At 39.6% G+C, this 238,029-nt stretch overlaps 2 protein-coding genes and 3 non-coding genes across 8 annotated transcripts; 3 read left to right on the top strand and 2 right to left on the bottom strand.

Annotated features, from left to right (window-relative positions):
- Positions 1-10,729: 10,729 nt before the first annotated feature.
- On the bottom strand, positions 10,730-13,185 carry LOC135697517 (protein ST7 homolog). Its single transcript, XM_065217264.1, has 4 exons — positions 12,886-13,185; positions 12,717-12,824; positions 12,408-12,653; positions 10,730-12,346 (listed from the first exon to the last, which is right to left on the bottom strand). The coding sequence occupies exons 1-4, from the start codon at positions 12,914-12,916 to the stop codon at positions 11,214-11,216; spliced, it is 1,518 nt and encodes a 505-aa protein (XP_065073336.1). The 5' UTR covers positions 12,917-13,185; the 3' UTR covers positions 10,730-11,213.
- Positions 13,186-24,539: 11,354 nt separating this feature from the next.
- On the top strand, positions 24,540-231,077 carry LOC135697528 (coronin-1C-like). Of its 4 annotated transcripts, none has more exons than XM_065217284.1 (8): positions 24,540-25,093; positions 208,202-208,369; positions 217,218-217,520; positions 217,586-217,906; positions 217,967-218,516; positions 218,574-218,902; positions 218,967-219,161; positions 230,120-231,077. In XM_065217284.1, exons 2-8 carry the CDS (start codon positions 208,355-208,357, stop codon positions 230,246-230,248), a joined length of 1,842 nt encoding a protein of 613 aa, XP_065073356.1. In that variant the 5' UTR covers positions 24,540-25,093; positions 208,202-208,354; the 3' UTR covers positions 230,249-231,077. The 4 variants fall into 4 exon arrangements, with proteins under 4 accessions (XP_065073356.1, XP_065073355.1, XP_065073354.1 ...); XM_065217283.1 differs by lacking the exon at positions 24,540-25,093 and adding an exon at positions 179,633-179,962 and having other exon boundaries at positions 218,574-218,893; XM_065217282.1 differs by lacking the exon at positions 24,540-25,093 and adding an exon at positions 179,633-179,962.
- TRNAE-UUC (transfer RNA glutamic acid (anticodon UUC)) lies at positions 100,124-100,195 on the bottom strand. Its single transcript has one exon. It is a non-coding gene; the product is annotated as a tRNA-Glu (tRNA).
- TRNAE-CUC (transfer RNA glutamic acid (anticodon CUC)) lies at positions 100,570-100,641 on the top strand. The gene has a single exon. It is a non-coding gene; the product is annotated as a tRNA-Glu (tRNA).
- Positions 104,370-104,441, top strand: TRNAE-CUC (transfer RNA glutamic acid (anticodon CUC)). Its single transcript has one exon. It is a non-coding gene; the product is annotated as a tRNA-Glu (tRNA).
- Positions 231,078-238,029: the final 6,952 nt, after the last annotated feature.

Below are 238,029 nucleotides of genomic sequence, written 5' to 3'. Positions count from 1 at the left end.
TTTGAAGATGGTTGTTCATTTTAAATTTTAAATAGAGTTGCGAACTTGTGGTTGCTCAATGCTTGATGTTGCATTTTTGCAAGTTGAGCAAGAATTACTCAAATAAAAGAGGATTTTGATGATTAATAAAAATCCATTTCCGTAGACACTTGACATTGTTAGTTGTTACAAAATTTAACATCCACATTTGTATGTCTTGGTCTCTTAGTAGATGTTACATCTAATTGCGTCTAATTTAGATCCTTTGGGTGCATTGGAGCGCTTTTGGGTAAAGAGCTAAGAGAAGAGGATGATTTTTGTTTCTGACCACTTGTAGTTCCTGTTCCTTATTGTGTTCTAAACACCCTGATTAGGATAATGGTCTTGCTTGGGTGGATTTTTGTCATTGATGCTTGGAGTAGCACTTTTATGATAGAAATATGATTCAAAGAATCGTAAACAAGCATTGCCTCGACAGCATAGAGTGGCTTTATTGAGTATTCTAGGTCTTCATTGTAAATCTGATTAGCTCGGTAAATTAGATTCTCAGTGAAAGGTGAAAGCGCTGTTTTTACGATTTCCCACCATAGGAATCTGGCCGCAAATTAGCATTTGGTTAAGCGCATTAACCGGAATAATTTTCTTGCGAAGCTGGGTCTTAAATTGTGCTCAAGGGATTAAAGACAAGTGTTTCATATGTAAGATGTAGGAGAACTGGTTGAACTTCTGTCCCTAGCGTTGAGTTCAGAAACAGTCAGAAAAGAACTTCTAAGCCGGGTTGAAAAAGTTCACGATATTTCACGAAGTTCAACAAGGTAAAAGTTCGCGAGTCATAGTGAGTTTTGGTGAATATTTTCAACACTGCTTCAGAGGGTGAGAAAGTCGTCATGCCAAGGATCTCTTCTCATATCAGGGAGTAAATCGAGCAAACTTGTTGAAAATTTTAAGCGATTAAGCAAGACTTGTTTGAAGATTGATATCGAGATGATTGCAGTTTCCTTCGCTATTAATCATGAATTTGACTGCTTACCTGGCGCTTACCGTGATTATGAATTTAGAAAAATGTGAGCCTTCGCGTTTTTTGGCAAAACGCGATTTCTGTCTTTTTTGCATTCTATAAAATGTATCGAACGCTTTATTCAATTTGAGATTGTACCGGACCACACTTCATGGGTTAGAGGTCCATGTGGTATTTCATGCAAAAATGTCCAGAAAGCACTACCCAACTAACAATGTTGGCTGCAGACTAGCTGAGACAACCGACAAATTACTTTATGCATCTAATTTCTGCCTGTATAGGCTGGTCTGCAGCTAGAACTGTTTGTTGGGTAATACATATCTGAGGAAAATAATAGCTGATGAGATCGTGTTGACAAAACCATGTAGACACTGCAATTGGAATTTATTGGAAAATTACTGGAAAATCAGGGAATATCAGGGAATTTTGTTTTCTTCATTGAGTCGACACCCTGTCAAAAAAATGTTGAGCTCTACTCGGTCAAATGCAGTCAGTGTAAACAGCGTCGAGTTGTCCGCCAGAGTCCATGGTCCTAACGCAGAGCGACACGAATTCGGTTAAATTGGTTGTAACTTACCGTTTTGGGTAGAATCCATGCTGAGCCGTGGATTTGTATTGTAATTTTTGGATGATTGTAATTTTTACAAGAGCTCATTGATGATGATCTCGAATACTTTAGAGCAGCAACATAGTGATGTGATGCCTCTGTAATTCTGGACATTCCTTTTATCGCCTTTCTTGTAGACGGGGAACATATACGAAAATTTCCACACCTCAGGAAATTTACTCTCCTGTAGTGACAGATTAAATAACTTCACCAAGCGAGTGAGCAACGACTCCGAATACAGCTTCAGAACGGACGCAGGAATGCCGTCTGGCCCGGCAGTAAACGAGAGTTTCAACCCTTGATGGTATGTTCACGGATGTGAAACGGACGGAGCTCAAATGCATCTGTTGGAGAATCGCTTAGAGCAATCGTGACTTGATTTAGTGAGGACGAAGATTCATTGAACGAACTCATGAAATGTTGAGCAAAAAGGTTGCATTTCTCCGGTTCAGATTCAGCGGTTTGCTCACCGAGATGAACTGACTGAAATGGCAAACACCGACTTCGTTCTTTTTAGAATTTACAAATGACCAGAAACGCTTTGGATTTCTGCGAAGAGATGATTGCGTACGGAAGACATATCGTCGATACAGGAATCTGTTATATTTCCTATAGTCGTTGTTTGCGCGGTTGAACCATAGAGGTAACTCTAAGACTAGTAGCATAGAGGTAACTCTAAGACTAGAAGGTGCCGAAATAACGTGCTCAACTTTTTGGCTCAGCTCTGGTACTCTCTTCGGTCCCAAGCTAATCGATTCACCCCTCGAAACATAGGAAAAATCAATAACCCCTCATTTTATCTGTCAAACTTTCATAGCGAATCAAAACAAACATTGCGTAGTACTATAATTTCGACTAGAATGGGGTACGTTAATGGTTTGCTTGGGACCAATAGGCTAGTCAAGTAGTGAGCCAATTTAGAATCGTTAGTTTCGTATTGATTGTTGCTAGTAGGTCCCGAAGAAACGTGCTCAACTTTTTGGCTCAGCTCTGGTACTATCTTCGGTCCCAAGCTAATCGATTCACCCCTCGAAACATAGGAAAAACCAATAACCCCTCATTTTATCTGTCAAACTTTCATAGCGAATCAAAACAAACATTGCGTAGTACTATAATTTCGACTAGAAAGGGATACGTTAATCGTTTGCTTGGGACCAATAGGCTAGTCAAGTAGTGAGCCAATTTAAAATCGTTAGTTTCGTATTGATTGTTGGTTGAACTCCTGCTTCGTAATGTACGCCACGATTTTGGCAGTATCTTCGTAGCGATTTAGCCCTATACCGTTTCAGTAGACGCAAGTGACCGTTAGACCCCGGTGGCTTTGGTGCGGGGCGGGCAATAGGTACAAATTCAGTCTCATGATATCCCAAATCATTTGACTGAACTATTCAACGGCATCGTCAACACATCCAGCTTATTCTAATGGTCGCCAGTCGATACCGGAAATGGCAGCACTATTTTTTTTTTTTTTTTTGAAAAAATATTGTTTATTTAGTTTTTAATAATAAATAACACATTCAAACAGATAAAATTAAATTAAATTATTCTTCTAGATTTAGAACAAAATCTAGCTCACCTGCATCGATTCTACTATTAACATTGACATTAATAAAGTTGATGTATTTTATGAAAATTTTAACTAAATGGATTCTTGTCTCTGTTGGAATTGTCGTGCATAAGAGATTCAGATTTTAGTTATTAACAAAAGTTGTAGTTAATATCAAAAGCTACAAATGCTTCATACATCATCTTACGGTATTCTGTTGATGAAACAAGTTAGAGGCAAATGAATGTAAATGATTTTCCATCCCTGCTAACAAGTAGAGATCGCTGCGCTGGCTCGATGACAGTCTTCTTGATGAAATGTTTGCCCATATCTTCTTCCAGTTCAGGCCAGGCTGGTTCCGTTCCACTTTTGGTATCTCGCTTTGCTCCAGATAGAAGCGGTGAATTTGATCGCCGGTGGGGTTTTGTTGGATGTGGTGGGGATACAAGGAAAATAGCTGAGAGAGGAGTTTTAGGTAGGGAAGATTGGCAGGGGGAGGAATATTTTGGGCGAGAAGGGACTGATAATGGGGAAGGGAATCGATCTCTTGAAGATGCCCATTGACGAGAAGCGCTTTGTACTTGATCGCTGGCAATTGCAGTTTTAGTCCTCCATGCTCTTTACTGCGCGCCAGCTGCTGCATTTGGACACGTGCTGCCAATCATCGAAACAGGAAAGTACCCATTGTCGCTGTCAGCTTTGCCGTGTGGATACATTGCGGTGGTATTATGGAAGAGAGGTACCACACCTTCGCTGTGATGAAGGTGTTTAGTAATATTACCTTTTGCTGCAGGGTAAGGGAGCGCATGTTATGCATCCATATAAGCTGCCGAATTTTGTTTATTAGCGTATCCCAGTTTAGCTTCACCATCAGCCGCACTGAGTTTGCAAAAATAACACCCAGAACCTTCACCTTCTCTGTATTCTGTAGTCCTGGTATCAACAGTGGATCCCCATTGATGCATCCGACATCGATTGCCACTGCTTTATGGCGATTTAGTTTTGCCCCGGCAACGACTTCAAAGCAGTCGAACAGCTGAAAGATCCGTTCAATTGTTTGCGTTGATGGTGCCATCACCGTGATATCGTCAGCGTACGCAACGCAAAGATCACCGCCACACACACGCTCCACCCGTGTGAGGAGGGGATGAAGGTAGAGCACAAAGAGCAGCATCGACATCGGATCTCTCTGACGTACGGATCGTTCTATGCGGAACGACTGTGAAAGTGCCCATTCACTAACAGTCGTGATGAAGAGGTATCGGCCACTCGAGAGAGCCAGCCGACGAAATCATGATTGATACCCAAAGAGAGAAGGGTTCGATGAAGAAACTCATGAAAGACCCGATCAAACGCGTGGTCTAGGTCGAACGCGATCAGCTTCCCTTTCTGTTTTCTTGCGATAAGCTGGGCCACACGATCCTTGAGCGAGAGTGTCGCTTGAAAAATAGAGCGGTCGGTGTTGGCGCATTTTTGAGCGTCACTCAGAACTCGATGTATCTGCAGCAAGCGTTTCAAACGGGCCTTCTTCACACGGCTAAGAATTTTATAATCGACGTTGAGCAGGCTAATCGGACGGTATGCTCTCGCTGTCCCATCGCCACCTCTCTTTTTGACCAGCATGATTGTGCCATCGGTGAATTCCGAGGGGAGCTCATTCGTCATCGAGGGGGGTGACTCTATCTACGATGCAGGAAAAATTGTGTTTTGCTGTGGTTAGCTGCGCGCACGCTGTGTAGATAGAAATAAGATTGTTAACGATTCTGAAGAATTCTTGCAAAAAGATGATGCACGATGCAAGTAGATTCGAGAAATGAAAGAAGATTTTTCGAAGATTAATTGTGTGAGATTTGTTGAGCATCTAGAATTAGGATTTAGATGTGTCGCCCCCACAATCCTCAAAAACGATTGGCGCTGGGAGGTTCATCAGGACGTCTAAACCAGGGTGGTCTGCATCAAGAAAGATCAGAGGTTCTATGGCTTCCGAAACGGTGCATGCCAGAGTTGCAGCTTCGTTAGACAGAACAAGGTCTAGAAAGCGAGCGTTCCTATTCAATACACCGTTGATCTGCGTGAGGCCCATGTAAAGCGATAAGCGTAGAACTAGCAGGTGAAGATGTATTCAGATGAAACTATTACTTTAAAAAAACTAATCCTGGTTGTATCTCTTTTTCGTTTGCATGTAACACTATTTGATATTACTAACCGCACCGAGCGTTCATTCCGGGTGGTGAGCGAGCCTGAAGAAGAAAAAGAAGATTAGGATGAGTGGTACCATGAGCCCCTTCTCGAGTGTACTGTTAATGGACCTGGTCTACGATTCATAGTTGGATTCTGTGATGATTAGTATCACATAGAAGATACAATAGGTATAGCATCATCTTCATCGAAATGTAAGTATTATTGAAAATAATCATAACAATTCCTGTTTGGGGGTTCGTCTTTTTGACCAATTGAGCGATCATGTTGCTGGAAGGAGATTCTTTATTGTCCCGTAAATGCTTATAGACGATTTTACCTATCGATCCACCCAATCCGTTTTTGGCCCTTCATACAGCGACATGTTGAGAACGTGACGATTTACCTTAGATGCCTGACAATCAGTACAGCTGCGAACGAAATCGTTGATGTGTTTGTTCATAGACGGCCACACAAATCTGTCAGAGGTCAACCGCCTGGTTGCCTTTGCGCCAAGGAATGTCATACCGTGGAAATGATGTAGCACACCGAGACGATGCTTTTCTGCAGGGTTGCTTCCAATCACTTGCTATAAAAAAAATGTTTTTCGGAATTATGAAGTCATTAGATGTTATAATGGTTATTAGTACTTGAAAGTTAAAAGAAGGGGTCGTGAAGTATGTATTTGACAAATAAAACCTGTCAATATTGCTTTCAGTGCGTCACAATCAGCGATTTTACGATTCGTGAGCGCTCACTCTGAGTGAACGCTCACGAATCATAAGATCGCTGATTGTGACGCTCTGAAAGCTAAATTCACAGGTTTTATGAGTCAAGCACACAGTTTTCACCGAGGGGGACGACTCTATCTACGATGCAGAAAAGATTGTGTTTTGCTGTGGCTAGCTGCACGCACGCTGAGTAGATAAAACAAAGATTTGTGTCGATTTTGAAGATTTCCTGCAAAAAGATGAAGCACCATGCAAGTAGATGCGAGAAATGAAAGATGATTTTTCGAAGATTGATTCGCTAGTGTGAGATTTTTTGAGCATCTAGAATTGAGATTTAGATGTGTCGCCCCCCTCGGTTTTCACCCTCTTCTTGTTACTTGCTAGTACAATATATTATTATATCATCTAATGATTTCAGTATTCCGAAAAACAATTTTTTATAGCTAGTGAGTGGAAGCAACCCTGCTTTTCTGGAACGAAAGGACGCATTTTATTATTGATTGATACATTACAACAAATCGGGCATGACAGGTTGGGCAGTCGTAGCTGTTCTATTTTGAGGCTGGATGACTTCATTAGTTTTGCCAGTTCTAGATAGAGGTTACTTAAGAGCCTAAATTTATAAAGAGGCGACATGTCAAAATTGGAACAATCGATTGTCTGTCGAAGTCATATGAAAAGTCATGCCAATCGAGCAGAAGACCTGTCAAATGGATAAGATGTCGTCTCCTTATAAATTCAGGCTCTTTAGAGGTCACAGCTTCGATTCGGGACATTGTGTCAGCTACGGTGTTCTCCAAGTCGCTGATATGACGAATATCCGTTGAGAACTGTGAAACTGTGAACTGTAAAAATTCATTTTAAATCGGATACTTCTCAAATTTTCAGGGATTAAATAACTATATATTAGCTATGTTTTGGCATAATTTATTTATTGAATTTCCTCCTCCAAGCTGAATGCTCGTACATTTCTCTTAACACTGCTCATGAGATCTTGGGTGAGGCTTTGCCCATCTTCCTTACACAATTTCTCCCAGTTTTTCTTCAAAGCTTCATCGGTTTTGAATGTTTTTTCGCTTTTCTTCAACTTTTTCTTCATTACCGCCCAAAACTTTTCGATCGGACGAAATTCTGGTGTATTTGGCGGGTTCGCCTCCTTCGGGACCACATTGACGCCCTTCGCTTCGTGCCAATCCATTACAGGTTTGGCGTAATGGCACGAAGCGAGATCCGGCCAGAACAGCGTGGGATCACGGTGAGAGCGGAGGAAGGGCAGCAAGCGCTTCTGCAAGCATTCCTCTCGATAAATCTACCCGTTTATGGTGCCGGTTGTAACGAACGGCTTGCTGTACCGTCCGCACTCGCAGATCGTCTGCCACAACAGGTACTTCTTCTCGAATTTGTCCATCTTTCTCTTCCGGAACTTTTCCGGAACCTCCATGCGGGACGTACCGACAAAAAACTCGGGGCCGGGGATTTGTTTGGTGTCCGCCTTGATGTATGTCTCGTCTTCCATGACGAGACAGCCTGGCTTGACCAGCCACTCACGGTACAGCTTCCGCGCACGCAATTTGGCCACCGTGTTTTGCTTGTCAGTCCGGTTTGGCGCCTTCCTGACCTTAAAAACACGTAGCCCAGCCCGCTTCATGGTCTGCTGGACGAACCACTTCGACGAATTGACCTTTTTGGCCACGTCTCGGGTGGAAAGGTTCGGGTTATTCTTAAAGTACTGCCTTATCTTCCGCGCCTGCTCTGGGTATTCCGTTTTCGGTTTTCGGACGCTTCCAGCGTGCCGCTCGATGGTCTTCGTCTCCTTCCTCGTCTCTTCAAAACGCGGGACACGGTGGAATGGGGGATTCCAAGCCTTTTGCCGATCCATCTGTGCGACTGACCAGGATTATCGATCACCGCGGCCAAGATTTGCTGGCGTAGCTCTTCTTGTTTCGAATGCATCTTGAAAACTACTTTGCACACATATGCATAAAACTCTAAACTAGTATTACCCAAAATTTCATTAATTTTTACCCACGCGATAAAAAGTTACACCCAAAACAAAGTGTCGCATTTTTTCCAAGTCCAGTCTTTATATGGATGAGTTAGTAACCATAGCATGGACGAGTGGCTTGTGATCGGTGAAAATGACAAATTTGCCACCTTCCAGAAACTAACGAAAGTATTTAACTGCCATCTTCATTGCCGTCAATTCACGCTCAAATGCCAAGTAATTCCGTTGAGAATCAGCAAACTTTTCCGAAAAGAATTCGAGCGGGTGCCAAGTCGTTCCAGATAACTGCTGAGGAACTGCTCCCGCGGAGGTACTTGAAGCGTCGACAATGAGAGCCAATGGTTCGTCAGAATCCGTATAGTAATGCAAAGTAATGTCTGCTAACGAATGTTTGCAACGATCAATAGCGAACCTGGAAGTATCACTCCATTTTGCGGTTCTAGTCTGGTGTCAACTTTCGTAACCCCGCCTGCATGTCAACAGCCTTGGGAATGAAACGTTTGTATACGTTAATAAGAGCTATTAACCTCCGTAGCTCCTTTACTGTCGTAGGTAGCTTGTAGTTTGTCACAGCCTGAACCCGGAACAGTAACGGTCGAATACCGTCTTGGTCAACTACGTAACCTAGAAATTCAACGCTCGACTGCGCAAATTCGCTTTTTGATACGTTGATCATTTTGCTAAAGTCTTCGAAACACTTCTTCAACATGTTGCTCGTGCTCCTCCGGCATTGCTGGCAGATATCGTCGATGAACACGACGACGTAATCCAGATCGCCAAAGATTTTGTTCATGAAACGCTGGAACGTTTTACTGGTCGAATTGCATGCGCGTGAACTCATAAAGGCCAAAAGGAGTAATCACTGCAGTTTTGGGGATGTCCTTTTTTTCTACCGGAACTTGGTGATACACTCGTTCCAAATCAAGAGTAGTGAAGATTCGTTTATCTTGCAATGCATTCAGCAGATCATGCTCATGCAGCACTGGATATCTTCCGGGATGGTGATTTTGTTAAGCATACGGTAGTCGCCCACAAACCTCCACTGTCCAGTGGTGTTGAGTACTTGGCACTGATGAAGTCTGCAAGTAGTAGACGAAATACGCGTATCTGTCAAAAGATAAGCAATTATAACGGAATTTAAAGGAAATAAACCAACACACTCAAAGCTCTTCATAAAGGGATTCCGTTAAGAGGTTCGTCAAATTTTACTCCACTGTCCATTTTTCTTCGGGATACAATGGGGTGGCGTGACCCAACTGCTACACGAAGGTCAAGTTCTGTCATTGACGCGAACTCCTCTTTAGCTGCTTTCAGTTTATCGGGGGCCATTCTCCCAACCTTAGATGCGACTGATGACCTTTTTGTTTCGATGTGATGTGTGACATCATGCTGAACGGAAGGTAGCCGGAAGGGTAATTTGACGATCCTTGGCCAACAATGTATGGAACGGATGGTCCATGTCGATGGTGGTGATCGTATGCACATCATGGTGATCATCAGGGGTTGAAACGGTTGACTTTTATTCGCTTCGTCTGTTTGTATCAGTCACAGTCTGTTTGTATTCGTATTCTCATGCTCTATCGTCGTCTCTCTTACACAACACCAATGGTAGAACAACATTCGAGCAAAAGAAAATCAAATAACTATCATATGATATGTGTGATTTCGGTCTAATTCCTCAATTTGGTGTAAATTAAATCATTTCTGATCAGAAATGTTATTACTAGGAAATTGTTACTTGCTATTTTCAAAATTCACACAAGCACAACATCAGCAGCTCTTATTACGAGAAAAACTAAAATACATAAATTCGTGACGATCATCTGCGACAGTGTCGTATGACAGAGCCTGTCATATGACATTTTAGTTTAGTACTGTAATTCGATAGCTTGTTTTGCAAGTGTCGGAGGCAAAGGCAGTCGATTATCACAGGAAATGTGTCGACTACGGTGAACGCTTACAAGACTAGATTCATCAATTCGGGCCACTGTCTTGGTCTCCTATGCAGGTCTACAGCATGATACTAAGCTCTCCCACCTTCGGCAGGGTGCTTAAGAATGACCTACGGGAGGGACCTTTCTTCTCCCGCTGTACAAATCGGTATTGGTGGCATCGCTGACGGGAGCACCAACTCTGCATACGATCCACAATCAGCTGCAAATATTCACTATGATCGATGTTTGATATTCATGAACGTTTTAACGTCGTCAGCGTAGAATACCTACTCGGCATCCAGGTTATAGTAAGCGAGAAAGCTCTTGATAAAAATTGACAACAGAAGCGGTCCCAGATTGCTGCCTTGAGAAACGCCGGAGAATTTCGTAATTTCTTCAGATTACGAAGGCGTGAGATAAGATAAGAACCAATAATATTTATATTGGACAGATAAGCTTACGTTGTCTACAATGTGCAGACCGAGGTGCAGACTTAGATACTCTTATGTGCTTGTACTGGTAGTTACTTGACTCGGTCGTCGGACTAAAAAAATGAATGCTTTTTTAATAATTCTTGGCGAGACACAACAATAAGCCACAACATTCTGAAACCTATTTGAATATAATATTTGAAGTATTAACTGGAAACTCGCTTAAATGTTGTATTACGACGAGGCTGTCATCAAATTCATTCACACAACTAACATTACTCGATTTTAGCTGATGCTGTATTTGCTTTATCATTCAATATTCAATATTCTCACAAACAAAAAAAGTTCTGTCACAACTACACATAAGGAGACAATAGTTACGATAATTTCTACATTTTGCATTGTTTGTTTTATTCTAGAATCATTTAGTACTTTCTGCGAATTATTCTTCATCTGTCTGTGTCTGTGGCTATGGTTATCATCAGGGGTATATTTAGCATTGACCATACCTATTACGAATGGGACGTGGCTTTACCCTTCAGCAATACGCAGGCTGTTAGCACTGATTAAAAGGAAGCAATCCAAAACACAAACCTATAATTATAACGATTACGAATCCATACCCGCTCGATTTGACAGTACATACTGCGTGGGTGATGGAGAGAGCTTCTTGTTGCGCGTCTTTGTTTCAAAAAGGGGACAGGGGGGCAGACAAATAATGGCAATGAGCGCGTGGTTGTTATCTACTTCTACATTCTATCAAGGAGTTATTATAGTCAATAATTTAAATCCGCGACAAATGTTGCAGGAGATTACACGGCCAAATGGTTTCCAATCGTTCCTTGACGAAATGGAACGGCAGGGAGAACCAGTTCAGCGTGGTGCTGGCGAAGATTCCCATCGATTCCGGGTACTGATGGGTCAGCAAGGCCAGGAGAGCGGTTATCGAGCAAAGCCCGGCCGTGAAGAGGATGAAGAAGGGAAGTTCCTTTTTCGGATAGACAGAGACCTCGTGGAATGCGGGCAGCAATTCCCGGTCGGCGCATTCCGTACAGGTTGGGTACGGGTAGAAAAGGTGACCACGTTCCAAAGGATACGGAAGCATACGGAAAGTTCCCTCCCAGGTACAGTGCAGTAGGTTGAGCGCTCCTTCAACGTTTTTCCAGTGCTGCAGATGGAAGAAGGCATAGGCCAAGGCTTCCGAGTCTCCGCGTTTCAGGATATGCTCCGGAGGCAAAATTAGTTGTTTCATCTCCAGCAGATATTTGGGCACGTGAGGATTGAACTCCACTGCTCGATGAATCGCTTCCACAGCGCTCATCTCCGCCGGAGTCAGACCACGTTTGGATGCTATATCCGGTGAGAATTTCTCTGCAACGACACGGGCCTTCAGCAGGGCTGCCGTGTAGCAGATTGTCGCTGATTTTGGCAGTGAAATGTCGTCATATTTGGCCAACACTGCTTGGCAGTCTGCATAAGCTTGCATTTCTAGCAGCGCTTCCAGTAGATTCTCGTGAATGTTGAGCACATTCATGATTGGTGGAATTTCCTTAGTGAGATCACGGAACATCTTCACCGCTTCCTTTAACTTACCTAACTTTCGAGCACACATGGCCAGTCGCCTCTTAATGTAAATAAGTACGTTCGTGTCCCTTCGGAAGATCCCCTCCATGATTGGGCCTTGATGTTGAACAGCTTGGGACTTTTTGTAATTCGCCTCTGCCACCTTCAAAGCCGTTCGGAGGATTCGCTCCGCCTCCAGAATGGTGGTTGCTTCCTCCTCGGCCAGTAGAATGTAGGCAGGGGCACAGTTCGGATTAATTTCGATTGCATTGTTGGCAGCCTTAATACGAACGACTGGGTTCCGTTCCCGCCAAGCCGTTTGCATAATTTCGTATTCTGCTTTTCCAGCGTCACCTAAAAATATCAAATTGTGTCCCATTTGCCAATTGAAAAAACCGTATAGGTAGATAATTACCTTCGCAGGTGAAGAAAGTCTGATGGTCCTGTGCAGATAGATTCATATCATAGAAGGTTAGCGGCTCTTTCTGGGTGGCCCAGTAGAACCGCTGGTACTCTGCACCTCTTAGTAGATTTAGCGGATTACGCCAAACCTTACATTCTGGCATGTTTTGCGTTGTCGGAGTGGTGTTGCTCGAAACATTTTCGGTAGTAGTTTCTCCTCCTCCGATCCACGGACTAATGTGATTAATAGATACTTGCTCTGTAAAGTTGGTAAATAAAATTCATCTCATTCTAGCAATTGACAAATAGAACAAAACCTTACCAATGAAAGACGTTCCATACTTGCGGAAATACCACCATTCGAAGATCAAAATCAAACCGGAGATGAGGCTAGAAGTGCCGGTGAGAGCCACGTAAAACTTTGGCGTAACTGGGAAAATCCAAACGTTGTTAAAACAAGCTATTTCTATACCCAGAGAAAGTCCACTTACGTGTACTGAGAAACACGGAAGAATCCCACATCTTGGCCGGGTTGCCCTTGGACGGAGCTTACCGGACGGATGCCGGAGATTTCACTAGCCTCGATTTTTTTTTCCGGCGGATCAGTTGCTCCAACCGGCGAACAGGATTGCTGCCGTCGCCGATCAACCAGGTCTGCTGATTGGCAAGCTAAAATCTTCGTAAAAGCGACTAATTTCCAAAATATATTTCACACAGGACCAGCAAACACAACACACTCCGAAACAGTGATGGGAGAAAAGCGAAAATGCAACTTCTGAACTTTTTTTTTGTTTTCTCTCCGGACAGTGTCAGTCAGGGTTGCCAAAAGCCAATCTGTATTTGTGGTTCGTGAAATCTTTTCATCTTATTGTTTATCTAGAAAAGCAGTGATGATCTGTGTTTTATAATAGTTTATGAATTAAATTCTTTAAAAATATTCTTCACGGAAACCACAGAATACGCAAAAATTACTAAACAGCAAAAAAAAAAATGTAATATCGATCAATGTAATTCAAGCTGATGTATGAAATAATGATGTAATAGTTAAAAGCAGATACAATATTACATCAATGGATGTATTTTTGTTCGCAAAATCGATGTACATCATACAACATTATATTACACAACCGATGGATTGCAGCAGTTTGGATGTAATTGTAATTGTAATTTATTATCGTAACGTTAGCCTGTCGGTTACACCATTGCTCAGGTCAAGCAAAACACAACATTTGATTTTTAACTAAAGGAGAACAATAAGTCATTAGTGGAAGTAGCTTTCTTAGTAGGTATGTAATTCTTAAACTAGGTTTGAGATCCTGTTGAGAGCGGTGTCTTGAATGCGCTGATCGTTGTCTGTCGTCTTGTTGCTAGAGGGAGCTGGTTCCAGATGATTGCACCTGCGATCATCACACTCTTCTTCTTCGATGTGGTGTGGTGGGGAATCGCAAAGCAGCGAGCCCGCTCAAGCTGTCCTCTTCTCAGGTGTTGCTGCAGATAAGGTTTGATTCTATTCCGGTAATTTGTGTCCAGGTCGTGTCCCAAAATCGAGTTCCTTACAGCAGCAGTGGATTCTCTGCGTCTGAGGCCATAGACAAAGCGAACTGCTGCCTTAAAATAACGGTTTAGTTGATCACGGAGCGCTGATGACAGTCCAGGATAGTAAGTGACGTCACAGTAGGTGAAAAACGGCACAACCACTGCTTGCACCAGCTTTATTCGGGTTTGAACTGACAAAACTGGAGCGAATCTTCGGAGTGTCCGCAACGTTCCAAAAACTTTGGCCGTTATGTCGTTCACATCCCGCATAAGCGCGAACCATAAATTGACCTTACCTAAAATGGTTATAAATTGTTTATAATCCTTGCTAAACTTCAACTGAAATGGTTATGGAACTTTACATGAACGTTTAATGATAAAGTTTTAACCTTAAGTATTATAGTTTTTTGGAAATGGACCTTACAAATAATGGGTTGTTAAGAACCATTACCATTCAAAATTCTTGTTTTCTCCATACATTTTCGGAAATAAAACTATACTAAAACCTTTTAACTTATGGTTTGAGAACATTAATGGTAATGGTTATGGTAACCAGTAAGGTCCATGAATGGTTTTGTAACATCGATCAACTTTATGTGGAATATATCGCGAATTGGTTGCCTGTAAATTACTGATTACCAATTCACGATATATTTCACGTAAAGTTGAGCGATAATACAAAACCATTAATGGACCTTACTGACTACCATAACCATAACCATTAATGTTCTCAAACCATAAGTAAAAACGTTCTAATATAGTTCTCTTTCCGAAAATGTATGGAGAAAACAAGAATTTGGAATGGTAATGGTTCTTAACAACCCATTATTTGTAAGGTCCGCTTCCAAAAAACCATAATACATAAGGTTAAAACTTTATCACACAAACGTTCATGTAAAGTTCCATAACCATTTCAGTTGAAGTTTAGCAGGGATTATAAACAATTTATAACCATTATCGGTAAGGTCATGTGATGGTTCGCGTTTATGCGGGATGTCCATTCCACTTCAGGTTGCGATCCATCCTTAGACCAAGATTCACTACGTTGTCAGACAAAATAATGTGTTCTCCGCAGAAAACGATGTTAGTGGTTGGTGCTACCGCTCCTTTTTTGCAAAAAATAATTGCTTGCGTCTTCTTCGGGTTGGGGAAAAGAGAGTTCTGCCTGGCCCATCGCTCTATGCTTTCCAGATCGTTGTTAATGGCTTCGACGAGTTGGTCTACTTTTTTGGATGGCACCAGAAATGTAGATCTGTAGGTCATCAGCGTAGAGCTGGTAACTGCATCTCAGTCCACGGGGAAGGCTATTGATGTAGAGACTAAATAGCAAAGCGCTCAAGCACAAGCCCTGGGGTGTACCATCTATCACTGATCTCTGGGAGGACATCACATTTCCTATCCGTACCGCCTGGGTGCGATGATCGAGGAAAGAAGAGATAAGGTCGCATGCATTGTCGGTGAAAGAAAATTCCTCTCGAAGTTTTCTCTGTAATTTGCGATGATCAACACAGTTGAAGGCCAACGAGAAGTCAACCAGGACCATAACTGTACACTGCTCGTTGTCGAAATGGTCATAAATATCGTGCGTCACTTTTGCCAAAGCTGTTGTTGTGCTATGGCCCTTTCTGTATCCTGATTGGTTCAATGCAAGCAACCTGCGATCGTCCGCTTCCACGTGCCCAACAATTTGGTCGAGCAGGATCTTCTCGAGAATCTTGGAGATGGCAGGGAGAACACTAATTGGCCGAAAGTGTTTAGGTTCAGTCGGATTTGTTACCTTTGGTATGGGCGTGATGAGACCTTTTTTCCAGACGGCAGGGAACGATCTGGCATCAATCACCGCATTGTACAGGTGAACCAGTACAGGCAGTACAAACGGGACCAACATCTTAACGAATGAGATAGGGATTCCATCTGAACCTGCAGCATTGGTTTGAACTTCCATAATCTTGCGTGACACTTCGTTGGCTGTAGTCCTTCGGAATTCGAACTGCACCACGGTGTGCCGGTTCAACTTCTGCTCTATTGTCAGTCACAAGCAGTCGATGTCCCTCGCAGAAGAAACGGTTCATCTCATCAGGATCAGCATGTTCAGCGGCAACGTTCTTCTTGGCGTTGTTATGTACACCCTCACGCCGGAGGTTGCTCCAAAGCTTTTTTGCAGGGAGGTTGTGTGCAAAATGTGTTTCCCCGTATCGCTTCTTTGCTGCTGAGATCAACGATGCTGCCTTACGGCCTTATTGCGTTTTCGTACGAAGTCGTTCCACTGACTGTCGTTCCTTCTCCTGTTGGGATTTCGCGTGTAGAGTGCGTGTAATATTCAACAACTTTTTTTTTCGATTGTGCTACATTTCCCCGAATGTCACTTCCCCGAACGCCATTTCCCCGAATCCCAGACAAACATTTCCCCGAATGCCATTTTCCCGAATTCCATTTCCCGAATGTAATTTCCTCGAATGAAATCCAAAAATTTATCAAATACTTTGACTGTATTATATTTCTAAGGTTGGTTTCGGGAGCATTAAGAAGACATCGTTGAATATTGCAACAATTAACCTTAAAAGAACAGCTCATGATAAAAAAAGGGAAAATCTCTGTTCAAAGTAAATCAATCGGGCGAGAGTTTTAGCATAGAGGTAACTCTTTTTCTTTTTTTTTTATTTAAAAATTCAACTGACAATTATTGTCTAAATGAATAAAACTTAAACTAAATAGTTACGGTCAACGGTACGGAAAAGGCCAAGTAGCCGATGACAAAACACGTCAGCTGATACATTAAAGTCGAACATATAAAAAAAGTTGTTGAATTGCCGGCTGATTGCTCGAATTGGCTCGTGTTGTGTATAATTCCGGCTCCGTGGTTCCAAAAACAGAAAGTCGCGTTGACTAAGAGACCTCTCAGGGGCATACATATTTAGCTGTGACAGCAGTGTTGGACAGTCAATGTCACCTGTAAGCAGCTTTCCAGCGAACATAGCTTGAGCGACCGTCCGTCTCACCTCTAATGGCTCGATTCCCAGGAGACGGCAACGCTCCTCGTACGGTGGCAAGTTCGTTGGGTCACGCCAGTTGAGGAAACGAAGTGCATATCTCACAAACTTGCGTTGAACGGATTCAATTCTAGTGATCCAGCTAGCAGGGCACCAAACAACTGAACTTGACTCCAATAAGGACCTGAGGCATAGCGGGTCACGGAAACTCGTCAGCAATTTTGAAAATAAAGCCCAATTGTCGATTAGCTCTGGAGATGATGTCATTGTAGTGGATTCTGAAAGTGAGTCTGCAGTCCAAGGTAACGCCGAGATCCTTTATGTGCTCTACACGAGCAAGACAGCGTCCGTAGAGAACATAGTCAAACATGATTGGTTCGATTTTTCGGTGATAGGAAATAATGTTACATTTTTCTATGCTTAGACTCATCAAATATCTTGAGCACCAGTCAGCAAAAATACTTAACATATTCTGGAGATCCCAGCAGTCCGAGAGGCTTTTAATAATGTTGTAGATTTTCGTATCGTCTGCATAGAAAACGCAGCATCCTGATGGTATCAGCAAGGCGACGTCGTTTAAAAAGATCGAAAATAGTAGCGGTCCTAGGTTACTGCCTTGCGGGACTCCCGAGTTGTTTGAGAAAACATCCGATTCCGACGCGTCAATCTTGACATGTACATAGCGATTCACCAAGTAAGATCTGAACCAATCCACAGCAGTTGACGAGATGCCAAGTATCTCCAGCTTGGCCAGCAAGGTATTATGGTCCATCGTGTCAAATGCAGCTTTTAGATCCATATACGCAGTATCGACTTGCCATCCTGAATCCATGCATCGCAGACAGTTAGAAGTGAACTGCACCAGGTTCGTGGACACGGAGCGCTTCGGGTAGAAACCGTGTTGTTCTGAATCGATATAATTTTTGCAGCGTGCGAACAGAGCACCATTTATGATAATCTCGAACAGTTTTGAGCAGGCACACAGGGAGGTGATTCCACGATAATTTATGACATTCCGTTTATCTCCTTTTTGTGAACTGGAAACAGATAAGAAAGTTTCCAGCTGCAGGGGAACTCACATTGCTGTGCCGAGAGATTGAATAGCCTCGCAAGTGGAAGGCAGAGATTGGCTACACAATATTTTAGAACTGACGACGGAATGCCGTCAGGTCCAGCGGCGAACGAGAGCTTCAGTTTGCGTGTTGCGGCTATCACCATGTCTTCTGAAATGCGCGGAATAACGAAACTAAACACATCACGTGGCATCCCAACAGTAGCGTCCAGCACTTGTGTTGGCGAAGCGGAGAAATCGTGGAACACTTGCTTGAAATGACGAGCAAACAAGTCACATTTTTCTCTTTCACTATTAGCCGAGTCATTCCCGAGAAACATGGAACAAGGCAACCCGCACACTTAGTTTTTTCTACCGAGATCGGCTGTGCAAATCTCGGCACAAAAAGTTTTACTGAGATCTCAGCAAAAGTGACATTTGATTGCTGAGTCTCGGATAATGCTTAGCTGAATCTCAGCAAACAAATGAAATGTTTGCTGAGATCTCAGTAAAACTTTTTTTGCCGAGATTTGCACAGCCGAGCTCGGTAGAAAAAACTAAAGGTCCAAGCGCAATGACGACGGAAGCTGAACGGCAGCGGCAGCGGAAAAGCCCGATCTGAGTAAGCCTACTTGTCGGATTGAAAACTAGTTAGATCCAAATCGACTTCGGTTAGGCATCTTGATGTCATTAGTAACAACTGTCAAACTTTCCGTTTCCGTTCCGCTTCCGCCCAAATTGCGTTTGGGCCTTAAGTGTGCGGATTCCTTCCATTTGGAGTTGACAAACGACTAAAAACTTTTCGGATTCGTGCGAAGGTTCGCTTCCGTGCGTCTCACGTGTCGATTATAGAGAAAACGATTGTAATTTCGATAACTACGACTCGCAAAATTGAACAGTCGTTTGTAGTACGGCGAGCGAGCGAGCAATACTTTCGGAGGGCGGCAGAGCGTTGACGTTTTAGCACGCGTAGGCGTGGGTTAGACCATGTAGGCTTTAGCGGAGGTCGTCGAGCTGGGACAATGCGGAAAATAGCATCTTCCAGTGCAGCACTGAAAAAATCCACTGCATCATTCACGCTAGCGGCAGTTTCGATAAATTGCCAATCAATTTCCGCAAGTGCATTGTTCAATGCAACATAATCGGCCCGGCGAAAGTCCAAAGAGTAGCACCAACAATCAATTCGAAACTAACGATTTTAAATTGGCTCACTACTTGACTAGCCTATTGGTCCCAAGCAAACGATTAACGTGCCCCATTCTAGTACTATGCAATGTTTGTTTTGATTCGCTTTGAAAGTTTGACAGATAAAATTAGGGGTTATTGGTTTTTTTTCCTACGTTTCGAGGGTTGAATAGATTAGCTTGGGACCGAAGATAGTACCAGAGCTGAGCCAAAAATTTGAGCATGTCAAACCATCGATCTCTCATGCTCGTAAATAAAAGAAGGCAAAATCTCCATAAAATTTATAACCAATTTGTCAAACCGACGATATTTTGCCAAATTTGTTGTGCTCTTTGGTTTTGTTTTTGGTTTTGGATTATTATTCTATATATAAAATGAAAATGCTTTTAACGGCTCAATACATTAATATAGGGGAAAGAGGGGCATAGTGAGCATCATGTGCTTTGGCAATGCGTTTCTAGCTACTCGAAGCAAATTAATTGGTAGTTGGGTTAATCTCATCGCTGAGTTCCTGTACTTTTGGCGATTATGAGTGAACTAAACTCAAATTTGGGTCGTTCTTATTCGCCGTGTAGTAACACAAATTAATCTGTAAATTTGGCAACTTTGGTGTCAGCTGCTGGATGCTCGATGCAGTTTCTCACGAATCACTCAGGAAAAGTGCATCAGAGTGAGATGTGGAGATGGATTTTGGTAAGATCCCGCGATGCCAGCAAAAGGCCTAGTAAAGTTACACAGCCAACCATGCAACACGGTAAGAAAAATGTACCCAACGGTCAGTTCACTTTTACCTACTTTTGACTAGTTTGTCTCCTTTTCGCCTTCTAATGTTGTCAAAAACGGAGGAGCAAAACCAACCAACAGGGGTAGTAAAGTGTGGAAATTCAACGTTGAGTATAATCATGTTTACCTACTTTTGGGTAGAAAGCTAGAATTCCATACGAATTGCTCACAAGTAAATGAAAACTACTTTGGCCCACTTTACCTACTTTTGGGTTCCTGCACTATAGTGCCGAGATTAGTGAAAAGAACATAAGTTTTTGGACTTTTTTCTTACCGTGCAGATTATTATGTTTTTCCTTGATTTGTTTTCCGTCGATCTTGTTTTCCGTGCTGAGGTGAAGAGGTGACAATACGGGGGCAAAAATGAACCACTTTTCTGTCAAACGTGAACCAGCTCCTGATTGGCCGATTTCATGTGCGTAAGATAGCGATAGAGATAGAAATAAAAGAGTAAGAAGCCAATTGTCACCTCTTCCTCTTAGGTGCTGAGCACCAATGCTACCGACGCCAGGGAGGCAGCTCTCACACCTGGACCTCACCTACCGACTCATCAACTCATTTTCCAGGGACCAACGGCTTTACTTCCCTTACGAAGGAAGGCGTGATCAAAGATTTTATGCCTCAGAAAATCCCGGCGCCGACTGAGATTGAACTCAGGCCTCTTGGGGTGAAATACGTTCACGCTTACCCCATTATAGTAAAAATTCCAGTACTACACTATGTTTGTTTTGATTCGGTATGAAATTTTAACAGGTAAAATGAGGGGTTCTTGGATTTTCCTATGTTTAGAGGGGTGAATCGATTAGCTTGGGACCGAAGATAGTACCAGAGCTGAGCCAAAAAGTTGACCACGTTTCTTCGGGACCTTCTCTACCGGTAATCGCAAGTCAGTCCCATCTGCATTTTTATCAATTTTGAGTTAGCATCATTATTCAGTTTATCTTTTTATGTTTTTTGAGATGTGCTATTGAAAAAAGGTTGTTTGTTCAAGAAAAATGAAAAACAATACCAAGTCAAGTTGTCCCTCAGCGAAAAGTAACCGCAAGTCAGTCCCATTAGAAAAAATATGTTAGAAATGTTAGACAACAAATCGCATCATGAGATTTGTGTCAAGACAGATTTGCCCACTTACCCTATGGTATCTGGAACATGTCCGGATGTGGCCAATATAGTTCTTACGATACTCAGCTTGACCGCCAATCGATATGGGGCTTTGAATTATCGTGTGATTTGATGCATCGCTTGATGGATTTTGATTTAAAACGGCTTTACCACTCCCCCGGGGATACCCGGACATGTCCGGGTGTGGCCAACATGGTGCTTTTCACTCATTATGACTCTTATTGATCTTATTTTTGAATTCTCATGTGTATTGATTTATCGCATGGTGGGTTTGGCACGTTTATGAAAAGCTCTGGTCTGATGAAGACCCATACTCACCGGAGTATGTTTCGGCCATTGCTCTGGAACCAGCGAAACAAATCCAGAAACATTCAATAACGTTCTATGGGACCCAGGTATCTTTCTATTGTTCAATACTATGCTAAACTAATGCAGCATCGTCATGGAATTGTGACTGACTTGCGGTTATTTTTCTCATTCACGTTAAATGTAATCACATGTCAGTCCCACTCAGATTTTGGCCATAAAATAAAAATTTTACGATATTTTTTCAATATTTTTGGGTAAACATAAATGCATTCTATCACATTGTACGTTTATTTTTAAATATATCCCTCCAACATAAGTGTCAAATCAGAAAACTTGAAAAATATTTAAACGCCGTTTTCTCATTTCCAGTTTTTTACAGATGGGACTGACTTGCGATTATGGGCAGTTCTGGTCTTAGAGTTACCACTATGGTAATAGCCCCCTGGTGTAAAGACTCAATCAAAATTCCGTAATTGAAATGTAGACTACGAAACTGGAAAATAACTATCATTATTCATTGGTTGAAGGCGGAATTATCTGCTTGTTGTTTTCGACATGATCGGCTGGACTCATAGCTGGATGTTCAATAGATTATCACTCAGGCACTGAGGCAAATGAACGAAAGAATTTCATAAGATTTATTTATTTATTTTAGCCACAATAAATTGGTATGACAAGCGGTGCCGGTGGTGTAGTGGTAAGCGTGATTACCTCTCACCCCAGCAGGCCTAGGTTCAATCCCAGTCGGCGCCGCCGGGATGTTCTGAGGCATGACATCTCTGATCACGCCTTCCTTCGGAAGGGAAGTAAAGCCGTTGGTCCCCGGTTCATGAGTTTTATGGGTCGATAGGTAAGGTCCAGGTGTAGTAGCTGCCTCCCTGGCATCGGTAGCATTGGTGCTCAGCACGGAAAACAAGATCGACGGAAAAAATCAAGGAAAAAAAAATCGGTATGAATTTCACTTATTTACCTTATGAAAAATAATGTTGACAAAAAATAATAAAACGGAGCAGACTGGAACCGAACCATGGACGGTCTGATTACGAGGCCCGTGTGAAAATGAAATGGTTAAAGGCGCATAAGAGCTACCTCATGTTAGGCAAAAATCATTCACAAGTCACGCTTATGAAATTCATATGTGTCGTTCTTAATTCGAGCCCTATGCACTTCTTAAGTTTATTTGCAACAGTGGGCTGTTCCAGAACCACCTGTGAACCTACGATCCACGAAACAACTGTGAAGAGAGGTGCCACCATAGAGGTAACTCTAAGACTAGAAGGTCCCGAAGAAACGAGCTCAACTTTTTGGCTCAGCTCTGGTACTTTCTTCGGTCCCAAGCTAATCGATTCACCCCTCGAAACATAGGAAAATCCACTAACCCCTCATTTTATCTGTCAAACTTTCATAGCGAATCAAAACAAACATTGTGTATTACTAGAATTTTGACTAGAATAAGGTACGTTAATTGTCTGCTTGGGACCAATAGGCTAGTCAAGTAGTGAGCCAATTTAAAATCGTTAGTTTCGTATTGATTGTTGGTGCCACCATGGAATAAAGGTGAATTCCGTTCTGAGCGATATTTCACGCGCGGGGCGAGATTTTGCGTTGGTACGAGAGAGAGAGAAAAGCACTAGTTCTCTCTCTCTCTCTCTCTCATGCCAACGCCAATTTTACTCCGTTCCGCTATATTGAAGAAAACAACTTTTGGTTTTTATGCATCATATTGGAAGATTACCGCAAAAGCTCAATGCAGATGTCGCCACTGAATGATGATGATAATGTTGACAGACTGCATATAAAATTCGTGAAAATTAGCATTAAATCATAATTTTCATCAAGCCTGCCGGAGATCCTTCCAATATAACATTCGAATTGAAGAAGAAGACGTTTTTACGATCAGACTGATGTGCATCTTTGACTTTTCCAGGTGAACTTTCATAAAATATATTCATTTCATTTCACGGCTCCATCAATGCTGCATCGTAAATATGATGGTAGACAGAAGCTCAATTACTCAAAATAAAGATGATTTGTCATCTTGTTATCACTTTGAAGACCATCTAGCACCATTTTATAGTATGGTGCGTGTTGAGTGACTCAAGTTCCGCTGCGTTTTCCGTTGAAAATTGTGAGTATCAATATGTTTGCTTAAAAAAGGCCAAAATGAACATTTATTGAATATTGGCGTCCTATACAACCAATTCTCTATTACCACCAGCACTTAATTTACACTTTCATCTTAGTGAAAATCGCACATATTTACCATTTTCTGAAAAAATGCAGCTGCGCTGGAGGTAACCTCTCCCTGTGGGTGCAAACTTGTTATGCATTATTTGCCATGAAAACATCTCCGATCCATACCGAAATAATAACAAATAGTTTTCAAACACGTTTTCTTACATGATTCAAGTAAAAGTTTCCACGGGAAATTATTAGTTTTTCTTTATGGACCGATTTGAACCAAAAAGCGTCTGTTTTACTTGGAAAATTTGGAAACTATCCTCCTTCTAGTAGTTCTCACTTCGAAATGTAGGAGGCGAAAGCTTGGAAAAGTTTCACTGCAAGACGCCAATGGAAGAGCTTTGTTTTATGAGCACAATGATATTAATTTTTTTCGAACCCACAGACTTTCATCTCGACATACGACCGAATCAAAGAGAACTCCAGCTTTAGATTTAGAGATTTAGATGTGTCGTCCCCCTTGAAAAATGCCCCGATAAAATTCTGATACCATGAATACCCGAAGTTTGACAGTCGACTCCCACCGGTTCGCTACAAACCAGTGTTGTCAGTTATTTTATGTAAGAATTAAATCATTATTTCAGTAGAATCTGATATACCCTTTTTTAAAGTTTATTCAGTTTATTTTTCAATTCTGTATACGAATTAAAAAAAAAACAACTTATGAAAATCAACTTATGATCTTAAAATTCGCCTCATTAATTGAAATTGATTATTTTCTTATCCTTGAATCTACAATAATTATTATTGTTGAAATTAAAATCTGACTACACTGGTACGAGTGGTATACGGTTTGTTTCAGCTTCGCGTTTTGTTTTCGTTTGCGTTCACTTTTTTGTCTCGGTTGTTGTTTACGCTTTTCGGCTTCTTCGTACAAAACAAAAACAAAAAAATAGTTGCCGCTTCGTGAGGAGTGAGAAGAGCTGCTGCTGCTGCTGCTGCAAGGAATCAAAAGAAGACTCTTCGGTTGTTTGTTGCTTTTGCTTCAGTCTTTTGAGATCCGTTAGTTCGTTCAGACGTTCGTTCCGTGTTTGTGGTGGTTTTTAATCGTTTCGGTGTTATCTCCCCGCTCGCGCGCGCAATATCTACCTACCTTCGCTCCGGTATCACATTCCTCCATTTCCGTCAGTGAGGTTGTTGGTTGTGTGCACCAAAAGCAGGCAAAAAAGGCACCAGTTCAACAGTTTTGTGCAATCGGTCGGTTTTTTTTTGCTCCTCTTCAACGCGGTTATTGCGCTGAGGAAAGCTTGAAAATTGGTATCAGAAAGCAAAAAAAAAAGGAAGCGATATAAAATCCTATCTGGCCCAATATATTCGTGTGAAGTAATATAAGCGTGTGTGTAATTTTTCAAAATCAGCGCTTTTGTTGATTATCACAAAAAAAAAACATTCTGATAGTGTTGGAAAAAGTGTTTTGCTGTTCTTCATTTCTCCGTTTTCGGTGTTTTCAAAATTCACGTTGCTTGTAAGCAATATTGAAAAGTAAGATTAGGTTTTAAGTTTTGACGGAAGAAATCGATCCTTTCTGCAAATAGTTTAGATAGAGTAGGACTTGCTTCGTAATCTCGAAGGAAAATTTGCCCTTGAACTTTCTTTTTTTTTTGTCGCGGTGCTATTCTCCATTGTATTAAATATATCGAGCGAAGCGCGAAGAAATCCACAAAAACAAGGCGCCCAGTCATCGTGTGGTTGTCCCCTTGCCCTGCTGTGTGCGGTGCGGTTGGTTCGAAGAGGTTCAAAGTTCGTCCGTCTTTTGTTCCAAATCAAAACATTGCGTGTGCCACGATAATGATGCTAGGCGACGGGCCAACATCAGAAAACCTGCTGCTTCTGGCGCACAGTGGTGGCACTGGTGGAAAAGCTCCGGACGAGGAAAAGTTCTCGTTGTTGCAGAAGCAGCTGGAGAAAAAACCTGAACTGGAAGAGAAGGGCATGGCAACATCAATCACGACTACGACGACGATGGAGGAGACGGCCGCGACGCCGACTAATGCCAACATCAACAACAACAATAGTCTTATTGATTCGCGAGGCTGTGCCAAGCCGAAGAAAAAGGTAAGAAGACTACTCTTGCTTTGCTTGATATCCGAACTTTTTCTTTCAACTCAACATGGGAAATAACGGCGAGACTGGAGGTCTTGGTGTTTCTGGTTGAATAGAGGGATCCATGTGGCGTATTGAAGCATGTAAAACGTTATGTTTACCCACTGTCTGGGATGGCAGAATGAAGATGTAATGATGGACAGAAGTTGTTACAACGAAGAGGGGTCGTGTACCCCGACAGTCACTTCACTTGCATATTGGATCTACTTCCATGATCCATTTCCACCGGAGTCATTCGGACATATCCATGGGAGCAACGTGGCTGTGTTATGGTCTTTTGGTATGACCACTAGGTAACAAAGTTCGATTTCAGCTAATAGCATCATTTTTAAAATTAGCGAATTTCAAATCGAGGATCTATGTAGGTATCCGATGAAGTGTTATTAGGCTTGTTCATCTCAGTTGTTTCCCATGTATTGTAGCCCATTGTTTTGCTAGTAATGTTATACTAAAAGATTTAACCCTAATGTGTGTGAGCATTTTCTTGCATTTTTCTACACCGTGCACACCGTCACGCACATAACGTTTAAAATTGGATGCATACGCGCTGAGATATCACTCAACATTTATTTATTCTAGATAAAAAAACAGAAAACTAATTTTGATTTTATATAGTCATACTAGGTCATCTTCATTATCTTCAATGATTTTTTCGCTGACAAAATTTCCACAATTAATACAGAGAATCAAGTGTGTCCACTCTCCCCTACAATTGAATGAGAATTCTTGACAACCAGTTCTGCGAATATTGTTTAATCTAGTAGATACATTTCAGCTCTCTCTAACTGTAGGTCATCTACGTCTTATTGGCAAACATTCTTCTTCCCCCCAGTAGTTGCCCCCTAGCGCGAGTTTAAGACACCATTCGACAAATGAAAGCAAATTACCGCACATGTTTTATTTGCTGCAGTAGAGTAGATCATTAAAAACTTTTTTTTTGCGCCTAGCAAGACGAATTCGCCAATCGCTCTGGCAGCAATGGTTGCGAGATAAAAGTGTCTGCGTGTGCACTTTCCCTTCTCACTCGCCGGGTGTATCTTATTGTTGAGGCCAATCTGTCTCTGCAGATCGTAGTGTAGGAAGGAAGGTACCTATGAAAGGCGAATCACTTTTGGCCCCCTCAGGGATTTCCCAGAGGTGGGCATGTCACTATATAGACGATGATCTCGCCACGTTCGGTGTGACGCTCTGTGATTAGTTTATGGCCTAGGGCGCGTGTGTGAATGGCTAAACGCGGTTCCATCACTTCCTCCTGCTTCAAGTGCAGTCGCCCCCCAAATGTAGTTCATTACCTCTTGATGCAAGCAGAGGGATTGTTCTAGCAAAAACATAGATATTTAAATCTATGCAAATGGCTTCTCTTTCCCTATCTATTTCTGTCAGGAACATTTGTTCGCATTGAATAACTTTCAGAGCCTGCACCGATGTCTACAACAACGAAACGTGACATCCACGGCGTATTGTCGCTGTGTGATATCACACTTCCTAGAGCTCATTTCGTTATCAGGAAAATTCAGATGCCGCCGCGAACGTTTCTACGAAGAGAAAGTGTTTATGACATTGTTGAAAATTTTATCACATCGTCGTCGTCGTCGACTCGCCGATGACGACTCGGTTATCTTATCAATTCGATACTACATCCGTACCTATACTCAGAGAGCTGATAGCACCCATCGAAGCGACGAATCGATCGATAATCATGCACATTTTATAGCCTTTTCAGAGCGTGAAACATGTTACGTCCTTCGACAGCGCTCGTGTGCGGAGTGCTGTACATTCGATGGAGCCTTCCGGTTGGTTGAATGATGAATGTCATATTCTGATACGTTATTCCTCAAAGCCGTCGTCATCGTCGGTCGATTGGTTCAAATTGGATGCAATTTGAAGCATTCGAAAAAGTACCCTGCAAAAAATGCAAATCGTTATGCTGCATTCGCTCACTTGCGCGCTCGGAAATTATTACCCCGACAGCAATAATGGCAAACACTTTTCCCTCAGTTATTTCCATGGGATTGTCTGTCTGTCGGTCTGTGCGGCCGGTAAATATCATCTCGTTTTTCTTATACCTGCTATCTCTGCAAGGGATTACGGAGCTTAGCTGCAAAAGTAAATATGCTTAATGCAGCCAATACGTGTGCATAACTTTTTGCAATGGATCACCATCATCATTATCATCCGCTGCCCGTAGGTGTGCGTTTATTTGTTTACATTTAATGTTTTATTGTTTTCGTTTTCGAATAATTGTGGATGCAAATGCAAGCGATATCACATCGCTAAGAGAGCCGCCGCGGCATTAGAGATAATTTGATAAGCTTAAAACGATGGTTGGGGATGATCAAGGGATTTTTTTTATCTTTTGCGGTTTGGCCTAGTGCTAGCCGATTCTACTCCTCATAAATCGATACCTCTTTCGATTTTCTATACACTAAGATTATTTTACCGAAATCTGTTAAATTTTACCGAAATCTCAACAGCTGAACGTTCGGTAAACAGTTCGATGATTTTTCACAGTTTTCCTGTAATTTTTCAACGAATATTTGTGAAAAATCACCGAAAGCATTCCAAAGTCCGTTGCAGCTTGTGAACATGATTCGAAGTCAGTCGAATTCATGGAACTATTCACAGAAGAAGTCGTAGTGCCTATCGAATGTTCTGATGAGAACGAAGTCAGCTCTGATGACGAAGAAAAATCAGCGAACAGCAGCTCAAGCACATCTTGTGACGATTTCGAAGATGCCTGCGTCGAACCTGCGCTCCCACCGCAACAAACAAGACCAGTTGAAGAAAGTCAACAAGGGTTAAGGCGCAGCGGTCGGGAGCGCGTATACCCAGGCAAGTATGATGATTTTGTTAGTTATGGTTCCTTTTCTGGTGATGATTTTCTCACCCAGCCATCTGATTCATCAACGATCAATGTTTACATGGAGAACGATCCACAATCCTACGACGAGGTCATGCGGCGACCTGATCGAAAGCTGTGGATACAAGCAATGAAGGAAGAAATCACATCGTTGGACCAGAATCAGACGTGGATGTTAACCGATCTACCTGAAGGACGTAAGGCAATCCGTAACAAGTGGGTTTTTTAAACTAAGCGTGGACCCGACGGCAACATACAGCGATACAAAGCGAGACTCATGGTGAAGGGTTGCTCGCAGAAACCAGGAATCGACTATGAAGATGTATATTCTCCGGTAGTACGTTATTCAACAATTCGCTACCTCATGGCACTAGCAGTGAAGTTTGATTTTGATGTGTCCCAGATGGATGTGGCCACTGCGTTCCTGCAGGGTGAGCTAGGCGATGAAGAATTGTACATGATGCAGCCGGAAGGATTCGATAAGGTCAACGGCAAGGTGTGCAGACTCAAGAAAGCGCTGTACGGCCTCAAGCAGTCGAGCCATGTATGGAACGGAAAACTGGATGGCGTATTGCGAGAATTCGGACTGCAACGATCACAAGTAGATACGTGCCTGTACTGGATCCTGGATGGTGACATTATGCTATTTGTGACGATATACGTAGATGACCTGCTGATATTTACAAACAACCTGGCGTTGAAGAAAAAACTGAAGAAGTTCCAAATGAAAGACTTGGGTGAAGCTTCACACTGCCTGGGAATTCGAATTGTCAGAGATCGAGTGCAAGGACATCTTTCGTTGGACCAACAATCATATATTCAAGAGATAATCCAGCGCTTTGGGATGACGGACGCTACTCCTGTAGCAACACCAGCAGATCCAAGTCTGAGACTCGATAAATCGATGTCTCCCAAAACGGCTGAGGAGGCACCACAGATGTCAAGAGTACCCTTCAAGGAAGCAGTTGGCTATTTGTCATATGTAGCGCAAACTAGTCGACCAGATATTGCGTACGCTGTGAATGCTGTGAGTCAATTCGACTGTGGTAGACAACATTGGGAAGCAACCAAGCGTATAATACGATACCTGAAGGGAACAGCGCAGAAAAGGTTGCTGTACTCTAAGGACGATACTGGAGGCCTTCAAGGGTATAGCGATGCCGATTGGGGAGGAGATCCTGATGACAGAAGATCGACAACAGGTTACTTGTTCACCATGCAAGGGGCTGCCATAGCCTGGAATGTGAAAAAGCAACCAACCGTAGCCCTTTCATCATGCGGAATTCATGGCACTTTCGCGGGCCATTCAGTGGAAGAATCTGCGTTCGGAGCTAACAGAAGTTGAAGCAATGCCAATCTACTGCGATAATCAGTCGGCAATCAGCATCGCGAACAACGGTTCGTATAATCCAAGAACAAAGCATGTTAGTATTCGCTACCATTTTGTACACGAAGCATTGGAGCAGCAAACAGTGAAGCTCGAATACATCTCGACAGCAAACCAACCTGCTACGCCAATTCTTAGGCATCACGGATTAGGGAGGAGTGAAAACCAAGTAACCCGCGATTGTGTTACGTTAGCAAGTATTTAGAGAATAAACGTTCATTCCACTTTGTTCCTTCAAACCTGAAGCACCGTTTTTCCTTTTAACTCTGCAAGAGTTTTTTTATGTCATGACCATGCTTGAATGTATTTTTTTTACCATAGTTGATAAGGTTAACATCATTGGGGCTTCATCCAGCCTGTTGATGTAAAACAACAATAAACAATAAACAATAGGATATGCGATCTCAAACCTGATGTGGAAGAGGCCATCGATGACATGGAGACTGCAATCACTCACACACTTCCTATTCAATTACACGAGACTGCCAGGAATATTATTTCAGAGACAATACGGGGTCGGTACTTCCTCCACGTTAATCTCATCTTCGTCGTCTGAAACTTCCATAGGCTGACAGGGTCGTTTCTGCTACAGACGAGTCGTTTCCAAACGACAGGTTTCGAAGCTTTTCTCCAGTTAGTGTGATTAGTTTTGGCAAAAAGGTTAGAACAGAAGCACGGACTGCCTTTTTGAGTACTTGAATTGCGCAATTCTTCAACATACTTAGTGAATCTGGAATACAGAACAAACTTCCTTCGAGAAAAACCAATCGTCAAAATCATTTTGATGAACGTATTCATACACGCGAACAATGAGCCAACAATACACAACCACACAATACATATGTCAAGAATTGCTAGAAATTCAACTTTTTTGAAAACTGTTAGGCCTCCTAGAGCGAGCGAGGGGTCCATTAATTTGAGCTGTGTCAATGGCGGCCTGGTTTCAACGAGAATTACTCATTATGAAAAATTAGGCGTGAATCAAAATGGTTGAGTTCCACCTCAAACTTGGTTCATTGCCTCTAGTGTACAATTATGCGAAGTTTCATGGAATTCTTACCAACTTGAGATCCCGGAGATGTCAAAAATTTCTTGTCCCATAATCTTAAACAGTTTTCTTAGACTAGGATCTTCAATTTGGTTTCCAATCAAAGGTTCAGAATCTTGAAAACAATTTCCTCAGAAATCTGATGGTGTACACCCTTTAGAATTTAGAAAGTATTCTTCCAAAATTTACTTGGATTTGACCTCAGAATGGAATGGGAATTTTCTTCAGAGAAGAATCTTTTGGAATTTTCTTGGAATTGTCTTTAGAATTCTCATGAAACTCTCCTTAGAATTGGAAATTTCTTTAAAATCTTTTGGAACTCTAATAATTTTTTTTTGAAATAGTGTTCAAAATTTCTTGTATGGAGTAGGAACCTTTCCGGAACTTCCACTTCAAACTAGCATGAAATTCTTCAAAATTAAAAAAAAAAAATATTTTCAGGATTAGATTCAGATATAAGTCAGAATTGAGTTGATTGATTGTTAACTTTTAAAAAAATTTCAGTCGTAGGGGATCATTAAGGGTAATGTTAAAATTGTATCCATATCCTCATTAAGTTTGACGAAATTCTTTCAGAGCTGTGTAGCATACTCAACATACTCAATCTGGAACGAAACGGAACGAAACAGAGAAAACAAGAGCTCAAATAACTACCTGATTATTCATCAATATCCATAACCAACCTTAAGAGGTACGAATTGCGTTTATTTGTGACGCTTCTTGAAATCACACTTTTAACGAATAGCCAAATCGAAGTTGAGTGGCGTCCCGCAATCTCACTTTTTACCTTTGCACCAACTTTCAAAACCAGATTTAATGCCATATTCATACTAGAATCTGTTGAAAATACACTTAATCTTCTAGTTTACTCGATATCTATCCATTGCAAGCTATATTTTGATAAATGTTTATGTTTTGAAAGTTGGTGCACAGGTAGATTGAGGTTAAGGAAATACCGCTGGTTAAACTAAATTTATAAAGTAACTCCAAGCACCTCCCACTAGAAAAATGTTGCGTAGAGTTAAGATTTTTGTGTAGAGTTAAGGTTCAATTTACTTTGATGCTTTTTGGAAAATTTCAAAACCAGTTTTTTTTCCGACGCATTATTTCAGATTGCAAAAAACTCGCACTATTCGATTCCTTTTGATATTTTACACAAAATGACGCGAGATTTTTGCAATCTAAAATAATGCGTCGAAAAAAACTGCTTTTGAAATTTTCCAAAAAGCATCAAAGTAAATTGAACTTAAGTTTCATGTAACTAGTTATTAAGAGGAATAAAGAGTCGATTTTCAACCTTCAAATAATTCCGTGAAATTCGTCTCATAATCCCAATAATAATACTGATTTTAGAATACTAACGTCGGTTAAAATTTACCGGGTATATGAACAGCTGAAAAAGTTGGTTATTTATCAAATGACCACTAGGTGCCTGGCAGAGTGAATGCGAGTGCCGAGCGGTCAAAAGATCTTTTTAATAATTATTATTCCTTTTGCTGATCAGCTCGGTTTCTTGTAATCACTCTATCAAGCGCCTTAAGGAATCAATAAAATTGACAAATTATTGTTGATCATTAAGGGGGTATTCCCAATCTTTTGCCTTTTTTCGGCCTGTTTTTCAATTAATTTTTTTTCAAGGAAAATGAATAGTAATGCGCCTTACTCTTTGGGATTCTTGTTTATTGAACATTAAAGTTTACAAATAAATTTTTTTCGACATAAAAAAAGACATTATTGACGTCACAAAATGGCGGCAAACAGACCCCTGTTCGCCGCAAACGCCAGGACGGGCGAAGACTTTTCTCTGGAACGGCTTCATCTGAAACAGATTTCGTGATGAAATTAATAATCTGCATAAGATTCTCTGGAGCTTCTCCCGTTGGCAGCAAAAAATCTTGCAAATTAACAAAATGGCGGCCATATGAAAAAACAGGCGATTTTTAGCCCGCTTTTTTGCAGCTTTAAGGTGCTTCAAACAATGTTAAATGTTAATATTTTTGGCTGAAAGTGGGAGAAGCTCCAAAGAATTTAATAAGGAACAAAATGCGCAAAGATTCAAGTCAATATCTCTTATAGTTTCTGAGAAAAATCTTCGCCCGATAAAAAAAATGTGGTTTCGAGAAAAACGCGTTTAAAGTTTTGACTTTAGTTAAAACCATTTGGGGGTTCTTACCATTAGTCAGCTATGCCTGGACACCGAATTCGCTGATCGGAAAACGGCTTGGAGGGATGAAAGTATATAGTCTAAAGTACAAAAAAAACGTGAAAAAAAAAATTTGATTTTTTGAAAAAAAAGATCGGGAATACCCCCTTAAATGAGGTTAACTGAAAGAAATCCGTACAAACTCGGAATAATTTTTGAATTTTTTACTGATTTTGAAACTTTTAACCGAACAGTTCAATAGTTTAACAATTGTCGAACACCAGAGGCCTTGGAATTCACCAGGAATCATTCTTTTAGAGTTGTCCTCAGGATTACAAAAGAGAGTGAATTGTAGATAAAACGCATCTAAAACTAATTTGATATTTTCATCAAAATTCCTCAGACAATCCTTCAATTTGTCAGGATTTTTTAAATTTTATCTTAGTTCAAGATTTATGTTTTTGGTTTAATCACTCCAAAATTAAGAATCACTTCCGGGGGAGAGGTAGCTCATCGATTCTTCCGGTTCGCCTCCTAGCATCGTGCTATAAGGTACCAGGCGATAACCAGGGTAGTTGATCGATAGCTCGATGACGTCATTTCGTTGGCGTCTGCAATGGGAAATTCTCATAGCAGGCGTTGACGATGGGACGTTGTCGAGTTGTTGAATAGCAACTATCGTGGTAACTCACCGATTACCTGTCGATCTGTAAATTTGGAAAGACGTCTGCATTGAATTGTCTCATATAATAATATTCCGCCCACTATATCACAAGAAATTGCGAGTAGCTGAGTGGAATGGAGATAAGTTAAGCATTGGGTACAGGACCAAGTCTCCCCTGCGTGGTGCCAAAAGATGAGCGCAATAGAATCATCAAGTTGCCATAAGGCACGGAATGAGACTATTGCATGGCTGGGTAGTCAAAGTCTTCCATTCGTTAGTCATTTCAGGTGGATTAGAACAGGTTTAGGTGGGCGTTGGCCAGATTTGGATTTTTCAGATGTAATCCTGGATAGGACCCTGTCATTGAACGTCGCGTGAAAGTGGAACTTAATGAAGGCCTAAGTACTTTTTCGTAGTTTTTAGTTTTCGGATTTGAAAGATCGTCGGTTACAGTGGCCTGCTTACTGAGCAGAAAAACGCGGTCCCAGGTCCTTACATATCAAAGAGATTTATGGTAAAATCGCTTGTGTATCGTGTATTTTGCGAAACTCGTTGTTGTCGTTGGTTCCGGGTTTGAATGGATACACAAATTTGAGCAACGGTATTATGTGATATGAGGGGCTCGGTGGCCTAAGAGCAACCGTTTTTGCTTACTGAGCAGAACATCATGAGTCTAATCTCAGGCCCATCCACATTCAAGATTCGTCAATCGTTTTATTTGTTAATATGACTACATGGTAATAACAGCAACTCGGTGATTAAAAAGGTGCTCGTCTGCCTAGTGGCAAACGTTTTTGCTTACTGAGCAGAATACCGTGGGTTTAGTCCCAAGCTCCATCGCGTTATATGATCGTTAGGACACCAATTCAGCTTATCGTTTACCAAAACGAACCCTGCTGCAAACCCAACCCTCTTATCCAACATCCCAGTGATTCCTCGTGGAAGTGCAGAGGTGTTCTCGGCTTCCATCAAAGCGAGTGTCATGTCAACACAATCCTTCCCATTCCATTCTTGACCTGTGTTCGGGCGCGGCCGGCGCTGGTATTGCCTAATTTAAGATCACCAGTTTTTACACATTGAGGATGATTGCTAGTCCCAAGCATCGTCTATTGGTTCTCTGTGTAATTACAGCTGATCTGGCAGTAACAGAGTAGCAACCGTGGGCGGTCAATCAAGCTCAAGCTCAAGCCAAAACTTCTAAACTTCGAAATCAATGGTTTGGTAATGTTTTTGTCGAAATTCACCGCTAACCGTTTTAAACCCTCAGTTACTGGTGTAAGAGTTGTTGAAGTACGCCTAAAAAGAACAAGGGATCACCTTCGAATTCACTCAATTGAAGACTGTTGAAGCAATGTCAGTTGAATGCTTTTGGTGATTGGTGTATTCTGAATCATATGGAGGTTAACCCGTCCAATTGCTCGGTTGTCTCTTTTTCGCGCAAGAAAGAGACTATTATGTTCAAGTATGTTTTGTTATGCACTGAAATTGAGGACCTAGGATTCTGGATACACAACTCTCTTTCAAGCAGCATATCTCGTATGCCGTCCACAAAGCTTCCAGAATTCTAGGGTTTATCTTCAGAATTGCCAAAGACTTCACGGATATCTGCTGCCTTAAATCGTTGTACTGCTCCTTGTCTCGCTCCATATTAGAATACTGCTCGGTTGTGTGGACTCCTCACTACAACAACGGTGTCGAAAGAGTTGAGTCTGTTCAGCGACGGTTCCTGAGATATGCGTTACGTAAACTGCCTTGGACGGATCCCTTGCGATTGCCTAGCAACGAAAGTCGTTTGCAACTGATCCATCTGGAGCCCCTGTCGGTCCGAAGAGATACAGCAAGGGCATTGCTAATTGCAGATATTTTGCAAGGACGCACCGATTGCCCTGTTGTCCTTGAGTAAATTGACATCAATGTTCAACCCAGAGCCCTACGGAATAATTCATTGCTACGCCTGCCCATACAGCAAACTAAATATAGCATGTTCGACGCAATCGGTGGTTTGCAAAGACTCTTCAATAGGGTCTCCGCACTGTTTGACGTCGACCTGACTCGCCAGCTGCTTCACCGGAGGTTTAGTTAGTTCGTTTTTTTTCAAGATCAGTTTAGTTTGGCTACCGATGTTCCTTTTTTTACGAGATGACTATTGACTTAGTGATGTTTAGTTTTAGTAATTTGCATGTCCTATCACTTGACAAGGGACTGGAAAATCCACAAACCCTCGTCCAGTCAACAAATCCTTTGATTCCCTTAGGCTACCCAACCCCCCTCCACCCAGTATATATGATTTACAGTAATTTCCACCACATGCTCAAAAATGTGCAGACAATCCATTTGGCGTTCAAAGATGATTTCAAAGACACAAAAATGGGATGGGAAGAATTTTGTCAAATTTAAGAGCATCATGTATATTTTTAAATAGATAATATCAGAAACAATCTCACCAAGAAGCATCCGTGCTATTGTTGCATTTTAGCTTCAATCAAAGACGATCCCCTTGATGGGGATCAACATAACCTAGTCCCGCATGCTATGTCTGAAGGCACTTTTTTATAACATTCATGTACCTCAGATTTTTCTTCACAGGATGTTAGTATTGATCCTAACAATCAAATCTGTGATGGTTTTAAAATATTTCATTTTGGGTTCTTTGAGAACAAGTGTTTTGAAGTTTACAAAGCCGATTATGAAGGCGTATATGGACTATGAACGATACAACTGTTATGAATTGAACAAATGCAGTCAAATAAGGTTCAAAAGATGATTGCATTAATCCAAATGGCATTAAAGAAGTTTTCTTTGACTCCCAAGTAAGATTCATATTGATTTAGTCGACTTTGTGATAAATCAATTAATATTTGTTCGCTTCACTCATAATAGTAAAAGAGAAAGAAGCGAGCAGGACTGTCAGAGACAGCCACGTAATCATAGTAGGCATTGAATTTCGTCCTATTTCGAGTATTTTTTTTATGGATGTAGGGTAGAGAACTACTTCGGCCTAATCGCCCATTTTGGGCCTATCGTGCAGAAAACTTCAATTAAATCCATGATTTCAGAGTTAACAAGTCAATTATGCATTTGGTACGATACTTTAGTTCAAATTCTATCGAACGAAGTCAATAAGAACGCGTGATATGAATATTTGCACCCAATCTTCTCAAATACAAATGAAGCGCTCCGACCGAATCAATCTTTATCTTCATCCGATAGGCCGAAGTAAATTCATTGGCGTTTCAATGAAGTTCCAATGCGTTAGGCCGAGTTCTAGATTCCGTAGGCCGAGTTTGGCGTCAAGAAGCAGTGTTAGACTTTTGACAATATCTCAACGATTGGTTTCTCTTTATCAAATCTTACGGAACGTACGGAAAGGTAAATACATTTGGAAGCCATCAGTAATAATAACATTCCGTGCGGTGCTAAATTGCGCTAGATTAAGAAAGACTAAGTGCAGGTTGTGCCTAATAGGCCGGAAATGGGATAGTTAACCCTATCGTGTAGAAAATCTGGAAAAATTAAAAAATCTCATGAAGAAAATAGAGAGCTCACTTGTCGTGCTTCGAAAAGCGACTCTGTAAAAAAATGAAGCCACTTTAGTAGCGACCATTGTTGAAAGATTTTTACCGGAGATCAATAAAGGAGATAGTAGGTATCCGAAAGTTTTGTGTCTTGCACTCAGCAGCTGGCGAAGGTGGTATTTACCACTAAATCATCCTGAGGGACGGAAAATTTGCTTGGATTTTTAAAAATAAATAGATATGTTTGACTCAACGGCGAGATCGAAAATAAATTCTGGCAACCATGACGCTATTTTTTGAAAATCGTTTAACCGATAATGCCGATAATACAGGAATGAAACTCACATGAGGTTAGTTACTCTTGCCCAGTGGGTTTAGGTAGCCCTCACCTTGAATTACTACTGAGTTGCTAGAGCTTCATTGCAGTTCCCATATTGTAGAAAATTCTGCGAACTATAGGAAACTGTAGTGAATTTTAGGAAAGTATTGCAAACTTTAAATAATTTCCTCCAATAAAGCAGAGAAGTTCAACAACTTTCAGATAAGTTCATTGAACTCCAGGGAAGTTCTACAAACTTCAGGAAAATTATTTAAACTGTGATCCTCCGGCTTGGGATAAAAGATTATCGGCTGTTGTCGATTGTTTGCAATTCCTTGACGCGAATACTACGAACAATGGAATGTCTTGGTTCCAATAAAGGTTCCTCTTCGTTTTCGAAAACGTATGTCCGCGGCAAATCGCAGATGGGATGCAGTTATCGCAGGGCTTCTTCTGCATAGATGGTCTGATTCCTTTTCAAATGGATAATCATGTTCTTGGCCATCTTCGAAAATGTTAACCGGATTAACCAAATAAGCATAAAAACGAACGTCATGGCATTTAAATCTACTTTAATATTGTGACTACGTCAGTATTAACATCAACCTTAACTGCCGCAAAATTCAACCTTACCATTATCTTCAGTAGAGATTAATTACGTTTTATGCACGCACACTAACGAACGTTTTGGCATGTAGTGATGTTTATGATTTTCCACGGATACTAATCTCGAAAAATATGGGGTTCGATTGCAGCAGTTTCTTTTGTATTTTAGTCTCTCTTTATCCCAACAACAAATTGTCAAGATCTGAACTTGCCTTGATCAACAATTTACCTTGACCAATATATCTGTTTCATTCGGGCAACTCCACTGAGCATCTCCGTCGCCAGTTTTTAAGAATCTAGTTTTTAGAACCTTGAATTGCTAATGTTCGAAAAATTGTCATTCGACTTTTTTTGCCCTCGCTTCGATCGAGTGTGTGACAGATCTTAAGGGAGGATAAAGATTACCATTGCTGCGCATCGGATTTTATAGCTTGGTTCAAACTACGATCCACTACAGCTCTAAAACGGTACGTACCCTCGGGATTTAAAGTTTTTATTTCAATATATGATCTTGAAACACATAAAATCCTCTATCCCAACACAAATCGAGTGGGTTAAACTGCACCTGGGGGGGTGCGCATAAGCTATGTACGTCTATTACAAACATCCTCTTCTGTTCCAATTGTGTGCTCATCACGGGTAGAGCAAAAACTCATCAACAATGACGCGGCGCTGCTCGGTAATGTATGTTATCTTTCGATACGGTGCTTCTTCGAGAGGAGATCTTTCTGGGTTTCCAAGACTTGGTTGGGTTTTGTTTTCCAAGTTGGTGCTCGAATTTTATCTACCCTTTTCCGCGTGGCGAGACTAGCGGCCTGCATTCGTTAACTAAAATTTTATCGCTTTTTTTCGAATCTTCTTTTTCCTCCCCGAGATGTGTGTTCAGAAAAACGAACTTTGTTGTGCTTCCATTCGAGCAACTGAGCTGTGTGTTGGCGTTTCGCTCATTTATTCGATTTTTTTTATGCCTTGGGTACACTCTTTTTGCCGGAGATCAAAACTATGATGATTATGATGATTACAGATCATCTTCCTCTCCGAATCGAAGGGGGTGTGTGTGTGTGTATGTAGATGTTATGGAATTGTGATGGCTAGCAGTTGCAGCTGGGCAAGTGCGTTGGAATTCCTATTATTAACCAGTGCCGATGCTCTCTGCTTGCTGGGTAGTTCATGTGTACTGTGTACTCGCCGGTCAAGTCAAGGATCGCAGTTTGTAATTTAGAGCTAATTTGGGAAACGAGATTGTGACGTTACTAGAGCGAAGCAGATAATCATTTAAATTGTAGTTCGAAATTGGAGTTTTGGAGAGTGTGAAAGATATTCAGGAAAACCACCAAATCGATCGTAATAATTCATGTCAATGGTTTACATAAGATTGTGTCTGTGTCCCACTGACAAATTGGTTGCATTGAAAATTACATGAGCAATGGGAAACACAAGAGGAAAAAAAAGTTTCATGAAGTATTCATGTTAACAGCACAACATTGTACCGTTTGTAAAAGGTTACATTGCCATGTGCAGCCATTGCAGAGAGCCACCCATCAAACACACACACAACCCGATAGAAATCAATAGAGCATCTAATCGCGGTTTTGTTTTGCCCTCAGTTGCATTTATAATAGTTCCAACCATCGTGAGCAGTTATCATGTTCCACGATGACGCGATGGATGATGGCTAGTCTCGACGTCGACGACGACGACGACGACCACAACGACGCGATGTAGTAGCATATTAGCCTACATATAATTACATAACAAACAATATGTACGCCCACCAATGCAGCAGGTGCACGACACGGAGGCACGATAGAGATCCTGACTGTGTGATGTCAGTACTTAGCTGGCGGCAGACTGTCTCCAGTGAAATTCGCGGGACATGCCCCAGCTGTCGATACAACGGAGAGGTTATGAACTTATATTATTGATTTCGTAGAATAACTGTGTTGATCAGCATCCCTCTAGTCTACAACAGTGTTTTGAATCTAATATGCTGAACTCTGCAACTTATGTAATAGTGAAGTTCTCTTCGATGAATTGTTTTACGAAAACGCATGACAGTAAAAGTACACTGAGTCACTCAGACATGTATGTAATACCAACGCCCAAAACTATGATTAAAAATCCACGCCCAGTGCAGCCAAAAGCGATGCCACTGACTTGATCGCCACAGGCCGGCGCACAGCGGGACGAAATAAAAAAAAGTGGGACATGGCCATTTACAACGAAACTATAGAGTGTATCATTTTGATGTCTTCTTGAATGTTTCTTAATTTGTTGAGTACTTTATTTGAGTGGGGAATTTATTGCTTAAGGGGGGTTTAAACTCAGATAAACAAACACTTTTTTATGTCTTAAAATTCATGAACATCTATGACAACATCGTTTTAAGAAAGTTTGTGGAAGACGAATATTTTATATCTTTCAAGTGGACGAAGTTATATTGTGAAAGTGAATCACAAGCGGTAGTACCCCCCTTAAAAACCATAAATACTTGGAAAAATGGTCATGAAAAATTGAGGAACTTTATTAGAAAGATCCCCCTATGAATTGTATATGTAACAATAGATTATAAGCTACTGAACGAAATTACTTTGAGATTAGCTGCTAATACATGTTAACCTGCAAGATACAACCCCTTGAATATAGTGTTCAAACATTACAAATAGGGTTGATTAACCGGTTTTACCGGTATTACCGTGCTATATACAATACCGAAATACCGGTTTTTGTACGATAAAAAACCGGTATTCTCGGTATTTTTGTTGGATTTTTCCAGCCAGTGATGCAAAATATCATGACACTCAGTCGACACTCGTTAACGCATCAACCGACTATCGCTGACAGATCGTTTTGTCACGCAGTGAGAGGCAGAGCCATGGCAAACAACAATCATCAGAGTAATGGTCGCTGATCACAAGAAAAATGTAACATTCGCTGCTGATGATGTAAAGCACAACGAAAACAGTGAAGACTTCTGCAATACGATGATGAGAAAAAGCTAAACGACAGAAGAAAATGAAAATAATGCCTACGAATTCCAAGTTTGTCTCGGCATGCGCGACTGTGTGAGTTACACAAACAAAGCTGGCAAAATTAAACGAAAGGTGTTGAGCTCACTCACAAACACACTCACATAAGCAAGCATGCAGCATCTGCTTGAAAACGAGCACAGATGAGTGTCGTGATTGTCGGGAATAACCAGATCGGTGATGGCTCACCACCCAAGACGACATTCACCAGTTGCTTTTTACTTCTTTCGTCAACTTGATGGATGGTCATGGACAGTGAATCGAGAGCTGAATCGACTGGATGATACAGTTGATGTAGAGAACGATGGTTTGACCGTGAAGGAAAAATTTGAAAGACGGTTGCAGCAGTCAAAGTTTGCAGCTTCCAGAACTAGCTCAGCGTCAACGTCAGCAAACAGTTTGAAAAAAATCATTACGATGCTGAGGGTTTGAAAGGCAAATAAATGAAGATGATTTACGATGCCCTTTGTATTGTACGTCCTACTTACTTCGTCAGTAAGATCCGTTCTCGTTTGGAAGATAATACTATAAACGCTTTCTTGCATTCCTAAATTTTAAATTTAACGAACAAGCCTAGCTTTGATGAGCGCATTTCTAACTGAATCATTTACCAATAACACATTTTCTTATAATTATGCAGTTTTTTTCTAGTTCCTCCTTATACCGGTTTTACCGTGTGTTCGGAGAACTGGTTTAGAAATAAGCCTCCGGTATTGCCCACCCTAATTATAAATACGGATTTAAATTCCTTTAACGAAGAGATAGAGATTTGCATTCTTGAGAAAAAAAATGCGCATTTTAAGAGAACTTACAATTTTGTAAATCATTGGTTGGTTGGTTGTCTTTATTAATGAGATTTTCAGCTATTATAAATCATTGAAAAAATATATAAATTCAAACAAAAAAGTTATGACACAAAAAGGTTTTTAAGGGGGTACTATCTTTTGTACTTCATTATCACCTTATAACTTCATCCCCTTCAAAAATAGGAAATTGTCGTCTTCCACATTCTACAAGACATCAAAATTGTACTACACTCGATAGTTTCGTCGCAAATGGCCATGCCCCATTTTTTTTTATTTCGTCCCACTGTGCGGCGCCGCCCATCACAATCGATGCGCGCATTTTTTTTTCTCCATTACCATTTCTTTCCTGATTGCCATACAATTTGCTCACTTGATGAAGGGGGACTTGAATCCTCCTCGTTGAGATTACACACGGGCTGCCTACGATCGATGATGGTCAGTCACTGCACCCGGCACTGGCAATAAGACTCTCGGTCAGTGGTACAATGCTTACAGGCAGTTACGACCTTTTGTCTACGACTATCTATCTTTCTGCTGTTGGGCGACCCGTTGGCGCTGGTCTGTCCTCCTCGGAGGGGTGCCACCATCAGTAATAAACAGCAGTACTGTGCGTAATGTCTTCTTATTGATACTGGAGTTTTGCTTTCCACGAGTTATGGCTGCTCTACTACCCGAGGTTATTTACGCAGATATCAGGGCTGGTAGTGAGTTACTTTTTAGTGACTTGGTCACTTTTTTCCAGTCACTAAAAAAACTCTTTTTTTAAGGTCATGTCACTAAAGTCACTTTTTCTTGTAATCAGTCACAATTTTCAACTTTTTTACCGTGAATTTATTTCAAGATTGATCATTCTTTGCTTTGTGACGTTCAATCGTCTTTCTCTATCTACAGGGTAGACACTCATTTTTCTAAATAAAATTTCCTGAGTTTCTGCTGAGAATTTCAGTGAAGCTCCATAAACAAACTGCGGGAACATAAGGGAAGTTAGCACTCTGAAACTATGGGGAACTAACTGGAAGCTTTAAGATCCTTAAATCGGTCCTTTTAACTTCCGAAAATTTTCAGGAACTTTTATGAAGTTCCTAGAATTTCAGAGCACACCACAGAAATATAGAAACCTTGAGGGGTATTTTGCTAATTTTTAAGAAGTTCTAAGCACCTCAGAAAAGCTAGATCTAGAGATCTTTGGAGAATTTTAGATCTTAAGAGCACTTCCCATGACTTTAGTTCAGACTTTTTGGAGCAGATAAAATATCTATAATCTCAAATTTAGAAAAATTGAGAATCCTTAAGATGTTCCGAGAATTTCATGGAAGTACAGAGACCATAACATAATTAATGAAAACTTTAGAAATATTTCAGAAACTTCACAGAAGTGCAAAGAATTTCAGGGAAATTTATCTTCAATTGAACTGAGAGCTTTAGGGAAGTTTTGAAAACATCAAGGCAGATCAGATTTTTATTCTCAAAGTTTAAATAATTTCAAGAAAATTGTAGAAACCTTAAAGAAGTTCCGGAAATTTCAGCAAAGCTCCGATAGAACTTCTGGAACGTGATAAAAATTATATGAACATCTGGAAAACGTGAGATTATTTCAAGGGTGTTATATCATTGAGATTTCAAGAACTTTAAAAATTGCGAAAATTTAGCTAAGTTGATTAGAGAATATCAACGAAGTTCCATTCATTTTTAGAAAAACGGTGCGAGAACTTTTAGCAAGCAGCGATAAATATCTTCAATAAATTCCAGCGAACTTAGAATTTTGATAGTTTCATGATATTCAGCGAAGTTCCGAGTACTTCGAGAACGATCAGATAGCTTCAGAATAATCCCATTAACTTAAGCAAATTTGCAGCGACTTATAAGGAATTCTGTGGAATTATGGGGTATTCTAAGACTTCTATGATTGATCAAAAAACGTCAGGGCATTTTGAATATATAAGTTAAACACGAACCTTCTGCGGACTTATCATCTGGAGGGCCGCCTGACGCAGCTAAAGGAGTATGCGCCCGCATCGAGATAGCGCAGTCAGCACCAACTAAGCAGGATGACATCGGTCACCTTGCCGGACACAGGAATTCCAGCCAGTCGGACAACGTGACGATCGGACCATCGTTGCTAGGTGCAAAGTTAGCACTTTTAGGGCAAAAGGCAGGGCAGTTAGATCTTCGATGAAAACTAAATAAATCACTTCGTATCCAGTACTCAGACCGTGTAGTTCGTATGTTCTTTTTTTTTTAAAGAAATTGTCGGATTATTAATCAAATTTAGAGAACTTCAGGTAAGCATAGTTCAGGGAAAATAAGTAAGTGCTTTTAATGGTTAGAATACTTAAGGAAAATTGTCGAAACTTCAAGTCAAATCAATTAATTTCAGTAAAGTTGCCGTTTCTTAAAATATACTGATCAATTCAGGGCTGTCTAGAGAACTTTAAAGAAATTCAATAATTGTTTTGGTAGTTTTATTAACACCAGGAAAGTCTAGACTATTGAAGAAGTTTTAAATTAGTGTCGATAATTTAATGGAAGAACTTCAGTGAAAATCATAAAACTAAATTGATTATTTCGTCATAATTCCATAAAAATTGCAAGAGCACAAAAGTTAAAGAAATTTAGGAAAAATTCGAAATCTTCACAGAAGGACAAAGGTCTTCAGAAACATTTCGAGAACTTCATAGAAATCCACTGAGCTTAAGGGGTGATCCGCGAACTATAGGATTTTTTATGAACATAAGCAAAATGCGGAGCATTTGAAAGAAGTTTAGTAAGCTCCGAAAATTGGAAGAATTTCAGGGAGAGGTCAGTTTCATTAGTTTCAGAAAATTAATGGGAAATTCAAAGCAGTTCCAAAGATTTTCAGATAACTTCTGAGACGTTAAAAATTTAATTGAGGTCTTTGCATAAGTTCAGAAATTCACTGAAGCTTAAACATTTTAAGGACGGTTCAATTAAATTCAGCGCAGTACAACAAGCTTTATGAGAAATGCAAGAACGTTAGAGCAGTTTTGAGAATTTCAGAAAAGAACAGAGAACCTAAAAGCAGTTCCGTTAACATTAGAGAAGCCTCATAAAGTTTAAAGAAGTTTAGAGAACTTCAGTGAATTGTTAAACCTTTGGAAGAGATTCATTATCGTTAAAAAAATTGAGGAAACTTTAGGAAGTCCTATTAAGTTCAGGGAAGTTTGAGAATTTGATAAGTAGTATTGTGAGCAACAGGCTAGTTTCTCAAACTACAAAAGAACTTCAAGGCAGATTCATTAACTTCATGAAAAATTTGGGAAGTTCTCAGAATAGTCCATTCCATATTCAATGGAAATTTCTATGAAGTTTTCCTCCGAATTCAATTTTCTTTTAGTTTTTCTCGAAACTACTTTGAAATTCTCCACAATAAGGCACCCTTTGGAAAGATTATCAGAATATTAATTGAATTTATTTCAGATCTCGTTTTGAATCTCACACCTTCCCTTGGAATTCTACTCACATAGACAGTCTCCTAAGAATTAATTGGTATTTCTACACACAAATTCCTTAGATTTCTTCTCATAATTTGTTTGACAAACTCTCCTGAATTTATTTTCCGAATTCCTTTGAAGGTGTCCTGGAGTTATTCTCAGATTTAATAGTAATCCTTCTTTAAGTATTTAAAAAAAAATCCATGGACTTCTGCTATAACATCGCTACGCGCGTAAACAAATCGAAATCTGAAAAATCCTATGTTAGATTTTTAATAATTCATAGACATCGCGTACAGAAGAATTAGCAAAATCGATGGAATAGTATCCTAGATCCCTGTCTCGCAAGGTAAAAAAAATGGTTTGTAGAAAATTTTCTCAGCTACAGCTTTGTTTTTTAGTCAAACGAAAAATTACTTAGTCATAAATTCCGAAGTAAATTGTGATTAGGGTGAAACTAGTCAAATGTAAACAAACGAAGATTTTACAGCAATCAGACGGATCAGGCAAAGATCTTCTATCAAATACCAAACCATTTTTTAAATGTTCCACTATCGAAAAATCGGTGCAAAGCGAAAGGCGAAATAAAATTTATTTCCAAACAAACTTACAAATCGATTACACTCTTTCCTTTGTTTACGATAGTACAGGGTGCTAATTTTGAAACATTTCACTGCTGAAAAAACGAGAACCCTTAAGATGTACCGATAATTTCAGGGAAGTACAGAAACCTTCAGAGAATTTATGAATGCTTCAGAAATATTTCAGGAACTTCACAGAAGTCAAGAGAATTTCAAAGAAGTTTCAAAATGTTTATGAGAATTTCAATTATCTCATAGCAGACTTAGATCAGAACAGAAAGGTTCAGGGAAGCTCCAGGAACATCAAGACATATCAGAGAATGAAAGGGCAGTTCAAAATTTCAAGGAAATTGCAGAACAGAAGCTTCAAGAAGCTCATGGAATTTCCGGAAACTTTAGCAAAGCTCCGAGAGATTTTTTGGAACGCAGTAAAAATTATATGATCATCGGGTCAATATGAGAGTATTTTAAGGGTGTTAGGGGAAATGGATCTAATGTCGGCCTAAATGCCCCTAATTTGGGCCCATAGATAAATTCAGCAATCGACTAAATTTTCATTAGAGACCAAAAATATCCATTAGTACCGTCCCAATGACGCGTTCTAGGGGGCTGTCCATAAACTACGTAGACAGTTTATGGGGGGGGGGTTGGAAATTATCCACGGCCCATACAAAATTATTTTTTTGTATGGACAATTGTCTACGCAGGGGGAAGCGGGGGGGGGGGGTCAAGAATCCGAAAAAAAACAAACTGTCTACGTAGTTAATGAACAAGCAGCAGGAGGAGAGCATATCCATCTTAGTGAACAGGTCAAATACCAAGGAGTTATTTTGGACGCCAAGTTGGATTGGAATGCTCAGCTTGATTCTGTGATTAACAAAGGAACCAGTGCCCTGTGGGCATGCTACAAAACTATTGGGAGAAAGTGGGGTTTGAAACCAAAAATGACAATGTGGATTTACACATCAATAATCCGTCCGAAAGTAGCGTATGCCTCGTTAGTGTGGTGGCCAAAATCAAAACAGGCTACTGTACAGAGGACACTAGCAAAACATCAACGTCTAGCATGCATTGCAATAACGGGCGCATCAAAAGCATTAGAAGCAATCCTCAATCTGCTGCCCTTGCATGAACATGTGCAACTAGAAGCGGAAAGAAGTGCTCTAAGACTCAAAAGATCTAAAAAAGTCATGCCAGGTGATCTTGTTGGTCATTTAAGCATCTTACAATACTTCCAAAGAGGACCAGTGATGAGTATGAATGGAGACTAGATAAAATCAGAGGACAACTATGAAATTCCCTTCAACGTATGTGAAACGGCACGTTCGGATTGGGAAACTGGTGGTCCTAACGTTCGTCAAGGCTCAATCATATTTTTCACAGATGGCTCAAAAATTGGAATACGAACAGGTGCAGGAATCTTTGGTCCCAGGATAAATATTTCAGTTGCGATGGGACATTTTCCAACAGTTTATCAAGCGAAAATTGTAGCCATACTCGAATGCGTACATGTTTGTCTGAGAAGGAAATACAGCTGTGAAAGTGTTTGTATTTTTTCTGATAGTCAAGCAGCGCTGAAAGCACTGAGTGCTTACAAATGTACATCAAAGATTGTCTGGGAATGTTTCTCTCGCTTCGGCAACTGTGCCAACTGTCGTTTCTGTAATTTGGATCGTGAAACCTCGAAACATCTGCTCTGCAGTTGTGGTGCATTACACAAGCGTAGATCTAAATTTCTTGGAAGTATCAGCCTAGTGAAATTTGGACAGCAAATCCTGGAAAGGTAGTTGGTTTTATAAACCATATTATACCGGGCTGGGAAAAGATGTGTCCAGGTAATTAGTCGTCCACTCTTTAAATAGGGGTCGGTTTGCATGATACAAACAGCAAATAGGGGTACCACAAAAGTTCAAATAATGGACGCAGTGGTGTTACTCCCCTCCCAAAAAAAATGAACAGCCCCTAGATAAAATTGATAAATAGCAGATTTTTAGCGATAGGTGCAATCTTAGGCCACATTAGAGCCATTTCATCTATATCATGAAAATTTTAAGAACTTAACAAAAATTACAACTATAGGACATTATTTGGTCACTAATTTCTTCAACATGGTCACTAAGATCACCATTCATTTTTGACAGCATTGATCGCTACCAGCCCTGATACAAGAAACGCTATCAATTTTGGTTTGTAGATAAATACGGTGAATTGTTAGAAACATGAACAATAAGCTTGCTTTTCTCATAGTAATTCCCATATAAACTTCAAATGGTTTGTGCAGATTCTAACCAAATTAATTAAAATTTTAGGATGATGATCAGGACGCGTTTTGGAACCGTTTGAGCACTGTGGAGCGAACATTACAAATCTTGATTTAAAAAAAATGTCACGGCATTTTCTCCCAAACGTTTTCATAGTGGCATTTTTTTTTGTTGAAAAGGCTGGTTATGTTGTTAAAAACAGGAATATATTGTATTTCATTTTGCGTGACAGTCGTCACCGTCACCGGATTTGAACCGATGCTCGATCAAGGTTTTTATAACGGTTCAAATGGTTTGCAGTGATATGAGAGACTCGTAGGCCTAGTGGCAACCGTTTTTGCTTACTAAGGGGTTGTCCATATACCACGTTTATACGTAAATCCCTCCAAACTGTCCATGTGGTATATGTGCAGCGCCCAATCGTTGAACATCCACGTTTCACTCAAGTGGTCTTTTCTTTCCAAAATGATCGACAGTATGCATCCAAATCTACTGTATGAAAATGCTCTAGATGATCATTTATTCTAAGGTTTGCACTGTGCTCGTCCGCACCTGGCAAAACTCGAATGAAGTAACTCATCAGAACAACTCACCCGATTCTGTATTCTTCGAAACCTTCTATATATGAAGTGATTACTTAAACTCTACACAATAGTTATTCTCCTGAATGCATAAAGCGAGACAGATAGATTAAGATAGCATATAGACTTCTCTGATGGACTTTACTTTTTACAGGAAATGATGCTCCTTGCGGTCATTTACGATGCCTTCGCGAAGCACCGCGCACCAAGCATCGCTGACGGCGCGGTAGAAACTGTGTATAAACAACTGACCCTTTTTTTATACAGGGGGAATCTGCTCACAGACACCTGAGAAAGAACTCAGGGTGTGGGAATGGGAGAATTTGATCTCCCGACCCCGACCCACTAAACCTTACCCTGTGCGCTTGGCCCTTGACCTCTCCGGAACCGCCCGAAGGCATTACTTCGTGGGAGGGGCCGCTATAGCGCTATGGCGCTTCTCTAGCAATACTCTATCGATCTAGTCGGGCAGTAGGAAACTGCTGCTCGGCACGCCACTGTCGTTGTAGTTCCGAAACTATGTGGGTAACCGCAGTCACCACCGTGCTCCAATTCTCGGTGGTACCACACATCCTAGGGACGATGTTATCCGGACTGGTATCATCGAGCTCCGCATATCGCTAGCATAACGCTCGATACTGGCTCGAAGCGTGGACAGGCGAACACCACGTGTTCGGCCGTCTCTTCGACGCCAGCTCACGCGGGGCAGGTGGGAGTACTTGCATGTCCGAACCTATGCAAGTAACTCCTAAAGTTTACTTCCCCGTGGCGCCTGTTGACCCAGCTTGATACGGAAGGTGTCAGGCGGTAGGTCCACCTCCCCTTTGTGGAGGTTTCCCACTCCGCCATCTCGCAATCGACACCGCTCGCGCTTTGTTGCGCACCCCTCAAGCGGTCCTCGCGTCATAGCACACCACGTCCTCCATAGTGATGAGGTCGATTGGCATCATCCCTGCTATGACACAGACGGCCTCCCTCGAGATGGTGCGGTATGCACTGGCCACCCTCAAGCACATTAGCCTGTGTGTACTCTCTAATTTCCGCCTGTGACAGTCAATATCCACTACCGCCGTCCAAGCAGGGCCGCCGTATCTGAGGATACATACTACGACCCCAGCGAAGAGCCTGCGCTTACTGGCATTCACTGCCGAGCTGTTTGACATCATGCGGGATAATGCCCCCACAGCCGTAGACGCTCTCTTGCAGGCGTACTCGACGTGGCAGCCGAAGCTTAGCTTATCATCTAGCATAACCCCCAAGAGTTTCAGAGAGCGCACAGACTTAATTGTGCTCTCGTCGACTGTCAACGTCGCATGGTGCACCGACATGCGATTGTTGACTACGACCACTTCCGTCTTGTGATGGGCAAGCTCCAGTTTCCTGGATCTCATCCATTCCTCACCAAGCTTGACGGAGTGAGCTGCTGTCAGTTCTACGTCCTCGAGGGATTCCCCGTAGACTACCAGCGTGACATCGTCGGCAAAACCTAAATTTTTCACAAACTTCCCTGAAACTTCACAAAACTGACCCTGAAATGTGCGACTTTGTCACTACTGCTGTTGCTTCTACCGTATGGGAGTCTATTAATTTCGTACTCTGATTGATGTTAGAATTTAAGTCCTTTTCATATGGATAGCCGTAGGTTCAATCTCAGAATCCCTCTGCTTTTTTCAGGTTTGAACGATCGTCGGTCGTAATGATTGGTTCATGTGATGTAAGAAGCACGGTGGCCTAGTAGCGCCCATTTTTTCGTACTGATCGTGGGTGTACCTACATACCCTACATACATTTGTTTTTGATGAACGTGAAAAATCGTGCTACTAAAAGAACTTGTGCAGAAAAAAAGTAGTATTCTCGGTAAAATGTTCGATACAGGTTCGAAAATACCGTTGACCCCTTCCGGGGAAGTAACTTGATTTAATGTGAATAGCATTATGTCGCCGGGCTTAAACAATAGTCGGTCGCAGTAGTTGTTTGCTATGAAGTACGGGGCTCGGTGACCTAATGGTGACAGTTTTTGCTTACTGAACAGAAGCTCATGGGTTCAATCCCAGGGCCCTTTACAGTATTGAGTTGATGGGATCACTAAGGGTGAACCAGCAAATGAATCAGGAAAACCAGAAAAACGGGGAAAAAGTCAGGATTTTATTTTTAGCAGGAGAAAACCGGGAAAAAGAATTTGATAAATCTATCAGGAAAATACTATTGATTCTATGCTTTCAATATATTCTGATTTTCAATTTTCAATCTAACAAATCGGATGCAATAAATGTTTTTTTTTATAATCAGGTCAAAACTTATCATTTAGTTCAAACTAAAAATTCAACACGATTAAATATTTTCTGTAAGATGAACAAAATTTACCTCAAGCGTTTAGTAAATGAAATATTTTATCGTTATTTTCATCAAAAAAAAATCGATCAACCATGAGCATTTCCAGGTCAAATAATAAAAACAAACTCATTTCAGACTCGACTTTCTCCGATTTGTATGAAACTTTGCGTAATTGTTTGTTTTGGTCAATCATTTGCGTTTGAGCTAATATTCGGCCATTTTAAATCTCGCAAAAAAGTGCAAAATGGCTTATTTGATATTTTTCAACAAATCATCCTCTGTTTCTTTTGTTATTTTACACAAAGTGACGTGACGCGAGGTTTTTGCAATCTGAAATGTTGTGTCAAAAAAATCTGCTTTTGAATTTTTCGAAAATGCATCAAAGTAAATTGAACCCTAAGCTTTCTAGAGGCTCTTGGTATGTTGACGATTTAAAAAAAAAACTAGTTATCTTCACTTAAACTTGGAAGTTGTATTTATTAAAATTTAAATTAGTTTTAAATCCTAATGACTTCTCTTTCCGTGGCTTCAGAGATTTTGTTGTACATCCGAGATTCCGAAAACTAAATCTTAGTAGAAGAGTAACTCCATAAAACTAAATCTTATCCACCGTATCCATATCAATAGCATCAAAACCACTGTAGCTCAATCACATTCACATCAATCTCTCCTTTATTTACTTTTCAAATCCCACAAAAAGCAAACAAATAAAAAAAGCAACCCTTCACCCTTCCTTTACTCTGGGTGGCATCCGTCCGTCCGACACACGGCTTCAAAGTTTTCCTCGAACCCGAGCATAAACGCACTCCCGAGCGCGCTCGTCTAGATGTCTCGAATCGTGAAACGGCATGACAAGGCTTCCGCTTTTTATGAGCATACCCTAGCAGTGCTTACATTTATAGCGTTGCATGTTATGCTGCTCGTTTTACAGCTGCAGGTGGAACTCCACCGACTGCACTACTCTACAGCATCCAGAAACCGGTTGTGAGACTGTGACGACCGAGATGTGGTGCACACTGCTATGCATGGTTGCACTCGGAACTCCGCCGGTTGATCAAACGAATGGGTTTACATTTCGACAGCCAATTTGGCTACGGATCTCCCACGGACGAAGGTCGGTCGGACGAATGGATCTCCAGCTGATCAGCGTGACTGACAGAGGATGACAAAACTTGTTCCTGGGAAGCATTAGTTTGAGTCGATGCAAAATGGTGAATTACAGTTTTTTGGGCGATTTTATGGATGTCAGGAATGCAAATTTACGACCCATCCCGGAGTCAATTTTGACATTGACAAAATCAATATTCAATGAGTGAGTCATTTGATTTGAATATAAACGTTTTGAGTTATAAACGTTTTGAATTATCGACCGATGATGCAGTCACTTTGCGATCCTTAAAGAATGCAAGTCTATCGTAAGCAAGCTCATGGATGCTAATTACGAATGATCCACAATAAACAAATGTGCAATTGTGCAGTTTAGCGCACGCGTAGACGCTTTTAATATGGAAATCGTGCAAGCAGACATGCGCCCGATTACGACGGAATCGTGCCGACGACGCAACAATAACGGACGGACACTGCGCAGAAATCGTGTCCGTTGGGGCAAAATTACAAATCGTTTATATGGACTCATCATCATCATCGCCACCACATCGCTGCGGTTGATCGTGGAATGAAAATGACCAGCAATCCTTTCTAGCAAGAGACGAAAGTGAAATTCAATCTATGCTTCACTAATCACTTTTCACAGATAAGTTGGTAGGATACTGAAGTAGAATCTGACTGTTGAGATTTGGAGGGAAGCGATAGTTTGTGAAAATATTGTCGTCTGGGAAATGAACTCCAATAATATCCATCTATTGCATAAATATCAGGGGAATCAAATACCACTCATTTCATATTGTGTAGACCTAAAAAAATGGTCAATTTTCCCGGTTCTCTTCAAAATACATACATTTCTAGATGGGTGCTGTTTGAGTCCATTTCCAGGACGCCAAAATAGTTTTCAAGCGCTTCATGAGCTTCTATCACGTATTTTGGGAAGAATCGGGTAAAATGTGCGATTATTTGAAGTCTACACAGTATGAAATAGCTGGCATTTGATTCCCCTGATATGTTTACGATGGATTGGTGCTATTTTAATTCACTTCCCGGCCGCTAAATAAGTTTTAGACTGTTTTATTAGTTTCAATAATGTATTTTGGAGAGAATCGGGCAAAATGGTCCATTTTATGATGTCTAAACAATATGAAATGGGTGGCATTCGATTCCTCTGCTATTTTTACACTAGATTTGTGGTAGGGTAAATGTTGGCTTCGGCACCCATTGACTGTTTTCGGCAACCAAAATTTAAACGTTAATTTCACTGTTTTCCCATCAACGCACTTCCCTGAATGTGTCCAAACGATTGTTTAGCCTTTCAGCTTCAATCTGATTATATTTGAACGATCGAGCAATCCAGTAATGCTACATTTTTCTTCAAATAAAGCATACGCACTACAAAATGGGGTTGATTTCGAGTTGCCGATAATAGAACACCTGGTTAACACGCAGTTCTAATGGGAAGGTTGCCGAAGAAAAAGAGGCTGCCGACAATAGTCACACTCACCTGAGAAGTTTGGAGCGTTGTAAAAACGCTTTCAAAACGTTTTGAAAAATTCTGTCGATTGGAATGGATAGAAAAGCAAGCAGCAGATGAATGTAAACAAACAGACACATCATATATGTGCGTGACGCTGAGAAAATGCTAGTAGAAGTGCAGATGCTGCTTAGATTGACGAGAATACGTAAATTCCCCTATTTGAGTTAATTTCGCGAGTGCCAAATTAATTTTCAAGCGCTTTATTAGCTTCTATCATGTAGGGAAAATGGCTCTAATGGCCTATGGATCTAAGATTGGGCCCATTGCTAAAAATCTGCTATTTATCAATTTTATCTAGATGAACCTGTCATTGGGACGGTACTAATGGATATTTTGGTCGCTATTGAAAATTTAGTCGATTGCTGAATTTTTGTATGGGTCTAAAAGGGGCATTTAGGCCGACATTACATCCATTTCCCCTATTTGGAGAGAATCGGGAAATTTTTGTTTTATACCTGCACAGTATGAAGTTGGTGGCATTCGATTCCCTTGATATTTTAACATTAGATTGGTGCTATTATAGTTCAATTCCCTAGCGAAAAATTAAGTCTTGCTACTGTTTAGCTACTTTGTATTTTGGGGATAATCGGCAAAAAAAAGGACCTCTTCCTGCGATCTAAACGAGATGGGACCATCACCAATCGATTCCTTGTATTTGTTTACATGAATATAGGCACATTGGATGGAGGTCTTCAAACTAGCGCCATTAAGGGGTTACATATATGTAAAATCGACCTAAAAATCGATTTTTGAAAAAATGGTCGAATTCGATTCGTTTTAGTAAACACGTGTTTAGTATTAGTATTAGTAAACACGTGTTTAGGTGAAATATTGCTGTTTGTAAATAATTGAGGTCTAAAGAAGGATTGGCATAGAGGTAATCGACTTGTCGGGTCCCACGATATCTCAGAACTTTATGGACCAAATTGGCTGAAATTTGGGGCGAAGACTCACAAGATGATGAAGCCGGATTTTGAAATTTCATTGGCACTCCGAATACGGTGGATAAAAAACTTTATGCCGACTACGAAGCCTCCGAAAAACGTTTGCAATGGCATAACTTAGCTATTTCTTAATAAATTTCAAAAATTATGGTACCTTTAGAACTCCTAGGCTATGTAGATAATTTTGATTGTAAAAAGATTGAAAATAGAGTCGTCTACTTTTTTAAAAGCGAAAAGAGTTGCTACACGTTTTTTTTAAAAGGTTTGTTTATAGGGTTTTGAAAGTGACGCAAGATCTGTAATTTAGATTAATGGGCACAACTGTTCATAATTAGCGAGAATACAGTCATGATTCCTACATGTGGATCCTGGAGACAACGAAACGGACCTAGAAAAATCCGGTACATCCGTAAAAGTGGTCAATCCATGAACCTGATCCAAGAGCTGTGCGGTTTTTTTTTTGAAAACATTAGGAACTGTGATATAAAAAATATTTGGGGTCGTGACAGAAACATGGATCTGGATGGCTATGGGACCGGACTCCGCAAGATCCGAAAAATCCGTAAAAGTGGTAAATGTGTGGAACTGATCCTAGAACTCCACGGTTTTCTCGAAAACACTTGGAAGCAGTGTTGGCAAAATCAGAAATCAATTGATATTTTTCCGCTCTCATGCGCTCGCAATATCACGCGTGATATTGGAACAAAATATCATGCTTAATATTGATTTTACAAGCTTCTTTGATATTGCGAGACTATTCACAACATGCAAAAATCAAACTGAGAGTTGACTCGATACAAAAATGATTCCATTGCACATCGTTTTCTTAGAAAGAGAAAGCAAAGTTTGCTATCTCTTTTTACTCTTCACCGATGGCAGACACGAAGTGACTGCTGCCAGCCGTTATGGAAGTTTCGGGTGTAGAGCAAAAATCATGAAACTCAATCTCACCACAGTTTGTTGAGATTTGCAGCTGGTGAGTTTTGTTAGCTTGATATTCCGAGCTGCGATATCACAGCATGCAAAATCAACTGCTGTTGTTTGCTTGTTGATTTTTGTCTACGAAAATCAAGCGTGATCTTGGGCGATGGTGAGATTTGATTTTTTGATATTTTCCCAACACTGCAAGGAAGTGTCACATGTACATTAATTTGCGGTCGTGACATAAAAATGTACCTAGAAGGCCATGGGATCGTCCTCCGCAAGATCTAGAACATTTTTCAAAATGATCAATCCTCGAAACTGATCTTAGAGTTGTACGGTTGTTTCGAAAGCATGGGGAACTGTGATATAAGAATGAATTTGAGGTCGTGACATAAACATGTACCAAGATAGCCATGGTTTCTCCATAAAATTGAGAGGTGGAAGCAGTACTATGACGAGTACCTCAATGGTGATGCAGCAGAAAACGAAGGTGGCACGGCAATAGACCTTGGAGCACGTGCAGAAGACGACAGGCTACCGGCCCCTGATCTTCAAAAAGTTGAGGAGGAGATCGGTCGGCTGAAGAACAACAAAGCAACTGGTGTAGATCAACAACCAAGTGAGCCATTAAAATACGGTGGTGAAGCACTGGCTAGAGCGCTGCACTGGGTAATTGCCAATATTTGGGAGGAGAAGGTGTCGTATGCCCAATCTACAAAAAGGGCGACAAGTTGGATTGCTGCAACTACCGTGCGATCACACTGCTGAGCACCGCCTACAAGGTACTCTCCCAAATTTATGCCACCGGCTGTCACCATTTGCAAGAGAGTTCGTGGGGCAATACCAGGCGGGATCCATGGGTTCATGTTCGTGATTCGGCAGGTTCTGCAGAAATGCCGCGAATACAACTTGCCCACACATCATTTGTTCATCGATTTCAAATCCGAATACGATCGATCGAGATCAGCTATGGCAGATTATGCACGATTACGGATTTCCGGATAAAACGCGATTGGTCAGGGGGTTACGGCAAGGTGATGGACTTTCGTGTCTGCTATTCAATATCGCGTTAGAAGATGTTATCAGAAAAGCTGGTATAGACACGAGTGGAACGATCTTCAGGAAGTCCATCCAGTTTCTTGGCTCCGCCGATGACATCGGACGTACATCAGACTGAAGGCTGAAGCTAGGCGGATTGAACTTGCCATCAACGCATAGAAAACAAAATACATGAAAGGAAGAGGTTCTATGGAAGACAATGTTTGTCGAGAACACTTCGATCTGTGATATATGAAAGAATTTAGGGTCGAGACATCAACATGAACCTGGATGGTCATTGGACCGCCCTCCAGAAGATCCGGATCATCCGTAAAAGTGGATCATCCATGAAACTGTGAAAAAAACGTGTTTTTTTTTAGACTCTAGGAACTGCGATTTAAGCTAGAATTTAGGGTCGTGGCATAAACATGGATCGGATCATCCGTAAATTTGTCAATCTGTGAATCTGGTCCTAGAGCTCTGCAGTTCTTTTTTAAAAACTGTAATATAAGAAACCACTGAACCACTTCTACGGATTTTCCGTATCTTCCGGAGGACGGTCCTATGGCCATCCAGGTCCATGTTTTTGTCACGACCACAAATTCTGTCTTATATCACAGTCCCTAATGTTAAAAAAAAAAACACGGAGCTCTAGGCTCAGTTTTGTGAATTGACCACTTTACGGATTTTCCGCATCTACCGGAGGACCGTTTCGGTTTCTCCAGGATCCATGTATAGGAACCATGAAGGTATTCTAACTAATTATGAACATTTGTGCCCATTAATGTAGACTATAGATCTTAAGCCAGTTTTTTCAAACCACAATTTTGTCACCAAATGTCTTCATATTTATTTTATTTACAGTTGAAAATGTATATTTTGATGGATGTCCTGAAATTGTGTGCCAACCCATGATTTTTTACCGACTTTCTTATATATATCCCCTTAAGTACGATTAGGAACCCGTTTTTTTCCCACTGTGCATTGGGTTATATGATTTCTTTTTCTTTTTAAATTTTCGTGGACAAATCGTTTTTTGCAAGTTGGTTGTTACAACTGATTGATTTCTTCGATCATATTTTTCCCTAAACGCTTATTAAAATATTTAATAGAATGTTCCATGGTCAAATTTTTAGCTATACTAGTACCAAAGCAGTATATCCCATTAGCATGATTGACCACCCACGGTTGCTACTCTGTTATTGCCAGACCAGCTGTAATTACACAGAGAACCAATAGACGATGCTTGGGACTAGCAATCATCCTCAATGTGTAAAAACTGGTGATCTCAAACTAGGAAATACCAGCACCGGCCGCGCCCGAACACAGGTCAAGAAAGGAAGGGGTAGGAATGTGTTGACGTGACACTCGCTTTGATGGAAGCCGAGAACACCTCTGCACTTCCACGAGAAATCACTGGGATATTGGGTAATAGGGTTGCGTTTGCAGCAGGGTTCGTTTTGGTAAACGATAGGCTGAATTTAAGTCCTAACGATCATATAACGCGAAGGAGCTTGGGATTGAACCCACGGTCTTCTGCTTAGTAAGCAAAAACGTTTGCCACTAGGCAGACGAGCTCCTTTTTAATCATCGAGTTGCTGTTATTACCATGTAGTCATGTTAACAAATAAAACGATTGACGAATCTTGAATGTGGATGGGCTTGAGATTAGACTCATGATGTTCTACTCAGTAAGCAAAAACGGTTGCTCTAAGACCACCGAGCCCCTCACATCACATTATACCGTTACTCTAGTTGTTATAACTATTCAAACCCGGCACCGACGACAGCAAAAAGTTTCATAAAATACACGATAAACAAGCGATCTTACCATATATTTTTAATATGAAAGGACATGAGACCGCGTTTTTCTGCTCAGTAAGCAAGCCACTGTGTTTTAGGCCTTCATTAAGATCCACTTTCACGCGACGTTCAATTTTTCGATTTGCTCTTTACGCATTGTTCAGGCAATCATAACAAGCTATGACCGACGTGACGTTTGTTTAAGCCCTGGTTAAACAAGCTATTCAAATGAAATTACGTTCTCTAGTTTCACTTGGTATGTAATGAACAACAGAAATACGCGATAATTTATATAGAGGAAATGTATATAATGTCGACCTAAGTGTCCCTAATTTGAGCCCGTACATAAATTCAGCAATCGACTAAATTTTCAATAGCAACCAAAAATATCCATTAGTACCGTCCCAATGACGCAATTGATAAATAGCAGATTTTTAGCGATGGGCCCAATCTTAGATCCATAGGCCAACATTAGAGCCATTTCCCCTAGTTTCAGCGGTTTATTGGTTAATTTTAAATATACTATGGCGATTACGACGGCGCCTACGACAACGACAGCAACGAATTTGTAACTTGCCATTTGTCTAGGATATAACACCTTTGCCCGGTACCTCCAGCTTCATCCAAAGCAGTGTATCCTATTAGACATGAATACGTTTGTCGTACAGACGGTAGGCATAATGGCCGTTAGGCTTAAATACATTAGGTATGATGGACATTCGGCATAACATACGATAGGCATAGTGGACGTTAGGTGTAAAAGCTCGTTTTTGATTTGAGATAATGTTGTTCGTAAAATGTTGAAGCAACATTTAAATATTTTCTTTTTTTCATCAAGATGACTGGCACATGACTCTCAGTACGTAAATTACCATTGCCGATGTCGATAGCTAATATGCGGATTTTTTTTTTTAACTCCAAATTGTAACGATGAGATATAACGACCTCCTGCCAAACTGCCAAAAATATTCTAATGAAATCAATGAATATTTGAAGAAAAAAAACATGCCAATCGTTATGATACCTGCAACACATCAGAATAGGAATAACTATCCATACTATAGAAAAAAAAACATCATTCCGGGCATAAACTAGTTTGACGGCATCAGACGGATAGTCGGCCACAACTGCCAACCAGCTGCCCACATCATCGTGTCGAATATTGTCACGCTTATTAAAATATTTATTAATACAAATGGGCTCGGAATACGAAATGCGAGCCGTACAATGTTGCCTCGTGCGCATCACGAACTCGAACTCGAGTTGACCAAGCAAACTGAAAGTGGAATATGTCATTTGCTTTGCGTCAGCTGAGAACAATGGCAATGGATCTCATTATTCGAGCAGTTCAAACTGACATCTTCAAGACCCTCGTTTTCTTAAAGTCACTGAAAGCTGTTCGACCTGAAACACGCATATGGCATTTGAACTGCCTACATTCAGTTCACGTGCTTCCTGGGTTAAACTTTGGATAGAATCATCTTCCACCAAGGAGCGGGCCGAAAATTAGTTTGTTAGTTGTTTGATACATGTTCAACCGAAAACTAAAAAAAAACTTTCCAGCAGAAGGAAGAACATAAATAAACCCAAACGAAAAAGGGCACCCAACTTTCGCCACAAAGTGTTGCATTTTTTTTGCTACTCACAACGCACAGGTAGAAACGAATAGTTCCCTGTGATCCTTTGCTTCAAAGTGTTCCCCCGTATTTTGGATGCTGCCGAGCTGGTTCGAAATGTTTGCTGTTTTCTAAAGTTTGTCGGTAGCTAACTAAGCTCAACCGAAGAATGATTGAGAGAACAGCAGAAAACCAAGAGTTCCTGCAAACTCCACTGCATCACATCGAAAGTGACGACTAAAAAAAGGTAGTGTAACAGCAAGAACTGCAAATTAGCCTCAGAATTAAAAATCTGTGTCAAGGTAAAACTGCATATCGGCGAACGGCTGGACAGAATCAAAACAAAAAATCCCCATGTATGCCACCAAACAAAAACACCGAAACCTTGTTATGTCCCCGTTAGTTCTATGCATTCGTCGATCCGTTCCATATGCACCCAACGAGCAAGCTCGGGGAGACGACAGTCGAACATCACGTAACATGATATGGGTACGTGCCACCTCTGCTGCTTCGTTTCCGTCGTAAACGACGGAGGGCAACCCTTTCGTACATATTTTTAGAAAACAAAAAGAAGTAGGTAGATAGGTACACGTGAATACAAACCGACCACAAGATTCCCAATCGTAGACCATGGCATTATGGTGCAACCCTAATAAAGCTGCGATGGCTAATGTATAATGATGATGATGACAGCTATGACGGATATATGGTCTTGGTCAAACTTCAAAACCCAAACGTGAAACAACCGTCACGAAATGCTTTCGCGTGCTGCAGTTTTCCGTTGTTAGTTGCAGTCGTCGTGCCCGGGTTCGGTTCTTCCTAATTTGCATGCAACACCTTCCTACCTGCATGGTTGGTTGGCTGGTTGCGGTGGCGCCTCCACGGTCGTCTCGTGTGAAAGTTCATTCTGGAGAGAAAGCAACAGGTAGGTATCGGCAGCATAACTCGCCGTGTAAATTGAGGTGCCCCGCATATGGAGCTACATCATCAATTGGTTGCCGTGTAGTATTGATTGATTGAGAATACGGTGGGACGATATTGAATTGTGAACTAACTAACGCGGGTTATTTGGGTGAATGCCTGCATTCGATCTATGGCCCACGGTTGTTAATCGATAACCGTAGATAACGTCTGCGATAACGTCGACAATGCTAATTCACCATTGCAGACGTTAACGCTGACGTTATCGACGGTTATCGATTAACAACCCTGATCGCGACCCACCGGTGGCTTTTGGTGGAGTGGAAGATTTCACTTGGAACTTGGTCATACGTTATTAAACATTTTACAGATTTTAAATTAAGCTGAAAGAATCAAATTTGAGTTTAACGGTAACAGGAAGCTTACCGCCCCGTAAAAAATACGTTTTTCAGCGTTGTTACGACTACGCAATTTTAGCGATTTTTGTGGATTTGGCGTGGTTTAGACCCTTAGATCTACTAAGTTTAAATTTGAATTGTTTGCAGGCTCCATTCCGATCTTTTCATGAACATTTTTTCAAATAGTCATAAGTGCTTTTGTAAACAATTACTTCATCCGTCAATTTGTCACTCACCCACGCATACTATTGAAATGATTTAAAGCTCTTATCTATTTTGTTTAATATCATAGTGTTTGATGGAAACCCGAAGGTCGATTTTCACAACGTTTATATGATTCTCAGATCGTATGAACATACTTGAAACCTCCAAAATTTCGAAAGCTCTATTACTTCTCGTGGAAGAGGGGGTACCTCAGATAAGGTAAGGGTATGTTTTGAGAAGTTCAAATGATCCACAGAGTAGAATAGGTTCCTTCAAAAAAGTTTAGAGGAATTAAAAAATGTCTAGGAAATCTTGATAATGCTTTGAAAACCCTTAGTGAACTTCAGAAAAAAGTTAAAGAAATTAAAACAAAAAAATTGACACCTCAGCATGCTTCATGGTAGTTTGGAATTGTTCAAAGAACCTAAACAAAATTCAATAAACCTCAGAAAAGCTTTGAAAACATGAAAGTAGTTCAATAAAATTTGTCAAAGTTTAAGGAATCTCAAGAAGTATGTGTAATGATCGGTCAAATGTCTGAACCCTTTGAGAGATTTTGCGGTAATAACGGAAAGAGAGAAAACGATAAGTGAGGCGATAAGTGATGTTCAGGAGAATGTATAAATGAAATAAACACTGTGCTGAATAGATCAGTTGGACTTGATACATACTGGAGTCAACACTTATATTTCTATTGTGGAAGAATCTCTACCCAAACGGAAACACATCAGTATGCATTTCTTTTAATTTCCGAGAGGTTTAAAAAAGTATATCTTATACCCCGTTCACATTACAGCGTATATCACGTGATATAAGCTGTCTTGCAATGAGCACTCATACATCTAGTTTTCACTGGAAATCCTATGTATGAGTGCTCATTGCAAGACAGTCTATAATATATAGGCTGTATAGGCTGATATAGGCTGTAATGTGAACGGGGTATTAGACTCAACTTAAAGTGTAGATTAGATATATTTATTCATTGCAGAATAGTCCGTAGGTGGTAAACTAGAATATGCTTCCTTTGCTACGACTCAATGTGACATTCGAGCTAAGCTCTCTCTATTTGTGTACAGTCAGGAATCCTTATTGCCGGGGTAACGGGGGCGTGAATAAGGAACCGCGAATAAGGATACCCACAGCTTATGGGATTTTCACTAATGGGGGCTGTGGTGAATTATCTCATTTGTTACAATATATAGAACTATACTGTCTTGGACAAAGTTGTTGTACTGAGATAGACCAACAAGCCTGTGTCATTGGATTCAGGATTAATTGGGAACTACGCCACTAGAGGCGCTTCACTTTTATGTTACTTATGACGGGCGTTATAATATATGGATCTTAGGTCCAACATAGAATATTTCGTGATCCTGGCCATATAGAAAGTTACTGTCTAGAGCAAAGTTGTTCAGGAGACCAAGTCTTTTCGTATGGTGGTCATATTATTTAAGAACTCTCTCACTACGCGGCGCTAGTGTGCACATGAACTTCCTTAATATATTATTTCTGGAAGCTTGTCCATATAAGATGTTGCTGTGAAATGTGTGAACACGATATAGAACATTTAAAAATATAGTATTAATTTAAAAAAAAATCTGAGGATAATTCTAACAAAATTCTTGGAAACATTGTTAGGATTTCAGACCAGAATTTCAGCATAATTCTGAGACGAAGTCCTAAAGAATGATCAATTCCATGGGATTTATAGGGAGAAGAAATTAAGTTCTGAATTCTATTAGGCCTAAAATAGTTCAAAAAGAGTTGTGAGGAGAAGATCAAGAAGAATTTCTAGGTGATTTTGATGAGAATTGTACGGGATCTTGAGGAGAACATCGGGTTAATTTCAGAGCTTAAAATTATTGACTGCCTAGGCTGAGTGTGAAAGCACTGCACTATTCAACCCATTGCTCTGTGTCCAGGCGAGTAAGAGAGGTGCCACAGTCGGAAAAAGTGTTAGTTTGTTTACTAAAATGAACCATGCCCATTTTGTTATGGCGAGTTTGCTATAAGAAATGCTCCTCGTGTTTATTAGCGAAATTCACATCAAAGATTGATTAATTGCGTAGGAAATCAGTTTGGCACAACATTTGTGACCAGCATACACCTTCCGGTCGTATGAAACAGGTAAAAAACTGTCCAAATTCGCAGATAAAAATTTTTGTTTTGAATTTCTGTATAGCAAAATAGTGAACTTTTCGTGAACGTTAACGGCAAAGAACTCACCAACACTGAGAGACCGTGAGTTCCTGCCCACCTGTCATTTCCCATCTCGATCCTAGGCGCCTAATACATAGGTGCCACAGTCGGAAGAAGTGTAAGTTTGTTTACTAAAATGAATCGCCCATTTTGTTATGGCAAGTTTTGCTATAAGAAATGCTCCTCGTGTTTATTAGCGAAATTCACATCATAGCTAGATTAATTGCGTAGGAAATAAGTTTGGCACGGCATTTGTGACCAGCATACACCTTCCGGTGGTATGAAACAGGTCCAAAACAGTCCAAATTCGCAGATAAAAAATTTTGTTTTGAATTTCTGTATAGCACAATAGTGAACTTTTCGTGAACATTAACGGTAAAGAACTCACCAACACTGGGAGACCGTGAGTTCCTGCCCACCTGTCATAAAACCGTCTCGATCTCGATCTGCCTCATCATTCATTGCCTCGTGAGAGTCTGAATGATTGAGAGGAAAACGAGTCACTGACAGCCGAGCACTCAGTCAGTAGCTCAGTCAACACGTTTATTCTGCCGTGATGGTACCCAATATTTGTTTGAATGACTGAGCGTACATTTTCTATGGAAAAATGACTCAATTACATGCTGTGGCAAGCGGTCGAGATGTTTTTAAGACAGGTGGGCAGGAACTCACGGTCTCCCAGTGTTGGTGAGTTCTTTGCCGTTAATGTTCACGTAAAGTTCACTATTTTGCCATACAGAAATTCAAAACAAAAATTTTTATCTGCGGATTTGGACTGTTTTTTACCTGTTTCGTACGACCGGAAGGTGTATGCTGGTCACAAATGCCGTGCCAAACTGATTTCACATCAACCTTTGATGTGAATTTCGCTAATAAACACGAGGAGCATTTCTTATAGTAAACTTGCCATAACAAAATGGGCATGGTTCATTTAAGTAAACAAACCAACACTTCTTCCGACTGTGGCACCTCTCTTACTCGCCTGGGAGGCAGATGGCAGTTCATTCTTCTTTTCTTCTTCTTCGTATTTCAAGCTTATTGCATATTGCATATTAGCTTATTGCGTGCTCTCAACTTAGTGTTCCAGATGCACTTCCACATAACTGTGGAAGTGCATCTGGAACACATTGAGAGCTTTCGATGCCTGTACCATTTTTGCATTAGTATAATTGTGTGGCAAGTCCAATCATACTTGTATGCCCAGGGAAGGTCGAAAAATTTTCCAACCCGAAAAATCCTTAGACCGGACCGGGAATTGAACCCAGCCACCTCCAGCATGGTCTTGCTTTGTAGCTGCGCCTTTACCGACTGAGCTAAGGGAGGCCCAAGATGGCAGTTCATATTCATATCAAAATGACTCAATGAACCTGACTGTTTTGCGCACTGGTTAACTTTAATGCGAATCCCTAGAGAAATCTTATGAAAATTATTAGCATTATTCAAGGAAACAGAATTCAAGTGAATTCCTAGAAAAATACCAAAATAATTGTAATGAGGTTAGTTCGAAAAAAAAAAATAAGTTTTTTTAGGAAGTTTTCAAAACAATTCCATGGGATTTCTGAAGAGATATCCAAAGGATTTCTGTAGAGAATTTTGGAGGAGAGTTTTAACTAACGTTCAAAGAAAATTTTATGAAGAATTTCAAAGGGATCGACTTCTCAGGATAGTTTAAAAGGATTTTTAAGGAGGATTCCGTGGAAATTCTTAGGAGATATTCAAGGGAATTCCAACGATAATTCAAATATATTACGAGAAATATTAAAATTCTGAGCAGAACTCCACAATAATTCTGGGAATACCGCCATGGGAATTCTGAAAAGAAATGCATGGTAATTTAGATTTAAAACCATAAAAAATTAAATCCCAGCAAATGTTTAGTAGATTTCGGCTTCTTCAATATTTTGCTGTAACCCTTTATAAGTCAGTGGCAACTATATTGCCACCAACACCAATAATAAATATTTTTTCTGTACACGCACAATATCTTTACATTTTTGAGCGATTAGAGACGAATTCACGAATTCATTAATTTTCGTATTATTTCATTTGGCTGAAAATTTTCAAAAACGTTCTTCATGACCAAAAATGTCATTTTGCATCTTCAGATCACCATTTTAAATCGAGCATTAATGTTGAAAAGAAAAAGAAAAATGCTAAGCTTATCTTCAGAAAACTGTTGCTCGAAAATGTTTGCCTAATCGGTTTGATTTTTTTTTCCAACTAGTTTCAGATATTCCCTACAACAGTGCCGAAGGTACCAAAACGTTTGGAGGAACATTTTTCGAATAACAGTTTTCTGAAGATAAACTTAACATGTTTCTATAGGCCCGATTTGAAATGGTGATCTGAAGCTGCAAAATGGCATTTTTGGTCATGAAGACGTTTCTGAAAATTTATAGCCAAATAAAAAAATACGAAAATCAGGAATTGCTCTCAAATGAAAGATAGTTTCAAGGGAATTTCTAAAAGAGTTCATAACAATTTAAAAGTAATTTGAAGGAACTTTGGGACATTGCTACTTTTTCAGATATCAGATTAAATTTCGAAGACATAGTCGGTCGTTTTGTTGTTTATTTTAATGTAAGGGGCTCGGTGACCTAGAAGCGACCGCTTTCGCTAATGAGAAGATCTGCCAAATGACTTAAAAATGGTTGAAACGTTAAGATCTAGTGTTATCTGTAAGAAAAACTCTTTGATCTAAAAGTTACTGGCTTATATTTTTTTCGTGAAATTTATGAAAGTGGGTTTATGACATCATTTGGCATCCAATTTTTTTTTCGATTTCCAAAAATTTACAAGTACCAGGAAGTTGATTTTTGGCAAAAAAAAACAAGTTAACACTGGATATCAACGTTTCATGCCGATTTCCGAAATTTCATTTAATTTTTCATATGAAAAAAGTTCAAACTTTGACGATTTTGCGCCACCCCAATCATGTCCGATTGAGCTTAAATTTTGCGTGGGGTCTTTTTTCAAGGCAATGCTCATTTTGTGTATGGTCGGTTTAAAAAGTTCGATGGTCACTTTTTCCCCATACATTTCATTGGTACCCCACTCACTCATATATTCTGCACACCCCTAGTGATGCAGAAGGCCAACGTGAAAGATTTCCATCGGCTGCTCGCTTTTACCTTGCCTTGACAGATTCATGTCGACTTCCTTTATTTCCTTGTTAAGGCTCCACCGCCATGAGCCCAACCATATTGTCACGCTCCGCATCATCTTGGAGCAGAGTCCCTGTACTTGGTATTCATTGACTACGAAAAAGCTTTCGACCGACTAAACCACGAAAACTTGTGGGGCACTCTGAGACGCAAGGGAGTCCCTGATAAGATCGTCAACCTCATCGAAGCGCAGTACGAGGCTTTTTCATGCAGAGTGTTGCACAACGGAGCTTTATCTGACCCGATTCGGGTAATCGCGGGTGTGAGGCAAGGATGTATATTATCACCGCTACTGTTCTTCACCGTAATCGACGAGATCATGGTTGGAGCCGTTGACCGTGTACCGAACCGTGGGTTGCTGGGGCAGCCTATTACCATGGAGCATCTCAACGACTTCGATTTGGCTGATGATGTTGCGTTATTATCACAACGGCGCTCTGACATGCAGAGTAAGCTCGACGACCTTGTGGAACGCTCCTCTGAAGCAGGTCTAACCATCAACGTCAACAAGACCAAATCGTTGGATGTCAACACGGAAAACCGTTCCAATTTCACAGTAGCTGAGCAGGAAGTGGAGAAAGTCGAAAGCTTCCAATATCTTGGCAGCCAGATAGCGTCGGACGGCGGCACCAAGAGCGACATAGGTACACGGATTAAGAAGGCGAGGGCTGCTTTTGCCAGTTTGCGAAATATATGGAGAGCGAATCAGATCAGTCGACGCAACAAAATCCGAATTTTTAAGTCTGTATTGTTATACGCCAGTGAAACATGGTGTGTATCAGCGGAGAACACTCAGAAGCTGCAGGTGTTTATCAACCGATGCCTGTGGTACATAATTCGTGCCTGGTGGCCCCACAATTGCATATCAAATTCCGAGCTTCATCGTTTGTGCCATCAGAAGCCGATAGAGACAGAAATTCGTGACCGGAAGTGGAGGTGGGTCGGCCACACACTACGACGGAGCGGAAACGAAATCTGCAAGCAAGCACTGGACTGGAATCCAGCAGGACATCGCAGCAGAGACTTGAGGCTTGTGGCGGCGGAGCCTAAACAGTGAAATTAAGAATGTTGACCGAAATTTGACTTGGGCACAGGTCAAGACCAAAGCTAGTAAGCGCCCAGGATGGAAATCTTTCACAAAGGCCCTTTGCAGCCCTGGAGGTGCGCAGGATCTTTAAGTAAGTAAGTAAGCCATGAGCCCTTGGGTCTTCCTGTATACAAGGTGGCAAGTGAACCCGAAAAAACCAGGAAAACCGGGAAAAATTCGGGAATTTATTTTCACCAGGAAAAACCGGGAAAAAACCAGGAATTTCATAAGTCCACCAGGAAAATAATAGGTTTTAAATTTTATGTATGTCAAAGTTTCTTTTTATAATCAGGTCAAAACTAACAATTTTGTTCAAGCTAAATCTTTCACACAACTAAACATTGATGAACAAAATTTATCCTAAGAATTTAGTAAATATATTTTGTATATATTTTTAATTTTTTTTTCTCGAATCAATTGCATGTATGATTTGTGATTAATTGATACCAGACTTAAGCAGTGCCGACGCGCAACTACTTTGAAGTACCTGTTCAACATGTTCAATAAAAAAGTTCTATTTCTGAAAACTTCAGATAAGGCCTTTGAACTTCATGCAAGTTCTACAAAATTCGGGAAAGTCTTAGAAGTTTCAGGAAAATCCTGTGAACTACTGTGATGACCTACGACGGTCAGGAAATCTCAGAGAAGTTCTACAAATTTCAGAGAAGTCTTATGAACTTCAGGGAAGTCCTTTAATCTTTGGGGAATAACTACGAATTTTACAGAATTTTCTACAGATTTAATGTAACTTCTACGACATTTAGGCATTGCTTAAAACTTAAGGATAATCCTATGACACTTATGGATTTTTTTCCTAGCTTCAGAGAAGTTTTCAATACTTTTGGGAAGTCCTCTGAACTTAACATAGTTCTCCAAGCTCAAAAAAGTTTTTAGAACTTCCGAGAAGTCGATTGAACTACAGGTAGTCCTACGAAATTCATGGGAGCTCTCCAAACTTCAAGGAAGTTCCAAGAAATGAAGGAAAGACCCACACACTTTTGGAAAACCCTTCGATATTTAAAGCCTTATGAACTTCAGGGAAGCTCTTCTAAATTTAGGGTCCTCATATATTCAGTTAAGTCCTTCAAACTTCAGGGAAGTCCTCAGATCTTCGTTAAAGTTCTTCGAACTTGATGGAAGTCTTACGAACTTCTGAGAATTTCTATGAACTTCGTTATACTTCTACGATATTTAAGAAATTCCTATGAATTTCAAAAAACTCCGAACTTCAGGGAAGTCCTAAGATCGTAGAAAAAGTCCTTCGAACTTCGGGGAAGTCCCATGAAATTCAGGCGATACAAACTTCAATGAACCCTTCAGGAAAGACCTTATCGCTTCAGGGAAGTTCTACGAACTTTAGGGAGTTTCTATGAACTTCAGCAGTCAGTCTTTTTAATAATAAAAGTTATTAAACCAGCTTCTAGCTTCTTTTCAGCAAACAATCAGATAAAGATTTCACGGACATTCACAAGAACCTTAATACCTATTTTGGTTTGTAAAATTCCGCATTGCGCAAAGAATGATGGTACAAGGATTCATTTTTTTTTATTAAAAATTGTTTTTTAAATACATGGTTTTTAAAACCAGGAAATTTTTAAATCATTGACCAGGAAAACCAGGAAAAAACCAGGAATTTCAAAATGGAAATTCACTTGCCATCCTGTGTATATGTCATGTCCTGCCGGGTTCAGCGCTTGCTTACAGATTTTGTTGCTAGGCGATAGTATCTTGTAAACTCAATTATTCAACGATTCTTGCTTTGTATTCAGAACTGATCGTAGTATGTACTTGAAAAACTCGAGATCGAGGAGTAGTGATAACCATTTCTTCTGAATTGTTTAGTTATATTCATCCAGATACGATAAGCAATAATTTTGAGCAGGATGATTGAGGGTCAAAATCAAATTAATAGTTCATTCTATTAGCATTCGAGTGCTTTATGTACCACGTGATCATAGAGAAAAGTCTCAGACTTATTATACGCTAAGAGTGTGAGATGAGGTGACTCAATAGTGAACTGACAATAGTCATCTCATGTGACGTGACTCTCCATTTGATTTTCACTAATTGTCACTTCACTAGTGACAGAGAATAACCTCACCTCACTCGCCATGATTCGATGTTTTCGGGCATGAAGTCTCCAGTTTGGAGACTAATCACCCTGAAATGCACTGGATTGTTTCACAGGATGGTGACCTGAAAATCGATTCCAGCCAGCAAATCAAGATTGACAAATGAAAATGTCGGTTCGTTGAAAATTAACATAGAAAGCACAGCTTTAAACAAACTTTCTGCATACGGTATCTGTATTGCTCCCAGTGAACCAACTTCGTTTTTTTGTCTTTAGTTTTATTGGAAAATGAAAGAAACTTTTTCGTCTTTTTGCAATACAAAGCTGATGTACGACTAAAATAATGTTAGTTAAGCCCTATATTAGTCAAATGTCTGCCAAAAGATGAATTAGTGGATTTATTGGTTAAAGGGTGATACGGTCAAAATTTGGTCAAGGGAAAACGCGTGTAAATCGGTGAAATCGTTTATTTAAAAAATCAAATTAAATTTCTTTTTCAAGTTCAATTAGTATAAAATTCAGGAAAAATATTCAGTTAGGCTTCCGCTTTTCCAAATCCGAATTGCCGGGCCTTACGCTTGACCCCTGCCATCAGATTTTGTACAGCCACCTTGTCCACCTTCTTCGCCGCAGAAAGCCAGTTTGCCTTGAACTGCTGCTCGCCCTTAGGAGTTTTTTTGGTCTTCTTTAGGTTCCGCTTGACAATAGCCCAGTATTTCTCAATTGGGCGGAGCTCTGGCGTGTTGGGAGGGTTCTTGTCCTTGGGAACCACCTGCACGTTGTTGGCGGCGTACCACTCCATGGCCTTTTTACCGTAATGGCAAGATGCCAAATCCGGCCAAAACAGTACGGAACAACCGTGTTTCTTCAGGAAAGGCAGCAGACGTTTATTCAAACACTCTTTCACGTAAATTTCTTGGTTGACAGTCCCGGAAGCTATGAAAATGCTGCTTTTCAAGCCACAGGTACAGATGGCTTGCCAAACAAGATATTTCTTTGCGAACTTTGACAGTTTCATGTGCTTGAAAACATCATCCCCTTCCTTTTGCCGTATAAAACTCCTGTCCCGGAAGCTGCTTGTAGTCGGCTTTGACGTAGGTTTCGTCGTCCATTACCACGCAGTCAAACTTCGTCAGCATCGTCGTGTACAGCCTCCGGGATCGCGCTTTGGCCGTCGTATTTTGTTTATCATCGCGATTTGGAGTCACTACCTTCTTGTAAGTCGATAGTCCGGCTCGTTTTTTGGCTCGATGCACGGTTGTAGACGATACACCCAGCTTATTCGCGGCATCTCGGAGAGAGAGGTTAGGGTTTCGCTTGAAACTACCGGCAACTCTCTTTGTCGTCTCAGCGGCTTCCGGTTTTCGATTTCCCCCGATCCAGACTTCCTGGCTGTCGACAAAAGTTCCCCAACACTTTAATTACATTTGTAACGGTTGATTTGGCAACTTTTAGCGATTTTGCCAACTTTGCGTGCGAGTAGCTTGGATTTTCGCGATGCGCGAGCAAAATTTTGATACGCTGCTCTTCTTGCTTGGACGGCATTTTGACAACTGAAGAGTGAATTCCAAAATCAAAATAGGAGCAACATTCTACACACACACACCTTCAAAATGAGGGGTGTTCAGGTTTTTTAAATGCAAAATTGAAAGAAATACGTCAAGTTGATATTGACCAAATTTTGACCGTATCACCCTTTATCTTCTTAGTATGACTCGAAAGCACTGCTCTTGTTTCAAATAAGAAGAAGAAGAAGAATAAGCGGAATAAGAAAAATAAAACAATATGAAGATTCGGCTAATGCCCCATATTCGGGTTAATTGTTAATAAAATAAAAATAAATAAATAAAATACTTAAAATACTTCGACCTACTGGCTTTCAAACTAAAAAGCATTCAACCTAATGACACCATCCTATTACATGACCAGATACATTTGATTGAACCTTAGTTTGCCGAATGCTGAAAGTTTGTCTAATAAAAGAAAAAAAAAACACTGTATCCAATACTAAAAAGCAACCGCCAATTTCTGAGAATTGTATATGACAAATTTGCCCTCCATCGAACAATCGCTTTCATAAATTGAGTCAGCGTCGTAGACCGTCAACCTAGGAATATTAAGTACATCGATTCCACCAAGGGAATAGTAATAAATCAGCATTAATGAAGTTCACTGCCACCACCATGAACACAATGGAGAAGCTCCAGGACACGTCAGTCTGACGTCCCCGAAATGGGCTTGAAAGCAGTAAGCAGCTCCACTATATCATCATCTTCGATTCCGATTACGGTTTATGGTGACCGCGCAGCGCTCAACTGGAAGATGAACGATTTAATAAATAATCCACGCTTTCGGATGGCAAGTGGTGCACTCACAGCCAACGACAGGATATGGCCATCACCGGTCGACTGCTGCTGCTACCACTGAATTCATTGGCATTTCCTCTCGACGACTGTTTCGACTCATAAATGAAGGAATGACGAAATTGCGATTACATTTTGTGGTTCAGGATTAAGAGACGTCAGGGTTGATGCTGTGTTAAAAATTGTAATTATCACTTCATCGAAAGTGATCAGCTCGTGTACGCGAGTGCGTCAAGGTTAGAGTTCGATAATAATGAGATGCTAGTAAAGTCAGCACAGGACATTCAACAGCACCAAATTAGGACTGACGAGGGTTATGCAGATGTCTACAGCAGGAGCTACGAGTGATTGGATTGTGGTTTATTGAATACTTTTTTCGATAGCGGATGTGCCAGACAGACTGTCAGCAAGAAGTAATTTCGATATTGTCCCGCCTTGAAAACGGGTATTGTATTTCTGTTGAAGCGTACTGCTGGAGACATTTCAAATTTTGATGACTCTTTAATGCGAATATACATTGATTCAATGGAATTACTGACATCATCTGCAATTTTCACGAACGTATTTTTTCATTTTTAGAGTAGGTTAGAAGCGATAAGGTTGAGAATTACCCACAAACGCAGCAAGTTTTAAACCGTTCAATTTCAGGTACCCAAAATGATATGATCCTCCTTCATCCGGTTGCATGCACACCTGATTGATGAGCGATCTTATTTGCTCTCGCCGTAAAGCAAAGTGCTTTCGAGTTGCGAACGACGCAGGCGCAGTCCCAACCGATCAACACACCAAATCTAGACCCTCTTCCAAATTGGGTCCATGCTTTATTCGAGAGCCTGCCTCGTCGTTCTGCGTCTCGTGTTCCGCAGACCTTCTTCTTGTTTCTGTCGACGCTGATCTCAAATTTCCACGTTTTCTTTCGTTTGAATCACGGTAGAATCATCATCACCACCTGCCACAATTCATTTTCGGTTTGTTGTTTTTCCATACGCTTTCTTTGTCAGTTTCGATTGTTGTTGTTGGGTCTAAATGTCATCATCAGTTCAGTTCTGAGTCGAAGTGATTGGCTTAGAAGATAAAATTTAATGAATAGGGGGATTAAGCAAAAATTGTTCTATATTAGGGTATTTGAAAGAATCAGTCCAAGACAGTAGATAAAAAATCTTCTTAAAAAGGATGTTTCTTCTTATGCATATCTTTTTTGATAAAAGTTTAGTTGGAAAATGATCAATTTGAGTGTTGGATCATCCAATGAAGCATACAAGTATGGTAAATGTCGGTTTCGTCAATACCTTAACCTACTATCTTTAGCATTCACATCAACAATTCTTCAGTCGGAATCCTAAAATTTTGTTAAATTCAAGAGTCATAAGTTTTTTTTTTTAAATATATCTTGAAAATAATTATTAGGTGGATCTGATAAGTCCAAGCCCTCTTTGACTACAGATGTTGTGTAAGAAACAATAATAATAATTATAGGTATTTAAAATTTTAAAGTTTGAAATCTCGCAATGTTCAAGAATGTAAAAAACAGGCCCAGCCTCAAAATCTTGAATATTTTGTCATGTAATCTCCAAAATATTTCCTAGTTCAAGGTCTCATATGTTATTCAATAGATTTTTTTCTAAAAGAATTTCTATGTTCAATCTATTACTTTATCGAATTCGGTTCAATTACCCACTCGACTCAGTAACGTTTGGCTGACTACTCAAAAAAAAAACATGTAACTCAGACAAATTTAAGAATTCTGAGACTATTAAAATATTTCTAATTTCGGACTTCGAAAAATAGTATCTGAATTATGACGCATTTCGCGCCAAATCGAATCGAAGCTGGCAGCACCCTCTCAGATTTCAATAAAATTTTCTGGATGTGTAGACTTTGACTAAGTAAGCACTTTTGCATACTCAGTTTTTCCAAAATTTATCTAGACTAACATTTGAGAAGGGCCAAACTTTTTCTGCCGATTTTTTTCAAAAAAATATTATGGAAAAATGACAACTCCAACAAAAATATTCTGTATGGATGACTTTTAGAAAATTGACCAAATTATCGAAAAAAAAATACTGAAAAAAATATCATTTGAGACCTACACTGAAACAAATCGATTTTTAAAATTTAAAGTCGATTTAAAAAAAAAACGGCCATGTTTGATTTGGATGAAACTTTGCCTCAAGATAGGTCATTATGTTTACTACCAACCGTCCATACATCGCGAGATGGGCACTTGCAAGGAAAAAATGTTTTTCTTACAAAAACTTTTTCATGTCTGAACTGATTTTTTTAACGTACCATTTTTACACAAAACTAAACCAGTGAAGCTCAAAATCATCTCAGAACCCAATGAAGCTCCATTTGTGATTTAATTTTGTCTAATCAGCAACTAATCACTTGGATTAATCGAGAATTCCATATGAAAAGAGCTTATATAATTAGAAAATAATATAATTGATTATATTGTCTACTACTGAAGCAAAATCCGATACTACTATAGCAACTTAGAATTCTTAGCTCAAATTATCCATAAGGAATTAGGTATGAAAAATTTAAATTGAGATCTTCTTTCGAATAAACAACGATTTAGGAAGTCAACGTATCGCATCATAATTCTATATGCCCTTCTGTTATTTATACCTAAACCATTAACATTATATACCTACCACTTCATTCTACCTATGAGCACTATAAAACTAAGGTTGATTTCATACAAGCAGCAGTCAATCTGATAACGAAAGTTGTGAAGACAAGTTGTAGTAAAATTATTATCATGGACCAAAGTAGTAAATTAAGGCTCAAAGGATTGAAATGTTGTGCAAATATAAGTAATCCGAGATGCAACCGAAATAAGTTACGGACCATATCATCAACGATGGTAGAAAAAATACATTCTATGGGATATAACCACGAAATTGATGAAACGATGAGCATTTGTGAGTCATGCCGTTGCGTGATATCTCATAATAGAAGTCCAGTTATGAAAAAATGCCGATCGGTTGGAAATGAAGTAAATATCCGACCGTCAACTTGTGGGTAGCAGCATAGTGTATACATAATGTATGTATTTGTACAATTCATGAAAATGTAAAATTAATGATCAACAGTTTAAGAATTATGTCACAAGATGCAATAATAGAAAAAATGCTTTGTAATATTTCTACTAGAACAACTGATTGCTTTTTCCGTGCTTGCGAAAAGTGTGCCTCCAATGAACATATTGAAGAGGAACTTACTTTGCTATTAGAAGCAAATGACAAACAAGGTGTTGTGTTTCAACAGTGGCTGAATACTGATCGTTGTAATTCGGGAACGATTATCAAGCCTGTTGATGAATTTGTTCCGTATCTCATTGATAAAATTAACTAACTTATAACTCATGACTTTATTTACAAACAACAGTCATCTTTTCTAAGAAATAAAAAAGAATCATTAAAAGAAGGCGAACTTCTAGCAATTTGTGATTTTTCTGAAAATTATTCATTCATTATCCAAAACGCTGTTCAAGGATATCACTGGAATAATTCTCAAGCAACAATACATCCATTTGAACTTTGACTATATGTTTTTAGTATTACTTCTACGTGAAGTCAACGATTTACATAGTTGAAGATGCTAATATCAAATAACAGACTGTAGTGGTAATTTTCATACGATAGATGGAGTAGATGAAAGCATAGAGTTGATAGTTCCGTTAGAGTACGGCAGTGTGAAGATTGCATATAGATATTAGAATAGCAAGCTAGGACAACTTTTAAGGAAGGTACAAATCGGTTTTTTCATCTCTCTTTACCAAACTCCCCCTTTGGAGAGGGATGGTGAGGGGTGTCCCCCCCCCCCGCCACCACTGGCAAAAAGAGATGAAAACCGACCCGCTCAAGTACCAACTGTGTGTTTGAAACAGTTCTACCGATTTTTTACCGCACTTCAGTTGTTATTTGAAGGAAGGCATCCAGTCGCATCCATTTGAAGTTTATTATAAGAAAGACAATAAACTTGAAAATGTTAGCTTCATTATCATATCAGAAATAATGACTCACGATACAGTTGCAGTTTAGTTGTTCATCTCAAAAATGATAGATGTTATTAAACAATCGATAGATTTTTCTAAAATTACTTTTATGTCAGATGGGGCAGCATCACAATACAAAAATAAAAAAAAAACTGCTAGTCTGTGTAGATTTCAGTCAAAGCATGGATTAGAAGCAGAATGGCATTTTTTTGCAACGTCTCATGGAAAAGGTCCCTGTGATGCCATTGGTGGCACTCTCAAGCGAATGGCAAAGAGAGCTTGCTCGAGATCATGGAAACACCATAACAACTCCACGAGAATTATATAACTGGGCAGTTGAACAAACAGATAAAAATATCACAAAACTACGTTTCGAGTACATATCCATTGAACAGTACATCGAAATGTCAGAAGAACTCGAAGAACTATATAACAGCACAAAGACAAAATCTGGCACACAGAAATTCCACAGTTTTGTGCCTATAACTGGTGACAAAGTAGCGGCAAAAAGGTATTCTAATTCAGAAGATGAACCAAAAATATTTAACTTGATTGGAAAAAGGAAAAAAAAGCATGTATGAAAATAGGTAAAAAATTGAAAGTATATAAATAAATGATATATGAAAAATCTTGTCTTTATTCTCTCACATATTATCAAATTTTGCATCAGTAGTAGACAACAGAATAAGGGAATGATATTTTTTTCGACAAGGTCTACATGTCCAAATAGTTTTATTGAACTCTGAGAGGGTGCTGCCAATTCCAAATACGATTTGGCGAGAAATGCATCATGAGCCCTTTTCATATGAAATTCTCGATTAATCAAAGTGAACTTAAGTGCTGATTAGACAAAATTGAATCGCAAATTGAGCTTTATTGGATTCTGAGATGATTTTGAGCTTCACTGGTTTAGTTTTGTGTGAAAATGGCAAATAAAAAAAAAAAAAAAAATCAGTTCAGACATGAAAAAGTTTTTTAAGAAAAACTTTTTTTTCCTTAAAAGTGCCCATCTTGCGATGTATGGACGGTTGGTAGTAAACATAGTTAGGTATCTTAAGGCAAAGTTTCATCCAAATCAAACTAGGCAATTATTTTTTTTAAATCGACGTTAAATATTAAAAATCGATTTTTTTTCACTATTATAGGTCTCCAATAAATTTTTTTCCAGTATTTTTTTTCGATAACTTGGACAATTTTCTGAAAGTCATCCATACATCACATTTCTGTAGGAGTTGTCATTTTTCCATAATTTTTTTTTGAAAAAAATCGGCAGAAAAAGTTTGGCCCTTCTCAAATGTTAGTCTAGATAAATTTTGGAAAAACTAAGTATGCAAAGTGGCATATTTAGTCAAGGTCCACACATCCAGAAAGTTTCATTGAAATCTGAGAGGGTGCTGCCAGCTCTGAATACGATTTGGCGCGAAATGCGTCTTATGGAACATATTTCCACAATAAATTAAAATCTTAAAACCTACACATTTTTCAATAATCTATTTTTTTTTTCAATAGAGGTGATTCTCCGGTTAGGAGGAAATGTAATTTCTTAAATCCAATAAAGTTTGTATGGCGGATAACGGCAGCCCTGTTTATAAACACATCATCTTAAATAATTCATTTCCATCATCACCCATTCTGGATTGTTGATCTAAGCCGGATGAGTTCGATAACCCAATGCCATATTAATAATAGTAGCAAAAACAATCCGATGACATTATCCCCTACGGGGGCAAATCATGAATCTGAAGTAGGAACTACCATACCGAATGACGCCGACCTGACCAATCCTCTTCCTCGCAAATAGAAAGAAAGTAAAACCTGACCAGCGAGAGCTTCACGCTCTACAAAATTGGCACTGAGCTCAGCAAGAGCCTTTTCCCCCAAGCCAGCAGCAACTAAAACAGTGCAGTCTCCCAACTAAGTAAAGCAAAGCAAAGTTAAACAAATCCAAATGTGGTTGTTGTTGTTGTTGCTGGTTGCCAATTGAATTTTTAATCAATGGCACTCAACAGTTCTCGATTAAGGTTTGAATAGGTCCTATGTCAATTTGTCGATTCGAAAATTGATTAACTTGACCCGCGAAATGAGTGGTGGATTTAAAATATTGCTATTGGCAATTAATCTATTTTTTGATCGATAAATGGACATAGGACCTATTCAAAAATTAACCGAGAGTTCCTCCCTGCTCCCACTCCCGCGCTGTAGATGGCGAATGAAGCTTTGCAAAGCTGTACCATTTGTAGGATTTGCAGACTATGTCTAACGTCCGTTGAATTGCAGAGCAGAGCAGAGCAGTGGGATACCTACCTAGTAGGTGATGATGGTCGTCCAGTGGTGTCTACATTGATGACCATCATCACCAGCACCATCATCGTTTGGATGCGGCGGACGAACTAGATCCATTTGCGACTCCCAACTGCGAATGGGTGAAAGTGTTTGATACTTCCGGTGATGTAGCGGTTCGTATTATATTGGAGAGAGATTTACCATCATAAACAATGTCGAAACTAACGGGTTTCGGAGGTTTGAAACAACAATATAATATCGGTACGGGTTCCGACTGGAATCATTCCGATTGTTACGATGGGCCCACCAATGATGAAGTCGGTTGACATTTTCAAACTGGCCCTCACTGGAATGTATGTCAAAATTCATCTGGAACTCCCACATTTGCATTCAGAGACCCCTCGAAGCTCGCATCAAGTTGCGATGACGCCGGCGGCTGCGGATGATGCCCTTTTGTTATTCGCATCTCGTAGTCATAGCTGCCGAGTTCAATTCACGCTTCCGACTATATCAGTAACACACACTACCTCTCACTCTGTCATCGCGCGCGCGGTCCAAGCTCTAGTGACACGATCGCAGCCGGCTAATTTAGTTTTCCACTATTCATATTCAAATGCAGCGGGTTCACTCCGCTGGTGCTTTTGTTTTGTTTTGTTCCACCAGCACTGCGCGTCTTCTAATCTCTGTTCCATAATAAATTGCAATCAGCTAATTTCCCTATCTTTCTCTTTTTATGTTTCAGGTAATTCAGCTCTGAAGGCAAAGTGAAATCGCACGACTAAACGCCATCATCGTCAGTCAATTGACATAGGGTCGTTCTGCGATTGGACCGGGCGGGGGGTGAAAATCAATTTCCAGCAGTTCAAAGCCATAAATCACCGTCGTTCTTTGATGTGGTGGGCTCACCTTTCGGTTGACAACTGGTTGTTGTGCTCTATATATATTCGCTATATTTAATCAATAACCAAATGGATTCGTCAGTCACCGTCGCCGTAACTCGTTGTCGTTACTAAATTAGAATCTAAATCGATTCCAACTCGGAACGGAAAGCCTTGAACGAAGGAAAGGTAAACTTGACAAAATGACCAGAAAAAAAATCGCTAAATCTCTTCCGTTGAACGTATGACTACGATAATTACACGGATAGAGTGGAGACTGCGCGGGAACCCTGTACAACCTCATAAATTGATATCTGCAGGCAACGATCTGCTGGTCTTGAGACCTTGCAAGCGTTTTTTAGCCCTCCAGATGTGTTCAGCTGATCTCCCGAGAAGGCGGAAATTGAAAGAGCACTAGGACAGCACATGCATGCAGGCGGTTTCCCAGATTCTTCTGAACACTGTCTCACTTAAGCAAGCTGGAAGAGGCTGTAAGTAGCAGCAGCAACAGTTCGGTCAATGCTCGTTAATTAGACATAATTAAATCCATTTTGCATCGTGTGTGCCACCACCACGGCGACGCGACTATTCCCGTCTGAAATCCAAATGGATCGTCTCTATGTGCTGTGCATCTGCTTCAACTTACGGTGGCTTAACTGGAAGGTCTTTTTTTTTTTTATTTGAGGATCGATTATTTTCCACACAAATTTTACCTTATAAAGATTCTAGGGTCTCGTTCGTAAAATTCCGAGGATTTCACTGCTACAGTGCTCTGTGGAGCTATGATAAAATTTGATGTTAGAGTAGTACCTCATGAATTAATTATTCGTTACCAAATGTATAGTCCTTTCATGGTAAATTGGAAGAAAGTTTAGAGCTCTTTATATTGCTTGTAATATGTGTAATACGCATATTAAAATAAATAATCACCGTTTAATGCGGAAAATGAGCCAAAAAGTAATTTTAGAGCAGGTCATGTAATGAGCAAATGAGTTGATTTTTTCGTTCAAAAAAAGTTCATTTTTTTCAAATACTGCTGGTAACCACAAGTCAGTCCCATCCGCTAGAAGTCCATGGATATTTCAAAAGGTTTTGTAAAGGAATTCTGAGGAATATTCCAAGAGAATTTTAAAGAAAATTATGTAGAAAAATTCAAGCTAGTGATTGCAAGCATGCTTGGCATGCACAGTTGTACACACCAACTGCTCATTTGTTAATAACTTTTCACTCAATTGTTGAAATTTAGTTATCTTTAAAGTAATTGATAGATTAGGATCATAGTTTACTGTAGACATGCAAAGAGTAGGTAAATCTTATCATTCGAATCAACACCAATGAATTTTTACTCTTAAAATCGGAGATGTGCAGCGAGCATTTCTCACTTCATTTTTGAAACACAAAATCAAATACAGTTTATGACTCCTTTTTTTAACGTATCTATAACTAGCTTAAACTTTATTCTATCGACTGTTTCATACAGAACTATGTTTCATCAACTCTGAGCAAAGTTATTAGCAAATGAGCAGTTCGTGAGCATGATTGCAAGGGCGATTAAGTATTGGAAAAGCGATGTAGAGAGAATTCCATGAGTTTTTTGGGAAAATTCCTAAATCATGAGATCATTTTATATTAGAATCACATGATTACTCTTGTAAAATTTTATGAGGAACTCTGAGATTTCGGGGATGATTCAAAGGTATGTAATTCTAGAGAAGAAAAAAACACTCTCAAAGGAAATCTGTGAAGAGTTCCCACGAGATTATAAAGTTAATTCGGACATAGGAAGAAAATATATCCAAAAAGCAGACTCAAACAATATTCAAGACTTTGGGGAATAAATTGGACATTCCGGGATCAGCTGAATTTTCAATTTTCAATGCTGTTCGATATAATAGCAGCGCATGCCGATTTTCATACAAAATCGACAACTTTGATATGTTGTAACTTTGTTCTCTTGAGATTAATTGTGATGTGATGTGATGTGATTAGAAGCCACCACCAGTGCAGGACTTGCCATAACGTACGGTTCCTCTTAATGGCAAGATCAGACTATGCAACCCTGCAATCTTTACTGTTCCGTTGTGTGAAGGGCCAAAAACGGAGATGTGGACCTGTAAGCTGATGCACTTACACGATATCCACTGTAGGGATAGAGAATCTCCTTCCAACGGAACGCTCTTATTACAGAACATACATAGAATGCAATACACATTAAGATTTCCGTCTGGTGGTTTGTTCGAAATAGGGTGCATCAGACTCATTGTAGACTGTTAGAAAATAACTAAACCCTCGATAATATCGATCCAAGGATTTCCATCAAAGAAGGCATAACTATTTCCCATGATTTGGGCCTGGCAACCACGACTCCCTCCTCCAGCCTACAATTTGTCTGATACCCTTTATATCCCCCTTCCCCATTGTAATTGAATATAGTGTCATTAAAGATTATAATGTGAAATTGATATTATATGTTAATACTACAAATCATAAAAGTTTATGTTATTCACTGCATTTTTTTAACATAAACTTTTGACCAATATCTGTGTGATAAATGAATTACCCACTCCTTTAAACCTCTGCTTGAGCCGTTTTGACCGAATTACACACCTCTCGCTAGACCTCTCGACACTATTGTTCTTTTGAAAATAACATCACCAACATGCAAAAACCCATTATCCCCACCTGAACCTCTGTCCCCTTTTCATACTTTTTCTTTCTTTATTATTATGTATTTACCATTTTTAATATTATTATTATTAAATTAAATTAAAATTAGTCCTTACCAATAAATTTGCACAAAAATTTTACCGTTTATTGTTATGTTTCACTAATTAGGGCAAATGGCTCTAATGTTGGCCCATGGCTCCAAGATTGGGCCCATCGCTAAACATCTCCTATTTATCAATTGTATCTTGATGAACGTGTTAATGTGGCTGTGCCAATGCATATTTTTGGTTGCTAATGAAAATTTGACCTACTACTCAATTTATGTGTTGGCCCAACTTAGGAACCTTTAGGCCAACATTAGCGCCTTGTCCCCTGTGTTTCATTATTTATTATTTTTATTATTATTCATCAGTATTGTTTCAGTGTAGGTAAAATACCAGTAGTGTAATGTTTTTCTAATCTAATCTAACACCAACACAGCCAGTTCTTGAAAGCATCCTGGAAAATGATATATAGGGTAACCAACTTGAATTGGACCCCTACATATTTTGGACCCTTTTCATATATTTTCCTCGCTTACTGTCTAGTTTCTTCAAATTCATCTGGGTTGATGTTGTAATTACATTCTTTCAATTACTTGCTATCTCTCAAGATCATTAGTTCACCTCAAATTGCTTACAATTGCTCAATTTATGCAGTTTTAGAAAATGTTATCGAAAAAGTTTCATGTTTCGACGTTTGTCAAGAGGAATCGGCGTTAGTGTACTTGTTTCAAATTTGGTCTAAAATATACAATTCAATGATTTTTTTTGTCAAATCAGTTTATCTGACTTTGGAAGATGTATTTCACGTGTTTATAAAGATTTCACCTTAAGATTTTACTTAAAAAGTATTAAATAAAAAGTGTCCAAAAAAGATCGTAAAAAAAATGTTACCAACTTATTTTGGACACTTATCAAATGAGAATCATCAAAAGAGCGACAAAAAAAATTCCGGTTGGTCGATCGTGCTATTATCTCAGATTTCTGATTAAATTGGTAAGTAAATCAATCAAAATTATATGAATTCATTGTTTTTAAATATATTTCTTGTTTATCAGGCGATTCAAAATGGGAAAAACGGCAAAACACGTAGAGTGGTCCACTCTGAGTTTTCCTAGTTTTCCTAGTTCCTAGTTTTCCACAAAAGTTTTCCTATCTCCCAAACGCATTTAACTAAGGGGCTGTTCATAAACTACGTAGACGCTTTAGGGGGGTGGGAGCGCTTGGCAGATGTCTACGGTCCATACAATTTTTTAAATTTTGTGTTTGAGACTGTCTTCTACGGAAGGGAGGGGGTTGAAATCTCTCAAAAACCGTCTACGTAGTTTATGAACAGCCCATACAAAAAATAATATGGACTGCAAGCATAGAGTCAGGTCTCCGTATTAAGATTTACTTCTGAATGATTTTTTTTATGGTATGATCAGTTGTTTCCTTATGTTATATTATGTTTCCTCCGTTACTCACGCCAACTTTTGTAACACGAGTACTCACGCGTTGTACTTTGTATGTACAACAGTGTGAGTTTTCCTTTTCGATTTTGCAGCCGAGCTACCAATCGATCTGAAATCAACGAGTATTCCTCAAAAAACTTGCTTTTAACTAAACAAGCTAAATATTTATTAGAGTTAACCCCCAAAATATGCGGATAATAGAGAAAATGTAAATGGAAACCGCGTAAATGGTGTCCATACTACGAGGGTTCTGACTTAATTGGTTACAACATGGAATATCTCGAGATCCTGACCAGATAGAAAGTTACTGTCTTTGCCAAAGTAGTTCTAGAGATCATAGCCTTTTTGCTAGTGGACAGTAGTTCAAAATTTACTCACTACATAGCGCTAGTATACATGTGAAGTTCTCGCATGTGATATATCTCGAAATCCTGACCAGATAGAAAGTTACTTTCTTCGAAAAAGTTGTTCAGGAGTTCAAAGCCTATAGTTCAGAATTTTTTCACTATATGGTGCTAGTATATACGTGAAATTCTCATATAAAATATCTCGAAATCCTGATCATATAAAAAGTTACTGTCTTCGGCAAAGTTCTTCAGGAAGTCAAGGCCTTTTTGCTGGTGGACTTAAGTTCAGAGTTTTCTCACTTTGCTACGCTAGTATACATGAGGAAGTCTCGCATATAAAATATCTCTAGATCCTGACCAGACAGAAAGTTACTGTCTTCGGCAAAGTTGTTTAGGATGTTAGGATCTTTTCGTTGGTGTACAGTAATTCAGAATTTTCCCTTTACGTGGCACTAGTATGCGGGTCATTCAGAGATATTTTATATGCAAGGATTTCACGTGTCTTTCAACGTCACCTAGTGAGAAAATTATGTACTTTCCACCAACGATAGGGTTTGATCTCCTGGACAACTTTGCCGATTACAGTACATTTTTAGCAGGTCTTGAGATATATCATATGCGAGAATTGCACGTATATACTAGTACCATGAAGTGAAATATTCTGAACTACCGTCCACTAGCCAAAAGGCCTTGATCCCCTGAACAACTTTGCCCAAGACAGTAACATTCTATCTTGTCATGCTCTCTAGATATTTTATATGAGAGAATTTAACGTGTATACTAGAACTACATAGTGAGAAAATTCTGAACTATTCTACACCAAGCAATAGGCTTTGACCTCCTGAACAAATTTTTCAAAGACTAACTTTCTATTTGGTCAGGATCTCGAGATATATCATATGCGAGAAGTGTATATGTATACAAACGCCACGTGGTGAGAAAATTCTGAACTACTGTCTACCAGTCGAATAGTCTTGACCTCCTGAACAAGTTTGCCCAATACAGTAACTTTCTAGCTGGTCAAGAACTCGAGCTATTGTATATGCGAGAATTACACGTATATACTAGCGCCTCGTAGTGTGAAATTTCTGAACCACTCCACCAACGAAAAGAGCTTGACTTCCTGAACAACTTTGCTGAAGGCATTTACTTTCTATCTGGTCAGGATCTCGAGATATTCCATGTTGTAACCAATTAAGTCAATCCCACGTAGTATGGACACCATTTACGCGGTTTCCATTCACATTTTCTCTATTATCCGCATTTTGGGGGTTAATTGTAATCAAAGTTTAGCTTTTTTAGTTCAAAACAAGTTTTTTGAGGAATAAAAGTTGGTTTCAGATCGATCGGCAGCAACAAAATAGCAATGGAAAACTAATATGTGTTGTACAAAGTACAACAGCGCGAGTAACGGGGGGTTAACTTTTATGCATACCGTAAAACGGGGTTTAATTAATCAGCGGAGCAAAATTGATCGCTGAAATTTCTCGTGATATTTTTTCATGTGTAACATGTTTTTCGTTACTAAGCGTACGAATGTATCTTTGTATACATTGTAAAAATATTATGCATAAGTACAATATTGGGTATACTCAGCGATCAAATTCACCCCGTTTTACGGCACCCTCTTTGAAAATTTTCCCACCTAGACGGACCTAACAAATGCGAGATAGGAAGAAGTGACCGTCGTAATTAATTTTAGGCTCATAGGTTGAAATAACTTCAGCATGTCCAAAATATATTCGTTCCCATTCAGTGTGTCCAAAATATATTATGGACACTGTCCAAAATCAAGTGGAAGGGTCCAAAATATGTGAATATCATGATGTGAAAAGAATTATTTTTCGAGTATATATCAATAAATAAAACATCTAGTGACATTTTACATCCAAGATGAGTAGCTTTCGAACACAACCGCATGTAAATTGCATAATAATAATAAACAAATAATATTAATTTGACATAAACGTGATCTCACTTCCTCTAGGGGTCCAAAATCAGTTGGTTACCCTATACCTACATAATTTTTCTTGTCTATTTGATATGTTTCACATCGAAGATGCGTCACACATATCACAACGACCAGGCCTACTGTGCAGCATTTAAGGGGCAAGATGATTCAGAAAACATCGGCTCTGTTTAAATCGAAGATTTAAACACGATGCTTCAGAATCCAATAAATGGATGAAACGTGGACATCTCGTACCGTACGTTACGATTTTGGTAATTATTTGATTGGTTGGTCGTTGGAAGCATCAAATCTAGGAATGTTAAGTGATGCTCCATTTTCTTCTGACATTGAGACATGAGCACTAACTCTTGTTCTAGCCTTTTATGACTTATGGCTATAGCGCCATTACTCGCTTTCTGAAAAGAGAAAAGGGAAAGGAAAAGGAGAAGAACAAAGGGAAAAGGATTATGTGAACATAAACAATATTTTTGATTTGAAATAACTGGACTAAAATGTGATCCTTTGATTACTGTAAAATCCTGATTCCCTAGTTTTAAGTTGTCATGACTTGGGCTCGGTGGTAGATCTTATACCAGTAACGCACCACAAAAAGGTGATCTCCCAACGTTACTGGTTTAAAAAGATAAAAATTTACAAAATGGAACGAACTCACCAAGTTTAGCCAATTGAACCTGAAGGCTGCCTGACATGTGTTGATGTAGAAGTCCAAATTGTAGACAAAGCTTGATGAAGATCAACATGAATTAGTCCGGTTTATGGTAGTTGCGCGGAATAGCTGTATGTAACGTATGCATTAAAAAAATGACAAATTTCGGATGGCGATGAAAAAAAACCACAAGGGTAATAGGCGAATCCAAACTAAGCGATCGTTTCAGCCTCTCGTGGTTTATAGGAGAACCACCAAAAGAGTGATGAGAGCTGAAATTTTCGCCGTGAAGCATAGGTGCTGCCACATATTTTTGTTAAGGAAAGTGAATATTTATAAAAATGTCCCAGCGGTTATGATCATCCGGATTTTTAATGTGGTGTTATTTGAGCTGTAATTTTTTTCAAATATATGAAAAATAATAAAATAAGACCCCTTCCGATGGAAATATGCAAGATATGCATAAAAATATGCGTTAATTTGAGATGTAAAAACAATGTAATTTTGATGTTTGGTTGACGTTTCCTCTCATAATCACCTAGCGTACTCTACATTGGTGATGCATAGAAACAGCCTATTCAATGGAACACATTTTCCTTAAATCCTACGTTTATTAAGCCTTCTACAAAAATGCTTCGACTCCCTGCCGGGCGGCCTTAAGGCAGTTGGCCGCAACCTTAGCCATGAAAAGATGGATGTCGGCATGTTCTTCAGCTCTTTCGTGGCCTTGGTGATCAGCTGTTCCTCCGGTTTTGGCAACGAATATAGATCCTCCGTTAGAGGTTCGCCCAAAATTTTCTATCGGTCGCAGCTGGTGGACGTTGGGAGGGTTGACGGTCTTCCACGACCACGACGTCCCGCTTCGCCGGAGAGATGTTTTTCACCAGCACCTTCAGCCGCTCCTTCTGGGTGATTAGACACGGCCGGTCCCGGCTGACCGCATAACAATGTCCATCCTGTCCAGGTACTTCTTCAATGTTTGGCCGGTTGCTCCGATCTCCCGGCGCGGAACGGTCTCCTCTTCAGCATCTGCTGCACTTTACGGTCGCGCAGCACCGTCGGTCTTCAGAAGGGAGAGGAAGTTGTTAATGCCGGATAGTCTATATCCGGCGGACACGAAGTGCCTCACGATGTCCAACTTCTTCGCTCCGGGGTGGAGCTGGCAGTACGAACATACCATCCGTAGTTGCTTGACTGTTTTCGTCATGGCTACAGCAAATCAACTGTCATTTTTTTCTCTGTACACAACAGAGTTGCTATGATTGGCGATTCACCACCAGGTGTCAGGGTAATCGCATGAAAAATCGCTAAAATCAGTCCTTTTTTAATGCATTAGTATGTTATGAGAAAATAATGTTAATGCCTGGCGAACTTCTAAGAGGAAGTTCATTCTACTCATTGTTCAATTGATCAATTGATTCGCAATATGAATTATAGCGAGACATCATTCTATTAACCATTAAACATTTTGGCATAGTTTGTTCTTTGGTTGTTAACATATTTTTCCAAAACTTCTGGACCGTTTATATTTTGCGAAATAACATTGTTTATGAATGCTATCATTGCAAACTCTCTTCGCTTTTGAGCTCATCTAAATTTATTAACATACGGAAAACTCGTCCAACCTTACTTTCTTAGAGCAAACAATCAGAACTGCTTTTGAACAGACTCAATACGGTTTACATGTGTATCATGATATGGAACCCAAACTACGCTACAGTACTCAAGAAGACGCCTCTAAGACCTTAATTTAGTTCAATTTTGATTATGCGAATATGGTTTAAATGCAAATAAATTTTCTATTAAATAGATTGAGAAACGCTGCTTTAAAGTATGAGATAACTAGTACAATGAAGATGATTGCCCTTTCCATGCATCATTTATTGGTTCTCCATGAATGTACCGCAGATCTGGCAATAACGTATTATCAACAACATGCGGTCAATCAAGCTCAACCAACGTACAGCGAAAAAGGACTTTCAGTGTAGATTCCACTCTTTCTTGTTGCACTCGTTTTCCAATAAGCTATATAGAAGATGAAAAGATCTTATGCGAGTGATTAGGGCAACTGTTATTGTCGCTTCCATCAAATAGTATACCTTAGGATCTCTCCCGGCAGAATACCGCACGAACAACATATGTGAGTAATTTATTCTAATAAAAAAAAAGCTAGCATTAGCTGTGCTACACTACTGGGACTGGTTGATGGAGGATCCAACCAGCTGACGAATTCATAACATAATAATACATATCACCCAGTGGAATGCTTGGCTGCGAGAGTTTTCGATCTCGTTCTTCCGCAGCGTTGTACCTATGACGATGATGGAGCAACATCAGACGCGGTCACGCCAAGTGTCACGCGGCCGCGGCGGTGATGGTAGAATGATTCTGAAAACAACGGCGCTTACGGATCTTTTTTTTTGTAGTCGTGTGATGCTGCTGTGACCGTTACGAGTGCGGTACGTAAGCTGTGCAATCAATGATGTTGTGGTTTTAATGTGATTCTAGACCTTTGGAGTACCATTCGGGACAGAGTAGACATAGTTAGTAGCGCTTTGAATTAATTCCCGCTAGGTTTCATGCACACATGGCATTGTTGTTTTGGGTAGGACTTTACAGCTGGGCACGTGTTTTTTATGATTTTGGAATAATCGTGTATTAGGATTGAAGTTGAATACAGAAAATTGCACTGATATTTTCAATCAAAGTGTTTTGTTACTACATACGAGAAGTTTAAGATTTTCAAAGTTTGGAAATGCTATACTAATATCAACATGAAGCTTTAGTGCGAAAAATTATTAGCTAGAGAAAGTTCTGAAGAAGATAGATTGATAGTTCCGGTAGAGTACGTTGATGTTGTTTTGTGTTAAATAGAGTAAATGCCGGCTTCGTCAATTCCTTATCCTATAATTGTCAGGTTGATAAATAAAGTTCTAGAACGAAGTTAGGGAGAATATCGAGGTAGAGAGAGAGATCTAGTAAGAGAGAGTTGACTGTATCAAGTAAATGCAATGTTCCAAAACCATGAATATTTTTCGTAAAATTTATAGTTATCTACAGTAACCCTCCATTATTGGATAGCAAACGTCAACTTTGAACATTTGTTTTACCACTTCTGTTCTGTATGTTATTGATCTCACAGGTGGTTGGCTCTGTTGACATCGATTGATAACTGTAATAAATTGTCCGATTTGATCTGCCAATAAACGGTAAAATTTATATTAAAGTTCCAAGTACATTAATTGTTATTGGTCCATAAATGCGCCCAAAACTATTTGCAAAGTTGGGCCAAAAACCTCTAGAGACAAACAACCCCTTCTGGTGTGAAGTTCTCGCACGTCATTATACGGCAGTTTATTTTTCTCCATTAGTCATTTATAGACTAAAAAGCTACCGGCAGCTGACGACGCCGGAAGGTGTCTTCTACACATTACTACTAGGTGCTGTGCTGTAGATCAACCAGACAGCAGGAGCATCGGACCTCCATAAACCTCCACGCGGAAACTTTCCTTGCTCGTACAGTCGCACATAGGAGTATTTTACCCACAAAATTTGGTCAAAAGTTCGAAATCTGAAATGTATAAAAATGCTTTTTTTTTTAGTAACAAAATATCGCAGCCATCACACAGTTACCATTCTGAACCTGAATAAACCCACCCAACTGTCATTATTAGAAGCTCTTGAGTAATGACTTGGTCGTTTTTTAAAGTGCATAGTGCCAGATAAAACATCTTAGTAGAATGATGTTCAACTGTTTCCAGATGTAAACAAATATTCATAAAATTAACACCTAGGGTTTTTGATCTAATTTCCGTCCTACTAAGCACAACCCGCGCTTTACCTCTCTTTTCTGAACGAGTTTAAACACAAAAATGAAAATTTATATCAATGATGACTTCTAAATTTATTCACGAAAATAAAACTATGAAAATTTAACCAAAAAGTATGTAACGTTAAATTAAGGATTAAGTTACTTCCGGATTTTCCCAGCATACATTTATTCACCAAAAAGAAAGATCAATGGGTTTGGAACTAAGTGGCAGAAGAAAATCTTCCTCCTGATTCTTTTTTGAAATTGACCAATTAAAAAAAATGGATGCGATTTTTAAAGGTCGACAAGGGTATTTATATTAAAATAATGTTGCAACATAGCACATAAATTTAAATAGATAAACCATTAAAATTAGAGAAAAATACAAACTGCCTTTTAAGGTGATATATTTTTATTTTTTTCATCGTTGCATCGCGTTGTTCGCGTTGGGTGTCTGTCTCTGTAGCTGGCAGTCGTAAGTAAGTAAGTACGGTTAGGGCGCAAAGTGTTTATAATGTGCGTTTCGCCTCTTTCTCTCCGCATTTCGCTTGTTTTTGCTTCATTGCTTTATTTTGAGGTTAGGCTGCTGCTGCTGCTGCGAGGCGTGTGATGAACTTTTGCAGTGCAACGGTTCAGATTTTAAGATCCAGACTGTAACAACCCAACAGCTAATGATGTACGAAATCCGCCCTACTTGCTTTTTATGTGCCGTTTTTGTACTGTGAGACGTAGGCATAATACGAACTGGTACCGGTGCGCGGTGGGGCACTGCTTAATTGCTTCATTTTCTTTAGGTCGTATGGGTGAATTGGGTAGGTAACCACATTAACTACGTTCACGAAAAAAATAAGAATCAATAATGAGTTTTGAATTTCTTCATTATTTCCTCGCCGGCGGCGCAGCTGTTACTGCTATCGCTTTGGTCCGAGGCTGTTTTATATTCAAACAGCAAGGTACAATTTTATTGAGTTTCTGACGCCCACGGGGGATTACGCTTAAATGTTTATAATGACCGCTAGGCGTTGATTACTGAATGTTGAGCTTCTAAAGACTGGCATTCTTCTGGTATAGCAAATATTGTTTATTCCATTGTTTTGCTCTAATTAAATGTTCAAATTTATAATCATAACTTGCAATAAGTCGAGATCGAAGTAGGCCGTGCTGCGAAAATGACGTGTTTTCCTTTTGCTGCGTCGTTTTCGTTCTAGTGAAAATATTATAAATTTACAATTTCATTTTAACAAGCGTAAATTTGAAAGTGCAGAAGTGATGTTGAAATGTGCGTTGCATGTTGTGCCGACTGTTATAACCTACGCGTAGCTACGCTCATCTAAATTTATTTACCTTTTCGTTCCTCTGTCCTCGATAGGAAATCTCTATCCATCTAATTAAAAACGATCATTTCGAAACTTACTAAATACGTGTCAATCAAGTATTGCACTACTGCTTGATTGAAAGTTTCAGTACATTATCAATAGTGTATATTTGCATCGATAATGTATTGCTTATCAAGTGTGAAAATAGCTTCGGAATGCTTGCGTTCTTGAAATGGGCTATTATAGCTGCGGTAGAGCTGTCACCTTCTAACTCCCGGGTTCAAGCATCTTTGGATTCATAAGAAATGATTGCAGGCAGATTTTATCCATAATACCACTGCCAGACAGTGGGAGTTAGGCCAAGGGCGAATCTTAATTCTAATCTACGATTCCACATACTATAAATAACCTTTTACACATTAGAATGAATTGTGCATATGTTAAGGATCAACAAATATTTTCAGGCGCAAAGGAGCAACAGAATCGAGCTGGTAACGTTTCTGAATTCCAAAATCTGAAGACTGTTTTGAATAATATGTTTAGGTAAAGGGCAGCAACAACGGACAGATAAACTACTTACAGCCTTTATTTATTAAATGCTTGATATAACGATTGCAAGCAACGCCGGCTGGGCGTATTCTATGGCTTACCCTCCCTACTAACAAAAATCCACCCTTCCCGTGACACTTATGAGAGGTCGTAGAGTTCTCTGCATCTCTCTTAAGTAAGTGTCGGACTAACTTTCCTCCCCTTTCCTCACCAGATGCAAGGACGTGGCCAGGACAGCTCTGGTTTCTTGGAGGGGGACGCATCCTTTTTCTAAGAGGTAGTAATCAATCACAAATTACTATCTAACAGCACGGATGAAGGTGAGTCTCCTTCTTAACAACAGTTTGGAGCTCGTACCACCTACGACATTGTGCAACCTGGTTTATGCTATGCTATGCTATAACTTGCAATAAGTCGTTATACATGGCTATGAATTGACAGTACTGGACAAAATAAATCATGAGCTCAATATCTCAGTTGATTTCAAACTTAAAATAATAGTTTCTTCGACGAAGTTGATGTATTTTTTCTGCAAAAGAATGTGAAGGTATAGAATATTTGAGATTTTGCATGATTACCTCAGTATTCATGTATTCACCATAAAGTAAGAATTTCGAAATAGACAAAAAAAATCATAAGCCTTATTGTATATTTCTTCATTAAAGAGACTTTCTGCCGTCGGGTGTTTCATCTCTGGCGAATCATACACCTGGTTTTTGTTAAAAAATCATGTTTATTTCAACTTTCAACTTAAATCTTCACACTCTCAGTATTTGGTATGCCCACCCTTTGCTTTTAGCACAACTTTCAATAGACGTGGCATACTTTCTACATACTTTTTGTAAATATCCTGAATCGATATTCTCCCACGCTGTTTCGAGGACTTAAAAATAGGCGTTTTTATTGGAGACCACTTTATTGTCCGTAGTGACACCAAAAATTCTCAATCGGTTTAAGATCGGGAGATTCAGGAGGAAATTCGAGTGCTCTGATCCGGTAAGATTTGAAGAAAATTTTCACACAGCAAGTCAATGTACACATCAGTTGTCATTATTCCCTTTATATGTGCCAAGCGTCCAACTCCAGACCACGCGAACGCTCCCCTTACCATAATATTTCCGCCTCCATGCTTATCCGTCTTTTGAATGCATGGTTCATTAAGTGCGTCACTCCTTGATCGCCGTTTCTGTCCAAACAACTCAAATTTGTTCTCATCCGTCCACAGAAAGTCTACAGACATCCCGGCGTACTTTTTGGCAAATTCCAGCCGCTTCCGTTGGTTCCGCTTGCTGATGAAAGAACGCTTCGATACCAAACAGCTCTTTAAATCACTGTCATTGAGCCGCCGGTGAACAGTACGTCGACTAACATTGAGATCCATCGATTCCACAATATCCCTCGATGAAAATATCGGATTTTGCTTAGCCATTCGAATAATCCTAATGTCATCACGATGGCTCGTCACATGATGACGTTCCTGTCCGGATAAATTTCTCACTATTCCTCGCGTTTCGTATTTTTTTTTCCATATCAAGCTGAACATTGCATTAGGTCCTACGTAACATTGACAGATTCTCTCCGTCGACTTTCTCTTTGTATCCCCACTGCCATGGAAAGACATTCCCAGCACACAGCTCGATAAAAGAAGCTTTTATCTAGCATCTAGCTCGAGTTATTAACGAAAGAGAATGTCGACGAAGAGAATCGATCAATATTACTTAGGACCTAATGCAATGTTCAGCTTGATATGTGCTGTACATCTCCAATCAAAATCGAGTATTTTTCGGAAAGAAATTGCCTTTTCACGATTGCGAATCACCAAATTTCTTACATCGAGTGAAATCTGTTTTCCCAACATTTCAAGCTGAACATTGCATTAATTCCTAAGTAACATTGACAGATTCTCTTCGTCGACTTTCTCTTTGTATCTCCAGTGATGCCAGCGAGACATTCCCAGGTATTTTCAGCACACAAATCGATAAAAGAAGTTTTTATCTAGCATCTAATACGACAAACACAACATGAAACGATTATGTGCTCAAGTTATTAACGAAAGAGAAAGTCGACGAAGAGAATCGATCAATGTTGCTTAGGACCTAATGTAATGTTCAGCTGGTGTTTCGACTTTTCAAATGACACGAACAAAAAACAATGGTACAATGCGCAAGCTTCTTGAAGTAAGAACTGTCAAAGATCATGCAGTGATGTTAGATTTCCAGAGGTGATCTCATTGGCATGGTAATAAAATGTGATAAATGACGTGTATGATTTATATTGTCCAAGCATCAAAATAAACTGCTGTAGATTTTATTTTCCAGCAGGAATATCGCACAATTTTCATCATTTTCTTTTTAATATCTGGATACATTAAGGAAAACACTTTGACTTTTCGGAATATACTATTGCAATTTTTTTAAAGATTAAAAAAATATCATCCAAAACAGCGTATGTTTTATTTTGTCCAGTACTGTATTTAGAGTACCTTAAGAGTATTAACTTTAGAGTATGTTTAATTTTCTGGTGGTGTTTCACTGAAGTAAAATTAGCAATGTTTCGGAAGCAATAATTCAATGACCAAATTTTTTTTTTCAAAACCTATGGACTTGTTTAGTTATACAGTAGACCTGTTCATTTTAACAGAAATGTTCGGAATGCAACGGATCAACCGAAATTACTGTTTGTCATGTTAATTTGAACTTCTGTGCAAATTTTCAGCAAAATCGGTGATGATTTAGAGGTGCTTCAAGTTAATTTTATGTTTTTAAGGTAATTTACGGCTTATAATATTTGTATCTCGTGACTGAAACAACGAGAACTGCTGTAACAACTTTCATAGCAAAGCTTAATGTGTTATCTACCAACTTTGTGACCAAAGGTTGACCTCAATATATGAATCCTCAGTAGACGTTATTTTTTTTTTATCAAAGGCAAGTTAACTCGAGCCATAACAGCAATTTATGAAATAACGAACATTTTGGACGGCTCGAGTTTACTTGTCTTTGATAAAAAAAAAAACACGTCTACTGAGGATTCATATTTCTAAAAAAGTCATCTATCAATGAAACAGTCATCGATCGTCATTGAAAAGCAATGCAACTATGTTCTGTCAATCTAATTGAAGCTTTTATTGGCTCTGTTGTCTTGTGAATTTAAGCTATAACGGCCTCTTTTCTGATTTTTATCTCTCAATCTATGGAATCTACACGAAAACTATGTATGAACGAAATTTCTAGAACAGTATGAGGAACGTTATTTATTTTTTTATATCATATGGGTGAAAAGTTCGTAAAACAAATACCTTAAAATTCTTCACTTTTTAAGATATCTTCGAGCATGAAACTAAGTCAAACTTCAATAAAACCACTTTGAATAGTCAACCTTTAGTCACTAAGTTGGTAGATAACACATTAAGCTTTGCTATGAAAGTTGCTACAGCAGTTTTCGTTGTTTCAGTCTCGAGATACAAATATTATAAGCCGTACCTTAAAAACATAAAGTTAGCTTGAAGCACCACTAAATCATCACCGATTTTGCTGAAAATTTGCACAGAAGTTCAAATTAACATGACAAACAGTAATCACGGTTGACCCGTTGCATTGAGCAGATCAGAACCAAATGCTTAAACATATGATTTGTAAAACAAAAATATGTGATTGTCATCGAATTAATCGAAACAAATGAGAATTCAGCGCGGATACTTTCGGTGATTGCGATGCTATTGCTATTATCGTTGATGATGAACAAAGAAAGCAAACAAAGAGCGTTATTATTACAGTATTCCCCCGCTAATCCGACAAATTTGTGGTCGTATTAGTGAGGTTGATCCGACAATCGGACTGTCAAATCCATACAAAACAATGTTACCAACCTAACACTGTAAAAAATCTCTAAGAGACCGTGATGTCGGATTATCGAGTCGTCGGATTAACGAGAGCCGAAGGGGGGGGGGGGGGGGGATACTGTATACGCAGCTACTACTGCAAATTGTACAATTCGAGGTACTAGCTTAAAATAGTACAACCTATGGTACAATGTTAGTATAACATTGTACTTTGTACGTCTGTCCAAGACATTAAATGCATTTAAGCTAAATATTTTTTTTTTTATACGATATGACTAATTTTCAATTTCAGCTTCTCAAACTTTTTACTTTATTTACATCGTAAGAGAAACACAGGAAAGCAAAATTTTTTTTTATTCATTCGGTCCGTGATAAGCCTTCATCGCACAGCTATGCTCAAAGCAATAATCTGAAGGCTGATCAATTTCAAGAGCTAAATATAACTGAAGAAACCAAAATATTTGATTGCCATTCGCTGATATAAGAAGATGAAACTCAATCAATCGGTTCAATTGGTATGTATTTATTTCATTTCACCACGAAAGTTATAAATTCGCTCTTTTTATATGGCATTCTTGCCTGTTGTATGCCGTCCACACATGGTGAAACAAAAAGTTGGTTTTCCATAGAGAAATACCGTTGCGGTTGTGAAGGACAATCCCTTTGTTTACGTTGTGTGGCGACATCTACGATTTGCAAGCGGGTACGTGAAACTAAGGTTATCTGTCACCTTGCCGGGGACTTGAGTCAAGTACACCATGAAATCAGATTTAAAAATTTTCGAACACCCCCAAAATTTATAGTTATTGTAAAAAAACAATTAGTTTTGGGTTGGGGTTCAAGATTAACTCAATAATTTCTCACCCAATTTTTGATTTTAAAACGGTTTTGGAAAGTTAAAAAACAGAGCTTTGAAATATATACACATTCATGGCGATTTACCTGAAAAATCATTGAGATTTTTTTTAAATATAATTTGATTTTTATTTAAAAAAAATCGCACTAACTAAAAAACTAATTTCAGGCTGCCGTAACGTGGATAGATCACCTTTTCGTGGTACGCTACGGGATGTAAGATCTACCACCGATTCCTAGTCTTGACTACTTCAAACTAGGGTTACAGGATTTTTCAGTAATCAAAGTCCTTGAGTCCAAAGTCCAAGGACATCTTAGTCCTTGATCTTGAAACAAGGAAAAAATGAGTTAGTTAGTCTTCACCTATGTGATTCCTAATATTCTATTCGTTGTTCCCTAGTTTAAAGTGGTTAAGACTAGGGTCCTGATGCATGGTCATTATCGGTGTCATTGCTTTTTTTTTGTTGCTAAGGAATCCAATTTTGACTGACAAAGGGGTGCGTCTTTGGAGGGTGTTCCAACACTCCGAAGGGTATAAATAGCGGGACCTTTCAATTAGAATCGATTCCTTGCGATGAAGGCAAGAACCGAATACTTCATAATTTCTCAATAGTGATGGACTAAACTAAGGACACGGGATATACTACAATAGATCAAATTACTGGTCGCAGTGGTGTTATGTCCCGAACGGAGGAAAAAAAAAGAAAAAAAAATCAGGCTCCATTAAGGTGACTAAAAAATGATCCTCCTCCTCATCATCATACCGTTTGGTTTATATGCAATCCTGAGGCTTTGTTCAAAATTTGGGCCAAATCGGTCAGCATTTACCCATTTGAAGCTATTTTTTTCGAGTTGAAGTTTAAAATGTATAAACCATTTTCAAAGTTTTGTAGCTAGGTGGCGTTGCAAACGTCTCAAACATCGCTGTTGACGAGTTCACGCCAACGCGCCGCTACTGTAATTCGGTGTCGACTACCACGCACCGACTGCAGCTCGGTTTCGACCATCGCAAACCTGATGCGCACAGATTTGACAGTTATTGTATTGCAGTAGTGGTGAGTTAACAGGAAAAGATATGAGATTTGAACAATAGGAATGAGAAACAAATAGCTGGGCAAAAGGTAAATAGAAAATTATCGAGAGAACACATCATCAGAAGCTCGTGCTACAATTAATTAGTCACTGGACAGACTTTAATTATATAATTAAGCTTATCAGGTAACACCTAAAGTTAAATACAAGTGAATTATACTAAATTGAATTAAATTTACCTAGTGATTACGGTGAATATGCAATTGGATTTTCCAAGATTATTCTTAACCTAAAACTAAGCCTACTGACTGAAACAGGTAAAATTTCACTAGCCTTTGCCGTGAAAACTATGTTAACTTAATAATTCTTCTTAATCTATAGTACGGCTGAATAGTGTACGAGCGAACATATTATAGACAGTATAGGACTGCTCTTATAGACGCACACAGAAAGTATAAAGAGGGACTAAACGTAAGTAGAGTGTTGAGCGTATGATGTCAACATCTAAAAACTATAAGCTAAAACCGAGGCTAATACATAACACAGTAGTATTTCCCCATGATGTTAACTTAAGAAATTTTTCGCAGGAAAATAATAATCAACCGGATAGTAACACCCCAGTACCGGTCGTTTTATTTCCGGGATTATTATTTCGGAATTTCCCGAATCGTTGGCAATTTCCAACAATCGCTAAACCAATAATATAATAGAAAATGATATGCTCAACACCACATTTTAAACTTCAATTAGGAAAAAATAGCTTCAAACCTGTGGATATTGGTCGATTTGGCTGAAAAAAGTCTCAGGATTGCATAGAAAACAAGTGGTATTATTTCGAGGGGGGGGGGGTCATGTTGTGGTTACCCTAATGGTGTCTAAAGTTAGAAAATTGCTATTTGTTTGTATAGAAATCATATTTTATTAGAAAAATCTCAACGAATTTCAATAGAATTTTGCTTTCGAAATCTGTTTGAAAATAAAAAATAAATCGGTTGAAAAATGATTGCGTTACTCATGATAGTCACTGACCCAAAATCGTTTCTTTTAACAATGACTTTAAATGTTGTGGGTGTTAGAACAATTTCAAATGTGATTTCATGGTGTACTCGACTAGACTAACATCCTACAGTAGTTTAAAAGCTTTTTTCCGTCGTGTAACACCGTGTTACTTATTTATCCTGTTAAGTTAATTGACCGTTCCAAGAACTTACCCAGATTCACTGCACCGAGCTGGAATATGTACGATTATGTTTGGTCTTTCGTACATGCTTAGAACATGTACATGGATCGTAATTTGAAACGTCAATAGTCCAAATGCGGTAGAGAACTACTTTAGCATAAGTGCCTATTTTCATCATATCGAGCAGGAACATAAAACATATCAATAATTTCGACGTGAACAAATCAATGATACGTTTGATCGTCGAAAGTTTAGTTCATAAGCTACTTTGTACTGTAGCCTTCCATACTCATAGTACATTTACGTGTATTCTTCTCAAAAACGCTCCCAGTGTATCAATTTTTTCTGCTTTCATCCGTATGCCGAAGTAAATCCAATGATCAATATAATAATCAACACAACTCTAAGCAAACACTTTGCAGATCATCCAGACAGGGACGGTATTAAAAGTTAAAAGGAGCTTACCGTCATAAGTGTTGGCAGGTTAATCTAAAAATCAAATATATAATATCAATAAATACGAATAGTTACTCAAACTTTCAAGACAACTTTTGTTGACTTATGCAAAAAATTTCCCATACCGGGAATCGAACCCGGGCCTTCTGGGTGAAAGCCAGATATCCTAGCCACTAGACCATATGGGATGGATATAGATTTGCCACTAAAGCTGAAACAAAAATCATCGATTCTGACTCACTTCACATCAATCAACGCGAGGTGAATTCAGTTTCTCACCACTTACTGGCTGGTCGCTGGTAGGTGAACGAATGAAAACGTGCCACTCGGTGCGAGCGTAAAGTGGCATGAACATCGCACGGAGCATGCGCCTCTCTCGCGAAACTGTAAATATAGCTTTCGATGAACTCACCCTCTCTCATTCGCTGTGTTAGGGTTTTCGCATCTGTTGTCTGCCTGCCTCCGGGTAGGCGGGACGGATCGAATCGTTTGAGTTGATTCTTTTCGTTTTGAGTCTTACCGTGTTGCTTTTGTGGTCAATGTGGAAATTTCCTTACGCTAGTCCCATATTGTCTAGTGGTTAGGATATCCGGCTCTCACCCGGAAGGCCCGGGTTCGATTCCCGGTATGGGAAATTCTTTTGTTGGTGGGGGTTTTGTGGTTTGTTTTGGGAAATCGGCATTAGATATCAGATCTTTTAATTAATTTATTAGGCTGATCGATCACATGGGTAAATAATTACTTCGGCAACCAATTTTGCTGTATTTTCTCACCAAAACAGTTCGCTGAATGTATATAAACGATTCCTTCAATCTGATTACATTTTTACGACTGATTAAACCTGTTATATCAGATTTTTCTTCAATTGAATCATACGCACTGCAAAATATGTTAATTTGTTTTTTATGATTTATGAATGTTTTCAAGTTGCCGATAATAGAAACTGAGAGGTTTGGAGCGTTGTAGAAACGTTTTCAAACCGTTTTGGAAAATTCTTTCGATTGGAATGGATAGAATAGCAAGCAGCAGATAAATGTAAATAAACAAACACGTCGTATGTGTGCGTGACACTGCGAAATTGCTAATAGAAGTACGGAAACTTCATAGATTGTCGAGAATACGTAAATTCCCCTGTACGATGGTAATATTTTTCAAAACATTATTTGAACCAGTAAATCATCTTCATCAATTTCCCATTATGTAGCGAACTTTTTTTTTAAATCGCTATTTAGACTGAAGAATTTTCTGGGCATTTATTTTGAAGAAATTATGATATGCATTTCCAGGTAGCTAATTGGAGATCAAAAGTTGGCACTCGTGGCTCAAGCAAGTTTTCCCTTTTTTATTTTGTAAACTGTGGAGAGTTTTATGATACACTTATTTGATACTAAAAAGCAACTATAAATGCTTTTTGTTCTCATTTGGAACCGAATGACATGACGCTAATAAACATACACTAAGGAAGGATGATTGATTTACAGAACAGTTTTATAAAGGGACAAAGTGCTGCCTTAGATTTATTTTCATAAACAGATACTTTTTGACTCTATCGTAAGTTTTAAAAAGCGTTTAAAAACAGCAATATGCTGAACGACTATCCAAGAATGTTTTGAACAATTAAATGCTACATTTAAACTAAAATGATTGTTTATTACCGTTATAAACCGTGATTAGAGTGATAGCAAACGGCTATTCAATTGTTACTTGGGCAATTAATCTTTGTGAATGCACTGACATCGTCTACTTATGCAACTTTATATGCTTATTACGGACGTATTGACCCTATTTTATAACGCCCTTCAATTGTTAAAATCAGCGCTGCCCACGTAGTCTCTGGGTCTCAGCAATGATATCATCTACTTCTATTTTATTCATAAGTATTAATTTTAGCACAGAATGAATGAGAATCAAAGATAATGCAGCTCGAAACATGTTCATCGAACATAAATACAGTCATTTAAAAAATCAAGTTTAGATAGGTTGGACAGGGCTACTTTAGATAGTTGAATTATGAACTAGGTACAACCAGTTTTCTAGAAATAATTAACATTTTAATTACTATGTTTTCCTAGGAATCTTCTAGTTCCGAGCCAGTTTAAAATACGATCTCATCATTATTTTTCTCAAAATATTTTATTTAAAGCCACAACTAGGGTTAAATACCCCATTTCCGGCCTATTAAGCACAACCCGCACTTAGTCCATCTTAATCTAGCGCAGTTTAGAACCAAATGAAATGTTATTATTACTGATGGCTTCCAAATTTATTTACCTCTCCGTACGTACCAAAAGATTTGATAAAGAGAAACCAATCGTTGAGATATGTATTGTCAAAAATCTAACACTGCTTCTTGACGCCAAACTCGGCCTACGGATGCTAAACTCGGCCTAACGCATTGAAACGCCTTTGAAACGCAATTGAATTCACTTCGGCCTATCTGATGAAGATAAAAATTGATTCGGTCGGAGCGCTTCTTTTGTTTTTGGGAATAATGGATGCAAACCTTCATATCACGCGTTCTCATTGACTTCGTTCGGTAGCTTATTAGCTAAAGTATCGTACCAAACGCATAATTGACTTGTTAACTCTGAAATCATGGATTTATTTGTTTTCTGCTCGATAGGCCCAAAATGGGCGATTAGGCAGAAGTAGTTCTCCACCCTATCACTAAACCTCATGAATGAGTGGATACGAGATACTGATCTGTGTCGATCGAGCTGAACAACATAATAATGAACGAACCATAAATCTCTGGCAAATATCTGCTGTTGTCGTGTGTGACAACATGTCGCAAAGTGTGCCCCTTAGCAAAATCCGACATCGGACAAGCCGATACTTATATACATGTCGGAAGCACACCTCTGCTGCTACCTGCTTGCTCATGCTAGGAGGGTGGGCTCTTCGAAGAAATGCTCGACTCTACCGGCAGCACCATGTCTCTGCATGCAGTGGGATTTAGGCACCTTATCATTGCATCTTTCTCTTTCTCAGCAAGCTAGGCAGTGTAGTTTAGCCAAGATAATACATCTTTTCCCCAGTGGCATCCGTAGCTCATTGGCGGCGGCGTCGTCGTTATGGTTGTCGCCTCTGCTCTGCTGTCTCTACCGAGCTGCGATGCCTTCGTTGACAAGTTTTTCCTGTTTTCATAAACGGTCCAGTTTGGCTTTTCCTTGTCAGCTCTGCTCTCCCTTGCTCTGAGTTATATATTCCTACACCGTACCAAACAAACATGCCTTCGTTTTTGTTACGGTGCCTCTATTCGAAGTAACCAGAGTAAGTTCCGGAGCACATTCGTGACGCGGCGCGCGCGTGTGCCCAGCAGATAAAAAATTTACGGTGGTTTAATTATGCTATGATTTCATGGGTGCGCGGGAAGGATGCTGGGTTTCAATTTTCCACCATTCTGTTTGCTCACACACGAAATCGTTTTTCCGCGCTCTCGGTGTTGTCCGCCCCATCGGCTTCGGTTACGTGCGGAACTGGGTATCACCTTTACCTGGTGCTGTTTGTTTACCTCGCGCGGAGTTCCCTATAATATGGGTGTGTGGTGTGGTGAGTTATAGCAGTAGAGGTTTCTCGCCGCTGTCCGATTCGAAGAGCTATTAAGGCGCAATTTCTAGATTCGATGAAGGAAGCGAAGGGATGGGTTTCAATTAGCGAAACGGTGAGATTTATTTGTTTGAAGTAGAGTTATGATGGGGAACGAAAAATGACATCAGATATGTAAATTTGCCGGCTAACTTGGGTGTGACTTAGCATTAATACTGATTAAGGTGAAAGTTGATAGAATCCACAAATGGCAGTTAGTTTGTTTTTTTTTCTTGCCTTGCCATTTCGATTTTTTGATGGCACGAATCTCATGTCGTTTTCGTTTTTACTACACTACACCGGTGTAGTGTAAGCAGCAATAAGCACGAGTCATTGACAGTTCATCATCATTTGTTTGTAAACAAAGGTGCAACCGATAGCTACACCCTAAAATTTTTCGGTGTTCGGCGGTGTAGCACCGGTGTAGCTACACCGCAAAAACGAAAACGACATCAGAAACTATAAAGATTTCGTGCAGGGAATATATTTATAGTTTCTGAGATTCGTGCCATCAAAAATTCGAAGTGGTAAGCCAGTACAACCAAAATTTGTGGATTCTATCAACTTCTACCTTTAACATGCTGATTTTTGTTGTAATGATCGAACTCGTGCCTCAAAACAAACGAGAATGAATTGCTCAAAAATGAAACTCTCTTGATGGTTAATGGCGAACAAGTTCACACCTATTCGGAACGAATGAACATCAAATAGACATGAACTATCTGCGAAAGACACTAGATTCAACATGACCGTTTGGCAGCCTGCCTTCACTAGTCCCATATTGTCTAGTGGTTAGGATATCCGGCTCTCACCCGGAAGGCCCGGGTTCGATTCCCGGTATGGGAAATCCCTTTTGTTGCAGGTTATTTTGTTTTGTCGGATAATAGCTCGAGAAAATTTTCATCAGGTACGCCCACGCAAACTAACACCACCGGCAGAGGAAATTCTAACCTTCCTGATTGCTAGCTTGCGTGGGTGAGCTAGGAATTCCGAAAAAATTACACTCAAAAAATTTCACACGTCATCATCATGTGTCTCACACTTAATTTTGCGCTTATTGTGAAACACATCCATTTCATGTGTGAATCTTATGCTATGAATCATGCCTGAACACTATGGATTTGAATTGTGACACACTTGGATTCTATGTGCCTCATTTGGTGATATCAATAGCTTAACACATAATAGTTCAATATTCTAAAATATTCTGCTTTATCGACTTCTACTTTACCGACTCTAAAAATGAATCGACAAATATATAAACAAAACTGCCAGAGGCCAGAGCTTTCACATATCTTCTTAATGGGTCTGATTTGGGATTCGATCATGGGACTGTTGGAGTGTGCTGCTGCTGGAGTCTTCGTTCGATCTCACTGTGCCACGGTTGTTCTCATATATGAGGCGGGTTGATAGGATAAAGTCACAACTCTTGTTTTCGATGTTTACCTTTCTGAGCAAGCAATTCACATCGCATTGAAATGCAAAACACATTAAATACATCTGTTTTGAACAGTAGTGTGATTCAATGTGCAATACACTTGAATCGATAGTGAAAGATTTTCAACATTTCAAAATTTAAAACATTATAAATTAACGTGTATAACACAATGAACCAAGGTGAAATACACTTAAAGTAAATGTGATTGTGCATTTAAAAAATCAAGTGTTTAAACACTTCGATCAAACGTGTGGAATTTTTTGAGTGTACGTTTGAAGTCATTGTTTATAATTCAAGACCAACAATTGAAAATGCCTCAATTTTATTTTGCAAACAAACCTTGAAAGGGCATTTTGTCGCAAACTGAAGTCCGCCAACGCAAACCAACCAAATAAATAGGTTTGTGAATGTATGTTTCGGTTCACGAAAAAATGGCGTTACAAGGATTGTTTACAAAATGAAGTTGAGGCCTTTTCAATTGTTGGTTAACAATTAACAATTCAAGTTACTTTCAAGCTAATGCAAATTTTCTCGAGATAGGATCTTAGATTTAATAAGTTATTTTGTGCATTGCACACATTATCCGTAAGTGCGAAAGCGCTAATAAAAGTGAGATTATACGTTAAATCGTTTTAGTGTCTTCGGCGCACTTACTCCTTGCAATACGATACAAGGTCAAAGCGCGATTAGCGATTTCGCACTTTTGATGAGTCCAATTTAAATTGTAAAATACTATGCTATATAGAACAATTATCAATCTGTACAGGGTAGGTACAAACAAAACAGCAACAATAATATCTTGCGTAACATTTGAAAAGGGTCTCTGTCCAACATGCAAATAAACCAGAAAATGAATTTAAATTTTCCGCCACTATTAAATTCATATATTAGGAAATTGAAGTATTTTAGGTATTCATATTGTTCACAATCATCGGCCCTGCCCCAAGCAGTAGGGTCTATCTTTGGTTTGAAAATTTTTAATCATCGGCAATTCTGCGTCACTAGGCTTATCAATGAGATGAAAAAAAATGAATGGTTGGCCGTTTTAGCGTGTGGGCCTATTAACGAATCGAGAAATTTCTTTGATCGGCCGTTTCGAAAATCGAGTTATTTTAATGATTTTGACCGATTATGTGGAACTTTCCTACACGATTAGTAACTATCAAGCGGTGCTATAGAATGGTATCAAACCCCGATTTGTTTACGTTTTGGACATAGGCCCATTTCAAATGTTACTCTAGACATGGACAATTTTATACTGGAAAATTGCATCCTGCGATTAACTTCTGCATATATTCAGAGGTATTGTAAGCAGACGTAGTTAGTTCACAGGAGTTTGGGGGTTAATCTGGAAGCATGGATGACTTTTGTGGCAGATTTGGTGGATTTGGCAGTACATCCGGTTAGCTTCGAATAAACGGAACTATCGTAGTAAGTTGAACAAACTACAATGGCGCAAGCCCGGAACACTCTTAAAGGCACACAAAGGACCTTGCTGTAGGTACTAGATTTAAGCACATAAGAACAAGGAATCTGTATGATTTGCTTAGTTTTCATGAATTTTTCGTGACTTTCCCACGGAGTGATTTGGTCATTTGGATTCATTCTTACTATTGACGATACTACACTTGCTTTCAGATTCGCTGGGGCGAGTAATTAAGGACATGATTTTTAACCAGCAAAAGCGCGTCAGAAAAAATAACTAATGTATTTTAAAAACATTACTAACTAGGGATGTTTCTGAAATTCAACGGAGATTTGATTAAATTGACCATAACAAACAGTTATGCAAATATTCGTCATTTGGCGTTGAACTGCTTTTATGGGTTTCCGTCAATTTTGAGTTAATTAAGGCTGTAATCGAAAAAAATGCAACAGCAAAAATGATCACCAAAAATTCATTTTAAGTCGGATGTTTTTGAAACTCTCAGGTAATAAATAAACACATATTAGCTATGTATTTGCAAAGTTGGTTTATTGAACATCCTCTCCTAGGCTAAATGCCCGCACCTTGGACTTAACGCTATCCATAAAATCCTGTGCAACACTTCCGCCATCTTTCTTACACACTTCCATCCACTCTTTCTTCAAATCCTTGTCGTTTTTGAAGATCTTCCCTGTTTTCCGGAACTTGCCCTTCATAATCGCCCAGCATTTTTCTATTGGGCGAAGTTCTGGCGAGTGTGGCGGATTTGCCTCCTTCGGTAAAAAACAACATCGTTTGCTTCGTACCACTCCATCACCGGTTTCGTGTAATGGCACGATGTCAGATCCGGCCAAAACAGAGTGTCACCTTCGTGGGACCGGAGGAAGGGCAGCAGGCGCTTCTGGAGGCTATATTCTTTATATATTTGGCGGTTGATGGTGCCGGTCGTACGGCTTGCTGAATTTTCCGCACCCACAGATCACCTGCCACACTAAGTACTTCTTGGCAAATTTGTCGACCTTCTTCTTCGGGAACTTCTCCGGAACATCCAGGCGGGACTTGCCGACGAAAAACTCCAGGCCGGGGATTTGCTTGGCGTCCGCTTTAATGTACGTCTCGTCGTCCATTACGATGCATTACGGCTGCACCAACCACTCGTGGTTTGGTTTGGCCACCGTATTCTGTTTATCGGTTCGGTTACGCGCCTTCCTCACCTTGAAGACATGAAGTCCGGCCCGCTTCATTGTCTGCTGGACGAACCAGACCGAAGAATTGACCTTCTTGGCCACGTCCCGAATAGAAAGTTTCGGATTGCGCTTGAAGTAATCCGTCACCTTCCTTGCGTTCACGGGGTCGGTCTTCTTCGCTTTTCTTTCGCTGCCAGCTCGCCGCTGGGTTGTCTGGGTTTCCTTCGACGATTTTACCACACGGGACACGGTCGAATTGTCGACTCCAAACTGTTTCGCCATCCACGACTGGCGGGACTGCGGGACTGGTCTGGATTTCCCACGACCGCTCTCATATTTTTTGGTCGAAGCACTTCTTGCTTGGAAGCCATCTCCATAACCTGTTTGACAGATTGTGACGAGATTTTGCACTCTAAACTAGTTTTACTCAAAATTTTCATCATTTTTACCCATGCAATAAAAAGTTATATAGTTAGCATATTACTTTCTTATGTGTGATTAAATTGGCAGCTCAAAACCAACAATTGAAAAGGCCTCAACTTCATTTTGTAAACAAACCTTGTAAGGCCATTTTCTCGCGAACCGAAAAAAACATTCGCAAACCTAAAACACAATTGGATAGAGGAGAATTTCCCCTACCAATTCATTTAGTTGGTTTGCGTTGGCGGACTTCGGTTCGCGACAAAATGGCCTTACAAGGTTTGTTTAAAAAATGGAGTTGAGGAATTTTCAATTGTTGGTCTTGAGTTCTGATTTTTTGAGTTCTCAGATTTTACGATGATATAATAAAATAAGTAGCCTTCACTGCAACCAGTGTTTCCATTACCCGGCCTTTCAACTTAAAAATACCGTAAAATCCTGTAGTTTAGCTACCTACAACTAACTTGGAGAATTCAAAAAATGTGATCACTTTCACACTGCACGCTTGAAAACTTTCGTTTTTAACTGAACCTGGGAATTTGTGAAAGTTGTTCCGGGAAAAAAACCGGAAATTTTAAAATGAAAATTCACTGGTCACCCATCATCATTAGTTTGTTCACTTGGTCGCCAGCTTTCACTCTGCCCGTGGCCTTAGACAGCCAATTTTGCTTACTGAGTGAAAATTCATGGGCTCAATCCCAAGCCCCTTCATATTAAGGAGTTTTAGAGTCACATGCTCATCGTGTTTTTTGTGAAGCTAGTCGTCAACGTCGTCGGACCCGGGTTTGAATGGTTACAACAACAGCTCGATCACATACGTTAAGCTCAATTATCAGTTCAAGCGAGTCAGCCGTCAATGCTACTTGCATTGCGAGGGATTCAAAGGAAATTCAAGTCTCACCCGAAGTCTTTCTGGAAGTACGTGAAGGAGCAGCGCAGAGAGTCTGGTCTACCATCATCCATGATATTGAATGGCGAAGTCGCTTCCACTCCACAGCAAGTCTGCCGCTTGTTGTCCAACAAGTTTGCAAGTGTCTTCTCTGACGAGAGCTTAACCAACGAATACGTGACTCTTGCAGCAAGCAACGTTCCACTTTCCGGTCAAGCTCTGGGTGGAATTGTTGTCAACGCTGAAGTGATAACGACTGCCGCACTAAAACTAAAGCCTTCTATCAACCCTGGACCGGATGGTGTCCCTTCAGTCTTTCTGAAGAAGCATATCGCTAACTTACTGTCACCGCTGTGGCATTTTTCCATCGAACTGGAAATTTGCGCATATGTCCCCTGTGTATAAAAAGGGTAGTAAACGGAACGTGGATAATTCTCGTGGAATTACATCGTTGAGCGCAATTTCGAAGTTATTAGAGTTAATCATCATAGAGCCTCTGCTCTCCAATTGCAAGCAGTATCTAAGTGAAGATCAACATGGCTTCACCTCTGGTCGATCTACTACCACGAATCTACTGTGTCTGACATCGTACATCACGCAAAGTATGGTTGAAAGGTCACAAACAGACGTCATCTACACTGAATTGTCTGCTGCCTTCGATAAGATAAATCACGCCATCGCAATCGCCAAATTGGATAGACTTGGGATTAGCGGAAATCTCTTGAGATGGTTTCGCTCATATCTCGCCGATCGTCAGTTGCTGGTAGCCCAAGGAAGTCATCTGGGACCGTTGATTTTCTTACTCTACTTCAATGACGTGTATTTAGTTATCGAAGGTCCACGACTATCGTATGCAGACGATCTCAAAATCTACTTACGGATCTGCTCGATCGACGATTGTCAATTCCTCCAACGTCAGTTTGAAGCGTTTGCCAGCTGGTGCCATTTCAACCGAATGATCTGCGAAGTGTTCAGTCATCACTTTTACCCGAAAGAAAGAACCAGTTATTTTTCACTATGCTCTCTGGGACACCATTATTGAACGATCGTAAAAGATCTAGGCGTCATCCTGGACTCTCAACTTACATATAGGCAACACATCTCGTACGTCGTCGACAAGTCGTCAAGGACATTGGGCTTTATATTCAGAACAGCTAAGAATTTCTCCGACATCCATTGCCTCAAGTCACTGTATTGTTCCCTGGTACGGTCCATTCTAGAATATTGTTCTGTGGTTTGGAGTCCGAACTACAACAATGGTACTAAGAGAGTCGAGTCCGTTCAACGCCGCTTTCTGCGATACGCGTTGAGAATGTTACCCGTTTCATTTGCCCAGCTATGAAAGTCGCTGCCAGCTGATTGACTTGGAGCCTCTTCGCACCAGAAGAGATACTTCAAAAGCCCTGCTGGTCGCGGACACGTTACATGGCAGAATTGATTGCATGGCAATCTTGGAGCAAGTAAACATTAACGTCCAACCCCGAATGCTTCGTAACAATGTTATGCTGAGAATGCCACTACGTAGGACAAACTATGCAATCAACGGTGCAATAGGCGGACTGCAGCGAATATTTAACCGAGTTTCATCAGTATTCGATTTTCACCTGCCACGACTAACACTTCGGAGACGTTTCTCTTCATTCTTCTCCAGAAATGGAAATAGTCAATGATCATGTTTTAATGTTTTGTAGTTTTAACTTATGACTTTAATTTTAATTTTAACTTAAACCATCATTGGGACCATATAGAGTCTATTGATGCTGACAAATAAAAAAATAAAAAAATAAAATAAATGTGATGTGATATGAGGGGCTCGGTGCCCATAGAGCAACCGTTTTTACTTACTAAGCTGAACATCATGGGTTTATTCTCAGGTCCCTTGACATGCGTGAGTCGTCAAGCTCAACCATTTTATCCAACATCCTTGTGATTTCTCGTGTAAGTGCAAAGAACTTATCGGCTTTTAACAAAGCGAGTATCACGTCAACACATTCCTACCCATTCCTTAATTGAGCTGCATTGCCTCTTGTAAAGTTTGAAATCACCAGTTTTTACACATTGTGGATTCATGCTAGTCTCAAGCATAGTCTGCTGGTTCTCTGGCAACAACATTCTTCAACTAGCATACATTTTTAAAATTCTGAAAAGTAATTTAGCTATTACACTAAAAGGGGGGAGCGCATTTTACCTTCCTGATCCCTATGGCTAAACCCATGGATGTAACTTTTTTCTGAATGTGCATTAAAATTTAAGAATTCGCGACTGCTGGTTGATCAAATATTCATGATTTGTATCCATAATTAGACTTGATTGATGGCTGGGTCTCCAGTAAATTTGAGAAATTAAGGTTAAACGCCTTATTCAGTACAATGATAGTAAAACGCTTTTTTTTGGCGTAATAGTTAGTATATAACCTCATATTTGCTCAATATATTTTTAACATGCAAATTATGTGTCTGTTGATTGCACTTTTGAGTTAGAACTTTCTGGCATATTAAAATAAATACACTAAATACACTTCCATGTTCAGAAACGAGATGTTGTCCGTATTAGTAGAAAACATGAGTTTTTAATTCATTTCACCTGAATTGATCTCAGGCATAGAAAGCAACGTCAATGTTTAGCAGAAACATGAAAGATTAATCTAGAAAATCTTGAAATAAATCATTTTAAACTATATTCTGAAAGTATCTAAAGCCGTCTCAAAGACTTAGGAAATGTACTCAAAGATACTACCCATGTCATCAGTGACGCCATCTACGTATACACATTGTTCAGACATCCCTTTCCGCTGTAAAACTACGATCAAAGTACGCTCCGATAACCCATTTCCTGTTCATAGCCTCCGCATAATTGGGTTACCGGCATAATGTCCAAAAGGAAATACGCCTACCCTCCCCAGAGTCATTTGCTACACATGTTCCACGAGTAAAGCAATAAATCTTACTTCGTGACCGACAGGAACCGTGCTCGATTCCACCCAATAACCGAGTGACATGAAAGTCATAAAATCGACAAAAGCATTTTAATACTAATTATATAGCGCACCCAGCGAGTGTATTTTTGCGTTTGGTGTTCTAAATAGATGCCCGCCAAGGTGTTCATGAACGATCGATCAACCGAACCGCGCCGCCAACAACCGCGGTCAATGTCAGTGCCATGTGGGTAAGCGAACAAACACCAGCCTCAGTTTAGAGCGCGCGCCTTCAAATACCGTGCAGGTGTTTTCCCTTCTACCCCTCACCGGCACCGTTCCTTCCGAACCCTTTGGGCTTTTGAGTGGGAAGTTTTACGTTTTACGAGTGAAAGTTGCGGCGGAAAGTTGATTGATTAACGGCGGCTACACGATAGGCATAGACTCCCAAATCTAGACGACGACGATGACCCCCGATGCTCGCGATGGCGTGTGCAAACCTGTCAGGTTTGCCAAACGCCAAACCAACAAGCCAAGAAGGTCAAATTCCACTGATTTCCAATCTCGGTGCTCACGAGAATATCCGCCGTCTCGCTTTCTGTGCGCCGCATCTGCTGAAATGAAGTGGAAAAAGTCCATCGTCATGGATCAAATATTCAGTGGAAGACAGCCAGACAAACCAGCACCTTCTTCGGAGTGCTGTTCAGTATCGAACAAGGGCGCAATATCAATAGTTTTTCAAGTTGTTCAATTTTTGAATCTGTCCATCTTGTATGCTATGCCATAGCTACATCCGATGCGACAGGTTTCTCCCCATGGTACTCCCTCGGCTAAACCGTAACGTAGAGATGAGGAGACGCTATGAAGTTGAATAGATTGCGAAGGACTCTCCGCTCCACCATTCATTCGCATCCCCACCCCAGTAGGCCTCAGCAACAAAAGCCTTTGTGTGTACGAGTGTGTGCTGAAAAGCGGCTATGACTCATCACCGGATGTGCGCAGAATCCGAGAATCGTTCGGATCCTGTGATTTCCAAAGTAGCGAAAGAAAAATAAACAACCCATGGGGGGGGGGGATCCCTTTCAAGGGTTCGCTGAACATGAATAGCCAAAAACGTGGGTGGGGATGGTAATGATATCCCCCTTCTATAACTTCGTGCTTCCATTCTTCCAAGACGCAGTGTGTTCGAGAGGATTTGCACCCCCCGGCCCACAGTGTTGAATGTCCTGGAAGGATTTCCTCCTCCTCGTCAGCATCGGTGAAGGCGGCTCTAAATTGCGTAAATTATTCCAGCCTATGAAATTTTTATCACTGGCCCAGACAACAAAGCGGATTTTTAGTTCGTCGGTGGGTGTCGGCTGTTTCAATGTTTTGATCGTCTGTCAGGAATTGTTGGTAGTTTTGTGGCACACCAAAAAGAGGGGTTGAAACAATGTTGGAATTTTGGCATGAAATGGGGGGTGATAATTTTCCGCTTGACGGATGCAACACGTTCCGGCTTTTCTGTTGCGATGCGGGGAAATTTTCAACCGCAGCGTCCTATTAAATCTAACAATTCTATGGAAGCACTTGGAAATGGCGGGATCCTTCAAATAATGGTAGAATCAATAATAAAATTAAGTTTGTTTAGTGTTTCGTCCTAGCCTCTTAGTTGTGGAACAAAATGGTCAATGAACCGACAAACCCGGGAGAACCGGAAATCTAAAATAACCGGAAAATAACTGGGAATTTGATTTGGACCTTATAACATGTGTAACGAAACCGATTGTGTATTTCCGGAGAAATGTCATTTTTTTTGGCACTAAATTTTATTCATTCGGCTTTTTCAGCATTTCAGTCTTCAGGCTAATTTTGTTATTCTAAATGTTGCAAATTGTCCCGTCTCATCGGTTGGTATAACAGTTTGAACAATATTATTTTGTCCTGTTTCATTTTATTTTTTTTTACTTTTCTAACTAACCTAATTTAAACTAACTATTTACATCCTCTATTTACAGAAATCTAGTAATATATATTCCTAATCGTATGGCATTTTGAAACTAAGGCTCTGACTCGGTGAGAGAATGTCCTCATTTCTCCGGCTCCTATGGAGTTTGGTATATGACGGAGAGTCCATTCTAAACGATGATCACCTTCAAACTCTAATTTATTTACATCCTATTAAATCTAAGAATTCTATGGAAGCACTTGGAAATGGCAGGATCCTTTAAATAATGTTTCTGGTAGAATCAATAGTAAAATTATAAGGAGATCTAAAAACATTTGCAATGCTTCAGAGTTACATAAATTTGTCACGCAAATTGTACATTTTTCTAAATGATATCATTGAGAATCCTAAAAAAAATCCAAACCTCAGACACTTGAAGATATCGTCAAAGTTTTTTTGAAGCCAGTTTGTAAGTTTTAGAACCTTTGGAACTTTTCATGTAACAGAATCTAGAAATCTTATCCATTCTATACCTCGGAATTCCTCTCAAAATTCCATAAAAGTTTATCTCAGAATTTCCTTGAAATTCTTATCATAATCATCTAGGAAATATTATCATGTTTCTCCTGCTCTTGTAGTTCATCCTAAGCTCCCCCGAAGCTTACTCAGAATTCTTTTGAAATTCTTATTAAAATCCCTTGAGCGAATCTCTTAGAATTCCCTTTGAAATATTCTGAGAATTCGATTTCCTTAGAATTCTTCTCGAATTTCTCTTGGAACATTCTTCTGAATCTTCCTGGAATGCTACTCAGAATTCTTTGGAAATTTGCTCGAAAACCTCTTTTAATTGCACTAGATTTCCCTGGAATTTTTCTCACAATCCTCGTAATAGTCTCTTCAGCACGACCTTGGAATTAACCTTTATTGTCCCCTACAATGTTATTAAAATACTTCTCAAAATTACCTGATACTTCTCTTCAGAATTTATTTAGAACTAGCTGAGTGTGCCCGGTCTTGCTCGGGATTCAATATTAGCTTGAGTTTATGCGCCGATTTAAAAAAAAAGCATGCTATATTGTACGTAGCCCCCCCCCCCTATTATCTAAGGGACTACCCCCTATTATTATCTCCTTATACCCCCACACTCGCCCCCACATGCCTAATTTGGTTCCATTTGCTTGATTAGTTCTCGAGTTATGCAGAAATTTCTGTTTCATTTGTATGGGAGCCCCCCCTTACAGAAGGGGGAGGGGTCTCGAACCATCATAAGAACCTTCCACGGCCCCAAAAACCCCTGTATACAAATTTTCACGCCAATCGGTTCAGTAGTTTCCGAGTCTATAAGGGTCAGACAGACAGACAGACAGACAGACAGAAATTCATTTTTATATATATAGAAGATTACCCCTAGAATCAGTGTTGGGAAAATATCAGTTGTGATTTGCTCTGAGTGAGCAACAGAATCCAGGGATGAATTGTTGGACTCACTCCCGAACAGACTTTAATGAATTATTTGATGAGAGATTCCGAAGAACTCCAATTCACAGGAGCATGTCATGTCAAGAGATAAATTCGACAGTGAGCATGGATAAGGTCGTAAACGAGATGATCGATTCTCTTCGTCGATTTTCTCTTTTGTTAATAACTCGCTTGGATTAACGTTTCTCTGTGCGTTTGCTGTTGCGTTTGATAGCCAATACAACCTGGTACAGCACTACATTGAACAAAATCCAGAAATTTATTTCGTTTAACTGTAGCAATGTAAAGAGAAAATCGATGACGAGAAACGATCATCGCGTTTTCGCCCTTATGCAAGCTCCCTCTCTAATTGTTAGTGATATTTGATGTTAGTTTCGTTGAACATCAGATTCCCAGGTAATTCTGAATAGAATCCCAAGAGAATGATGAGTAGGATTCAAAGTAAATTTCCAACATAATTCTGAGAAGGATTCCAAGGTAATTCCAAAGAGAATTCCAAGAGCGTTTGGAGAGCTACTCTGACTAAAATTTATAAGTAATTATTAAGGAGAACTTCAAGGTTCTAGTGAGCAGCATTCCAATGGTAGTTCAGAAAATAATTCAATGAAAATTCTGAGGATAATTGCAAAGGAAATCTAAGGAAAGTTTTTAGGAAATTAAACTTTATAGAGTTAGGACAGTTTCAAGGGAATTCCTGTAATTTTTTGTAGAGAACTCAAAAAAGAAATTTCTTGAGAATTCGGTGGATCATTTCATGAAATTTTCGGGGCTACTCCGAGAGAAATCTGTGGAGAATTTACACGCAATAAGCTAATATGCGATAAGAAATAAGCTTTAAATGCAAAGAAGAAGGGGAAAGACACATGGACATGGAGGTTGACGGTACTGAAGCACAGGGTTATGTTTAGTCTCTTTATATTTGCAACTATGATGAATTCCCATAGTGAAACATATCAACTTCATAATGCTTCGATATGCCTCAAACGATTAATTATTGGTTGTTAATAGCTTATGAAATTGGTTGCTTCATGCAGACTGAGCAATTTTGATTATAGTATCAGATTTGTTCTGTTTACAGAAGAACAAGGAGGGCTTATTAGAAACTTCTCACAAATAAAGTAATGAACGGAACTATCTACGTACCCTCTTCTAAGACCATTCTCTAGCTAATAAATTATCACACTAAAGCTTCAGGCTAGATAGCATTTCCAACCAACTCTGAAAATCGCAAACTTTTCGTATGAAGTGCCGTCAAACGGGGTATCTTTGATAATGCGGGTAACTTGGATAGTATAATGTAAAGATTAGATTTACTCGTTGCGCTTTTTCCAAATTAGAAACATTGGTTCCACATTGTAGCTTAGGGTATTTCCGTTTATATCGTATATAGTTTTTTATATAGTATGTGCTACATATTTTACAAGCATATTAAAAAAATACAATTTTCGTGTTTTTCGCCTGTTTGAAAAAGCACTCTAACCATCACTTATGAAATGTATTTCCGATATAACCATCAAGGTTGTACATTTTCGAAACAAAGAAAAGAAAATAAACTCTCCGCAGAATCGCTTCGTTTCGAACAATATAATTTTCGTGTAAGTCATTGTGTTTCTTGTTATCGAGTCACGATGAACATTCCTCCTGTCAAACATGACTTGACTGTCGCTTGTTTCGTTCGTGAAGTGCATCAGTTCATTTCATTTGAAGCAAAGACTTATTTCAATTGATGCAATGAATGTCTCGAAAACTGCTTCCTTCGTTTTTTCCACTTTTACTTCAATTCAACTTGTCACGCGTCGCGTCGTCAAGCATCAACATATAGTAACCGGATAGTATCCACACAATATTGGTTGCCGATAGGCATGGTATCCGGATTATATGTAGTAGCAAAATGTTATTTTATATTAAACGAATATTAAACTAACGAGGCCATTCTGGAGTCCAAGAAGGCGGCCATAGGGCTCAGGAAAAGTCTCAAATACCCTACAATATTGGTATTTTAGGAATGGTGATGACTCGTAGATGCTGAAAATGGATGTTCTACGCCATTTTGGAATCCAACATGGCTGCAATCGTAGATGCCGAAAATATATATCCAACGATATTTTGAAATCCAATATGACGGCCATCGGGTTTCACAAAAAGTGTCAAATACCTTAATATATAGGTATTTTTGGAACGGGGACGACGCGTAGATGCTGAAAATCAATATTCAACATCATTTGTAAGGTATTTGACGTTTTTTCTTAAATCAGAAGCCACCATCTTGAATTTCAAGATGGTGTCGGATATTGATTTCCAGCCTCTAGATGTCGCCCCAGTTCCAAAAATACTCACATTGATCGGTATTCGACAGTATTTCACAAAAACCGCCATTTTACATCGTCAATGGAGTCAAACATCGGTTTCTGGCCTCTAGACGTTACTGGGATTTCTAAAGTACCCACATTGATGGATCTTTGACACTATTTTCAACCTTTTTGAATCCAGAAGTCGTGTGACAGTTTGTATTTCATATATTTTCTTGAACTTGAACTTTTTGGATTTCAAAATGGCATCGCATATCTATTTCCAATATCTAGACGTCACCACGATTCCAAAAATACCAATATTGAAGATTCGGCATCACTATTACCCATTTTTCTTATACGGGAAGCTGCCATCTTGGATTTCAAAATGTCGTCGGATATCAATTTCCGGCCTCCAAACATCACCCCGATTAAAAAATAACCATATTGATGGGTATTTGACAGTATTTCCCACTTTTTATCGATGTTCAGTCTAGGTGTCATTCAGTTTCGAAAAATACCTATATTTCCCTCCTTTTTAGACTGCAAGCCGCCATCTTGCATTTTAAAATGGCGTCACATGTCGATTTTCAATCTTTAGACGGAAGAGACGAACAAGCCTAAGGCTGAAAGTCTCTATAATAAAGACACAAAAAATCTTTAGACGTCATCCCGATTCCAAAATTACCCATATTGATGGGTCGCTGTCAGTATTTCCCATTTTTTTCTGAAATTTGAGGCTACATCCTTGGATTTCAAAATGGCGTCGGTCATCTATTTTCGGCCTCTAGACGTAATCCCGATTCCAAAAATACCCATATTGATGGGTAAACAAACCACCATATGATGATAAATTTGACATCACGTGCACAGATCAATGCGCTTGCGCTTAAATGACCCGAGTGAACAATCAAAAAAAGTCAGAAAAACTGCGTGAATTTGGATCGAACAGCTTCGCTTCAATGCGAAAGCAATTTCTTTTGACAACAAAAGACGAAATGAACACGAATCAAGCCAAAACAAACAGCATGAAAACTGATCGAAAGCGGTTCTGTTGATGTTGAAGAGGATCTGCTCGAAGAGATTGAAAGTTGGGAACGATTGAGGTAGCATTTTAGGTAACTATTTAGCTACTAAGAATCCACAAAAGACATTGAATTGGAGGCGGATTCTAGTTCGAAATTACAGGCTGCTATTTTCAGCAACTTATCGTCATAAACCAAGAAATTACGTTTGGTATTAGTCAACAAATGTGGATAGTAAGTTAAACATGTTATGATATGAACTTTTACTAAGACATGAGAAAGAAGTATAATCATTCGGTGAAAACAGACTTACTCACACAAACAGTGAAAATACATCCACGGATACTTAAATCAATACTGACTTTAACAAGAAGATATACATTGAGAAAACACTTTAAAAAACACTTGGTACTGACAAACATAAATACATCGACAAAGACAATAACTGACACTGTGCTCAAAAATTTTCAAGAAGATTATGTGAGCTGATTTCGATAGCCCGGTTTTTAATCGATCTCCATAGACTAATCCGTCCAGCATAGTCACTTGAAGATTTTCAAACACGAACCCCGAGCATTGTAATCCGATGGGGATAAAAAAAAATCTTACCATAATCATATGAGTTACACGTGGAAAACATAATTCATGAGTGGATCTTTTATTTTAAAATAATACCCATGATAATAGCAACATTTCTGTTAACAAATAAAGCTTTTAAAATGCAGAAATATATTGATTACTTTTGATTCAAATTATGATTATTCAAACCATAACCACTTAAAAATAACTATTTTTACACCAGACGTAATCCATCTTTGACGTAAATTATGGGACGTAAACAAACATGTCATGTAAAATTAAGTGTCCCCAAACCGAACCCGATTGAATTTATTTTCTCGTTTCTTTCAACTAAATCTTATGTCATTTAGGCATGTACCGGTCCAGAGCACGGAAATTTACATGACTTTTTGGTAGTGTGTACGCTTACAATTGTATCTGTGTATGTATTTTTTTGTAAATGTAGCTCTTTTATTATTTTTTTCGGTCTAGAATCCTTACATATAGGGAAAATGGATGTAATGTCGGCGTAAGAGCCCCTAATTTGGGTCCATACATAAAGTCAGCAATCGACTAAATTTTCAATAGCGACAAAAAATATCCATTGGTACCGACCCAATGACGCGTTCATCTAGATAAAATAGATAAATAGCAGGTTTTTAGAGATGGGCCCAATCTTAGATCCATAGGCCAACATAAGAGCCATTTCCCCTATGATAGAATTTCTCAATTCTGCTAAGAATATACTTTAAAGTACATGTCTTTAAATTTTCAAAAACTTGTTCAACTTTTAAGAGTTTTGATTATTAAGCTTTTAAAACTGTTTATGGCACTTAAGTTAAGTAAACACGTTTGTGGCATCTTATTAACGGTGTTACCAAAAATAGCATATTTTTTAACGTACTGTAAAACGGGGTATCTTTGATAATGCGGGTAACTTTGATAGTATAATGTAAAGATTAAATTTACTCGCTACGCTTTTTCCAAATTAAAAACATTGGTTCCATATTGTAGCTTAGGGTATTTCCGTTTATATCGTATATAGTATGTGTTACATATTTTACAAACATATTAAAAAACAATTCTCGTGTTTTTCGCCAGTTTGAAATAGCACTCAAAACCATGACTTATGAAATGTATTTCCTATATAGCCATCACAAATTCAATGTTGTATTCTTATTGCTTATGATGTTTTCTGATTATATACTCATTCAAAGTTTCATATTTAAAGAACTAAATTGTTTGTGTTTCACCCATTTTTTTCTACATTCATCGGGCATTATCAAAGTAACCCCAAATCAAAAACCTGAAGTTCGGTCACAAAACTAAAATAATAGTGCAAATGCTTTATTTCCGTTAAACATATTACTAACAAATTGACTCTTGGATCCTCAGTACTTGTTTTAAAAATATAAAATTTGAAAAACATTCATTGCTGTAAAAATTATTTAGAATCTACTTTGAAAAACTATCAATGTTATCCCGTTTTACGGTACGTATTAAAAACTAAAATTTCTTTAAAACCTGGCATGTTTCCGCTGAAGTTCTAAATAAAAACCTGGAAATTTCAGGGAGATTTATTTAGCAAATGAACAGACTCCCTGTCACGTTAAAACGAAGAACAAAACTCCTAGAAATGATGCATAAAGACCCCAAGTGCTAAAATTCTTCGAATGAACCGTATATTTTTTAAATGATTAAAACTTTGGCCTAGTCATCCAATAAATGAAAAATTGTTTTCGTCGGCAACATCTTAACAAAATATCAAATATCGTTATATTTATCATAATACAAAACAATTTGCGCACTAGATCGCCATGTTTTCCCACACGTATGAGCAAAAGATCTATATCGTCTTTCACCCTAAAACAAGGCGGAAATATGTATTTGCCAAACGACACAAGAACCGCCACTCACCGCACACCAACACAACCACCTTCCTAATTTCCCATCTTATTACGAAAATTGCACGATGCTAATCAACCTAATAATTACTCAATTTATAGCTCATTTGCTCGAACCGGTATCCTCCGCTGCACAGCCAGCCAGCGGTGTTGGATGGTCGATTTAATAAAATCAAACGAAATTACTGCGGCTGATTAGGCTATGTACATACACTTTCTGTCCGCAACCATGCGGAGGTGCACCGTTCACCAAAAAAAAAAAACATTGAAGCTTGGTGCTGGCACGTTGCATCATCATCATCCATTCTAGCGGTAGCGCCATCGTTCTCAAGGTGACCAATTTGTCGCTTGATCCATTATAGGAACCACGACGACGCGGTATATTGCGGATTGGATCTAATTAGAACTGCTCGCGCGCGATTCTTCAGGTGGGGAAGATGCGTTCCTCTTATAACGAGCTTTCTGCATCGGGGCTCTTAGCAGAACACGCATTTGCTCAGACAGACGGAAACGAATTACAACTGAAATTAGAATGATGATCAATCGAAAAAAAAACGGAGGTTTTTCCTACCAGTGATGGCTTCTTATTAGCATGCACTTAGATCGCTTCCAGCTCGTCTGAGAAATATACCTACATTCTTCTAGAAGGCTTATAAATGAAAGCAATTTTGCCTCCACTTTGTAGACTGCGTATTTCCACCAGATCCGGGGAATCGATCGAATATTAAAAGGAAGGAAGAGACGCACGTAACTCACTCAAGGCTTGTGTCGAACTTCACTTCTCCACGCAGTCCAATCGACCTATCGTGTACAATTGATCTGAATGTTTATCAGATGGCTTCTCACTCGTCTCAGCAGCACACGGAACTTTGGAGCAAATATTTGCTTTCAAGAGGTGCGTCCAAGTTGTATGCGCTTGGAGAAAATACACACTCGTAGACCACATTGTTGTTACCCAGGGTGTTAAGTGCTTCCCGTATTTTTGGAAAGAGGCGAGCCTTTGAATGGAGATGATTTATCGGCTATGGAGTAGGTATTGGGCGCAAACGTAATCGTCTGTCGGTCAGGAGCTTTGATTTTTGTGGATGGTTGTTGAACATATGGAAACATCGGAGGCTGGACTTCTGCTCGTGACTAGTGAAGTTATGCAAAATGTTGATCTTTAAGCTGCATACATACCATTTGTGGAAAACTAAAAAGAGGAGATAGATGACGACTTTATGGCTTAATTGTTACGTACGATCAGAAACATTTTACCACACACAAAAACACGTGAACAGAGGTTAAGAGCAACAAACTCTTGCACCAGCTTATTGAAATTGGAGTTTGGATGCTCTCGATTTGCTAATAGGATAAGTGTGTGATCGTTTTGCGATTTGCAGAGCCTTATTAATTGGACAACATTGCCGTCATCGATAGGCGTCAACCAGCAACATTGGACGAATGCGACGGGTGTGGCCGTCTCTTTGCTGATTGTCTCCGGTTGCAATTGAAAACCATGTGTGTTAGTGACCTGAGGCATACGTGAAACATCAATTGAGCACCTTCTTCGATGCTTGGCGGTGGAGTCATTGTCCAATCAGTGCAATGAAACTTGCGTTAACCCAGAAAATGTTTGACTCTCATCGGTGATAATTGCAGATTACAACTGTGATGGAATGGAGACAATATGATGCATTTGTCGAATAATTAGGAATTTTTTCCCATGGCTTCGTTATAATGACGCTAATGACGCAAATGTTCGGTTCAATGATGCATCTTGTTTGAAATCATATCGGTAAATGTACGAAATGCGGGTGATTTCGGATAGTTGTGAAAGTATGATTCAACAGTCAACTCACTTTTTGAAGTGCGGTGTTTAGGGGAGCTTGAGTTCGGGTGCATGCCCCTTGGCTTAGCGGAAATTATCGACATTATATTGGAATCGATCATTAAGTAGCGAGAGAAGGATTTATACATTAAAATCGGTAACGGAAAGAATGAAATACATGGACAACTTTTGTTTTTTAATTTGAATATTTTCTGAAAACTCTAACAAACATTTGCCAGTGCAGTGCCTTAACAGTAATGCTGAAATATTTTACGTGATATCGACAGAAATACTTTTGACAATGTCACCAATTGGCAAACACATAAACCTTCGTCATAATTTCATATATTTTTTCGCCAATAAAGCTGTTCACGTTAAACGTCATGTGAATTCATTTCAAGCATTCGCTTTAAATTATATTCGACGTTTTGTCGATTCAAGCTTTTTCCATTCGACGTTTTGTTTTTTTAAATTTAATTCGACCTTTTGTCCTCCTAACATTTATTCGACATTTTTTTCCTTCTCATGTCCCTTTTCTTATATTACCTTTCGTCTTTCAACCTTTTGTTCCTCATCCCAACGACACATGCAATTGAACTTTACAGACAAATGAATGGTGTATTCTTTGATGAAAATGGTAATTCTCGTGATGACAGTTGGAGGCGAACCAGCCCCAGGCTGAAAGCCTCCCTAATAAAGATAAATTAATTAATTAATGACAGTAAAAATAGTTCTTTTGTGAAAATGAGATGTTGTTTGTTTAGCATGTTTTTGAGAACCGAACAAGCAAATCTAGCTCACATTTGACGCCTCTGTAATTCAATGATTTAAAACTGACGTCACTCCTCTTCGGGTTTCAAAAAGTTCTCGATAGTCTATTGATTTGCCTTGCAGTTGTTGCAAGTGTAGACCTCTTGTTGTGCAAAGTGGCGATCACGGAACGGAGTAGGCAGAATTGTTCCCGAACTGCAATAATCCCACTCTTCATCAATACAGGATGGAAACGGCATCATTGGAACGTGTGTTGTCCATCTGCGACCTCAGAGTTACCATCGATTCAACGAACACGTGAGCATTACGACTGCCAAAGATTGTTCTGGGCTGAGATTCATCCGTCGCACACTGGGGACAAAATCGAAACAATGTGTTAAAATTCAATAACTTCGGTGCTCGCTGGAACAAGAGACTAAAAAATAGTCATTCTTATAGAAAAAAAAAGTCTCAGGAACCGATTGGAGTGGGTTTCATCTTGAGCACGATAAGGTAAGTTGGGGTTTTTCACAGTTTTTCCCAAAAATCTTCTATTTTGCATGATTTGAATGCTGTATCTCAAGATACCGATGATATAGACGGATGATTTCTTCGGCAAATTTGATCAAAAGGTCAAGGACTGTTGGATGATGGACAAAACAATTCGGAATTCTTCCGCTAGGCGGCGCTAGTGAGCATTCGAAGTGTTTATGTTTGTGCTGCTGTATCTCAAGATCCTGACTATTTAGACGAATGATTTCTTGGGCAAAGTTGATCAGGAGGTCAAGGACTGTTGGATGATGGACAGAAAAATTCAGAATTCCTCCACTAGGTGGCGCTAGTGATTATTGAAAGTGAATATATTTGTGCTGCTGTATCTCAAGATCCTGACTATTTAGACGGATGATTTCTTCGGCAAAGTTGATCAGGAGGTCAAGGACTGTTGGATGATGGACAGAACAGTTCGGAATTCTTCCGCTTGGCGGCGCTAGTGAGCATTTGAAGTGAATATGTTTGCGCTGCTGTATCTTAAGATCCTGACTATTTAGACCGATGATTTCTTCGGCAAAGTTGATCAGGGGGTCAAGGACTGTTGGATGATGGACAGAACAATTCGGAATTCTTCCGCTAGTTAGTGCTATCTATGATCTTCTCTGGCTATTACGTCCCAACTGTAACTGTGGCAAGTACAATAATATACTATGCCCAGGGAACTCGAGAAATTTTCCAATCTGAAATCCTAGACCAACCGGGATTTGAACCCAGCCACCTCCAGCATGGTTTGCTTTATAGTCGCAGGCTCTACCGACCGAGCTTATGGAGGCCCCCTGATCTATGAATGTAATCAAACTAAAATGCGAGATGGTAGCCTAATTAACAAGTTTTAAGGACAATTTGGTGAACCTAGAACGTCTTAAACATATCGAATTCAAACGTAAATAATGTGCATGATATGTTTAACCCTGTTTGGACATGTTTTAATACAAAGGGCTGGGGAATCAGTGAACCTGGATGAGAATTTTATCTGATCTCAAGGACAATTTGGAGAACCACGAGTATCTTATACACCTCAAAATCAACTATAAACGAACAGCAGAAACTGTATAACCGTGTTTCGGAATGTTTTGTCGGTGAGATCATCGTGCAGATTTTAGTTGATCCAGTAGATCAAATAATCTGACCTCTAGAACAATTTGAAGAACCTAGAACTTCTAATACACCTTAAATTGATGTTGTTTGGAGATGTTTAGTTGCTAAGGACCTTGTATCAGTTATGGTTGATCAGGTAAATCAAGACAATTTGGAGAACCTTGATTATAAATCAAAATAAATCAAAAACGATCCGCAGAAACTTTATGAACATGTCTTTGTAGGTTTTGTCGCTGAGGACATCGTGCAGTTCATGGTTGAACCAGTAGATCAAATAATCTGAACTCCAAAGCAACTTGGAGAGCCTAGAACATCTCATACACCATCAATTACAACGAAAATGATGTGCATTATAGTCATGGACCTGGGTGCAAAAAATTGCAATAATTATAAAAATTAGCCAAACAAAATTTCATTTTGTTAAAAAATGTCAAAATTAAGCGGAAAATATGAACCTCACTGTTTAAAACTTCTTTTGAATTTTCAAAATTCTTATACATTGGACGTCACTTATCCGTAGAAACAGTGAAAACATATTACTCTTTCTCCGAAAATGTATGGTTACGTCACTTTGTCTCCAGGCTTCCAAAACACATTTTTATCACGAAGAGAGTGTTTTCTGGTGTATCTTAGGGTATAGATTATGAATATGAAGAAAAGTGAAAATTGACCATGGTGGCGTTTACGTCACTTTGTCATCTCACGGCAGTAAGGGCCTTGTACCGGTTATGACAGACCTGGTACATTATTTGATCTAAGATCAAGGACAATTTGGTGAACCTTGAGCATCATATATACATCAAACTGATCATGAGCGATGTACAGAACCTCTTTGAACATGTTTGAGCAAGTTTCGACGCTGATGACATTGTGCAGGCCTTGGTTGTCAAATGTTCTAAACTACAGAATGCTTTGGATGACCTAGAACGTCACTTGAGCTTCTTATATACATCCAAATAGATCAAAAACGATGCGCAGTAACTCCTTGAACATGTTTGGGCAGGTTTCGCCGCTGAGGTATTTTGCAGGCTATTATCAAAAAGTGATGACCGGCTCATAGAACTTGTTATCAATTTGATATTTTACTTTGCTCGGGATTATGATTACATAGATCGCTACGGAATAGTTTCAAAATTGGTCATACAATTCCGGAGATACGGCCGGAACAAGTTCTTAGTGTCTCAGGGAAAATAATCAGCTTATGAGTAAGTTCAAAACCCATCATGCGACACAATAAATTACATCAGAATTCGAAAACAAGTTCAATAACAATGATATCTAGTACCCTGAACCAGATTTGCTGAATCCGGATATGTTCAGGGTTGCACCGGGGAAGTGGCCAGATTTGACTTTTTTAAAATCAATCATGTGCCACATCAAATGACGTGAGAATTTTTAAATAAGATCATTGGTAGTCATATTGAGTGTAAAAAGGGTCAGACCATAGGTGAATAAATTAGGATTTTTCCTATACATATAAGCAAGTTTGGTCTCTTAATATCCATTAAAATATAAGCTACAGTAATGACCTGGTTTAGGGAACTTTTAAGAAGTACAGCTAACTTCATAGACATTCTGAGCACTTTGTAGAAATCAAGTGAATTACGTAGCTATTCGAGAAAGTTCATATAAATGCTGAGGAACTTTGTAAAAGATCAGCCAACACTGTAGAAGCTCAGAAAACTTCGTAGAAGTTCAGGGAATTTCGTAGAAGCTAAAGAGTATTATAAAAGTTCAGCATGCTTTTTAGAACTTCATGGTCTGATTTGGGGACAAATTTTTAGGAATTCATAGAAATGATTCAAAGTTTTTCCTCAAATTTGGATAAGATCATGGATGTTCTGAGATCTTGGTCGAATTGAGAGAACTTGAAAAAAAAAATTATGGAAGAAGCTGATGCAAGCTGTTAGTTGAAAAAATTGTCAAGAAGTAACACTGTGGTCATATTACCCCGGGGTGCGTATTACCCCACCTTACCCTACTTATCAACAAACCCTTCAGAGGATCTCTCGAAAATTTTTTCGAATTCTCTTGAAACTCTCCTTAAAATTCCTTTTGAAATTTATTCAGAATCTCCTGTAACACTACTTAGATTTTTTTTTTTGGAAATATGCTCAAAATTTCCTGCCAAACCCTTCCGGAAACTCTCTGCGGAAGTGTTTAGCAGGATATCTGAGGTATTCACTTGAAACTACACGTATTGACCCGATTTCAGGGCATCAGACTTTTATCTTGCAATAATTTCATATAACCGTAATTCCAATTTTTTCTCATTCATCATCAAGATGGATTTTTAAGGTATACTTTGGTGCAATAAGAGCGCTGAAAAAGTGTAGAATATTAGAAAAGCTTTTCAAAAAGGAGGCCGGCAAAATCGGGTCACTACTGTATCATCAAACTAGAAACCCTGCAAAGTATTGTTCGAATTATGTTAAGAATTAGATTCCGTTAGAATGATTTATCCATTTACTTGTCTTCTGAATTTATGTTTGTTCAATTGATGGATCAACATTTAATGGATTTTCAGTCATATGTATTGATTAGGCGTAGTTTCAGGATTGGTAATTTCATCATTATGTTTGTTTTAGAGTTAATTCACTTTGAATCCTCCTCCGAACTATCTTAGAATGCGCCCTAAAATTAATTCCGATTTGCCTTAGAGTTCCCTGGAATTCTACTCACAATCCCCATATTCTTCAAACCCACACCTTTAGTTCTCTTTAAAAAAAATCTTGAAATACTTTTGAAAATTATTTGATATTTCTAGTCAAATTCCATTGGAATTCTCTCTATAATTCTTCTATTATTCTCCACAAATCTCATTTGGCATTCTCATCATAATTCATAATCCTAAAAATTTAAGCAACTCTACGGACTTTAAAAAAATCCGAGATATTTAGAATACGCTATATTCGAAATAACAAATATCGCATAGTTCAAGCATGTGAAAAACTAGCCTCAAAATCTTAAAAATTTTCTTTGGCAAATTTCAACAAATTTCTTAGCCTGAGAATTGAAATGCTACTTCATTTTCGTAGATCTAATTGTTTTCTTAAAAACAAATCTTAATTTAGACTTTACAGAATATTTCAAATTTTGGACTTCGAAAAATTATCAATATTATGGTGATTATAAAACCTATTTATATTTGTCGAACCTCAAATTATAACGGAATTAAAAGGAAGTAAACCATTACACTCAAAGCTTTTCATACTGAAAATGTATTGTGCTGGGTATCGGTATCGGTTTAAGGCTGGGTTCGATTCCTGGTCCGGCCTAGGACTTTTTCGGGTTGGAAACTCCAATCAGCCGGATACTCTTCTACTTTGTCAAGCTTCTTCAGGTTTACCGTATGCGTGATAATGTTTGCACCATCGTACAAATAGGATTCCCATTTCACCTGTGCATACAATGCCTTGATTTTCTTTGCATGCACGTAACCTATAGCTCATACCATAGTAGGCTGTGTATAAAAGAAAATGATTTACTTAGTTTGACAGTTGCACCATGACGAAGTGGCAACGTATTCGTGATTTGTCCGAGGCACAAATGTCGGAAAAAGACATTTCAATAGCCGTGGGAGTGTCCCGGTGGACCGTCAAAAGGGTTTTAGCGAAGGTGGCCACAGGTCGTCCGAGGTCATCTCGGGTTCCGAGGGTTATCGCTGCTATCAAAAAGAAGATTCGGGTGAATCCAATGTGTTCAATAAGAAAAATGGCAAAGGAACACGGGATCAGTTACTTTACGGCACGGAAGATCGTAAAGGAAGATTGCGGGGCGAAGTCGAGGGCACAGAAAAAACTCACATGATTACCAACCGCATCCGGGAGCTACGAGTCGAACGATGCAAGAAAATCTTGAACTTCCTTAAGCGAAAAAATTCGGTAATCCTGTTTACCGACGAGAGCATGTTTACCGTCGATCCCGTATCAAATTCCAAAACCGACCGGTATATTAGTTCTCTTCCTGTAAAAGACGTGGCCGACAAGCACAAGAACGTGTATCTGACCAAGCATCCTGCTAGCGTTATGGTGTTTGGATTGGTGGCTTCCGATGGCAAAAAAATGGACCCGGTGTTCATTCCAGAAGGCGACAAGGTCAACACGGAGGTCTACATCGGGATTTTAAGTAAGTATGTTTTTCCGTGGATCAAAGAACAGTACGGTCCGAAGCCAAATGTTGTATTTCAACAAAATGGGGCTCCGTGCCACACCTCGAACCGCACTCAGAAGTGGTTGCAGAAACATCCTCCGTTCTGGGCGAAGGATATGTGGCCGCCATCCAGCCCCGATCTTAATCCGCTGGATTACTCAATATGGCGCGTCATGAAGGCCAAACCCTGTTCTAAACGCCACCCGAGTACAGCAAGCCTCAGACAAACATTGACCCGTACCTGGAGATAAATGGATCCAGACTACATTATTAGAACCTGCTGTGCATTCCGGAAGCATGTGGAGGCCGTAATTGCAGCAAGTGAAAACTCGATCGAAGATTAAAATAGTTTAAGACTCTGAGAAACATCCTCCTTTTGAATAAATAAAAAATCTCGAAAACGAAATTTTTGAGAATTTCTTTTAATTTTGACATTGCTCAATGGTGCAAACATTATCACGCATACGGTATTCTGTATTCGTCGATGAATTGAGAGGCTCATCATAGTCCTTCTTCAGAGCTTAACTGTGAAAAGAGCTTCTACGTACGTTTTGGTATATGAGGTATATGTTCTCGTACCACTGTTCCAATAACTTAGTTTCCCTGCTAACTTTTGTCGATAAAGATGAGATTAGGTGCGAACGTTAGTCCATGTAGCTGAGTTGAGTTGAGGAATATATCAGTGACTTGAAAGTATTTCGCAACGCTGGTAATTCCACACATGTTTATACACTACTCGGAACTAGTTGCAGAGTTCATGAACTTGGTTTTTGAAATTTTGATGTTGTTGCTCCATAATTTTCAGTGATTTGCTGGAATTTCCTTCAACATTAAATTATTGTCCTCTTGCCTTCTGGCTGCTTTATAGAACCCAAACCGGAAACACTAAACCTGTCATACAGGTACCGCAAGTGCAAAATCAGCTGTTACACTTCAATAATATAGGGTAGATGTACCAGTTATGGCTATACGATCCTATTCTGTGCTGTTCCAATTGTGGTCTATGTAAATTTCATCTTTATTATAGGAAACTATGTCCATAACTGGCACATTTACCCTACATCCACCAACAAACCATGACCGAAGCCGGTCAAAAAATAACAAAAACCGTCGATATTATGAAATCGGATCGCCGTATGTATCATCGATGCTCTGCCGCACACATACACGCGCTTCTTCGGTGTCGCTTCTGCTTAAATTAATTCGGCTCAAGTGCGGACAGTTGCACCACCACCGTGAGACGTCGACAGTCGCAGTTAATTGAAAACATCATTTAACAAATAAATATTCATTACGAACCGCTCGAAACATCAATAAGTGAGACCCGCAGCAAAAAAAAAGTAACAAGTGCATTCCCAAAGCTCAATAAACAGCCGTTTTTTTCGGGGCCAAACTGTTCAAATTTTGGCTTCACCTGCTTCTGCTGCTGCATAAAGTGATTGCGCGTGAAGAAAGAAAAACATTCTCAAGACTCAAGATTGTAAAACCCATATTTACCACCCCGAAAACGGATCGATGTTGTTACAGGGTGATGTTTATTGTTGCTGTTGCGGTGTAGGTCTCGAATGAGTCGAAAATAAGAACTCCCGACTTTGGAACATCTTCACAATGTATCGAAATAGTCTGTTCAGGGTAGTAGCCAAAAAATTGCGTAAACGTTGAACTAGAGGTTCATCTACGCATCGTTTTGGGTTGACTCAGTTACTCAACGGTGAAGTCATCCGGGCTCCAATAAGTGGCGGTAGCACTTCTTCTGCTCGACCAAGAAAGAAATAGGAACGACTGCGCTTCCACATGTACGTGTCTCGAGATCGCTCCGTCATCATTAGCTGTATAGTTTAATTTTTCACCTCTCTACTGAGAAGTGGCCTTCGCCACCGTGGATGGCAATGATGGCACTCGAGAGAGTCAATTACCGGTAACGTTAGAGTTGCTGTTTTCTAGATGGGTCCGCTGCTGGTTTGCGTAACTGCGGTCCAGTATTTCGATGATGGAGGAAAGATAACTCAAGCTCGAGTGTGACCATTTCCATTGACCTCTTTCAGCTTGATTAGGGTGTTAAGTAATACCTACTGTTTAAATTTCTCCTCCAGCTGTCATAAATGTGTTGATCCTTCCCAAGATAATTTTACCAATAGAAGCAGAGCAATCCGTAATTATCGCCACGATACATCCTCGAGAGTTCAATAATCCCACTCGAAGCCCCGAAATTCCTTTATGATTATGATTACTTCCTCCCTGCAGAGAAATCCATTTCCCTAAATTAGCCTCACCAGCTACAGTTCTCGTGTGTTCGTTTTCGTTCTTTTCGAAACTCTTTTTATCAGTAGGTAGTTTCACAACTTTTACCCGCTGAGTGTTGTAGTTGTGCCATCTCCAACTGGAGGACGGAAAGTTTCCACTTCGGTCAGGTTATGTTTACGTTTGCACACTCAACGAGACACAGCTGTTTGGAGTTTCAATGTACTTTTATGCTTTCTGTTCCGCAGGCTATCGAAGGGCATTTGTTGCTTCTTTTTTTCTGTGACTGATGTTCATGAACTTTGTTTTTTTTTGGTTATGCATTTTTAATTATTTACTGCAGCAGGAATATGAACTCTGTTGTCGTATCCTGCCGGATAAATTAAGTTGGTGAGTTTCCATTGAACGATAAGTTATAAAGAAACCTTGTTTATGAGCGATTATGCACCAAACATCACTAAGTCGAACGGTATTTTCTCTACGCAGAATAGGCCGAAATTTCAGGTCCGGAATCTCAAACTTGTTTCCGAGATCAAGTAGTTGAAAAGATTGGGATGTGGGATTTTTGAAGTTTGTCGAATTCTAAGACCTTTTGAACTTTCTCTGAGTCTGAGGCTGTGGTCCATTTGGTGAATTTTCACTTAAATTTGACACTTCGAAACTAAATTATAATGTTCGAAAATCCCTCTGTTGTTGATCGGCCAATTTTCGAGAAGGTGTGTGTCAAAATTGATTCCTTGTCTGTCAGATATAAGTCTGCTGGAAGAGCAGGTTAATTTGGAAATTTTCCATCTGTCAAGTTTAAGTGAAAATTCGCCAAATGGAACACAGCCTGAGATCTAAAAAAATACTGTTTTTGTTCATCACAGAGGTGAATTTTCAGCTCTAGATGCAAATGCCAAATCCAGCTTAAGTGTTTTTAGCGTATACTCTGTCATTATTCGCATAAATGTCCCACGTCTCAGAAGATTTGTATAGAACACTGCTTGTACATCGGCGACTCTGTTCAATTAGAACGTGTGCTCACCATACGAGATCTCAGTATTAGTTTCATTCGCCGTAATGCCCAACAACTAACTGACGTATACGCATTGAAGTCATTGTATTATGCCTTAGTTCGCAGTAATCCGTCTCGAACGTGTGCAAAAACTGTTTATACGATTTGCACTTCAATAACTTTCGTGGAACGATCCTGTACACCTCTCGTCCTATCAAGAACGCTTTTATAATAAATAAAATAAACTTTTATTAAATGTATGAATCATCTTTAAAACTAAATTTCCAAATGTATCTTACATGGATGGAGTTTAAAGATTGTCCCCTATTTGTCAGAAATTCTAATTTGTCTAGATTTTGCCTTTATTTTTCTTTGTTTTATTTTATCATCTAATGTGTTGGACCAATAACCATTTGCAGACTCTGAATTTGAAAACGGAATTGCCTGCTTGAATCCATATCGAATACCTTGATCAGAGTTCTCCATGCTGCCTATGCCTTCTGAGCTTTTCGCATGGAGCCTTTGAACTTTAGTGTATATGTTCAAATACCCTCGATCCACCTGATTTTCAAAATACGGATCATTATTAACCTCATTAAAATCGCATAGAAGTAGACAAAATCACTTATCGGTCGCTAGCCCATATTAGATTAGTTGTAAACAAACTCCAAGGATTGACATGTCACGTAAAATTAAATTATAGGTTGCCTAATGCAATTACTTTTGATATGTCGTTTTGTTGCCAGTTTCCCCGTTTTACGGTGTCAAGAAAAATTTCCTCAGTATTGGGTTTTCCTCACCAATATTGGGTTTTCCTCACCAAAATAAACGAAACAGCCACAAAAATTCAAGTTAAACGCATTTTATTTTCCTGCCACCATCACATGCTAATTGGCGATCTCCTAACCTCTCTCACGCCCTACTATGCCTGAGCTAGACCTCTCGACCTTCTACGCCGTAGCGCAAGCACTCTTCTACTCAATTCGGAGCGTACTCACAGAATCGTTCTGGTCCTCCTGTTCAGCGTCTTTAGTCACCGGCGTTGCCGATCGTGGCACTCGCTCGCGTGGACCCCGTGCCTAGTGCTCATACTCGAGCTTTGATGTCTGCCAGCTGTGGGAGGAAGTGTCTCATTCGGAATCGCTTCGTTTCTCCATGTACCCAATCCTGGACGAGGGATCCGAAAATCAGTCGGGTTCTGTACCGGTACCGCAGTATCTCTCCATTGATCGATGGTGCTCATATTCGAGGTTTGATGTCCACCAGCTGCAGGATTGTATCCAGGAGGAGGTGTATCATCCGGAATCGCATCGTTTCTCCATGTTCCCAATCCCGGACGAGGGAACCGAAAGCCAGCTGGATTCTGCATCGGTGCCGCAGTATCCACCGCTATTCTTCGACCTCTGCCTATTCCTAGTTGAAAGGGTGAACTGGTATGATGATGACCGCCGATGCTATGCTGCGATTCCTTGCTAACCTGCGATTCATTGTTAAGCTACGATGAGTTGTTGTGTTTGCTGGTTGTTCCGGTATTCGAAGATTTTGGAGGCGAACCAGCCTAAGGCTGAAAGCCTCCTAAATAAAGCTAAATTAATTAATTAATTATTCGAAGATGCTCGCTGCGAAGCCGTTGAGTGATTCTGGTGCTCCTCGGGTGACAACAGCGTGTTTTGATGCTGCCGTTGGTGTTCCAGCGAAGCAGCTCCTTGTTCAGTTCCACTCACTTGTTCACTATTTTCAGTCGTTGATGTTTCACCAAGTCCTTCACTGATATCTTCGATGAGGAACTTCACTAGCAATGACAACGTCGCGTGTGTCTCGATCAGGTCGCGCGGAGGTTTGACAATTGCGAGACGATCGCGATAGTGTATTAACCGGGATTTGGTTTGTGTCAAAAAATCAGTGTTTTGTTTCTTGAGAGCCGTATCTAACTTGCTGTTGACTACGCTTGATGTTTTCATCTGCTGCTATGGCATGTTCAGATGTAACATGTTTTATGTTTTCGGCAAACTCTTGCTGAATGAGCCTTCGTAGCTTCATTTCTTTAATTCTACGGGTAGCTGACCCGAGCTGGTTGACGTGGCGTAAAGCCAACTCATAGTTGAGTTCCTCCTCACTGAGGTACAACGGATCCATCACTAACTAAAAGGTCTTCAACACGAAAAAATTTAGCCAAATGGACAAAAGAACTCAAAAATACCCACAAATTTTAATTATTTTACGGGCTCGTTTTGGTTGGGCGCCAATATTGGGTTTTCCTCACCAAAATAAACGAAAGAGCCACAAAAATTCAAGTTAAACGCATTTTATTTTCCTGCCACCATCACATGCTAATTGGCAATCTCCTAACCTCTCTCACGCCCTACTATGCCTGAGCTAGACCACTCGACCTTCTACGCCGTAGCGCAAGCACTCTTCTACGCAATTCGGAGCGTACTCACAGAATCGTTCTGGTCCTCCTGTTCAGCGTCTTTAGTCACCGGCGTTGCCGATTGTGGCACTCGCTCGCGTGGGCCCCGTGCCTAGTGCTCGCCGTCAGCACGGCCGTTCGTCATCTGCCGCCCAATCGGATCCTCCGGTACGCCGATCGAGGTTGCCGCCACTGGCAGTGTGTGGTCTACCACCAAAATGCGGAGAAAAAGTATAACAAAAAAAAATAAAAGCGCCCTGCATTTGGGCTTCTGTTAGCAACCATCCAACCCTTCAGCACCAGTAGGACTCACCCTTCTTCGGGACGCTTTCCGTTCTTTTGCCTTCCTTTTCAATTCTTGTGGTCCTTCCTCTTTGATTCTTGTAGTCCTGTGCCGGTTCCGAGTGCGCTAGCAGCAGAAGAAGTGGTCTGTGCTGCACGTGGTACCTCACCGGTACCTACTTAATAAAAATCCGCGGCGATTACTGCGGCACTCGCGCACACCCGATGCCTCAATGGCGGTTTAACAGCGAATGATTCGTCCAGTACTTTTTTCTCCAGCAGCTCGAGCCGACGGTAGCGATACGATGGTGTTGGTGTTAATACAGTTTTGTTTCTCCGTTGACGTTTCCCCTTTTCCGGTGACGCGTATATTCGAAAGTGCGCAGGGATGGTGGCGAACTTCGAACTGCGCCTATTATGCGGGAATGACTTCCCAATGGGGCGTATTACAAAATTCGTTTATGTTTTGTGAAGTACGTGATAGAAGTGTGATAGAACCAACACATAATTTAAACGCTACATCAGTCTGAGATCCGAAAGATGTTTTCAAGTACGAGTTCATGTTTTTTTTCTATTGCTGAGATTTCATATGTATTCAGAAGTAAGGTTTTATTTATTTATTTGTTTATTCCATGTTGGGTATATTCACCACTGCGATCATTACTTTGATATATTGTGATATATTCTCTGTTTTCATATTGCTTTATCAGTATGTCGTATCACTATTAAGTGAAGTAACCGACATGGCTAGCCAAAAGCATTTTCCCAGCCAGCCCATTATTCAGAAAAATACGCCTTTTATTGAAAACTTCTATACAAGAGCATGGCAAGTATTCAGAGTCTCCCTTTTCTATGCCGACAATCGACAATTATTTTCTTGAGTTTTTCCTATTAGCTCCACTTTCTTGAAAACGTGATAAATCTTGATTTTTTTTTCTGATTTCAAAACATATTTTCTTGGATTGATCGGCAAAGTCGCCTATACGCATCTACGGGACAGTAAAGAATCTCCTTCTAGCAACATGATTGCACAATTGGTCAAAATGACGAGCCCCCAAACAGGAAGATGCCCCTATGAGTGGGGAGAAGAGCCTGCCCTTTATCCACGAAATGTTATCAACAGGGAGTTGGAATTCCCACTCTCCCCGTCCAAATCGCTTCAACAAGGTGCCCTGATGGTCCCTCCCAATCCCAGAATTGTTTGTTATTTGGTTTTTTACAATTTTGCCTTTGTTATATAAATTACAATATGTCTTGAAAACAAATTAAAAAAAAAATGCTACGTCAGCACGCGAGGAATTATATTGCTTTAATTTGGTTTTTGTCATTGTAAACTCAATGGTATCGCAGTGCTTGTATTTATATGGTTAAAGGGTCCAAATTTGGCATAAATCGTACAATGGCAGTTTGTAGCAAATATATTTCTATTTCGTTGATGCCTAGATGGTCTAATCCTTAAATGAAAATGAACGCAGTGGTTAATTTAAGGGTAGTATCACTGTCTAAGAGTGAGTTGTATATATGTATTAGCAGTGGCGTCGCCCTAACCTCAATCTACCTGTTCAACAACTCTCAAAACGTAAACAAACAAAACAATATTGGTTTCAATGGATACAAATCAGTGAAACTAGAAGACCCTATGCCTTTTGAAACTGATTTGAAGGTAAAAATAACCCTAAATAACGATTTCAAAGTTGTTGAACAGGTAAAAAGTGAGGTTACGCGACGCCACTGTGTATTAGACTGATGCAAAATTTGAAATTTTCGTTCAACAGTGCTCAAACGGTTCCAAAATGGGCCCTGTTTAGCCTCCCAAATTTGAACTTATTTGGTGAGAAACTGACTTGGCACAAACCATTTGAAATTTATATGGACATTACTATACACATTATTACATTACTATATATATATAAATCCGAGATCATCCGTTTTCTACCGAGTCCAAATGGACCCTCCAAATTTTGCTTTTGAATGCATTCACATAAATTTCAAGTGATTTCAAAATCTAATATCTCAACCACATTGAAATATATGGCCGAATGTCGTTTGGCCAAATACTAGAGATTCATCAATTTTCGAACGAAACTAGATCCCTGAATCGCAATTTGAGATTCCAGATTTTAAACATAGTGAAATTTTACGATCCGGGATAAATTTTCCTGAGCCTTAACTTTTCACAATTCTGAATGTTTATAAGGTTGTGTAAATTGGAAAATGTTATTGAGCATGAGCATGATTCACCGCCCGAGGATGCAAGTCCGGTATTGCCAGATCAGATGTAATTACACAGAGAACCAATGGACGTTGCTTTCATCCTCAATGTGTTAATACTGGTGATCTAAAACTTGGCAGTACCAGCGCCGGCCACGTCCAAATGCTGGCCACGAAAGGAATGTGTAGGAATATGTTGACGATTTTTTTTCTTATCTGTAGACTTTACAACTGCGTCCATTACTTAGGAATATTGTTTTCTGACCCATTTTATTTTGGTGCTAGTCACATATCCTCTCACAATTAAGGTGTGATAGACATTTGTTGACATTGCACGCTGCAGCACAACCAGGCTTGGAAAATCATTTGCATTCATTTCATACATTCATTTACATTCATTTGCCTCTAACTTTTTGCATTAACAGCATTGCGCAAAATGATGTAAAGAGCTTTTGTAGGTTTTGTTATAAGCTACAGCTTTTGGTCATAATTAAAATCTGTATCTCTTATGCATCATGAACTAGAGTGGGCAGAACTTGTTACTGTTTTTCAGTGAATGTAAAATACATTCACTGAAAAACAGTAGTAGCTTCTGTTCGCTCTGGTTCGTCGTGCATAGAAGATACGAATTTGATTTGTGAATAAAAGTCATAGATAATAACAAAACCTTCAAAAGTTTTGTACATCAATTTGCAGAATGCTGTTCAAGAAAAAAGTTAGAGGCAAATGAATGTAAATAAATGCACGAAATGAATGCAAATGATTTTCCATGCACTCTCCATTCCAGTACACTCAGAGACTCCACAAAATGGTTCCGCACCGATGAAGTTCGATGCAGAAGCTCGTCTTGTAAGACAGTCGGCATTTTCATTTCCTTCAATGCCACAATGGCCGGGAACCCAGTATAATATGACTTCGTTCCTTTCGGCCAGTTTTTTTAAAGAAAGAATAAATTCACACACTAGCTTCGATCGACATCTGAATGCCTTAAGCGGATTAAGAGCAGCTTGGCTATCCGAGAATATACAGATCTTGGCAAACCTGTATTTTCTTGTTGGACAGATGTTTGCATATTCTATGATTGCTTGAATTTCTGCCATTGGTATAATTTTACTGACTTCAGGGCCAAAGACCCCAGCTCTAGTATCTTCACCCATCTTCGAGCCGTCGGTGTAAAATACAATAGATCCCAGACGTATGTTTGGCCCACTAGACTCCCATGTATGACGGCTTGGTTTACCCACTTTGAAGGGAACATCGTAGTTTGTCCAATCTTCTATTGTTTTTACAGCTGAATTTAACTTGAAATCCTTAAGGATCTTTAGATGTCCTACCAAGTCACCATGTTGACGAATTACTTGCTTCGCTTTAATGAAAGCCGAGAACACCTCTTCACTTCCACGGGAAATCACTGGGATGTTGGATAAAAGGGTTGGGATTCGTTTTGGTAAACGATATATTGAATTGATGTCCTAACGATTCAATAGTGCGAAAGAGCTTGAGATTGAACCCACGGACTTCTGCTAAGTAAGCAAAATCGGTTGCACAAGGCCACCGAGCTCCTTATATCTAAACAAAACAATTACGATCAAGTTCCCGTTCAACTTGTTGTTACATGATTTCGGTCCCGGCTGCGACCTCACTGGCGACGATAACAACTACTCATAACAAGGATCTGTTATAGATTTACCGTCAACACGCCTTTCCTTAAACTCGATTATTATTTCTTTTGCGTACTCGTTTCTTCAACTGAATTCCAATATGCTTTATCTCACATTAAGATAAAATCCGATTTCCGGAAATGACAATTACGATCAAGCTCCCGCTCAACCTGATGTTACTATTTTTCAGTCCCGACGGCGACGACAATTGTTGCCCTTGAGAAGTGTTTGATATGTATTTCCGATCAAAACACTTTTCTTATAACTCGAATATTAATTCTTTTACGTACTTGTTCCAATCGAATACCATTACGTTTTATCTCATCCTAAGAAATTGTGTGGGTTGGAAGATGCTATTGTTTAAAAACTTAAAAAGATAGTATATGTATCACAGATGAATTAATCTTTTAAACTAGTTCTTTTTAGTTATGTTAATGGAATGCTTTCTGGTACTTGGTGCCTTTTTTGCATCACCGTCTATTCTATTTGTGTTGAAATTTCAACCAAACCAACAGTAGATAAATTTCAATTTTTAGAAAAGTTCGACCAGCCAGATTCGGAATAGAACCCTCTCTTTGTAGCAGTCACAAGATGTCAGAGCGACAAGTAAAACTAACTTCGCTAACAAAAAAGAGACAAATCAGAATATAACATTAGAATTTTCCTTCCACAATAAACATGAGCAGTTGTTAAAAATTTCACTATTTTCGTTATATTTGACACTACGAATGGTTTTGGGTCATATTTGAGAATAAGGATTCAAAAGTTTAGTGAGCAATTAATTGTTATTTTGTTAGAAGATTCTTCCTTCTTTTAAATGTGAGAAGTTTTACCAAGGGGTAGGTCACTCCGCACACCAATCTTGGGTCATCTTTTTTGTCAATGTGCCGCAAATATGCCGATTGTGCCGGTCATTTGCTGCAATTGTTTGTAAAATACCCATCCCGGCAACCCGGTATTTCTGACACCTTGAATGTTTTGGTTTGAAATCGCAAGGATAAATCGGATTGAGGATGACGCGGGAAGTGGCGAGTGTGCAAAATTTCGGTGTTTTGTGATCCATAGGGTAATAAAAGTCATTGTTGGCGCTTACCACATAATTGTAGTCCTACGTTGTGTTTTACGTGTGAACTTGGTGGTGGGCAGCAACGGAAAAAACAGCCACCACTGACAACAGATGACACCGGCAGGAAGCAGCACAGCAGATTTGCAGGTAAGTTTTTCTCACTTCACTTTCTTCTTTTCCTTTTACAGGAAGGACAACTAACTCACAGTAAACGGTAAGTAGGAACAAACTTTATTTGAGAATAACTTTCACACTTTACAATTTGCACTTTATTTAACTTCACTGCTCGGGTGTTCAACTTAATCTAATCGTCGGTTCGGTTACAAAATTCGTTTTTGGCTCACAAACAATCAGCTGTGCAACCGCGGTTGCCAGAACGGCTAGAAAAACTAGTCTAATTTGGCGTCTGCTACCACCAGCTGATCGCGGGGGGAAGGAAATCGCATTCTGTGTGGCCAGAACCAACAGTCATGTATTCTAGTTTTTTATAATGCCCTCAAAGGCAGACCAGAAACCTAGCCTTTCGACCGGAAAGAGTTGGAAGCGGTTAAGAGCATTGTTGGAGACCGACTATAGAGGGTGATGAATAGACTTAGTTAGTTTGTTTTGTGTGAGTTGCATCATTATTTGAATTAAGGGTACTAATGAAGTCTGATTAACTGCCTCTTCCTCTTGAGTCCATTCTAGAACCTACATTTCATGTTTAGATCTATAAGTGAACTGCTGGTCTGAGTTCCTCTGGTATATTCAATTAGAAAATGTTCCTGAACATACAGTCAAACAGCACGTAATGTTCTGAACAACTTCAATGACAGTTGTCCAGCAGTGCTCCCATTTTATTTATAACAATCTAATGCCTACGAGATTGTGCCGAAGGTATGATGAAAATGTGCCGATGGAAGTGCCCAAGCTGTGCCTGAAGATGCCGAAAACAACAGTTTGTCGAGTACTCAAAACCTACAAGGAAACCCTGAGTGTGGAAAGAAATCAGCGGACCTACAACAAAACTGGAACCAGGAATCGTCAGCTGCGCAGCAAGGTGTTGAGGTGCGTTGAAGTCAACCCTGGTCTTTCGATCCGAGATATGGCCAGACGGTACAACGCCAACTTTCAAATGGTGCGGAACATCCGAACCGGCACATGAAGCAGAATTCCTTGGCCAAAAAGCGTGCAAGGCTCTTGTACGACCGTGTCTTGACGAAACACAAGGGCTGCACTTTGATCGATGACGAAACATACGTCAAACTCGATTTTAAGCAGCTTCCCGGTCAAAAGTTTTACATCGCGACTGGACGTGGGGATGTGCCGGGAAGATTCAAGTTCGTGTTTGCCGATAATTTCGCGAAGAAGGCCATAATTTGGCAAGCGATTTGCAGTTGTGGCCTGAAAACGGAACCATTTGTCACATTCTCGACGATGACATCCCAAGTTTACATTGAAGAATGCCGTTCATCCGCAAGCATAGGGGCAAAGTCATCTTTTGGGTCGATTTGGCTAGCTGCCAGTACTCCAAGGTGGTTCAAGATCGATTTTGTCCCCAAGCTAATGAATCCATCGAATTGCCCGGAATTTCGACCAATCGAAAAATACTGGGCAATTTCAAAGCAGCGACTTCGACGACGTGGCGGGGCAGTCAAGGACATCCAGCAAATGCGGGCAAAATGGAAGAACTGCGCTGATTCCATGTACGTTTCCACTGTGCGGGCGCTGATGGGTTCCATCAATAGGAAGGTTCGAGATTTCGTTCTAGTGCTGTAACTTTGAAGTTGTAATAAAAGTACTGTGAAGTAACCGTTAATGGACTTTTTAATTATTACCTGTACGAATTATGTACAGGTCTTATTGTGCGTACCAATTTACTTTTAGTCAGCTTTTAAATGGGATAGATGTAACAGTTACGGCCTATGGAATTCTCATAGATCATAATTGGAACACACCATAATAGGAATGTATAGCTGTAACTGGTGCATCCTCACTATTGCATTGTTTTTAACCAAATTTGACTTACTGGCAAAGAAAAACAAAAGCCCAAAATTTCAGCTAAAAATAATAAAACTGACTGCTCCTTTCTGCCAGCCAAATTTAGTAAAAAATTGTGAATTATTTAGCAAGAAATAGCAGCGCCTCTAGTGGTCGGATTTGGAATGTTTTGATAGCGATTTGTTTTGAAAGTACACGTGTTTCAGTGGTGAAAGTTTCGTCTCTATACGTGCAGTATTAAAAAAGTTGTACAAGATGAAAGACGAGAAAAGAAAATTGATTAAGCACACTCGCCACGTCGAAAAGCCCACGTGGTCAAGTGTCAAGATTGTTTTCAGGATAAAAGTTTTATCAGCAAATTCAAATTTGTTTTCACCGATAAATTTGCTCGGAAACTGATGATCTGGCAAGGAATTTGCAGCTGCGGACTCAAAACCAAGTTTTTCATCACCAACTGGACTCGAAGCTGTATAAGCAAGAGTGCTTGTAGAAATGTATACTACCTTTCATGTAGGCTCACAAAGGTGAATTTCTGGTCAGATTTGGCAAGCGGTCACTACAGCTGGGATGTGCTACAATATGGTGGATTTCGTCGACAAGGATATCAAACCACCCAACTGCCCGCAATTCCGCCCAATTGAAAAGTATTGGGCAATTATTTAAGCGGAAGTTAACGAAAACTGGAAAGACGATTCAAGACGCTGTTGGAGGTGTTGGAAAAAATAGCCGCTGAGGTTGGCCGTTTAGTGCACCGCAGATGATGGTGGGAATTCCAACGAAAGTCCGCGAGTTCATCCGAACGCCGTCGGAGTAATTTTTCAATTTATTTTATGAAAGTACAAATTACATTTTTCTTGCGTCAAATCAATCCTGAGAAACACCTGGTTTTATGTGTTCGAATTCTAAGTGGGCCAGACTTTAGTATAAGAAATCATGTCATAATTTAGGAAGGAAGGAGTTAATACAAATACACATTAACTATTTGGGATGGATCCAGAGGTGATGGCGTTGAAATGTGCGGTTAAATTCCGGATATGTTTGAAAAATATTGGGTGTGGGTCAAAGAGAATTCGGATTGAGTGCACTGAGATTATAATTTATAGATATTGAGAGGTTCTTGAGCGTGTTCATTGTACCTTTGGTACAGGTTCAGGGTACAATACCCATTTTCTTGTTTACGTTTAAAACGAAGGTATATTCCATCCAAATTTTTATTTTATGTATCGAAAACACGTTTCGAACGTATTATCATATTCATAATGCTTGGACAAGAAGATTCCTAACCAATATTTCTATTTCCTTTTTTTCAGGTTTGTACTGATGGCAACTGACCAAAATCGATAACAACAATTATGAGTAAGGTTATCATACACTCACATACAAACTGATGTATCACTGTGAATATTTTTGATTGTAAAATATTGCCCATAAAAAACCTATGGTGTTCAGAGCAGAGACAGATAGTGTTCGCTAACTTTAAAATATCCATATAGTAAAATTTCACCCATTTTGAAATAGATTAACTCATCAATGAGTAATTGTTACCCACTAAATATCAATAAAAAACAAACAAATAAAACCCATTAATCAGTAGTAGCGTTCAAATGTCAAATTCCATAGCAGACGGATATGTGCACCGGCGATATCCTCAGTACCAGCTAATACCAATTTAAACTAACAGTTAACTGAGTAAAGGATGAACAGCATTCGAAGAGTAATATCTATTTGTCAGTGATTCACTGTTTATTTAAAATCAACACGATTGTCAACTCGACTCACTTCCAAGTCCAACATAAATTATTTAATTTTTCATCTCAAAAAAAGCATCTCTCCTCTTCAGCTCCTATCTGAGCATAATCTTTCGCTATCCTTCGAAAGCCGGTCGATGTTGTTTGCACATACCTACTACAACATATAGACAGCAACATAAAGAATAACCCATGTTGGCTACTCGAGACACAGAGAGAGAGCATGAGAGTTGGAGAGTCCAAAGAGAACCAAACCTGCCATACCTATCTATCGAGCGTCGGTTGGTGGTCGTCGTCATGGGAAAATTTAATACATGCTCCATTCCATTCCGTCAGTGCCGCTCGGGGATGGGGCCACATGTTTCTCATATTGAAACGGTCGAGTTGAGCAGCCAGTTCCTTTCGTAAGCTCGGCTCGGTCGGTTGACTTTTCTGCTCTTGGATTTATACTCTACAGAAAAAGGGTGATTGTTTTTAGTAGGTTCAGCCATACATACCTATACTAACTCTAACTGAAGACTAGGACCAGTGCTGGTGACAAAAAGGCGCGTTCGAACGCCCTTGTTTGTGTAGGTGTCAAGTGCTTCTGCGGCGAAGGAATAAGTGCCACCACCCATTTCAACCCCCCGGCGTCGTTGAAGAAAAGTACGGTTTTCTTTCGATTAAGTTACAATTTGGTGAAAAACAAGAAGAAATCACACAGAAGCGCATCTAATTTATTTCATAATTTAGTTAGATCTTCTTAAGTGGTTCTAGATCACACTCTTGTTCTGTGCATATGTGTTCGTATTAGAATAGCCCAAAGTGCACCATATTTTATGTGCAAAATTGCATCTCAAAATTGGCAAGAGTCCTTGGAGTGAAAAGAATACACCGTAAATAGATTTGGTGACACATCCTTGAGAAAAAAAATTGTGTCATCAGAGAAAAGAGCATCTTTTAGATAGAAAAATTACATAGTGCAAGTGCAAATAGATAGTGAACAGCTGGAAGAAGGAAAATATGAGTAGTGTATGTGAATATTTGTCGTTTATGCACAATTCACTTTTCTTTGCCATTCATCATTTTCATTTTTAGACCCCATTTCTTTAGTCGGTATGTTCTCATACCAAAAAAAAAACAGTGCATGCGTCCTTGCTCTCTCGCTCTGATCTACAACATCTGCAGAGTTTGTGCAGTTTGTGCATAAATTTCTCCTTCGTCGGGTGTAACAACATTGTAGTATTAGTAGTAGTAGTAGTAGTAGTAGTTGATGGTGATTCGATGTGTCCTCGTGGTCATTTTTGCGCCATACGTACATATGTATGCAGCGCTGTGGACACCAGGAATGCAGGAAACGTGAGTCCTTGGACATTCCGGACGGATGAGACTGGACGCCGCTATATCGCTTATGTGTTTGTGACTCATCGTGTGAACAGATTTTCGATCATATAATCGTAACGATGTGGTGTTTACATGGTAAACTAAAGCTGGAAGGTTGTGCCGTTCGCAGTTTTCTGGTTGGGAAATATTGATGATATCTCGACAACAAACGTACAATTTTTTACCATGCATATTTACGTTTAAATTTAAAACCTATTTTCCATACAAAAAAAGAAGTAATTGTATGGAGAATACGTTTTGAACGTAGACAAAAATATGGGTGTAAATGTACAGACATACTTGTTAACCTTTGCCATAGCAAACACATATTCTATTTGAACAACTAGAATTAAATTGAAGCGAAATTAGTGGAATTTTACCTCACATAGTAAATTGTTAAAATTTACACACATACACAGACATTCAAAACTTTTGAGTGACCCCTAAACCTTCATCAATCATAACTGGTATTTGTAAAAGGTATTTTTTTTTTACTTATGAGCGCCCTATCTACGTAGAAGGGCGTAGTCAGGTTTCGAAATAGAGAATGATTTTTTTATGATGATAGACTTTGGTCAAAGGTGTCAACAGATCAGGATCATTAAGCCAGAATTTGAAATATCATGCATGCTTCGTCATACGACATCAGCATTTTTTCAATTAAAGAATAACAACAACGGATCACATCATTCGATTCGAGCTGTTTAAAATGACGGTTTCTATCATTCGAACTTTGCTGTGGAATAAATTTTTGAAAAAATCTCTTCTAGAACCTCGAGAAAATAGGGTCTTGTTTATGCGAAGCTAGAAAAATAAGGAATCTGTTGCTCCATTTTCTTAAAATCACTTTTTAATCCACGATGCTGAACATCATATGTTTTTTAAAGATAAGCTCAAGCACAAACCCCAGATGTCAAACATCATCCAAGTCTTTAAGTTTCAAGTTTTTCTAAGTCTTACACAATTGTAACAACAAAAGAAGAAGTGTTGTAACAACTTGTAAATCTTGAATATTTATACAAATCCTGAACCTTTGTTTTCTGTGTCCAGAATCTTGAACAAAAAATGATATCTGAATAACCTTGATAATTCTTGGAGAGCTCTTCACAGGACTTTTTTTATTTTCTCAAGATCTTTAGATCATCACCTTAGAGTTCTTTTCAGAATTTTATTAGAATTGTCTTGAGATTTTCTCTAGTATTCTCTTATTTCTTTGTGTCTGAGATTGTCTCCACAAATCTTTTTGTATTTACTCTGTAATTCTTTTCCAACGAATAATAAATCCTTTAAACTTTTCTCCATAATTCCCTTTCCAAATAATTTCCTTGGTAGGGGAAATGTCTCTAATGTTGGCCTATGGATCTAATATTGGGCCCATCGCTAAAAATCTGCTGTTTATCAATTTTATCTAGATGAACGCGTTATTGGAACGCTACTAATGGATATTTTTGGTTGCTATTGAAAATTTAGTCGATTGCTGAATTTATGTATGGGCCCAAATTAGGGACACTTAGGCCGACATTACCTGCATTTCCCCTATATGCTTAGAATTGTTTTAGATTTTTTCTCAAACTCTCCTAAGAATTCTCCTGAAAATTTCCTTAGAAATCTCCTCAGCATTCCCTAAGTATTATTAGAAAATGCTCTTGGACTACTTTACATAATACCTTAGAATCTTCTTCTTCTTCTTCTTCGCGTTTCAAGCTTATTGCATATCGCATATTAGCTTATTGCGTGCTCTCAACTTAGTGTTCTAGATGCACTTCCACAGTTATTAATTGAGAGCTTTCGATGCCGGTACCATTTTTGCATTGGTATAATTGTGTGGCAAGTCCAATCATACTTCTATGCCCAGGGAAGTCGAGAAATTTTCCAACCCGAAAAATTCCTAGACCGGACCGGGAATTGAACCCAGCCACCTCCAGCATGGTCTTGCTTTGTAGCTGCGCCTTTACCGACTGAGCTAAGGGAGGCCCCCTTAGAATGTACCTAGGAATTAATTGAAATTTTCTTTTCAGAATCCCCATGGAATTCTCCTTGAATCCCTTGCAAAATCATCCTCGCACTTCCTTTGAAATACCTCTTGGAACCTCCTTGCTCAGAACTCTCTTAGAATTCGCTTCAGAATTATCTTTTTTTTTTTCTTTTTATATTAATTTATTTGATAAGGCTCAATCGAATTAACATTGCAGAGCCGAGGATTATTGTTCACTATAAATAACATCTTGAAAATTTAGTCAACAAAAGGTACAGCACGATAAACACTTTATCTTCCGCTATCCAATAAGCCTACTCCATCAGAACGGAAGCCGCTTCCAGTGATTTCATTGTATGGCAGTATCACTAACGGGGGGCAAAGCGCTTCCATTGCAGCAATGGACGCAAAACCTGATCAGCACTCACACACTCATCACGAAACGGTTGCTTTCCACAGTCGACGACGCATCGACCGAAAGAACTGCTGATGAAGAACATTGAGGAGGACCATACAATGGCTGCTGCCGAGTAAACAGACGATCGGATGACACACATCGAGAGTGGCCTGCTTCTGTCGACAGCCGAGTGAACGCTGTTTTTCTCACAAAGAAAAGTCACGATAGTTACCCTCAAGTGTTAAAACGAGGCTTTTTTTATCAGATTCATTATACCAAAATATGAAGAAATCCAAGATTTGAGCGGTGATGGAACAGATACATAACAGGAAGGGGTTGTGAAGGATCAAATTTGGCTTAAATTAAATGGTTTTTCAAACTTCATTGTAATCATAGTGTTTGTGATAAACACTTTTGTAAATTAAATGTATTGCAATTTGAATTTTCAAAATAACAGCGACGTCACCCGTAATTTATTTTGACACATATTTTCATACCGGGTTTGAGCCGCTAGTGACGCCTCTGCGATATTAAAGATTAAATAATAAAAAAAAATTGTTATGAGTGTTAATGACAAACATTTTTGAAACAAAAATATTTCAATTTATGAAGACAATGAAATCCTCAAAAAAATACCTTCTACTGCTCGAATTTGTTATGAAAAAATGATAGAAAATATTTTGATCTAAATCAACAATAGAAATTGTTCTGTCGCTGCCAGAAAACATTTGAGAATGTCACGACATTTTTGCCCTTTGCCAGTTTGTTTTTGTGTGTTTTCACTATGGTCATTACGAAAAGTATTAAATGTTGAATAAACAGTACTTGTGCCACCACTGATCCTTCCAAAAGGTGGGCTTAAGTCCAATTTGACGCTTCAGAGCATCTTCTCCAGGATTGATAATCGATAACCATGTATAACGTCTGCAATGCAAATTAACTATTGCAGACGTTAACGGTGACCTTATCGACGGTTTTCGATTAACAACCTTGCCCTGCCCTGCTCCATCACCGCTCATATTTTGGATTATTCATTGTTTGGCAAGTTAAAGTTGAAAAAAAAACGGTCTGGTTTGAAAACCCTTTGCCTTTGTGACCTTCCCTTGTCAGAATGCTCACTGACATTCCTTGAAATTCTCCTGAGAATTCCCTTAAAATTGTCGTCAGAATTATTGTTGAAATTAAAGTCTGTTCCGAATCTTCTTTGAACTCTCCTCAGGATATGAATTCTCTTTAGAATTAATCAGGAATTCTCCTCACAATCTCCACAATCTTGGAATCCTACTCAAATCTATCGTGGAATTCACTTCAGAAATTACCAGAGGATACCTTTTTACAGTTCCTTTGGAGTTATTCTCAGAACTATTTTTTTAAATTCAAGTCTCAGCTTCATTGGAATTTTAGTCAGAATTCTATTGGAATTTTACCTTAAATTTCCTTTGAGTGTTCCTTAGGATGTTATTGGAATTATCCTTTGAGGTCTCCTAAAAATACTCACCACCTCATATCTAGCATAGAATTTTCATCGGGATTCACTTGGAATTCTAATCAAAATTTCGTTGGGAGCTTTCCTCAGAATATCTTTGAAATTTTCCTCAGAATACCCTTGAACTACTCATCAGCGTTCATCTGAAATTCTCCTCATCGCTCCCATGGAATTCTCCTTATAAATTAAGTGGAATTCAACTCAGGGTTAACCTGAAAATCTCTCACAATCTTCTTAGAATTTGCATAAGATTTCATCTCAAATCTTTTCCAATTCAGATGGATCTTGTAATTCTACTCAGAACTATTACGAGAATTTCATCAGAATTTTTCCCTAATAATACCTATTCACCCCATGATTTTCCTTAGAATTGCTTTGAACTTCTTCTCAAAGTTAATTTGGAATTCTACTAAGAACACTTTCGAATTTTTACCCTAAATGTCCTTTAAATTTTCCTCAGAATACCATTGGAATTATTCTTGAGTGCCTCACCATTTTTCATCAATTGTCTTCAGAATTATCTTGAAATTCAACTCTACTCAGAACTAACTTGGAGTTCTCCTCGTAATTCACTTGGAATACTTCTCATAACTAATCAAGTTCGGATGTTCCTGCAAGTCTTGTAGACGTGGATACCTTCGAAGTAACGCCTTTAATGGTAACTAATGCCGCGAAGAAAATTAAAAGCACCTTCACGCCTGGACCAGACGGCATTCCTCCTTTAGTTTATTGCCGCGCTATTGGAGCTCTTGTTGAGCCACTTTGCAGAATCTTTAATACATCATTTGTGGAGTCGAAATTTCCTGCTGTCTGCTGTCCACAAGAAAAGAGACAAACGAGATGGTCAAAACTACAGAGGAATCACCAACCTTTCAGCTGCCTCAAAACAGTTTGAAATAATTGTGAGTGGGGTAATTCTTGACCGTATCAAATGTTACTATGGTTTCATGCCTGGAAGTTCAGTTACAACAAATCTCCTGGATTTTACCACGACCTGTTTCGAACAACTGGAGAATGGGGCGCTAGTAGACAGCGTTTGATACGATCAACCATGATATTCTGTTGGCTAAGCTATCCAAACTCGGCACATCAGATCGGTTGACATCGTAGTTTAGCTCGTACCTGACTTGCAGGTCCTTGCGGGTTAAACTTGATTCCAGTACTTCATCGTATTTTACTAACTCGTCGGACGCACCACAGGGCAGCAATCTTGGCCCGTTGTTGTATCTTTTATTCTTCAACGACGTATTGCTTGTACTTGGAGATGGTTGCAGGCTTCCGTATGCCGATGACCTAAACCTGTATTTCGTGGTGCGATGTACTAAGGATTGTATTCGTCTTCAATCGCTATTGGATCTATTCGTTGTTTCGTGCAATCGCAATAGGCTTACCTTGAGCATACCGAAATGCATGGTAATGTCGTTTTACCACATCAAGCAGCTGATTATTTTCGATTATGCAATCAACGGTGTTATACTGCAAAAAAACCGACCATTTCAGCAATCTAGGCGTTCTACTAGATCATAAATTAACATTTAACCTCCACCGTACTGCTATGATCACCAAGGCTAACCGTCAGTTAGGATTCGTTTAAAAAATATCAAAAGACTTCTCTAACCCACACTGCTTGAAAGCTCTTAATTGCTCCCTATCCTATCCTTTATTTCCTTTTTTTAAGAGATTTTTAGCCATAGGCTAGTTCATCTCTTTGCCACGATGAGGTCTCAGAAGGAGAACCTCAGGAAACGGAGTTTTTGTTTAACAGAGTGTTTTAATTTTACTAACATTGTTGTTTGGTTGTTTGCTGCTATTCTGCGGGTGGACACCGTCACGAGGGCCGACGGCTCATCCCATGTGGCATCCCACCGCCTGCTAAGGCTGTCAAGTACAGCCTTCCTGGTTCTTCATAGGAAGTTAAAAAGAAAATTTAACATTAAACTGAACAAGATAGCACCGTGACGAGGTCCAACGGCTCATCCCGTGCGGAACCGTCCCGACAGCGAAAAGAAAACTTACAAACGGAAAATGACAAGGTACTGACAACTAACAAAGATCCGAACAAAACAGAGCTCAGCTGAATGGGTCCAAAAGGGGGCTACCATCCAGCTAAGATGTCCCGACGGCCGAAAGAAAATCTGCTATACTAGATGGAATAAATTTGCTTCTTTGAGAAAAGTGAAGAGAGCTGCAGATGCCGGAGTGTCGTCCCCAAGCAGGTCCCTGATGGAGGTGAGATCGAAGGAAACCCGAAGATCCTGGAACTCTGGACAGTTACACAGGATGTGTTCCACTGTGTAGGGAACGCCGCAGATAACACAGTTTCTCCGGAACGGAAGCCCACCTTAGTTGTAGTACAGCTTGGTGTGCCCCGTCCGCAGCCGCGATATAACCCGTTGGTCTCTCAAGCTGTCCATTTCACTCCAGGCCTCGGTTGTCGCCTTGATCTTTCGGATGAAAGTGGTCCTGGACCACTCAGCTTCCCACGCTTCTCGGAAGGTTTTTGCGATCCACCGTTGTAAATCCTGCAATGGTACCTTGTCGGAGAAACCTAGACCCCAAGGCCCTATTTCGGCAAGCTGATCTGTTGACTCATTTCCAGGAGCTCCGCAATGTCCGGGTATCCATGTGTAGACCGTGGTCTGTGGTGCATATTTTATGATCGCCTGGATCCAGGGATGTTTTGGTGTTTCCGAAGCCAGAGCTTGGATGACACTGTGCGAGTCCGTAAGAATCAGGTATTGTTGCAGCTCGGAAGATAGTGGCAGCCTCAGCCGAAAATACCGAGCATTGCGGGGGAAGACTGCTGCTTTCATTGATGTTTTCTCCGAATATTCCGATTCCAACTCCGTTTCTTGACCGTGAGCCATCTGTGTATCGGTGAGTGTGATTGGCATAGTTGGTTCCAAGTAACTCCACCACTGATCGACGGAGTACTATCGACGTATCCCCTGCTCTGAAATGTTCTTTAATTCGATTGTCCAATATAATACGCGTAGAGTGCCAACTTATCTCTTCATGCCAATGGACTTTGGCCACTGGGGGGAGGTCGGTGTTGGCGGCCGTGCAGAGGACTCTATTCCCCTCCTCGAGGAGAAAGACCCTTTGAGATCCGGAGGTCTTTGCAGAAAATGCAGTGGCTTTCGTGGCGATGTTGATGTGTAGACGGTACCGGAAAGGAAGGAGACCTGCTTCAACACAGGCAGCGTCTGCTGGAGTGGAAGGCAGGAGGCCAGAAACGATCGGGACGTAGTTATTGTAAACCGGCGCTAAGGTTTTTGTTATATATGTGATTTCGGTCCCGTAGAATAACCTACTAAAGGGTGATACGGTCAAAATTTGGTCAAGGGAAAACGCGTGTAATTCGGTGAAATCTTTATTTAAAAAATCAAATTAAATTTCTTTTTCAAGTTCAATTAGTATAAAATTTAGGAAAAATATTCAGCTAGGCTTCCGCTTTTCCAAATCCGAATTGCCGGGCCTTACGCTTGACCCCTGCCATCAGATTTTGTACAGCCATCTTGTCCACCTTCTTCGCCGCAGAAAGCCAGTTTGCCTTGAACTGCTGCTCGCCCTTAGCAGTTTTTTTGGTCTTCTTTAGGTTCCGCTTGACAATAGCCCAGTATTTCTCAATTGGGCGGAGCTCTGGCGTGTTGGGAGGGTTCTTGTCCTTGGGAACCACCTGCACGTTGTTGGCGGCGTACCACTCCATGGCCTTTTTACCGTAATGGCAAGATGCCAAATCCGGCCAAAACAGTACGGAACAACCGTGTTTCTTCAGGAAAGGCAGCAGACGTTTATTCAAACACTCTTTCACGTAAATTTCTTGGTTGACAGTCCCGGAAGCTATGAAAATGCTGCTTTTCAAGCCACAGGTACAGATGGCTTGCCAAACCAGATATTTCTTTGCGAACTTTGACAGTTTCATGTGCTTGAAAACATCTGCTACCTTTCCCCTTCCTTTTGCCGTATAAAACTCCTGTCCCGGAAGCTGCTTGTAGTCGGCTTTGACGTAGGTTTCGTCGTCCAGTACCACGCAGTCAAACTTCTTCAGCATCGTCGTGTACAGCCTCCGGGATCGCGCTTTGGCCGTCGTATTTTGTTTATCATCGCGATTTGGAGTCACTACCTTCTTGTAAGTCGATAGTCCGGCTCGTTTTTTGGCTCGATGCACGGTTGTAGACGATACACCCAGCTTATTTGCGGCATCTCGGAGAGAGAGGTTAGGGTTTCGCTTGAAACTACCGGCAACTCTCTTTGTCGGCTCAGCGGCTTCCGGTTTTCGATTTCCCCCCGATCCAGACTTCCTGGCTGTCGACAAACGTTCCCCAAACACTTTAATTACATTTGTAACGGTTGATTTGGCAACTTTTAGCGATTTTGCCAACTTTGCGTGCGAGTAGCTCGGATTTTCGCGATGCGCGAGCAAAATTTTGATACGCTGCTCTTCTTGCTTGGACGGCATTTTGACAACTGAAGAGTGAATTCCAAAATCAAAATAGGAGCAACATTCTACACACACACACCTTCAAAATGAGGGGTGTTCAGGTTTTTTAAATGCAAAATTGAAAGAAATACGTCAAGTTGATATTGACCAAATTTTGACCGTATCACCCTTTACGTACGTTTCCAATAACTTAGCTTGCATGTAGCTGAGTTGAGTTGGGGAATATATCAGTGACTTGAAAGTATTCCGAAACGCTGGTAATTCCACACAATATTATACACTATTCGGAACTAGTTGCACGACCGTAGCAGTTTACGAACTTGGTTTTTGAAATTTTGATGTCAGAAATCGTGTGAGCTCAAATTCAACACAAATTGCTCCATAATTTTCAGTGATTTGCTGGAATTTTCTTCAAGATTTCCTCTTGCCTTCACACTGGCTGTTCTATAGAACCCAACCGGAAACACTAAACCTGTCATACAGGTACCGCAAGTGCAAAATCAGCTGTTAAACTTCAATAATATAGGGTAGATGTACCAGTTATGGCTATACGATCCTATTATGTGGTGTTCCAATTATGGTCTATGTAAATCTCATCTTAATTAAAAGGAACGTATATCCATAACTCTCGATTACTTTTTCAAGGGACGTATCAGCTGTTGTAAACAATGCATTTGATCGTCGATTTGGCGTAACTGGTAGCTTGCACACGCTTACTAACACCACTAGCAGGTAGGACAAAATTTTCTCTATCTGATGGTAGTGTTAGCATGCATGGGCGACCTACCAGTTACGCCAAATCGACGATCAAATGTATTGTTTACAAAAGCTGATACGTCCCTTTGAAAAAGTAATCGAGAACTGGTACATTTACCCTATATCCACCAACAAACCATGACCGAAGCCGGCCAAAAAATAACAAAAACCGTCGATATTATGAAATCGGATCGCCGCATGTATCATCGATGCTCTGCCGCACACATACACGCGCTTCTTCGGTGTCGCTTCTGCTTAAATTAATTCGGCTAAAGTGCAGACAGTTGCACCACCACCGTGAGACGACGGCAGTCGCAGTTAATTGAAAACATCATTTAACAAATAAATATTCATTACGAACCGCTCGAAACATCAATAAGTGAGACCCGCAGCAAAAAAAAAAGTAACAAGTGCATTCCCAAAGCTCAATAAACAGCCGTTTTTTTCGGGGCCAAACTGTTCAAATTTTGGCTTCACCTGCTTCTGCTGCTGCACAAAGTGATTGCGCGTGAAGAAAGAAAAACATTCTCAAGACTCAAGATTGTAAAACCCATATTTACCACCCCGAAAACGGATCGATGTTGTTACAGGGTGATGTTTATTGTTGCTGTTGCGGTGTAGTATGATAGGTCTCGAATGAGTCGAAAATAAGAACTCCCGACTTTGGAACATCTTCACAATGTATCGAAATAGTCTGTTCAGTGTAGTAGCAAAAAATTGCGTAAACGTTGAACTAGAGGTTCATCTACGCATCGTTTTGGGTTGACTCAGTTACTCAACGGTGAAGTCATCCGGGCTCCAATAAGTGGCGGTAGCACTTCTTCTGCTCGACCAAGAAAGAAATAGGAACGACTGCGCTTCCACATGTACGTGTCTCGAGATCGCTCCGTCATCATTAGCTGTATAGTTTAATTTTTCACCTCTCTACTGAGAAGTGGCCTTCGCCACCGTGGATGGCAATGATGGCACTCGAGAGAGTCAATTACCGGTAACGTTAGAGTTGCTGTTTTCTAGATGGGTCCGCTGCTGGTTTGCGTAACTGCGGTCCAGTATTTCGATGATGGAGGAAAGACAACTCAAGCTCTGCCCCGGGTTGATTTGTTATTCTCGAGTGTGACCATTTCCATTGACCTCTTTCAGCTTGATTAGGGTGTTAAGTAATACCTACTGTTTAAATTTCTCCTCCAGCTGACATAAATGTGTTGATCCTTCCGAAGAAAATTCTACCGATAGAAGCAGAACAATCCGTAATTATCGCCACGATACATCCTCGAGAGTTCAATAATCCCACTCGAAGCCCCGAAATTCCTTTATGATTATGATTACTTCCTCCCTGCAGAGAAATCCATTTCCCTAAATTAGCCTCACCAGCTACAGTTCTCGTGTGTTCGTTTTCGTTCTTTTCGAAACTCTTTTTATCAGTAGGTAGTTTCACAACTTTTACCCGCTGAGTGTTGTAGTTGTGCCATCTCCAACTGGAGGACGGAAAGTTTCCACTTCGGTCAGGTTATGTTTACGTTTGCACACTCAACGAGACACAGCTGTTTGGAGTTTCAATGTACTTTTATGCTTTCTGTTCCGCAGGCTATCGAAGGGCATTTGTTGCTTCTTTTTCTGTGACTGATGTTCTTGAACTTTGTTTTTTTTTGGTTATGCATTTTTAATTATTTACTGCAGCAGGAATATGAACTCTGTTGTCGTTTTCTGCCTGATAAATTAAGTTGGTGAGTTTCCATTGAACGATAACACTAGTTTACAGCATTTTTGAACTCGGTAAGGTGATGATCATTTCCAATGCAAAATCCTACGCTGAATTCAATGCCGTGGTCAGAAAAAATTAAAGTAGAGCCATTTTTGAGATATACAAAAATTTTGATTTTTTGAATTTTGGACAAAAATACGATTACTAAAATGTCAATATCTTTAGAACTAGTGCATCAATTTTAAATCTTTTTTTATGAAAATGAAGCTAAATAAATTTGCTATCGTTCACTAGACTATTATGTCTTAATTAAAAATTTAATTTTGAAGTCATTTAAAAATTTACAGCATTTTTTTTATTTTTCCTGTGAATTTTCCATAAAAATCTTGTTTTAATCAACATTTTTAATGGGATAAAAAGATTCAAAAAATCATTCCATAATTTATTCTTAAATTCCATTCAAAACCGGAGAAAATGAGCCTTTAATGGATGAAATCGGTTAGAAATTGTCGAAGTTATGAGCATTTTTGTTTTTTTTTTTTTTTTTTTTTCCTTGGATTTGTTTTCCGTCGATCTTGTTTTCCGTGCTGAGCACCAATGCTACCGACGCCAGGAAGGCAGCTCCCAAACCTGGACCCTACCACCTATCGACCCATCAACTCATGAACCGGGAACCAACGGCTTTACTTCCCTTCCGAAGGAAGGCGTGATCAGAGATGTTATGCCTCAGAACATCCCGGTGGCGCCGACTGGGATTGAACCCAGGTCTGCTGGGGTGAGAGGCAATCACGCTTACCACTACACCACCGGCACCGCTATGAGCATTTTTGTAAAACACTTAAAAATGTTGCTGAAATACATCAGCTTTAGAGTTCCTTTTCTAGGTGTCGTTGTAAGCATCCAAATCGCATGTAAAGTTTTCATGGGAGATTCTTTTCTCTACATATCAATTTGATTAAGGCATATCAGGATTTAAAACCGAGTTGATACAAAAGAAATTTATTTAGGTTTTATTAAAAATGATTGAGAATCGAATGACTTTGTCTTCGATGTTTTGAACTTGTTTCTCGAATCAGAAACCAACAATAGTCACCCATCATTGCTTCATCCCAAAACCCTTGGTAACGACGTTCCATCATCTTCATTTGTTGGTGAAAACGTTCGCCGTGCTCATCACTCTCGTCACCAAGATTTTCCGGGAAAAAAATCCATGTGAGAATGTAGGAAATGTATCTTCAAAGACATATTCACACCTGTGTTCAGTGAAATAAAAGGATTTGAAATTAATTATATGTAACAAACACAATATTTTTGATTTATACCTACTTTCTCATAATTTTTGAGCAATTCATCGACGGCTTCCTCATAATCTGGGCTTCTGAAATTTCCTGAAAAGGTTGTGACAACACGCTGGAACGATTTCCATGCTTCTTCCTCATCTGGTGTCAAAACTGTATTGAATGCGGAATCATTGAGCAGTTTTTTGATCTGTGGGCCAACAAATACACCTTCCTTTATCTTTGCGTCAGATACATTTGGAAATACTGATTTCAAGTACTGGAATGCCGGCCCTTCTTTTTGCAACGCTTTGACGAAATTTTTGAATAGCCCAAGTTTTATATGTAGTGAGGATCATTTTTAACGTTGTCTTTACCAATTGTGAAATTATCCCGTTTTGGCCAATCTTTTCGGACGTAGTGTTCCTTACGAGCTCGACTGTCCCATTTACACAAAAAACACATATATTTTGTGTATCCCTGTTGCAATCCAGTCAACATGGCAACCACTTTAAGACCGAAACAAATATTCCAATTGTGTTGATTGTAATTTATCAAATTGAGCAATAGAGCCATTGATTCATACGTTTCCTTCATATTAACGGCATGAGCTAATGGAATAGAAGGTTTCTCATTCCCTTGATGCAGTAAAACGGCTTTCAAGCTCAACTTGCTGCTATCGATGAATAAACGCCATTCAGCTGGATCATATGGCTCACCAAACTCTTCAAACAAGCCGTTTACGTCATGGCAAAAACATGCCTTGTCCTTTGTAGGATAATATTTGTCAAATTTCTTGTGACGATTCCTGTGACAAGAAATTTTGACCTCCTTGCTCAGCATGTTGTGTTCTTTCAAGCGTGATGCCAGCAATTCGGATTTCTCCTTCGATAAGTCGAGATCTCGCACCAAATCATTAAATTCGGATTGTGTAAACAGTTTTGGGTTTCTTTCCAATTCCACCTCGAAGTCTTTCTCGCATTCCTCCTTGAATTCCTCCTCACTTTTTGTAACGGTCGATTCAACAGAGGGCGCTCGTTTCCGCTTTGGATAAACAGGATACGGGACCGAACTTGAATGTGGAACAGGTTTTGTCATAGAAGCCACTTGTGGATTGTGACGTCCTTGTTGCTTAACTTTTGTCAAGCAGAAATAACAATCCGTTGCATGACAAAACGGTCGACGCCATATGGTGGGCATGTCAAACGACAAATAGCGACTGACAGATAACAAATAAGTGAGTTAGTAAGTAAGACATTAACACTTATCAAAAATAGATTAAGTAAGATAATGTCGATCAGGAAAGAACAAAGCACTACCATGCTGTACATAAATTGTTTATATGAAAGCTATTCAAAAAATCAATTTACCTTGCGCCTGACATCCACCTAGCCAAGCACGTTTTGCACGAACTACATAATACTTTTGGAATCCACGGTTCGTCAAAGTCTCCAGGATCAATTTTAAAATAAAGCCTGTATGCAGTTTGCAACGAAGCAGTGAAATTGACCGATTTTGTAAATATATAGTTGCCACACGCGTAACAAAACTTTTGAGGATCATTTTTACACTTGAATTCACGTTTTGTCGTATACATCGTTAAGCAATGTTAAAGAAAGAAAGCTGTCAAATTGAGTTGGTTGCGTTAGGTTCTCGCCGAGCGGTCTCACAAACACTAGCGTAAATTATTATTATTATTATTGTCGAAAATATCCCATTTAATTTTGTGTGACAGCTGGTAGTGTTAGTGAAATGCACCGTATGCGTACACGTCCGCAGAAAGGCTTACTGGAAGTGGTGCATGAACCTAGGAGCGGGACAACGGCCAATCTTGGAACATTCAATTTCCATGATTTTACAACAAATTTCATAACTTCGACAATTTCCAACCGATTTCATCCATTAAAGGCTCATTTTCTCCAGTTTTTAATGGACTCTAAGAATAAATTATGGAATGATTTTTTGAATCTTTTTATCCCAATAAAAATGTTGATTAAAACAAGATTTTTATGGAAAATTCGCAGGAAAAATAAAAAAAAATGCTGTAAATTTTTAAATGACTTCAAAATTAAATTTTTAATTAAGACATAATATTCTAGTGAACGATAGCAAATTTATTTAGCTTCAATTTCATAAAAAAGATTTAAAATTGGTGCACTAGTTCCAAAGATATTGACATTTTAGTAATCGTGCTTTTGTCCAAAATTCAAAAAATCAAAATTTTTGTATATCTCAAAAATGGCTCTACTTTAATTTTTTCTGACCACGGCATTGAATTCAGCGTAGGATTTTGCATTAGAAACGTTGGTCAACCACTAAAGTTCACACTTTTTATGTTGTTTTGTAAACTAGTGTAAGTTATAAAGAAACCTTGTTTATGAACGATTATGCATATCGTTTGATGCGACATTAGACCAAACATCACTAAGTCGAACGGTATTTGCTCTACACAGAATAGGCCGAAATTTCAGGTCCGGAATCTCAAACTTGTTCCAGAGATCAAGTATTTTTGTTCCATAGCTGAGTTGTTGAAAAGAAAAGACATGTGGGATTTTTTTTAAGTTTGTCGAATTCTAAGACCTTTTGAACTTTCTCTGAGTCTGAGATCTAAAAAAAATACTGTTTTTGTTCATCACAGAGGTGAGTTTCCAGCTCTAGATGCAAATGTCAAATCCAGCTTAAGTGTTTTTAGCGTATACTCTGTCATTATTCGCATAAATGTCCCACGTCTCAGAAGATTTGTATAGAACACTGCTTGTATATCGGCGACTCTGTGCAATTAGAATGTGTGCTCACCATACGAGATCTCAGTATTAGTTTCATTCGACGTAATGCCCAACAACTAACTGACATTAACGCATTGAAGTCATTGTATTATGCCTTAGTTCGCAGTAATGCGTATCGCACGTGTACAAAAACTGTTTATACGATTTACACTTCAATAACTTTCTTGGAACGATCCTGTACACCTCTCGTCCTATCAAGAACGCTTTTATAGGCAGGCGGAAGATACTGCAACAACTAGTTACATTTGACATCTTAGAGAGTAATATCGATAGTGCCGATCTCCTACTGGAAATCTCGTTCAATGCGTCAACTACGAAACTCTGAAACAACGATGAACCCAGGCACAGGACAAGCTATCCCAAGTAGCATTTCTTGTTTTATTGCACTCTATTAGTGGTTATTGAGATCAATTTCATAAAACCGCCAATAAAATCAATAGCTCCAGCACAACCTTTTGATAACCGCTATAAGATCGCCATACAGCTTAGTGGACCACTCTTGATAAGGTTTATAAAGCATATTTGAGAATCACAATAAAGCTGTCTTAAAACCTTTTGTCAGGAAGCCTCATACTCTACAAAAGGTTCTCATAGCCTCTATAAGAGTAATATTGTATCCAAGCAGTTTTATTACGCTTTGGTAAAAATCAGTTATAAAGCCAATTTAATTTGTGTTGGCTTCAAAGCAACCGCCATAAATTAGCTTGTTGTTGTTCTGTTCTGCTGAAATTTTTTTTCCAAATGGAAATCTTTAGCGGTAAAAATAGGTTTGAGTGTTGGTGTCAAGATCACCATGCCATCAATTTTGTTTCATGGCGACATTAGTGAAAATCTTAAAGAAAATATATTACTTTTAGAAGTTCCAAAACATATGCGCTTGAAATGTTATCGTGTATATTGAGATAATATGAGCGTTAAATAAATGCGCCTCCAAAATAATTCAAGTTAACAAAAAAGATTGTTTCAGAAATCAAATGAATTTGATGGAATCACCTTAATTTTACAGAAAATAGATCTCAATACATAAATGTATACCAATGCACACTGGAAATCATTTCGGATCTCTTATTTAGCCATTATTTTATTGAAATTTCTTGGATTTTATTCCAAGGCTAATGGCATTTTCATAATGACAATATGGCGACAGAGGACAGCAGGCAAGAAAAACACCAAGCGCAATTTTTTAAAATGTCTAATGCTTACATTGCACACTGGGTCAGGAATGCAACCTAGCGGAGCAAAATTAATAACTCCGAAACGAAGCATTTCCGCGACTTGGTGTCTTCGGCAAAATTTCTCGTCATAATAAGGACCATCTATTGACATAAACAAATAGTTCAAAACTCTTACGCAAAGATGGTGCCACAATCTAACTTCTTTCTCTGACGTTTTGGAGACTTAATGTCTTGGGCAAAGTTGTTTATCTTGACAAAATGAACAGCTCTTTCCAAGACGTTAAATTTCCACTGTCTACTAGTTCCAAGTTATATGGAGTTAAAGAAAAAAAATGTCGAAGTATGGTTTTTTTTCTGTTTCGGTTTTTTTGCTTACAGCTTTATAATGTTATATTTTTCTCTTATGCAAATACATTAAATAAATAGCTTTTGTGAAGAAACATACTGGATTAAGCTTCAAATTTCAAAGACATTGTTGAAAAAACGAGAAAAAAAACACAATTTTGACATTTTCAGCAAAAATTAAGCAATACTCGATAAACAAAATATCAAAATTTGAGAGAGGTATGTTTTGATGTTTATTTTAGATTTCTTCATTTTAGTGGAACATGATTTTTTTCTATAAGTTTTTTTAATGCATTGAATTTGTGTTTCGAAGACTTCACGACTTTGTCAAAGTTGGTTATCTTGATAAAATAAACAACTTTTCTTAATACGTTAAAACTTCACAGCCTACTGTTTTCGAGTTATGTGAAATAACAGAAAAAATGTGAAAATAAGTGTTTTAATTTTAAATATATTGTTTAAATGAATATACCTCGAAAACAGTAGGCTGTGAAGTTTTAACGTCTTAAGATGAGTTGTTTATTTTATCAAGATAAACAATTTTGCCGAAGTCGTCAAGTCTTCAAAACGCCATTTCAATACATTAAAAAAGTTATAGAAAAAAATAATGTTCCATTAAAATGAAGAAATCTACAAAACACCAAAATATACCTCTATCAAATTTTGATATTTTGTTTATCGAGTATTGCTTAATTTTTGCTGAAAATGTCAGGTTGCGATATTTTGCGCTTTAGGATATATTAATGTTCAAAAATTGTGTTTTTTTTCTCGTTTTTTCAACAATATCTTTGAAATTTGAAGCTTAATCCAGTATGTTTCTTCACAAAACCTATTTATTTAATGTATTTGCATAAGAGAAAAATATAACATTATAAAGCTGTAAGCAAAAAACCGAAACAGAAAAAAAAACCATATTTTCAATTTTTTTTTTCTTTAACTCCATATAACTTGGAACCAGTAGACTGTGGAAATTTTACGTCTTTAAAAGAGCTGTTCATTTTGTCAAGATAAACAACTTTGCCGAAGACATCAAGTTTCCAAAACGTCAGAGAAAGAAGTTAGATTGTGGCGCCATCTTTGTGGAATAGTTTTGAACTATTTGTTTATGTCAATAGATGGTCTTTATTATGATGAGAAACTTTGCCCGAGACACCAAGTCGCGGAAATGCTTCGTTTCGGAGTTATTAATTTTGCTCCGCTAGGTTGCATTCCTGGCCCAGTGTGCATGGGATGAAAGCAGAACAGAAAAGCATAATTTATGATTTTATTACGAGAACTATTTTCTTTTTACAAGAGCAATTCAAGCTGAACATTGCATTAGGTCCTAAGTAACATTGATCGATTCTCTTCGTCGACTTTCTCTTTCGTTAATAACTTATTCACAGAACCGTTTCTTGATGTGTTTGTCGTATTGGATGCTAGATAAAAGCTTCTTTTGTCGATTTATGTGCTGAAAATACCTGGGAATGTCTTTACATGACCGTGGGAATGCAAAGAGAAAGTTGACGAAGCGAATCTGTCAATATTACTTAGGACCTAATGCAATGTTCAGCTTGAATTCATTTTTTTTATTTGAGGGCAAATGTATATTCCTATTCTACGGGTGCAACCGATGAATTTTACAAACATTTAGAAAAGTTTTGAATGGTACATTAACCTTTATGAAAAGTTATGCGTGATTTCAACCTTTTTGCCCTAGAACTGTCACCATTCCATGTATTTCGACCAAGATTCGACCGTGTCACCCCATGTATATGCGAGCGAGAACGGAAGAATCATGGAGATTGCTGACGTTTTTCTTACGCACACTACGTCGCGTATACGTATACACGAAATGTTTTCATGCTCATGCTAACAATTTTGTTGATTTTCTTTGCGCTCCGCTTGGAAGTACCGGAAAGTTTTGATTCTTTTCTATGTTGTGAAAATAAACCACCTATTTACATTTCTGACAAGTTGCAACTGAATGCTTATAATTGTTTTAAAATAACTGTTTCATGGCCAACTAGTTTTATTGCGGTTACTTATAAAGCAACGAAAGGATTTATTTTTTGGATTTATAAGGGCAATTTATATTACTTTTTTGTATACTTCAAAGCAATCATAAAACCTTTCATAAGTGAAAATAGCATAAGCATCAGTTGGTTTTTTTATTAGCTTTATAGGGGTTTTGTAGATAGCTATAAGAATGTTTCATGACTTGCATTGTATATGACCGTGATAAAGCTGTAGGTAATGGTTGCAGCTGCAATAAAACCTTTATAAATTTTGAATATAGCCAAGCAGCTCTAGATTTGTTACTTGGGATGGGTTCTATAGTCCGATGAATTTTTGCATAAGCGATTTCAATATTGTAAGTAATTTGTTTTACTTCACTATGAATAAACAGTGTTTAAAAATAAGTTAAGAAATTTACTTATAGAAATATCGAAGGCCTATTTAATAATAATAAATAAATTAAAAAAAAAAGAAAAGTGAATAAAATAAATAAACTAAACTTTTATTAAATGTATGAATCATCTTTAAAACTAAATTTCCAAATGTATCTCCTATTCCCCTATTTGTCAGGAAGTCTAATTTGTCTAGATTTTGCCTTTATTTTTCTTTGTTTTATTTTATGATCTAATGTGTTGGACCAATAACCATTTGCAGACTCTGAATTTGAAAACGGAATTGCCTGCTTGAATCCATATCGAATACCTTGATCAGAGTTCTCCATGCTGCCTATGCCTTTTCAACAGATCTGAGCTTTTCGCATGGGGCCTTTGAACTTTAGTGTATATGTTAAAGTACCCTCGATCCACCTGATTTTCAAAATACGGATCATTATTAACCTCATTAAAATCGCCTAGAAGTAGACAAAATCACTTATCTGTCGGTAGCCCATATTAGATTAGTTGTAAACAAACTCCAAGGATTGACATGTCACGTAAAATTAAATTATAGGTTGCCTAATGCAATCACTGTCGTTGTCGTCGTTTTGTTGCCAGTTTCCCCGTTTTACGGTGTCAAGAAAAATATCCTCAGTCTGAGATCCGGAAGATGTTTTCAAGTACGAGTTCATATTTTTTTCTATTGCTGAGATTTCATATGTAAGATTTTATTTATTTATTTGTTTATTCCATGTTGGGTATATTCATCACTGCGATCATTACTTTAATATATTCTTTGTATTCATATTGCTTTATCAGTATGTATTAAGTGAAGTAACTGGCTAGCCAAAAGCATTTTCCCAGCCAGTTATTACTTTTCGGATGAAATGTACTGTTTGACTGTTTGACAGAAAAATACGGCTTTTATTGAAAACTTCTATACAAGAACATAGCAAGTGTTCAGAATCTCCCTTTTCTATGCCACATAATCGACACATATCTTCTTGAGGTTTTCCTATTAGCTCAACTTTCTTCAAAACGTGATAGGGTTAACTACCCTATTTCCGGCCTATTAAGCACAACTCGCACGTAGTCTTTCTTAATCTAGCGCAGTTTAGCACCAAACGGAATGCTATTATTACTGATGGCTTCCAAATTTATTTTCCTTTCCGTACGTACCGTAAGATTTGATAAAGAGAAATCAACCGTTGAGATATTTTCAAAAGTCTAATACTGCTTCTTGACGCCAAACTCGGCCTACGGATTCTAAACTCGGCCTAACGCATTGAAACGCCATTGAAACGCAACTGAATTCACTTCAGCCTATCGGATGAAGATATAAAAATTGATTCTGTCGGAGCGCTTCTTTTGTTTTTGGGAATAATTGGTGCAAACCTTCATATCACGCGTTCTCATTGACTTCGTTCCGTAGCTTATTAACTAAAGTATCGTACCAAACGCATAATTGACTTGTTAACTCAGAAATCATTGGTTTATTTGAAGTTTTCTGCTCGATAGGCCCAAAATGGGCGATTAGGCCGAAGCCGTTCTCTACCCTACATCTTGATTTTTTTTCTGATTTCAAGACACCTATTTTCTTTAGTTCCGAATCTACCACAAAAGGTCGTCAATCAGTGTAGATCGTTTTACAATTGTTTGTCTTGATCAAGCTTAATAACCCCTTTCATAAAAGATGACGTTTTATGAAAGCCAGAAACGGATTGGGTGGATCGATCGGGAAAGTCGCTTATACGCATCTACGGGACAGTAAAGAATATCTTTCCAGAATTGGTCACAATTGGTCAAAATGACGAGCCTCTAAACAGGAAGGTACCCCAATGAGTGGGGAGAAGAGCGCGCCCTTTATCTACGAAATGTTATCAACAGGGACTTGAAATTCTTACTCTCCCCGTCCAAATGGCTTCAACAGGGTGCCCTGATGGTCCCTCCCAATCCCAGAATTGTTCGTTATTTGGTTTTTTACAATTTTGCCTTTGTTATATAAATTACAATATGTCTTGAAAACAAATTTAAAAAAAATGCTACGTCAGCACGCGAGGAATTATATTGCTTTAATTTGGTTTTTGTCATTGTAAACTCAATGTTATCGCAGTGCTTGTATTGTATGTGCCATAATTTGGTTAAAGGGTCCAAATTTGGCATAAATCGTACAATGGCAGTTTGTAGCAAATATATTTCTATTTCGTTGATGCCTAGATGGTCTAATCCTTAAATGAAAATGAACGCAGTGGTTAATTTAAGGGTAGTATCACTGTCTAAGAGTGAGTTGTATATATGTATTAGCAGTGGCGTCGCCCTAACCTCAATCTACCTGTTCAACAACTCTCAAAACGTAAACAAACAAAATAATATTGGTTTCAATGGATACAAATCAGTGAAACTAGAAGACCCTATGCCTTTTGAAACTGATTTGAAGGTAAAAATAACCCTAAATAACGATTTCAAAGTTGTTGAACAGGTAAAAAGTGAGGTTACGCGACGCCACTGTGTATTAGACTGATGCAAAATTTGAAATTTTCGCTCAACAGTGCTCAAAGGTTCCAACATGGGCCCTGTTTAGCCTCCCAAAATTTGAACTCATTTGGTGAGAAACTGACTTGGCACAAACCATTTGAAATTTATATGGACATTACTATACACATTATTACATTACTATATATATAAATCCGAGATCATCCGTTTTCTACCGAGTCCAAATGGACCCTCCAAATTTTGCTTTTGAATGCATTCACATAAATTTCAAGTGATTTCAAAATCTAATATCTCAACCATATTGAAATATGTGGTGTACAGTCATTTGGCCGAATGTCGTTTGGCCAAATACTAGAGATTCATCAATTTTCGAACGAAACTAGATTCCTGAATCGCAATTTGAGATTCCAGATTTTAAACATAGTGAAATTTTACGATCCGGGATAAATTTTCCTGAGCCTTAACTTTTCACAATTCTGATTGTTTATGAAGTTGTGTAAATTGGAAAATGTTATTGAGCATGAGCATGCTTCACCGATCGAGGATGCAAGTCTGGTATTGCCAGATCAGATGTAATTACACAGAGAACCAATGGACGTTGCTTTCATCCTCTATGTGTTAATACTGGTGATCTAAAACTTGGCAATACCAGCGCCGGCCACGTCCAAATGCTGGCCAAGAAAGGAATGTGTAGGAATATGTTGACGATTTTTTTTTCTTATCTGTAGACTTTACAACTGCGTCCATTACTTAGAAATATTGTTTTCTGACCCATTTTATTTTGGTGCTAGTCACATATCGCCTCACAATTAAGGTGTGATAGACATTTGTTGACATTGCACGCTGTCGCAATCAGGCACAACCAGGCTTGGAAAATCATTTGCATTCATTTCATACATTCATTTACATTCATTTACCTCTAACTCTTTGCATTAACAGCATTCCGCGAAATGATGTATAAAGCTTTTATAGGTTTTGTTATAAGCTACATCTTTTGGTCATAATTAAAATCTGTATCTCTTATGCATCACGAACTACTGTTTTTCAGTGAATGTAAAATACATTCACTGAAAAACAGTAGTAGCTTCTGTTCGCTCTGGTTCGTCGTGCATACAAGATACGAATTTGATTTGTGAACAAAAGTTATAGATAATAACAAAAACTTCAAAAGTTTTTTACATCAATTTGCAGAATGCTGTTCAAGAAAAAAGTTAGAGGCAAATGAATGTAAATAAATGTACGAAATGAATGCAAATGATTTTCCATGCCTGGGCACAACTCGTCTTATAAAGTCTAATACCATTTTGGGATTGCTTTGCCAAACTTCAATATCCCTTTTCCAAATGTTGACATTCTTTGATTGAACTGTGCTCCACAGCTGCAGAGTATATGTTCAGCAGTTTCGTTTTCAAATTGACAAAACCGACATTCGCTAGACGGATTTTTTCCTATTTTATATAAGTGATATCTGCTAGGACAGTGACCAGTCATCAGACCAGTTATTACCCGAGATCTCTTTTACTAAGATTAAGCAAAGTCCGGGCTTTTGCCGCACTTGGTCTTATACATCTTTTCGCCTGTCATCTGATACATCTGTGGCGTTCCAGTTGGATTCTACTATGGACGTTCCCCAACTTTTTAGTTCCATCCTTATAGTACACTCAGAGACTCCACAAAATAGTTCCGGACCTATGAAGTTCGATGCAGAATCTCGTCTTGCTAGACTGTCGGCATTTTCATTTCCTTCAATGCCACAATGGCCGGGAACCCAGTATAATATGACTTCGTTGTTATCAGCCATTTTTTTAAGGAAATAATAAATTCCCACACTAGCTTCGATCGACATGTGAACGCCTTAAGCGGATTAAGAGCAGCTTGGCTATCCGAGAATATACAGATCTTGGCAAACCTGTATTTTCTTGTTGGACAGATGTTTGCATATTCTATGATTGCTAGAATTTCTGCCATTGGTATAATTTTACTGACTCCAGAGCCAAAAACCCCAGCTCCAGTATCTTCACCCATCTTCGAGCCGTCGGTGTAAAATACAATAGATCCTGGACGTACGTTTGGCCCACCAGACTCTCAAAGTATGGCGGCTTGGTTTAACCACTTTGAAGGGAACATCGTAGTTTGCCTTTGTTACCATCCAATCTTCTATTGTTTTTACAGCTGAAAATCAGTCCGCATCGTGCTCTCTTGCCGTGCGGATCTATTTGCTTTTTGCTGAAGGAAGTGTTACTACTACCTAAAGCTACAACAAATTTAAACAGCACTTTTCAGTGCTCAACCTGTAAAAATTTTCTACCTTGTTCAACTCTTATTCCTCTTCGATCCTTGTTTGGACCCTACCCGAGGTAATCTTTCTTGGATATCGATTTGGAAAATTCCTCTTCGATCCTTCAGATTCTTATAGTAATCTGCTTGGAAGTCGATTTGGATAAAAATTTACTGCCGCCATGGCGCCTAAACGCAAAAGAAAGGGGCAAACTCTTGACCCCCCTTCTGATGAAATTAATTTGAGTAATCAATTTGATTTGCTCACGGATGATGAGAATGATCCATCATCCAAGAAAAATTCTAGTAAACTTTCCCGGCTTAATGCCAAGAAGGAAAAGATTCCCCCTATTGTGATAACCACTACCGATTTCCATGCTCTTCGCATGGAACTTTTGAATTTCGTGAAAGTTAAGTTTTCACTACAAATTGGACGTCGGGGTGAATGCCGTGTATTGGCTGAAACCTTGGACGGATTTAAATGTCTTCTCAAGTATCTTACTGAGAAGAAGCACAAATTTTTTACTTACGACACCAAAACTGAACGTGTGTTCAAGGTTGTCATGAAAGGACTGCCCAGTGGTGAATCCCTGGATCAGATCAAAGATGAACTGGCAAAATTACTTGGAGTTGTGCCACTCCAAGTAATCAAAATGAAAATGAAATCCCGTCCTGGCGATTCGCGCAACGGTATTTCTAATGATTTTTATTTAGTTCACTTCAAGTCTAGTGAACTAAACAACCTTAAGGCCTTAGAAAAAGCTAGCCTTATGCTCCATGTCCGAGTGAAGTGGGAACACTTCAGGAAGACTGGAGGAAATTTCCAAAACCTCACCCAGTGCCGTAAGTGCCAGGGATGGGGTCACGGAACTAAAAATTGCTACATGCCAGCTAAATGCATGAATTGTGGTGATTCCTCTCACGCAAAGGACGACTGTCCTGTGAAGGAAGATCCTAAGAAATTTAAATGTTCAAATTGTGGTGAAAACCACAAATCCAATTTTTGGGAATGTAAGACTCGCAAAGCGATCCTACAATCTCGTTCTAACCGTCAGGTAGGAAACGCTCCACGTTTCCGACCAGGTACAAATTCCTCTGCTGTTAACAACGGTCAGCGAGGAACAAATTCTACATTCGTACCCGTAGGTACAAATATCACCCCTGCTTCAAATGTTTCATCTGTACCTACTCCCCTTGCTGCTAACAATGTTCAGCGAGTTAATGGAGCTACCTATGCTGCTATTGCAGCGGGTAGAAATCAAAATACTAACCAACGTTCTAACGGAAATTTTGACAATTTTGACTTAGGAAGCATTACTGCCCCCAAAATGGAATTTTTACAGAAATCATTAATTGACATGATTTCTGATATGCTTAAATCTAACTCCATGTTTGATGCTATTCAAACTGGAGTAAAATTTGCAAATAATATTGTCATGACTTTAAAATTCAGTAATGGATTTTAAAGCACTAAATATTGTAAATTGGAATGCTCGATCTCTTAAAGATAATGAAGACGAGCTATTTAACTTTTTGCGAGTTCATAACGTGCATATTGCCGTTATAACTGAAACGTTCCTTAAACCTGACCATAAGGTTAAGAAGGACGCAAATTACTTGATTTATAGAAATGATCGTCTTGATGGACCCTGTGGTGGCGTTGCCATCATTATTCATAGGCGAATCAAACATAAAATTCTTTCTTCATTTGAAACCAAAGTTTTTGAAACTTTGGGAGTTTCTGTTGAAACAAAATTTGGACAACTTACGTTTATAGCTGCCTATTTGCCATTCCAATGCGTAGGCCAGCAAAAGAATTTTCTCAAGGGTGACCTCCAGAAACTTACCCGTCATAGGTCTAAATTCTTCATTATTGGTGATTTTAATGGAAAACACCGCTCATGGAATAATGCTCAAAGCAATTCCAATGGTAATATTCTGTTTGATGATTGTTCTGCAGGTTATTACACTATTCAATATCCAAACAGCCCAACATGCTTTTCTTCTGCAAGAAATCCCTCCACTATTGATTTGGTCTTAACTGATTCATGTCAACTTTGTAGCCAATTGGTTACCCATGCTGACTTCGGTTCTGATCACCTTCCAGTAACTTTTGAAATATCCCAAGAAATAATTTGTAATCCCAACAGCTCTACTTTCAATTACCATAGAGCTGATTGGGAGCAGTATCGAACATTTATGGAATATAACTTCGATCCAAACATTCCTTTGCAAACCAAAGATGAAATTAATTATGCTCTTGAATCTCTGACTACTTCTATAGTTGAAGCAAGAGCTGCCTCAGTACCAAAATGCGAGGTTAAATTCGATTCAATTATAATAGACGATGATCTTCAGCTCTTGATCCGTCTTAAAAATGTCCGTAGGAGACAATATCAAAGAACACGCGATCCTGCCATGAAGGTTATCTGGCGGGATTTGCAAAAACAAATTAAAAAGCGATTCTCTGCCCTGAGGAACAAAACTTTTGAAAATAATATTTCTAAATTAGACCCGAGTTCCAAACCCTCAGAAACTTGCTAAGCAATTCGAGAGTTCCCATAATTTCAGTTTGGGTCTTACTAGTCCTATTGAGAATCAGGTTGCTCGGGATTTTCTGGATATTTTCTCTCGGGAAAATATTTTTGATGATTCCTGGGGGACTGATTTGGACGAAGTAAGGTCTATAACTAAAAAGTTTCAAAATATGAAAGCTCCAGGTGATGATGGAATTTTCTATATCCTCATCAAAAAACTCTCAGAGAGTACCTTGTCTTTCTTGGTAAAATTATTTAACAGATGTTTCCATTTGGCATACTTTCCTGATAAATGGAAAAATGCAAAAGTTGTTCCAATTTTGAAGCCGGATAAAAATCCAGCTGAAGCTTCTAGCTACCGTCCAATAAGTTTGCTTTCTTCAATAAGTAAACTTTTTGAAAAAATAATTTTGAATAGAATGATGCTTCACATCAATACGAACTCAATTTTTGCAGATGAGCAGTTTGGATTTCGCCATGGGCATTCAACTACTCATCAACTCTTAAGAGTTACCAATTTAATTCGTTCAAACAAATTGGAAGGCCACTCAACTGGAGTTGCTCTTCTAGACATAGAAAAAGCATTTGACAGTGTTTGGCATGAAGGTTTGATTGCTAAATTGAAAAAGTTTAATTTTCCACTTTATATTATGAAATTAGTTCAAAATTATTTAACTGACAGAACTCTGCAGGTAAATTATCAAAATTCCAAATCTAATCGACTACCTGTTAGAGCAGGAGTTCCTCAGGGTAGCATTCTTGGGCCTATATTGTATAACATTTTCACTTCGGACCTCCCTGATTTGCCTCAGGGTTGCCACAAATCTTTGTTCGCTGATGACACAGGCATTTCCGCTAAAGGAAGAAGTCTTCGTGTTATTTGCAGCAGACTGCAGAAAAGTTTAGATATTTTCTCTTCTTATTTACAAAAATGGAAGATTTCTCCCAACGCTTCCAAAACTCAACTTATCATATTTCCACATAAGCCTAGAGCTTCCTTTTTGAAACCTAGTAGTAGTCACATAGTCACTATGAACGGAGTTCCAATTTCCTGGTCAAACCAAGTGAAATATCTTGGATTAATACTTGACCAAAAATTAACTTTTAAAGATCACATTGAGGGCATTCAAGCCAAATGTAACAAATATATAAAATGTTTGTATCCTCTTATAAACAGGAAATCCAAACTTTGCCTGACGAATAAACTTCTAATATTTAAACAAGTTTTTAGACCGGCCATGCTTTACGCTGTGCCAATATGGTCTAGTTGCTGCACTACCAGGAAAAAAGCACTTCAAAGGATTCAGAACAAAATTCTGAAAATGATTTTGAAGTTGCCTCCCTGGTACAGTACTACCGAGGTACATAGAATTTCGAATGTTGAGACTTTAGAACAAATTTCCAACAAAATAATGAATAATTTTAGACAAAAATCGTTGCAATCCTCAATCGCAACGATTAATTCCCTTTATACTTAGATAAGATTTAGTTTTAGTTTTTAGTTTTAAGATATCAATTGTTATACTGACATGCAGGTTAAAAAACCTGTTTAAAATACTGAATTGCCAAGACATGAACAATGTAAAAACACTTAGATATATATCATAACAATTAAGGCTGGTACGTTACTGCAGTAACTGGAGCACCTAGGTTAAAATGAAATGTAATTTATTTTGAATTTGGAACAAATAAAGAGTTAAAAAAAAAAAAAAAAAAAAAAATTTTACTGCTGAATTTAACTTGAAATCCTTAAGGATCTTTAGATGTCCTACTAAGTCACCATGTTGACGAATTACTCGCTTCGCTTTAATGAAAGCCGAGAACACCTCTTCACTTCCACGGGAAATCACTGGGATGTTGGATAAAAGGGTTGGGATTGCAGCAGGATTCGTTTTGGTAAACGATATGCTGAATTGATGTCCTAACGATTCAATAGCGTGAAGAGCTTGAGATTGAACCCACGCACTTCTGGTAAGTAAGCAAAATTGATTGCCACTAGGCCACCGAGCTCCTTATATCTAAACAAAACAATTAAGATCAAGTTCCCGTTCAACTTGTTGTTACATGATTTCGGTCCCGGCTGCGACCTCACTGGCGACGATAACAACTACTCATAACAAGGATCTGTTATAGATTTACCGTCAACACGTCTTTCCTAAAACTCGATTATTATTTCTTTTGCGTACTCGTTCCTCCAACTGAATTTCAATACGCTTTATCTCATATTAAGATAAAATCCGATTTCCGAAAATGACAATTACGATCAAGCTCCCGCTCAACCTGATGTTACTATTTTTCAGTCCCGACGGCGACGACAATTGTTGCCCTTCAGAAGTGTTTGATATGTATTTCCGATCAAAACACTTTTCTTATAACTTGAATATTAATTCTTTTACGTACTTGTTCCAATCGAATACCATTACGTTTTATCTCATCCTAAGAAATTGTGTGGGTTGGAAGATGTTAGTGTTTAAAAACTTAAAAAGATAGTATATGTATCACAGATGAATTTACCTTTTAAACTAGTTCTTTTTAGTTATGATAATGGAATGCTTTCCGGTACTTGGTGCCTTTTTTGCATCACCGTTTGTTCTATTTGTGTTGAAATTTCAACCAAACCAACAGTTCGACTTCCATTTCATTTTTAGAAAAGTTTGACCAGCTAGATTCGGAATAGAACCCTCTCTTTGTATCACCCACATTATTTTAGAACGACAGGTAAAACTAACTCCGCTAACAAAAAAGAGACAAATCAGAATACAACATTCTTATTAGAATTTTCCTTCCACAATAAACATGAGCAGTTCTTTGAAATTTCACTATTGCCGTTATATTTGACACTACGAATGGTTTTGGGTAATATTTGAGAGTAAGGATTCAAAAGTTTAGTGAGCAATTAAATGTTATTTTTTAGAAGATTCTTCCTTCTTTTAAATGTGAGAAGTTTTACCAAGGGGTAGGTCACTCCGCACACCAATCTTGGGTCATCTTTTTTGTCAGTGTGCCGCAAGTATGCCGATTGTACCGGTCATTTGCTACAATTGTTTGTAAAATACCCATACCGGCAACCCGGTTTTTCTGACACCTTGAATGTTTTGGTTTGAAATCGCAAGGATTAATCGGATTGAGGATGACGCGGGAAGTGGCGAGTGTGCGAAATTTCGGTGTTTTGTGATCCATAGGGTAATAAAAGTCCTGTATTCTAGTGTTTTATAATGCCCTCAAAGGCAGACCAGAAACCTAGCCTTTCGGCCGGAAAGAGTTGGAAGCGGTGGGGAGCATGGTTGGAGACCGACTATAGAGGGTGATGAATAGACTTCTTTAGTTTGTTTTGTGTGAGTTGCAGCATTATTTGAATTAAGGGTTCTAATGAAGTCTGATTAACTGCCTCTTACTCTTGAGTTCACTCTAGAACCTACATTTCATGTTTAGATCTATAAGTGAACTGAGTTCCTCTGGTTTATTCAATTAGAAAATGTTCCTGAACATACAGTCAAACAGCACGTAATGTTCTGAACAACTTCAATGACAGTTGTCCAGCAGTGCTCCCATTTTATTTACAACAATCTAATGCCTACGAGATTGTGCCGAAGGTATGATGAAAATGTGCCGATGGAAGTGCCTAAGCTGTGCCGAATATAATTTCGGCACAATGTGCTGAGTGACTTACCCCTTGAGTTTTACACTCTTGTATTTTTGTTGGAAATTTTTTATTCTGATTTCAAAATATGTTGAGACATTGAAATTAAATAATTGTAGAATTTTAATTTTTACCTGCTTTCAATCTGCTTATTTTTCATTCTTTGACGTTTGGACAGACGGCTTACGGCCAAAAGGCATTCGATCAAATGACCCGGAACCGTCAAGTTTTGTCCAAATTGGCATGAGGTAGATTTTTTGTTTTTGTCAAAAAGCACAATTTTTGACCATTCTATAACGACTACTTAAGTTTCTTACAGTCAGAATTGTCGTTTCAGATAATTTTTGAAAACATTGTATCGGAAGGGGTAAATTCAAATCAGAAAATGATAGAATTTATTTTTACTTTGATCAGTATAGTTTGCTTTGGCTCTAGATCATACTACTAAACTAAAAGTAAATTGTTAGCCCCTCACGCGCCGCTAGCACGCCTCAACTGGTGCAAGTTTGATCAAAGTAGTCGATCGCGTTCAGAAATAACGTCAAATAAACACCTGGAAAATCCGGAGGGGTCCGGTTCCAAGCTGGCTAAAGTGCTGAAGATGCCGGAAACAACAGTTTGTCGAGTACTCAAAACCTACAAGGAAACCCTGAGTGTGGAAAGAAATCAGCGGACCTACGAAAAAACTGGAACCAGGAATCGTCAGCTGCGCAGCAAGGTGTTGAGGTGCGTTAAAGCCAAGCCTGGTCTTTCGATTCGAGGTGTGGCCAGACGGTACAACGTCAACTTTCAAACGGTGCGGAGCATCCTTATCAGGGAAGGATACAAGTCGTACAAAGCCAGTAAACATCCGAACCGGCACATGAAGCAAAATTCCGTGGCCAAAAAGCGTGCAAGACTCTTGTACGACCGTGTCTTGACAAAACACAAGGGCTGCACTATGATCGATGACGAAACATACGTCAAACTCGATTTTAAGCAGCTTCCCGGTCAAAAGTTTTACATCGCGATTGGACGTGGGAATGTGCCGGCAAGATTCAAGTTAGTGTTTGCCGACAAGTTCGCGAAGTAAGCCATGATTTGGCAAGCGATTTGTAGTTGTGGCCTAAAAACGGAACCATTCGTCACATCCTCGACGAAGACATCCCAAGTTTACATGGAAGGATGCCTGAAACAGCGTGAATTGCCGTTCATCCGCAAGCATAGGCACAAAGTCATCGTTTGGCCCGATTTGGCCAGCTGCCAGTACTTCAAGGTGGTTCTGGAGTGGTATGCTGCCAACAAGATCGATTTTGTCCCCAAGCTAATGAATCCACCGAATTGCCCGGAATTTCGACCAATCGAAAAATATTGGGCAATTTGAAAGCAGCGACTTCGACGACGCGGCGGGGCAGTCAGGGGCATCCAGCAAATGCGGGCAAAATGGAAGAAATGTGCTGATGCCATGTCCGTTCAGGATAGATGTAACAGTTATGGCCTATGGAAATCTCATAGATCATAATTGGAACACACCATAATAGGAATGTATAGGCGTAACTGGTGCATCTTCCCTATTGCATTGTTTTCAACCAAATGTGGCTTACTTGCACACAAAAAAAAACAAAAGCTCAAAATTTCAGCTAATAATAATAAAACTTACTGTTACTTTCTGCCAGTCAAATTTAGTAAAAAATTGTAAATTATTCAGCGAGAAAATTCAATAAACAAATAGGGGAATTTACGTATTCTCGGCAACCTAAGCAGCGACCTTCTTTCTATAGCCTTTTTCTCTAAGGAACGCACACATATGCAGTTTTGGTTTGTTTACAATCTTATGCTGCCAGCTGCTCTAACAATTTCAGTCGAAAGAATTGTCAAAAACTGTTTTGAAACGCTTTTACAAAGCTCTAATCTTCTCTAGTGAGAGCGAGTATTGTCGGCAACCAGTTTTTCTTCGGCAACCGTTCCATTTGAACTGCATGTAAATCTGCTGTTCTATTATCGGCAACTCGAAATCAGCTACAATTTGTAGTGCGTGTGTTTCATTTCAAGAAAACCTTGCTAGATTGCTTTTTCTCAGTGGTAAAAATATAGTCAAATTGAAGCTGAAAGCATAAAGAATCGTTTGCATGCATTCAGCGAAGTGTTTTCGTAAGAAAATCCAGTGAAAATAGTGTTTCAATTTGCGTTGCCGAAAATAGTCTGTCATGCCGAAGCCGTCATTTCCCCTATTAACCAAAATTGCTCTAGCTTCAAATAACTTCTTTCAAACTATATCTATTGGAGTTTCGAAACATAAAGTCTGGTCCACTTACAATCCGGACACTTTATTTAATTATAGCAGTGCCTCTAGTGGTCGGATTTGGAATGTTTTGATAGCGATTTGTTTTGAAAGTATACGTGTTTCAGTGGTGAAAGTTTCGTCTCTACACGTGCAGTATTAAAAAGTTGTACTAGATGAAAGACGAGAAAAGAAAATTAATTAAGAACACCCGCGACGTCACATATATGATGTCCCCATCAAATTCAAATTTGTTTTCGCCGATAAATTTGCTCGAAAACTGATGATCTGGCAAGGAATTTGCAGCTGCGGACTCAAAACCAAGCTTTTCATCACCAGCTGGACTCGAAGCTGTCTAATGAAAGAGTGCCTGGAGAAATGTATACTACCTTTCATTAAGGCTCACACCGGTCCAGTGAATTTCTGGTCAGATTTGGCAAGCGGTCACTACAGCTGGGATGTGCTACAATAAGGTGGATTTCGTCGACAAGGATATCAATCCACCCAACTGCCCGCAATTCCGCCCAATTGAAAAGTATTGGGCAATTATCAAGCGGAAGTTAACGAAAACTGGAAAGACGATTCAGGACGCTGCACAGATGTTGAAAAAAAGGTCGCTGAGGTTGACCGTTTAGTGCGCCGCAGATGATGGCGGGAATTCCAACGAAAGTCCACGAGTTCATCCGAACGCCGTCGCAGTAATTTTTCAAATTATTTTATGAAAGTACAATGAAATACCTTCATTTTGACTGAATTACATTTGTCTTACGTCAAATCAATCCCGAGAAACACCTGGTTTTATGTGTTCGAATTCTAAGTGGACCAGACTTTAGTATACGAAATCATCCCATAATTTAGGAAGGAAGAAGTTAATACAAATACACATTAACTGTTTGGGATGGATCCAGAGGTGATGGCGTTGAAATGTGCGGTTAAATTCCGGATATGTTTGAAAAATATTAGGTGTGGGTCAAAGAGAATTCGGATTGAGTGCACTGAGATTATAATTTATAGATATTGAGAGGTTCTTGAGCGTGTTCATTGTACCTTTGGTACAGGTTCAGGGTACAATACCCATTTTCTTGTTTACGTTTAAAACGAAGGGAATATATCTCCAAATTTTTATTTTATGTATCGAAAACACGTTTCGAACGTATTATCATATTCATAATGCTTGGACAAGAAGATTCCTAACCAATATTTCTATTTCCTTTTTTTCAGGTTTGTACTGATGGCAACTGACCAAAATCGATAACAACAATTATGAGTAAGGTTATCATACACTCACATACAAACTGATGTATCACTGTGAATATTTTTGATTGTAAAATATTGCCCATAAAAAACCTATGGTGTTCAGAGCAGAGACAGATAGTGTTCGCTAACTTTAAAATATCCATATAGTAAAATTTCACCCATTTTGAAATAGATTAACTCATCAATGAGTAATTGTTACCCACTAAATATCAATAAAAAACAAACAAATAAAACCCATTAATCAGTAGTAGCGTTCAAATGTCAAATTCCATAGCAGACGGCTATGTGCACCGGCGATATCCTCAGTACCAGCTAATACCAATTTAAACTAACAGTTAACTGAGTAAAGGATGAACAGCATTCGAAGAGTAATATCTATTTGTCAGTGATTCACTGTTTATTTAAAATCAACACGATTGTCTACTCGACTCACTTCCAAGTCCAACATAAATTATTTAATTTTTCAGCTCAAAAAAGCATCTCTCCTCTTCAGCTCCTATCTGAGCATAATCTTTCGCTATCCTTCGAAAGCCGGTCGATGTTGTTTGCACATACCTACTACAACATACAGACAGCAACATGAAGAATAACCCATGTTGGCTACTCGAGACACAGAGAGAGAGCATGAGAGTTGGAGAGTCCAAAGAGAACCAAACCTGCCATACCTATCTATCGAGCGTCGGTTGGTGGTCGTCGTCATGGGAAAATTTAATACATACTCCATTCCATTCCGTCAGTGCCGCTCGGGGATGGGGCCACATGTTTCTCATATTGAAACGGTCGAGTTGAGCAGCCAGTTCCTTTCGTAAGCTCGGCTCGGTCGGTTGACTTTTCTGCTCTTGGATTTATACTCTACAGAAAAAGGGTGATTGTTTTTAGTAGGTTCAGCCATACATACCTATACTAACTCTAACTGAAGACTAGGACCAGTGCTGGTGACAAAAAGGCGCGTTCGAACGCCCTTGTTTGTGTAGGTGTCAAGTGCTTGTGCGGCGAAGGAATAAGTGCCACCACCCATTTCAACCCCCCGGCGTCGTTGAAGAAAAGTACGGTTTTCTTTCGATTAAGTTACAATTTGGTGAAAAACAAGAAGAAATCACACAGAAGCGCATCTAATTTATTTCATAATTTAGGTAGATCTTTTTAAGTGGTTCTAGATCACACTCTTGTTCTGTGCATATGTGTTCGTATTAGAATAGCCCAAAGTGCACCCTATTTTATGTGCAAAATTGCATCTCAAAATTGGCAAGAGTCCTTGGAGTGAAAAGAATACACCGTAAATAGATTTGGTGACACATCCTTGTGAAAAAAAAATTGTGTCATCAGAGAAAAGAGCATCTTTTAGATAGAAAAATTACATAGTGCAAGTGCAAATAGATAGTGAACAGCTGGAAGAAGGAAAATATGAGTAGTGTATGTGAATATTTGTCGTTTATGCACAATTCACTTTTCTTTGCCATTCATCATTTTCATTTTTAGACCCCATTTCTGTAAGTCGGTATGTTCTCATGGCAAAAAAAAAAAACAGTGCATGCGTCCTTGCTCTCTCGCTCTGATCTACAACATCTGCAGAGTTTGTGCAGTTTGTGCATAAATTTCTCCTTCGTCGGGTGTAACAACATTGTAGTATTAGTAGTAGTAGTAGTAGTAGTAGTTGATGGTGATTCGATGTGTCCTCGTGGTCATTTTTGCGCCATACGTACATATGTATGCAGCGCTGTGGACACCAGGAATGCAGGAAACGTGAGTCCTTGGACATTCCGGACGGATGAGACTGGACGCCGCTATATCGCTTATGTGTTTGTGACTCATCGTGTGAACAGATTTTCGATCATATAATCGTAACGATGTGGTGTTTACATGGTAAACTAAAGCTGGAAGGTTGTGCCGTTTGCAGTTTTCTGGTTGGGAAATTACGTATGATATCTCGACAACAGACGCACGATTTTTACCATGCATATTTTCGTTTAAATTTAAAACTTATTTTCCATACAAAAAAAAGAAGTAATTGTATGGAGAATACGTTTTGAACGTAGACAAAAATATGGGTGTAAATGTACAGACATACTTGTTAACCTTTGCCATAGCAAACACATAATCTATTTGGACTGCATTTGGAGAACTGGAGTTAAATTGAAGCGAAATTAGTGGAATTTTACCTCACATAGTAAATTGTCAAAATTTACACACATACACAGGCATTCAAAACTTTTTTGTGACCCCTAAACCTTCATCAATCATAACTGGTATTTGTATAATGTATTTTTATTTACTTATGAAGCGCCCTATCAACGTTGAAGGGCGTAGTCAGGTTTCGAAAGAGAGAATGATTTTTTTTTATTTGGCCAAAGGTGTCAACAGATCAGGGTCATTAAGCTAGAATTTGAAATATCATGCATGCTTCGTCATACGACATCAGCATTTTTTCAATTAAAGAATAACAACAACGGATTACATCATTCGATTCGAGCTGTTTAAAATGACGGTTTCTATCATTCGAACTTTGCTGTGGAACAATATTTTGGAAAAATCTCTTCTAGAACCTCAAGAAAATAGGGTCTTATATATGCGAAACTATAGAAAAATAAGGAATCTGTCGCTCCATTTTCTTAAAAACACTGGTAGAAGGTCGTCTCAAAACTAGAAGTACATAATGTATACTTAATCCACGATGCTGAACATCATATTTTTTAAAAGATAAGCTCAAGCACAAACTCCAGATGTCAAACATCATCCAAGTCTTTAAGTTTCAAGTTTTTCTAAGTCTTACAAAATTGTGACAACAAAAGAATAAGTGTTGTAAATCTTGAATATTTATACAAATCCTGAATCTTTGTTTTCTGTGTCGAGAATCTTGAACAAAAAATGATATCTGAACAACCTTGATAATTCTTGGAGAGCTCTTTTTTATTTTCTCAAGATCTTTAGATCATCACCTTAGAGTTCTTTTCAGAATTTCATTATAATTGTCTTGAGATTTTCTCTAGTGTTCTCTTATTTTTTGTGTCTGAGATTCTCTCCACGAATCTTTTTGTATTTACTCTGATTTTTTTTTCCAACGAATAATAAATCCTTTAAACTTTTCTCCATAATTCCCTTTCCAAATAATTTCCTTGGTAGGGGAAATGACGGCTTCGGCATGCCAGACTATTTTCGGCAACCCAAATTGAAATACTATTTTCACTGGATTTTCTTATGAAAACGCTTCGCTGAATGCATGCAAACGATTCTTTATGCTTTCAGCTTCAATTTGACTATATTTTTACCACTGAGAAAAAGCAATCTAGCAAGGTTTTCTTGAAATGAAACTCACGCACTACAAATTGTAGCTGATTTCGAGTTGCCGATAATAGAACAGCAGATTTACATGCAGTTCAAATGGAACGGTTGCCGAAGAAAAACTGGTTGCCGACAATACTCGCTCTCACTAGAGAAGATTGGAGCTTTGTAAAAGCGTTTCAAAACAGTTTTTGACAATTCTTTCGACTGAAATTGTTAGAGGAGCTGGCAGCAAAAGATTGTAAACAAACCAATACTGCATATGTGTGCGTTCCTTAGAGAAAAAGGCTATAGAAAGAAGGTCGCTGCTTAGGTTGCCGAGAATACGTAAATTCCCCTATATCCTTTAGAATTGTTTTAGATTTTTTCTCAAACTCTCCTAAGAATTCTCCTGAAAATTTCCTTAGAAATCTCCTCAGCATTCCCTAAGTATTATTAGAAAATGCTCTTGGACTACTTTACATAATACCTTAGAATGTACCTAGGAATTTATTGAAATTTTCTCTTCAGAATCCCCATGGAATTTTCCTTAAATTTCCCTTGCAATCACCCTCTCACTTCCCTTGATATACTTCTTAAAACCTCCTTGCTCAGAACTCTCTTGGAATTCTCTTCAGAATTATCTTTTTTTTTTCTTTTTATATTAATTTATTTGATAAGGCTCAATCGAATTAACATTGCAGAGACGAAGATTATTGTTCACTATAAATAACATCTTAAAAATTTAGTCAACAAAAGGTACAGCACGATAAACACTTTATCTTCCGCTATTCAATAAGCCTGCTCCATCAGAATTGAAGCCGCTTCCAGTGATTTCATTGTATGGCAGTATCACTAACGGGGGGCAAAGCGCTTCCATTGCAGCAATGGACGCAAAACCTGGTCATCACGAAACTGTTGCTTTCCAAAGTCGACGACGCATCGACCGAAAGAACTGCTGATGAAGAACATTGAGGAGGACCATACAATGGCTGCTGCCGTGTAAACAGACGATCGCATGACTCACATCGAGAGTGGCCTGCTTATGTCGACAGTCGAGTGAACGCTGTTTTTCTCACAAAAAAAAGTCACGATAGTTACCCTCAAGTTTTCAAACGAGGCTATTTTTTATCAGATTCATTATACCAAAATATGAAGAAATACAAGATTTGAGCGGTGATGGAACAGATACATAACAGGAAGGGGTTGTGAAGGATCAAATTTGGCTTAAATTAAATGGTTTTTCAAACTTCATTGTAATCATAGTGTTAGTGATAAACACTTTTGCAAATTAAATGTATTGCAATTATAATTTTCAAAATAACAGCGACGTCACCCGTAATTTATTTTGACACATATTTTCATACCGGGTTTGAGCCCCTAGTGACGCCTCTGCAATATTAAAGATTAAATAAAAAAAAATAATCATCTAATTGTTATGAGTGTTCATCACAAACATATTTGAAACATAAATATTTCAATTTATGAAGACAATGAAATCAACAAAAAAATACCTTCTACTGCCCGAATTTGTTATGAAAAAATGACCGAAAATATTTTGATCTAAATCAACAATAGAAATTGTTCTGTCGCTGCCAGAAAACATTTGAGAATGTCACGACATTTTTGCCCTTTGTCAGTTTGTTTTTGTGTGTTTTCACTATGGTCATTACGAAAAGTATCAAATGTTGAAAAACAGTACTTGTGCCACCACTGATCCTTCCAAAAGGTGGGCTTAAATTAAGTCCCATTTGACGCTACAGAGCCCCTTCTCCAGGATTGATAATCGATAACCATGTATAACGTCTGCAATGCAAATTAACCATTGCAGACGTTAACGCTGACCTTATCGACCGTTTTAGATTAACATCCTTGCCCTGCTGGCTACATATGCTCCATCACCGCTCATATTTTGGATTATTCATTGTTTGGCAAGTTGAAGTTGAAAAAAAAACGGTCTGGTTTGAAATCCCCATGGGTTGCCTTTGTGACCTTCCCTTGTCAGAATGCTCACTGACATTCCTTGAAATTCTAATGATTCCCTTAAAATTGTCGTCAGAATTATTGTTGAAATTAAAGTCTGTTCCGAATCTTCTTTGAACTCTCCTCAGGATATGAATTCTCTTTAGAATTAATCAGGAATTCTTCTCACAATCTCCACAATCTTGGAGTCCTACTCAAATCTATCGTGGAATTCACTTCAGAAATTACCAGAATACCTTTTTACAGTTCCTTTGGAGTTATTCTCAGAACATTTTTTTTTAAATTCAAGTCTCAGCTTCATTGGAATTTTAGTCAGAATTCTATTGGAATTTTACCTTAAATTCCCTTTGAGTGTTCCTTAGGATGTTATTGGAATTATCTTTTGAGTTCTCGTAAAAATCCTCACCACCTCATATCTAGCTTAGAATTTTCATGGGGATTCACTTGGAATTCTCACCAAAATTTCGTTGGGAGCTTTCCTCAGAATATCTTTGAAATTTTCCTCAGGATACCCTTGAACTAGAATTCATCTGAAATTCTCCTCATCGCTCCCATGGAATTCTCCTCATAAATTACGTAGAATTCAACTCAGGGTTAACCTGAAATTCGCTACAGCAAATGAGCCTGGATAAATAAACGAATTAAAAAAAAAACCTGAAATTCTCTTCTCAATCTTCTTAGAATTTGCATAAGATTTCACCTCAAATACTCATCACAATTTTCAATAAATCTTGTCCAATTCAGATGGATCTTGTAATTCTACTCAGAACTATTACGAGAATTTCATCAGAATTTTTTTAATAATACCTATATGATTTTCCTTAGAATTGTTTTGAAATTCTTCTCAAACTTATTTTGGAATTCTACACACTTAAAAAAAATTATGTAAATTTAGGTGCTGAGATATACGACCGTCAATTTTGACATAAAATTGAATCATAATAGACGTGAATTTCAGCTCAATAAAACGTACTTTCAAACATTTCAGTCTCGGATCACTTAATTTTACATGACATGTTTGTTTACGTCTCATCCTTTATGTCAAAGATGGATTCCGTCACGTGTACAATTAGGTATTTCTAAGTGTATAATTAGAACGCTATTGAAAATATTCCCTAAATGTGCTTTAAATTTTCCTTAGAATACCATTGGAATTATTCTTGAGTGCCTCACCATTTTCCATCAATTGTCTTCAGAATTATCTTGAAATTCAACTCTACTCAGAACTAACATGGAATTCTCCTCGTAATTCACTTGGAATACTTCTCATTCTCATAACTAATCATGTCTTGTAGACGTGGATACCTTCGAAGTAACGCCCTTAATGGTAACTGTTCATTAACTACGTCGACAGCTTTTTGGGACTCTCGCCTCCCCCTCCCCCTGCGTAGAAAATTGTCCATACATTTTTTTTTGTATGACTCGTGGACAATTGCCAACCCCTCCCCCCTTAAACGGTCTAGGTAGTTTATGAACAGCCCCTAATACCACGAAGAAAATTCAAAGCACCTTCACGCCTAGACCAGACGGCATTCCTCCTGTAGTTTATTGCCGCGCTATTGGAGCTCTTGTTGACCCACTTTGCAGAATCTTTAATACATCGTTTGTGGAGTCGAAATTTCCTGCTGTCTTGAAGGAGTCATTTATGGTTCCAGTACACAATAAAGGAGACAAACGTGATGTTAAAAACTGCAGAGGAATCAGCAACCTTTCTGCTGCCTCAAAACAGTTTGAGATAATTGTGAGTGGGGTAATTCTTGAACGTACCAAATGTTACATCTCCTGCGACCAACATGGCTTCATGCCTAGATGTTCGGTTGCAACAAACCTCCTGGATTTTACCACGACCTGCTTCGGACAACTGGATAGTGGGGCGCAAGTAGACGTCATCTATACGGACCTAAAAGTAGCGTTTGATACGATCAACCATGATATTCTGTTGGCTAAGCTATCCAAACTATAGTCGCTATATTCATAGTCTGGCGGATAGAATTTCGATCTATCAAAAAGCGGAACCAATTCAATATATTGTAGACCAACAATTAAAAAGGCACTATCAACTTTAATAAACAAAACGTTGACTATTCTTTACTCGCCAATCGAACGCAAATTACCGGCATCATCGGATAGGGGAAACTTCCCTCAACCCAAAGATGGTGTCAGTTTGCGTAGGCGAGCCTTGAGTCACGAGAAAAGGGTTTCCGAAGTTTTGTTCGCAATAGCTGATGTGCTCTTTTCTGTTCTTGGTCATGATTTGCTCGATTAGTTCCGCTATTCAACAGCTCAATTGGTTCCCGAGATTCTATCCGCCAGACTATGAATATAACGACTATAATCCAAACTCGGCACATCAGATCGGTTGACATCGTGGTTTTGCTCGTACCTGACTTGCAGGTCTTTGCGGGTTAAACTTGATTCCAGTACTTCCTCGTGTTTTACGAACTCGTCGGGCGTACCACAGAGTAGCAATCTTGGCCCATTGTTGTTTCTTTTATTCTTCAACGACGTATTGCTTGTACTTGGAGATGGTATGCCGATGACCTAAAGCTGTATTTCGTGGTGCGATGTACTGAGGATTGTATTCGTCTTCAATCGCTATTGGATCTATTCGTTGGTTCGTGCAATCGGAATAGGCTTACCGTGAGCATACCGAAATGCTTGGTTATGTCGTTTTACCGCATCAAGCATCCGATTATTTTCGATTATGCCATCAACGGTGTTATACTGCAAAGAACCGACCAGTTCAGCGATCAAGCGTTTTACTAGATCATAAATTAACGTTTAACCTCCACCGTACTGCTGTGATCACCAAGGCAAACCGTCAGTTAGGATTCGTGTCGAAAATATCAAAGCTCCCTTGTTCGACCTATCCTGGAAAACGCCTTCTTGGTCTGGTTCCCTACTCAGTTAACTTGGAACTTGAGGATCGAAGGTGTTCAGCGAAAGTTTATCAGAATGGCATTACGTAACCTAAATCTCCTGCCGTATTCTGATCGCTGCAATTTGCTGAGTTTGGAAACCCTGGAACGTCGACGGAAAAACCAACAGGCAGCATTTGTTGCCAAGTTATTGAATAAGGTTGTTGCCTGCGTGAGTCTTCTTTCGCTGTTAGATATCCGAGTGCCGCCGAGAACATTACGAAGTGGTATCCAACTTCAACCACGATACCATCGAACAGCATTCGGCTACAACGGACTACTAACAACTATGATGCGTAGGTTCACGGCTGTTGAAGAATTGTTTGAATTTGGGGATTTGCTCGCTTTTCGACTCGAATTAGAAATGCATGAATGGTATAGTTTTTAAGATATTTCATGTAGACAACAGTCAGACGAATGATTAATTAAATAAATAAATTGGTAAATACATATTATTCAAGCAGTTTCGATTACGTTTCCTACCACTCGAACTTTGCTGTGAAACAATATATTCTCTATATACACTAGACTGATGCAAAATTTGAAATTTTCGCTCTACTGTGCTCAAACGGTTCCAAATTGGATCTTGATTAGCCTTCCAAAATTTGAACTTATTTAGTAAGAAACTTACTTGGCAAAAACGATATGAAGTTTACTAAAAGATTATCAATCTTTTAATCAATTAATAAATATCTAGTTTGGCGCTTGGCTTAAAAACGATCTTCTGCAAAGTTGTAGCTGAGAAAATTTCCCATAAGAATAGCGATAGAACTTGTTAACAGTGCAATATGAAAAAAAAGGCTAGAAGACAGTGAACAAAAAGTTTGGGTTTCCCATAGTAATATCCATATAAACTTCAATTGGTTTGTGCCAATTCAGTTTCTTACCAAATGAATTTAAATTTTGGGAGGCTAATCAGGACCCGATTTGGAACCGTTTGAGTACTGTGGAGCGAACATTTCAAATTTTGCATCAGTCTAATATACAGTGTATCTCAAAATTGATCGTACAACCTAGAAGATTTTTTTTAAATCGTGGCTGGTGTTTGAACAGATGTTTATTGATTTATTGCTATAATTTTAGTCTTTATTGCAGGAGTCTGTATGAAGTTAGATTTATTTTAGTAAAACGTTCAAACTGTTTACCTAGTGAACGAATCTTAATAAAATTAGTGACACATGAATGATCTTTATAACGACTAAAAATGAGCAAAATTTCAAGAAGTTATGTTTATTTTATTTCAAGAAAATAAGGTTTTTCAAGAAAAAGGCGTTTTCCAAATATGCCAAATACTGAGCCAATAATTGATAAATGTATGATGAGTCAGCTGCCAAAAATTCAAAGACGTATCAATTTAACTTGTGCTTTTAGGGCCGTTTTTCTACAATTTAAGTACTGCTGTACGTTCAATTTTGAGATACACTGCAGGGTCTTACTTATACTAAACTTGAAAAAACTGAAATTGTTTGATTTATTTTTTTAATCGCTTGTAGAAGGTCGTCCCAAAACTGATCGACAATATGATTAACTGTGAGGAGAATTCCAAGAGAGCCGAGCTTTGGACCGAGAGATGTCAAATAAATGTTGGCAATAAATTTCAAATGTCTCTTTTCGGGATGCTATAGAAGAAAAAAAATCTCATAATATTGCTTCGAGGTACATTTCGAGTGGTGGGAAACGGTAATTTAAACCGCTCGAATAAATGTTGAGAGTTGTGTCCAAAGCACAACCGCATTGTTGACGTAGAACTACGAGATGATTTGGCTGTTCTATTCAATAATATATTAATGACAAAATAAATGGTTTAGAAATTTATTGGGAAATTCGAAACTCTTGATATTTTTCACGGATGTCCCTTGGAACTTTCATTAGAATTCACTTGAAATTATCTTTATAATTCCCTCAGAGTTCAATACTCTCAGAATTTCTTCGAAGTTCTCATACGAACTCTCTCCGTCATGTAATTTTCACATAGAACCACCTTATAATTCTACTTTGAACTTAAACAATTGACTTGGCGTTGTAGTCAAAACTCTATAGAAATACTTTCAAAAACTCCTTCGGAATTTGTATCTTACATACCTTATTATCTCTAGAGTTCATTCCAAAATTGCCTCTAAATTCCTTTGGAATTTTGATCAAAATTATCGAATAAGTTCTTCAAAGTGATTGTATCCGGAAAATCTAGTAGTTGAGAAGATTATTATTTTTCAAACAGAGGACGAAGTATATTTTTTCCCGGTTCATCATCGAAATTCACGGACTTCTCCCGGTGATTTAGAATTTCCGGCTTTTTCCCGATTTCCCGGTTCACTGGTCACCCTGTGTCCATTATACAATAGGTCTTATCCATCTGAAGAATAACATTACTAGAGATAGCAATCTCCTATTTAGTCAAAACACAGAAAACGAAACTAACTCAGAGAGTGAGTATCTTTTGATCAGTTTTGGATTACTTTTACTCATGAAATTTTTTCTTAAAGCGTAGGTTATTCAACGCATGACCTAACGCAACGAACACTCCTGTTTATCACTCGGTAGCCAAACGATGACTGTAGTCAAAATTTCAACGTTCCGATTACTTAAGCATTTGGATTATCATTCTATGCACCTCGTTTTTTCTGTATTTAGCTGTTGTAGGTGAATGACTAGAAAAAATGCTCTGATGTCCACACTGCAGCGAACAAGCTCGAGGTCGACCCGTCCAGCTTGCAACGCTGAATGATTATGCCAGGCTTTCTGAAACTCCTCAAACTCACTGGAGGTTTTAAAACACTCTTTTCCTGCTAGTTTAGCCATCCCTCACCTCGAGTGAGTGGCAGCAGGAATATGGAAGAAGTAAACAAAAACTCCTCCAGAGAGAGGGAGAGTGAACTTCAGCGAGAGGATGATTTGACGTGAGGTGCGCTTTTCGAGACTCCGGATGAATTTTTTGTTCAAAGCTCAGAGTTCACCCAGAGTGAGAGTAAGAGCGTGTGGTAGAAAAAATGAACATGAATGGAAGCAAACCTCACTTTCATTTTATCTCCCTTCGCTCGAAAGGTCTGAAGTTTAGTGGAATGATTTGGCAGTAGGCATTCTAATCCTCAGACAAATGCTACGCTCGGCTCATTTCAAACTCGCGAGCGAGGCTCCATCAATCCTGAATTATGCGGCTTCGGCTTGTATTGTTAGGGACCAACTTTCTGATGGCTGTGTTAGGAGTGAGCACCTTGCAATCGAAAAAAATGTATGAAAAAACTGAAGGTTTCCAAATTCTTAATTTTTAGCTATTTAAATATTTAGCATTTATAATGTGCGATACACCACACAAATCTTATAATACTGCTGAATCGATCGACATACAAATCATCAAAATCCATTAATTATTGGCGAAGTTATTATCATTTAAAGTCTAACCAATTTTCGTTGCATTTCCCTGGATTGGCATCCTTCCCGAAAGACGTAGTCCTACGTCAATATGATCCAATAACTTGGAATTTTACTCAGAACTACCATTCTCCTTTCATCCTAAACTGCCTTCTGTCAAGTAGGTTCAACAACTATGTAGAGGATAAAAACCTTCTATGGCATTAATCCGATTCATTTATTATTAAATATTACGTCTTCTTTGCGACATTATAAATATAAATGATTATTCATAACGATGCTAAAATACCATGCTAAAATGTACGTACTTTTTATATCTTTACTAGCTAAGTGTGCCCGGCCTTGCTCGGGATTCAATATTAGCTTGAGCTTATGTGCCAATTTAAAAAAACATGTTATATTGTATGTAGCCCCCCCCCCTCTTATCTAAGGGGCCATCTCCTATGACCTCCAAATTTGGTTCCATTTGCTTGAATAATTCTCGAGTTATGCAGAAATTTCTGTTTCATTTCTATGGGAGCCCCCCTTACAGAAGGGGGAGGGGTCTCGAACCATCATAAGAACCTTCCACGGCCCCAAAAACCCCTGTATACAAATTTTCACGCCAATCGGTTCAGTAGTTTCCGAGTCTATAAGGGTCAGACAGACAGACAGACAGACAGAAATTCATTTTTATATATATAGATAGACTAGCTGGGTGTGCCCTGCCTTGCTCGGGATTCAGCATTAGCTTGAGTTTATGCGCCGATTAAAAAAAAGCATGCTATATTGTACGTAGCCAGGCCCCTCCTCTTATCTAAGGGGCTACCCCCTATGACCAACTCCTTATACCTCCACATGCCAAATTTGGTTCAATTTGCTTGATTAGTTCTCGAGTTATGCAGAAATGTATGTTTCATTTGTATGGTAGCCCCCCTTACAGAGGGGGAGGGGTATCGAACAATCATAAGAACCTTTCCCAGCCCCAAAAACCACTGCATACCAATTTTCACGGCGATCGGTTCAGTAGTTTCCGAGTCTTTAAGGGTCAGACAGACAGACAGACATACAGAAATACATTTTTATATATATACTAGCTGAGTGTGCCCGGTCTTGCTCGGGATTCAATATTAGCTTGAGTTTATGCGCCGATTTAAAAAAAAGCATGCTATATTGTACGTAGCCCCCCCCCCCTATTATCTAAGGGGCTACCCCCTATGATTATCTCCTTATACCCCCACACTCGCCCCCACATGCCTAATTTGGTTCCATTTGCTTGATTAGTTCTCGAGTTATGCAGAAATTTCTGTTTCATTTGTATGGGAGCCCCCCCTTACAGAAGGGGGAGGGGTCTCGAACCATCATAAGAACCTTCCACGGCCCCAAAAACCCCTGTATACAAATTTTCACGCCAATCGGTTCAGTAGTTTCCGAATCTATAAGGGTCAGACAGACAGACAGACAGAAATTCATTTTTATATATAGAATAGATAGATAGATATTAAGGAGACTTTCAGCCCTGGGCTGGTTCGAATCCGGCCTATATGTACGTACTGTTTTGAGCATGGTAGGCAGAGATAAATAACTTTTAAAAGTGTCCGGATTTGTGGACTGAGTGCCTAAATTTGGAGCCATTGCGGTATAGTACAGAAAGTCCACAACCAGTAACGCCGCCAAGTGAGGTTTTTTAGAACTAATCTGCCTATTATAAAGTAGACATTATGCATCTTAATAACTACGCCAAAGACAGTTATCTAAAATGTGGACAGAATCTTAAGATACAATCTCATAGTTCGTAGTGAGATAATTTTGAACTAAACTAGTTGCCATCAAGTAACACATAGACATCCTTCGACAATGTCCCCCTCTAACCTTGGGTAAGCTAACCTCGGATGAGGCTGATACGCAGAATCAAAACATTTTACCGAAGACAACAAAGCAATAAGACTGGCAACTTTGCCAGAATCCAAGCGACAAATACAGTAGCGCTGCGCTTGAGTGAAGGTGGAAGCAACGCATAGAAAAATGAGCAAATACACAAACCTCTCTTCTGAGGATGTAATCTTTGCTATCAAATTCATTCGAAGCATTTACCTTTGAGCGGCAGATGACGCGATTGTACCTGTCTCATAGCGTTCGTATGAGAAAATGGAAGAGTTGCCAGTCTTCTTGATTTGTTGTCTTCGATTTTACTCTACCATTTATGTTTCCAACTACTTTTAGATGGCACCATTTATTACTAACAGCCCACTCCCGTTTTCGATCGAAATGGATTTTCCATACCAAAAACAAAATGTATGTGAAATCCGTTTCTAATTTCGATGAGTACTTCCAATGAGCCTGATTGGCAACACAAGAATCAATTTTGGTTTTATGAGGGTTCTGTAGACCATGATTTAGACTTGTAGAATGAAGAGCTTTGATTGTGTTGGTTTATTTCCTTTAAATTCCGTTATAATTGCTTATCTTTTGACAGATACGCCTTTTTCGTCTACTACTTGCAGACTTCATCAGTGCCAAATACTCAACACCACATTGTAAAATGTTTTAAATTAAAACCTTGCAATGTTTCTTGGGAAATGTCTCGCAGATAAACTTCTCTTCTCTGGCTTTACCGACTTAATATCGAAATCACTTTGCGACAAAAAACGATCCAACCGCAATGAATGAGACCGGTGGCGGCGGTGCTACTTGCCAACTTTCACCGCATCGCATCAACGGAGCTGATGACGACGACGACGACGTTGATACCTTCGGTAAAGATAAGCCAGGAAATTGATCCAATAGTTTGGCTGAACGAAGCGGAAAGGGGAGCGCACCGTTCCACCCGTCAGGGCGACAGCAGGTGATTTCATTCGACTCCTGGGATTGGCTCCGGACGAGCTTTGCTTTCCTTCTACGACACGGTGTGCCTTTTTTGTCAATCTGTTTCAACTTCCTGATTTTTCTGCCCCTCTATGGGATGACGAGACAAAAAGTATAACGACGCAGTTGACACTTTTAGCGCTTTAGTACAAGTGCTTCCGATTTGGTTTTTTTTTGCGGGACGTACGATTAGAAGGAAAAACAAACGACGATGATGGAAAGCACGGAACTTGCCCTGACAGACAGGTTATACAGTAAACTATTCCTTACTGGATATTCTCCTTAACTAACTCGATGAAAATTCACGTACGAAATTTTCTAAATAATTTTGCTTAAGCCGACGCGCCACTTCATGTTCGGAGATGATTAACTGCGGAGGTGTGTCCGGAGAAGTTCCTCCGATAAACTCTCTCTCTGTATATAAACCGCAAGCAAACATAGCACAAGGACTCCAGTAGAATCATCAAGGGAATTTCATAACAATGCCAACATTAGCACGCTTCTCATCCTCATCTCTCGGCTTGATGCTATTCTAAAAAGCAGAACGCTGCGTAGAATACAAAATTGGAAACCATCATCGTCATCATCGCTTCGCTTCGAGTCATCCGGTAGGAACTGCGTCACTGGAAAACTCCAGCATGCCTGCCAACGCGGGCTAGCCAACAAGTCATCTATATTTGATGAACCTGTTGTCTGCTGCTGCTGGAACGTGCTGCATTCGTTCGTTAGCACAGTAGTGTGTACTTGGCCTGAAGGATGCTGTCGTCAGCTAGAGTATTTTGGACCATCTGATGATGTCTGTCTGTCTGTCTCTCCGTATGCGTTCTGTGTGAGTGCCTTTTGAGCATTTACAAGTACATATGACTCGCTCTGACTAAATGCTGACTTTATCTTCGTAGCTGCTGCGGCGGCTGAGATATGGAGCAAAAGGGTCCTTTCGCAACAACCCCGAGATATAAATACACCGACTGGAATTGGATCAATAATTTGAAATTATGTGTGCGGCTGTGGGAAATGGGTAACATGTCCTTGGAGTGTTGCGACGAAGTGGAAAATTAGTACATGGCAGCTTGTCGAGTATTTGAGGCGAAATCGATTGTTTTTGGCATATGATGTTCGAAACAAATCTAAAAAATTAACTCATCATAACAAAGCTGTTGAAAATTTCATTAATATGTTGAGATTTCATCATCTAAAACGTAAATTCGACCTTTCATTAGCGAAAATAAGGTGCCTCTACGTTGGATCAACTTCAAGTTGCGCACACCTCGACAATGATAAACTCTCACAAACGGAAAGAGAGCCAAACCTTTGCAATATCTCGAAATAATTGATGAATTTCGATTACCTTTTATAAAACATTATCCAACTTTGTTCGTTTTCCACCTTGCCTATCGCGGTCTTTATCCGTCTGTCTGTCTGCCCGTCCATCCGGCTGTATCTCATCGACTTAGACGGCATTTCCTCTTGCCTCTCCCACCGCGCTGCATCGTCATTATTATAGTTTACGTCTCGTGTTGTTTCTGTTTTCGTTATCTGCCCCCTCAGCTCTCCACGACACCGCGTACACCCATTTCCCAGCGCCAGCAACTAGCATTGGGGATTAAATTTGTAACGATCGACCTGTTTGCTGCCAACGACTTGTACCCTCTGTCTACGCTCTACCCATGTGTATCCCCCGTTCCTCTGTCGAAGTTTGAAGTGAAGTTTTATTGGCAAATTCCGAGTTTTTTGCCTGTTTCTCGCCTCACCGGTGTTGTTGTGCGAAAATGGCAAAATCACTGCAATCACGCTTTGGCCTCCTTAGAAAGTCACGGGGTTGGGTGTCTATCAGGCAATCTCATCTGGGGCCAATGGATGGGGGGGTGAGTATGCTCACTCAGGACCTGATTGAGCCCCGAAGGCCTACGCTCAAAATGCTGCTGTTCGTTGCGGCAGGTGATAATGGGTGATTTAGAAGAACGGGGCTGCAGATATTTGGCCATTAACTCGGTATGATTCTCCTTTCTCTCCACATTAGGTTTGGGTCAATAATTTGGGCATTTTTTGCTGTTGCTTTCTAGTAAAGTTGTTGCATTGACGGCTTCTCTGGTGGCTACTGTGGTGGCTATAGTGGTTTTATAGGATTATAGTTGGCGAAATCATAGCAACAATCGTCTAGAGACTAAAGAGATGGCAATAAAATTAACGGCCAATGTAATTAAATACGCTGATAGTTTTGCAAATGGACTTTCGAAACTAGAGGAGGAGATTGATTTGATTTGTAAATCAATTCGATTAAAAATGATCCATCTGTTTTGATGCCTACATTCGCGCTTTATGGGAATGCAGTGGTAGGGCCGTTTTAACCACCCTTGGGTCCGCTGGTCTATTTTTAATTTCGGGCCCCCTATGATTTTGGTATCAATTTTTAAATTCTAGCAAGTATGAAATAAGAACAGGTAGGGTTAACTACCCCATTTCCGGCATATTAAGCACAACCCGTAATTAGTCTTTCTTAATCTAGCGCAGTTTAGCCCCAAACGGAATGTTATTATTACTGATGGCCTCTCAAATGTATTTACCTTTCCGCAAGATTTGATAAAGAGAAACCAATCGTTGAGATATTGTCAAAAGTCTAACACTGCTTCTTGACGCCGAACTCGGCCTACGGATTCTAAACTCGGCCTAACGCATTGAAACGCTATTAAAACGCCAATGAATTCACTTCGGCCTATCGAATGAAGATAAAAATTGATTCGGTCGGAGCACTTCTTTTGTTTTTGGGAATAATGGGTGCAAACCTTCTTATCACGCGTTCTCATTGACTTCGTTCGGTAGCTTATTAACTAAAGTATCGTACCAAACGCATAATTGATTTGTTAACTCTGAAATCATGGATTTATTTGAAGTTTTCTGCTCGATAGGCCCAAAATGGGCGATTAGGCCGAAGTAGTTCTCTACCCTACTAATGAAAAAGACAAACATGAGGGTACACCGATGGGTAGCTAACAACTTGGGAAAACACAAGATGAAATCCTCAGATCTATCCGTTTTAAAAACACATAAATTAAATTCTAATACAGTCATACCTCGATATAAAGCAACCTCGATATAACGTAACTCGATATAACGTAACTTTCACCTCGATATAAAGTAACTTTTTTTTAAGCCTAAAAATTGAAAAATATCAACTCAAAATCGATTATTAGCGTTATAAATCCATTTTAAAATATGTTATACATAGTATTATTAAATTTTTCATATAACGCTGAGTTGAATAAATATCATTTTTATCCTAGAGAAAGGAGCCAGCTCAATGACGGATGGTTTGTTTTCTTTGACTTATTTTTTTCTCCCTTCCCGATCATGTTGTTGCTTTGCGAAGGCAAGCCTGGGTCTGCACGAAAAAAGTTGTTTTCAACAGGATGATAGCCCCATTTCTAATGTTCGGCCTAGTATGCAGTGACAGTTCATGACTGGATCTCGATGATGTTTGCGTGATCAATAGCGAAGCTGTCTCCTCACTCTCAGATTTTTATTATTTCAGTACATGCTATTTCAAAACTACCCAAATTTGGATATAATGTACCCTGATCAGTCAAAACTGAACCTTACAAGTTGACAAATGGACAATATTGGCCTGAATCCGACCGACGCAGTTCATTTGTTAGCTTGTCACTCCCAACACAGTTTAGCCATTTTTGGGTAGGTTCAGTTTTGACCGATCAGGGTGAATTCTACCCAAATTTGGATAGTTTTCAAATAGCGTGTATGTATTTCATGTTTTCAGCAGCACTATAAGAATTTTTAAATCTCCAAAAGATTATGCACACACTGTTCTAGCTGACATTTTGAATATTGTTGGTTATTATTTATTGCTGCGGATACGTACCAAGAAGAAAAGTCTTCAAAAATAAAATAAAAATGGCTCGTTTACCGTGCAAAGAAGCGCAAAAGAAAAAGCGTGCGTGTTTATTGTTAACTTAAAAGGTAAAGATAATACAAGAGCTCGAAAATAAAGTGCCTGTGAGCGATATCAAAACCCAAAATGGAACCGGAAACAAAATTTTGAAAGATTTTGAACAGTTATAACTCTGTCCATAGCGGATGGATTTCAATTCTAAACAGCCAATCGATTGGAAAGTCATATAAAAATCTGTTAAAATTAACACTTTATCAATTTTCAATAAGTCACTATTGAAAATTGCACGAATGTGCAGCTGTTGCTATCATTATTTAAATTATCACCGATTGCCTGCGAAAAGCGCTTTCCCTGAAACAGATTTAAAAATTGATTTCACTCCGGTCTTGTCAAACGGTGTTTATTCAATCAGTGGTGGTGTCCGGTCGTCATCAGCAGCAGCAGTGCTTTCGACACTTGGCGTTCTCCAGTGCATAATGAAGGACTGCTCGCAAGCAGCTAGCTATCAAAACTGCCCACAAGAGCCCTCGATTCACCGAAGAAAGAGGAAGAAGCCGCACCGCTACTGACCGGATTCAGTTGCGCGTCGTGCGCCACAGTGGGCCATCTATGCCAAGTGCGTCAGTCTCGTTCCAAACAACATACAGCTCGCCAGCTTTATCTGTATTGAACACCCTAATAGTAGCTCAGCATTACTCAACCATCACGACATTTCTCAAGGTCATTAATCGGATGTCAGTTCACATAAGTTTCAATCTAACAAACCATGTATTTTTAAGACAACATTGGAGGTCCAATTAAAAAAAACAAAGTTAGTTGCGGCATGAAAGTGGTTTGATTTTGATCCAGAGATGATGGATTTTAATTCGTAAACGCCAATCGATTGGAAATTTTTCTAGTAGAATAAGACTATCAATTTACAAAAGGTCACTTTTGAAAATTGCACGAATGTGCAACTGTTGCGATGGTGATTAAAATATCACCGATTGCCTGCAAGCGCTTTCCCTAACACAGATTTGAAAATCGAATTCCCTCCTGTCTCGCCGAACGGTGTTTACTCAATCACCGTGCGTGGTGAATGGTTTTTTTCCTTGATTTGTTTTCCGTCGAATTTGTTTTCCGTACTGAATACCAGTGCTACCGACGCCAGGAAGGCAGCTCCCACACCTGGGCCCTATCCTATTGACCCAACTACTCATGGACCGGGAACAAACGGCTTTACGGCACTGGGATTGAAGCCCACGCTTTTTGGGGTGAGAGGCAATCACGTTTACCACTACAACACCGGCTCCGCAGTTGATTTACTGTTGGTATCGATTCAATTTTCACACAAACGGCCACCATTTGAAATATTTAAAGAGTTTTAAGGATATAGATTTTAAACAACTAAAAGAACTAAGCACAAAAACAAGAGTGCCGACCAATCGCGGTCCTATATCTACCTTCCGTTCGTGGCCCTAGGCACAGACTCTAGTACTTTTTTTTTCATTTTCATATCTTTCAGGTAAGCTTTGGAAAATTATCTAATAAAATTGGGGAAAATTATATAAGAAAGGTTTTGTAAACCTGTTAGATAACTAGAAAAAAATTCGGTCATCTTTGGGTTACGATAAACAATTTTCGATTTTAAAAAAATATTTTGTTTTGCTTCGATTTAACGTAACTCGATATAACGTAACGTTGCTTTATATCGAGGTACGACTGTAGTCGAGATTTAGGCTCGTCAAGACATCTCCAACGGGTATCGCGGGTTGTTCTCCTCGGGCCCTGAGGGATGTGGAAAACTCAGATCTGGCAACACGGTGTAAGGTACATGCCCCAAACAATATGCTCGATATCGTGATAATAAAGTCGCGGCTCATGTCCAACCCTTTGAACCATGGTTTGTTCGACACCTGTGGGAGAATAGAATGTAACCATCTTCCCGAACCACCATTTTTGTTGCCAACTGATGAGAACGTGCTGACGAGCAATGAGAAGTTTCGTTGAAGGCGATTTGTCGCTCAAAAATATCGCCTGCCATAGCGCCCACCTTAGCCAACGAAACCGCTTTCGCATTAACCGGAATTGAGCAATATGATGGGACCCACGCTAGAGCAGTTAGATTAAGTCCTCAGTTTAGATCGTATTTCAGACAGGAAATACGAGGAGTGGTTCATGGGCCTCATTGAACGAATAGCCTCCAAAGAGCTAAGACTATCCGTAAAAATGAACAAATGGTCAGAAGGTAGCGAGGAAATTCGCTCTACTGCGTAGAATATAGCTGCGGGCTCCGCAACGTATACGGAGCATGGTTTCTGTAGTTTATAGGAGGCGCTTTGAAATTGTTTAAATACACCAAATCCAGTGGAAGCATTTATGGTTGACCCATCTGTGAAAAAACTTTTATCATTACTTACATGGTGGTACTTGATTGCAAAAATTGAGGAAACAACCATCGATCGATGGTGATCTGGTATTACATGGATTTCTTCCATTTCTTTGTCAGATTAAAATTTACAGAGTAACTATAGAAGGCTTGAAAGCAATCACGATTGGATATTAATGAAGAAGGATCAACCTCCAGCGTCATGTACTCATAGTACAAACTCATGAATCTTGGTTGAGTATTTTCGTCAAACAGCTTCTCAAAGTTTTCTATTACCAATCGAGATTAACGGATGAGAAACCGGAAAGACAGCTCAGCGAAACGATCTGTCAGTGAGAGAACACCCGCGAGTACTTCGAGGCTCATCGTATGAGTCGAGTGCATACAGCCTAGCACAATACAAAGTCAACTGTATTGGATCCGTTGCAGCTTAAGGAAGTGTGCTTCTGTTAAATCCATTTTCATTTAAAATTCTTTTTATAACCTGCATTTATTTTTACACCCATTTAAGCTAAATAAAATAAATCTGGTTACGATTTCTCATACTTGCGAATTTGTTAGTAGAAGTGTTGATATTACTTTTCATCAATTTTTCGAACTCAATATTCATTATCAGTAACCAATTACGTCTGGTTTATAGCATCGCTCAATTTATTATTGCTTATCTTGAGCAGTTGGTGGTCTTCATTGAAATAGATATCATGAGGATTGTTTCCACATTTGGGGAAACCAATTTCCCTAATAGCATTTTTGGATTTATTACAGTCTTTCTGCCCATGATTTGGGCTTATAGAATGCTTCAAAACCTTGATAAAACTTCTCATCACTTGGTCACTTTTTTCAAGCCAGTCACTAAAAAGTTTCTTTTTTTTTAGGCCAAGTCACTAAAGTCACTTTTTCTTGTAATAAGTCACTATTTTAAACTTTTTTAAACGTGAATTTATTTCAAGATTGATCATTCTTCTGGATAGGCTTACATTTTGTTCTATTTTTGAACAATTAGAAGTTGACGATGGTATAGAGTTAATTAATTAATTTAGCTTTATTTAGGAGGCTTTCAGCCTTAGGCTGGTTCGCCTCCGACGATGGTATAGAGTTTTTGTTTACGTTTAATCGTTCTTCTCTATCTACAGCGTGTCCAATCATTTGGCGAAAGTTTTTCAGGTTTTTCCATAACTTTGGCGGATAATTTCTAGGTTTATAATAAGATTGTTATTTATGAAATGCGTTAAAAATATGTTTTTAACGCAAACGTTCTTAAGACATTACAGTCAGTTTTAAAGAAACAGCTTTACTATCAAATCCATTGAATGTTGAAGTTACACTTACTTCATTTTAGTAAGTCTAAAATCACAACATTTTTAATGTCTTGACGTTTCGTACTAACAAAATTGTGGAAACTTTAATGAAGTTCTATTGATCTCAGAAAAGCTAGATCTAGAGATCTTTGGGGGAATTCCAGAGATCTTAAGGGGAAATCCCCGAAACTTTAGCCCAGACTATTGAATTGGTTTAAAAATCTATAAGCGTGAGTTTAGACGAATTCAGGATAGTTCCATGAGGTGCTGAAATAAAACCCATAAGATGTTCCGCGAGATTCAGTACAGAGACATTCAGAAAACTTATGAAAACTTCAGAAATATTTCAGGAACTTCACAGAAATTCAGAGAATTCCAGGGAAGTTTAAAGGTGTTTACGAGAATTCCATTTATTTTAAAGCAGAACCGAGGTCTTCATTAGAATTGAGAGTTTTTTGCACTGATATTTCCAAGCAATTCCAGAGAACTTCTAAGAATTTTATATATTTTTAGATTGTTTCATTATATTCAGTGAAGTTCCGAGTACTTCTAGGACGATCGGATAACATCAGAAAAAGCACATTAACTTAAGGAAATTTGCAGCGACTTACATGGAGTTCCTTAGAATTATGGTATATTCCGAGAATTCTATGATTGATCCGAAATCTTTAGAAGCTTGAACATTTGATCAATTTAGAGAAATAAAAGTAAGCATAGAAACTTCTTCCAGGGAAAATTAGTGATTTACGGAAAAGTTCCGTGAGCGTTTATAAACTTTATAAAACTTAAGAAAAATTGTAGAACTTAAAGGCAATTAAATCAACTCCAGTAAACTGCTGGGTTATTTAAAAAAATACTGAGGCAGGGCATTCTAGAGAATTTTAAGGAAATTGATAAATATTTTGGGCAGTTTTAAAAACATCAGGAAACTCTAGACTATTGAAGAAGTTATGAATTAGTTTCAGTAATTTGAACTTCAGACAAATCTTGATAACTTCAGTGAAAATCCTAGAACTATATTAATTGTTTCGCTGCGGAAACCTAAAGAAGTTCGTGAAATTTCAGAATAACTTCGAAAACTTCACAGAAGTACAGCGATCTTCAGAAACATTTCGAGAACTGCATAAAAGTCTATGGAACTTAAGTAAAAGATCCGAGAACTTCAGAAACTTTTATGGACATTTTGTGAGCATCTCAAATAAGTTTAGTAAAGCTCCAAAAACAAAGAGAATTTCAGGGTAGTTTCACTAAATTAGCGTAAAATTTCAAGAAGTTGCCAGATTTTCAGAAAACTTTAGAGATGTTAAAAAAATTATTGAGGTTTTCACATAAGTCCAGAAGTTCACGCAAGCTTAAAAAAAATTAGAACAGTTCAATTAAATTAATAGTAGTACAACAAGCTTCATAAGAACTGCAAACACTTTAGAGAAGTTTCGAGAACTTCGAGTAAGATATTGATCTCGCTAATAAGGCTCTTAACGAAAAAAAAAAATCAGAAAAGAACAAATATCCTCAGAGCCAAGATATTCCAGAGCAGGGAAATTACATAGATTTTTAAAAAAGTTTCGAGAAATTCAGTGAATTGTTAACATTTTTAAAAAGATTCATGATCTTTCTGAAAATTGTGGAAACATTAGGAAGTCCGAAAAAGTTTAGAGAAGTTAAAAACAAAATGATGAGAAGTATTGCAAGCATCAGATTAGATTCTCAAACTACAAAAGCAGTTTAACTAACTTTAGGAATATTTTGAGAACTTTCAAGTAGTTATGAAGACCTCAGAATAGTCCATTCCATATTCAATGGAGATTTCTCATGAAAATTTACTTGGAGTTTACTATCTTAGGCTTAGGCTGAAGCCTAAGTCATTATTTGGTCACTTATTTCTTCAACATGGTCACTAAAATTACTATTTTTGACAGCATTGGTCGCTACCAGCCCTGTAAATACAAATGATATTACATTACAGAGAGCAGTTCAATGAAGATCACAATCATCACCAATGCGAATGGTTTGTGATAAAAGAGCTGCAAGAGATGAATTACCAATATATTATTGCAAAATGCTCCGTAGCTTTCCTTCCACTTAGATGCTGCATCTCAGCTTTATTCGTAAAATAATATGAAAACGCCTTTAAGGGGGTATTCCCAATCTTTTGCCTTTTTTCGGCCTGTTTTTTAATTAATTTTTTTTCAAGGAAAATGAATAGTAATGCGCCTAACTCTTTGGGATTCTTGTTTATTGAACATTAAAGTTTACAAATAATTTTTTTTCGACATAAAAAAAGACATTATTGACGTCACAAAATGGTGGCAAACAGACCCCTGTTCGCCGCAAACGCCTGGACGGGCGAAGACTTTTCTCTGGAACGGCTTCATCTGAAACAGATTTCGTGATGAAATTATAATCTGCATAAGATTCTCTGGAGCTTCTCCCGTTGGCAGCAAAAAATCTTGCAAATTAACAAAATGGCGGCCATATGAAAAAACAGGCGATTTTTTAGCCCGCTTTTTTGCAGCTTTAAGGTGCTTCAAACAATGTTAAATGTTAATATTTTTGGCTGAAAGTGGGAGAAGCTCCAAAGAATTTAATAAGGAACAAAATGCGCAAAGATTCAAGTCAATATCTCTTATAGTTTCTGAGAAAAATCTTCGCCCGATAAAAAAAATGTGGTTTCGAGAAAAACGCGTTTAAAGTTTTGACTTTAGTTAAAACCATTTGGGGGTTCTTACCATTAGTCAGCTATGCCTGGACACCGAATTCGCTGATCGGAAAACGGCTTGGGGGGATGAAAGTATATAGTCTAAAGTACAAAAAAACGTGAAAAAAAAAAATTTGATTTTTTGAAAAAAAGGATCGGGAATACCCCCTTAATGCGGCATTTTTTTTTATTATTTAAGCCTCCTTTTTTAAATAATTGGTTTTTGATGTCTTGGGGAGCATTTCTCAGGGTGACCAGTGAACCGAGAAATCTCGAACACCGGGAAAAAAGTTCGTGAATTTTGAGGACAAATCGGGAAAAAAATTACTGAACCTATTAAAAAAAAATATATAATATTTTGGACCACTGAACATTTTTTAGACTCTTGGACTAGACTAGATTTTTTTCAAAGGAATTTTGTAAATATTTTTAGAATTAATGTAAAGGATTACACTAAGACATTTCAGAGAAAATTAAAGCGAGTTTTGGAAAGAAATCTTAGAGATTTTAGATTTTAACTCCAAGTCACTTGTGTGAGTTCAGCATAGAATTTTTAAGTAGCTCTGTGGAAAATCTCGAGTCAATTGTGAAGAGGATCCCTAGATCCGTGACAATACCAAATGAATCGAATTTTGATGGTTCAATTCCAAAGTAATTCTGAGAATAATTATAATTGAAGTACAAGGATAATTCTAAGGGCATCACAAAACGAGTTTTAAGAGAATTTTAAGGAAATTTCTATCAAGAATATTTAGAAGAATTTAGAGAATAATTCCAAAATAATTCTGAATAACATTTCAATACAATTCTGAGGTGAATTTCTTGGGAATTCTAAAAAGAATTTTAAATAGAATAATGGAAGAAAGCTTCGAAGAAAATCTAAGGATGAATTTCATGCTTTTTTTTTGATTGATCGGCTGAGAATTTCCAAACCGTCAGTGGGGTGGATTTCATCCTAAAGGACTTTAATCCTTCCAACTGTCCCCAATTCCGTCCAATAGAAAAAAAATTGGGCAATCGTCAAGCAGAAGCTAAAGAAGAGTGGCACGGGGGTGGAATAAAATGGCCAACCAGGTTGACCAACAAAATGTCCAAGAAATAATGAAGGGTATTTGAGGAACATTCCGTTATTTGATCAAAACCACAATTGAATAATTGTATTGTTATTTTTGAAAGCATCTTACATACAGCTGATCTTAGGCGTCCAAATGCAAAGTACTCTAGCTCAATAAATATTCAGACAATTGTGATGAATTGGAATATATGGCTAATCTGATATCACGGCCGTTTACAGTACTTAGCTGATAAAATCTGGATCTAAGAGAGCTCTGTTGGAACGATGAGGAAGAACAGGTGATTCTCGGTAACATGGCACGTAAGGAAGATCCAGGTTTCAAAACATTTGTCACTCTTTCCGGGCACATTTAATTTATATAACTACATGTAATCGGTCTTGAAAGATCGTGGTTTGATGTGATGTTGGGAGAATGGTGGCCTGGTGGCGACCGTGTTTGCTTACTAAGTGGCGGATAGTGGGTTTGATCCCAGGCTCCTACACAGTTAAGAATTGTGAAATATTATTATTAATTTCGCGTATAATAATATTTCGTGCCGTTGTCGTTGAGGCTGTCGCCGTGATTTAAACGGTAATGACAGCAACTCGATCAGGGGCTCGATTGTTATTGTGATATGAGGGGCTCGGTGACCTAGCTATGACCATTTTTACTAACTGAGCAGAAGAACATAGGTTCAATTCTAATTTACTATGAAGCAACGTTTAAGTACGTTGAAAAAAATATTCGGAGATGATTTTTCTTTCTAGATGCATACATGTACTTGACGAGTCATATATTCATTCGCCTATGAGTTTTAACAGAACTACCTAGCGTTACTATAAATGCCAAATTGAAGTTTTGACGTAGACTACGTCTTACGGAAAGGCACAGGGGGTAAATCGAAAATATAAAATTGCAACCGTTACGAAAAGATGTTAGGTTTTGAACGCTTGTAACTTTGTCATTTATACATGAAACTAAAATCCAAATACGCCATTCGATAGACAATAACTCTACAAATCTGTTGAAATAAGTACTTTTACAATTTTAAAATGAAAAGTGATAATGTTATCACTGTTTTCAAGAAATAAACGTTTTCCCCAAACCCAGTCATCATACCGCTTGGTTTCACATCGTTCTGCTTGAAACTAAAAAGTTATAAAACAGCACTGCTCTCGTGCCTCCGCTCATTTCCTTCGGACGGCGTGGCAAGCAGTAAGCAGGAGCTGTTGTATGCTTTACGGTTACTTCGGTGCACAACAAAATACAAATCCCATAAACTAATTCGTAAAAATGCCTTTGACTGAATGTCCTTTAAACCGATTGTTCTGCCACCCATTTGTACACCAAAAAGTTTATCTTATGTTTTCTTTTTTTGATGAATCCTTACACATTCATCTTGAGCAGTGTTGGAAAAGTTCGCGATATTTCACGAAGTTCACCAAGGGAACAGTTCGCGAGTCATTGTGATTTTTCGCTAACTTTTCCATCACTGATCTTGAGTATGAAGATTATGAATTTAGTTCCTAAATCTTGTGGTTACAAATCCATTTTTATAACGATATAACTAATTATAATGAAATTAATGTTAAGAATTGGGTTGTTAGAGGAATACTCACAAGAGCAAAAAAAAAAGTGATTTTTTTCATTTAACTCTACGTAATATAATTAAGTGGAATTAAATGCAAAACCATCACCTTTTTTTGCTCATTCAAGATTATTTTCTATGCACCAAAGCACACTGACGTGTTCATCGCTAAAAGTAAAAAAGTGAGATTACGCGATACCATTGTACACAAGAGATCTAGAACACCTTTGCATCTCCGCATCTATCATAGGAAAGGGATTTATGTTATTGGAACACGATTCACTGATATGATCGTTTAATTGCATTGCGACACTAACAACTCTTAATATTTTTTAATATGAAGAAGCTTGGGATTGAACCCATAATCTTCTGCTCACTAAGTAAAAACAGTCTCCACTAGGCCACCGAGCCCCTTCAAAATTATAAACTAGGTTGTTAGTGGAATACGAAAGAAAGACGAATCTATCAAAGTCGAACGCTTTTTCACTCGTCTACTTCGCCGAAGCATAAAAGAAAGCGCAATGAAGTGACGGAATAAAAAGAGACAAGCGATTGAAAGTTTGTTTGAAGACGCCGACTGAGGTTCTTAAATGCTTGTAAGCTGTTCGACTCCAACCGAAAAAAAAATAAAGCTAGCAGTCTCTTCATCGCATCGATTTTATCGATTGAAGTTGATATTGTAACGCCCTGCTCACAAGAGTAAAAAAGGTGATTATTTTCCATTTAATTCCACACAATTTAATTAAGTGGACTCCTTTCTTTGGTTATTTTTAAAGAGCTTATTCTCTATTCACAAAGAACACTGACGTGTTAGTCGATTGCAACAGAAAGGCCATAATGATATCTTGTAAACTTAGGTATCTAAATTCAGCTAATTTCACCGACACCCGTCCAATAAACAGCACTTCTCTGACTTACGACCCAACATCACCCACAATTCGCCAGAGAGTGGTCGCAATTTAAAATGCACGCCTTCTTTCAATCTGCTGATGCCTTCCACTAGTACTTTTGATCGGCACCTCTTTGTGATACTCTTACGAAAAAAGAAAGATAATTTATAGTTACCGCTGGGGCAGGTCATTTATCAAATGAAGCTAGTGAATCTGTCATAATATTTTGACTCTTACGAAATGTGCCAAATCACAAACGGTTTATGACTCGAATGGTTTACTACCTGCGAAATTGGACAGAGGTCTCATTTTTATGGTTATTGTTATCTGATTTTTATCACGTTGTGGTAATTTTTATATCATTTCATTACATCAAATTAAGTTCATTTATAGGTTGATCTTACAGAACAGAAATGAAAAAAAAATTTACAAAATCGACTAATCGAAAAGTGAAAAAAAAACTAGGACATATTTCATAAATCCTAGTTCATAATTGGTTGCACTTTGACGATGACTTCGAGACATCCCATTTTGTAGTAATCTGCTTTTCCCTAATTTTAGAGCTAGGTATGATTAAAAAAATACTTTTTGAAATTTTAATCTCCTTAATATTGCCTACCTTAACTTCAAAAGTGCATTTTCTTGTTCCGGTGATCCACATCTGTTTTGTGTTAATTTAATAAACATTTTTTTTTCAATTCATTTCTTTACTTATTTATATTTTTATATTGTTTTTCTTTCTTTTTTCCAGATTGTTTCAGTTCCGGTTTCCGTTTTTCTTTAGGTTATTTTTACCCTAATTTTCGCGAAATAATTTTTCAACTGAAATTGCACCGCTAAATTAAAAAAAAAAGTACTTCAATAACAATCCAAAACGGAAAGCTAAAAATCCAATTCGGGGTAATCCGCGGTGACTGACGACGGATGGGGTGACGAGTCGGCCGACATGAATTACACCTTTTGAACACACTACTGACGTCGGCAGCGGCGGCGGTCGCGGTGTGATGATGGTGGTCGCCTGCGGCACCTACTTCAATCAATGCGAGCATCATCAATCACACAACCCTTTCCCGGTGCGGACTTGAAGTGAGACGACACGACGAACGTGAAAAGTACGCCACCGGCATCGTGTTCGTGGTAATTGCGTTTTGAACTCCAGTCGGGAAGACCGCGAAATTTGTCGACGGCAATAAGTGTCGTGTTTCGACACTTGGTGATTTCACTGATCTTGTAGGAACTCTGGTGATCCATCAGATATGCGCAACATCGATCAAGGGCAAGAGCGCATATATTAGTTGTACTTACTTGTTCTGATTTTTATCAGAGAGAGCGAGAAAGGATCTATTTGTTTCGTTTTTAGACACCTGTGCTTGTTCTTTTTATAGTTTTTAGTTATAACCGAATAGGTACCTAGTTAGTTCAACTTCACCTTAACTTATTCGTTGTGATTGTGTTTGTTTGTGTGATTCCCCCCGAAAGTTTGAGGCGGTCCGGAACGAATTCGCCGGGAAGTGGAAAGCACTACTGGAGGCTGGCGGCGGCGGCGGAGGCGCTTGTGGATTAAGCTTGAGCGATCCGGAACAGCACGCAGCAGGGTGCGACAGCGATAACGACGATTACGACAACGACAGTATGACGAACTCACAGGTACTTGAGCACTGTTCTTCATTGTTTATATTTATATAAAATATTGCATTGCATTGATTATATAGGTGAAGGGTTGATTTAGATGCAATTTATTGATTAGAATCTGTCGTGTTCCGTGTTGTGATTGATTGTGTTTTTTTTATAGGTTGCATATGTAAAACGTGATTATGAGATTGGGAATCGTAAATACCATTATCTAACATTAACAATATGATGCTGGTCTAAATAATAATCTTGTGGTTTTCGTTGTTCGTAAAATTCGTTGCTAACTTTACGACCAAATTTGCAATAAATCAGTAGGATTTTCCATGACATGGTGACTGGATCAATCTGTTACGACAATGCCAGTACAATATATGTATCGGAAAATGAAATATTAATTATCATTTATTTCTCTTTGAATCGAAGAGATGAACCAGCCTCTGGCTGAAAGTCTCGCTAATAAACATAACCTAACCTAACCTCTTTGAATCAACAACTTGCTTTGATCAATAAATGAGTTTGATAAACAATCTAACAAAATCAGAGTTGGTTGGAAATGCTACTAATATCGACATGAAGCTTTGGTGTGATAATGTATTAACTAGAGAAAGTTCTGAAGAGGATTGGTTGATAGTTCCGCTAGAGTACGGCAGTGTGAAAATTGAATAGAAGTTGACACTGAGCGAAGGACCATTAATGCGACAGTACTAGTTAAACGCACACTCCTTTACCTAACTCATACATTAATGGATGAGGGGACTTGAAGTTATTCTTCAAACCCAAGGCTTTTATTAACAATCTGTCATGATCAATGAATTACCTCGATTAACAACGACATGAATGGTTCAACAACTTGTCCAGATCAATATTTTTTTTACTGGTTCGTTTATTTACTAGGCTCAGTCTTGTGTGACACTTTGCGGAGCCAAAAATCAGTAATGTTTGAATTTACATTTAAAACAGCAGTAGTTCTAGGTTAGTATTGGGTACCAATTACTCGATTGGAAGGAGCTACCCTAGTAGCACGCTTGTCACAAATCGGTTGTGGCAACTTCTATACAACTTATATCAGTCATAAACAAGTTGCTGCAACTTATTGTGACGGAAATGTGCTACTCGGGTAGGTAGGAAACTGGTTTCTGAAGCCTCCTTCAGATACTACTCTCCGACGGTCGACCAAATCCTGGCTGGGCAGGGGCAAGTAGTACAGAAACAGAAGGGTATTAAGACTTGGACACAATGGCTGGAAGTTGTTTGGAAAGGAGGGGATGGTCACATCAGACAAACAAAGGAATTCGTAGATCGCCTGCATGTAGGGAAGATCACGGGTTCCCAATACATCTCTTACTTCACGGAAGGGTTGTCTACCTCGGGCCACTAGGGTATCCAAAAGTCGTGCTCTGGAGGCGTCATTACCCGGGCAATGCCAAATTGCGTGATCGATGTCATCATAACCGGTTCTGCACCTACATATATTGTTGTCAACGAAGTTTATTCTGTAGAGAAGCGCGTCTAGCGAGTAGTGGTTGGACATAAGTCTTGACATCACGCGAATGAAGCCCCGACTTACATCCAGACCTTTGAACCACAATAATTTATTGTGATCAAAAAGATGATCACCAAATTTTCATGATCATAATCTGGGCAGTTGCAGGCCAAATAGCGAAAAGAAAAATGTTTTGCCTCTCAGAATTCCATGAAACATAGCAAAATTGTTCGTTAAGCGCAATGTCCCAAGTTTGTGCTGGAATTCGGCCATTTTGGCTTACACCTTATTTTCCAAAATGGCGTATTCGATATTTTTCAAAACGATTTTAATCGAAATGGCGTCTGAGATAAAGTTGTAGGAAACTGGATGGACTTCTCAGAATAAAATACGTCAAAAAATTTAAAACATCTGTCAATAACTAAAGAAGTAGGGTAATGGATTTTGGTTGAACCTATTTATGTCATTTACACACTGCGTCTAAATGTATGCCGTGAACATGAAACTTGTGTGTTTGGTGGAAAAGTCTACCTTTCTAGTTCCTAATAATACTGAAGAAAGTATATTTGTGTGTGTGTGTGTTTTTTTTTTATAGTAAGGTTGAGGAAAGCTTCAAGAAGCCTGGCCTGTAGTGAAGGTGGCACGGTGTGGTATCCACTAGTTGCCTAGTGCAACTCCACTAAAACCCATTCCTTACTCTCTCCTCTGCCTGGATCCCCCCGGGACCACTGTGAAGCGACTACTTCGGGGGGTGGCTGTGCTCATGCACTTGTCGTACTCTCAGCGCTAGCTGGCGTTGCTAGATCGCTGCTCTTCTCTCCATTTACGCTGCAGCTCTGACATAATCTGCGTGACTGCCCTGCTGACGGCATTCCAAGAGTCCTCCTTTCGACACATTTCATCGACGACATTCTCCACGTTAAGGACGGGCATTCGTCCGTTCGCACTGCCTCGAAGCTTGGACAGTCGAAGACCACATGCTCCGGCGCTTCATCGACGTTGCCACACTCCGGACAGAGGGGTGACGCTGCGTGTCCGAACCGATGCAGGTATTTCCTGAAGCAGCCGTGGCCAGACAGGAACTGCGTTAGGTGGAAATTGACTTCTCCGTGTTTTCTGTTCACCCAGGTCGAAAGAATCGGTATTAGTCTATGTGTCCATCTACCGTTCTCCGTCGTGTTCCACTCCTGTTGCCACTTAGCCAATGACTCCACTCTCACAACTTTCCGTACTCTTCCCTGCCTGTAGCACTCGCTGTCCTCCGCCAGGGTGATGCCGATAGGGATCATACCGGCGATAACGTATACTGCTTCCGACGAGATGGTTCTGTACGCACTCACGACTCGCATGGCCATCATCCGGAATGTAGTGCCTAGTTTCCTTTGGTTCTGCTTCGTTTCCAGCGCTGGAACCCAGGCTGGACCTCCATATCTCAGTATCGATGATGACACGCTGGCCAGAAGACGCCTCTTGCTACTGCTGGGACCAGCGTTGTTCGGCATGATTCTAGCTATCGCGTTGATGGCCTTCGAAGCCTTCTCACAGGCATATTCGACGTGGCTGTTGAGCCGGTCATCGATCATCACTCCCAGGTATTTTAACACACACTTCGAAGCTATGGTGTGCTCCCCGACGGTGATTTCTGCCCGCTGTACCGCTTTACAGTTACTGACCAATAACACTTCCGTTTTGTGGTGGGCTATTTGCAGCTTCGCTCCTTTCGTCAAGTTACCAATCATGTCGATTGCCTCGGTTGACAACACTTCCACCTCTTCCAGCGTCTCGCCTGTTACCGTCAAGACGACGTCGTCCGCAAAGCCAACGATCTCAACTCCTTTAGGCAGTTTCAGCGTTAGCACGCCGTTGTACATCCCGTTCCAGAGCGTTGGACCAAGGATGGAGCCTTGTGGAACTCCCACTGTAATCCTAATCGATCTCTGTCGCATGTCTGTCTCGTAGACCAGAACCCGATTCTGGAAATAACTCCTCAGGATCCTGCACAGGTAGTCAGGGACCCTCATTCTATGCAGTGCTTCGGCGATGGCCTCCCAGCTGGCGGTGTTGAACGCATTCTTGACGTCAATCGTTATCACGGCGCAATATCGATCTCCTCTCCGCTTCTGTGTGGACGCCTTTTCAGCTCTCTCGACCACTGTCCGAATTGCATCCACCGTCGATCTCCCTTTCCGGAATCCGAACTGCCTCTCCGACAATCCGTGCTCACTCTCCGTGTATTTCGTCAGCCTGTTTAGGATGATCCTCTCCAAGAGTTTTCCGAGTGTATCCAGCAAGCATATAGGCCTGTACGATGCTGGATCCCCCGGCGGTTTTCCTGGTTTCGGCAGCAACACTAGCTTCTGTATCTTCCACCTGTCAGGGAAGTGACCCTCGTTCAGGCATTTCTGCAGCACCATCCTGAACATGTCCGGGGATGACTGGATTGCCGCTTTCAACGCTACGTTGGGGATTCCATCCGGACTGGGAGCTTTCTTCACCTTCAATCGTTTCGCCACTGCTACGAGCTCCTCGTTGGTGACTTCGACGTTATCTCCCTCTCCTTCTCCGTACGGTGTAGGTGGCCAGGTTGTTGGGTCGTGCTTCGGGAAAAGTCCTTCCACGATGACTTTCAGCTTCTCTGGGCACATTTCAGCGGGCATCGTTGGACCTCTGATCTTCGCCATCACGACTCGGTATGCGTCGCCCCAGGGGTTGGCATCAGCGTCTCGACACAGCTCCTTAAAACAGTTCGACTTGCTCTGCTTTATCACTCGTTTAAAAGCGGCCCTGGCCGCTCGAAACACTTCTCTTCGTTCCTCTCTGTCTGCTTCCGTTCTTGCTCTCTGAACACGTCTTCTGGCTCTGAGACAACTAGCGCGGAGAGTGCTAAGTGCCTCGTTCCACCAGTAGACTGGACGCCGTCTGTTATTTGGCTCCAGTTTCCTCGGCATGGTCGTGTCACATGCTTTCACTAACGTTTCTGTCAGCTCGTCCGCATTTAGATCTACAGGACTCCCGTCCACACGAAGTGCCTCAACGAACAAATCCTTGTCGAAAGCTTTCGTCTTCCACTTTCGGTCACAAGTTCTCGTCCTCCGTACTGCCACAGTATTCCGTTGGCCGATGCCATATCGTATCGCCTGATGGTCACTATGGGTATATCCTTCGCACACTCTCCAATCCATGTTTGCCATCAGCGACGGACTGCAGAAAGTAACGTCGATAATGGATTCTCGGCCATCTCTGCGAAAAGTGCTGCTGGTGCCTTTATTGGCCAGCATAACTTCCAGCAGACTGTGCCCTCTTGCATTGGAACACCTGCTTCCCCACTCCACTACCCAAGCATTGAAGTCTCCTCCGATGACTACCGGTCGTCGTCCGACCAGCTCTTCGGTAAGTCCATCCAGCATCTCGTGGAACTTCTCCATCGTCCATCTGGGGGGTGCGTAACAACTACACATGAAGATTCCGTTGATTTTGGCGATCACGAAGCCTTCGTATGAGCTCGCAACCACTTCTTGAATGGGGTATCTGCCCATAACTTGTATAGCAGCCATCCCAGCTCTATCCGCAACCCAGTTACCGTTATCGGGAGGGACTCGATACGGTTCCGCAATGATTGCAACGTCGCACTTTGTTTCTGTTGTCGACTGCCACAACAGTTGCTGAGCAATGTCGCAATGATTGAGGTTTATTTGGGTTACCTCCATTACTGTTGGCCTGCCATCGCCTTTTTGTATGCTAGGCATTTGAAGCCTCCCGTCGTATGATCGTTACCGTCCTCTTTTTTGCAGAGCATACACCTCGGATGCTTCGTGCAGCCTCTTGCAATATGGCCTTTCTCTCCGCATTTCCTGCACAGATCAGATCTGTCAGGGCCATTGCAGTTCCTCGCCTGGTGACCGAATTCCATGCACTTGAAGCATCGCTCCAGTTGCTTGGTAACCCGAGGAGTGGCTTTCAGCGAGCACAATGACCAGCCAACCTTGACCTTGCCCGTCTCCAACAGCTTATTCGCTGCAACTGTCGAAAGCCGTATAACCGCCGTTTGCATGCCGCCGTACGCCTTCCTCATGCGGATTGACATCGGGAAATCTCCCAGATCGCAGTGCACTCTCAACGCACTTCTTAGCTCCTCTTCTGTGGTGATCTCGTCCAGGTCCCTGCACTCGACCACTGTCTCCTGGGATAGAGCTCTTACGCTCGCCCCTTTTCGACGAGCTCCTTGAAGGCTGAGCTCTTGATAGCAGGATCCTTCTTCAGCTCAAAGAGGATCTCGCCTTTCTGGGTTCGCCTGGTTTTCACCACGTTCTCTCCTAGTTGCTTCAACTCCGGATCCTCTCGTACCTTCCGGAGGAGTGCTGCATACGACGTTTTGTCCTTAGTTTCGACGATCAGAGCATCGCCCTTACTTCGCTCCCGACGAGTCCTGGGTATCTCCTTCTTCTGTTCAGCTTTTTAAAAAAAGATTACCTAATAATTGTCTTGAAAATACTCATGGTATTTTCCTCAGAATTTGACTAGTCCCATGAAATTATTCTCGGAATTCCCTCTGAGTTATCTTGTAGTGGATTTTATAAATTCCATGAAATGCTCATCAGAATTCCCTTGAAATACACCGACTATTTTTTTCTACCTCTATTCGGCTCATTCATGATCTTTTGTGATGTGTCCATGTTCTTTGTTTGGTGCATGAACTAGTACCTCATTACCAGGCATGGAAAATCATTTGCATTCATTTCATACATTCATTTACATTCATTTGTCTCTAACTTTTTTCATCAACAGCATTCCGCAAAATGATGTATAGAACTTTTGAAGGTTTTGTTATTAGCTACAAGTTTTGTTCATAACTCAAATCTGTATCTCTTATGCATCACGAACTAGAGTGGGCAGAACTTGTTACTGTTTTTCAGTGAATGTAAAATACATTCACTGAAAAACAGCAGTGGCTTCTGTTTGCTCTGTTTCGTTATGCATAAGAGATACGGATTCGACTTGTTAACAAAAGTAGTAGCTAATAACAAAACCTACAAAAGCTCTATACATCATTTTGCGGAATGCTGTTGAAGAATAAAGTTAGAGGCAAATGAATGTAAATGAATGCACGATATGAATGCAAATGATTTTCCATGCCTGCTCATTACTATGGAAAGTATTGAGGTATTCATTTTCGATACAAATAAATCAGACATAGTTGATCTTCTCACATGAATCCTCATTCAATTGTGATATTCCATATCATTCTAAGCGTTCTGAGACCTTTCCAAAGACGCCCTTTCATGAATCAAAATATCTTTCAGGAGAATCTTATTCCAATTAAGACGTTCCGTATCATTTGAAGAGTTCCCCAAAGAGGCGCCCTCTCATCCTCAATAAAATTATAATGTTCCGTATCTTTGGAAAATTCTGGGATCTCTTAAAAGATGCGCCTTCTCAGGAATAAAAATAGGGCTTCTTAGTGAGAAAAACAAGCGAAGATACACACAAAATCACGGCCTCCCTGTTCGGTAATTTTTTACTGGGTTTTCGAACAGCTGAAAAAGTCAGTAAACTTAAAAAAATTGTAAAAAATTGTATAAAAGTGATTTTTCTTGAAATTTATACAGACTGTGTTCTTATTACATTTATTTGATGATAAAAATAAAATATGTTAAAATTGTTCGTTGCATTACGTGTGACCGTTATTTTCAGTTTACTGACTTTTTCAGCTGTTTGAAAACCCAGTAAAAAATTACTGACCCCAGTAAAATAATCTCTGTGTGTACTAATATTTCCGAAGTGATTTGAGATTTGGGCGTAATTGCATTTGTAAATAAACACGTCAATCACCGATTTCTCGCGAATAAAAGCTCAATCTCGAAAAGTAATAACACTATGAGGTAGAGGAATGATTCCTTTATCATTTGGTATAGTTTGTTTGAGAGATTGAGCTTTTATTCAAGAGAAATCAGTAATTGACGCGTTTGTTTACAAAAGCAATTACGCCCAAATCTCAAATCACTCCGGATTTGACCATGCATCAGAATTCTTCTTCTTCTTCTTCTTCTTTACATTTCAAGCTTATTGCATATTTCACATTGGCCTACTGCGTGCTCTCAACTTCTAGATGCACTGCCATATTCTATAATTCTTCTATAATTATGTGGCAAGTACAATCATACTCTATGTCCAGGGAAGTCGAGAAATGTTCCAACCTTAAAAATGTCTAGACCGGACCGGGATACGAACCCAGTCACCTCCAGCATGGTCTTGTGTTGTAGCTGCGCCTTTATCCACTGACCTAAGGAACCCTCCTGGTCCGTACCTTTTCTTGTTTCCAATCTCAAACCCGTCAACAAGACGAGCTTAGGGTCATAGTTCGATGCGGTTGATCTTACATCCCATAACGTACCACGAAAAGGTGATCTACCCACGTTACGGAGCAAGCCATGTTTACAAATATTTGAAACTAAATTCATGTCGTACAATCTTGAAGTCCTTTTTATGATCATTAAATTAAATGTATTAGGGGAAATGTAAAAATTAAATGTAATGTCGGTCTAAGCTTCCCTAATTTGGACCCATACATAAATTCAGCAATCGACTAAATTTTCAATAGCAATCAAAAATATCCATTAGTACCGTCCCAATGACGGGTTCATCTAGATAAAATAGCAGATTTTTAGCGATGGACCCAATCTTAGATCCATAGGCCTACATTAGAGCCATTTCCAATTTTAGTAAAAATGCGAATTATTGCCCATAACAAACGCAAAGTTTCATACACATCGGAGAAGGCCGATTCAAAAGTTCAATTATTTTTTCGTTATGTTGCCTGAAACTGCTCAACTTGTCAAAACGCACATGTTTGCCGAATAAAGTAAATCGCTTTCAAATCCTGTAAATCTGTTGCAAAACAAGACTCTTAAGAAGTTTCAAAAGGTTTAAGACTCTCCCCTCTGCGTGACAATCATCCTTATATGTTTTCTTGTGAATGTGTATGGACCGTAGATACTTTTCACACCACCACTTAGGTTTCTACTTGGTTTATGAACAGCTCCTTATTCGTATTGTCCCCACTACAGACGATATAGTAAACTATAGTATAGTTTACTATACCGTCTGTAGTCCCCATAACATAACAAGGTGAAGGTCTAGTAGAGACGGATTAAAAAAAACTATACTATTTAAAAACAAAACAGCCGCTAACATTAACTTAACAGTTCCTTAATTAACTTCATTAACAGTTAGAACCCCAAGGAAGTACGTAACAATGCTGTAACACAGCATCGCCACGCATTTCGCACCCTTGAGGTTCCGACTGTTTCAAAATGGGAAACTAGAAGATCAGAAATTTACCAAAACTCCTAATAGTTGCACTATTTCTCTTCCTCATTCCAGCTATGGTTCCGCGGAGTGCGGCCTTCCAAGTTCCGGCACGTGTACGGTCTTCCCACGCGGAAAGAGTGCTGCTACACAGACATCAGTGTGGTCCGCAGCGGCAACGATGGCAACTTTTGCGCCATCAATCCCACATTCCTGGCCATCGTGGCCGACACCACTTTTGTGGTGATTCCGATTAACCAAACCGGCCGGATCGATTTCCAGTGCTGCAAGGTGATTGGACACACCGGTCAAATTCTGGACCTCAAGTGGAACCCGTTCGATGACAACATGATCGCATCGGCATCCGACGATTGCACGGTGAGTAATAGCTATATGCTCTAACCTTAACGGTTAATTATTACTTATCTGGTATTTTGATGCAGATCAAACTCTGGAAGATCCCTGAGGGTGGTCTGACGAGCAACTTGACCGAATGTTCAACCGAACTGGTCGGTCACAAGCGCAAGGTGCTGCACATCGAATGGCACCCGACTGCGTCGAACGTGTTGATAAGCGCTGGTTTCGACCATCTGATTTGCGTCTGGGACGTCAGTAATGCCGAGAAACCGCTGATGAACGTGATCAATTGTCACGTGGATATGATTTACAGTTTGGCAATCAGTCGTGACGGGTCGCTGATTGCAACCACTTCCAAGGATAAGAAGCTGCGGGTGATCGAACCGCGCAGTGGAATCGTCGTTTCGGTGAGAAAAATCGTGATCTTTGCTTAGAGAGAGAGAGAATCATCTTCATTTTATTTATAGGAGGGCATCTGTCACTTGGGAACGAAATGTTCCAAGGCAGTTTTTCTCGATAACGATCGCATTCTGACGACAGGATTTTCCCGACACTCGGATCGGCAGTTTGCTGTGTGGAATCAGCATGACCTAAAGAAGCCCTTGGTACAGGAAGTAATTGACAGTTCGAGTGGAGTCGTCACTCCCTACTTCGATTACGACACAAGAATGATCTACCTAGCAGGAAAAGGAGACGGTAACATCCGGTACTATGAACTGGTAGATGAACCGCCGTACGTGTACTACTTGAATCAGTTCCTTTCGGGACAACCCCAGAAGGCACTGGGATTCATGCCAAAACGCGGTGTAAATGTAACGCAATGTGAAGTGTTTAGATTTTACAAACTGCACGCTACGGGAAATATTTGCGAACCGATTTCGATGATTGTTCCTCGCAAATCGACTCTGTTCCAGAATGACCTCTATCCGGATACGCTGGCTGATATACCGGCTATTGGCGCCAAAGAATGGTTCCAGGGGAGAAATGTGCAGCCCATCCTGAGGTCTATGAAGACTGGTAAGTGTCGCAAATTTCCTCTGCAGATTTTGTATGATCATCAATTCTCGATTTCAGGTGAATCCATTTTGGACACGACCAATCAGAAAACCCGCACCGAGAGCAAATTTGTCACAAACCATCACACCAACAGCAAGCACAATGTCCTCAACAACCACCACGGCAATCTCAATGGTAACAGCAATAATAACCATAACCATAGCAATACCAATGGCACAACGATGAACGGTGGCTACACGAACGGTGGCAATATGACACCCCTCACCAACGGCAAAAACAACAAGGAAAATGAACTCGACAACCGGAAGTTTGACAACAACACGAAAAAGTTTGCCTTCCTGTCACAACCGACGATACCGGATTATAGGCCGCAAGCGGTAACTAACGTAATTAAATTTTGCATAAAACTGAGCTTTTTGGAATAATTGTTGACCCCCCCTCCTCCCTCAGATTATCGAAAAGAGTCAAAAGACATCGACGAACCAGAGTACAAAGTTCCACCAGCTGCAGGCGATCTTCGGTCAGCACCAGACCGCGAACCACAAGGACATTGCCAACCTGCAGAACAACTTGCTGAGCAGCTCGAGGAACAGTTCGCGCAACAGCTCGCTGGAGAATATCAACCTGTTGAACTCGGAGAATGAGGTATATTTTTTATCAATATAGTTAACAATTTTGCAGACTTTTCCAAAACCAACTCAGACTCAGTACAATAACAATCATTGGTTTGTGCATTTGAAGAAATTTATGCTTAAAACCACTCTCGCCAATGCACAGACCTCAGGTGCAGTGGTTTAGAATGTAAATTTTAGTAGAAAAAGTACATTTTGACAGGGGCGTGCCTTAACCTCAATCTACCTGTGCACCAACTCTCAAAGCATAGATAGATATCGAATAAACTAGAAGATTAAATGTATTTTTCAACCGATTCGAGTATAAATATGGCATTAAATATGGGTTTGAAAGTTGGTGCACAGGTAAAAAGTGAGGTTACGGGAAAAAATATCTTCGACGAAGTTGATGCTTACAATTAGACCTTTATTTTGTGGTTAGTTAATACTACTTTACTTACTTATCCTAGTCCAACATCCCTCAGGATTGCACCTGCATCACAATGTTACGCCAATTCACTCGGTCCGGTGGCTCCAATTTCTTCACCGTCCCACGCTTCCAAGATCCTGCTCCACTTGGTCTAACCACCTTGCTCGCTGTGCTCCTCTTCGTCTTTTACCGGCCGGATTCGAGGCAAACACCATTTTTGCGGGATTGTTGTCCGGCATTCTTAAAACGTGTCCCGCCCATCGTACCCGTCCAGTTTTCGCAACTTTCTGGATACAGTGTTCGCCATATAGTTGCACCAGCTCGTGGTTCATCCTTCGCCTCCATACACCTAAAGCACTCGTCGTTCGAAAACACCCAGTGCTTGCAGGTCCTCCTCGAGCATCGTCCACGTCTCGTGCCCGCAGAGAACTACTGGTCTTATGAGCGTCTTGTACATGGTACATTTAGTACGGAGGTGAAGTTTACCTGACCTCAGGGTCTTGTGGAGTCCGTAGTAAGCACGACTTCCGGCAATAATACGCCGACGAATATCTCTGCTGCAGCTGTTATCCGACGTCAGCAATGATCCGAGGTACACAAATTCATCTACCACCTCGAGTTCATCTCCGTCGATTGTCACGCTTCTGCCTATGCGAGCCCTCTCTCGCTCGGTTCCTCCAGCTAGCAGATACTTTGTCTTCGACGTATTCACCTTTAATCCAACCTTCTCTGCTTCACGTTTCAGCCTGGTGTACTGCTCCGCCACGGCCTGAAACGTTCTACCGACAACGTCCACGTGGTCAGCGAAGCAAATGAACTGGCTGGACTTATTGAAGATCGTGCCCCGCATGTTAACGCCCGCACGTTTCATAACACCTTCTAGCGCAATGTTGAACAGGAGGCAGGAAAGACCATCGCCTTGTCGAAGTCCTTTGCGAGTTTCAAACGAGTCCGATAACGCACTCGATATCTTCACGCAGCACTGTACACCATCCATCGTAGCCCTGATCAGTCTGGTCAGCTTAATGGGAAAACCATTCTCGTCCATAATCTTCCATAGCTCTTCACGGTCAATAGTATCATAAGCGGCCTTGAAATCGATGAATACGTGGTGCGTAGGGACTTGATATTCACGACACTTTTGGAGGATCTGTCGCAACGTAAAGATTTGGTCCATTGTCGATCGCACGTCCACAAAACCGGCTTGAAAACTTCCCACAATCTGCTTGCTAGCGGCGATAAACGGCGAAAGATGATCTGGGAAAGCACTTTGTAGGCCGCGTTAAGAATAGTGATCGCTCGATAGTTCTCACATTCCAGTTTTTCGCCTTTTTTATATACTGGACATATTACTCCCTCTTTCCACTCCTCCGGTAGCTGTTCTGTATCCCGGATCCTGACTATCAGTCGGTTCAGACAAGTGGCCAACTTATCCGGGCCTATTTTGATAAGTTTCGATACCATCTTTCCCAGCTGCTTTGTTGTTCTTAAGCTGTAGGATGCCTTACCAAAAATGTGCCTCTATCTTGAAAAACTGTCGCATTAATGGCCCTTCGCTCATTTTCAACTTCTATTCAATTTTCATACTGCCGTACTCTAACGGAACTATCCACCTACCCTCTTCTAAAGATCATTCTCTAGCTAATAAATCATCACACTAAAGCTTCATGTCAGCATTTCCAACCAACTCTGAAAATCGTTAACTTCGCGTATGAAGTAACATAAAAAAAACACTTTGAACATTTCAAATTGTTTGTTTGTACTTAAGTGGGCGGTGATGACTGAATCACGAACTTAATTGAATTGTGTAAAAAGTATTGATTTAATCAAAAAAGTATCTTCAGAGGAATTGTTCACATAAGTATCGCCAATAATCCTATAATTTCAAAAAATTATCATGCTCTACTGTAAAAAAAAAAATGAAAATTCTAATTTTTTCCCCTACAGAGATAGAGGATACTTTCTTGGGTAAAAATTTAGAACTACTCAAAATATGAAACTTTGTTGAAAATATAAATTACCTCTGTATAATACGTTTGAAGATATGTACTGTTTTCTATGGTTACCGCTTTGAAATCATTTATGTATAATTTTTTTTTTATATAATAATTTTTCAAACAAATATTTTATTTTTTTCTATTCTGAGATTTTGGAAATTTGTCAGAATTGAACAATTCGAAAAAAATCAGCCGCAGATTGATGAAAAAAATCTTTTTTTCATCAAAATCTAGGATCGCAAAGATTTTCATAAATCTATCTAATCTAACACCAACACAGCCAGTTCTTGAAAGCATCTTAGAAAATGATATATACACCTACATAATTTTTCTTGTCTATTTGATATATGTTTCACATCGAAGATGCGTCACACATATCAAAACGACCATGCCTTGCAGCATTTAAGGGGCAAGATGATTCAGAAAACATCGGGCCAAATCTTCGATTTAAACACGATGCTTCAGAATCCAATAAATGGATGAAACGTGAACATCTCGTACCGTACGATCCGATTTTGGTAATTATATGATTGGTTGGTCGTTGGAAGCATCAAAGCTAGAAAGGTTAAGTGATGCTCCATTTTTTTCTGACGGTTGGGGTATGAGCATTAACTCTTGTCCTAGGCTTTTATGACTTTCGGCTATAGCGTCATTACTCGCATTCTGAAAAGAGAAAAGGGAAAGGAAAAGGAGAAGGACAAAGGGAAAATGATTATGTGAAATCTATAAAAATAAACAATATTTTTTAATTGAAATAGACAATATAGAAATGCATAACGGCGCGGTGTTCGCTACCCGAGTCTTGTCACTATTATCAAGTCATAAAAAGTCGCGCGTTGTTGCGCACCCCTCGAACGGTCCTCGCATCCAATTGGCATCATCCCTGCTATGACACAGACGGCCTTCCTCGAGATGGTGCGGTATGCACGGCTCTTTAATTTCCGCCTGTGACAGTCAATATCCAGTACTGCAGCCCACGCAGGGCCGCCGTATCTGAGGAAAAATACTACGACCCCAGCGAGAAACCTGCGCTTACTGGCATTCACTGCCGAGCTGTTTGACATCATGCGGGATAATGCCCCCACAGCCGTAGACGCTCTCTTGCAGGCGTACTCGACGTGTCAGCCGAAGCTGAGCTTGTCATGGAGCATAACCCCCAAGAGTTTCAGAGAGCGCACAGATCTAATTGTGCTCTCGCCGACTGTCAACGTCGCATGCTGCACCGACATGCGTGACATCGTCGGCAAAACCTACAATTTTCACGCCTACTGGGAATCTTACACACTCAGAAATTTTTACCGTACTCGGTAATTTTTTACCGAACTTTCAACAGCTGAACGTTCGGTAATCAGTTCGGTAAACGAAATGCCTACCGAACGTTCGGTAAACCAATTTTTTGATGAGCTGTCAAAATTACCGAACGATTCGGTACTTTTTTGCGAAGCGATTCGGTAATTTTTTACCGAACTGTTCTGTTAAACTGATTTTTCCACTATTTTTTTTAATTTTAATACCGTTTTCAGTTAATTTAAATTAAAAAGTCTTGAAATAATATTTATCAGTTTTTATTTAATTTTAAAACCGTCACTGCACTTGTGATACGTGCTATAAAAAATGTATTTGACGCCGAAATGTGTAAGAGCCCGATGTTATGCGATGCAGTCCAGATAAATAACCTGCAATCAAATCATGCTATCGCTGAAAATGCCTGGAAAATAATTGGATTTGCTAAATAAACAGTTACTCACGAAATATGTCGGTGATCCATTGATTGTGGTCAAGAATTTTTATCCTTACCTGCTGCACTTGATTCCGGATGCACTATTTACCATTCACTAGTAAATAAAGCCTCTCCAGATTTGACAGTTTGATAGCACAAAATTTCGGTAAAATTGCTTGTGATTTACGGGTTGTTCGGTAATTTTTTACCGAATTCGGCGTTTTGGCTTATTTTACAGATCGTTCGGTATTTTTTTACAGAGTTCATAAAATTTATAATCAAACTACCGAAACTTCGTTAAAATTTTACCGAATATTGGTGAAATTATTTTTGTTTACCGAAAAATCTGTAATATACTAAATTTACCGATTATTTCCGGTAAAAAATTACCGAACAAGCAAAACGTAGCTGAGTGTGTATCCTCAACACTCCATCGTACATAACGTTCCATAACACCGGGCCCAGGATGGAGCCTTGTGGCACTCCTGCGGTGACTCTAACGCATTTTTCGCCATCTTCTGTGTCGTACTTCAACACACGATTCTGGAAGTAGCTTTCCAGAATCTTGTACAGCCGGGAATTCGGGAATTCGGAGTTGGTGTAGTGAGCGGGCTATCGCCCCCCAGCACGCGCTGTTGAACGCGTTCTTCACGTCTAGGGTTACCATCGCGCAGTAACGAATACCCCTTCGTTTTCGGTGGACCACCTCTGCCGTCTGGATGACGTCGCGGATGGCTTCCACCGTGGATCTGCCTTTACGGAACCCGTACTGGCTGCTTGACAGCAGGGTTACTTCCACTCACTTGCTATAAAAAAGGTTTTTCAGAATTATGAAAATATTAGATGTTATAATGATAATTAGCACTAGTAAGTTACAAGAAGAAATCGTGAAGTATGTGGTTGACACATAAAACCTGTCAATATTGCTTTTAGTGCGTCACAATCAGCGATTTAACGATTCGTGAGCGCTCTCTCTGAGTGAACGCTCGCGAATCATAGGATTGCTTATTGTGACGCTCTGAAAGCGAAATTGACAGGTTTTATGAGTCAAATACATACTTTACACCCTCTTCTTGTTACTTACAAGTACAACACATCATTATATCATCTAATGATTTCATAATTCTGAAAAACATTGTTTTATAGCAAGTGAGTGGAAGCAACCCTGCTTGACAGGCTGTCTACACCTTCAGTGTAAGCCGACAACCTGTTGAGGATGACCCTCTCAAGCAGTTTACCAGTGGTATCCAGCAAAAAAATGGGCCTGTATGCTGACGGGTCCGCAGGGGGTTTTCCTGGCTTCGGGAGCAGCACCAGCCTCTGCCACTTCCACGCATCCGGGAAGATGCCTACGTCCAGACAGGTCTGAAAAACAGAACGGAACATGTCTGGATTTTCCGCAACGGCCGCCCTCAGAGCCACAACTGCGATCCTATCCGGACCCGGGGCCATGCCCACCACCAGCGACTTGGCAATATCGCTCAGTTCTCTGTTTGTCACTCTAAACACTTCTCCCTGATCCGCGGCCAGGAGTCTACGTCCCTACGCGGAAACAAGAACCCAACGATCGACGCCAGCATCGCTGGCGATCTCTCCGCAGGTGCCGCCACGCCACGGGTCTTGGCCATGACCACTTTGTAGGCATCCCCCCATGGGTTCGTGTTGGCGCTTTGGCATAAGCTGTCAAAGCACGCACGCACGCACGCACGCACGCTTGCGTCTGGCGAGCTCTTTGTTGAGGGCCGCCTTAGCCGCTCGAAGAGCGACGCGGCGTTCCTCTCGAGATTCGTTCGTACGAGCTCGTTGCATCCTCCTTCTCGCATGGAGGCAAGACGCCCTGAGGATAGCGATCGACTCGCTCCACCAGTACACCGGTCTATGGCCATGCCGGGGATAGGCTCTCCTAGGCATGGTTGTATCGCACGCCCTTGTCAGCGCTGCTACCAGTTCTTCACCCGTCAGATCCAGGGTTATTCGCTCCCGCCTCAGTGCTTCACCGAAGACCTCTTCATCAAAAAACGACGTCCGCCAGCCTCGAGCGCAGGAAGGATTCCTTCCTGCCACTCGCCTCTCACCTGGCCACACACTGTAGCGAATCGCCTGATGGTCACTATGGGTGTAACCCTCATCGACCCTCCAGTGTAGGTTGCCCTCCAAACACGGGCTGCAGTACGTCACATCAATGACGGATTCTGTAGGTACTGACCGAGCCGGTGTTGGCTAGTACAACGTCCAGTTTGGCCATTGCCTCCAGTATGATGCATCCTCTCTGGTTGGTTTGGTGGCTGCCCCACTCCACCGCCCATGCGTTCAAGTCGCCCGCAATGACCACCGGTCTTAGGCCGAGAAGTACCGCAATGAGTCTGTCCACCATCTGCGAGAGCTGCTCGATAGACCACCTGGGCGGAGCATAACAGCTACTTAAATATACTCCATTAACCCTGGCGATCACGAATCCCTCGCTCGAGTTGGACGAGACTACCTCCTGAACGGGGAAGCTCCCCATCGTGCATATCACCGCCATCCCCAACGCGTCCGTGACCCAATTCCCGTGGCTGGATGGGACACGGTACGGGTCAGAGATGATTGCGACATCCACTCCCCATTCCGCTGCCGATTGCCACAACAGTTGCTGGGCAGCCGAGCAAATGTTCAGCTTCAACTGCGCTACCTCGAACATGGCTGAGCAATGCTCTTGGCCGGGGCAGCATTGCTCTTGGCCCCCGGGCAGCGTGGGCCACCTGCCATGTGGTTTTTAGGGGATTTCCCCTTCTCCACGCCTATAGTGCACCTCGGCGGCTTTTGGCAACCTTGCGCCTTGTGGTCCTACGAGCCGCACCGTTTGCACAGCTTGCTCCTATCGGTGTTCTTACAGTCCCGAGCCAAATGGCCCTGACCGAAGCACCTGAAGCAAGCCATAACCGGTCTGGGGATGCTCACTGGGCAAACCGACCAGCCCACCGCTGTTGGCGGTACCTCGATTTGGCACTGCTCCCTGAGCGCCTTGGCCAGTTCGGTCGCCTCTGTCACTTCATCCAAGTCCTTAACCTGGATGGTGATCATCGAGCCTAGCGATCTTACCTGCACCCCATTTCCAACGACCTCGTTTGTCAGTTTCTGGAAAGTCGGTCCCTGGTCTCTAGTGCCACGCTTAAACACCAGGAGCATCTCGCCAGTACGAGTGCGCCTGATGCTCCTCACGTTATTGCCCATCTCCACAAGACGGTCGTCAGCTATCATCTTCCTCAAGACTTCCGCGTACTTCGACGCTTCCGTCTTGATAATGAGAGCCTCGCCCATTGTCCTGTGTTTGTTCCGGGCAGTGCTGCTCTTAGGGGCAGTTTTATCCAGAGGCTTTGGAGGAGCGCCCTTGTTGTCACCCTGCCTAGAAACACCTTTCTCAATCGCTTTTATACCTATTGTAGGCCACTTCTGCGGCTCGTCCACTGCTGCCTTGGACTGCTCAACCACGGCCACACACTCTACCTGGGCTGAGACTTTCCGTCTCTTAGAGCGTGCTACACCCTTTACTGGCGAGGGTCGGTCGTGCTTCTGCCCTTGTGTCACGGCAAAGTGGAGGGCCTCGCTGACCATCGTACCAACAATCAATACGAAACTAACGATTTTAAATTGGCTCACTACTTGACTAGTCCCAAGCAAACGATTAACTTGCCCCATTCTAGTCGAAATTCTACTACTACACAATGTTTGTTTTGATTCACTATGAAAGTTTGACAGATAGAATGAGGGGTTAGTGGATTTTCCTCTGTTTCGAGGGGTGAATCGATTAGCTTGGGACCGAAGAGGGTACCAGAGTTGAGCCAAAAAGTTGAGCACGTTATTTCGGGACCTTCTAGTCCTAGAGTTACCTCTATGATCGTACTGTTGCCTGCGAAGTTGAAGGCGTCCGTCTGGGTAGACTTCGGTTCCCTCTTCTCCACCCTCTCGGCGACTTCCAGTCGTTTTTTTAGCCGCATGTGGTCGTCTTGGGCCTCGTACACCGTTGCGCGGAGCTGTCACAAGCCTGCTTGAGGTCCTTTGCGATATTGTTCCGCGTACTAGCGAACTCGATAATCGCATCGAGCTGACCCGCGATAGCCAGTGTCCTAGAGAGGGCCCCAAAGCCACTCATGGCTTTTATTAGCCTGGGCCCATCCGTTGGTTGTTCCTCTGGCTGTCCTCCGGTCAAGGACTAACAAGGACTAAAATGTGATCCTTTGATTACTGGAAAATCCTGATTCCCTTGTTTGAAGTTGTCACGACTAGGGTTTGGTGGTAGATCTTATACCAGTAATGAACCACGAAAAGTTGAACGTTACTGGTTTGAAAAGATAAAAATTTACAAAATGGAACGAACTCACCAAGTTTAGCCAATTGAACCTGAACACTGCCTGGACATGGAAGTCCAAATTGTAGACGAAGCTTGACGAAGATCAACATGAACTAGTCCAGTTTATGGTAGTTGCGCGGAATGTTTTCCTTCGATTTGAGATAAACAAATGTTCGGATGTATTTAGTCGGTTTTTGATGTGCATTGGCAAACCTTTTTTGGTTCAACGCTGCGACTCAACGAATGATGGAACTAATGATGGGACGACTCGTGGAGGTTCTACTTGGTTTCGGAACAGCTTCTCAGAGGCAAATAATAGGGACCTAGAATGAGGAACTAGAAATTGTCTCCTGGGCCTGGTTATGGCCAGATCAACAACCGATTATAGATAAAAAAAACAAACGTCAGGTTCGAACACACGCACAGCCTACTCTCTAGGATTGCGACGATTTTCATAAGTCACAAATTTCACTAATCAAGTTATAACAAGGTTATAAGTAAATGTCAAAACCTCAGAATATTGGATTTTTTTAAATATTTTTTTTTAAGATTTCGGCTAATTGCTTAAATTTATCTCTTACTATAAAATTTGGTTTAGACCCATTCAACTCTATAGTGTTCGGCAAAATGCCCTTAAAAAAAAATCCATGACTCTGTTAAGTTGTAAATTTTGGCGTTTTGAAATCATGAAAGGTCCCGAGCTTTAAAACGTTCTTCAAATTGATTCTAAGTAGTGGAAATTACGGCGTAGGTTCTTCTTTTCCTATTATCATCAGGGGTAAGATATGTAAAATTCATCATATTCGAATTAAATTGGTAACTCTTAAGAGTTGTTGAGTAGTTGAATGCCCATGGCGAAATCCAAACTGCTCATTTGCAAAAATTTAGTTCGTATTGTTGTGAAGCATCATTCTATTTAAATTGATCTTTTTAAAAAGGTTACTTATTGAAGAAAGCAAACTTATTGGACGGTAGCTAGAAAGCTTCAGCTGGATTTTTATTCGGTTTCAAAATTGGAACAACTTTTGCATTTTTCCATTTATCAGGAAAGTATGCCAAACATCTGTTAAATAATTTTACCAAGAAAGACAAGGTATATTTTTTCCTTGATTTATTTTCCGTCGATCTTGTTTTCCGTGCTGAGCACCAATGCTACCGACGCCAGGAAGGCAGCTCCCACGCCTGGACCCTACCTATCGACCCATCAACACATGAACCGGGGACCAACGGCTTTACTTTCCTTCCGAAGGAAGGCGTGATCAGAGATGTTATGCCACAGAACATCCCGGCGGAGCCAACTGGGATTGAACCCAGGCCTGCTGGGGTGAGAGGTAATCACGCTTACCACTACACCACCGGCGCCGCTTAGAGGTGCAAGTTAGAATAGTGAATATAGCTCAATAACCGTTTTGAAGAATCTTAAAACATAAGATTTTGACGTAGGACTACGTCTGTGATTTCTATATGGAGGACCGGGGGTAAAACCGGAAATTGAACATGTAACACAATTATGAAAGATTTTGAACGTTAATAACTCAGCTACCCCTGGACCAATTCCAATAATTTTATCACCAATCGATCAGAATTGTTTCTAGGCATCATCATTTTTCAAAATTCCACTGTTGAAAATTGCACAAATGTGCAACTGTTGCTATGATAGTTACAATTATCACCGATTGTCTGCGAAAAGCGATTTCCCTAACACAGATTTCAAAGTTGAATTCCATCCGGTCTCACCAAACGGTGTTTATTCAATCACCGCGTGGTGCGTGGTGGTGTTCTCTAGTACACAACGAAAGGCTGCCTACAATAAGCGAGCTGCAGCCCACATGAGCATGCATAGAAGGAGGAAGAAGCCGCACCACTATTGATCGGAATCAGTAGCTCTTCGTGAGTTGCTGTGGGCCATCTATGTCAAGCGCGTAAAGAGTATAAGCAAAGAGAACTCAAATTCCTATTCCTGCACAAAACACAAGCTCCTGCTGCAGTTAGCAAATAAGATTTATTATATAAGACCACGTAGTCCTACATCACCATTGCGTACAACCCCATAGGGCTGTCCCTTGTAGTTTTTTAATTGATTGATTATTAAAGTCTATCAGGTCAGTAAACCTTTTAAATGCTCTCATTGAACTATTAAACTACAATCTTTGGACATAAAAATAACCGAAATTATCAATTTTCAGAAGTTTAAAAACCGGTATTTCGGTATTGCAGAATGGCACGGTATTACCGTTGAAACCGGTTACACGACCTGAATTTCTAAGCATGAATTTTCTTCCGAAATTCAAATACATTTCCAAAAAAATTGGTAGAATCATTAAAATATTCTTATAACTAATGTTCAATTGTTGGCCACAAACAGGATTAAATCCAGGAAATTTTCTCTGGGATAAATTTATTTAAACAAAACAGGTAGTTTTTGAACTATTGACCAGGAACACCTGGAATTTAAACCACGTCCTTAATTCTCTTGACAATCAATAACAAGCTATTCCCATCTTTTTATTTCTAGCTCCGAAAAGCGTTCAACAAACAAGCTGAGGAAATCAAGAGCCTGCGAAAGTCTCTCAACAATTCCGAAAAGCGAGTCAGGGAGCTGGAGGTGGAAGTCAAACGGTTACAGCTTCATCAGAAGCACTAGATTGTTAAGTAAAGTAGACGAAATAGCACATAAGCTACGGACACTAATACCTATTACACACTACTACACACATACATATATTTTCCGTCGTTCTCCAAAACAAGCTGCTTAATCCTCTCCTCTCAATATATTCTTACTTAACACAACAGTATAACCATTTGAACACTGCGAAAATAGTACGAAGCAGGTAATTCGTACTAGCAACAGGACATTCATAATTAAATATCTATTGTTAGTAAATAGTTTATTGGACATGATTGCTTTGAGCTAACCAATATCAGCAGACAAAACACACATACACACACAAATATGCATTTCCAAAATTATCGGCTTGGGCAAAATGTAACAACAGCAGCTCACTCCAACCAAGTGAGTGACTACCGAGCGTGGTTTGCATTTCACTGTAACGTTACAAAACATTTTGGTTGAAATAATGCTTCCCAAGCAGCAAAACAGTCCGATAAAAGCAACCGACAAGACTTAATAACAGCAGAAATGTAAACTTAATTGAACACTAGTATGGCTTTCGATATCGATATGTGTGAGGGTTAGAGGAAAACAATAGTCAAACATAGCCAAAACTCAAATAAGACAGAGTGAGTGCGCGCTTTTTTTCAATCAATATCTGTTTGGTTTGACAACTGCGCTTTAAACGTAGTCTCTATACGTCTAGAGTCTTATTGTAATTTGTAATACACATTGTGAGTGGAAAGTTATGTTCAAGCAAACAATTCGGAACAAGAAGATAATTAAGAAAGAAAAAAAGACAAGTGATTTGTGATTTACCAAGAATGGTAGTAATATAAACGTAGTAGCAAAAAAAAAACAAGCCGTCAAAAAACAATATAAATGTAGCTTAAGATTAGTGGATAAAGTTGTAAGCGTATATATATTTTTAAGAAAACTTAATTTGTAAGAAAAAAAAGCAAACGCAAAGACAAAGTCAAAAAAGGTGAAGAAAGCAACAAATAAGCGGACAAATAAGAACAAACCGGAACATACCGGACAAGTTACCACACATTGCCGAATCAAATGGTAGAACAAACAAAACTTGTAGAATACACAAACAGAAACAGACAGACACACAAACACATACACATACTCTCACAGAGCTTCAGGTTTGACTGCTTCTTGGTCGAGAAATGCTGGATGGGCCCCCCAAAATGTGCGTGTGAACAGAACAGAACAGGCAATGTGAACGGACGTGAAATGAGGAAGCGGGCGTTAAAACGCTGTGATTTAGGTTGACCGTTGAAAGGTTCTATATACAATTTCATTTTTCATGTTTTTGTTTACACTTGCATAGGATTAAGTTTGTATTTTTTTTTTGTCTGGCAACGATAGATTAACTTTTATGCAAACCTGGAAGTGAGCTGTTAACTGCTACTATCTATTTTTGTTAGGATTTTATGAACTAGAACAACACTAAGTGCCGGACAGAACATTGGTAGCTGCGGTGAAACAGTTTCTCGAAAACAAAATACGTAAGGAATTTTTCGCATGGTTGGGAATGGTTATGAAATGTACAATGAAAGTGTCTACAACCAAGCTCTTAGCAACCGAGCAACCAAGCAATGTCAAAGTTACAACTCATTTGGTTAGAAACAGACTTCGCACAAGCTATTTGAAGTTTACGTGTAAATTACTATGGGAAATCTAAACTTTTTGCTCATTGCCTTCTAGTCTTTTTTCCATATTGAGCTGCGAAACAGTTCGATAGCCATTCTTATAGAACATTTTCTCAGCTACAACTTTGCTGAAGATCGTTTCTATGTAAAACGAGACAGGACAAAGTGATTAATTATTTAAGAGATTGGAAAACTTATGGCATGATCAAGCAGCTGCTCTGTAGGCAACACTGTATTTTGCAGTGTGACATAGTAGCCATGATTTGTGTGTCCTATTCAACACCCCAGAAACACCAATGTTGCCTGCTGAGCAGTTGATTGAGCATGATCATAAGACATCAGCGTATTGAACCATTGATAACCTTCGATCCTTTCATTTAATTAAAAAGTGGTCTTCAGCAAAGTTGTAGCTGTTGTAGCCTACAAGTACAAATGAAAACTTTTGAAGCAGACCAATATGGTGAATTATCAGATAGACATGAACGAGAATCTTGGTTTTACCATAGTAATTCCCATTCAAACTTCAAATGGTTTGTGCCATCTCAGTTTCTCACCAAATGGGTTCAAATTTTGAGAGGTTAGTCAGAATCCTATTTGGAACCGTTTAAGTAGTGTGGAGCGAAAATTTCAAATTTTGCATCACTCTAATGTCCACGTCGTCAATGAAGCAGATGAACCAACTGGATCTATTGGAGATCAGAGTTCTTTTAAGTCCAAGAACTCCTGTAACTTCCGTAAAGCTAAATTTTCAAAAGCCAACATTTCCTAAACTTTCGTTTGGTATGGTGGTTTTCAATAGAAACTTTTTAAATTATTTGAATAGGTAGACAGTAAACACATTCATACATTGATTGTACGGAGTTTTTCGTGGAACATTCGTAGCTCTTGGAACTCCAAGTTCCTGAAATTAAAAGAGCTACTTTAGAACTTCGGTAACTCTCAAATCCCCGGTACTGTAATCATTCCAGGAACCATCGCAAGCTTGGAAAACTTCGAGAGTTCTCCAAACTATTGAAACACCGAAAACACATTCCAAGAATATAAACGCTAAACAAATTTAGAATTCTCGGAACATTAAGTCTTAATGGAAGCAGGAGTGTTTTTTTTCTAGAGTTCATTTTAGGAGTAATAGATGTTTATCAAGTTCCGAATGTTCTTGAAGTTTTTAGATTTGCTGGAGAGTTTTTGAAGCTTCCTAGTACTCTAAAAAAACACGAAGTATCGACATGTTTTGCATGCCCAGCGTCCCCATCGGAAACTAGCTGGAATTTCGGAAACATTCTTGCTGTTCCCAAAATTATTGAAGCTCCAAATGCTTTCCAGAGCACCGGAATTTCTGAGAATCCCGAAAGATTAATGAATTACCAATATTCTCGGACACCTGAAGAATTTTAGAACTTCTGAGGCGGATGTTGGGAACATTTTTTAGTTTATTGATTTATTTGATAAGGCTCAATCGAATTAACGTTACAGAGCCGAGGATTCTTGTTCACCATACAAAACATCGTAAAACTAGAGTCAAAAGGTACAACCAGGCCTGGCAAATGTCATTTCCAATGAAAGATCTTACGCGATATTTACAGAGATACTTCTGTCACTATCATCGGATGAGAAAACGATGATAGAGATTTTCTTCAAAATCTCATAGAATTTCAGAGCGTGACAGTGGTGTAATCATTTATTGCTATTAATGTTTCTAGTTCCGAGGAAATCTTAATAATATATTCACTCTGCCGATTACATACAGTTGCTTGCTTAAATTCATCTAGATCGGTTAGAAATGTTGATGTCAAAACCGCATAAGAATTATTCTCATGAGTGCTTCATCATTGGAAAATGACAAGAAAGCCAATGATAGTTAGTTTCGTCTCGTGATAGTGAGAGGGCCTGTTTTCTCATTGTCACATGACGGCCGTGATATTTACCAGCTCTGGGTACAACACAATAAACAATTTATCTTCCGCTATCCAATAAGCCTCCTCCGTCAGAATAGGATCCTTCCAGTGGTTTCATGGTATGGCAGAATCGCCAACGGGGGGCAGAGTGCTTCTATTGTTAGCAATGGACGCAAAACGTGGTCATCACTCTCACACTCATCACGAAATGGTTGAAACTGCTGATGAAGAACAATGAGGGGACCATACAATGGTTGCTGCCGAGTACACAGATGATCGCGTGACACATGTCGAGAGGGGCCCGCGTCTGTCGACAGCCGAATGAACACTGATGTAAGGAATAATATCATTGATGGAAATTCCCATATTATTCCTTACTTTCGTTTCAACGCTTTTCTCGCCTTTTCGCTTCTCTTTGCTCTCACTATGGTATCGGCCTGAGAGTTCTTGCAGTTTCGGGAGTTGTTAGAACTTATTCCTTGTTGTTCTGGGAGTTCTGAGTATATCTAGATTTCCTAGAGTTCCGATGGTTTCTTTAAATTCTATGAACTTTTACTAGAAGCATTAGAAATAATCGGAACTGGGAGACCTCTTGAAACTCCTGGAATTTTTAGTTCTTCAGGAGCGACTTCCAGAACTTTTGATACTTCGGTAACTCTTGAAGTTGCTATTACTTCCGGGACTCTTAGCACTGAAAGAACTTCCTGAAGCTAAGAGAAATCCTCGGCAAATCGGGAACATTTGGAACATGTGAAATTTTTAAGATTCCCGCTACATTAAGTTCCTCGATGACCGTTTCTGGACTTTGCGGAAGCACCAGGAGTTTCTGTTATTTCGAGAGTTCATTTAAGGAGTACTGGAGCCTTATCACAGGTGTCACTACACGGTGATAAGCAAGTGATACTCAGAATAAGAGCCGTGATTACCGTACAAATCATATGGGAATCACTTCACCGTGACGGCAAGTGACAACTTTTCACCGTGAAGTGACATCCGTAATAAGCCCCCTGGACGCTTCCGGAAATCTCTTATAGATCTTGAACTTGTGATTTTGTAGAGTTCCTTAGATTCTGGAATGTCCGGAACTCTTCAAATTCTATAATTCTATTCACAGAATTAAGGAAGCATCCATTAAGTACGTCACGCTCTAAGGGAGAGAAGGGTTTAAAAATGTGTGACAAGAAATGCATTAGCTATTGGCGAATCAAAGCAAAGCCAAAACTGGTCATGTGGCACCTAGTTTTAAGATCCGCAATTACAAAAATGATGATGCACTAAAAAAAAAAATCATGCAATTTGACAGATATCAAAACGTCATTACCATTTTCACCAACTCGCCATCTGTGAGTCAATCGTCACTTTGATTCTTCAATAGGAAAAATGTCACGAAATAGGGAATGGGAGGTTGATTTTCTCTTCTGCGTGGCGTACTTAATGCATGAAAGGATTTCAGAATTCCAGGAACAGTTAGGCTCCTGGCAGAGTGAATGTGAGAAGCCGTACGTAGAAGCTGTACGGGACGTTAAGGGAGTTTCTATTATTTCGAGAGGTCATTCCGGGAGTACTGGAAGCTTCTGGAGGTCCGGGAGTTCTCTATATATTTTTGGATTTCTCGGAGCTTTTGAAGTTCTCCAGCAATAGTTGGAGAACTAAGTTGATATTTCCATACTTCCGGGAGTTTTTGAAAGCTGAAAAGTTGCAGGACTTTCGAAAGTTTCTGCACTTTCGGGAGCTTTTGAAACTTATTTCAAGTTGCTCTGCGAGTTCTTAAAATATTGGGGCTTGTTACGGATGTCACTTCACGGTGAAAACTTGTCACTTGTCGTCACGGTGAAGTGATTCCCATTTGCTTTGTATGGCAATCACGGCTCTTATTCTGAATATCACTTCCTTATCACCGTGCAGTGACACCCGTAATAAGGCCCATTGAGTTCCTAGAGTTCAGATGACTTTGGAACTTGTCAAATTCTATGAACTTTCAGAGTTCCTAGAATATCAGCTCTAACAACTTTCAGAATTTTCACAACACATGCGTATGCTATATTTTTTGGGACTGGCCGGAGTTTCAAGAGTTTTTGATGTTCCCCAGCCCGGTGAGAAAGCTCTCGAAGTATTTACATGTTCCCCAGTGAGAACTTTCTGAAGTTCCGGAAGTATTTCGTTATTTCGAAAATTATTGAAGTTCCCGGAGTTCCGAGAATTTTTAAATTTGAAAAGTTCTAGAACTTTTGGAACTTATTGGAGCTTTTGAGACTTATTTCTCACAGTTCTGGAAGCTCTAACAATATCGAGAGTTCCTAGAGCTCTGATGATTTTGGAACTTCCGGGATTGTGAAAACTTTTGAAACTTCAATTACTTAGGAAACTGCTCAGATTTTCTGAACATTTAGGACTCCGACAATATCAAATACTTTAAAAACTTTTAGCATTCTCGCAACACCTGTGAATTCAAGATTTCTACGACTCCAAGTGCTTTTGGAACTGCAATAACTGCGGGAATCGAAAATTACGGGTGTCACTTCACAGTGAAAACGATGTGAAGTGACCACTTGTCACTCACGGTGAAGTGACTGCCATGTAAATCAAATGGGAATCACTTCACCTTGAGTGATAAGTTGTCACTTCACCGTGAACATTCGACAGTTAAAATAACTATACAACTCCTGGAACATTAAGCAGCGCAGAAGTAGTCAGAATTGCAAGAACTTTTGAAAACCCAGCATCCCTGAGAACTTCTGGGTACTGGTCTCCAAACTTTCACGATCACAAGAACTGTATGACTTCCGCGACATAAGGAACTGCATACTCCTTTTGATCTCCACCCAATTCTTAGAATTCATGAGAACTTTGGGAACTTTTAAAATCACCAGTTACTCCAGAAACATCTCGATCTTTTTCAACCACCGTTAGAATTCTTGATGACTTCAAGAAATTCTGGGCCCCTATTACCGTTGTCACTTCACGGTGAAGTGACAACTTATCACTCACTGTGAAGTGATTCCCATTTGATTTACACGGCAATCACTTCACCGTGAGTGACAACTGGTACTTCACTTCGTTTTCACCGTGAAGTGACACTCGTAATAAGGGCCCTGGTATCCTTAAAATTGCAGGAACTTTTGCACGTTCAGCAACCGTTTGAGATCCTGGGAACCTCCGTACTCAGACAAGTTTCAAAACATCCTGTAACAACCGCAAAAGTTCTCAGAAATGCAGGAACCTCTGTACACTCATTCTAGTAAAATCTGCAACTGCCGATTTCCTCGCCATTTACTTTTGCTGATGACCCCTATTAAGGGTGTCACTTCACGGTGAAAACGAAGTGAAGTGACCAGTTGTCACTCACGGTGGAGTGATTACAGTGTAAATCAAATGGGAATCACTTCACCGTGAGTGATAAGGGCCGAAATCTCAGTTAACGAGCCTTATTACGGGTGTCACTACACGGTGATAAGGAAGTGATACTCAGAATAATAGCCGTGACTGCCGTACTAATCAAATGGGAATCACTTCACCGTGATGACAAGTGACAAGTTTTCACCGTGAAGTGACATCCGTAATAAGCCCCAACAAACAGATATTTTGTAGAGATATCGGGCCTTATTACCGATGTCACTTCACGGTGAAGTGACAACTTATCACTCACGGTGAAGTGAGTCCCATTTGATTTACATGGCATTCACTTCACCGTGAGTGACAACTGGTCACTTCACTTCATTTTCACCGTGAAGTGACACCCGTAATAAGGGCCATCGGCCATTTCAACCGATGTCACTTCACGGTGAAGTGACAACTTATCACTCACGGTGAAGTGATTCCCATTTGATTTATAGGGGGCCTTATTACGGGTGTCAATACACGGTGATAAGGAAGTGATACTCATAATAAGAGCCGTGATTGCCGTACAAATCAAATGGGAATCACTTCACCGTGACGACAAGTGACAAGTTTTCACCGTGAAGTGACATCCGTAATAAGCCCTCAGGGTAAACACTTCACCGTTAGGCCTAGGCCCTTATTACCGATGTCACTTCACGGTGAAGTGACAACTTGTCACTCACGGTGAAGTGATTCCCATTTGATTGACATGGCAATCACTTCATCGTGAGTGACAACTGGTCACTTCACTTCGTTTTCACCGTGAAGTGACACCCGTAATAAGGGCCCTATTCTGCGCGGCGTGTGAGGTGAGGTGACAGTGAAGTGACAATTGTCACCTCGGGTGAGGTGAGTCTCCATGCAAATCAAGGCCCTTATT

Source organism: Ochlerotatus camptorhynchus, unplaced genomic scaffold (genome assembly GCF_037179485.1).
Source record: "Ochlerotatus camptorhynchus isolate MF236.1 unplaced genomic scaffold, CSIRO-AGI_Acam_v1.1 ptg000071l, whole genome shotgun sequence".
NCBI classification, from domain to species: domain Eukaryota; kingdom Metazoa; phylum Arthropoda; class Insecta; order Diptera; family Culicidae; genus Ochlerotatus; species Ochlerotatus camptorhynchus.
This window is presented reverse-complemented; position numbering and strand designations above follow the sequence as displayed.

Coding starts and splice junctions, on each gene's coding strand:
- LOC135697528 (XM_065217282.1), top strand. Junction 217,907..217,966: donor GCAGTGGAATCGTCGTTTCG/GTGAGAAAAATC, acceptor TTTTATTTATAG/GAGGGCATCTGTCACTTGGG. Junction 219,162..230,119: donor TGTTGAACTCGGAGAATGAG/GTATATTTTTTA, acceptor TTTTATTTCTAG/CTCCGAAAAGCGTTCAACAA.
- LOC135697517 (XM_065217264.1), bottom strand. CDS start 12,916: ATGTGGGATTCTTCCGTGTTTCTCAGTACAC. Junction 12,825..12,885: donor TTCCGTGTTTCTCAGTACAC/GTAAGTGGACTT, acceptor GGATTTTCCCAG/TTACGCCAAAGTTTTACGTG. Junction 12,347..12,407: donor GACTTTCTTCACCTGCGAAG/GTAATTATCTAC, acceptor TGATATTTTTAG/GTGACGCTGGAAAAGCAGAA.